Source organism: Salvelinus sp. IW2-2015, linkage group LG15 (assembly GCF_002910315.2).
Source record: "Salvelinus sp. IW2-2015 linkage group LG15, ASM291031v2, whole genome shotgun sequence".
Lineage (NCBI taxonomy): Eukaryota > Metazoa > Chordata > Actinopteri > Salmoniformes > Salmonidae > Salvelinus > Salvelinus sp. IW2-2015.
In genome coordinates, this window is record NC_036855.1 from 38,286,240 (window position 1) to 38,526,019 (window position 239,780).

The 239,780-nt window shown below is 42.0% G+C and overlaps 1 protein-coding gene across 1 annotated transcript; it reads right to left on the reverse strand.

Annotated features, from left to right (window-relative positions):
- Positions 1 to 11,024: 11,024 nt before the first annotated feature.
- LOC111973798 (reticulon-4 receptor-like) lies at positions 11,025 to 127,385 on the reverse strand. The gene is made up of 2 exons (XM_024001212.1): positions 126,839 to 127,385; positions 11,025 to 13,148 (listed from the first exon to the last, which is right to left on the reverse strand). The coding sequence occupies exons 1-2, from the start codon at positions 126,858 to 126,860 to the stop codon at positions 11,734 to 11,736; spliced, it is 1,437 nt and encodes a 478-aa protein (XP_023856980.1). The 5' UTR covers positions 126,861 to 127,385; the 3' UTR covers positions 11,025 to 11,733.
- Positions 127,386 to 239,780: the final 112,395 nt, after the last annotated feature.

A 239,780-nucleotide genomic window follows, 5' to 3' on the forward strand; every position in this document is an offset into this window, starting at 1 on the left:
AAAGCAGTGGTTCGCGCTTTCAGTTTCACGCGAATGCCGCCATCAATCCACGGTTCTGTTTGGGAATGTTTTAATCGTTGCTGTGGGTACGACATCGTCAATGCACTTTCTAATGAACTCGCTCACCGAATCAGCGTATTCGTCAATGTTGTTGTTGGACGCAATGCGGGACATATCCCAATCCACGTTATCGAAGCAGACTGTAGAATCGCCACCTCCGCCTTTGGGCAAGGAGGAGCACTGCCAAAGCCCTGCAAAAAGACTCCACAGGCCACAAATGTGCATGTGTCTGCTCAAACGGTCAGAAACAGACTCCATGAGGTGGTATGAGGCCCGACGTCCACAGGTGGACGTCCTACGGCCTCCTCCACGTCTCCTGATGTACTGGCCTGTCTCCTGGTAGCGCCTCCATGCTCTGGACACTACGCTGACAGACACAGCAAACCTTCTTGCCACAGCTCGCATTGATGTGCCATCCTGGATGAGCTGCACTACCTGAGCCACTTGTGGGGTTGTAGACTCCGTCTCATGCACCCATAGAGTGAAAGCAACACCAGCATTCAAAAATGACCAAAACATCAGCCAGAAGCATAAACTGAGAAGTGGTCTGTGGTCACCACCTGCAGAACCACTCCTTTATTGGGGGTGTCTTGCTAATTGCCTATAATTTCCACCTGTTGTCTATTCCATTTGCACAACAGCATGTGAAATTTATTGTCAATCAGTGTTGCTTCCTAAGTGGACAGTTTGATTTCACAGAAGTGTGATTGACTTGGAGTTACATTGTGTTGTTTAAGTGTTCCCTTTATTTTTTTGAGCAGTGTATATTCCATTTACATTGCAGACGCTTATATCCAATATGACAGCATATTTTTGTATGTGACCTCAATGGACATCGAACCCACAACTCTGGTGTTGCTACTGCCATGCTTTTATTAAATTAGCCATGTACAGGACTACTACAATAGATAAGTACAATATAATACAATACATGATTACAATACAGGTGGAATATGTATGATTGCCATCCCCATGAGCGTACCACCCTCCTTCAGGCCATGAAAAAGGCATGTAATGACCTCCATCCAGACCTACACTGAGTATACCAAACATTAGGAAAGCATTCCACAGGGATGCTGGCCCATGTTGACTCCAATGCTTCCCACATTTGTGTCAAGTTGTCTGGATGTCATTTGGGTGGTGAAACATTCTTGATACACACAGGAAACTGTTGAATGTGAAAAACCCAGCAACATTGCAGTTCTTGACACAAACCGGTGCACCTGGAACCTATTACCATACCCCGCTCATCTTTTTGTCTTGCCCATTCACTCTCTGAATGGCACATGCACAAGTCTACATTTTCTCAAGGCTTAAAAATCCTTATTTAACCTTTCTCCTCCCCTTCATCTACACTGACTGAAGTGGATTTAACAAGTGACATCAACAAGGGTATCAAAGCTTTCACCTGGTCAGTCTATGTCATGGAAAGAGCAGGTGTCCTTAACGTTTTGTATACTCAGTGTATGTCGGCTTGGATTCGCCGTGCCAAAAGGTTTTTCCCCAGGTGCATGAACAATGAGGACATTTACTGCGATGTTGATGCATTTTTTGCTATTGGATTACCTGTTTGTTAAAATAACTAAATTGAGAATATATCATTATGTCTTGTTTTGGTATTTAAATCAATGTTCTCATGTTATTCCACATTGTGGGACAGTGATTAGAGCGTTGGGCCAGTAACCGAAAAGTTGCTAGATCGAATCCCTGAGCTGATAAGGTACAAATCTGTCGTGCTGCCCCTGAACAAGGCAGTTAACCCGTTGTTCCTAGGCTGTCATTGAAAATAAGAATTTGTTCTTAACTGACTCTAGTTAAATAAAGGAAAAATTTAAAACATATACTTTGGATCAATGGTTGTGTGGCAAAAGATGTCTTCAAACAAAATGAATGCACAATAAAAAAAAATGAATATGAGACTTGCTGTGTTACAAGTGTTACCAGTTTGGAGTTTTGTACTAAGAGTTAAGAAAATTCACCACATACTTGTGAAAATAGCACCAAAAAACCTAATACTACATTCCAGACTGAGAACCGCCGAAGGTCAATTGATTTCCCGATTGATTCTAGCAAATGTTCACAAATGTGTCAAATGCTTACAAGGTATTTAAATTAGGCTGCATATTCCACTGTGCCGCGCCGTGTGACCGTCAGAGAGGAGAAGGGTGACATTGATGAACCATCTGCTCGCCGAGCATCACCGTAGGCAGCTGTACTGATGGACAGAGCCCTATGCTTTCTGACACACTGTGCACTAGAAAATGCCAGCTCAGAAAATTTGGCGTAATAATTATGTACCAACTCCTGTGAACCAGAATCATCAGAGTACAGTGTGCCCTCTCCTCTCTCTGGATTACATGAAGAAAAGCAGAAAGAACATTTTCGGGAAGTCTGAGTGAGAAAAATTGCTTGTGAAGGCTGGAGTGTTTTTTTCCCACTGGTTTATGACATCACTGAATCTTTCAGGGCCTTTTCTAAAGGATGAATGTGTGTATGTGCGTGTGTGTGTGTGTGTGTGCTGTACGTGTGCATGTCAGAGAAAGATTGTTCATTTGCAGACCGAAAAGCAAGCAACTGTTTTAGCCTTCTTTATATGTCTGAGGTCCTTCAGTGGTGAGCAGTGAGCAGCATAAACCTTCTCATATAAGCCTATGCTGAGAGAAATGTCTAATTACTCATGATCAAAGGGTGCTGTTCTGTTAAGGTGATGTGGAGAGTCAAACAGAATATGCATGAAGAAATGTAGGCAGGTCACTTTTATAGAATATTGGATCATTTTCTGTCTGGACTGCTGACATTTATTCTTTGTCGTTGTGACTGCTTGTTACTGTGTCTTTGAAGCAAACTGGATTAAATGAAAATATGTTAAATATCACCAAATTAGGAAATATAAACAACAAATAACTGCTAAAATTATTTTTACTAAAAATGCAATGCCAAATGTGACTGAATTCAGGAAGGTGAGCTTTGGTTTATATATTTTTTATTTTTTACAGGTATATCACACTGCAGTTGGAGGAAACATGGGAAAGTTATGCTTCTTTGAAATGTGATAAACTTGTTATGCCACTTCGCAGACAAGGAGGAGGAAAATGCCCTTGATTGATTTTCACGCTTTCTAGAGAGCTCTTCTTTATCTAGGCCCATTCAACATTGTTCACGCCCTCTTAAGCCTTACACCATCTCTTTAAGAATTCACATGTACTAAACAATAATATAAACGCAACATGTAAAGTGTTGATCCCATGTGTCATGAGCTGATATAAAAGATCCCAGAAATGTTCCATCCTCACAAAAAGCATTTTTCTCTCAAATGTTGTGCACAAATTTGTTTACATCCCTGTTAGTGAGCATTTCTCCTTTGCCAAGATAATCCATCCACCTAACAGGTGTGGCATATCAAGAAGTTGATTAAGCAGCATGATCATTACACAGGTGCACCTTGTTCTGGAGACCAAAAAATGGCACTCTGTAAAGTTTGTCACACAACACAATGCAACAGATATCTTATGTTTTGAGAGAGCATGCAATTGGCATGCTGACTGCAGGAATGTCCCCCAGAGCTGTTGCCAGACTACTGCATCTTAATTTCTCTTCCATAAACCGCCTCCAACGTCGTTTTAGAGAATTTGGCAGTACGTCCAAGTCGCTAGTTGCTAGTATCACCTTCTGAAAAATGTTCCACTACATTTGTAACTAGTCAGATTTTCTAATCCTCTCTTTCGCTTCCGGGTGAGGTAGATCCAGGATTGGCAACAAGTTCTTCATATAATTTGGCGCAGATTATATGCCCTCGGGGCTGTTTTGCTAGAGGCTAGAGGCTGTTTTCCTTGTCAAAGTACTCTGTGATGAGTCCATGGATGACATTCAAATTCCACATCACTGTACATACACTTTATGTGCATTTTGGATGATTATAACCACTGTCAAGATTAAAATAGCCATGTGGGTGTCATTACTTTGAATATTCGGCCAATTTATCATATACACTGAAATCATTAGCAATATAGACTTCATGGATTGCAGTATTCAGACCCCTTGACTTTTTCCACATTTTGTTATGTTACAGCCTTATTCTAAAATGGATTAAAAAAATAAATAATCTCAAAACAATCTACACACAATACCCCATTATGACAAAGCAAAAATCGTTTTTTTTAAATGTTTGCTAATATATAAAAAATAGAAAACTGAAATATGACATTTACATAAGTATTCAGACCCTTTACTCAGTACTTTGTTGAAGCATATTTGGCAGCGATGACAGCCTCGAGTCTTCTTGGATATAACGCTACAAGTTTGTGTCACGACTTCTGCCGAAGTCGTTGCCTCTCCTTGTTCGGGCGGTGTTCGGCGGTCGACGTCACCGGTCTTCTAGCCATCATCGATCCATTTTTCATTTTCCATTGGTTTTGTCTTGTCTTCCCACACACCTGTTTTCAATCCCATCCATTACCTCTTGTGTATTTAACCCTCTGTTTCCCCTCATGTCTTTGTCAGAGATTGTTTTATGTCAAGTGTTGTTTCTTGGTGTATAGGTGCGCGACGGGTCCTCGTACCCATGTTTATTTTATGTATGTACATTTTCGTGTTTGGAGCATGTTAAGTGGACATTTATTAAAAGTCTCCATTTAAACTCTGTTTAACTCTCCTGCGCCTGACTTCCCTGCCACCTGTACACACGACTCTGACAGTTTGGCAAACCTGTGTTTGGGGAGTTTTTCCCATTCTTCTCTGCAGATCCACAAGCTCTGTCAGGTTGGATGGGGAGTGTCACTGCACAGCTGTTTAAGTCTCTCCAGAGATGTTTATTTTATATATTTTTTCACCTTTATTTAACCAGGAAGGCCAGTTGAGAACAAGTTCTCATTTACAACTGCGACCGTGTCAAGATAAAGCAAAGCAGTGCAACAAAAACAACAACACAGAGTTACACAGGGGATAAACAAACATACAGTCAATAACACAATAGAAACATCTATATACAGTGTGTGCAAAATTAAGTAAGGAGGTAAGGCCAATAGTGGCGAAGGAATTACAATTTAGCAATTTAAACTGGAGTGATATATGTGCAGATGAGGATGTGCAAGTAGAAAATACTGGTGTCCAAAAGAGCAGAAAAACAAAAACAAATATGGGGATGAGGTAGGTAGTTGGTTGGTTGATTGGATAGGCTATTTACAGATGAGCTGTGTACAGCTGCAGCGAACAGTAAGCTGCTCTGACGGCTGACGCTTAAAGCTTGTGAAGGAGATATAAGTCTCCGGCTTCAGTAATTTTTGCAATTCGTTCCAGTCATTGGCAGCAGAGAACTGGAAGGAAAGGCGGCCAAAGCAGGTGTTGGCTTTGGGGATTACCAGTGAAATATACCTGCTGGAGCGCGTGCTACAGGTGGGTGTTGCTATGGTGACCAGTGAGCTGAGATAAGGCGGAGCTTTACCTGGCAAAGACTTATAGATGACCTGGAGCCAGTGGGTTTGACGACAAATATGTAGAGAGGACCAGCCAACGAGAGCATACAGGTCGCAGTGGTGGGTAGTATATGGGGCTTTGGTGACAAAAGGGATGGCACTGTGATAGACTGCATCAATTTGCTGAGTAGAGTGTTGGAGTCTATTTTGTAAATGACATCGCCGAAGTCAAGTATCGGTAGGATAGTCAGTTTTACGAGGGTATGTTTGGCAGCATGAGTGAATGAGGCTTTGTTGCAAAATAGGAAGTGGATTCTAGATTTAACTTTGGATTGGGGATGCTTAATGTGAGTCTGGAAGGAGAGTTTGCAGTCTAGCCAGACACCTAGGTATTTGTAGTTGTCCACATATTCTAAGTCCGAACCGTCCAGAGTAGTGATGCTAGCCGGGCGAGCGGGTGCAGGCAGCGATCGGTTGAAGAGCATGCATTTAATTTTACTAGCATTTAAGAGCAGTTGGAGGCCACGGAAGGAGTGTTGTATGGCGTTGAAGCTCGTTTGGAGGTTTGTTAACACAGTGTCCAGAGAAGGGCCAGTTGTATACAGAATGATGTTGTCTGCATAGAGATCAAAGAATCACCTGCAGCAAGAGCGACATCATTGATATATACAGAGAAAACAGTCGGCCGGGGGGAATTGAACCATGTGTCACCCCCATAGAGACTGCCAGAGGTCCGGACAACAGGCACTCCGATTTGACACACTGAACTCTATCTGAGAAGTAGCTAGTGAACCAAGCGAGGCAGTCATTAGAGAAACCAAGGCTTTTGAGTCTGCCGATAAGAATACAGTGATTGACAGAGTCGAAAGCCTTGGCCAGGTCGATGAAGATGGCTGCACAGTACTGTCTTTTATCGATGGCGGTTATGATATCGTTTAGGACCTTGAGCGTGGCTGAGGTGCAACCATGACCAGCTCGGAAACCAGATTGCACAGCGGAGAAGGTACGGTGGAATTTGAAATGGTCGGTGATCTGTTTGTTCACTTGGCTTTTAAATACTTGAGAAAGGGAGGGCAGGATGGATATAGGTCTGTAACAGTTTGGGTCTAGAGTGTCTCCCCCTTTGAAGAGGAGATGACCGCGGCCGCTTTCCAATCTTTAGGAATCTCAGACGATACGAAAGAGAGGTTGAATAGACTAGTGACAGGGGTTGCAACAATGGCCCTGGATAATTTTAGGAAGAGAGGGTCCAGACATGTCTAGCCCAGGTGATTTGTAGGGATCCAGATTTTGTCGCTCTATCCGAACATCAGCTGTCTGGATTTGGGTGAAGGAGAAGCAGGGGGTGGGGCTTTGTTGTCCAGGGTTGGGGTAGCCAAGTGGAATGCATGGCCAGCCAAAGAGAAATGCTTATTGAAATTCTCGATTATTGTGGATTTATCAGTGGTGACAGTGTTTCCTAGTCTCAGCGCAGTGGGCAGCTGGGAGAAGGTGCTCTTATTCTCCATGGACTTTACGGTGTCCCAAATCTTTTTGGAATTAATGCTGCATGATGCAAATTTCTGTTTGAAAAAGCTAGCCTTTTGATTGGGTTCAAGCTCTGGCTGAGCCACTCAAGGACATTCAGAGACTTGTCCCGAAGGCACTCCTGAATTGTCTTGGCTGTGTGCTTAGGGTCGTTGTCCTGTTGAAAGGTGAACTTTCACTTCAGTCTGAGGTCCTGAGTGCTCTGGAACAGGTTTTCATAAAGGATCTCTCTGTTCTTTGCTCCTTTCATCTTTCCCTCGATCCTGACTAGTCTCCCAGTCCCTGCCGCTGAAAAATATCCCCACAGCATGATGCTGCCACCACCATTCTTCACAGTGGGGATGGTGCCAGGTTTCCTCTAGATGTGACGCTTGGCATTCAGGCCACGAGTTCAATCTTTGTTTCCTCAGACCAGAGAATCTTGTTTCTCATTGCCTGGAGTCCTTTAGGTGCCTTTTGGCTAATTCCAAGCGGGCTGTCATGTGCTTTTTACTGAGGAGTGGCTTCCATCTGGCCACTCTACCATAAAGGCCTGATTGGTGGTGCTGCAGAGATGGTTGTTCTTCTGGAAGGTTTTCCTATTTCCACAGAGGAACTCTGGAGCTCTGTCAGAGTGACCATTCAGTTCTTGGTCACCTCCCTGACCAAGGCCCCTCTCCCCCGATTGCTCAGTTTGGCAAGGCGGCCAGCTCTAGGAAGAGTCTTGGCGGTTCCAAATTTCTTCCATTTAGGAATGATAAAGGCCACTGTGTTCTTGGGGACCTCCAATGACCTCAAGGCTTGGTTTTTGCTCTGACACACACTGTCAACTGTGGGTCCTTATATAGACAGGTGTGTACCTTTCCAAATCATGTTCAATCAATTCAATTCAATTGATGGATGATCAATGTAAACAGGATGCACTTGAGCTCAATTTCGAGTCTCATAGCAAAAGGTCTGAATACTTATGTAAATAAGGTATTTTTCATTATTTTTGCAAACATTTCTAAAAACCTGTTTTCACCTTGTCATTATGGGGTATTTTATATAGATTAATGAGCGTAAAATATTATTTTATCCATTTTAGAATAAGACTAACGTAACAGAATGTGGAAAAAGGGAAGGGTTTTAATACTTTCCGAATGCACTGTACATAAATCTTATTTGATCTTCCTGTCAGTTGCCCCAAGGCATTTCATGCAAGTGGCATACTGTGTCTGCAGTTAATGCTCAAGCAAGATCTTGACACATGCAGGGCATTTGAACAAAGAAACAGTGGTATAGCTATTCCAAATGGGCTTTTACGACCTATTATTATGTGTAGAGCTTTTTCAAATAGCTTTTAGAGGTCACACTAAAAGCATATTTTGAGAAAGGTGCTAAGGGTAGGCCTACTCTTTACAGACATATCAACTGTGATGACATTAGACCAGATACACTTAGACCCCCACAAAGTTAAAAAGTTGAGAATAAAATAGCTTTTACAGGTCATAATAAAAGCATGTAGGGCAGGCCTGTTGACGAAAGGTGTATGGGCACTCTCTTTAGACATAGCAGTGTTGGTGACATTAGACCAGGTGCCTTTAGCCTCCCACAGAGTAGGAGAAAGAAAAAAGAAAAAATGTGGTAAAAGACAGAAAAGCATGACATGTGGTCTCCAGGTTATGACCCCCCAACCCCACACTCACACACACACACAAACACAGTGGAGCCAGCATGTCACTCATCCGGTGGCGTACGCCAGTATCCCGTAGAGGACTGAGAGGAGAAAGAACTAAATGTGTAGTACTACAATACTGGGGCTTGAGATCAGGCCACCTTTGACAAAGCACTCTGTAATCAGCCACAAACAATGAGCCTGCCTTGCCACTGTAGGCCTGGTCCAGAAACAGACTGGCAATAGAGCAGGTCCATCTTTATGCAGTGGGCCTGTCTAAGTTGGGGCTCTTGCACAGAACGATCATTATTTGGCTAATAATGGGGGCCTCAAGGAAGAAAATGAGTGTGGGCCTGCCATCTGTTTAGAAGGAACTGAGGGAGAGATTACAGATGAACTGAGGGAGAGATTACGGTCTACTTACTCTACACATAGGTGAAGTGTAATGTGAGGTTTCACTAGCTGTTGTTCACTATAGATCTGAGGGCAGTTTTTGCTGAAAACATCTGAGGGATCTTTTTATAGTTTTATGAGGTGTATAATTTTCACATACCTCATTCAAACAGTATAACAGAATGCTGTTGTACATTTTTATGAATGTTGAAGATGTAATATCTGAGTTGGCAGTGTAAGAGGAAACCTGCCTCTGCTATTATTTAGGTAATGAATTATGTCATGATGTCCATTAGATCATACACAATGTATAATAGGGTCTCATAATTATTACTGTATGTGCGAATTAATTCAGACACTGCCATAGGCCTACTGTATGTTTGGACATGTACAGTATTACATTACATCGTAAGCATTAGTCTGCGGAAGCAATATAAACTCAGCAAAAAAAGAAACGTCCCTTTTCAGGACCCTGTCTTTCAAAGATAATTTGTAAAAATCAAAATAACTTCAGAGATCTTCATTGTAAAGGGTTTAAACACTGTTTCCCATGCTTGTTCAATGAACCATAAACAATTAATGAACATGCACCTGTGGAACGGTCGTTAAGACACTAACAGCTTACAGACAGTAGGCAATTAAGGTCACAGTTATAAAAACTTAGGACACTAGAGGCCTTTCTACTAACTCTGAAAAACACCAAAAGAAAGATGCCCAGGATCCCTGCTCATCTGCGTGAACTTGCCTAAGGGCAATAAATTGCAATGTCCGTACTGTGAGACGCCTAAGACAGCGCTACAGGGAGACAGGACGGACAGCTGATCGTCCTCGCACTGGCAGACCACGTGTAACAACACCTGCATAGGATCGGTACATCCGAACATCACACCTGCTGGACAGGTACAGGATGAGTTACAACTGCCAGAGTTACACCAGGAACGCACAATCCCTCTTTCAGTGCTCAGACAGTCCCAAATAGGCTGAGAGAGACTGGACTGAGGGCTTATAGGCCTGTTGTAAGGCAGGCCCTCACCAGACATCACCTGCAACAATGTGGCCCATGGGCACAAACCCACAGTTGCTGGACCAGACAGGACTGGCAAAAAGTGCTCTTCACTGACGAGTCGCGGTTTTGTCTCAATAGGGGTGATGGTTGGATTCGCGTTTATCGTCGAAGGAATGAGCACTACACCGAGGCCTGTACTCTGGAATGGGATTGATTTGGAGGTGGAGGGTCCGTCATGGTCTGGGGCAGTGTGTCACAGCATCATCGGACTGAGCTTGTTGTCATTGCAGGCAATCTCAATGCTGTGCGTTACTGTGAAGACATCCCCCTCCCTCATGTGGTACCCTTCCTGCAGGCTCATCCTGACATGACCCTCCAACATGATAATGCCACCAGCCGTACTGTTTGTTCTGTGCGTGATTTCCTGCAAGACAGGAATGTCAGTGTTCTGCCATGGCCAGCGAAGAGCCCGGATCTCAATCCCATTGAGCACGTCTTGGACCTGTTGAATCGGAGGGTGAGGGCCAGGGCCATTCCCCCCAGAAACTTGCAGGTAGGTGCCTTGGTGGAAGAGTGGTGTAACATCTCACAGAAAGAACTGGCAACTCTGGTGCAGTCCATGAGGAGGAGATGCACTGCAGTACTTAATGCAGCTGGTGGCCACACCAGATACTGACTGTTACTATTGATTTTGACCCCCCCTTTGTTCAGGGACACATTATTCCATTTTTGTTTGTCACATGTCTGTGGAACTTGTTCAGTTTATGTCTCAGTTGTTGAATCTTATGTTCATACAAATATTTACAATGTTAAGTTTGCTGAAAATAAACACAGGTGACAGTGAGAGGACGTTTCTTTTTGTGCTGAGTTTATGATTGAGTAGTCATGAGTGTTTATTTTTAATGCTGTTGAATTCTGTGTGATTGTTAGTTATACTTGAGAGCTATCCTCCAGTGCCTAAAAATAACACATCAATAACCAACCAGCTATATGAAAGGATAACTTTTATTCATAATATATTCATACTTGTACACAAGTAAAATAAAATGCATATCTATGATTCCATTGCAATCTCTGTGAAACATTTAGACAGCATTATTTTAGCCAATGCTACCCGTACCCATACTGTGATAAAAACATAACTCAAACTGGGGAGAGAATAAACATTTGTCTTTACTTATAAACATAAAAAACATAACCGTACCCGACAAATGCAACACTTTTTGAATAAATAATGGGGGAGTGAAAATCTATTTTTCAACAAACAAACCCTAAACTTTCTTTGTGTGCGTTCAGACCCTCTGAATTAATGTTATTTTTTATTAATTTTTTGTGGTCTGTCTAAGCAGTCACTGTCTCAGCAGTAAAAGCTTTTGAGACAGAAAAGGGAATAAGGAGTCTCCAAAGTGGTGTAGCTTAGACACGGTACAGTACATACAGAACAAACAATTTGTTATATACATTAGATCTGACATGTTCTGCAAAGGCATCCTTTTTTGTTAACCTCTCTATTATCATAAGTCCTTGTTACCCTGGCGATGGGTCCAAACCTGACTTCCTGGGTTATCAGTCTCTGGGCTGTTAGTGGAGGTCAGAGATCACTGCAGATAGATTCTGTATCATTGTCATGAGCATTAATAACAATCTGTGAGTCCCAACAAAGTTTATTTAGCATGAATCCCATCCCAGGCCCTAAGGTCCTAAGACATGACCAACGAGAACCAGAACCAGATTATGGACATGAAGAGAAAACTCAGCTCCAGCTGCATTGTAGATCCATGGCCTTTGAGACATTGTGCATCGGATTTGGGTTTTTTAGTGCACTTCTTTTTCTTCCTGGTTGGGGCTGTAGAAGGTTCCAGATCTTGCAGTTGGACTAAGGACTGGTCAAGGTTGTTGGACAGAGTCCCCAGAGGCCCGTCGTTGAGACTCTGCTTATTCCGGATGGTCTCATTTTTTGTTCGCTCCTGCTCTCTGAATTTGGTCTTGGATATGTTCTCCTTCTCCTTGAGGGGGTTGTTGGTGATCTGGCGGCTGTTGTAGGATGAGGGGTCAGGGATGGTTTTCCCAGAGATGATAGAGGACTTATCATTATCTGGAAGACAACACCTGGGAATTCCATTTCCCAGAGGATTTTCCGTGGAGTCAAATTTTCCAGACCACAGGTTGGAGCTGAAGAGCTGGGTTTGGATCTGAGGAGTTTCCACACACCCTTCCAGATCATCACTCTTCAGCCGTTTCAGGTCCTTCCCAAACAACTCCAGTGGGACGTTACACTCAAGCTCTGAGCTGGAGCCCTTGAAGCGTTTGAACCAGTCCCACAGGGTCCTGGCCCGACAGTCACAGACCCACTGGTTCCCGTTGAGACGCAGGTACTGGAGGGACCCCAGCGGGTCCATGGTTTCCCCAGTCAGCACGGTCAGGTTGTTGTAGAACAGGAACAGTGTGGTCAGTTTTCTCAGGTCACTGAATGCTCTTGGTTGGACGTAGATCACCCGGTTTTGATGGAGCAACAGGCGGTCGAGGTTAATGAGGCCACGCAGCATGTGGTCCGATACGGTCTTGATCTTGTTGTTGTGCAGGAAGAGATAGGTGAGGTTGGTCAGGTCCAGGAAAGTGTCGTCGTGCAGGGCCAGTAGGTTATTGTCCTGTAGGTAAAGGTACTGCAGGGAGAACAGTCCCTGGAACGCTCCGACAGGTAACTCCGACAGGCCGCACCTGTGCAGGTGGAGGGTGTGAAGCTTGGACAGGCCCCTGAAGGCCGTGGGGCTGATGATTCTCAGGTTACTGTTGTCCCCAATGTCCAGCTCCTCCAGCCGCTCCAGACCATAGAAGGCCCCAGCTTCGATGTGGCTGATGTTGTTGGAGTACATCCAGAGCACGGTGAGGTTGTGTACAGAGCTGAAGCTGGTGGAGCGGACCACGGTCAGCTTGTTGCTCTGCAGGAATATCCGCTGGCTCTGCACAGGGATCTCGTTGGGGATGGAGTACAGTCCTTGTTGCTGGCAAGCCACGGTGGGCCGTGGCTCACTGTAACACACACATTTGACCGGGCAGCCCTCTGCTCCCCGAGGCACCAGGTTTAACCACAACACAAGGAACAGGAGTCGGCCCCCTGGAGAGAGAAGAAGAGATGAGTGGGTCAGTTCTACAAGTACATAAAAATACTTAATCTTCATCTTAATTTCAATGTAAATGTGATTTGTAAATGTGGTTTTTAAATGTGAACATCTCTGCCTATCTCTTGATTGGTTTTCGATTTTGCTTTCCTCTAAAGCAAAACAAAAACTTTACAATATTGTTCCCTGATCTCCCTGGTAATTTTTTTGTAATTAGACACTGGCCTATTATTGAACTTCAATTCATATACCTTCTATCCAATCACCATTACAGCACTTTCCTTTGCATTTACAGTAAGTAATCCCTGAATATTCTGCAGCATAAAAAGGCAGTGGAACACCCTCTAGGCCAGGGCTCTCCAACCCTGTTCCCTGTTCCCCTAATCTAGAACACCTAATTTTATTAATTAGCTGGTTTATAAACTGAACCAGATTAGTTACAACTGGGGTAGGAGCGAAAACCTACAGGACGGTAGCTCTCCAGGAACAGGGTTGGAGAGCTCTAGGCTCTCACCTAGTCCTCTCCTAACTAGTAATGCAGTGTGTCTTTAAAGAGAAAACCGTCAGTGATTATTTGCCCCTGGGGACCCATTTCCTCCTTGCTGCTAACGCAAGCATGAAGACCTGGACGATTGAGGAGAGGGGTCCCGAGAAGCTGATTCATTAAATATGGGTGTGTAGCTTTTAAGCAGAATTAACCAAAGCAAATAGGGCGGATGGAACTAAGGTTTGACATTTAGCCTGTCGCGTAAAGATAAGTGTAGTGGGAGCCTGGACCCTTTCGTGCCTGGCTGAGAGGCTGAGATCTTGATGCTAGTTTCCAGGGTGGAGAGCAGAACTGGGTTCAAATAGAATTTGAGATCACTTAAAAAAAGTTATCTGTTATCACTGTTGTGTTTCTAATTGTTTCCAGAAGTAATTCATTTTCGCTTGAGTTATAGGAATGCAATGTGTTATCGCCTATCTAACACCTGGAACATGCAGACACAGCACAGATACAAGTATAGCGATTTCACTAATTCATCAAATGCAGATCAAGATTTCAAAATGTGACAGCAGGAGATGCCAAATCCAATATGTCATGTCAGGTGTCAGGTGTTATTGGCAGATATTGTCCAAATCTCAGTGAATCCAGCCCTAGCTCCTGTCCTAAGTGAGGATTTCCATCCACAGCTGCCACAGCCATCACTGGAATCCCAGGCTCTGCCGTGACAGGTAGTGAGGTACTGGAAAATGCATGAGCTTTACCCTCCTTCACTCACTCACTCCTTCTCTCCACCACTCCTGTTTTTCCTCCCCTGCCTCCCTCCCTATCTCACCCCATCTCTCTTTCATCCTCCTCCCCTCCCTCCCTCTCCGTCCCTCTCTTCCTCCCTCCTCCCTCTCCATTGCTTTTAATCCAACCCTCCCTCTCTTCATCCCCCTCCCTCATCCCTCCATCCCTTCCTGTTCTTCATGCAGCAGTTGTAGCATCTCATCCCTGGCCATTGTGAAGCGGGGGCTGTGGTGTGGCTTGACAACAGCCCCCCGCTGCACTTTCCCTCCAATCTCCCTCTTCAGCCTTCAGCCAGACACACTATGCCACCAGAAAGCTGTTAAGTTTCCTTCCACTACTCTTTATTTCTGCATCACAACACTTTTCCCTCCCAATTCCTAGCCACTTGCTTCTCTAACAATAGCGATATATATTTTTTGTAACTGCAGCAGGCTTTGTATCTCCTCAACGCATCTCCGCTCACTGTCTTATTTCCACCCATGCGTTGTATGTTGGAGACCTGGTTTTCTCAGCTCCCGGTATAATGTTCTATAATGGTCTTCATTCTAATATTTTGAATGATAGTATAGTCTAAGCCAATCAGGTGTTATCAGTTGTCATTATTTTTTTAATACTAATTATTGCCTGCTGCCTGCCTGCTGACTGCTTTCTTTATATACAGATGTAGGATATTAATTATAGACAGTTTGCTACAGCAGGAAAATAATCATTCAGAAATAGGAAATGTGGATTATAATTAATGGACATTTTTCAAGTCTGAAATGTAAAGGTGGAAATTGCAAAACTCAGAAACCTTTTAAAAACCTCAAATACACTACACGTTTTACATTTCCTGCATTGCAGTAAAGTTGTTGTGCAACAGGGTGATCAAATTAAGATCCTACATCTATAGGACTGTGTCAATTACCTTGCCATTAGTGTTGTCAAACAGAATTAAGAAATCCAAAGACGTTTTTGCCCTCATCACGTTGACCCCACCTTGTTTTTACTGTGCTTACAGTTCCGTGATTAATAACTGTGTAAACAACATAGTAGTTACATATGTTTTACTATGTAATTACATGGTAATAGGGTTGTTGAGGAATCAGTTACACAATTTAAACAAGGAATGAGTAATTACACATTCACTTGATGAAGGTTATCCCACATGTGTAACTACTGATTTTATTACACATGTTCTTGTTCCACTATGCAACTGTTTTGTAATTACACATTTTAACGTCACCTGTGAAGTACCATGTTAATAACTGAAACCAAAACCGGACCTTGTTACATGTAACAACAATTGTAACAAGACACTCCCTGTATTAACTATCGGCTATTTTTCAATTAGTTTATTTCTGTTTTGGTAAAAGCAACAATATAAAGTGAAGTGACATCTGAATTGCTTTGTAGTTACAATGTAACAACCTTTGCAGACAATAGGCTAACCAAGGGAAATGAGGAAAATGATTTTACAGTTTGACTTTTCTTTAATGGATTTGAGAAAGACTCATATTCAAACAACTCAACCATTTCAGACTCAAAGCTATAACTATTTTAGCTAGTAAAAATACAGGGTGGTAAAGCTAGCTAGCTAGCWWRWRRASWMKATMKWSTYYWYWWGCTAGCTAGCTAGCTTTACCACCCTGTATTTTTACTAGCTAAAATAGTTATAGCTTTGAGTCTGAAATGGTTGAGTTGTTTGAATATGAGTCTTTCTCAAGATGGCTAGCTAGGCACTGGTAGCCTAATGTCAACACGTTTTCCAACTCAGTTAATAAACTTTACTAAATCATCATAAAACATTTCGTTTACAATGTTAGTTCACTATTTTGGAGACTTACTTTGCACATTAAAAACATGACAAATTAAGAGACAGAAATAACATGTAACTTCCACTTGGCTGCATAGGAGAGTTGTGAGAGGTCAGTGTGATGTCAGTGTTCTTCTGGCTTCTTTATTTATTGTTCTTTTGAATGTACATACATGTAAATAAATAGTGAACAAAAAGGTTAAAAGATAAGACCCTTTTTAAAAATGTATACCTAAAATGACATACCCAAATCTAACTGCCTGTAGCTCAGGACCTTAAGCAAGGATATGCATATTCTTGATACCATTTAACAGCTTCTACCCCCACGCCATAAGACTCCTGAACAGCTAATCAAAGGGCTACCCAGACCCCTCTTTTACGCTGCTGCTACTGTCTATTTATTATTTATGCATGGTCATTTTAACGCTACCTACATGTACATACTACATCAATTACCTCAACTAAAATATTGCATTTATTTTTTTAAACAATTTTGTTTGAGTTCACCAGGAAATTATGTCACACTGACCTATCACCTCTCAAACTGTCCTCTGCAGACAAAATGGAAGTCACTATTACTATTTCTGTCTCTTAATTTGTCGTTGGCATTTAATTGAATGTCCTCCTGTCTCCAAATTTCTCCTGGATAGCCTATGGTCTGCAAAGGTTGTTTCATTGTAAATACAAAGGTTGTTACATTGTAACTAAGTAATTATAAAGCTTATACACTACTGGGTTTCACTTTACGTTAAGTTGCTTGCTCCTGGTTAGGTACATGATAATGACAAGTATATCCTATGTAACTACATGGTTCTTACAATACACTTGATTCAAAATAGCCTTTGAGCCAGGTCATGGCACACATGCGGAATAACCTTCAGCAAGTGAATGTGTAATTACACATTCCTTTTTCCAATTGTTTAATAACTGATTCCGCAACAACCCTATTACCATGTAGTTATATAGTAAAACCTATGAAACTACTATGTTGTTAACAGTTATGAATGTGCTAGTTACATAGTAATAGGGGCAACTTAATGTAAAGTGTTACCTGAATACATACTGTATATAACATCGTTATTGTTTTGGTGGCAACCTTCATATCAAACAATCACAAAATGTAGCATAAATCCCCCAAAAATATATCTTATTTTGCTTTGCCAGCTTTGGTTTCAACATTGAATCTCCCCTATCTGGTGTGTCGAAACACAGCCCAACACAGCACAATGTCACACATCCCCATCTCCAGAAACTGGTGTTTCAGAAACTGGCATCCCACGAGAAAAGTCCATTATTGTCCAACAGCAATCTTAACTCTGTCTAAGATGAGCCAAGAAACTCTTTGTCTTATGGCGACGATACAAAGTCAAACATCCTCCCAAGCTCTTAGTAAACTGAAGCTCATTGACTCAGGCTCGCTTCCGTGTTTGAGAAGCAATTGTCTTCACAAAAGGATGCAGAGTCTGAGTCCCAAGTTGCACCCTATTCCCTATATAGTGCACTACTTTTGACCAAAGCACTATGCCACTTGTGACACAGACAGGGAGACAGAGGTGGAGATATGCCCAGACAGTTAACAACCTGGTGATGAACGGCAGACATCAAGCATAATCCTCACTTGTCTAATTGTATTATTTGCCAAAACAAAACGACTATGAACAATGTGGGAGAACAGAGAACACTCCAGATAATAGCGAGGGGTGAGGAGGGGTAAGGAGGACATAAGTGGGAGCAGCCAGAGAGCGCTGTTTACTTAGCGCAGCAGTGCATGACAAGCCTGACACCCTCCAGCTCATTTGCATACCTCCCTGGCTGTGTGTGTATGTGTGAACTACTTCACTACTCTAGCCCCATCCGTGGCTTTCTCTCAGCATGATAGAGGCATCCTATCCCAACCCTGGCAGCACCTTGAGAGCACACAGGGCATGCACAAAGGGGATCCAGGGGATCTGCAATCCATCATACTGGCTTCACTCTGAAGAGGCTTGGATTGGGCCCGGATGGGTAACATGACAGTATTATCCTTCAGCTGAGAGGAGAGGAAGGGAAGAGAAGTGATGTCTCTCTCTGAGATAGATGACACAGAGCATCTCAAGGGATGCAATGGCCTCTTTCTTTCTTTCTTTACTCACACAACATTAGTGATTGTTGTTTCAATGTGGATTTCAACATGTTAATATATTCAAGATGTTTGTACGTTAGGCTGTTTGTTGTAAATGCATTCATGCATACAAATGCAGCCTTATATCATGTAGAAATTAATAACTTAACTGTTATTTTCCCAAAGCGCTGTCACAAAGTGGTTGTAAACCCAAGTGATTGTGTATGGTGATAGAGTGCATTAAAACCTCTTCCCTACTGTCATCTAAGGACCTACATTTTGACTGAATTGTGACCGGATTTGAAAAGTTGGTACCACTCCTAAATGCTTCCCCCCAGGAACATACAGGCATGGAACTACTTTTCCTAAATGTTCCTAAATGTTTTCCCCAAAGAACATTATGCAGGGATGGAACAGATGCTCTCTTGTAACAGTAAATAAAGATGTGTGCATCCTGATCAAACCTGGGTGTTTAGGACAAGATGCCACATAACTAGCATTGGAGTCACTACCTGGTCCCTGCCTGCTCTGTGTGTGCATATGTGAAAGTGTGTGTGTGCGCATTTGCATTTGTGTGTGTGTGTGTGTGTGTGTGTGTGTGTGTTTCTGGGGGACACCGTGGTCTAGCATGCAGACGAGAACACAATTAGCGGAGGGGCAGAGGGACAGATCATGTTCTGTCTGCCACACATCTGAAAGAAAGAAAGGAGAAACAGTGTGTGTGGCTGGGTGTGTGTGTGAGGGGAGGGGGGTTTGGGGGTGCAGAGAGATAACTGTATGAGGAGAGGAGGATGGGCGTTATGTGTGGGAGAAGTGAGAAGTGAAAATATGTAAACAATACCAGATTGTGAACTACTTCTGGCCCCAAAGCACTGTATTTTCAGATGCACGACTCTTCACTTGTAAAATGGGAAACATTACGAGAAAAAAAGAATACAACACCGACACAATATATTCTAGCAAGTCACTGGGTGAAGGCCTCAAAGCACAGCATGTTTAGAATGCTTGTCATCATTTCTAAAATGGTCAACACAATGCCGAGACCAACTTAAAAAAAAACTGTGACAATTTATTCCAGCAAATCACTTAAAGTCTGGGACGAAGTTATGAAAACCTGAGACCACTTGTCCTGTTTTGTAGTTGGAATCCAACCAACATGCCCTCAATACAACCTCATGTCATCATGGTAAAATGGGAAGATTGTAATAGATGACATTGAAGTCCCAATGGGAGGTTTTTAGAGGTATCTTCCATACAGTTATCTCTCTGCACCCCCAAACCCAAAGCCCTTGCCACTTTAGCACATTCAATTGTGTAGAATGTATAATGCAAGTCTCAGTTGAGAAAGTGTGTGGTGGGAGCCATATCAGAAGAGTTGGCCTACTTTGTGTTATGCCATGCGGTTCGTCCATATCCTTTATGGCCCATAGCATAGCACATCTATGTACTGTAACAGCAAGCGTAATTCTGCATGGGCATATTTTCTTCAGCTAAAGTAACTTAATTATGCCATGTAGAAGCACATAAGTATAACGTAGATATGCCAATCGGAATAAGCAGCACAAATGCTACTGTATTTAGTGCGGTTGCCATCTTTCAGATGTGACATGTGACACCAGGTAGCTCATTACGGTGATACTAAGCACAGGTGTTTGTCCATCTAAGAGCATCATTCTGCATGGGTGTAGTTATTTTCTGCATACAATTACACCATATGTACAAAAGTATGTGGACACACCTGAAATTGGTGGAATCGCAATTTCAGCCACACCTAACAGGTGTATAACATCGAGCACACAGCCTTGTAATCTCAATAGACAAACATTGGCAGTAGAATGGCCTTACTGAAGAGCTCAGTGGTTTTCAACGTGGCACGGTCATAGGATTCCACATTTTTCCAACAAGTCTGTTTGTCAAATTTCTGCCCTGCTAGAGCTGCCCCGGTCAACTGTGAAGTGGAAACGTCTAGGAGCAACCATGGCACACACTATCGAGCTCCAGACTGCCTCTGGAAGCAATGTCAGCACAAGAACTGTTCATCTGGAGCTTCATGAAATGGGTTTCCATGGCAGAGCAGCTGCACACCAGTCTAAAATCACCATGTGCAATGCAAAGCACTGGCTGGAGTGGTGTAAAGCTTTCCACCATTGGACTCTGGAGCAGTGGAGTGATGAATCACGCTTCAACATCTGGCAGTCTGATGGACGAATCTGGCTTTGGCGAATGCCTCAATGCATAGTGTCAACTGTAAAGTTTGGTGGAGTTTGGCTGTTTTTCATGGTTCGGGCTAGGCCCCTTAGTTCCAGTGAACGCTACAGCATACGATGAATTACAATCTGGGCGATTCTGTGCTTCCAACTTTATGGGAACATTTTAGGGAAGGCCCTTTACTGTTTCAGCTTGACAATGCCCCTGTGCATACAGAAATACAGAAATGGTCGGTCGAGATTGGTGTGGAAGAACTTGACTGGCCTGCACAGAGCCCTGACCTCAACCCCATCGAACACCTTTGGGATGAGTTGGAACACCGACTGCAAGACAGGCCTAATCGCCCAACATCAGTGACCGACCTCACGAATGCTCTTGTGGCTGAATGGAAGCAATTCCCTGCAGCAATGTTCCAACATCTAGTGGGAAGCCTTACCTGAAGAGTGGATGCTTTTTAAACAGCAAAGGGGGGACCAACTACATTATCTACTCTCCTGGCAATCTCTGCAACCCCATAACAGTTTCATTATGGTACAATTGTAGTGTTTGACACCATTTTAGACTGGCACTTGTTCTTTGATTTTTTGTCTTGGCCATGGTTACGCAGTTAGTCTGGCTATTTAGAAACGGTTTAAGCCCCAGCAGCGCAATAAAACAGTTGTTTGTACTTAAAAGGCACTACAGTCGGACTACAGTCGGACCTAACATTATGTACTCCATCCACATCACTTGGACAGGATCATTACGGAAAAATTATAGTGTTAGGCGTTTGGCACCTAGACGTTTAAGAATGGCAATTGTTTTCTGCTCGTCAACAACAGAGGCAAGTTGAGATGAACTCTTTGCAAAGGGGGTTACAATTGGAGAAAAACAAATCAAACAAGGTTCTCTCTTACTCTCGACCTCTAGACTAAATCCCATCCACTTCTTAAATGATCCATTTAAGAAGTGAGTGATAGACGGTGGTGGAAATTGCCTGGTAGCAAGCTGCTGCAAAGGGGGAACTTATAGGGGATTTCGATTTTCTTCTAACACCTCTAGGTTTTGAACTATATATGTCGAGCTCAACGTGACCTTCCAAGTACTTTAAGAGCATGCACCATTTGCCATTGTCAAAGTTTCTTGCATAGTCTTCTGTATCATGCTTTTCAATGTGACTACTGTAGGGTTGCAAAGCCACCGGTAATTTTAGTAATTAAGAAGTAATCTATGGCAATGTATGGTCACTCTGGTAATTTATACTTGAATAACTTAAAAAATACAGTATATTAATGTACAGATTTTGTATTTTTTATGGTTAGAGCATTGGTCCAGAAACCGAAAGGTTGCTAGATCGAAACCCCGAGCTGACAAAGTCATAATATCCATACAACCTAGCGGTCAAACAGGGAAATGGTTCCAATCGTTTTTCCACCATACAATTTTTCCATAGGGGGTTTTAGAAACTGTCTGAGACAGATTTACATGGTTATCAAAATGTCATTCCAGAGTAAGCCTACACGAAACACAGCCCTTATTTAAAGTGTTTTCCCCCATGGGAGAAATGTATTGTGGAAAAATAATTGGAACCATTTCCCTGTTAGATCGCTAGGTTTTATGGATATTTTGACACCCCCACTATGGGGTTCTATTGTCCATGAGTTTCTAGTGGATAGACCATATGGTTAAAGAGGAAATAGCCTAATTAGAGAGATTCTCCTACACTTTTGTATACTTTTTAGCCAGTAATTTTGAAGTAGCGCTCACGCAACAAAACGGGTCCCTGGAAATTCTGTACAATGTCATCACGTCATTGTTCTTGAGCCTCTGTAGCGTGCACAGAGAATAAAAATAATAATTGTGGTGTGCATGTGGGGTGAGCATGTTGATCTCACCCCGCAACATCATTGAACAATACTGTGCTGACCTGATCCCAACTCACACTTTAATTTGATTGATCCACGTGTCAATCGAATTAACATAACACGCCCCCATCAAAATCTGTGTAGCCCTTTCTTGCAGTAAAATAACCAAATCACGCTCTAGTGGCCTCGTTCGGTGGAATGTTAATAATATTTTTCATAATTCTTTTTTTTTAAACCTTGAAAATCCTATGTTTCTATGTCAAACATTTTTGTTATATTTCAAACTTCTGTGATGTATATAAAGTGTAATATTGGGATGCAAACTCAAAATGTAATACATTTGAACTCTATATCTGACATGGTACAGGTGTCTTTTTAAGGCCATAAGGTGTGTGAGGTGTATACTTTTGTTTCAAAGTAGATTTGTTTAAGACTACCAAGAAACACTCTGTGTGGCCCTGATTTAACCCACTACAAGGAATGTGCAAAGCTGTCATCAAGGCAAAGGGTGGCTACTTTGAAGAATCTAAATATAAAATATATTTTGATTTGTTTAACAGTTTTTTTTACTTACTGCATGATTCTAAATGTGTTATTTCATAGTTTTGATGTCTTCACTATTATTCTACAATGTAGAAAATAGTAAAAATAAATAAAAGAAACTTGAATGAGTAGATGTGTCCAAACTTTTGACTGGTACTGTATATTATTTAGTATATGTAAAGACAATATTAAATCAAGAATAGTCTGATGGGTGACAATATTAACCTATCACTTGTGAATGAGGCCCAGTGTAAGAAACAATGCCTTTTTTGGCAAATTTTTCTAATCATAGTTGCACACCTCATGTAGCCTAGCCCATAGTCCTTTATGTTTTAATAAGGTTTGTATCACAACTAAAGTGGACAAATATCTTCTTAAAATTAAGCACATTAATCCAGTTTACAAAGGGTGTAGAGCCTAACTGGCATATATAAGTAGCGTGTGAGTTTCAAATTTGGGGAAGTAAATTTTCACCATAACAATGCATCTTCATAATAAAATAATTAGATGTGTAATTGCATTTGTGGTCACTTTTGATAATGGTGTTTTACTCTAATTGAATATTGGCGCATATAGCCTACTACCATGTGTGCATTGCTGCACTTATAATGTGAAGAAATAGCCTAATAGTTTATCAACATTATAAGCTAAATGTTCTGATCTGTTGCATCAGCCACATTGCATAAAACAGTTTCTGTGATGCTAGTGGTTGTATTAATTTGGGATCGATCTCATCCACAACTGTCCCAGACCATGTTTGGAATATTTATTTCTTGCACAAAATAGAATAAGTCAACCTCTGTACTATGGGGGATATTAGATTGACATAGGCTAGTGTTTTTGCTGTTCATTAGGCCTACTCATCTTGTTAGCTAACGAAAAGTAAATGTGGGCATTTCTTCCCATATCTTCAATATGCACCTCGGAATTGGATAAGGGCGCGTGCAGTTGCGTCCCCAATGTGTCTGTCTTCACTTGTAGCCTGTGAGAAAGACTCGATTACGTGACGGAGAGCCATGTGAGTGAGAGGCGCTTCGGATTGCGCGCAAAAGGCATGGACATATTTGGGTGCATTATGGCCACAAAGGGGATGCCGCCGTGAAATTTGAGGCATTATCAAGTGCTTGTCAAATTGTGAATGGTTTCTCAAATGACTGCCTCGCCTGGCTCACCAACTACTTTGCAGATAGAGTTCAGTGAGTCAAATTGGAGGGCCTGTTGTCCGGACCTCTGGCAGTCTCTATGGGGGTGCCACAGGGTTCAATTCTTGGGCCGACTCTTTTCTTTGTATATACCAATGATGTCGCTCTTGCTGCTGGTAATTCTCTGATCCACCTCTACGCAGACGACACCATTCTGTATACAACTGGCCCTTCTCTGGACACTCTGTTAACAAACCTCCAAACAAGCTTCAATTCCATACAACACTCCTTCCGTGGACTCCAACTGCTTTTAAATGCTAGTAAAACTAAATGCATGCTCTTCAACCGATTGTTGCCCGCAGCTGCCGGCCCGACTAGCATCACTACTCTGGGCGGTTCTAACTTAGAACATGTGGACAACTACAAATACCTAGGTGTCTGGCTAGACTGCAAACTCTCCTTCCAGACTCACTTTAAGTATCTCCAATCCACAATTAAATCTAGAATTGGCTTCCTATTTCGCAACAAAGCCTCATTCACTCATGCTGCCAAACATACCCTCGTAAAACTGACTATTCTACCGATCCTTGACTTCAGCAATGTCATTTACAAAATAACCTCCAACACTCTACTCAGAAAATTGGATGCAGTCTATCACAGTGCCATCCGTTTTGTCACCAAAGGCCCATATACTACCCACCCCTGCGACCTGTATGCGCTCGTTGGCTGGCCCTCACTACATATTCGTCGCCAAACCCACTGGCTCCAGGTCATCTATAAGTCTTTGCTAGGTAAAGCCCCGCCTTATCTCAGCTCACTGGTCACCATAGCAACACCCACCTGTAGCACGCGCTCCAGCAGGTATATTTCACTGGTCATCCCCAAAAGCTAACATTTCCTTTGGCCGCCTTTCCTTCCAGTTCTCTGCTGCAAATGACTGGAACGAATTGCAAAAATCACTGAAGCTGGAGTCTTATATCTCCCTCTCTAACTTTAAGCATCAGCTGTCAAAGCAGCTTACCGATCACTGTACCTGTACACAGCCAATCTGTTAATAGCACACCCAACTACCTCATCCCCATATTGTTATTTATCCTCGTGCTCTTTTGCACCCCAGTATCTCTACTTGCACATCATCATCTGCACATCTCCAGTGTTAACTTCTTCTTAATGGGGGCGCTGTTTTCACTTTGGGAAAAAATCGTGCCCAAATTAAACGGCCTCGTACTCTGTTCTAGATCATACAATATGCATATTATTACTATTGGATAGAAAACACTCTGAAGTTTCTAAAACTGTTAGGAATTATATCTGTGAGTAAAACAGAACTCATTTGGCAGCAAACTTCCAGACAGGAAGTGAAAATTCTGAAAATGGGGCTCTGTGTCAGGGCCTGCCTATTTAACTGGCTTATATTTATGGATCTGTATGCACTTCATACGCCTTCCACTAGATGTCAACAGGCAGTAGAAGGTTGAATGGGGTGCCTAGCTTGATGTGAGGCCGAATGAGAGCTTTTGGAGTGACAGGTCCGCTCTTTTGTCAGTTTTCAACGGCGCACAGGGGAACTCCACATTGTCTTCTGAAATGCGTTACGTGTACACGACGAAATGCTCTGATTTTATTGGATACATATGAGAAAAACATCATAAAGTAGGATTTTCAACCGAGTTTGACCAGTTTATTCAACGTTTATTGGAATTTTGGAATTTTTCGTTCCAGGCGCAACGATTTCTTGGAAACGTGAGCTCCACATGGCTAGCCAAAGTTGCTAATTCAACAGAAGAAATGGACATTCTAAAACCAAACAACAATTTATTCAGGAACTAGGACTCCTTGCACAACATTCTGATGGAAGATCATCAAAAGTAAGAGAATATTTATGTTATTTCGTATTTTTGTGTTTTATGTTGGCTCCAACAAGGCGGAGAATTGTAGGGCGCTGTCTCACAATATTGCATGCTGTATGTTGTACTAAAGTTATTTTAAAATCTAACACAGCGGTTGCATTAAGAACCAGTGTATCTTTCATTTGCTGTACAACAGTATTTTTTAGGAAAATTGAAGATGAGTTCTTTGGTTAGATTAGGTGACTGTCCAAAATATCTCCGGACATTTTGGTACATTGTGGCTACGTATTCACAATGTAAAACCACGATTTGCAGCTCTAAATATGCACATTTTCGAACAAAACATAAATGTATTGTATAACATGATGTTATAAGACTGTCATCTGATGAAGTTGTCCAAAGGTTAGTGATTAATTTTATCTCTATTTCTGGGTTTTGTGAAAGCTATGTTGGCGGTGAATAAATGGCGTTGTGTGTTTGGCTATTGTGGTGAGCTAATAGAAATATATATTGTGTTTTCGCAGTAAAACACTTAAAATATCGGAAATATTGGCTGGATTCACAAGATGTTTTATCTTTCATTTGCTGTACACCATGTATTTTTCATAAATGTTTTATGATGAGTATTTATGTATTTCCCGTTGCTCTCTGTAATTATCTGGCTGTTTTGGTGCTATTTGTGATGGTGGCTGCAATGTAAAACTACGATTTATACCTCAAATATGCACATTTTCGAACAAACATAAATGTATTGTATAACACGATGTTATAAGACTGTCATCTGATAAGTTGTTCAAGGTTAGTGATTAATTTTATCTCTATTTGTGGGTTTTGTGAAAGCTACCTATGGCGGTGGAAACATGGTGAAAACATGGCGTTGTGTGTTTGGCTATTGTGGTGTGCTAATATAAATACATAGTGTTTTCGCTGTAAAACATTTTAAAAATCGGAAATGATGGCTGGATTCACAAGATGTTTATCTTTCATTTGCTGTATTGGACTTGTGATTTCATGAAATTATATTATATGATATCCCTGTCCTGTTAGGCTAGGCTATGCTAGTCAGCTTTTTTGATGAGGTGGATCCCGGATCCGGGAGGGTGACTCGTTAGAGGTTAATGCTAAATTGTAATTATTTAGCCTCTATGGCCTATTTATTGCCTTACCTCCCTACTCTTCTACATTTGCACACACTGTACATAGTTTTTTATTTTGTGTTATTGTCTGTATGTTTGTTTATGTGTAACTCTGTGTTGTTGTTTTTGTCGCAATGCTTTGCTTTATCTTGGCCAGGTCGCAGTTGTAAATGAGAACTTGTTCTCAACTGGCCTACCTGGTTAAATAAATAAAAAACAACATTTGCAACAATTTCTAAAAACCTATTTTTGTTTTGTCATTATGGGATATTGTGTGTAGATTGATGAGGAAAAACATGTATTTAATCCATTTTAGAGTAAGGCTGTAACTTAACAAAATGTGAAAAAGTCAAGGGGTATGAATACTTTCCGAATGCACTGTACATTTCTCGAGTGCATCAACGTTGTGTGTTGTGTCGCGATTGAACAGGATAAATGGATGAGCACATGCCTTGTAAAAACCTAATAGCGTATGGCACAATATATTCAACAATTCTAACATACACCAGCGACTCCATTTAGGAGATACAGGTTGTGAGCATAGTGTTTCTGATCGGGTTGACGATCATCTTTGAATGTATTGGTGTGGCTACAATAATCTTTAGCACGCAACATTTTCTGGTTTGCAGAGAAATACAATGAAAAATATCAATTTACTACTACAGAGATCTAATGGATCTAACTTCTACTTTCAAATGTTTTTTCTAAGTTATGATGCATGGGTTTGATCAATTTATTTTTCTGTTATCAAAATAACTACTGGAAAGCCACTCATCCCACTTGCTTCAGCAACTCTTCCAACTGTTGACGTTTTAGACAACTGCCACTAGTTCGGTGCCAAAACATTTACAACAAAGACATATTGACAAAGCAAAATAAAAAAGCTAAGGAGTAGAGCAAAGGAGTAGGGCATTCAAAGAGTTGGTCTGATGGTCAGATGTGATGTCATCAGCCTCCCTCCCTCTACTAGTTTACAAGTTTGTAGGCCAATGCTTGGACGCTACAGACGTTTTTCATGAGAAGACGATTTTCTGTAGCTTGGCCACCTTCCACCGCAGATGCTGTTGGATATAAGAGCAACGTCAACTTACCAACATTATGACCAGGAATACGACTTTCCCGAAGCGGATCCCCTGTTCGGACCAGCACCCAGGACAATGGTGCTAATTCCACGGATCCAAAACAACGATGTCGCAGAAGGGGCAGATGAAGCGGCCACCTGGCCAGGCTCCGTAGTCGTGCACATCGAACACCGCTCCCAAGTATACTACTAGCCAATGTCCAGTCTCTTGACAACAAGGTATTCGAGCAAGGGTTGCCCTCCAGAGAGACATCAGCGATTGTATCATTCTCTGTTTCACGGAAACATGGCTCTCTTGGGATATGTTGTCGGAATCGGTTCAACTACAGGGCTTCTCCATGCATCGCGCCGACAGAGATGAACACCTCTCTGGGAGAAGAAAGAGCGGGGGTGTATACTATATGATTAACGACTCATGGTGTAATCATAACAACATACATGAATTCAAGTCCTTCTGCTCACCCAATCTAGAATTCCTTACAATCAAGTGCCGGCCATTTCACCTACCAATAGAATTGCAGACACCAAGACGGCCATCAAGGAACTTCACTGGACTATATGCAAACTGGAAACCATATATCCTGAGGCTGCATATATTGTAGCTGGGGATTTTAACCAAGCAAATATGAGAACAAGTTTACCTAAATTATTCCAGCATATTGATTGCGCTATGCGCATGCGCAATACCCTCGACCGCTGCTACTCTAACTTCCGCGATGCATACAAAGCCCTCCCCCGCCCTCCCTTTGGCAAATCCGACCACAACTCCATCTTGCTCCATCCGTATTATAGGCAAAAACTGAAACAGGGTGTACCAATGACAAGAACCATTCAACGCTGGTTATACCAAATCGGAAGCCAAGCTACAAGATTATTTTGATTATGCGGACTGAAATATGTTCCAGTCGGCCTCAGAGAACAACATCGACCTATACGCTGATTCTGTGAGTACGTTTATAAAGAAGTGCATTGGAGATGTTGTACCCACTGTGACTATTAAAAATCTACCCTAACCAGAAACCGTGGATGGATGGTGGCATTCGCGCAAAACTGAAAGCACGATCCACCGCATTTAACCATGGAAAGAGGTCTGGGAATATGTCTGAATATTAACAGTGTAGCTATTCCCTCCGCAAGGCAATCAAACAAGCGCAATACCAGTACAGGGACAAAGTGGAGTCACAATTCAGCGGCTCAGACACAAGACATATGTGGCGGGGTCTACAGGAAATCACAGACTACAAAAAGAAATCCAGCCACATCACGGACACTGACGTCACGCTTCCAGACAAACTAAACATCTTCTTTACCCGCTTTGATGATAATACAGTGCCACCGTCGCAGCCCGCTAACAAGGCCTGCGGGCCCTCCCTCTCCTTCTCTGTGGCTGACGTGAGAAAAACACTTAATCGTGTTAACCCTCACAAGACTGCTGGCCCAGATGGCATCCCTAGCCACGACCTCAAAGCATGCGCAGACCAGCTGGCTGGTGTGTTTACGGACATATTCAATCGCTCCCTATCCAAGTCTGTTGTCCCCACATGCTTCAAGATGGCTACCATTCTTCCTGTACCCAAGAAGGCAAAGATAACTGAACTAAATTACCACCTCCCCGTAGCACTCACTTCTGTCATCATGAAGTGCTTCGAGAGACTAGTCAAGGATCATATCACCTCCACCTTACCAGCCACCCTAGATCCACTTCAGTTTGCATACCGCCCCAACAGGTCCATGGACGACGCAATCGCCATCACACTGCCCTATCCCATCTGGACAAAAGGAATGCCTATGTAAGAATGCTGTTCATTGACTACAGCTCTGCATTCAAAACCATAGTACCCTCCAAACTCATCTTCAAGCTGGAGGTCCTGGGTCTCAACCCCACCCTGTGCAATTGGGTCCTGGACTTTGACGGGCCGCCCCCAGGTGGTGAAGGTAGGAAACAACATCTCCATTTCGCTGACCCTCAACACTGGGGCCCCTCAAGGGTACGTGCTTAGCCCCCTCCTGTACTCCCTGTTCACACACGAATGCGTGGCCATGCACACCTCCAACTCAATCATCAAGTTTGCAGACGACACAACAGTAGTGGGCTTGATTACCAACAACGACGAATCAGTCTACAGGGAGGAGGTGAGAGCACTCGGAGTAGGGTGTCAGGAAAACAACCTCTCACTCAATGTCAACAAAACAAAGGAGATGATCGTGGACTTCAGGAAACAGCAGAGGGAGCACCCCCCTAAACATATTGAAGGGACAGCAGGAGAGTTTTAAATTCCTCAGCGTACACATCACAGACAAACTGAAATGGTCCTCTCAAAGAGACGTGGTGAAGAATGCGCAACAGCAACTCCTCAACCTCAGGAGGCTGAATAAATGTGGTTTGTCACCCAAAACCCTGACAAACTTTTGCAGATGTACAATCGAGAGCATCCTGTTGGGCTGTATCACAGCCTGGTACGGCAACTGCACTGCCCTCAACCGCAGAGAGGCTGTTGCCTACATTGAGACCCAATCACTGGCTACTTAAATAAATGGATCACCAGTCACTTTATAGAATGCACTCTAAATAATGCCACTTTAATAATCTTTACATTACACATATCACATGTATACTGTATTCTATTCCATCTACTGCACCTTGCCTATGCCGCTCGGCCATCGCTAATCCATATACTTACATGTACATATTCTCATTTACACCTTTATATTTGTGTGTATTAGGTAGTGGTTGGGGAATTGTTAGATTACTTGTTCCCCTCTCTCCACTGGGATTCTCTGCCTCTAACCCTATTACAGGGGCCGAGTCACTGGCTTACTGGTGCTCTTCCATGCCGTCCCTAGGAGGGGTGCGTCACTGAAGTGGGTTGAGTCACTGACGTGGTCTTCCTGTCTGGGTTGGTGCCCCCCCTTGGATTGTGCCGTGGCGGAGATCTTTGCGGGCTATACTCGGCCTTGTCTCAGGATGGTAAGTTGGTGGTTGAAGTTATCCCTCTAGTGATGTGGGGGCTGTGCTTTGGCAAAGTGGGTGGGGTTGTATCCTGCCTGTTTGGCCCTGTCCGGGGGTATCATCGGATGGGGCCACAGTGTCTCCTGACCCCTCCTGTCACGGCCTCCAGTATTTATGCTGCAGTAGTTTATGTGTCGGGGGGCTAGGGTCAGTCTGTTATATCTGGAGTATTTCTCCAGTGTCCTGTGTGAATTTAAGTATGCTCTCTCTTTCATTCTTTCTTTCTTTCTCTTTCCCGCGCACCTGAGCCCTAGGACCATGCCTCAGGACTACCTGGCATGATGATTCCTTGCTGTCCCCAGTCCACCTGGCCGTGCTGCTGCTCCAGTTTCAACTGTTTTGCCTGCGGCTATGGAACCCTGACCTGTTCACCGGACGTGCTACCTGTCCCAGACCTGCTGTTTTCAACTCTCTAGAGACAGCAGGAGCGGTAGAGATACTCTCAATGATCGGCTATGAAAAGCCAACTGACATTTACTCCTGAGGTGCTGACCTGTTGCACCCTCACTGTGATTATTATTATTTGACCATGCTGGTAATTTATGAACATTTGAACATCTTGGCCATGTTCTCTTATAATCTCCACCAGGCACAGCCAAAAGAGGACTGGCCACCCCTCATAGCCTGGTTCCTCTCTAGGTTTCTTCCTAGGTTTTGGACTTTCTAGGGAGTTTTTCCTAGCCACCGTGCTTCTACACCTGCATTGCTTGCTGTTTGGGGTTTTAGGCTGGGTTTCTGTACAGCTCTTTGAGATATCAGCTGATGTAAGAAAGGCTATATAAATACATTTGATTTGATATTATTGCACTGTCGGAACTAGAAGCACAAGCATTTCGCTACACTCGCATTTACATCTGCTAACCATGTGTATGAAAATAACATTTGATTTGACATAGGCGGATGTGGCGGATTGAGACGCAGTCCAGATATCTCAGCTTAAATTGACGGATTTTGATGGGGATTTTTGTATCATGTTACTTAGATTGAGGCGCTGGTGCGTCAATAGACTCTTAAAGGTTAAAATCTTCTTATTGGATGATTTGATATATTCTACATGAGATAAAACCACACAGAGGGCCACAGATACTTACAGACCCCTGTGATAATCAGAAGTACACAAAAAAAGGGCAGTAGATTTAATCTGATAGAATTCCCTCCCAAACTGAAAGTTAACAAAATTCTGGTAGTTTACTGGTAACCTTAAAAAATGTCCAGTAATATACTCTCCCTTTGAAACCCTAAATGTGACAGACTGATAGAGCTTTTGCAGGCGGGTAGAAATCTGAACTGTGAACGGTTTGAGAGACAAACCACTATGGACCCCTCTCTTATCTCTTTAATATGTCATGTAACCTCACGCTATCTGCTCTGGTTCTGCAGTCTCTGCACTTTGGTGGAGGGCTGTGCTCTGTCGCTGACTACGCAGGCAGTCGACAAATGTGTCATCCACAATCATCTCGGGCTTAGCTTGATTGGGAGAGGGCCAAAGGGTGTTCTTCGATTGATAAACCAAAGTACGTCAGCAAGTCTAACAAACAGAATGGGCTAATCCTTCAGTGATGCGTTATAGTGTTGTGCTGGAGTTCAACTTAGAAGCCACATGAATGACTTGAAAGCACAAATAGAATCAACATGCACATTCACACACACACAGAGAGAGAGAGAGAGTGTTCCATATGGGTTAGCATTCTGTAGCTTCCACAAGCATCTGCCATTCCAACCTTCACATGCAAGGCAGCAAATTAATGATCAAATCAAATCCCATTTTATTTGTCACATGCACCGGATACAAGTGAAAAGTGAATGCTTACTTACGAGCCCCTAACCAACAATGCAGTAAACAAATATGGATAAGAATAAGAAATAAATGTAACAAGTAATTAAAGAGTAGTAGTAAAATAACAATAGCGAGACTATATACAGCGGGGTACCGGAACCAACAATGCAGTTAAAAAAAATATGGATAAGAATAAGAAATAAAAGTAACAAGTAATTAATGAGCAGCAGTAAAATAACAATAGCGAGACTATATACAGTGGGGTACCGGTACAGAGTCAATGTGCGGGGGCACCGGTTAGTTGAGGTAATATGCACATGTAGGTAGAGTTATTAAAGTGACTATGCATAGATGATAACAACAGAGAATAGCCGCGGTGTAAAAGGGGGGGCAATGCAAATAGTCTGGGTAGCTATTTGATTAGATGTTCAGGAGTCAGGAGTCTGTTTCGAAGCCTCTTGGACCTAAACTTGGCACTCCGGTACCGCTTGCCATGCGGTAGCAGAGAGAACAGTCTATGACTAGGGTGGCTGGAGTCTTTGACAAGTTTTAGGGCATTCCTTGGACACCGCCTGGTATAGAGGTCCTGGATTGCACTAAGCTTGGTCTCACTGATGTACTGGGCCGGTCGCACTACTCTCTGTAGTGCCTTGCGGTCGGAGGCTGAGCATTTGCCATACCAGGCAGTGATGCAACCAGTCAGGATGCTCTCGATGGTGCAGCTTTAGAACCTTTTGAGGATCCGAGGACCCATGCCAAATCTTTTCAGTCTCCTGAGGGTGAATAGGTTTTGTCGTGCCCTCTTCACGACTGTCTTGGTGTGCTTGGACCATGTTAGTTTGTTGGTGAAGTGGACACCAATGAATTGAAGCTCTCAACCTGCTCCACTGCAGCCCCGTCGATGAGAATGGAGGCGTGCTCGGTCCTCTTTTTCCTGTAGTCCACAATCATCTCCTTTTTCTTGATCACGTTGAGGGATAGGTTGTTGGCCTGACACCACACGGCCAGGTCTCTGACCTCCTCCCTATAGGCTGTTTCGTCATTGTCGGTGATCAGGCAAACCATCGGCTAACTTGATGGTGTTGGAGTCGTGCCTGGCCATGCAGTCATGAGTGAACAAGGAGTACAGGAGGGGACTGAGCACGCACCCCTGAGGGGCCCCCGTGTTGAGGATCAGGGTGGCGGATGTGTTGTTACCTACCCTTACCACCTGGGGGGTGGCCCATCAGGAAGTCCAGGATCCAGTTGCAGAGGAAAGTGTTTAGTCCCAGGGTCCTTAGCTTATTGATGAGCTTTTAGGGCACTATGGTGTTGAACGCTGAACTGTAGTCGATGAATAGCATTCTCACATAGGTGTTCCTTTTGTCCAGGTGGAAAAGGGCAGTGTGGAGTGCAATAGAGATTGCATCATCTGTGGATTTGTTGGGGCAGTATGCAAATTGGAGTGGGTCTAGGGTTTCTGGGATAATGGTGTTGATTTGAGCAATGACCAACCTTTCAAAGCACTTCAAGGCTACAGACGTGAGTGCTACGGGTCGGTCGTCAGTTAGGCAGGTTACCTTTGTGTTCTTGGGCACAGGGACTATGGTGGTCTGCTTAAAACATGTTGGTATTACAGACTCGGACAGGGAGAGTTTGAAAATGTCAGTGAAGACACTTGTCAGTTGGTCAGCGCATGTTCGCAGTACACGTCCTGGTAATCCATCTGGCCCTGCGGCCTTGTGAATGTTGACCTGTTGACCTCACATCGGCTGCGGAGAACGTGATCACACACTCTCCCGGAACAGCTGGGTCTCTCATGCATGTTTGTGTAATTTGCCTCGAAGTGAGCATAGAAGTAGTTTAGCTCGTCTGGTAGGATCGTGTCACTGGGCAGCTCTTCCCGTTGTAGTGTGTAATGGTTTGCAAGCCCTGCCACATCCGAGCCGGTTAAGTACGATTCGATCTTAGTCCTGTATTGGCGCTTTGCCTGTTTGATGGTTTGTCAGAGGGCATAGCGGGATTTCTTATAAGCTTCCGGGTTAGAGTCACGCTCCTTGAAAGCGACAGCTCTAGCCTTTAGCTAGAGCTGTTGCCTGTAATCCGTGGGGTATGGGGTATGTACGTACGGTCACTGTGGTGACGAGGTCATCAAAGCTCTTATTGATGAGGCCAATGACTGATGTGGTGTACTCCTCAATGCCACCGGAGGAATCCAGGAACATATTCCAGTCTGTGCTAGCAAAACAGTCCTGTAGCTTAGCATCTGCTTCATCTGACCACTTGTTCATAGATCTAGTCACTGCTGCTTCCTGCTTTAATTTTTGCTTGTAAGCAGGAATCAGGAGGCTAGAATTATGGTCAAATTTGCCAAATGGAGGGCGAGGGAGAGCTTTGTATGCGTCTCTTGTGTGTGGAGTAAAGGTGGTCCAGAGTTTTTTCCCTCTGGTTGCACATATAACATGCTGATAGAAATTTGGTAAAACAAATTTAAGTTTCCCTGCATAAAAGTCCCCGGTTACTAGGAGCGCCGCCTCTGGGTGAGTTTTGTTTGCTTATGGCGGAATACAGCTCATTCACTGCTGTCTTAGTGCCAGCCTCAGTCTGTGGTGGTATGTAAACAGCTACGTAAAATACAGATGAAAACTTTCTAGGTAGATAGTGTGTTCTGCAGTTTATCATGTTTCATCTTTAATCTTCCGCGTAGGTCATTGATTTTTTTTCTCCAAAGACTGCATGTTTGCTAGCAGAATGGAAGGAAGTGGGGGTTTATTCGATCGCCTACGAATTCTCAGAAGGAAGGCCTTCTGGCCCCTTTTTCTCCGCCTCCTCTTCACGCAAATCACAGGGATCTGGTCCTGTTCCCGAGAAAGTATATAATTCGCTTTTGTTCGTTTAATTTCCAAACAAATGACGAAAATATTTTTATTCTTAAAGGAGTTCTGCTATTCCTCTACCAGCCAGTGATAGGTAGTTTGTAACTAGATACATTGGACTTAAAAGCCTGCAATCCAGTAAAAAGGCTTAAATGAACCTGAACTTATTCGATCGATAAATTGAATGCGCTGATTGAAGCTTGATTGACATGAGAGGTGCGTGTGTGCGTGCATACATGTGACGTTTCACCCTGAAAGTAGCACCTGGTGGTCCTTGGTGTTGGCATACACAGTACTGACTGTACATTATGACACAATGCTGACATGCCGATCGCTGAAAGGCATACTTTAGATACACTGTACGCAGTTGACAGATGGGCTGCTTTGTATCTGGAAAAGTAACTGAACAGAGCTGACATCTTAGTTCTGTGGCCTGTCTCTGAGCTCAAGTTTTGCATCAGTGAATTCAAGACTGTGAGATTTGTGATACTCTGCTTTTTTTATGAGAGTAATGGATGGACACACTACTGGATGAAGATAAAAGGATGAGATGGATTGCATAGTGCAGGGACTCATTTACAAGCTCTTGAGGTGTATGCGTTTAGGGATGAGGTGTGTGTGTACATATATGTGTGAGTATGAAGAAAGACTATACTGTTGACATATATTTTTTTGCCACTGTATATGTGAACCCTTTGGAAATACCTGGATTTCTGGATAAATTGGTCATACAATTTGATCTGATCTTCATCTAGGTCACATCAATAGACAAACACAGTCTGCTTAAACTAATAACACAAACAATATGTTTTTATGTCTTCATTGAACATACCATGTAAACATTCAGTGCAGGGTGGGCAAAGTATGTGAACCCTTGGATTTAATAACTGGTTGACCCTCCTTTGGCAGCAATAACCTCAACCAAACATTTTCTGTAGTTGCGGATCAGACCTGCATTTTGGACTCTTTACAACACTGTTTCAGTTCAGCAATATTCTTGGGATGTCTGGTGTGAACCGCTCTCAAGGTCATGCCACAGCATCTCAAATCGGGTTGAGGTCAGGACTCTGACTGGGCCACTCCAGAAGGCGTATTTTCTTTTGTTGAAGCCATTCTGTTGTTGATTTACTTCTGTGTTTTGGGTTGCTGTCCTGTTACGTCACCCAACTTCTGTTGAGCTTCAACTGGCGGGCAGATAGCCTTTCATCTCCTACAAAATGTCTTGATGAACTTGGGAATTCATTTTTCCGTCGATGATAGCAAGCTGTTCAGGCCTTGAGGCAGTAAAGCAGCCCCAAACCTTGATGCTCCAACCACCATACTTTACAGTTGGGATGAGGTTTTGATGTTGGTGTGCTGTGCCTTTTTCCCCCCTCCACACATAATGTTGTGTATTCCTTCCTTCCAAACAACTCAACTGTAGCTTAATCTGTCCATAGAATATTTTTCCAGTAGCGCTGTGGAACATCCAGGTGCACTTTTGTAAACTTCAGACGTACAGCAATGTTTTTTTTGGACAGCAGTGGCTTCTTCCGTGGTGTCCTCCCATGAACACCATTCTTGTTTAGTGTTTTACGTATCGTAGACTCGTCAACAGAGATGTTAGCATGTTACTGTCACGCCCTGGCCTTAGTATTCTTTGTTTTCTTTATTATTTTAGTTAGGTCAGGGTGTGACATGGGTATTTATGTGGGTTTTGTAGTGTCCAGGGTGATTGTAAGGTTTAGGGGGTTTATTTAGAGTAGTTGGCTTTATGTTTAGTATAGTTGTCTAGCTGTGTCTATGTTGTGTGTAGTTGTCTAGGAAAGTCTATGGTTGCCTGAATGGGTTCCCAATTAGAGACAGCTGGTTTCTGTTGTCTCTGATTGGGAGCCATATTTAAGGTAGCCATAGGCTTTAGTTTGGTGTGGGGAATTGTCTATGTACAACGTTTGTAGCCTGTGTGTGTGTGTGTGTGTGTGTGTGTGTGTGTGTGTGTGTGTGTTTGTGGTGTGTGTGTGTGTGTGTGTGTGTGTGTGTGTGTGTGTGTGTGTGTGTGTGTGTGTGTGTGTGTGTGTGTGTGCACTACGTTATTTAGCTTCACGATCGTTTGTTGTTTTGGTAGTTTGTAAGCGTTTTTGTTTCGTTTTGCCTTCTTCATAATAAAAAGAAGATGGCTTATTTTCCTCATGCTGCGTTTTGGTCCGTCTCTCCTCCACACGATCGTGACAGAATTCCCCACCAAATTACCAGAACCAAGCAGCGGGGAAAGGGCAGCGACAGCAACCGCAGAGATCCCAGGATTCATGGACATGGGAGGAGATCTTGAACGGAGAAGGACCCTGGGCACAGGCTGGGGAGTATCGCCGCCCCAAAGCTGAGCTGGAGAAAGCGAAAGCTGAACGGCGGCGATATGAGGAGGCAGCACGGCAGCGGGACAGGTACGAGAGGCAACCCCAGAATTTTTTGGGGGGGAGGCTAGAGAGGAGTGTGGCTAAGCCAGGTAGCAGACCTGAGCGCACTCTCTGTGCTTATTATAAGCAACGCGTCACTGGTCAGGCACCGTGTTATGCGGTTAAGCGCACGGTGTCGCCAGTGCGTGCCCATAGCCCGGTGCGCTTAGAGCAGCCCCCGAAAGTGTCATGTGAGTGTGGGCATCCAGCCGGGGCGTATTGTGCCTGCTCAGCGCGTCTGGTCTCCGGTACGCAGTTTCGGTCCAGGGTATCCTGCGCGGCTCTGCGTGCTGTGTCTCCGGAGCGCTGGGAGGGTGCAGTGCGTCCTATGCCTACGCTCCGCTCGTACCGGGCAAATGTGGTAGTGGAGCCTAAGAGAGAAGTGCGCGTATTAGGCACTAGATCTCCAGTGCTCATCCACAGCCCGGTTCAACCTGTGCCTGCCTCTCTGGAGGGTACGGGCTGGTGTAGTATTCCAGTCTGGGGAGTGGTGCCAAGGCTGCGCACCAGAGCTCCAGTACTCCCCCACAGCCCGGTCCTTCAGGTGCCTCTTAAATCAAAGCCTCCTGTAGGTCTCTCCAGCCTGGTGGGTCCTGTGGCAGCCCCACGCACCAGGCTGTCTCTCCGTCTCCTCCCTACAGGTGTGCCCGTCTGCCCAGCGGCGCCTGAACTGCCCGTCTGCCCAGCGGCGCCTGAACTGCCCGTCTGCCCAGCGGCGCCTGAACTGCCCGTCTGCCCAGCGGCGCCTGAACTGCCCGTCTGCCAGCGGCGCTTGAACTGCCGTCTGCCCAGCGGCGCTTGAACTGCCCGTCTGCCCAGCGCCGCCTGAGCTGCCCGTCTGCCCAGCGGCGCCTGAGCTGCCCGTCTGCCAACGGCCCTGAACTGCCCGTCTGCCATGAGCCTGCAAAGCCGCCCGTCTGCCATGAGCCTGCAAAGCCGCCCGTCTGCCATGAGCCTGCAAAGCCGCCCGTCTGCCATGAGCCTACAGAGCCGTCCGCCAGACAGGAGCCGCTAGAGCCGTCCGCCAGACAGGAGCCGCTAGAGCCGTCCGCCAGACAGGAGCCGCTAGAGCCGTCCGCCAGACAGGAGCCGCTAGAGCCGTCCGCCAGACAGGAGCCGCTAGAGCCGTCCGCCAGACAGGAGCCGCTAGAGCCGTCCGCCAGACAGGAGCCGCTAGAGCCGTCCGCCAGACAGGAGCCGCTAGAGCCGTCCGCCAGACAGGAGCCGCTAGAGCCGTCGCGGACAGGAGCCGCTAGAGCCGTCCGCCAGACAGGAGCCGCTAGAGCCGTCCCAGACAGGAGCCGCTAGAGCCGTCCGCCAGACCGGATCGGCCAGAGCCTTCCGCCAGACCGGATCGGCCAGAGCTTCCGCAGACCGGATCGGCCAGAGCCTTCCGCCAGACCGGATCGGCCAGAGCCTTCCGCCAGACCGGATCGGCCAGAGCCTTCCGCCAGACCGGATCGGCCAGAGCCTTCCGCCAGACCGGATCGTCCAGAGCCGTCAGCGAGCCATGACCGTCCAAGCAGTCAGCGGCCATGCACGTCAGAGCCGTCAGCGAGCCATGACCGTCCAGAGCCGTCAGCGAGCCATGACCGTCCAGAGCCGTCAGCGAGCCATGACCGTCCAGAGCCGTCAGCGAGCCATGACCGTCCAGAGCCGTCAGCGAGCCATGACCGTCCAGAGCCGTCAGCGAGCCATGACCGTCAGAGCGTCAGCCAGCCATGACGTCCAGAGCCGTCAGCCAGCCATGACCGTCCAGAGCCGTCAGCCAGCCATGACCGTCCAGAGCCGTCAGCCAGCCATGACCGTCAGCAGCGTCAGCCAGCATGACCGTCAGCAGCCGTCAGCCAGCCATGACCGTCCAGAGCCGTCAACCAGCCAGAGCGTCCAGAGCCAGCCAGCCAGGATCCGCCAGTCATTCTGGTGTTGCCCCTCATTCTGGTGTTGCCCCTCATTCTGGTGTTGCCCCATTCTGGTGTTGCCCCTCATTCCGGTGTTGCCCTCATTCCGGTGCTGCTCCTTATCCTGGAGATGCCCCTTAATTTAGGTGGGTTATTTGGAGGGTGGTCATTGTGAGGGGGATAAAGAAGCGGGGTTGATTATGGTGGGGTGGGGACCTCGCCCTCAGCCTGAGCCACCACCGTGGTCAGATGCCCACCCAGACCCTCCCCTAAACTTTGTGCTGGTGCGCCCGGAGTTCTCACCTTGGGGGGGGTATGTCACGTTCCTGACCTATTTCTGTTAGTTTGTTTTATGTGTTAGTTGGTCAGGACGTGAGTTTGGGTGGCATTCTATGTTTTCTGTTTCTATGTTGGTTTAGGGTTGCCTGGTATGGCTCTCAATTAGAGGCAGGTGTTTGGCGTTTCCTCTAATTGAGAGTCAATATTTAGGTAGGTTGTTTCACAGTGTTCGTTGTGGGTGGTTGTTTCCTGTGTCTGTGTCGATGTTACACCATACGGGAATGTTTCGGTTTGTTCGTGCGTTTATGTAGTCTGTTCCTGTGTCAGCGTGCTTCGTGTATTTGTAAGTTCGTTTGTTCAGGTCTGTCTACATCGTTTTGTTATTTTGTTAGTTATATCAAGTATAGTTCGTTTTTGTCTTTGTCTGTTTTGTTTATTTAATAAATCAATATGTCATCACAACCCGCTGCATTTTGGTTCAATCCCTGCTCCTCCTCTTCGGATGAAGAGGAGGAGGAAAACCGTTACAGTTACAGAGATTTCTGTTAGTCTTTAGCTGATTATTCTCAACATCATTGAGCAATCTGCGCTGTGCTCTTGCAGTCATCTTTGAAGGACGGCCACTTCTAGGGAGATTAGCAACAGTGCTGAACTTTCTCAATTTACAGACAATTTGTCTTACCGTGTACTGATGAACATCAAGGCTTTTAGAGATACTTTTGTAACCCTTTCCAGCTTTATGCAAGTCAACAATTCTTAATCTTATGTCTTCTGGGATCTCTTTTGTTCGAGGCATGGTTCACATCAGGCAATGCTTCTTGTGAATAGCAAACTCAAATTGTGAGTGTTTTATAGGGCAAGGCAGCTCTAACTAACATCTCCAATCTTGTCTCATTGATTGGACTCCAGGTTAGCTGGAGAAGTCATTAGTCTATGGGTTCACATACTTTTTCCAACCTACACTGTGAATGTTTAAATTATTTATTCAGTATAGACAAGAAAAATACAATAAAATTGTGCGTTATTAGTTTAAACACATCATGTGTGTCTATTGTTGTGACTTAGATGAAGATCAGATCATTTGATGACCAATTTATGCAGAAATCCAGGTAATTCCAAAGGGTTCACATACTTTTCTTGCCACTGTAGACTACAATTGTAGTCGAAGTCCTGCCTACAGTAAAGGTCGTTATCCATCAACTGACTTATACACCATTATAATCAACAAGGCTCGGATCACACAACACATTTGTTTACTCAAGTGGCATCTCAAGTGACATCCATTAGCTAGCCATTAACTCACATAATGAGTTCTAATCTGAATGCAAAGCACACCTGGACTCATAGCATAACTCATCACTAAAGGGGAATTGGGTAGAGAAAACTATACAACTCTGTGATTTGTAGGCTACATCCATTTCTGGTATTTAAAAAAAAATATATATCTATTGATTCTTCAAATGTACCATCTCATAAATGCCTCATGAGCTAAGGCCAACACCAGTCGACTGCAAACACGCCTGGATAATCACAATAGAGACATGAAGATGGAGGAGTGATTCACACAAGGCTTAGCCCATACGGATACAGTAAGCTCCCATCACAGAGCAGCCTCTACTAATTCTGACCAAGCTTTTTGCAGATCCATCTATTTTCGATGCTTAGGCACCCTTGAGGAACGTTGACCTGGAAAAGACAAACCCTCTCTCTACTTTCATCTCCGAAATTTAACGCATTAGGGCCAACTGCACAGTGGGCCTTATTTCTCTCCTTTGATTCTGCCCAGTAATACGAGGAGAGCTCTTTTCTACTCTTCTGTGCTGTTTGGTAAAAGATATTTCCACCCAAGAGAATTTGTGAAATTTTAACCCACATTTCTACAAATAGAATGCCAGGCCATATAGGCCACACATCTAGTCTAGACACATTTTTATTCTGAAACTAAGTTCACCTTTTCATCTTGTTCTATTCTGTGATTGACCAGTATGAGAAGGGCACTACTCTCTGTTACTGTGGTGTTTTCAGTCAGTTTCTCTTTTCAAAAAAGCTATGTCAAAGAGATACATTTACTGCTTAGTGACTGTAAATCCCATTTGCTTGGCCTCCATACTGAGCTGTGTGTGTGTGGGTGGAGAGCTGAAATCACGGGAGCATGCAGTCCCATATCTTACTTTTATGCTTCCACATTTCGCAAAGTATAGGTAACTCATTCTACTCTAAACCCTTCACATATCCTGGACTCCATTGCACAATGTGAAATACACTACTCAATTCTTTTGAGAGTCTTTATCCTACAACTCTGGGTTCATTGTTACCATGCTAAAACTATTTTGAGGAAGTCATAAAAAGGACCACCTAGTGAAATCTTTATTCATTTATGATGTAAACACTTCAGAGTGATGATAAAGAGGGATTTTGCTGGCGAGAAAGAGAAGGGGAGCAAAAGACAGAAGAGTCATGGCATTGGGCAGAAATCCCCCTCTTCGTGCAGAGAGAGATACTGTATGACATGCAGGCAGGCAGAGGGTTTGAGTCCCAAACTTTGAATTCAATCAGGCCTGCTCTGCTCTGAATCCCTTCCAGAGAAAGTTGCCTGCATGCCTTCATGGACGTACGTCACATTCCCTATCTGTTCCTCTGCTTGATGTTTGCTGCTGTCAACACTGTAAGCCAGCAAATAACCAAGTTAGCCTACAGTGGTTCTTCCTTTAAAAGTTGCGTCGTACTCCAGCACAGCTTGCGGGCTGCCGCAGAATTCTATGGCATGTTATTTGTCAGCCATTGTTGCCATTAATGCTACTTAGTGCTAGTTTGACCACCAGAGAGTGAACCACTGTTTGATCTACCACTAACGGTCATGGCATAAGCTCATAACTTTTAATGGAAGAACCACTGTAGCTGGCCTATGATCTGGGAACAAGACCCTATTTGCAACGGGATGGACACACAGATTCTGATGGGGGAAAAAAGTGAGGGGTGTACACACTAAAAGGGTTATTTGGCTCGTAACGATAGCGGATCCCTCTATGGTGCTATATAGAACCCTTTTTCAAAGGTTCTATAAAGAACCATGCTCATACGGTTATAAATGAAACCTTTATTGTGCTATAAAGCAGGGTTTCCCAAACTTGGACCTAGTTAGCCATATTATATTGTTAAAATTCCATAGGTTTTGCTATTATGTTAATTGACAAGTTGAATCAGGTGTGCTAGCCGTGGAATGGCTAGGGGGTCCTTGAGGAGAGGTTTGAGAATCACATATTTAGACATACGTTTTCTCAATTGTCACAATAACATACTTGAGTCTTTCACAAGACACTTTCACTGACCATAGTCATAATTAACATGTAATGGCATAACACCACAGATTAGATCAACTGGAATGACACTCTTCACCCATTTTTCTCCCCAACTTCATGGTATCCAATTGGTAGTTACAGCCTTGTCTTATCGCTGCAACTCACGTACAGACTCGGGAGAGGCGAAGGTCGAGAGTCGTGCGTCCTCCGAAACACAACCCAGCCAAGCCACACTGCTTCTTGACACAATGTCCGCTTAACCCGGATGCCAGCCGCACCAATGTGTCAGAGAAAACATGCCCCATGGGTCTCCCGGTCGCGGCTGGCTGCGACAGATCCTGGACTCGAACCAGGATCTCTAGTGGCCCAGCTAGCACTGCGATGCAGTGCCTTAGATCACTGCGCCACACGGGAGGCCTGAAATGACAGGCTTACTCACAGTTGCACAAAATAAGCTGAGCGCAAACCATTCCCAAAAATGTTCTAATGAGCCGCTGCCCCTACATTGTATTATCACTAAAAGAGCAAAGAACCCTTTTATGAACTGCAAAGAATGATTGAACGTCTCAAAGGGTTATTTTAATCATTATTGTTCCACATAGAACCATAACGCTTCCAAAGAAGCCTTGAAAATCATTTTTTCTTAGTGTGTGTTTAATGGCTTCCTTTGGCACACATGCTGTGTGCAACTAGGAATATTTTGCTACCCTACAAAACAAAAAGAGGAGGAGAGCGAGAGCGAGAGAGAAAGAGATGGAGAGGGAAAAAAGAGGGGTTGGGTACACAATGCAAATAGTCCGGGTAGTCATTTGATTACCTGTTCAGGAGTCTTATGGCTTGGGGGTAAAAACTGTTGAGAGGCCTATTTGTCCTAGACTTGGCACTCCGGTACCGCTTGCCATGCGGTAGTAGAGAGAACAGTCTATGACTGGGGTGGCTGGGGTCTTTGACAATTTTTAGGGCCTTCCTCTTACACCGCCTGGTGTAGAGGTCCTGGATGGCAGGCAGCTTAGCCCCAGTGATGTACTGGGCCGTACGCACTACGCTCTGTAGTGCCTTGCGGTCAGAACATTTTGAGGATCTCAGGATCCATGCCAAATCTTTTAAGTTTCCTGAGGGGAAATAGGCTTTGTCGTGCCCTCTTCACGACTGACTTGGTGTGTTTGGACCATTCTAGTTTGTTGTTGATGTGGACACCAAGGAACTTGAAGCTCTCAACGTGCTGCACTAAAGCCCCGACGATGAGAATGGGGGCGTGCTCGGTCCTCCTTTTCCTGTAGTCCACAATCATCTCCTTAGTCTTGGTTGCGTTGAGGGATAGGTTGTTATTCTCGCATCACCCACCCAGCCAGGTCTCTGACCTCCTCCCTATAGGCTGTCTCGTTGTTGTCGGTGTTCAGGCTGATCAGCTCACTGTTGTGCTGTCTGCAAACTTAATGATGGTGTTGGAGTTGTGTCTGGCCATGCAGTCGTGGGTGAACAGGGTGTACAGGAGGGGACTGAGCACGCACCCCTGGGGAGCTCAAGTGTTCAGGATCAGTGTGGCAGATGTGTTGCTACCTACCCTCACCACCTGGGGGTGGCCTGTCAGGAAGTCCAGGATCCAGTTGCAGAGGGAGGTGTTTAGTCCCAGGATCCTTAGCTTAGTGATGAGCTTTGAGGGCACTATGGTGTTGAACGCTGAGCTGTAGTCAATGAATAGCATTCTCACATAAGTGTTCCATTTGTCCAGGTGGGAAAGGGCAGTGTGGAGTGCAATAGAGATGGCATCATCTGTGGATCTGTTTGGGCGGTATGCAAATTGGAGTGGGTCTAGGGTTTCTGGGATAATGGTGTTGATGTGAGCCATTACCAACCTTTTAAAGCACTTCATGGCTACGGACGTGAGTGCTACGGGTCTGTAGTCATTTAGGCAGGTTGCCTTCGTGTTCTTAGGCACAGAGACTATGGTGGTCTGCTTGAAACATGTTGGTATTACAGACTCAATCAGGGACATGTTGAAAATGTCAGTGAAGACACCTGCCAGTTGGTCAGCACATGCCCGGAGCACACGTCCTGGTAATGCATCTGGCCCCGCAGCCTTGTGTATGTTGACCTGTTTAAAGGTCTTACTCACGTTGGCTACGGCGAGTGTGATCTCACAGTCGTCCGGAACAGCTGATGCTCTCATGCATGCCTCAGTGTTGCTTGCCTTGAAGCGAGCATAGAAGTGATTTAGCTTGTCTAGTAGGCTCGTGTCACTGGGCAGTTCGCGGCTGTGCTTCCCTTTGTAGTATGTAATAGTTTGCAAGCCCTGCCGCATAAGACGAGCATTATTCATCACGATCAGACGGGATTCTTAATCGGAAAAAAACCTCAACAAAAAAAGAAACGTCCCTTTTTCAAGACCCTATCTTTCAAAGATAATTTATACAAATCCAAATAACTTCACAGATCTTCATTGTAAAGGGTTTAAACACTGTTTCCCATGCTTGTTAAATGAACCACAAACAATTAATGAACATACACCTGTGGAATGGTCGTTAAGACACTAACAGCTTACAGACGGTAGGCAATTAAGTTCACAGTTATGAAAACTTAGGACACTAAAGAGGCATTTCTATTGACTCTAAAAAAACACCCAAAGAAATATGCCCAGGGTCCCTGCTCATCTGCGTGAACATGCCTTAGGCATGCTGCAAGGAGGCATGAGGACTGTAGATGTGGCCAGGGCAATAAATTGTAATGTCCGTACTGTGAGAAGCCTAAGACAGCGCTACAGGGAGACAGGACGGACAGCTGATTGTCCTCGCAGTGGCAGACCACGTGTAACAGCACGTGCACAGGATCGGTACATCCAAACATCACACCTGCGGGACAGGTACAGGATGGCAACAACAACTACCCGAGTTACACCAGGAACGCACAATCCCTCCATCAGTGCTCAGACTGTCCGCAATAGAATGAGAGAGGCTGGACTGAGGGCTTGTAGGCCTGTTGTAAGGCAGGTCCTCACCAGACATCACCGGCAACAACGTCGCCTATGGGCACAAACCCACCGTCGTTGGACCAGACAGGACTGGCAAAAAGTGCTCTTTACTGACGAGTCGCGGTTTTGTCTCACCAGATGGGATGATCGGATTCGCGTTTATCGTCGAAGGAATGAGCGTTACACCGAGGCCTGTACTCTGGAGCGGGATCGATTTGGAGGTGGAGGGTCCGTCATGGTCTGGGGTGATGTGTCACAGCATCATCGGACTGAGCTTGTGTTCATTGCAGGCAATCTCAATGCTGTGCGTTACAAGGAAGACATCTTCCTCCAGCATGTGGTACCCTTCCTGCAGGCTAATCCTGACTTGATCCTCCAGCATGACAATGCCACTAGCCATACTGCTCATTCTGTGTGTGATTTCCTGCAGGGTTAGGGTTAGGGTTCTGTGTGTGATTTCCTGCAAGACAGGAATGTCAGTGTTCTGCAATGGCCAGCAAAGAGCTCGGATCTCAATCCCATTGAGCCCATCTGGGACCTGTTGGATCGGAGGGTGAGGGCTAGGGCCATTCCCCTCAGATATGTCCGGGAACTTGCAGGTGCCTTGGTGGAAGAATACGGTAACATCTCACCGCAAGAACTGGCAAATCTGGTGCAGTCCATGAGGAGGAGATGCACTGCAGTACTTAATGCAGCTGGTGGCCACACCAGATACTGACTGTTACTTTTGACCCTACCTTTGTTAGTCACATGTCTGTGGAACTTGTTCAGTTTATGTCTCAGTTGTTGAATCTTATGTTCATACAAATATTTACACTTGCTACGTTTGCTGAAAATAAATGCAGTTGACAGTGAGAGGACGTTTCTTTTTTTGCTGAGTTTATATTGAAGACAGCACCATACAGGTCTTGTACAACAATCCTTTATGTAAAATAAAACATAATGGTTACTTCTATGAGACCTTTGAATTGTCAAGAGGCGAAAAACAAAATTGCCCTCTATACCTTTTTAAAATGGACATTGAACTGATAGCTTTAAAAATCAGACCTAATGACAACATTAAGGGGCAAAACATTTATGAGGACCTGGATAATTTCTCCAGTTTCTCTGGACTAAAACCCAACTATGATAAGTGTACTAAATTACAGGTTGGGTCTTAAAAAATAAACACATTTGAAATTGCCATGTGGTCTCCTGATTAAATGGGTGGATGGTGAAGTCGATGTGCTTGGTGTACATATCTTCTAAAAGTTTAGCGATCTTGCAGCTATTAACTTCGATAGAAAATCTTGAAGCCTTCCAGAAGGAAACACCTATCCATTTACGGGACCCTGATTACCGTGATTAATTCTCTAGTGATATCGCAGTTTACATATTTATTCATGGCTCAACCGACTCCAGGAGAATCCTTAAAAAAAAGTTAAACGAGCATGCGTTTGGAGGGTTACTATTAAATATGAATGTATTAAACCGCTCTTTCTAAGCCTTCATTGTACTGAAATTGAATCTATGTCCACAATGGTTTTCTAGCTACTAAGAGTGGACCATCCTATGTTTAAGAGTGGGCTCTTTGGCTTTTTGCAGATTAAAACCTTACATTTTCGGTGGATTGAGAATGGATCCCTGTTTAAATTATCCTCCTTTTTAAATGAAGTCATACACAGTTGGCTACATTTTAAATTTCATCCTCCAGAAAATGCAGATCTATTATTACAGCAAACAATATGGCTAAACTCCAATGTACCGATAGAGAAAAAAAAATATTATTAATGGGAAAAATTCATAAGAAGGGTATAATATTAATGAAGGACTTTGTAAACAAGGATGGTAAAATTTAACACAAGCAACTAACAATAGTGTATGGAGGTGTATGCTTGATACAACCACGGCTCTGCCAAAAAAATTGGAACAGACAATTACTTGAAGAGGAAATTAAAGAATGAGTGTCTACCCATTATAATAATTGGCTTAAAATGGTTAGTATAAATCAAAAAATTGTATCAGTTTCACTTAAGGTCAAAAGGGTTGACAGCAATTGCCTATCAAATTCAAGTCAGTTGGGAACAGGTCTTCGATATCCCAATACCTTGGCATCGGGTCTATGAACTGAAATATAAAACAATAATTGACACATCAATCCGTTCATTTCAATTTAAGATATTATATAAAATACTTTCTACAAAAATAACTCAATACAGTATATGAGGAATTGAACAGTCAGCCTTGTGCAGATGCCATGAGGAAACAGAATCAATTGAGCATCTTTTCTGGTACCGGTGGCTCGCTTTTGGAGTCAGTTCCAGCAATGGTTGTTATGTTATAATATCAGGATTCAAATGGACCTGCAAATTGTGTTGTTAGGGGATCTGAAAACCATAATCAGACAATGCGAAATTTCATTATACTCTTGAGTAAAGTATTCATTTTTAGGGGAATATCATTTTTACAAACGGGGAGATTAAAAAACCTCTTAAGACATCACAGTAAAAATGGAGGGACATTTCAAGTGGGAACTACATGTACCGTACATGTGAGCGAAAATAGCTGTAAGTAGCAGTAGAGGTACTGATGTTTGTTAGTTTAAATCAATCAGGGGATGAACGGTAGGGTTGGGAGGAAAAATGATAAAGACAAATAATAAGAAGGGGGGAAACAAATGATGCAAACAATTCAATTGATAGAACCCAAAATCTATCTGCAATATTAAAAAATTATTCTGGTCCATTTTCTCAGTTGGACGAATCGACTGATGTCAGTGTGGAAGCCCAGTTGATTGCATTTGTGCGATACACAGACATTTGGGAAATAAATAAGCACATTGTGTTCTGCGAGAAGCTAACGGGGAGAACTACTGTTGACAGAATGTTTCACATTATTGACAGCTTTTTCTCAGAGCACAATCTGGATTGGAAAGCCTAGGAGAGTGAAAGGATTAATTGCCCACATAAAGAAGGTCAATCCCACTGTATCATTCAAAGAGAGGCATTGGCCAGCAAGAGAATGAGTCCTAAGTTACATGTTTTGAATGATGCAGTGAAAGTGATTAACTTTATCCATCCAGTCCAGGCCTCTGAATCACTGACGGTTTGAAAGGCTCTGTGATGACAGTTGGACTGAGCACCAGCAGCTACTGCTTCACACCAACATCTGTTGGCTATCCAGAGTGAAAACACTCACACCCCCTTCTGGCTGTGTTCGAGGACACAGACTGGGGAGCCCGCCTTGCCTATCTTGCTGATGTGTTCAGCAAACTGAACATCCTGAATCTAACTCTGCAAGGTAAAGACACACACAATCTAAACATGTATGACAACGTGTGTGGATTCATGAAGAAGATCAAACACTGGGAGAGGAAATGTGATGATGGGGATATAAGTCGTTTCCAGCAGCTTGACACCTACCTTTCTACAGGTGATGTTCACAGAGCTCCTATGGTGCTCTATAACCTGCTAATTCATATGCCTTGTGACTGTGATATATAGGCCTAAAGGCCGAGACAATAAGAAGATACAGTGGCAGAATAAATTCAACCACACCTTTGTTTTATCACCAAGCCGGATAGCAACCTCTGTCTAGTGAAGTCCACATTGCATATTGCATGTACAGTAACAGACAGTAACAGTTACATGGCCTACAGCATGGTCAAGCAAGTTAATGTTTCCAAAATTTTCGGCCCACTAAACAACTACTGATTTACAACCACAGAGAGTTACCGCAAGTTGTAAAAAAAAAACAGGAGCTGCCTGCACTATTCCAGCATAATTTCAATTTCAACATTTCAACATCACCAAATCCCCACTACTTAATCTAATACAGTGACAACTAAAATACTTTAGTCCAATCAACGTAAGCTAAATATGATGTGGCTGTCCATGGTTCTGATTTAAGTGTGTGTGTGTGTGTGTGTGCATGCACATTCCTACAAGTAGAAAACATGTTGACTCACCCTACTTGTAGAGAAACGCCAATACCATCCTCAACTCTTTCATGTTGACGAAATGGTCTATCATTCGGTCATAGATTACACGCTTTCATTTTTGTTGTCCTAGGCTACCTGGATGAAATGCTTACTCAGTAACCTAACTTCCATTCATGGGCAACGTTAGCTAGTTAACATTAGCCTTCCACATCTATCTACAACATATTGAACTTCCATCCTATCAGGCTAGGGGCACAACAATGTATGAATTAATGGTTGGATCAGTTATATATAACCAATTAATGGTTATAATCATTGGTCAGTACGGGGAATTAAGTAAAACCACAAGTCCAAATCCCAATATCAATCCATGGCTAATTTAGGTAAGGGACAATTTTAGCTAGATGGTTAGCTAGCCACCGGAGGACAACACAAGATGCAACAATTCAAGTTGTTCTGTCAATGACGCATTGGGAGGCAATGGGATTTGATAAGAGTGACACAAAATCCAAGCTGGCTTCCCGTGACACTTTTTGTGGTGCACCAGGACCATTCACAGTTGAGCTCGCTCGGCAACAATGTCATACTTGTTCGGACCAGACAGCATCACATATGGCCTACACGTCGAGACAGAGGGGCACTGTTTTGGTCGCTCGGATGCTTTCTCCTGTGAAATAAATTCAGTCAATTGCGAATTGAAGGAAAATTAAGAAACACAGAGAGACGAAAGATACATCATTTCATGTTTTTATTTGATTGATCAATCCATGAATACACACCACTGCTTCCCTGACACTGAAAATAAGTCTGCCAAACTTGACTGGGTGCGTAAACAACATTTTTGTCAAATGTACACCTAATCTAGGAATCACGCTGGTCGCACGCACACGAGGGGGTACTTCAGGCAGGTCAGGGGTACAGTACCCAAAAAAGTTTGGGAACCACTGCTGTAGCAAGCCGAGCTGAGCAGTTGTTCTCCTTTAGAGGAATGGCCTGTGCATTATTTACCAGATGTATCACTGTACCCTGTGCAGACAAAAAGCCCTGCAGCAGGAAAATTGATTTTCTGCAGAGGAGACGCCGTGATAAGGAGGAAAAGAAGGAGAGACAGGGAGACATAGAGTTTTACTTCCACCTACACCAATATACTATTCTGCGCTCGGCTATCTCCTCTGCCTCCTCCCTGTCTCCTGATAAGGCCGATAAATGTGTTCTTTACATTAGAGCCCTCCATGGATCAGTCACCTTTTTCATTCCAAAGTTTGAGCCCTGGCCCACCGCATGTCCACACTGGGAAGCTATCATCCCTCTTCTCTTTATCTCCAGCGTAAAGGATGAGCCAAGACCCAGGGTAACGCCACATCACCCCCTCTATCCTATGGAGCGATTTCAGTGCCAACAGAAACTGTATTTGAATACAATATTTTTGTAATGCACACATTGAATCATTGAATTCATAAATGTAACTTGTATTTCATGATTTGAAACTGAATTGAATGACTGTTGCATTCAACTTTACAATTCAATTAAAATGTACAGTTGAAGATGGAAGTTTACATACACCTTAGCCAAATACATTTCAACTCAGTTTTTCACAATTCCTGACATTTAATCAAAATAAAAATGCCCCGTCTTAGGTCAGTTAGGATCACAACTTTATTTTAAGAATGTGAAATGTCACAACAATAGAAGAGAGAATGATTTATTTCAGCTTTAATTTATTTCATCACATTTCCAGTGGGTCAGAAGTTTATATACACTCAATTAGTATTTGGTAGCATTGCGTTTAACCTGGGTCAAACGTTTCGGGTAGCCTTGCTCAAGCTTCCCAATATAAGTTGGGTGAAATGTGGCCCATTCCTCCTGACAGAGCTGGTGTAACTGAGTCAGGTTTGTAGGCCTCCTTGCTCGCACACACTTTTTCAGTTCTGCCCACACATTTTCTATGGGATTGAGGTCAAGGCTTTGTGATGGCCACTCCAATACCTTGACTTTGTTGTCCTTAAGCCATTTTGCCACAACTTTGGAAGTATGCTTGGGGTCATTGTCCATTCGGAAGACCCATATGCGATATGTCCACATAATTTTCCTCCTTCATGATGTCATCTATTTTGTGAAGAGCACCAGTCCCTCCTGCAGCAAAGCACCCACACAACATGATGCTGCCACCTCCGTGTTTCACGGTTGGGATGGTGTTCTTCGGCTTGCAAGCCTCCCCCTTTTTCCTCCAAACATAAGGATGGTCATTATGGCCAAACAGTTCTATTTTTATTTCATCAAACCAGAGGACATTTCTCCAAAAACTACGATCTTTGGACCCATGTGCAGTTATAAACCGTAGTTGGGCTTTTTTATGGCGGTTTTGGAGCAGTGGCTTCTTCCTTGCCCAGCGGCCTTTCAGGTTATGTCGATATTGGACTCGTTTTACTGCAGATATAGATACTTTTGTACCTGTTTCCTCCAGCATCTTCACAAGGTCCTTTGCTGTTGTTCTGGGATTGATTTGCACTTTTCGCACCCAAGTACGCTCATCTCTAAGAGACAGAATGTGTCTCCTTCCTGAGCGGTATGACGGCTACGTGGTCCCATGGTGTTTATACTTGCATACTATTGTTTGTACAGATGAACGTGGTACCTTCAGATATTTGGAAATTGCTCCCAAGGATGAACCAGACTTTTTTTTCTAAGGTCTTGGCTGATTTCTTTTGATTTCCCCATGATGTCAAGCAAAGAGACACTGTGTTTGAAGGTAGGCCTTGAAATACATCCACAGGTACACCTCCAATTGACTCAAATTATATCAATTAGCCTATCAAAAGCTTCTAAAGCCATGACATCATTTTCTGGAATTGTTAAAGCTGTTTAAAGGCACAGTCAACTTAGTGTATGACCCACTAGAATTGTGATACAGTGAATTATAAGTGAAATAATCTGTCTGTAAACAATTGTTGGAACAATTACTTGTGTCATGCACGAAGTAGATGTCCGAACCGACTTGCCAAAACTATAGTTTGTTAACAAGCACTTTGTGGAGTGGTTAAAACAAGTTTTAATGACTCCAACCTAAGTGTATGTAAACTTCCGACTTCAACTGTAATTAAATATTCAAATTCAATATTTAAATATTAGGTTTCAATATGGTAGATATTGCATTCATTCTCTGTGTATCAAGTTAACAAACTATAATTTCAAATTTACTAAATGTAATATATTCAACTTTTCAGACTCAGCTCTCAAGTTCAGTTCTCTAAAGTGAGATTCAAAACCAGAGACAACATCCATGTCACGTCCTGACCATAGTTCTTGTGTGTTTTGCTTGTTTAGTGTTGGTCAGGACGTGAGCTGGGTGGGAATTCTATGTTGTGTGTCTATGTGATGTTGCATGTTTGCACTCAGTGTTATAGCAGTCACGTTCGTTTTGTTATTTTGTATTGTTTGTTAAGTGTTCTTCATTATTAAAAGGAAGAATGTATTCTAATCACGCTGCGCCTTGGTCCTCTCTTTCACCTATAGACGATCGTGACAATCCAAGTACTTTGCCAGCCTGGAATTTTCAAAAATAACAGACAGAATCAACCACTATCTGTGTTAAGCAGTGGTTTCTGAAGCCAATGTGGCATGTTGAATGTATTTTCTTCCTATGTATTTGGCTCTAGTGTTTGAACCGTTTGGGACATGTCATTGAGTGGCCCAGCCAGAGCCCGGACTTGAACCCGATCGAACATCTCTGGAGAGACCTGAAAATAGCTGAGTAGCCACGCTCTCCATCCAACCTGACAGAGCTTGAGAGGATCTGCAAAGATGAATGGGAGAAACTCCCCAAATACAGGTGTGCCAAGCTTGTAGGGTCAAACCAAAGACTCAATGCGGTAATTGCTGCCAAAGGTGCTTTAACAAAGTATACAGTGCCTTCTGAAAGTATTCACACCTCTTAACTTTTTCACATTTTTTGTTGTGTTACAGCCTGAATTTCCTGGCCTACACACTATATCCCATAATGTCAAAGTGGAATTATGTTTTTCATATTTTTTTTATATATTTTTTTACAAATGTACTAAAACTGAAAAGCTGAAATGTCTTGAGTCAATAAATATTCAACCCCTTTGTTATGACAAGCCTAAATAAGTTCAGGAGTAAAATGTACTTATAAGTAAAATAATAAGTTGAAAGGACTCACTCTGTGCAACAATAGTGTTGAACATGATTTGTTAATGACTACCTCATCTCTGTACCCCACAAATACAGATAATTGTAAGGTCCTTCGGTCGAGCAGGGGATTTCAAACACAGATTCAACCACAAAGACCAGGGAGGTTTTCCAATGCCTCGTAAAGAAGGACACCTATTGGTYGAMGGGGGGGGGGGGGGGGGAAACTGACATTGCATTTCTCTTTGAGCATGGTGAAGTTTTTAATTACACTTTAGATAGTGTATCAATATACCCTTGAGCCCAACTGTGACATTAAAACAGTTACAGAGTTTAATGGCTGTGATAGAAGACAACTGAGGATGAACAACAAGATCGTAGTTACTCCACAATAGAACGAAGCCTGTAAAAAAAAATACATATATCCAAAACATGCATCCTGATTGAAATAAGGCACTTAAGTAAAATGTACTTTATATCCTGAGTACAAAGCATTATATTTGGGACAAATGGAACACAACACGTCACTGAGTACCACTCTTCCTTTTTTCGAGCATGGTGTTGGCTGCATCATGTCATGGGTATGCTTGTCATCGGCAAGGACTAGGGAGTTTTTTTATATAAAAATAAACGTAATAGAGCTAGGCACAGGCAAAATCCTAGAGGAAAACCTGGTTCAGTCTACTTTCCAACAGACACTGGGAGACAAATTCACCTTTCAGCAGGACAATAACCTAAAACACAAGGTCAAATATATGTGACTCAACACCTGGATTCGGTCTTATGTTGCAAAAATGTGAAATGGTGTTTAAAAAAAATTATTGGACAAACATAGAGACTCAGAGCTACAACATGGTATATCATACACTGCATTTTAGGAACAATGGGACAGTAATTCTGCTTTGAAAGTTGATCAACTTGGACATTCACTTTTGAGAAAATCGCCTTTGAATGTTTTGCTATCTAGTGAAGAGTTCTTCTTTGTCTAGACCCATTCAGCATCGTTCACACACTCTTAAGCTTTAGCCCCACCCAATGTTAGCTAGTTAAACAACAATAGAGTACAAACCATAACACTGTTTTCCACTGGCCGCATTAACAAAGCCTAATCAACCACTTTTGAGATATGGAAAATGGCTGCCTCCAAAATTTCAGAACTCTTGGTGTGAGGAAAAAAATGCTATCTTGGTCTTGATAGGCAAACAATGTTATGGTTTGCACTTATTGTAATGTATTTATTGATTGTATTGTATTTGATTTGATCTAATAAAAATATATTCGTTACAAAAAATGAAAAGTTGCATTGTATGGATCACAGGAGACCTGGGTTAGAAGCCCATTAATCAAACTAAGGCATGTCTTCAGGTCTTAGGCAAGGTTTCTCATCACACTGATCAGCAAACCACCTCCGTTGAAATCTCTTAAATGGGGTGCACAGATCCTTTTGTTTTTGTTTGCCACACCTTCTGAAAAAAAAACAGCACAGACCATCATATGCTGGTAACTAATGATGTTTTTGCTTGTGACCAGTCCTTTGATGCTGGTATTCTGGTGACCAACTTATGCTGGTGATGCTGATATGATGGTGCAATACAATACATATATACAGTATTAAGGGCTTACTTTGACGGCCACATTATGCTGGCTTGCAAAGTTATGTTCCATTTCTATTGGAATCCAACCAGAGTGGGGATATCCAATAATTTGAATTTGGTCAACAAGCATAACCAGCTAGACCATTCTGGTCAGACCAGCTTAACCAGCTAGACCATGCTGGTCAGATCAGCTTGACAACCATCAGAGCAGCACTGACCAGCATAGACCAGCATGGATCAGAATGAAAGTTATACTGGCTGTGCTGTTTTTTTTTTCAACATGTGCATAACGTGTTGTTGTTGTGCAGTTGGCCTGAGTTCGAACAGTCAGCCCACCAAGGCCAGCCCCTTCCCAGGTTGACTTCAAAGTGCCAATGGAAACAAAGCTTAGGGCACTTTTCAAGCTCATATTAATCATCTCCAGAACCAAACTAGTGTCTAGATGTCTATATACATCTGATCTGTGGTTAAAAAGATAAGAAGAAAGTTCCTTAAAAAATGACATCACAGGGTGGGATTAAAAGTAAAAACGGCAACCTGTTTGCTCTCTATGTCACCGCAAATCTCATAGCGTTTGAAAATCATTGTTTTTAATGTCTTAACTTTTGATGATGTAATCGGTTATAACTTTTTAACTTAATAATGCATAATTTTCACATATGTTAACCCTGGTATTTTGCTGGAGATAATGAACACGAAGTTGCCCTTTAAGTGCCTAGGACATAACGTCAGCACATTTAGAGTGCTGATAATGGAGGTCAGGTGGGTCACCCCGGGTATGGAGTAAGTTGAACCCAGTTGGGGTAAGTGGGTGCTGGTGTCCTGTGACAGTGGGTGATGGTGCTGGTAGGTCAACGTTTAATGATGATGTCTGCTCTGTAACAATAAAAATGCACTTGAGTTCATACGCATGACACATTGTAAAAGTACTATGCATATGATTCATTAAACTGACATAATGTAATCATAATTTGTATGTGGTAGTGGCCATTGGCTCAACTTACCCCAACATTTTAACTATATTAGCACACACAGCTACAAGGATACACTTTCATGCTAGGTTTATGACTACATATTGTAGCTTATAGAGACCTCAACGGATGTATAAAACAGTCATACATCTATCTACTTTGGTTTAGATACAAGCATCATGAAACCTATAACACACAAAAATGTATTTGACTCTTTGAATTTTTTTTACATAACTTGTGGTTTCTTCCTTCACCCCTTGTTTCTGGGAAACCATATACAAAATTTATCAGGTGACTAAATATTTAGGAAGCGGTCATACTTTCATAGAGTCTGTGAAGGAAGAAACCACAGACTAGGAAATTATGACCACTTCCTAAATATTTACCCCACTCTCCCCTACAGTAAAGATGGATGAGATACAGTACTGTCCCTAAGCAGTACTTTAATGTGCAGAGGGGCATGTGAATCCAATTCCAAAGTCATTAGAACTGTCATCTGACTTCTGAATTCAATACTTTGAAGTTAATTGCACCCCCTGCTTGGCAACCATCAGCACTTGACATTGTTTGACTGTGTGTGCATCCATGAGATATATATATTTAACTAGGCAAGTCAGTTAAGAACAAATTCTTATTTACAATGACAGCCTACAGGGAACAGTGGGTTAACTGCCTTGTTCAGGGGTAGAACGACAGATGTTTACCTTGTCAGCTCAGGGATTCGATCCAGCAACCTTTCGGTTACTGGCCCAACACTCCAACCACCAGGCTACCCGCCGCCCCTATGAAGGCAGCAGCAGAGACACACAGAGCGACTAAGCCCACTTGATCTCCCCTCTGCTGAGAATTCTGCTTACAAAGACGGTCTGCCTGACCGCCTCATCACCTGAGCAGACATCACCTATAGGGCTAAACCCATTTAGTCAACTGGTCGATAGGCTGTTGGTCAACCGATATTTCATTAGATGAGTAGAGGCAAAAAATAAATATATATATACACTGCTCAAAAAAATAAAGGGAACACTAAAATAACACATCCTAGATCTGAATGAATGAAACATTCTTATTAAATACTTTTTTCTTTACATAGTTGAATGTGCTGACAACAAAATCACACAAAAATTATCAATGGAAATCAAATTTATCCAACTCATGGAGGTCTGGATTTGGAGTCACACTCAAAATTAAAGTGGAAAACCACACTACAGGCTGATCCAACTTTGATGTAATGTCCTTAGAACAAGTCAAAATGAGGCTCAGTAGTGTGTGTGGCCTCCACGTGCCTGTATGACCTCCCTACAACGCCTGGGCATGCTCCTGATGAGGTGGCGGATGGTCTCCTGAGGGATCTCCTCCCAGACCTGGACTAAAGCATCCGCCAACTCCTGGACAGTCTGTGGTGCAACGTGGCGTTGGTGGATGGAGCGAGACATGATGTCCCAGATGTGCTCAATTGGATTCAGGTCTGGGGAACGGGCGGCGCCAGTCCATAGCATCAATGCCTTCCTCTTGCAGGAACTGCTGACACATGAGGTCTAGCATTGTCTTGCATTAGAAAGAACCCAGGGACAACGCACCAGCATATGGTCTCACAAGGGGTCTGAGGATCTCATCTCGGTACCTAATGGCAGTCAGGCTACCTCTGGCGAGCACATGGAGGGCTGTGCGGCCCCCCAAAGAAATGCCACCCCACACCATGACTGACCCACCGCCAACCGGTCATGCTGGAGGATGTTGCAGGCAGCAGAACGTTCTCCACGGCGTCTCCAGACTGTCACGTCTGTCACATGTGCGTGTGAACCTGCTTTCATCTGTGAAGAGCACAGGGCGCCAGTGGCGAATTTGCCAATCTTGGTGTTCTCTGGCAAATGCCAAACGTCCTGCACGGTGTTGGCGGTAAGCACATCCCCACCTGTGGACGTCGGGCCCTCATACCACCCTCATGGAGTCTGTTTCTGACCGTTTGAGCAGACACATGCACATTTGTGGCCTGCTGGAGGTCATTTTGCAGGGCTCTGGCAGTGTCCTCCTAATCCTCCTTGCACAAAGGCGGAGGTAGCGGTCCTGCGCTGGGTTGTTGCCCTCCTACGGCCTCCTCCACGTCTCCTGATGTACTGGCCTGTTCTCCTGGTAGCGCCTCCATGCTCTGGACACTACGCTGACAGACACAGCAAACCTTCTTGCCACAGCTCGCATTGATGTGCCATCCTGGATGAGCTGCACTACCTGAGCCACTTGTGTGGGTTGTAGACTCCGTCTCATGCTACCACTAGAGTGAAAGCACCGCCAGCATTCAAAAGTGACCAAAACATCAGCCAGGAAGCATAGGAACTGAGAAGTTGTCTGTGGTCACCACCTGCAGAACCACTCCTTTATTGGGGTGTCTTGCTAATTGCCTATAATTTCCACCTTTTGTCTATTCCATTTGCACAACAGCATGTGAAATGTATTTCAATCAGTGTTGCTTCCTAAGTGGACAGTTTGATTTCACAGAAGTGTGATTGACTTGGAGTTACATTGTGTTGTTTAAGTGTTCCCTTTATTTTTTTGAGCAGTGTATATCATGGTGTACAAGACACCTGTCTGATTCGAGTGGACTGATCCATTGTGGAGGCCGTGGGAATGGCACAGTCCATCAGTCTAAGACGTGTGCTACTGAAATTGTATATGATTATATTAGATAAGAACAATGGTGCAACACTAATAAAAATAATATTATCTTATAACAAATGCGCTTTCTCCTTCGTTGGATAGCGGCCCCTGTCCACGGTTCTGAGCCAAATCAGTGCGCTGTTTAATTGGCCTTTTCCTAGACCATGTTGCTGTATGCATAATAGCAAAGTTAACCAGCATATTGGTGTTGAGAACAATGCCGCGGAGGCAGCAGCAGAATAAGGAGATGAGAAATCAGCCATTGCCTTGTCTAAGAAAAGGAAACCCCAATTTAATTAGGTCTATAATCAAAAGCCTAACTGTTAAATGCACCTGGCTTTATAAATCATCAATATATATACAGAAATAAGACAGATCCTGCTTCTGTTGCCAGTTTGAGTGTTGGTTTAATAGCCTACTGATTCTGTGAGCACCAAACCTCACGCAACGACATGTCAAGTGAACAATTTCACAAATTAGGCTTTGCTGTAATAAAGGCTTGACACTTTTTTTCTGGCATGGGCGCAACTTTGGTTTTAGAAGTGGGTGGGACATTATTATATTTTAACCAGTCGGATAAAAACTCCAAACAGCCTACCCGAGCGCTCGGAGGCGTTTCCATGGTCCTAAAGCACACCATTGCATCATTTTGTATCACATTAAAATTATAAAACTGTGGGGGGACATGTCCCCACCGTCCCCAGTGAAAGTTGCGCCCCTGCTCCTTGGTATTATTTAAAATGTATTTCAGGTTGTATACACTGTTCCAAATTGTCTGAAATTATATTTATAATAATAATAATTATTGTTATTATTATTATTATGATCATAAGTAATGTCATTATCATTAGTAGACTTAGTATAGCAGCCTTGTATGACCACCATTGAGCTGTAGGCCTAAGAGCACATCCTGTTTAGTCTTAATACCGTAACTTTCTTAGGCCTATATTTCAATACTTCTATAGCCTACTGTATCAATGAATCATTCATTTGTTCATGTCATCACATAGCATAGGAGTCATTCATTATTTGAAATGCAATCAAGCGTTTGTTTTCAAATAATTAGCTTATATAATAAATAAACCGTTTCATTTTAGAGAGAATGGTGCTGGAGGAAATGGCTGCCGTTTTTCGAGTTCCTAACCAATTGTACTATTTTGTGTGCTTTTTCACGTTGTTTTTAACTTATTTTGTACATAATGTTTCTGCCACCATCTCTTATCACCGGAAAGAGCTTCTGGATATTAGAACAGCGATTACTCGAACAAGATGAAGATGTTTTCTTTAACGAGTCGGGCGTGAAGGATTTACTCCAGATAGTTGACTGGGCCCAAATCCCAGTCATTCGCATGAAGAGAAGATGCCGATAAAGAGGACGTAGGTCTGGGTACCTTGTGAGAATTAGTCGGCGAGTGGGTAACCCGCATCTACCATCCGTCCTATTGGCCAACGTGCAATCATTGGAGAATAAACTGGATGAGCTCTGTTCAAGACTATCCTACCAACGGGACATTAAAAACTGTAGTATCTTATGTTTCACCGAGTCGTGGCTGAACGACGACATGGATAATATACAGTTGGCTGGTTTTTCAGTGCATCGGGAAGACAGAACAGCTGCCTCCGGCAAGACAATGGGTGTCTATTTTTCAATAACAGCTGGTGCGCGGAATCAAATATTAAAGAAGTCTCGAGGTTTTGCTCACCTGGTGTAGAGTATCTCATGATAAGCTCTGGACCACACTATTTACCAAGAGAGTTCTAATCTTTATTTTTCGTAGCTGTCTATTTACCACCATAAACCGATGCTGGCACTAAGACCGCACTCAATGAGCTGTATTCAGCCATAAGCAAACAAGAAAATGCTCATCCAGAGGCGACGCTCCTAGTGCCGGGGACTTTAATGCAGGGAAACTTAAATCTGTTTTACCAGCATGTCACATGTGCAACAAGAGGAAAACAAACTCTAGACCATCTTTACTCCACACAAAGAGATGCATACAAAGCTCTCCCTCACCTTCCATTTGGCTAAAGTCTGACCATCCTCCTGATTCCTGCTTACAAGTAAAAATTAAAGCAGGAAGAATCAGTGACTCATTCAATACAGAAGTGGTCAGATGACACAGATGCTAAGCTAGAGGACTGTTTTGCTAGCACAGACTGGAAAATGTTCCGGGACTCATCTGATGGCATTGAGGAACATACCACATCAGTCACCGACATCATCAATAAGTGCATCGATGACGTTGTCCCCACAGTGACCGTACGTACATACCCCAACCAGAAGCCATGGATTACAGGCAACATCCGCACTGAGCTAAAGGGCAGACCTGCCACTTTCAAGGAGCGGGACTAACCTGGAAGCTTATAAGAAATCCTGCTATCCCCTCAGACGAACGCTCAAACAGGCAAAGCTTGAATACAGGACTAAGACTGAATCCTACTATACCGGCTCCGATTCTCAAAGTTTACATACACTTAGGTTGGAGTCATTAAAACTCGTTTTTCAACCACTCCACAAATTTCTTGTTAACAGACTATAGTTTTGAAGTCGGTTAGGACATCTACTTCGTGCATGACACAAGTATTGTTCCAACAATTGTTTACAGATTATTTCACTTATAATTCACTGTATCACAATTCCAGTGGGTCAGAAGTTTACATACACTAAGTTGACTGTGCCTTTAAACAGCTTGGAAAATTCCAGAAAATGATGTCATGGCTTTAGAAGCTTCTGATAGGCTAATTGACATAATTTGAGTCAATTGGAGGTGTACCTGTGGATGTATTTCAAGGCCTACCTTCAAACTCAGTGCCTCTTTTGCTTGACATCATGCGAAAATCAAAAGAAATCAGCCTAATAATTTTAGACCTCCACAAGTCTGGTTCGTCCTTGGGAGCAATTTCCAAATGCCTGAAGGTACCACGTTAATCTGTACAAACAATAGAACGCAAGTATAAACACAGGACCACGCAGCCGTCATACCGCTCAGGAAGGAGACGCATTCTGTCTCCTAGAGATGGATGTACTTTGGTGCGAAAAGTGCAAATCAACCCCAGAACAACAGCAAAGGTCCTTGTGAAGATGCTGGAGGAAACAGGTACAAAAGTATCTATATCCGCAGTAAAACGACTCTTATATTGACATAACCTGAAAGGCCGCTCAGCAAGGAAGAAGCCACTGCTCCAAAACCACCGTAAAAAAGCCAGACTACGGTTTGCAACTGCACATGGGGACAAAGATTGTACTTTTTGGAGAAATGTCCACTGGTCTGATGAAACAAAAATAGAACTGTTTGGCCATAATGACCATCGTTATGTTTGGAGGAAAAAGGGGGAGGCTTGCAAGCCGAAGAACATCATCCTAACCGTCAAGCACGGGGGTGGCAGCATCATGTTGTAGTGGTGCTTTGCTGCAGGAGGGACTGGTGCACTTCACAAAATAGATGGCATCATAAGGGAGGAAAAATATTTGGATATAATGAAGCAACATCTCAAGACATCAGTCAGGAAGTTAAAGCTTGGTCGCAAATGGGTCTTCCAAATGACCCCAAGCATACGTCCAAAGTTGTGGCAAAATGGCTTAAGCACAACAAAGTCAAGGTATTGGAGTGGCCATCACAAAGCCCTGACCTCAATCCCATAGAAAATTTGTGGGCAATACTGAAAAAGTGTATGCGAGCAAGGAGGCATACAAACATGACTCAGTTACACCAGCTCTGTCAGGAGGAATGAGCCAAAGTTCAACCAACTTATTGTGGGAAGCTTGTGAAAGGCTACCTGAAACGTTTGACCCAAGTTAAACAATTTAAAGACAATGCTACCAAATACTAATTGAGTGTATGTAAACTTCTGACCCACTGGGAATGTGATGAAATAATAAATCATTTTCTCTACTATTATTCTGACATTTCACATTCTTAAAATAAAGTGGTGATCCTAACTGACCTAAAACAGGGAATTTTTACTAGGATTGAATGTCAGGAATTGTGAAAAACTGAGTTCAATTGTATTTGGCTAAGCTGTACGTAAACTTCCGACTTCAACTGTATTTACACATTTTTATTTTACCTTTATTTAACTAGGCAAGTCAGTTAAGAACAAATTCTTATTTTCAATGATAGCCTAGGAACAGTGGATTAACTGCCTTGTTCAGGGGTAGAACGACAAATTTGTAACTTGTCAGCTCGGGGATTCGATCTTGCAACCTTTCGGTTATTAGTCCAATGCTCTAACCACTAGGCTACCTGCCACCAAAGAAAGAAAGTATTACAGGGTCAGTTTAGAAAAAACTAATCCTATCCGAATCGTCCTCTGGAATAACGGACATTCTGTAATAATAATTACATAACCAACATTCTCTAGTAATACTAGTCCCATGCAAATTGGTCTTTGGTCACGTGCATGTGTCTACTTAAGTTGTAGACTTTTCCCAGTACCCCCATTACAAACATGCAATTAAGAAAAAATGGCGTTGACAGAAGGGGCTGCCGTGCTTCTAGCTCTTACAAGCATTTCGCTACGCCCTCAATAACATCTGCTAAACACGTGTATGTACAGTATGTAGAAGTATTTTTAATGACCAAGGTGGTTATGTTATTTATGCATGTTTTTATTTGCAGGAAATAGCTTCTTGACCAAATCAGGGACAATATGAGGGAGAATCATACAGTTAGGACCTGCTTTATAACACTTGCATACCATTAAACTGTATGCTTGTGTATGAAAAGAGCAACCTTGCAGTATCTGGTGTTAATAATATAATGCCATAGTTGGCTATCTGGGGGAATAAGGATGTATATTATTCACCCGATAAGCTTGAATAAGATAAGAATCACTAGAGTTTTGCATTCAACAGTATATCTATAAGAGCAGCCTCGCTGTACGGTATCTTGGGATAACAATAGAACATAATGTTTCCCTTTTCCTTACTACATTCATTATCTTTGCTAGAGGTTTCTCACCACAAACTGTCTGCAGTCAGATATACGACAAACAAGTGAAGGTGGTACAAGAGATAGTACATGACGGCGTGCACAAATATCATAAATGATTGTGCATCAGCGTACAGACAAACAACAAAAACAAAGACTTAAAATGTATATCTACATAGGCACAAAAAAAGCTGATAGCCAACGATACAAACAACATATATATTGTGATCAGTTAAATAGTTACTCATCCAACTTCTGTTAGCTTACTAGCCTACTGCTAGCATAGCATTAATATCTCACAGTTGCCTGAAACTAACAACTGATGAACTCCCATGACAACAAAATGTCTGTTGTTGATTATATTTGTTACAGCCTATACATTCAAAATGTGCTATACTGCTTTGTTAATTAAGAAAATCCATAGTCATACTTTATAATCACAGTGATGACCTGGGTAACCTCTATACATAAAGGAGCCTGACAAGCAAGTTATGATTAATGAGACCTTACCCTCTGGGCCTGGATGAGAGTAATATTAGCTGCCGTGGCTAGCAGGGCTAAGACCTTGACTTTAGCTCCAATGGCTAATCCCATATCTTTTGTTAGAGAACTGAGCGATTTCCCCTTAGATAGGCCAGCTGCAAAGTCAAATTGATTATATTGTAAAAATGTATGAAAACAAAAGTTAGTATTTTGGTCTTAATTTAACGTTAGTGTTAAGGTTAGGTTTACCATTTGATGACTTTGTGGCTGTGCCAGCTACAGTGACCACTCTGAAGAGCTGCCTCCAGAACAAGATTCATGACAAAAAACGTTAACCTCCCTTAGCTAACAGCAGGGGGTTAGAACATCATCGTTGCTGTTGTCCAGCAATCAGTTAAATACACAGCCTAACCTACTTCTTATATTAACAATTATTCAACAAAATATCTGATTTCGTAGCACAATCCTTGTAGAAGTAGTTTCCATTTATATAATGGTGGACTGACTGTGTGAAGACAATTTTGACCAAACTTTCCCATCTGGCATTGCTTTACTTTGCCCTTGAGGGCTGCCCGCCTGTGACAACACTCATTAAGAGGATTTAAATTAAACTATTTTTAAACTCGATGGTGTTAATATTTGATGGGGCTGGGCCTCCGTGGCCTCCTGCGAGGAATCTGCCATGCTTAAAGGTAGACTCAGCAATATGACATACAGTCGTGGCCAAAAGTTGAGAATGACACAATTATTAATTTTCACAAATTCTGCTGCCTCAGTGTCTTTAGATATTTTTGTCAGATGTTACTATGGAATACTGAAGTATAATTACAAGCATTTCATAAGTGTCAAAGGCTTTTATTGACAATTACATGAAGTTGATGCAAAGAGTCAATATTTGCAGTGTTGACCCATCTTTTTAGAGAGCTCTGCAATCCGCCCTGGCATGCTGTCAATTAACTTCTGGGCCACATCCTGACTGATGGCAGCCCATTCTTGCATTATCAATGCTTGGAGTTTGTCAGAATTTGTGGGTTATTGTTTGTCCACTCGCCTCTTGAGGATTGACCACAAGTTCTCAATGGGATTAAGGTCTGGGGAGTTCCTTGGCCATGGACCCAAAATATCGATGTTTTGTTCCCCGAGCCACTTAGGTGTGACTTTTGCCTTATGGCAAGGTGCTCCATCATGCTGGAAAAGGCATTGTTCGTCACCAAACTGGATGGTTGGGAGAAGTTGCTCTCGGAGGATGTGTTGGTAGCATTCTTTATTCATGGCTGTGTTCTTTGGCAAAATTGTGGTTGAGCCCACTCCCTTGGCTGAGAAGCAACCCCACACATGAATGGTCTCAGGATGCTTCACTGTTGGCATGACACAGGACTGATGATAGCACTCACCTTGTCTTCTCCGGACAAGCTTTTTTCCAGATGCCCCAAACAATCGGAAAGGGGGTTTCATCAGAGAAAATGACTTTACACCAGGTCTCAGCAGTCCAATCCCTGTACCTTTAGCAGAATATCAGTCTGTCCCTAATGTTTTTCCTGGAGAGAAGTGGCTTCTTTGCTGCCCTTCTTGACACCAGGCCATCCTCCAAAAGTCTTCGCCTCACTGTGCATGCATATGCACTCACACATGCCTGCTGCCATTCCTGAGCAAGCTCTCTACTGGTGGTGCCCCGATCCCGCAGCTGAATCAACTTTAGGAGACAGTCCTGGTGCTTTGCTGGACTTTCTTGGGCGCCCTGAAGCCTTCTTCACAACAATTGAACCGCTCTCCTTGAAGTTCTTGATGATCTGATAAATGGTTGATTTAGGTGCAATCTTACTGGCAGCAATATCCTTGCCTGTGAAGCCCTTTTTGTGCAAAGCAATGATGACGGCACGTGTTTCCTTGCAGGTAACCATGGTTGACAGAGGAAGAACAATGATTCCAAGCACCACCCTCCTTTTGAAGCTTCCAGTCTGTTATTCAAACTCAATCAGCATGACAGAGTGATCTCCAGTCTTGTCCTCGTCAACACTCACATCTGTGTTAACGAGAGAATCACTGACATGATGTCAGCTGGTCCTTTTGTGGCTGGGCTGAAATGCAGTGGAAATGTTTTTGGGGGATTCAGTTCATTTGCATGGCAAAGAGGGACTTTGCAATTAATCTGATCACTCTTCATAACATTCTGGAGTATATGCAAATTGCCATCATACAAAATGAGGCAGCAGACTTTGTGAAAATTCATATGTGTGTCATTCTCAAAACTTTTGGCCACGACTGTAGATGCAGAAAGTAAACAGCATAGTGGGTCAATTTCTGCAACTACTAAGAGCGTTGAAGCACAAGGCTCAACTTCTCCGCAGTTTTGTTGCCCTGGCTACCACGTTATGAACAGCGTGAATCTAACCCATACCCATGCACAGATACTGTTTGTCACTGTGTAAGACCGAGGTCTTGCATCTCGCTCGTCTCAATATCTGTGGTGCTGCTCGTGGCCAATGTCATTTCGCTGACAGTCTAGTACAGTCTACCTTTAACCCACACTCCTCCTCCCTGTGGTCTGGCCGCGCTGATTTAAATAATTTTATACTTCTTATCAGGCCGGTGGCTGAACACTTTATATACAGTTGCTACAGTCATCTAAAGCATGCATACAAGAACATCTACATCACAACACTGGGGGCCAGTATACAGTACAGGGACCACTGGTTGAAGACTTCATATACAGTCAGTCATGCATATATTTAGATGTGGCTCTGACTACAATGCTCAAAGGCAATGATACAAGGACATTTAGTACATCGCATCAGAAAACTTGCTAACAGTACAGTACAGTAGCTACAGTACAGTGTGTGCTGTTCTCTCTAGTGAGAACCATGCCCTCGATGGGCAAACTTGGGTCTCCATCTGTTCTACCTGCCTCAGTGGAAACAAAAGAGGGATAGAAGAGTGACAGACAGACACAGACAGACAGTGAGATTTAGGGAGACAGAAAGACAGACAGACGCAGAGACAGAGAGAGACAGAGACAGAGACAGAGACAGAGACAGAGAGAGAGACAGAGAGACAGAGAGACAGAGAGACAGAGAGACAGAGAGACAGAGAGACAGAGAGAGAGAGAGAGAGGTAGCGATACAGACAAACACAGAAAGAGAGAGAGAGAGAGTGAGAGAGAGCACCACTCACATCCCAGACCAGTCAGAGCTGCTGGGAACAGATTGCAGTGGCACAGGTACACGGCAGATAGCTAAACGCAGGATGAAAAGAGCTGTCAGTGGGAAAGGAGAAGAGTTGATCGGGGGGCTGACACTTCAAACCCACGACTGATGCAAATTAAAGCAGGCACTGCAAAGGAGCCGCCATGCGATGTGGGAAAGAGCTGAGGCATCGGATACAATACATTTTTAATTTGAGAGGAGAGACACCAGAATAAAGTCCACACAACTTGCCTCAATCAGAATACTAAGTACCCTGCTGACATTATTTATAGATTTAAATGAATGTGGGCGGACTGACTGTGCATGCATGCACACACACATGCGCACATGTAAGCATACACACACACCCACACCCACACCATAGATAGCAGGACAGTATTAGAAACAGTGAAAGAGATCCAAGCTTCTCAATATGTCATGTAGTATAGTTGCGTGAGAAAAGCTTAAGCCTGCCCCCTAGTGTTCATCCCAGTCCCACATGACACCAGATCAACTCTAAAATGCTGTTACTAGTTTATACTTAAATACCCTAAGTATGTCTGTGCTCACATCTCTGATTAAACCCCTATTAAGCATTCTGTCTTCTGCAGAACCAAATTCCCACTCTCCAAACCCCTATATCGGTTAAGATCTTGTATGATTTCATATGAGACACCATTCCATGTCTGTAGTATACAGTAGTTAATAAGTCCTCCTTGGCCAAGAATATCTGTGCAGTAGTACAAGATGTGTGAGAGCCACTGTGACTGTGTAATCACACTGTCTCTGTAGCTCGTCTAAAAACAGGTTGCTCTGTCGGGAGGAGTGTGGGTGTTTGTGTGTGTGTGTGTGGAGGAGGGAGGGAGGGATCCACCAGAAATGTCCAAAGCTCATTAAATGGTCTGCGATGAATCCTTTAGAGACGGTATTCATTGAACTCATGATTTGCATGACATATCTCTATGAATACATTTCTGCAATAAATGGGGCTATCAACAGCACTAAAAAACAAACACACACAAATGTTCTGGCATCAAACAGTATTAAAATAGAGGACAGAATGTGCTAGGCTACAATATTTAACAACAGTAGAAAGATACAATAAACTGTCAAGAGTGTGCCGTTGGTAATAGTGTATGCTAATTTATTGTCCTTTGTGGATCTACATCAAAGTCTAGCAGATTGCATTAAGAGGAAGATGAATCATATGACAAATAGAATTCATAAGATACAAAATAAAGTCATCTACTGTATTAATAAGGAACACCAGTCTTGTTTTCAAAATCCTCCATATTTCAACAACACATTGTATGTTGGCTACTGAAATGCTGTTATATAGTCATTTGCAGCAGACCACTAAAATTAATAAATAAGGAATCTCACCCCAACATCTCTTCCCCCTGATACATAAAGATTCTGGCCCTCACGTACGTTTCTTCCCACCGGACGGTAATCCGACGGTATAAGTTAAACACTGCTCGTCTCAACCATCAGCAGTACGTATGATCATGGTCTCTTTGTTTAAGAATCCAAGCTAGCAAATATCTGACAGCTCAAATCCCAGCAGCCAATGGACTGAATAACAAACAGCATCGAACCACACCGTCCAACCGTCGTTATGCAGAAGGAATGTCTTCGCTAGCTGCTATGTAAATGATGTCCCTGTCAATGAAAGCTTCCGGTTGTCAATAGAGGATGTCAACAGCTATAATCAAGCTGTGATATCTATAATCAACATGTCAACAGGTTTTAAAAAGAAATCTTTCTGGATAGGTGATGCTGTTTGTTGACAAGGGCATTAGCTGAAACCCAGACTTGTTTAATTTAGACTTAAACCGAGCCTCAATGAATGGGCTATAGCTGTCATGGTAGGAACTCTCCTGTCAACAGTTGTGTAAACTGTAATTACCTGCTGTCAAAATATAAACCAGTAATCAAAGATACAAGAGGGAAAAGAGAAAACATACAATCAAATGGTGATATTTGGAAGAGTTGGGGACTTAAAGTCGGTACATAGCCTAAAGTGAAGTCTAATATTTGGTAACTGAACCTGAAGTTGGACTATTACTGTGCAAGTGTGCCATGTTTCACCTCAGTCCCCAAGCAGTATTGTGCATAAGCCTTATAGATGGAAATCCCCACCAATTTGGAGACCTGGCTGTCTACAACATTGGCTTCAAGTCAAAGTCTGCCTCAGAGGCCAAGTCTTGGCAGGGGTGGAGAATAGCTATAGTATGTTCAACAGGAGTCTTAGCTTGTTGTTTTATTCAATTGACTTTAAGGGTTGACGAGAGGCGTACATATTTTTGGTATTTGGTATTTTATTAGGATCCCCATTCGCTAAATACTTCTTGTAACGTCTCTCGTCGGAAGGCATGGACCAAAGCGCAGCGTCGTAAGTGTTCATGACATTATATTTCTCAAAAACACTAGAACAAAATGAAACACCGAAACAGTTCTGTCAGGTGCAGACACTAAACAGAAAATAACTACCCACAAAACACAGGTGGGGAAAAAGGCTGCCTAAGTATGATTCCCAATCAGAGACAACAATAGACAGCTGCCTCTGATTGGGAACCACACTCGGCCAAAAACAAATTAATAGAAAACATAGAAGTAAAGAAACTAGAATGCCCACCCTAGTCACACCCTGGCCTAACCAAAATAGAGAATAAAAGCCTCTCTATGGCCAGGGCGTGACACTTCTCTTTCTTGTTTCCATGAGTCTAATTGGGTATAAAAAGTCTAGGGCCAAAAGTATTTCCTGACCACAGGAAATTGACCCCAGTTATCAGTCCAACAAGGGCCCAGAGTTCTCCCCTGGTCAGGTCATGTAGTCCAAACCCCCCCCCAAAAAAACACAATTCTTACAAGGTTATTATTTAAAGTCCAATGATTTCTTATCTTCTCATGTGGAAAACGAGCAATGATTAATGGATATGAATCATAACCAAATGGTCTGATTGCAACCTCCCTCAGAATCCTTCTCCTAAACGTTAAGAGTTCTCCTCCTGCTTCGCCTCCTTCTCATTATGATTTAATAAGGCATGGCAAACAATGCTGACTGACAAACTCCCTGATACTTCAACCAATTCTCTTAACATTTGTTATTCCCTTGGCAGAACAAATATATTTTTTTTTAGACTACCACACTCACAGAATGCAGTATAAAAGGGGATAAAAAGGAGGAGGGAAAAAACATATGTTTTGTGGAAGGAAGCTGCAGTTTCATCCATTTGACCAATTTGTTTTCGTGGATTTTTTCCCCTCAGACAATAGCACTGTGCATACATCCACCCATCGCAACAAGGACATGTTTATCAGACAGGCACCACTCTAGAAATGACCAATTTACAGAGTAGCCTACCAAACATGAAGGTGATGAACATATGTCTACACGGAACTCAACACCTGCTTAATTCTGTCAGACAGGGATCAAATCGTATGGAAACAAATAGGATCAGTACCTGCCGTTTACAGTTGAAGATCCCATTATACAAGGTTACTACCCAGATAGCACAGAACATTCTGAGAACTATATGTTTCTTAGAGCTTGGTGAGTGCGTGGTTGTCCTATGGTTATTTTGCATACAACCTTCCCACAACTTTCTAGGAATGGTGCAGGATAGTTGCCTAGATTTGGAACGTTCTCAGCACAATTTAAGGAACTTGACAAAAAAACTTTATTTTCTTGGTATTTCATTACTTTAACAGAACGTTTTCTAAAAGTTCAAACATGATTACATTTCATTTCAATTTTGGTAATATTCTAGGAACATTCTCCAACTGGCTTGACATTGGGAATGTTCTCAAATAGTTCAGAGAACATTAAGAAACATCATTCTTCTGTGGGAATTTCAATACCTCAGCATAGAGTTTCCTACAGGTTTCCTCATGGTTCTATTTAAAGTCATGTTCTCAAATTGTTCTGAGAACGTTAATAAAACTTTCCAAAAACACCATAAGAAAACACACCTGATCTTAATGAGTACTTGTCTCTTTTGAAATGGGGTCTGTTTGAATAGACAAAAATGAACAGCTTTGTTTGCATAAAAAAAAACATCTCATAGCTCCATCCTGGTTGCGCAGTGGACTATTTCCATGGAATAGAGGATTATAGGTACAAATCTCACAGATACCATGTCAATTACATTTTTTTATATGTTTGCATGATTAATACCTAAGATAATGAATTTCAATATGTCTTATATGTGCTTGGAGAAAAAAGTTAACCCAAAATAAGCTAGCAGTGTTAATAAAAGTAGTATTGAAAGTTTAAAGGAAGTTATTAAAAAACCTAAAACGAACATATAATTTCCGTTCTCAGAGCGTTAAAGGGATACTTTGCGATTTTGGCAAAGAAGCCCTTTATCTACTTTCCCAGATTCTGATTAACTTGTGGATACTATTTTTATGTCTCTGTGTCCAGTATGAAGGAAGTTAGAGATAGTTTTGCGAGCCAATGCTAACTAGCGTTAGTGCAATGACTGGAAGTCTTTGGGTATGCTAGCAGTGGATAAAGGGCCTCATTACCAAAATCCTGAAGGGAACCATTTCCAGAACTTCCCTGCAACATAAAAATAAATTCTCAGAACAGGTAAAACTTTCACTTCTGTTCTCAGATCATTTCTAAAACCGTATGGCTTTATTCCCACAACCAATGTGAATCCAAAAACATACAGTACCAGTCAAAAGTTTGGACACACCTACTCATTCAAGGGTTTTTATTTATTTTTACTACTTTCTACATTGTAGAATAATAGAAGACATCAAAACTATGAAATAACACATATGGAATCATGAAGTATTTATACCCAAATTTGGGTGAAGTATCCTCCTTCCATCTAAACATTACATCTTTATTGCTAGGCAGGAAGTTAAGTGATGAAGGGCAATAAACTGTTCCTTCTACCTTAACATGACCTGACTTGACCCCGACCTCCATTCCTCACTAAACTACCTCTCCACACTTATCGGTGACTGCAACCATGTGATTGCCTTTCCTCTACTCAGTACATTCCAAGCTTAATTGCCTCCACCATATCAACTCAGCAAAAAAAGAAACGTCCTCTCACTGTAAACTGGGGGGGCAAAATCAAAAGTAACATTCAGTATCTGGTGTGGCCATCAGCTGCATTAAGTACTGCAGTGCATCTCCTCCTCATGGACGGCACAAAATTTGCCAGATCTTGCTGCGAGATGTTACCCCACTCTTCCATCAAGGCACCTGCAAGTTCCCGGACATTTCTGGGGGGGGAATGGCCTTAGCACTCATCTTCCGATCCAACAGGTCCCAGACGTGCTCAATGGGATTGAGATCCGGGCTCGTCGCTGGCCATGGCAGAACACTGGATTTCCTGTCTTGTAGGAAATCACGCACAGAACAAGCAGAATGGCTGTGGCACTGTCATGATGGAGGGTCATGTCAGGATGAGCCTGCAGGAAGGGTACCACATGAGGGAGGAGGATGTATTCCCTGTAACGCACAGCGTTGAGGATGCTGTGCACACCGCCCCAGACCATGACGGACCCTCCACCTCCAAATCGATCCCGCTCCAGAGTACAGGCCTCGGTGTAACGCTCATTACTTTGACGATAAACGCGAATCCGACCATCACCCCTGGTGAGACAAAACCGCGACTCGTCAGTGAAGAGCACTTTTTGCCAGTCCTGTCTTGTCCAGCGACGGTGGGTTTGTTCCCATAGGCGACGTTGAAGCCGGTGATGTCTGGTGAGGGCCTGCCTTACAACAGGCCTGCACAAGGTCGATACCCAGCTCTCAGTCTAGCCTCTCTCAGCCTATTGCAGACAGTCTGAGCACTGATGGAGGGATTGTGCGTTCCTGGTGTAACTCGGGTAGTTGTTGTTGCCATCCTGTACCTGTCCCGCAGGTGTGATGTTCGGATGTACCGATTTTGTGCAGGTGTTGTTACACGTGGTCTGCCACTGCGAGGACGATCAGCTGTCAATACCAAGAGTGTGCAAAGCTGTCATCATGACAAAAGGCGGCTACTTTGAAGAATCTGAAATATAAAATAGATTTAGATTTGTTCAACATTTTTTGGTTACTAAATGATTCCATATGTGTTATTTCATAGTTTTGATGTATTCACTATTATTTCCAAATAACCAAATGTGCTAGCTGGTTATCGACCTTGTGCAGCAGCTGCTGCTCTACCATTGAGCAAACAGGGCTTAGTGGGGGGAAAGCAAAGTTAGCTATTGCATTATTGGGAGGAAAGAAGGGACTTTAAGGATTAAAGTTTATATTTTTTGAATTGAATATCAGAACGTCGAAGCAAGCCGGGATAAATAAACAAAGGCAATACAATCCGATGAAATCCTCTTGTACCTTTGAATATATTATATTATCGTGTCTGCTTGTGTGTAAAACAGGTTTCTTTGTTTTGTTTAGTGTCGTTGTGTGTGTATGTGAGTGTGCCTGACAAAGGATTTAGTTCTTGGAAGGCTTATAAAATGGATGTTTCCGGTATAAGCTGACCAGGTAGATCATATTGGGCGAGAGAAAGCAGGAGAGAGAGAGAGAGAGAGAAAGACAGAGAGAAATCATGAGAGAAAGAGAGGTATTCAGCATAACATACAGGGGTAAAGGGAGACAGGTAATAGAGCAATAAACAGTTAGAGAAAGCGATAAATTGTAAGTAGGACTGCATTACTGTGAATATAAATTAAAGGTCTGTATAGGTCCTCTATACATAATTAGGCTATTCAAACATGAGTATTTGCCTTTAAGCCTGGGAAAATGTCCATTGGGATAAAACACCACCATGCAGAACTATGAGACGACATCATGAATCTCAGACAGTCTCTCTCCTCTTTAAGCCACAGATCCTATCAGGACGACAGAGGACTTAAAGTAAACTTATCCTTAAAGATGTTAAACTTAAATCAACACTTTGAATATGAAAGCTTGGGCGACTTGTGTGTGTCCGTTGCACGATGCCAATGTGAGTCAGCCAGACCTGCTACTTCAGTCAGTCCCCTAGAGGTGCAAGAAGGGCTCAGGCCCACAAACCTGAGCATGTAAGATATCACCCTCCTCTTCAGAAGGAAGGGACAGCTTGAAGAGATAAAGTGACATCACTCAGCCAGACCTCAATGGTGGCTGTGGTCAGCGGCTCAGATAAGAGGCCGAATGGAGCTGTGCAGCTGGAGTGGTGACTGGCAGCTCCTTGAGTAGGCAGATAAGGAGGTCTGGAGACATTAGCTGTCTCTCACATTTGGGGAGAGATTGAAAAGTTCCCCTTATACACTCCAAGCAATCCAAGCAGTGATAAGCTGTCTGGGAGAGTGATATAACACTGAATTAATTTAAAGATGTTTCTCAGACTATGCTTTAGCATTTCCATTTACAGCTGTATTGCTTTCTTAGTGATTGCTCCAAGCAATATGTACAAACTCACACATGCACCATTTCAAATAGCATTTTCAAACAAGATTAATAATTTTCTGAATTCAATGAGAAACTAATGCTCCTTTCTCTGCACCCTCTGTATTGTCATTACCACAGCAACATACAGTACATCTGAGGAATTACAAAATGGAGGGCACCAAAAGTACAGCAGTATGGATCCAAACTAGAGGTCAACCGATTATGATTTTTCAACGCCGATACCGATTATTGGAGGACCAAAAAAAGCTGATACCGATTAATCGGACAATTTTTATTTATTTTTTATTTGTAATAATGACAATTACAACAATACTGAATGAACACTTATTTTAACTTAATATAATACATCAATAATATCAATTTAGCCTCAAATAGATAATGAAACATGTTCAATTTGGTTTAAATAATGCAATAACAAAGTGTTGGAGAAGAAAGTAAAAGTGCAATATGTGCCATGTAAAAAAGCTAACGTTTAAGTTCCTTGCTCAGAACATATGAAAGCTGCTGGTTCCTTTTAACATGAGTCTTCAATATTCCCAGGTAAGAAGTTTTAGGTTGTAGTTATTATAGGAATTATAGGACTATTTCTCTCTATACAATTTGTATTTCATATACCTTGGACTATTGGATGTTCTTATAGGCACTTTAGTATTGCCAGTGTAACAGTATAGCTTCCGTCCCTCTCCTCGCCCCTACCTGGGCTCGAACCAGGAACACATCGACAACAGCCACCCTCGAAGCAGCGTTACCCATGCAGAGCAAGGGGAACAACCACTCCAAGTCTCAGAGCGAGTGACGTTTGAAACGCTATTAGCGTGCACCCCGCTAACTAGCTAGCCATTTCACATCGGTTACACCAGCCTATTCTCGGGAGTTGATAGGCTTGAAGTCATAAACAGCGCAATGCTTAAAGAATTGCGAAGAGCTGCTGGCAAACGCACGAAAGTGCTATTTGAATGAATGCTTACGAGCCTGCTGCTGCCTACCATCGCTCAGTCAGACTGCTCTATCAAATATCAAATCATAGACTTAATTATAACATAATAACACACAGAAATACGAGCCTTTGGTCATTAATATGGTCGAATCCGAAAACTATCATTTCGATAACAAAACGTTTATTCTTTCAGTGAAATACGGAACCGTTCCGTATTTTATCTAACGGGTGGCAACCCTAAGTCTAAATATTGCTGTTACATTGCACAACCTTCAATGTTATGTCATAATTATGTACAATCTTGGCAAATTATTTACGGCCTTTGATAGGAATAAATGGACTTCACACAGTTCGCAGTGAGCCAGGTGGCCCAAACTGCTGCATATACCTTGACTGCTTGCACAGAACGCAAAAGAGGTGACACAATTTCCCTAGTTATAAGAAATTCATGTTAGCAGGCAATATTAACTAAATATGCAGGTTTAAAAATATATACTTGTGTATTGGTTTTAAAGAAAGGCATTGATGTTTATGGTTAGGTACATTGGTGCTACGACAGTGCTTTTTTTGCGAATGCGCTTGTTAAATCATCACCCGTTTGGCGAAGTAGGCTGTGATTCGATGAAAACACCGTCTGGGCACCGCATCGATTATATGCAACGCAGGACACGCTAGATAAACTAGTAATATCATCAACCATGTGTAGTTAACTAGTGATTATGTTAAGATTGATTGTTTTTTATAAGATAAGTTTAATGCTAGCTAGCAACTTACCTTGGCTTCTTGCTGCCCTCGCGTAACAGGTAGTCAGCCTGCCACGCAGGCTCCTCGTGGAGTGCAATGTAAGGCAGGTGGTTAGAGCGTTGGACTAGTAACCGGAAGGTTGCAAAAACGAATCCCCGAGCTGACAAGGTAAAAATCTGTCGTTCTGCCCCTGAACAATGCAGTTAACCCACCGTTCCTAGGCCGTCATTGAAAATAAGAATGTGTTCTTAACTGACTTGCCTAGTTAAATAAAGGTGTAAAAAAAAAAAAAAAATCGGTGTCCAAAAATACAGATTACCGATTGTTATGAAAACTTGAAATCTGCCCTAATTAGTCGGCCATTCCGATGAATTGGTCGACCTCTAATCCAAACCAACGAACGCTCCAGCGACTCTAGGGCAACACCCAAGCGGTGGCGAGTCACAGCAGTAGCTGTTGCGTTTTGGCAAACACTGAACCCAACATGTGTCTGAGAGTTATTTCAGAACAGTATGGTGCTCCTGCATGTCTCTGAACTTGCCTCCGTGTTCATTGGTGTTTTGACTTATTCCTTCTACCTCCTGGAGTAAATGCACCAATGCATCTCCAGAATTGAAGTTCTAAGGAGTCAAAACTTTTCTGTTCTGCAGGTAGAAAGATTATGATTGGTTCTTGAACCACTGAGAGACTCCTCTAGGTTCACAGGGCACATACAAGCCACCTCAGCTTTGTTTTGATCTCATCTCATAAAAGCAAAAGCAATTGGTTAAGCTACTCAAGCATTCACTGAAGTACAGTAGTAACTAATGACATGATGCTACGTCTGACAGCTTTTCATTCATCATGCCATTCCAATTACCTGTAAGTCAATTAGCTGAGCCAATAAGTTGTGTTAGTTATCACTAGGGTTGCAAAAGCTTGGTGCGTTTTTCTAACAATAATGTCTGTGTCAATTTAGCAAAATTAACTTGCTAACAACTTGTTATTGTATTCGCATGGCTGTTGTCATCAACCAGAAACCCGGAAACATGGTATGCTGTCATTTGACTTTTCAAATGACAGCGCCGAAGCAGAGACGACTTTTCACTGTGAAATAGGCTTTATTTATGTTGGTTMATAATACGGATTTGCACACTTTGAAAAGTGATGATATCGAGGTGAGTGAAATAAGTAAACAGCAGATATATGTTTGGTGTTGTTGATGTTTGATGTTGTGAAACTTGGGGAATAGCTCACAGATTATTAAATCCTGTCATGTCATGGTCATGATAACTTGGTTGGTACAGGTTAGCACATCAGCGGTGGAGCTCGATTGATTGCTCTCTGTCTCATGGAAATAGTTGCAGTGTTTAGCTGTTTATAGTCAGCTAACTAGTTGGTTGTTTTGTCTTGTTTCTACCGATGTAATTCATATGGAAATGGAACAAGCTGCTGGCTAGCTAACTAGTTAGTCTGTCAGGCAAAAAAAGTTGTGTGATGTAGCAATTTTGGGCTGCGCTCACGAACCTCTGCTGTCACTTTCACTAGCTTACCATACAGACAACCAGCTAACTAGCCAATGAAATGAAGGCTAGAATAATTTGTGTTAGCTGTTGGGCTTATGTTATGGTTTGTTATGTTTGCTAGGTGCAGATATTCATAGAGCGCATGTCCCTATTATTTGACAGCTTAGCTGTCATGTTAAAGTAGTAGATGCCCGCACAGTGGAGCTCATATGATGAGTTGAATATTTGTTTACATAGACAGCTAACAAGTTGATTGTTTAGTCCTGTTTCTACCAATGCAATTCATTTGGAAGCTGTCCCAGTTTTGTAATTAATCAGCCAACATTGGCGAACTCTGTAGTTAGTCTGTCAGGCAAGGTAGCGAGCGAGCGAGCGAGCGAGCGAGGGTTAGAGAGAGAGAGAGATCTGTACTAAATCTTATCGAGAGAGGTTACCTACATTTAGAAATAGTCTATGAATAGTTGTTAGCATTATTGTTCGCATTTTTACATTGTTTCTGGAAGAAAAAAAATCGCTGGCAATCAAATAGCRTACTTTGTGTGGGTTTTGAAATACATTCTGAATATTGTCTTTTGGACACACTTTGGATCATTTATTTATTCACATGTAAATACAAATATAACTATAATATATTCCTGTTGACATGAATGTGGTGTCATATTAAAGAAGAAGTTGTGCTCTTTAAAGCTAAGCGGAAGTCCATTTCRCCTGAAAACAGGAAAATCCAGTTGTTGGGGACTCAGCCAAGGAAGTGAAAGATATTATGACATTGAAAAAAAAAGTGAGAAGGCCCCAGTGCTGTCTTATAACTTGTAATTGTTGTTTGTTCTTTGTTTTTGAGCTATGTCTGTTTGAACTGTGTGGGAAAATTAGCTTTATCTTGAAAATTCTCAGTAATCTACAGCCGCATTCTCAAATCAAATTGTATTGGTAACATACACATATTTAGCAGATGTTATTGCAGGTGTAGCGAAATGCTTGTGAAATTGCATTTCAGAATTGTATTCTAGAATTCTATTGGGGTCTAAAGGGTTAACAGAAAATATATGGCAATTTAGGTAATTTATACTTAAATAATAATAATGTAGTCATATATATTATACATTTTGTGTCCATATTGTCCATTCGTTTCTAGTAGATAAACCATATAGTTCAAGAGAAAATAGCCTAATTAATTTAAAAAGCATCTAATCAACAATGCCATTATTGCCTTTTTTCTTAGTTTTTTGTGTTAAAGGTATTTCTTAAGGAATGGGGCCCACTTCTTCACTTCTTTTTTTTTAACTTTATTGAATAGATAGTAAAGTGTTTGAAAGACAGGGGAGGTAAAGTCAAATGGCAGTGAGTGGACCGATTCAAAACGATGGGATCTTTAGTGACCACAGAGTGTCAGGACACCAATTTAATCTCCCATCCAAAAGAAAATGTCCCCCAATCACTGCCCTGGGGCATTGGGATATTGGAATATTTTTTATCATAAATGTTTTTATTTTAAAATCATCTTATTGAATTYTTTCATATATATTACATGTAATAATGCCCCACAGAGGGTCATGGATAATTACAGACACCTGTGATAATCTGAAGTACCCGCAAAGGCCGCTAGATGTCATTTTACAAAATTTGGAATATACCTTGAATGTTTCGGATCGAAACGTTGTCAATAAAGCGGTGAATTGGGAGCTTTAACAGTGAGTGGGCCTTCTTGTTCTGTACTAGTATTCTTTATTAGCCCAGCACCTATGTTTTTAAGGATGTGTGGATGACCACAAACTTTTCTTTAAACCTTGAAGGTTACCAAAATGTAATATGATTTTGGACTGTTTAATGAAGAAAAATACAAATCCCTTTTGTATTTGAACTAAATCCAAGGACCGCCCCTGAGCCCAGTTAGGGTCAGACATCCAAGGACAGCCCCTTCCTGCTATCCGAATAAAAGCCAACACTGAGAAATTATCATTAGACCATGTTTTTCTCCATATGGGGAGAACGAAGGTTAAGTACCATTGCTGAATCTTTAACKATACCACGTGGTTAAACTCTTAGACGAATAAGAACAAGTCCTTGATATTGACTACTAGTCTGCAGCTAGGAATTCGGTATCATTGAACACACAGAAAGACAACCGCCGAAACATCCATTCTATAACGAATGTCACTCTGAACTATCCACAATAACCAAGACGGACCAAACTCTCCAACAAAAACTAACTTCTCTCCAACGATCAAGACGACACACCGAGCGTYAATATATATATATTGATTGCAATTGTTCCCGAATGAGTGAGCGTTCATGTGTAAAGGATTAGCATGTCAATTGTTATAGTTATGAACTCTGTAGTGACTACTGAGTCGACCCCCAATTTTCCCTTTGTCTAACAAGCCGCCATGCCGGTTCAGCCCACTTGGGCATATTTCTCCCATTTCATGTAACCATTTTTTAAGTTTGTTTGTTTGTTTATGCATTTCTGTGAATTAATTAGTTAGTAATAAATAAATGATTTAAGACAATTGATGTATGGATGACACATAGTGAAGACTGGGTTCGTGCAGATAACCAACAATTTACGACGTTTGGAATGAGACTAACGTGAGGTAAAATAAATGAATCATTAATCAGAAGACTATTGATCAGATATAAAAATATCTGAAAGGTTATATTGGGAAATTATAACTTTGTAATCTGACTACTTTCCCTGGTGCCCTCGAATTCATAGTTAATTAGTTACGTTATTATTCAGTTGATCGCGAAATCCCTAATTACAGGAATCTTTGATAAAAACTATAAGTCTTCAATTTAATGATAGCAAAGACACAACACCCCCCTAATCTTACTACATTTGCASACACTGTACATTGAACTTTTCTATTGTGTTATTGACTGTACGTTTGTTTATGTGTAACTCTGTGTTGTTGTTTTTGTCGGCAGCTTTGCTTTAACTTGGCCAGGTCGCAGTTGTAAATGAGATGTTCTCAACTGGCCTACCTGGTTAAATACAGTGGCTTGTGAAAGTATTCACCCCCCTTGGCATTTGTCCTATTTTGTTGCCTTACAACCTGGAATTCAAATATATTTTTMGGGTGTTTGTATCATTTGATTTAAACAACATGCCTACCACTTTGAAAATGCAAAATATTTTTTATTGTGAAACAAACAAGAAATAAGACAAAAAGACAGAAAACTTGAGCGTGCATAACTATTCACCCCCCGAAAGTCAATACTTTGTAGAGCCACCTTTTGCAGCAATTACAGTTGCAAGTCTCTTGGGGTATGTCTCTATAAGCTTGGCACATTTTTCTGCAAGAATATCGTCAAATCTGTATACTTGAACTTTGATTTAGCTTTTCCAGTATTAGTAGCCATATTATAAGTTCAACATTTGTAAAACAACCAGTTTTCATAACTTCATAACTCTGAATATTCGTATAATTTTTGTCCAAAAGGAAAAGGCATGCTGTTGCACAAGGTTAGCAGCTACATTTTGCGGCAGATACAGGATACTCCCGTAAAGCCCAGCTCATTGGCTATCTAGCTCGCTTTGTTTGACCCCGATTGGTGCATATTTGACAAAGTTAGAGTCGATCAAGTGAAGACCGCCGTGCCATGAAAGCSTCGCTCTCTGARCAAATTCGGTGTCCTATAGGATATACTACACCCCTAATGATATAGTGAAGTCTGGTTACGTTCTAGGATCTCTGAGGAATACATACGAATGTGATTTGACTTGTTGAAACAACATTCAGGGTAAGATTTGTTAGGAGCTCTCCTCAAACAATAGCATGGCATTTTTTTACGCAGTAATAGCTACTGTAAATTGGACAGTGCAGTTATATTAACAAGAATTTAAGCTTTCAGACGATATAAGACACTTATGTACCGACTATACAAATTGCTATACAAATTTATGGAAAGTGGTGTTGGGGAAAAAACATACGACATTATAAAATAAATCCTCACAAACAAGTATGCGGTTAAAATTGGCAAAAAGCAAACATTTCTTTCCACATGGCAGTGGGGTGAGACAGGGATGCAGCTTAAGCCCCACCCTCTTCAACATATATACTGTATCAACAAATTGGTGAAGGCACTAGAACAGTCCGCAGCACCCGGCCTCACCCTACTAGAATCTGAAGTCAAATGTCTACCCATTGCCCTTTGTGGTTGTGAGGTCTGGAGTCCGGTCACCAACCAAGAATTCACAAAATGAGACAAACACCACATTGAGACTCTGCGTGCAGAATTCTGCAAAAATATCCTCTGTGTACAATGTAAAACACCAAATAATGCATGCAGAGCAGAATTAGGCCAATACCCGCTAATTATCAAAATCCAGAAAAGAGACGTTAAATTCTACAACCACCTAAAAGGAAGCGATTTCCAAACCTTCCATAACAAAGCCATCACCTACAGAGCGATGAGCCTGGAGAAGASTCCCCTAAGCAAGCTGGCCCTGGGGCTCTGTTCACAAACACAAACAGACCCCACAGAGCCCCAGGACAGCAACACAATTAGACCCAACCAAATCATGAGAAAACAAAAAGATAATTACTTGACACATTGGAAAGAATTCACAAAAAAACAGAGCAAAGTAGAATGTGATTTGGCCCTAAACAGAGTGTACACAGTGGCAGAATACCTGACCATTGTGGCTGACCCAAACTTAAGGAAAGCTTTGGCTATGTACAGACTCAGTGAGCATAGCCGAGCTATTGAGAAAGGCCGCCATAGCCTGTCTTCTCTTGAGAGCCACAATGTGCAGAGCCACAATGTGCACACTGCCCACAAAATGAGGAGTAAACAGAGCTGCACTTCCTAGCCTCCTGCCAAATGTATGACCATATTAGAGACACTTATTTCCCTCAGATTGCACAGATCCACAAAGAATTCTAAAACAAACCCAATTTTGATAAACTCCCAAATCTACTGGGTGAAATACCACAGTGTTCAATCACATCAGCAAGATTTATGACCTGTTGCCACAAGAAAAGGGCCACCACTGAAGAACAAACACCATTGTAAATACAACCCATATTTATGTTTATTTATTTTCCCTTCTGTACTTTAACCATTTGCACATTGTTACAACACTGTATATATACATAATAGGACATTTGAAATGTCTTTATTCTTTTGGAACTTCTGTGAGTGTAATGTTTAATGTTCATTTTTATTGTTTATTTAACTTTTGTTTATCTACTTCACTTGCTTTGGCAATGTTAACATATGTTTCCCATGCCAATAAAGCCCATTGAATTGAATTGAATTGAGAGTGTGAGTGAGTGAGTGAGTGAGTGTGTTAGTGAGACGTGAGTCCTGTTCCACATAAGCCACGGGGTACTTTGTTGCCTCGCTGAGTCTGCAGTATCTCCTCTCCTCAACATGTTCAACACAGGAGGAGAGGAAAAAGGGCTAGGCATTCTACTGGCAATTTGACTGCCTCTTCAAAGAGATATTAACATAGTGCCGGATCTCTTTTATCTTCCGTTAATTTTAAGGATGCCAGCCCAAATTTAAATTCCGTGAGAATAAAAGGGCCTAAAAATATCAGATGGAAAAATAATTTAAAAAAGAGGGATGTGAAAAAAGAGGAGAGTAAAACAGGTTGAGGACAGACAGCTGGGAGGAATGAAAATGCCTTCTCATTAATTAACTGCACCGTCGGAAAGACAGACAGACGCTCTCACAAGCTCTCACCACCGTCGCTATGTCAGCTGTAGTATACAGGTGCCATACAGTCTTAAGGACACAGGTGTAACGATATTGAAATAACTGGAATGTAGTGTTTGGCAGAAAAGACAGCTTCCTGGTTTGTGATTTGAATTAAATTCCCAYGTGGAATTGTTAGTGCGTCATTGTACTACTATCATCTCAATGAGTAGCACTCTACGCTATGATAATAATACAGTAATGATAATCATATTCTCTGTAAGCAGCAACAGTTAGGCTGAGAACGGTGACCTCCCAGCTTCTGCCTGCCTGCCTTCCTCAGCTCAGTTCAGTGGGTTGAGCTGCCGTGGGAGGGCTGTTAGGATCGGAACTAAAAGTGGCATGAGAATAGGGGGAGAGGAGTATGAATAGCAAAACTCTAAATGCGTATAACACAAACAGCAATACAGTGTGCCGTGCCTCCCTCCCACAGCATCAGGGAGATGGGAATATCATCTATTTCAGTTCATCTAAATTTTGCCCCAATACAGAAAAACACACATCCCATCTCCGCCTGCCACAGACAAAAACCCCTCTCCCTCTCTCCCCGCCCAGTAGCAGAAGCCCTATGTATTTGTCATCACTATAGCCTTTCTTTGAGAGTTTTTCCAGCCAACTGTTGTTGTTTTTCTTTCTTTAAATTTGAGTACATTTCAACCACGTCCCTAGCTAAAACAGGCGAGGCACAAGACTCCTATATGGGTCCCACACAGTCAGTCAGAGTAAAAAGTTTCCCAGGTTTTCAAAGTGAACCTCAACCATTCAACCCTCTCCCTTCCTCCTGCTCCCACCAACTTTGCTGTCACTTTGTATACCATGTTTAAGATGCACCAAACAGTGAAGTGAAAAAATAAGAATCCAGAAGCAGGAGGATGATGTGAAGTGGTGACATGCAGTAAGGCAAGAGAGAAAAGAGGGAGAGAGAGATCAGGTAGAGAAAAAGAGGGAGAGAWGGAGTAGATGAGTGCTGGGAAGAGAGAGAGAAAGAGTGGTATATACTGTAAATACTGATGCCCTCATCAGCTTTCTCCCCATTTCTTTATCCATCTTCACACAGTCTTCTTCTTCAACAAAAAAAGGTTGTCTGCCAAGAGTCTTATACATCCTACCACTTCATATTACTTTACACACACTATATACACTCATACACACTACTTTGTACATACCCTTTAGCTTTAACTATATGATGCTCCAATCTATTCCCAGTCATTTTTTCGTTGCCTACCTTCTTATTTATTTATTTATTTTATTTATTTCACCTTTACAGTGCCTTGCAAAAGTATTCATCCCCCTTGGCGTTTTTCCTATTTTGTTGCATTACAACCTGGAATTTAAATTTATATTTTATTTGGATTTCATGTAATGGACATACAAAAAATAGTGCAAATTGGTGAAGTGAAATGAAAAAATATATTTTCAAAACGGAAAACTGGTGCGTGCATATGTATTCACCCCCTTTGCTATGAAGCCCCTAAATAAGATCTGGTGCAACCAATTACCTTCAGAAGTCACATAAGTTGTTAAATAAAGTCCACCTGTGTGCAATCTAAGTGTCACATGATCTGTCACGATCTCAGTATATACAGTTGAAGTCAGAAGTTCACATACACCTTAGCCAAATGCATTTAAACTCAGTTTTTCACAATTCCTGACATTCAATCCTAGTAAAAATTTCCTGTCTCAGGTTAGTTAGGATTACCACTATATTTTAAGAATGTGAAATGTCAGAATACTATTAGAGAGAATTATTTATTTCAACTTTTATTTATTTCATCACATTCCCAGTGGGTCAGAAGTAGAGGTTGACCAATTAATCGGAATGGCCGATTTAATTAGGGCCGATTTCAAGTTTTCATAACAACCGGAAATCGGTATTTTTGGACACCGATTTGGCCGATTTTTTTAATCTGAACTTACATTTTTTTTTACACCTTTATTTAATCTTTATTTAACTAGGCAAGTCAGTTAAGAACGCATTCTTATTTTCAATGACGGCCTAGGAACGGTGGGTTAACTGCCTCGTTCAGGGGCAGAACGACAGATTTTTACCTTGTCAGCTCAGGGGATTCAATCTTGCAACCTTACAGTTAACTAGTCCAACGCTCTAACCACCTGATTACATTGCACTCCACGAGGAGCCTGACTGTTACGCGAATGCAGTAAGCCAAGGTAAGTTGCTAGCTAGCATTTAAAAAAATCTCATAAAAAACAATCAATCAATCATAATCACTAGTTAACTACACATGGTTGATGATATTACTAGTTTATCTAGCGTGTCCTGCGTTGCATATAATCGATGCGGTGCGTATCGTTGCTCCAATGTGTACCTAACCATAAACATCAATGCCTTTCTTAAAATAATACACAGAAGTACATATTTTTAAACCTGCATATTTTGCTAAAAGAAATCCAGGTTAGCAGGCAATATTAACCAGGTGAAATTGTATCACTTCTCTTGCGTTAATTGCACGCAGAGTCAGTGTATATGCAACAGTTTGGGGCGTCTAATTTGACAGAATTTTACGTAACTATGACATAACATTGAAGGTTGTGCAATGTAACAGGAATATTTAGACTGATGGATGCCACCCGTTAGATAAAATARGGAACGGTTCCATGTTTCACTGAAAGAATAAACGTCTTGTTTTCGAGATGATCGTTTCCGGATTCGACCCTATTAATGACCCAAGGCTCGTATTTCGCTYTGTTATTATGTTATAATTAATTRTATGATTTGATAGAGCAGTCTGACTGAGCGGTGGTAGGCACCAGCAGGCTCGTAAGCATTCATTCAAACAGCGCTTTCGTACGTTTTCCAGTAGCTCTGCTGTTTATGACTTCAAGCCTATGAACTCCTGAGATGAGGCTGGTGTAACCGATGTGAAATGGCTAGCTAGTTAGCGGGGTGCGCGCTAATAGCGTTTCAAACGTCACTCGCTCTGAGACTTGGAGTGGTTGTTCCCCTTGCTCTGCATGGGTAACGCTGCCTCGAGGGTGGCTGTTGTCGTTGTGTTCCTGGTTCGAGCCCAGGTAGGAGCGAGGAGAGGGGCGGAAGCTATACTGTTACACTGGCAATACTAAAGTGCCTATAAGAACATCCAATAGTCAAAGGTTAATGAAAAACAAATGGTATTGAGAAAAATAGTCCTATAATTCCTATAATAACTACAACCTAAAACTTCTTACCTGGGAATATTGAAGACTCATGTTKAAAGGAACCACCAGCTTTCATATGTTCTCATGTTCTGAGCAAGGAACTTAAACGTTAGCTTTCTTACATGGCACATATTGCACTTTTCCAACACTTTGTTTTTGCATTATTTAAACCAAATTGAACATGTTTATTTATTTGAGGCTAAATTGCTTTTATTGATGTATTATATTAAGTTAAAATAAGTATTGTTGTAATTGTCATTATTACAAATACATTTTAAAAATTGGCCGATTAATCGGTATCGGCTTTTTTTGGTCCTCCAATAATCGGAATCGGTATCGGTATCGGCGGTGAAAAATCATAATCGGTCGACCTCTAGTCAGAAGTTTACATACACTCAATTAGTATTTGGTAGGATTGCCTTTAAATTGTTTAACTTGGGTCAAATGTTTCAGGTATCCTTCCACAAGCTTCCCACAATAAGTTGGGTGAATTTGGCTCATTCCTCTTGACAGAGCTGGTGTAACTGAGTCAGGTTTGTAGGCCTCCTTGCTCACACATGCTTTTTCAGTTCTGCCCTCACATTTTCCATAGGATTGAGGTCAGGGCTTTGTGATGGCCACTCCAATACCTTGACTTCGTTGTCCTTAATGCCACAACTTTGGAAGTGTGCTTGGGGTCATTGTCCATTTGGAAGAACCATTTGCGACCAAGCTTTAACTTCCTGACTAATGTCTTAAGATGTTGCTTCAATATATCCACATAATTTTTCTGCCTCATGATGCCATCTATTTTGTGAAGTGCACCAGTCCCTTCTGCAGCAAAGCACACCCACAACATGATGCTGCCACCTCTGTGCTTCACGGTTGGGATGGTGTTCTTCAGATTGCAAGCGTCCCTGTAACGTTCGTCTTCCTCCTCGTCTGAGGAGGAGCAAGGATCGGACCAAAGCGCAGCGTGGTTTGAATACATACTATCGTTTATTAAACGAAGACGAAAAAAACACTTGAACAAACTACAAAACAATAAACGACGTGAACAGACCTGAACTTGAGAACATATAAAACATGAACGCACGAACAGAAACTAACGAAACAGTACCGTGTGGCGAACAGACACAGCAACAATCACCRACAAACAACCAGTGAAAACAGCCTACCTTAATATGGCTCCCAATCAGAGACAATGACAAACACCTGTCTCTGATTGAGAACCATATTAGGCCAAACGAACAAACCTAAACATAGAAACAAATAACACAGACTGCCTACCCCAACTCACGCCCTGACCATACTAAATAAATACAAAACAAGGGAAATAAGGTCAGGAACGTGACAGTCCCCCTTTTTCCTCCAAACATAACAATGGTCATTATGGCCAAATAGTTATATTTTTGTTTCATCWGACCAGAGGACATTTCTCCAAAAAGTACGATCTTTGTCCCCATGTGCAGTTGCAAACAGTAGTTTGGCTTTTTTATGGCGATTTTGGAGCAGTAGCTTCTTCCTTGCTGAGTGGACTTTCAGGTTATGTCGATATAGGAGTCGTTTTACTGTGGATATAGATACTTTTGTACCTGTTTCCTCCAGCATCTTCACAAGGTCATTTGCTGTTGTTCTGGGATTGATTTGCACTTTTCGCATAATCTGTCCGTAAACAATTGTTGGAAAAATTACTTGTGTCATGCGCAAAGTAGATGTCCTAACCGACTTCCAGAAACTATAGTTTGTTAACAAGAACTTTGTGGAGTGGTTGAAAAACGAGTTTTAATCTCTCCAACCTAAATGTATGTAAACTTCCGAATTCAACTGCATACACCTGTTCTGAATGGCCTCAGAGTCTGCAACACCACTAAGCAAGGGGCACCACCAACCAAGCGACACCATGAAGACCAAGGAGCTCTCCAAACAGGTCAGGGACAAAGTTGTGGAGAAGTACAGATCAGGGTTGGGTTATAAAAATATATCCGAAACTTTGAACATCCCACGGAGCACCATGAAATCCATTATAAAAAATTGAAASWATATGGCACCACAACACACCTGCCAAGAGAGGGCCGCCCACCAAAACTCACGTACCAGGCAAGGAGGGCATCGATCAGAGAGGTAACAAATAGACCAAAGATAACCCTGAAGGAGCTGCAAAGCTCCACAGCGGAGATTGGAGTATCTGTCCATAGGACCACTTTAAGCCGTACTCTCCACGGAGCTGGGCTTTACGGAAGAGTGGTCAGAAAAAAACATAGCTTAAACAAGGCGTGCGGGAGACTATACAAACATATGGAAGAAGGTACTCTGGTCAGATGAGACTGACATTGAGCTTTTTGGGCATCAAGGAAAATGCCAAGTCTGGCGCAAACCCAACACCTCTCATCACCCACGAGAACAACATCCCGACAATGAAGCGTGGTGGTGGCAGCATCATGCTGTGGGATCTTTTTCATCGGCAGGGACTGGGAAATTGGTCAGAATTGAAGAAATGACGGATGGCGCTAAATACAGGGAAATTCTTGAGGGAAACCTGTTTCAAGCAACACTCGAGATTTAGCAGTATGGGATAGATTGTCTCGTCAACGGGACAGTTGTAAATCATGCAGCGCCTTGTGTCACGATCGCAGATTTTTAGAGAAACAACAAGTGTCCGTACATATAAGTGTCTTAATATTGGCTGAAAGCTTAAATTATTGTTAATATAACTGCACTGTCCAATTTACAGTAGCTATTACTGCCAGAAAATACCATGCTATTGTTTGAGGAGAGCTACTAACAAATCTAATCCTAAACGTTGTTTCAACCAGTCAAATCACGTTTGTATATGTATTCCTCAGAGATCCTAGAACGTAACCAGACTTCACTATATCATTAGGGGTGTAGTATATCCTATAGGACACSAAATTTGGTCAGAGAGCGACGCCTTACTGGCATGGCGGTCTTCACTTGATCGACTAACTTTGTCAAAGAAGCACCAGTGGTCAAACAAAGCTAGCTAGATAGCCAATGAGCTGGGCTTRATGGGAGTATCCGYAAACTCTGTATCTGTCGCAAAATATAGCTGCTAACCTTGTGCAACAGRATGCCTTTTCCTTTTGGACAAAAATTATACGAATATTCAGAGTTATGCAGTTATGAAAACTGGATGTTTTGCAAATGTTGAACTTATAATATGGCTACTAATACTGGAAAACTCCAAGTACACAGATTTGACGATATTCTTGCAGAAAAATGTAATATGAATGCAAATGTCTCCATCACAATTTTCCCAAATGTACCTGGGTGACTTCACACTAAATGTCGTATAGTTCGCTCATACTTCAAGTTACACAGCTGCCATCTTGTGGACACCATCGGAATTACAACCAGAGTGATGGCTGGAAGTGGGACCTTTCTGTTGCATTTCAAAGATGGTGGGTAGAAAAACATTTGTTTTCTTTTTTTGTATCTTCTTCTACCAGACCTATTGTGTTATATTCTCCTACATTCAATTCACATTTACACAAACTTCAAAGTGTTTCCTTTCAGATGGTACCAAGAATATGCATATCCTTGCTTCAGGGCCTGAGCTATAGGCAGTTAGATTTGGGTATGTCATCAGAGGCGAAAATTTTAAAAAAGAGGGCTATCCCTAAGAACTCCTTTTAACCTTGCCCACACAAGTCACAAATTGCACATTTATCATACTGACATGTCCATGGCCACACTATCTGGGGCTGAATCTAACAAAAAACCTTTATATATTTTCCTTTGACACCTGTCATGACGTTGGCCTGTGGGTAAGGTTTATAACCCCCCCATAAATACCGTGCTCCCTTACCTCTCTCTTGACTCTACAGAGGAACTCTTGAATAGCCTTTGTTAAACATAGAGAGTCTGGGAACATCAAACAAGGGGAGGGAAAGGAACCATATTTCGGTAATAGAACCAGTTGAAAATATGCGTTGGTACTTAATGAATATGATGTCTCAGATGACAATCGAACTGACATTATGACTGATGACAGGACGACCTAAACTGTATCTGGGAAAGTCTACACATTATAGTTATSAGATTCAAACGTTTAAATATAAAATTATTTGTGAAAAGATTAAATGTAATTTTAGCTTCCAAATGAGAAATTTGGGTTTTCATAAGGTTAGGGCTCTGCTCAATCAGTGCCCCGCCCCTGTGAAGAGACATGGGTTATAAACTATGAAACACACCCTTCTCCCTCRACTATATAAGCCCTTGACGAAAATGTAACCTCCTGTTCCGGGTACATTAGGATGACGGTCCGATGTCAGAAGGATTCAGATAATAACTACAGAACGAAGCCAACCTCAGCGTGAGTTTTGGTTGCGAATGGTATGAACTTTGAACTATTATTCGCTACAGAAGTGATYCCTCCTAGGCGTTGAGTTAGCAGCGGCCGCTGTAAACGTGGGCTAGGAAAGGACGTACAGAMTATCCCGTCTACCACACAACGACATCACTACAACGTTTCCCGTTCACCACCAGAGACACTCTTCAAAGGACAAAGGACTCTGTTGGGCCACACGGCCTTCCATKTACCACCAACCTATTGAAGCGCAGCTCAGAGTAAATATTTATTGCATTTTCCTTTTCCAAATGGGCGGTAATTTAGAATGCATAAGATTCTGTATTTACGATAGAGTAGCTGCCTACGGCCCGATAGAGACAACGCTTCTCCCTTTGTTCTTCAGTCTTCCCGCTCTTTCACTCAAACCCAYCCCCCTTTTCTTTGTGTAACCAGCTGTCATATCTGTTTCGTCCACTAGGGACYTTTTCCTTTATGACATAATTTGTAATCAAGGTATGATTAATTCTGTGTGATTAGTTAGGTATTTAGTAAATAAATAATTAAACCCAATTTTGTATTGCTGATTCAACTTGTTAGCCAGGGTTCGTGAAGATAACCAAGAATTTACAACTTTCAGATGAGACTGAAATAAGGTGACGATTAATYTTGACTGCTATTGATGTAAAATATGACTAGGTCTTTAAGAGTTTATTCGGAAGATAACTGCTCTATAAATATTATTTCGTGGTGCCCCGACTTTCTAGTTAATTACATTTACATGATTAGCTCAATCAGGTAATATTAATTACAGATTAAGGATTTTATAGAATAGCATGTCATATCACATAATCCGGCATAGCCAAAGACACGACACACCCATTTCCCTGTTTCCTCCTCTTCTCTCTCTCRCTCCCACATGTTTTATTTATTCTTGAGTGTCGTGTCATGACACCTCACCGYTTTGTCTGTGTTAAATCTCTAAAAACTCAGATAAGAAGTCTCAGAAAACGGCACAATCTAACATGAGTTTATGGATGGTTCAACAGATGTGCTAAATACACATCCTCTCATGTGGTGTGATGTCCTGCAAGATCCTCGAATAGAGCTAGGAACTACAGTGTAGGAACCACTCCAGAAGCATCTCCTCTGCTTCTCTCAATTGCACCCTATTCCCTAGTGCACTGTATGGGCCCTGGTCAAAAGTAGTGCACTACATAGTGAATAAGGTTCCATTTGAGACGCAACCTCTCTATCAGCGCTCGGCAGCCTGGCCTAGCCCGTCCTTCATCTCCTCCAGTCTGAGAGAGAGAGAGCTGTTGAACCAACCAACGCAGCATTGCACCACCGCAGCATTGCACCACCGCAGCATTGCACCACCGCAGCATCGGACCACGCTGCGACTTTAATACTCAGTTAATTACTCTCATCTTGACATAAATGCAGTTATCTAGCATTGAAAATACATTAGCTCACGCTCTCTTTAATAGTTTTAATTAGCTGTTTAAAGGAAGCCGGTTCGCCGCTAAGTGACCGATGAAGTCGATACTGTAATATGTTTCTAATATGCATAGCTATAGCCCTCGATGCCTGTTTAAAGAGGTGGTGCATTGGGATTTTGGATGGTGATAGCGGTTTTGATATGCCGGATGAATCTATCCAATTATAACAAACTAATAGGCCTATCCTGTCGCAGGCTGCGAGGCAGCAACCCAGACAGGCCATATCAAATGAGCATTAATTCTTAGCAGTGATAATGGAATGGAATTAATCCGCCAAACTATTGACGATGGAATCCTTTTCAGAGAAGCTSTTTCAATGTCAGTTTCATCTTGATGAAAAGTTAACCTCTCATTAAAACGAGATGAAACATAGACATTTCCTATCGATGGGGAGTTTTGTTTTTCTTTCATATCAGATTAAACAGAAAGGACAGGGCCTGTATTCACACAGTTTCTCAGAGTAGGTGATCTAGGATCAGTTTTGCTTTTCAGATCATAATGAATAAGACTCTTTCTGAATACAGGTCCATACCTTTTTGCTCTTGCTTGAGCAAAACCATTTTCAGATAATAATGAATAAGACAGGGGGGACCTTTTGCTCTTGCTTCAACAAAACCCCTTACAGACTATGTGGTGTTGATAGCAGAACCTCTACTGCACTAGCCTTAAACAGTAATAGAGTTCCAAGTCTATAATTTATCAATTTGCTGAACAACCGCCTGCCTCAGCCCAGTCAGTGGTGAGCTGCCCCTCACAGTGGAGTATGGACCTAATGGATACTCATGGTTTTTAATGTAGAGTCATATTCCACTCAATACAGGCCAGAAGCACCACTGTTATTATTACAGGGTTCGGCCTCTGAAAATGATTRAGCGAAAATCAACAAGCATTGAATGATGGGAAATTAACAGCACTTGTGTCCATTTCTGTCTCCACCCACAGCTAAGCATAACATTGGGACTGGAGATGTTAGCTGTCTATTGACGTCAAATGTCTAATTACATTTTTAGGAGAAAATATAACTGCTACTGTATCATTTAAATTCTGCGGTAACCGCCCCCAAAAGCAGCCAAGCTTTGGTTTGGAGTCAGTTAACACAGAAGAAAAAACAAAAACTCCCTCCCCCCAGTATATAAACACAAGTATCAGGGTCTCAACGCGGGCAGAAACAGAGCTTGAGGAAAAGTATGCTCTAAATGAAGATGTCCTCCTACAAAATAAGTAGTCTACCTGTTGCCCGGCTCCAGTAGTTGGATAAACACCCAAAAAACTAAGAGAAGCCTAGAGGTAAAACTGAAGAATGAGTCATAACACCTTTACCACACAGAGGATGGTGCACCTCTTTCATGGGCGTTTCTCCTGAGGAGTCAACACACACACACACACACATACAAGCACCCATGCATACACGCACACACACAAATACGAGGGTGCTCCTATTTCTGGCAGTTTTTCGTGACTCTGAGGAGGCAGTAGGAGACGCCAACATGATGCCCAATAGTGTTTACAATACACCTTCTCACAATATGCTCTTTCTGCCGCCTGTGAGTCAGTGTGCAACGGAGAGTGTGACAGTTGGCGTATGTGTGTGCTTGCTAGTGCATGCCTGTGAGTGTGTGTAAGAAGACAAGAGAAGAAGAGGCATGCATGCTCTCTCTCCYGGCTCATATTTCTCTGCGGTGTAGAATAGTGTGCCGACTGGCAGGCCGCCTATTCAAGCGCCGCATTTTAAAGGCATGGTGGGAATCMRATCACAGTCAGGCATGGAACTTAATATGCTAAAACTTCCCAGGGAGCGATGGAGAGAGAGAAAACATAACCTGTCAATTACCCAAGGCACAAGTGCTGGAAGATTAATTGGAAACCGCCAGAATTTTCCACAAGACAAAGCAGGTCTTGGATCAGAGACTAAAGATCAGCAGTCCTGTAAGGCTGGGGTCGCTAGCTGACTAACTACAATGTTAAAGCTGAGATCCGCATTAGGAGAAAAAGCAACACTGGCCGCCCCAGGCGCATTTCTTATTGTTTTAGTTTTGTTTATTGAATAACGGAGAGGAGTTCTGGCATCAAGGKAAAAATCATAGTACATACTCTGCTGTTCTAATGCGTGTGCAATAGACCAACTCTAACTCCAGCGATGCATACAAGGCCCTCCCTCACCCTCCCTTCAGCAAATCCGACCATGACTCCATCTTGRTCCTACCYTCRTATAGGCAGAAACTCAAACAGGATGTACCCATGACTAGAACCAATCAACGCTGGTCTGACCAATAGGAAGCCACGCTTCAAGATTGTTTTGATCACGCGGACACTGAAATGTTGCGGGCAGCCTCAGAGAATAACATCGATTTAAACGCTGACTCGGTGAGTGAGTTTATAAGGAAGTGCATTGGAGATGTTGTACACACTGTGACTATTAAAATCTACCCTAACCAAAAACCATGGATGGATGGCGGCATTCACACAAAACTGAAAGCGAACCACCGCATTTAACCATGGAAAGAGGACTGGGAATATTGCCGAAAATAAACAGTGTAGTTATTCCCTCCGCAAGGCAATCAAACAAGCAAAATGTCGGTGTAGGGACAAAGTGGAGTCGCAATTCAACGGCTCAGACAGGAGACATATGTGGCAAGGTCTACAGGCAATTACGGACTACAAAAATGAAAACCAGCCACGTCACAGACACTGACATATTGCTTCCATATTGCCCGCTTTGAGGATAATACAGTGCCACCGATGCGGCCCGCTAACAAGGACTGTGGGCCCCAGCCACGTCACGGACACCGACATATTGCCCGCTTTGAGGATAATACAGTGCCACRGACGCGGCCCGCTAACATGGACTGTGGGCCCGTGGCCGACGTGAGTAAGACATTTAAACGTGTTAACCTTCGCAAGGCTACTGGCCCAGACGGCATCCCTAGCTGCGTCCTCAGAGCATGCACAGACCAGCTGGCTGGTGTGTTTACGGACATATTCGTTCCCAATCCCAGTCTGCTGTCCCRGCATGCTTCAAGATTGCCACCATTGTTCCTGTAAACAAGAAGGCAAAGATAACGGAAATAAATGACTATCTTTTGCCATCATGAAATGCTTTGAGAGACTAGTCAAGGATCACATCACCTCCACCTTACCTGCCACCCTAGACCCACTTCAGTTTGCATACCACAGGTCCACAGACGATGCAATCGCCATCACACTGCACACTGCCCTATCCCATCTGGACAAGATGAATACCTATCTAAGAATGCTGTTCATTGACTACAGTTCAGCATTCAACACCATAGTACCATCGAAGTTCATCATTACGCTGGTGGCCCTGGGTCTCAACCCCGGCCTGTGCAATTGGGTCCTGGACTTTCTGACGGGCCGCCCCCAGGTGGTGAAGGTATGAAACAACATCTCCACTTCGCTGACCCTCAACACTGGGGCCCCACAAGGGTGCGTGCTCAGCCCCCTCCTGTACTCCCTGTTCACCCATGACTGCTTGGCCATGCAGGCCTCCAACTCAATCATCAACTTTGCAGACAACAGTAGTGGACTTGAATACCAACAATGACAAGACAGCCTACAGAGAGGAGGAGAGGGCACATGGAGTGTGGTGTCAGGAAAACAACCTCTCACTCAACCTTAACAAAACAAAGGAGATAATCATGGACTTCAGGAAACAGCAGAGGGAGCACCCCCCTATCCACATCAAAGGGACAGTAGTGGAGAAGGTGGAATGCTTCAAGTTACTCGGCGTACACATCACAGACAAACTGAAATGGTCCACCCACACAGACAGTGTGGTGAAGAAGGCGCAACAGCGCCTCTTCAACCTCAGGAGGCTGAAGAAATTTGGCTTGTCACCTAAAACCATCACAAACTTTTACAGATGCACAATTGAGAGCATCCTGACGGGCTGTATCACCGCCTGGTACGGCATCMGCACCGCCCTCAACCGCAAGGCTCTCCAGACGGTGGTGCAGTCCGCACAACATATCAGCTGGGGCAAACTACCTGGCTTCCAGGACACCTACAGCACCCYATGTCACAGGAAGGCCAAAAAGATCATCAAGGACAACAAACCACCCAAGCCACTGCCTGTTCACCCCGCTACCATCCAGAAGGCGAGGTCGGTACAGTACTTCTATCTCAAGGCCATCAGACTGCTAAACAGCAATCACTAACTCAGAGAGGCTGCTGCCTACATAGAGGCTCACTAGTCACTTTAAACAATGCCACTTTAATAATGTTTACATATCTAACATTACTCATCTCATGCATATACTGTATATTATACCATGTATTGCATCTTGCCTCTGCCGCTCAGCCATTGCTCATCCATATATTTATATGTACAAATTCTTATTCCATCCCTTCAGATTTGTGTGTATTAGGTAGTTGTTGGGTAATTATTAGATTACATGTTAGACATTACTGCACTGCCGGAACTAGAAGGACAAGCATTTCACTACACTTGCATTAACATCTGCTAACCATGTGTATGTGACCAATAACATCGGATTTGATGATGTGCAATGATGTCCGCCGGGAAAAAAAACGTGTCTTTGTTGTTGTAATATCGCAAGCGGACATGGCAGTTTCACCACTACGGATTCTACCTTTAAGTCAATGGCATTGACTTTAGATCTTACATAATAATAGTTTGGGTGAATTATATATAATAGAATTAAGTTGATAACTTGAATTATACATATACATACAGTACCAGTCAAAAGTTTGGACACACCTACTCATTCAAGTGTTTTTCTTTATTTTTACTATTTTCTACATTGTAGAATAATAATGAAGGGCATCTCCTGTGTGGTTCCCACCGTGATGCATGGAGGAGGAGTTGTAATTGTGTGGGGGTGCTTTGCTGTTGACACTGTATGTGATTTATTTAGAATTCAAGGCACACTTAACCAGCATGGCTACCACAGCATTCTGCATCGATACGCCATCCCATCTGGTTCGCGCTTAGTGGYACTATCATTTGTTTTTCAACAGGACAACGACCCAAAACACACCTCCAGGCTGTGTAAGGGCTATTTGACCAAGAAGGAGAGTGATGGAGTGCTGCATCAGATGACCTGGCCTCCACAATCACCTGACTTCAACCCAATTGAGATGGTTTGGGATGAGTTGGACTGCAGAGTGAAGGAAAAGCAGCCAACAAGTGCTCAACATATGTGGACTCCTTCACTCCTTCAAGACTGTTGGAAAACCATTCCAGGTGAAGCTGGTTGAGAGAATGCCAAAAGTGTGTAAAGCTGTCTTCAAGTAAAAGCGTGGCTACTTTGAAAAATATAAAATATATTTTTATTTGTTTAACACTTTTTTGGTTACTACTTTATTCCATATGTGTTATTTCATAGTTGTGATGACTTCACTATTATTCTACAATGTAGAAAATATTAAAAATAAAGAAAACCCGTGGAATGAGTAGGTGTGTCCAAACTTTGGACTGGTCCTGTGTATATATATATATATATATATATATATATATATATATATATATATATATATATATATTAAAAATAAGACATACGAGGTAGGCAATTGTTAAAACACTAGTTTTCTTCTTTGACTAAGTTATATCACACATCATATATGCAATCATTCCATGAGTTTCTGGGAATCCAGAATGTTTAGGGATCCCTACCATCCAACATCAAAATACATTTCTGATGATTGAAATGTTTCCCCTGTATTTGAAGCCTTCATAGTAATTTGTTTACTGGGAGGATATTAAGTGTCGGCAGGGCTTGTCTCGCTCACTGATGTTAATTGCTGAGATGATTGGGTTTACTCGAAACATGAACAGACAAGCAAAAACAAGTTCAGATTCTGATTAGCGATATGAATATCTGAGCAAGGCACCCAGACATCTCTGAATCTCTGCTCTCATTAGATCGATTCTCCCAGCATAATCATCACAGCACAGAACCCAAAATGGATGTCAGAATAATCCCACGCAGCATGTCATCAAGCCCACACATGCACACACATACACACGCACGCACACACAAATGGCTTGAAATGGACACACAAGATCATGTTCATAGTGTTCCAGCAAAGCTGTTGACCTGGACCAGGGTTCATGACCCAGGCTTTGGATCAGGAGGACCTGGGCATTGGTTCCCATGTAGAGGGCCAAACTGTTTGAAATTATGTCATTTCAACCAGATTTTCCTGCTGGGTTGGAAGTGATGTTGGATGAGATCTGACTCTGGCCAGGGCATGGATGGGATCAATGGGTGAGGTGTAGACATGAGGTCAGTGTGAACAAAACACATATGCACGCACATAAACACGCACACACAATCTCATCTGCTGAGGGAAAAGCCATAYCTCTGGTTGGTTGCTGATATCTACACTAGATACTCTGCCTTTACACCTGAGCGGGAGTGGGCTAGAGAGAGAGAGAGATGGAGAGAAAGAAAGAGAGAGATTTAAGAGAGAGAGCAGGAGCAAGAGAGATAGTGAAGGAGAGAAAGAGAGAGATGGAAAGAGAGAAGAAGAGAGACTCACTTTAGTTGGATAGTTCGGATAGTCTACCTGTAGAAGCTCAGATGGTCATACTATCAACAAACCATTTGTTAATAAGCAACTACTTGTTAAGGTTAGGTTTAGAATAAAGGTAAGGGTTAAGGTTAGGATAAGAGTTAGGGTTAGTAGGTAGTTAGTTAAATTGTTACTGATAGTCTGTAGAGCATCTATAGATGGACTATCCAAATAAAGTGTTACCGAAAAGAGACAGTGTGTGTGAGAAGAAGAGAGCATACATACAGCAGGGACAAAGGGAGTCTGGTGACAGAGCTGCACTTGTCAGATTTGCATTTTAATAAGTGTAACCTACTGTACTTTAAGCTGATCAGAAGACGCAATAGAACCTGATTCACTTGGACATCCCTCAACACTGTTGTAACATTTAAAGGTACATTCTGCAAAATTTACACCTGTTTAATAGTTATTTCAATCAACGATATACACCTGTAGATTTTTTAAGAATATAAATTATATAACTCTTATCTTTTTTAAAACTGCATTGTTGGTTAAGGGCTTGTAAGTAAGAATTTCACGGTAAGGTCTACACCTGTTGTATTCGGCGCATGTGACAAATACAATTTGATTTGATGTGTTGGAGCTGCCGTTTGGCTGATATTGAATTATGGAATGTTTCTTTAAAGGGGGGCTGGGGTTTGCTTCCTGTGATATTGCATCTGTTAAGGAGGTATCCAACTACCAACACAGAGATCCTATAAATATGTAATTATATACTGTAGGTGTCACGACTCCCGCCGAAGTTGGTCCCTCTCCTTGTTCGGGCGGCGTTCGGCGGTCGAAGTCGCCGACCTAGCCATCACTGATCCTCTTTCATTTTCCTTTGGTTTTGTCTTGTCTTGTATCACACCTGGTTCCAATCCCATTCATTACATGCTGTGTATTTAAGCCTCTGTTCKCCCTCATTGTCCTTGTCGGTGATTGTTTGTTTGTAAGCATTGTGCAAGATATGTTCTGGTGTGCGACGGGTTTTGTACCCACTTGTATTATTTTGTATATTTTGGTTTTCTGAGTTTTTGAGCACTTATTATTAAACTGCTCCGTTTTATACCAAGTTCGATCTCCTGCGCCTGACTTCCCTGCCACCAGCACGCACCCTTACAGTAGGAAGGGTTGGGGAGTAACGGATTACATGTAACGGATTAAGGGAACACAAAAAACGGTAACTGTTATCAATTACGTTACCAGCAAAAATATTGTAATCAGATTACAGATACTTTTGAAAAACTAGATGATTACTTCGAGGATTACTTTTAAATTCAGAAAGGATGTTTGTGAAACAAAATCTTCAACATTTCTCTGTTTTCTCAATGACATTCAAATCAGCATTGAAAAAAGGTGCAAGTTTACGGTGGTTCCACCTGAGCGAGTCTGACCACAAGTCAGCGACCAGTATGATGACATACCAAATGTGTTTGATGGATCGCGGGAAAAGAGCAGGAATAGGCTTTTGTAGGCTACAGTCCAAGCTATGTCTTCCAATGGTGCGACTGCTGTCGGAATCAAAAGATTATCCAACTTGAATAAATGCTTGGAGGTAAGGATGTCCAGTGGTGTAATCTACGGCAATACGGATATCACTTATTATTGATATCTACATTGCGCATTGATGTGAGTCACACTGCTGCTCTCTCATTTAGCTATTTGCYCCTTACGGATTGTGGTTGTTGTGGATGGTTGTTCACAAATATAAATGTGTATTTGAACCCAATAATGGTTGAATTCAAGGAGTTTAAGCTGCCTATCAATCATTGTTTTTGAAACCAGTGGATAGCCAGTGAAAAATGCGTTCCTGCAACATCTGCATAGTGCGGATCCCAGCCTATGGAATAAAAGTGGGGCTTTTATTGCTCAATCTAATTCATGCTGATGAAAAAAATACATCCATAGGCCTAATGGACACATGCTCAAATTCGCACACTTTTGATAGACTTAATAGGGCAATCTGTAGATGCTATATCCATTTTTGGGTGTTTGGGATAGGGGGCAGCATTTTCACGTTCGGATGAAAAGCGTGCCCAGAGTAAATTTCCTGCTACTCTGGCCCAGAAGCTAATATATGCATATTATTAGTAGTATTGGATAGAAAACACTCTGAAGTTTCACGTTCACGTGAGAGCGAGCTCTGTTCCATCGCACTTCTGAAGACAATGGAATTCTCCGGTTGGAACATTATTGAAGATTTATGTTAAAAACATCGTTTGACATGTTTCTACTGACTGTTACGGAACTTTTTGACATTTCGTCTGCTTTTAGTGAACGRGCTTCGTGACTTTGGATTTGTTTACCAAACGCGCTAACAAAAGTAGCTATTTGGACATAAATGATGGACATTACCGAACAAAACAAACATTTCTTGTTGGAGTCCTGGGAGTGCATTCCGACAAAGTTCAGCAAAGGTAAGTGAAGATTTATAATGCTATTTATGACTTTTGTTGACTGCATAATATGGCGGATATATTTGTGTCTTGATTGGGCTCTGAGCGCCGACTCAGATTATTGCATGGTTTGCTTTTTCCGTAAAGCTTTTTATGAAATCTGACAGTGGTTGCATCAAGGAGAAGTGCATCTAAAATTCCATGCATAACAGTTGTATATTTTAGCAATGTCTATTATGAGTATTCCTGTAAATTGATGTGGTTCTCTGCAAAGTCAAAGGATGTTTTGGAACTTCTGAATGTAAGGRGCCAATGTAAACTCAGATTTTTGGATATAAATATGAACTTTACCAAACAAAACATACATGTATTGTGTAACATGAAGTCCTATGAGTGTCATCTGATGAAGATCATCAAAGGTTTCTGATTAATTTTATCTATATTTCTGCTTTTTGTGAATCCCCTCTTTGGCTGGAAAAATGGTTGTGTTATTCTGTGAATAGGCACTCACCTAACATAATCGTTTGGTTTCGTCGTAAAGCCTTTTTGAAATCGGACACTGTGGTTGGATTTACAATAAGTGTATCTCTAAAATGGTGTAAAATACATGTATGTTTGAGGAATTTTAATTATGGGATTTCTGTTGTTTTGAGTTTGGCGCCCTGCAGTTTCACTGGCTGTTGAAGAGGTGGGACGCTACCGTCTCACGTACCCTAGAYAGGTTAACACGCCTACCATCATTTGCTGATCAACAGTCTGCACATTACACCTTAGACACACTCAAACACAATGCAGCAGCTGTTGCTAAATCACACAGCTGTATAACTATTCCCTGAACTTTACTACACCGATCACACTGTATTTTCTTAATGTATGTTTCTTTGTGAATGGCAATTTCATCATGACCACCTCTCCTGCTGATCACCAGTTATCTTAGCTACAGACACCTACCTGTCTCAGTCAATGAGAGAATGCTTGAAATAGACAAGACGGAGGCATTTTCGAAATTCAATCGGACCCCCTGCAACTGGACATTTTATGACTCCTGTTTCCAAGAATCGAGGACAGTATTGCCAAGGTTGGTTGAAAATGTTCTGTGCTACACCAKAGTACCTGTCCTATAACTCCCAGTAATGGATACCAAAAATATTTGATGAAATCACATTATCTGCTGTAACAATCTTTAGCTACAGGTCTCTCCAATTTACTACACCTGAGACACACGCAGACACACTGAACTGTACCACTGTTCATACTGTATTTTATTAATGTTACTTCTACCATATAACATTCTTGTTGAATACCCAGTTCTCTTTTTGAGTTAGTGTTAAAGAGTGTACATTTCCCTGTATTTTAGATTGACAACCCTGTTTTTTGTAGATTGACAAATAAACATTATTTGGATATATCTGGTCTAACATCTGTTGGAAGATACAGAGCCCTGTACAGTTTATATAAATATATTCTGTAAATCTAGAAAGGCAAACCATTTTGAATATAGAAAATATTCATATTTATCTTATGGTGGTTCTACATGGTCTTATGCTGAGCCACACTGTTCTTTATCCGGCTTCGGTACACTGGCAATGGTTGTTGTCATGGTGGGTTCAGAAAGCTGAGACTCTTTGTGCTTGTGGAGAATGCGGTGTACAGCCAGCTGGATAAGAATCTGACGGAAGTGGTGTATGGCTTGTAGACCTTCTTAACCACCAACTGTTTGGACCTCTTGCAGGAGATTTGCTGGTACTGCACATCTCCTGGAAAGACATGGTTGTGGTGTTTGCATTTCACACTTTTTTTGTGGGAGGGACTTACGGCAACACGCCTTTGTTGGTAAAAGTATCAACCAAAAGGGACCTAAGTGTTTAGAGACAGGCTATTGTGTTGTCTAGGGACAATGACGGATATTGGGAGCTGCTTTTGAGAGGAACAATCTGTCAATAAAGTGAATTTGCTGGGGGGCTGCAGAAGGTGTGAAACGTTTTAGGAGGGCAGTTCTTACACAGCATGTATTGTTTTTTTATTTGTATTTAACTAGGAAAGTCAGTTAAGAACAAATTGTTATTTACAATGATGGCCTACCAAAAGGCAAAAGGCCTCCTGCGGGGACGGGGGCTGGGATTAAATAAATAAAAAGTGTGTTTTTCTTCTATATATACACATCACGACAACAGACACAACACAACACTACATAAAGAGAGACCTAAGACAACACAACATGACAACAACATGGTAGCAACACAAAACATYGTACAAACATTATTGGGCACAGACAACAGCACGAAGGGCAAGAAGGTAGAGACAACAATATATCACACAAAGCAGCCACAACTGTCAGTAAGTGTCTATGATTGAGTCTTTGAATGAATAGATGTATGGGAGATTGAGGAAAAATGGCATCTCTCAATTGTTCTCATACACAGCAATACATTTACTGTCTCTAAGCAGAACTCTGCACAACCAAAAACTCCTTCCTTATCTCAAAGACCTGTCTGTAAACCTCCCCAGCCTATTGACTTTGACAGATAATTCTTGTCAATAGTAGCCCTTGACAGGGGATTTTGTAAACTTGTCTTTGTATTGTGTTTTGAGAATCTGCAGAGGGAAGAATGATGTGGTTGTGTCAGTAGTGTGGTAGTCTTGATTTTATACCTTTCAGTGTCCCTTGCTGGTTTCTGTCCCACAATCTTGTTGTGCTCTTGTTGTGTGTTCGCTCCCTCATGCTGCCGCTTTGGGTATTTTTCAGCAGGGCACTGTGGAAGGACTCGAAATAACCTGAGTTTTACAAAGAGAAAAGCTGTAGACTAAATTGATTACATGGTCTGGAAGGTACTCTGTGGTCCTCAGGCTACCTCTTACCACCTATAAACACAAACCCATACAAACACTACCCAATTCATGTTTATGCCATGTTACTGTAAATTGAGCAATCTTAGTCGTCAACGTGTAAATATTTTTGCCAATTTACCTTAATCTTCTGCATAGCTAGGGGTTGGAAGCACATGATGGGGTAATCAGATTCTGTACTGCCTACACCAATATACACAATAGAGGTCGACCGATTTATGATTTGTCAACGCCGATACCGATTATTGGAGGACCAAAAAAGCCGATACCGATTAAATCGGACGATTTTGTTATATTCATTTGTAATAATGACAATTACAACAATACTGAATGAAAACTTATTTTAACTTAATATAAAATATCAATAAAATCAATTTAGCCTAAAACAAATAATGAAACATGTTCAATTTGGTTTAAATAATGCAAAAACAAAATGTTGGAGAAGAAAGTAAAAGTGCAATATGTGCCATGTAAAAAAGCTAACGTTTAAGTTCCTTGCTCGCTGACAAGGTAAAAATCTGTCATTCTACTCCTGAACAAGGCAGTTAACCCACCGTTCCTAGGCCGTCATTGAAAATAGAAATGTGTTCTTAACTGACTTYCCTAGTTAAATAAAGGTGTAAAATAATCGGCCACAATCGGTGTACAAAAATACCGGTTACCGATTGTAATGAAAACTTGAAATCGGTCCTAATTAAATCGGCCATTCCGATTAAATCGGTCGACCTCTAACACACAACAATAATTATTTAACCACCCCACTAATTGTATTGATCTCTATTAGACTGACTAGCTTAGCACACCTAACATGGACATGTCAATGTTGTCAGCTTGCTGTTAGCTAACTAGCTAGCATCACTAAATTGCTAGCCAGCGGAGAACCAACTAACCAACCATATACACATTCATCACTGCTACCAACACACAAACAGAGAGTGAGTTAGATATATCGACATTTCTATTTTTAGTAATAGTGTGTTTTCCAGACGGGTGGAYTAGATGGCTACCCTATTGAGCTAGCTCACATTAGCTAATGTTAGTCAAAGATAGAACAAACAAGCAAACATCTTTAATCTGCTTAAGGTAGCTACCAGTCTACCAGTGACTACCATGGCATAGGTGAAATTGATTGCAGTGTGTAGCCAAAAGATTAGCTAGTTATATGATTTAGCTGATGGCTTTCAGAGATCGATACAGGACTGTAATGTTAGCTAACTTACCTAGTCCCGCTAGGCAAGCAAGCTAGCTGATGTAAATTACCTCTAATCGAGAATCTTCCATTTTGTTGTGAAGAAAAACATTGATGGTATCACATCACTTATCTGCTGTCGTCGAAATGGATTACTGATCAGTTCAGCCTGAAAATCCCTCTGATAATCTTTGGTCACCATAAGCATCATTCTTGATAGCCGCAAGCCACTGGCAGCGTCGGGGTAAATCTCTGGTAGGTAGAACGGTGAAAGAACTTATTTTTGCAATTGTTTGTAATTAGCAAAGCAAGGCACAGAACATCACATGGGCATGATGACACACGTTAGTGAAAAACAAACGTTTTCAAAAAAGACCTTGCCTAGAGAAGTTCTGAGTTTGTGGCACGCCCCATCTACCTACTGGGGAGGTATCTGCATTCTCTATGAATGCCGGACTTTGTTGTTCACTATGAGCAGACGAATACACAGTAAGTCAATACTTCCTGATTCTACCAGTGAAATTAAAATGTGCTCGTTTTAGCTTGTGGTATAGTTTATGACAAAAACGTAATGTTGTTAATATAGTAATGACGATATGCCGTGGCAGAGACACGACATATGTTGGAAAGATTTTCATGGTTGTACATTTTATCTGTAGAATGTGGTTATTTTCTTTAATATTTTTTGTGTGAAAAAAAAACACCCTAAAATATTAATGTTCAAGTAACTTTCATTGTTATAGTTCAGAATAAATAATGCAAGTTAGTGTCAAAAAGTTAATAAAATACAAAACAGTTAAGTGTTTACAACTTAAAAAGATAACCATATGGGTGGTGATGTCACTTTATTACTTTAAGTATTGAACACTGAAATACTTTGAGTTGGGTTATTTGAATGGTTCTAGGCAACAGGTTTTCAACCCAAAAATGTTTTTGAGGAACTAATTACATTTTACAGTGAATGTGATTCTATTCATTCTAGCTGAGTATCAATATTTTGATTAATCTATTTACAGTGTATCTCTGTATCTGTCTGTATGCTCATCTGTCAGAGTTTAGGTCTAGACATGAAAGCTACCTTTTTACATATGTAATAGAAGATGCAATCACTGAAATCAGCATACAAAACTGCTGTTAATATATGGAAGAATTCCCTCTGAATCTTTTCAACTTCAGTTTGAATGAAGATGAATAGAACAGAATGCAGACAAAGAACTAAGAATGAATAGAATAGAACCACTAGAACAGTGAAGAGTTCCACAGACAAAGAGCACATACGATTAAAAGAAGAAAAAAAAAATCACCATCCATATTCAATTCCCTTCAGTCTCTTTATTTTCCAGTAACTACTAGTAACAATTGATACAGAATAGAGGAACAGATCAGAGAAATTCATTGAGACTAACATTTTCCCTCAACTACTAATAAGATAAACATTGCCAGAAAAAAAAAACATCCCTTTTTCAGGACCCTGTCTTTCAAAGATATTTCTCAAAAATCCAAATAACTTCACAGATCTTCATTGTAAAAGGTTTAAACACTGTTTCCCATGCTTGTTCAATGAACCATAAACTATTAATGAACATGCACCTGTGGAACGGTCGTTAAGACAATAACAGCTTACAGACGGTAGGCAATTAAGGTCACCGTTATGACAACTTAGAACAATAAAGAGACCTTTCTACTGACTCTGAAAAACACCAAAAGAAAGATGCCCAGGGTCCCTGCTCATCTGCGTGAACGTGCCTTAGGCATGCTGCAAGGAGGCATGAGGACTGCAGATGTGTCCAGGGCAATATATTGCAATGTCCGTAACTGTGAGACGCCTAAGACGGCACTACAGGGAGACAGGACGGACAGCTGATCATCCTCGCAGTGGCGGACCACGTAACAACACCTGCAAAGGATCTGTACAGTCAAACATCACACATGCGGGATAGGTACAGGATGGCAACAACAACTGCCCGAGTTACACCAGGAACGCACAATCCCTCCATCAGTGCTCAGACTGTCCAGCCTCTCTCAGCCTATTGCGTACAGAGGGCTTGTAGGCCTGGTCTGGTGAGGCAGGTCCCTCACCAGACATCACCGGCAACCACGTCGCCTATGGGCACAAACCCACCGTCGCTGGACAAGACAGGACTGGCAAAAAGTGCTCTTCAGTGACGAGTCGCGGTTTTGTCTCACCAGGGGTGATGGTCGGATTCGCGTTTATCGTCGAAGGAATGAGCGTTACACTGAGGCCTGTACTCTGGAGCGGGATCGATTTGGAGGTGGAGGGTCCGTCATGGTCTGGGACGGTGTGTCACAGCGTCATCGGACTGGGCTTGTTGTCATTGCAGGCAATCTCAACGCTATGCGTTACAGGGAAGACATCCTCTTCCCCCATGTGGTATCCTCAACCTGACATGGGCCTCCAGCATTACAATGCCACCAGCCATACTGCTCGTTCTGTGCGTGATTTCCTGCAAGACAGGAATGTCAGTGTTCTGCCATGGCCAGCGAAGAGCCCGGATCTCAATCCCATTGAGCACATCTGGGACCTGTTGGATCGGAGGGTGAGAGCTAGGGCCATTCCCCCCAGAAATGTCCGGGAACTTGCAGGTGCCTTAGTGGAAGAGTGGGGTAACATCTTGCAGCAATAACTAGCAAATCTGGTGCAGTCCATGAGGAGGAGACGCACTGCAGTACTTAACACAGCTGGTGGGCACACCAGATACTGAATGTTACTTTTGATTTTGACTCCCTTTGTTCAGGGACACATTATTCCATTTCTGTTAGTCACATGTCTGTGGAACTTGTTCAGTTTATGTCTCAGTTGTTGAATCTTTTTATGTTCATACAAATATTTACACATGTTAAGTTTGCTGAAAATAAACCCAGTTGACAGTGAGGACGTTTCTCTGAAATGTTGTTGTTGATCCCTTAATCCCTTTCCTATCAGATCTAGGCTGATCATCAATTCACAGCCATCTTGTTGCTGGAAATAACACAGCTACTAAAATACAACCACCATTCAAACACCCAGGACTGCCTGGGATGCAAAACCTGTCAAAGCATGTCAACTTTGATATTAGAAATGGAAATTCTCTACAGCTGACCACTAACACTCATCCAATAACATATCTTTCCATCATAACAAACAGAGATTAACAATTCTAAACCATGATTGGTATCGGAAAGATAGATCAATAAACATGATCAATTGGATATGAAGGGCACGATATACACTGTATGAATGCTCTACAGTCTATACAGTACCAAACACCACGGTAGAGCAGGAATATCCATTCCTGGATCCATAGCCTTTCTGGTTTTAATTTCTCCCTGGTGCTTAATTGATTGATTACTGTAAAGTTATTAGTTGGCCATGCAGAGGGTCCATTCCCTAGCACCTGATCAGAGGAAAAGGTGTTTTAGACCTCCTTGCTGTAGAGTATGGGTTGAAGTTACACTCTGGTTACTACTCTTAACAACTAACTTGTCCTAATTGAAAGTACCAACCCAGGCCCTGGAGTAGTGACAGTAAGGACATTATCACATGAAGTTTGGAACCCTGGTTCGATTTCCTGGAGCGTTTGTGAGAATTCTACAGAAAACGTTTTGCATTCACAAGACCCGAAAATAACTATTTCAGGGTGCGCTTAGCAAGACACATTTTACATGACGTTAGATACAGTAGCTAGCTTGTTTAGAAAGGGTAAAAAAGGTCCAGGCCTCTCACGCTGCGGTGCCACAATACCTGGTGTTTTGGTCCTGTATCTTGGACCCACTACTCACGCTGGTCCAGGATTAATTTCAGCCAGGGTTCGTTTGCGTTTCACACATGCTTTATAGCGTGGATGAGGGTACCGAACGCTCTAGGACCTGGATCATAAGTGGATATGTGAAAGCGCCCTAAGAGCAGAGCAGTATACCCAGGCTGACAAGAGAAAGCCTGACAAAGGCTCTGTTCTACAGTCTAATTTAAGAGCTGCTTCTGCTCTGTCTTATTAACAATTTACTAGACATCAGTCAGCCCCTCCATTGTGGCATAATCTGCGTCACAAACTGAACCGAACGCACCGGTGCCCTGAAATGCAACCTTTCATGTCTGGGCACTTATACATTAAACCATGCAACTTTCATATGAGGGCAATCAGGACATGCACTGTTCAGTCTAGATAGGGTTGACTTGACTTGTCATGTCATACTTGACATTGTATGTGCTCGTGCCAGTACAAAGAACATAGCATTAACGAACAGGTCCCGATAGGTCTGGTTGAGTTGACTTACCCTGGTATTGACTTGGTTGACATGGCCTTGTGCCAGCATAGTACCAAGAACAAAGCATTAACCCTCTGTGTCGGATAGACACAGACAGATTGACCTCAGATTAAACCATGCAACTTTAAATGGAAAGAAAGGATTTAGTATTCTAGGTTGCATTAGTATTTTTGTACAAGCAAGCCGTAAATTAACTAGAGACAAATATTTGGCGCCATGTAAATTTTGATGGCTGTTGCAGGAGATCAAAATGTGCCTTTGTATAAATTCTCTCATCTGTGATTTGTCATGAACATCCAGGAGGATGGACTTTGCCAGAAAATGCTGTGGCTTAGTCCTGCTGATTGGGCTCTCGACGAATCACCTACAGGGGGCTCGGCTCGTTGACAAGCTCCATTACTGCAGTACTTAAATAAGAAAGTTGACTTGTTTTTTAAGAAATTTAAAGGTCTCTCCTTTTGATTACAATAATTCCAGGACACTTCACTTGACATCGTACGTGCCTTGTGGCAGATAAGGTTCATTTAGTTGACATGGTACTGTATTGGTCATGCCATTAGAGAGACTTGTACAGAGTAAAGATGACCTCATTAACTCTTTGTGTCAGCTCTGCCAGATAGGCCTCTGTATGCTGAAGCCTCCCTGAGAGTCGCTGTGCGTGTGAGAGAGAACAAGAGGGGCAGTCCCATCAATTAGTTAGTTCAAAGAGCCATCAACCAATGCACACATGCATACTAGGGCTAAAGTGGAAAGTGGAAAGCCTTCCCAGAAGTGTGGAGGCTGTTGTAGCAGCAAAGGGGTGACCAACTCCATATTAATGCTCATGAGTTAGGAATAAGATGTTCAATGAGCAGGTGTCCACATTCTTTTGGTAACTTAGTGTATTTAAAAAATATATATATATGTATATATACACTGCTCAAAAAAATAAAGGGAACACTAAAATAACACATCCTAGATCTGAATAAATGAAATATTCTTATTAAATACTTTTGTCTTTACATAGTTGAATGTGCTGACAACAAAATCACACAAAAATTATCAATGGAAATCAAATTTATCAACCCATGGAGGTCTGGATTTGGAGTCCACACTACAGGCTGATCCAGGGGGTTGGATCCAGGGGGTTGGACCACACTACAGGCTGATCCAACTTTGATGTAATGTCCTTAAAAAAAGTCAAAATTAGGCTAAGTAGTGTGTGTGGCCTCCACGTGCCTGTATGACCTCCCTACAACGCCTGGGCATGCTCCTGATGAGGTGGCGGATGGTCTCCTGAGGGATCTCCTCCCAGACCCATGCGACTGAAAGCACGCCAACTCCTGGACAGTCTGTGGTGCAACGTGGCGTTGGTGGATGGAGCGAGACATGATGTCCCAGATGTGCTCAATTGGATTCAGGTCTGGGGAACGGGGGCCAGTCCATAGCATCACTGCCTTCCTCTTGCAGGAACTGCTGACACACACTCCAGCTACATGAGGTCTAGCATTGTCTTGGCATTAGGAGGAACCCAGGGCCCAACCGCACCAGCAATATGGTTTCACAAGGGGTCTGAGGATCTCATCTCGGTGCCTAATGCAGTCAGGATCCTCTGGCGAGCACATGGAGGGTTGTGCGGCCCCAAAGAAATGCCACCCCACACCATGACTGACCCACCGCCAAACCGTCATGCTGGAGGATGTTGCAGGCAGCAGAACGTTCTCCACGGCGTCTCCAGACTCTGTCACGTCTGTCACTTGTGCTCAGTGTGAACCTGCTTTCATCTGTGAAGAGCACAGGCGCCAGTGGAGAATTTGCCAATCTTGGTGTTCTCTGGCAAATGCCAAACGTCCTGCACGGTGTTGGGCTGTAAGCACAACCCCCACCTGTGGACGTCGGGCTCATACCACCCTCATGGAGTCTGTTTCTGACCGTTTGAGCAGACACATGCACATTTGTGGCCTGCTGGAGGTCATTTTGCAGGCTCTGGCAGTGCTCCTCCTTGCCAAAGGCGGATGGTAGCGGTCCTGCTGCTGGGTTGTTGCCCTCCTACGGCTCTCCACGTCTCCTGATACTGGCTCTGTCACCTGGTAGCGCCTCCATGCTCTGGACACTACGCTGATAGACACAGCAAACCTTTTCCCTTGCTATAGTCGCATTGATGTGCATCCTGTATGAGCTGCACTACCTGAGCCACTTTGTGTGGGTTGTAGACTCCGTCTCATGCTACCACTAGAGTGAAAGCACCGCCAGCATTCAAAAGTTACCAAAACATTCGCCTAGAAGCATAGGAATGAGAAGTGGTCTGTGGTCACCACCTCAGAAACACTCCTTTATTGGGGGTGTCTTGCTAATTGCCTATAATTTCCACCTGTTGTCTATTCCATTTGCACAACAGCATGTGAAATTTATTGTCAATCAGTGTTGCTTCCTAAGTGGACAGTTGATTTCACAGAAGTGTGATGACTTGGAGTTACATTGTGTTGTTTAAGTGTTCCCTTTATTTTTTTGAGCAGTGTGTATATATATATATATATTTTATATATAATATAGGATACCTCCAATTGTGTGGTATCCAATTGCTGGTAGTTACTGTTCTTGTCCTATCGCTACAACTCCCCGCGGACTCGGGAAACCCAACCCAACCAAGCCGCACTGCTTCTGAAACTCTTGGCGCACGGATCCCTTTAACGGGATCATTTTAAACAACGCTGAATTGCGAGAGCGCCAAATAAATAAATAAAAATATATATTTTATGATATCACAAGTGAAATATACCAAAACACAGCTTAGCCTGTCTGGCTCCGGGTTCCGCTAGCGGAACTCTCCACATTCCACTGAAACAGGCCAGAGCGCGAACTTAAAAAAATATTTTTTTGAAATTTTTACTTTCACACATTAACAAGTCCAATACACAATGAACAGATACCTTTGTGAATCAGCCAACATGTCCGATTTTTTAAATGTTTTAGAGCGAAAACACAACAATACTTTATGTTAAGCCCCCCACAAATACAAAAGGACAACATTTTTTCACAGCAACAGGTCGCATGCAACAAACCAACCATAACCAGATCCAACAATTTACTAAGCAAGAAAACCACTTCATCAGATGACAGTCCTATAAACATGTTACACAATAAAATCTATGGTTTTGTTTCGAAAAAAAAGGTTTGGGGCCCATATTTTTTGCAGGTATAAAAATCAGTTTTTTACCATTGCAGCTCTTCGACAGCCTACCTCAAAAATAGCACCGAAGGCTAGCCAGAATAATTTTTAAGAGACCATGTGAATATCTAACAATACATCCGGTCATACAACAGTTATCTGAGAAAAATCGTATGAGTGTACAGCAAAATTAAAGACAACATCTTGTGAATCCAGCCAATATTTCCGGCTTGGTTTTAAGTGTTTTACAGCGATAACACAATATAAGCAATTATATTAGCCTTACTACAATAGCCTACCACACTACCGCATTCATTCATCAAGGCACGTTAGCGATAGCAATAGGCACGTTAGCGAGAGCGAATAAACCAGCAAAAGATATTAATTTTCACTAACCTTCATAAACCTTCATCAGATGACAGTCCTATAACATCAGGTTATACATACACTTATGTTTTGTTCGAAAATGTGCATATTTAGAGCTGAAATCAGTGGTTATACATTGTACTAACGTAGCATCTTTTTCCCAGAATGTGCGGATATTTTTCTAAAACTCACCTATTCTGACCAAATAACTATTCATAAACATGACTAAAAAATACATGTTGTATAGGAAATGATAGATACACTAGTTCTTAATGCCATCGCCGTGATAGAATTCTAAAAAATAACTTCATTTCGACATCCAGCTTAGTTATAGCGAGAGAGTGCCCAAAATCTGGGCGCAAACTACTAGTACAACATGTTCGACAGATATATGAAATAGCATCATAAAATGGGTCCTACTTTTGACGATCAACACGCCTAACGTCCCGAAAAAATTTCAATAATCTAATAAAACTATATTGAAAAAACATACTTTACGATGATATTGTCACATTTATCAAATAAAATCAAAGCCGGAGATATTAGTGGTCTATAACGACAGCTTTCCAGAAGGCAATCCCAGGCTCCTTCTCGCGCTTTCCAGAAAACAGGAAATGGGTGATACGTCATGCCAAGAGCTTTTATTCCACCTCAGACCAAGATAAACACTCCATTTCTTCTCTCACTGCCTAATGACATCTAGTGGAAGGTGTATGACGTGCATGTATACTTATACGTATCAAGCCCATTTATAGGCAGGCCCTAGAACAGAGCATCGTTTTCAYATTTTCCACTTCCTGATCAGGAAGTTTGCTGCAAAATGAGTTCTGTTTTACTCACAGATATAATTCAAACGGTTTTATAAACTAGAGAGTGTTTTCTATCCAATAGTAATAATAATATGCGAATTGAGTACGAGGCCGTTTAAATTGGGCACGATTTTCCCCCAAAGTGAAAACAGCGCCCTCTGTCCTCAACAGGTTAACTTATTGTGTCAGTTTTTGAAAATATGCTTTACAGCGAACGCAATCCAAGCGTTTGAGTTTATCGATCACTAGACAAAACATTACGAAGAGCTAGCATCAATGTAGATTGGTCACGAAAGTCCGAAAAGCAATAAAATTAATCGCTTACCTTTGATGATCTTCGGATGTTTGCACTCACGAGACTCCCAGTTACACAATAAATGTTTATTTTGTTCGATAAATATTATTTTTATATCCAAAAACCTCCATTTGGTTGGTGCGTTATGTTCAGAAATCAACAGGATCCAGCAGTCATGAAGGGAAGACGAAAATTCCAAATAGTATCCGTAAAGTTCGTAGAAACATGTCAAACGTTTTTTATAATCAATCCTCAGGTTGTTTATAACATAACTAATCAATCATATTTCAGCCGGACGGTAAACTATCAATACTAGAGAGAAAGAAAATGTCAAGCAACAACTTTCGCCCGCATGAACTAATCAAAGGACACCTGGTCATCCACTGACGCATTTTGATAAATCTCGCTCATTTTTCAGAATAAAAGCTTGAAACTATGTCTAAAGCCTGTTCACAACCTGTGGAAGCCATTGGAAAAGTAATCTGGTTGATATCCCTTTAAATGGAGGATAGGCAGGCAATGGAACAGGGATTTTTCAAAATAAGAGCCATTTCAGGTTGGATTTCCTCAGGTTTTCGCCTGCAAAATCAGTTATGTTATACTCACACACAATATTTTGACAGTTTTGGAAACTTTAGAGTTTTCTATCCTAATCTGTCAATTATATGCATATTCTAGCATCTGGGCCTGAGAAATAGGCCGTTTACATTGGGAACGTTATTTTTCCAAACATAAAAATTCTGCCTCCTAGCGTCAAGAAGTTAACACAGTGCGCATCCAACGGAAGCCAGCCGCACCAATGTGCCGGAGGAAACACCGTACACCTAGCGACCTGGCCAGCGTGCACTGTGCCTGGCCCGCCACAGGAGTCATCAGTGCGCGATGAGACAAGGACATCCCTGCCGGCCAAACCCTCCCTAACCCAGACAACGCTAGGCCAATTGTGCGCCGCCCCATGGGCTTCCCGGTCACGGCCAGCTGTGACAGAGCCTGGGCTCGAACCCAGAGTCTCTGGTGGCACAGCTGCACAGTGCCACCACTGCGCCACCCGGGAGGCCCCCCATGTAGTGTATTTCTGATACAGTATTACCATGATAGGAGCATCAGATCCAACAGATGTGATGGATAGTGGAGATAATGAGATAGTGGATACCCCCGGGGGCTTTGTGTGGTTGGTCAGATGGTTGGCTGTATGATGTATCATATCTGGCGTGTGATGTAAATTGAGCATCTGATCTGCATATTGATAAACATACTTCCCTTGCATGTGAGCTGTCATAATATTGCATGATGTTGCTGTGAGCACATTGGTGAGGTTTTGATCTTGCCTGCCATGCGTAGGCTTCTTTAAAGGATTATGATACCGTTTATGTTAGAGTGGATTTTTTAAGCACATAAATAAATCTGTTGCGTAACTCAAATTTCATTCCGGCTCTTGGAGGGGTTATAGGCCCTACCCTGAAGAAAGAGACAAATAAAAAAAATTATCCTATGTCGGTCGATTGAGGGAGGAACTACATTTTTCATAGGCTGTCGCTGTAGCATCCCAGAACCTTGTCCCTTCCAAATATAAAATTCCAACAGTCAGGCAATAACCCAAAGAGGGGATTAGAAACATATAATCTAAATTACATTCTCTCAGCAGGCTTTGTTTTTTCTCTACTTATTTTCTGTATAAACTGATATCATTTTCTTAATTTATCCACTTAGTCTCTCGGTCTACTGATTAGTAATGACGGGTTTGAAAGACATGGGCTAACCTGCAGAGATGGTTCTGGGGCCTTTCTTGCTTTCTCTCTCTCTCCCTCTCTGTAAACATCAACACAGCACTTCATGAGGGCTAGCCTGCCGAGCCAATTACAAAGTGTTCCCCTGAAGAACTGAGGTTAATCAGGATTCACTAAACATGAGTTGTCCCAAATGGTACCCTATTCCCTATTTAGTGCACTACTTTTGACCAGGGGATAGGGTGCCATTTGTGACAAACCTATTACCCTGAAGATTCACAATCAGTGGATAGTTCCTTCCAATGCAATCCAATACTATCCACGAACTAACACCTCTAGCACCCCGTTGCAGTATTCTCTATGGAATCTGTGGTTGATTCCTGTGAGAGGGTATCTCCTTGCTAGTCAATTAGGCACTTCGTGTGAAGGATGTCCCTTGTGTCCAATGTGTTGCTGTTCCTTAGAATTTAGGTCAGGTTTAAAGATACTTGAACTTAATTTTTAGACACCGCTAAGATGAACGAGCTATCACCTTCTGGTGGCGACAAACAGTTGCGAATCAACATGTAGAATCATCTGAAAATGAACAGAAAAAGGTCCCCCGGTGCTGTAAACTGTTTGTCGTCAGTGTGTTTTGTCTATTATAGAATTTTTATTTATTTTTTTATTTAACCTTTATTTAACCAGGTAGGCAAATTGAGAACACGTTCTCATTTACAATTGCGACCTGGCCAAGATAAAGCAAAGCAGTTCGACACATACAACAACACATAGTTACACATGGAGTAAAACAAACATATAGTCATAAATCAGAGACGTTGATGGAATTAATCAGACTGTGTCAATTTAGGAAGTGTGAAACCTGGTGTATACTGTACTTGAAAAAATAAAAGAATGCTAGACGTGCACAAACAGAAGAGCAAACTGAAGAAAGGAAAATACTCAGCCACTCTTGGATAACAATGGAAGTTCACTTCAAAAGAGCTTCTTTATTGTTGAAACGTTTTGGCATTTAGCCTTCATCAGGGTTGACTTCACTTATACTGCAATTGTACATGGTGGTTGTGTTCTCCTCTAACTGGTGTAGATTATATACTTCCCACTATYAAAAGGCATCATATCAACCTCCAATGTTGGCAAATATGACTTAAATTTGAAATTAACCAAACCTTGAAAAATGCTGTTGTCGAATTTTGCTGGAAACCAAGGATAAAAACAGTTTGATGCATTTTATCAAATTAAATCAAAAGGCACATTGATGCAATGCAATTCGTTAGAAAAATTCTGGAGAAATAATGTGAAGTGGTAACAATGTTGACTCAACCAATCTTTCCCTGGCAGAGTTGTTTATGATTTTTTAACTGCGTACAGTTGGATTCCCTCTACCGGGCTACTTTCCTTCCTCTATCTGTAATTGGGTCTTGGGTTGCGTATCAGCTTAATACCAAAACATATGTTGTGCTGACTGTAATTGACCCCTGGGTGGTTTATCTTAAACCTCATGGGAAGAGTCCTGGGTAGGAGCACACACACGCAACACCTTTTATCAGCACTACTCTATCCACATGGGCAGAGCCTTATCTAAGTGGCCGACTAAGCCATAAGTGGCCGACTAAGTCTGTCACATTCTTCCCAGTCAAAATAGTTTGCGCATATATTATATGACAAAAAAAACGATTACGTTTTTGTTTGTTTTAGTGTTCGGAACCGAAGTCTACGCCCCTTCGTCAGTGATTGGTCAACAGTACTACTACTAGTAGGAGTGGAAATTATGGACAGGATTCTTCAATGAAGTGTTTGTTGTCATTCAACAAGAGACGACTAGTTTTCCACTAGTTTTCCACTGCACCAAACATCTTATTTGGATGTAAAATTGCCCGACTAAGACCACTGCAACATTTTTTCTCTCTCTAGATTTCTTGATTTATCTTGGATTAATACTGGCTATGTTGTTGCTACAGTGTCTTATATTGCTGCTTTTTTTTAAGCGAAGGTCTTTTGAGAGAGTATGTGAGGCAGAGACGTTCTCTTCGCATAGCTGAGTTCTGCTAGGAGCAAACCGATCCTAGTATGCGGGGGGGGGTCAGTCGGAATCTCAACTTACTGTTAGTTAAGATAGTAGAATACAAAATGTACAATTTCTAAATGTAGTAATGCATCAGCAGTCACTGTCAATTGTTTCAATTTTTTATTTAACCTTTTATTTAACTAGGCAAGTCAGTTAAGAACAAATTCTTATTTATAATGACGTTCTATGCCAGCCATACCCTAACCCGGATGACGCTGGGCCAATTGTGCGCCGCCCCATGGGACTCCAAATCACGGCTGGTTGTGATACAGCATGGACTCGACCAGGGTCTGTAATGACACCTCTAGCACTGAGATGCACTGCCTTATAGTGCTGCGCCACTCAGGAGCCCATGTCAGCCAACATTTTCTAGATTAATAACTATCTAAACCTTGTAGTAACGAGGGGCCCTGACCTCCAGGGGGCCCCCATTGATTTCTCACTCAGATATCATATGAACATGGTAAAATTGCAGGAAATTAGCTTTTAAACTGCAATTTTTTCACAAAAAATGTGTAGAACTGCAGGAAATTTACTTTTAAACTGCAAATTACTCTCAACCTTATGGCAAAATGTGCAGGAAATTACATAGGAACTTAATTTGAGAATTTAATGCAGAAAATAAATTCATATTTCACTGAACTTGCACTAACAAAATGTTATATTAACACTATTGCATTTTTCATGTAGGCAAATTTTGGCCAGTTATTAGCTAAAATAACTAGCTAATAACTACCGATCAAGCAACATTATGGACTAAATGTTAAAATCCTGTTGTTGCACGATTATTTTGCTGTGACAATACTGGTCAAATTAAGATCCATGTTTGTAGCTTTAAAACTGTAATATTTTCACTCCTTTCCATGGCAGAATGTGTAGAATTGCAGAGAATGTACTTTAAAACGGCAACATTTTCTCTGCACCCCATGGCAAGATGTGTAGGAAAATGTACTTTAAAACTGCATATTTGTCTCTCTGCCGCCATGAGGGGGGGCTACTAAATGTTTTTGCCCCCCAACCAAATCTCGCTTACACGGAACCCAAACCGGTTGCGTGCGTGCGCTATCGTGCATAAATGTATTTTGCCTCCCCACACCAAACGCGATCACGACATGCAGGTTAAAATATCAAAACAAACTCTGAACCAATGACATTAATTTGGGGACAGGTCGAAAAGCATTAAACATGTATGGCAATTTAGCTAGTTAGCGTGCACTTGCTAGCTAACGTTAATTTGTCCTATTTAGCTAGCTTGCTGTTGCTAGCTAATTTGTCCTGGGATATAAACATTGAGTTGTTATTTTACCTGAAATGCACAAGGACCTCTACTCCGACAATTAATCCACACATAAAACAGCCAACCGAATTGTTTCTAGTCATCTCTCCTCCTTCCAGGCTTTTCATTGTTTAACTTATATGGTGATCGCATCTAAACGTTCATTGTATTACCACGACTACCGGCAAAGCAGTTCGTCTTTCAATCACCCACGTGGGTATAACCAATGAGGAGATGGCACGTGGGTACCTGCTTCTATAAACCAATGAGGAGATGGGAGAGGCAGGACTTGCAGCGCGATCTGTGTCAGAAATAGGAATGAGTTCTATTTTAGCCCTTGGCGTCGCAGACGCTCGCGAGAAGTTTGTGTAATAAATGAATAACATGGATTTCTAAATGTATTTTGCGACGCTCGCGCACACGACGTGTCCGGTCTGGTCAGCATGTTAGAAACGTCCCTGCACATGGGACTGCATTGCATGGAGGGGAAATGTGGAAGCTACTCGTTTGTTTTCTCTCTCTCTCTCTCGTTGTCTCTCTTGGTGTTACATACTCCTGCACTCTCACTCAGCCCTCTCTCTTTTTCTCTCACTCTATTCTTCATCTTGTCCCTCTCTCTCTTCCTCCCACTCTCGCTCCTTCCCCCTTACTACCTTCTCCTCTCAACCTCATCTTTCATAATATGCACCCTCCAAAGCTTTTAGATGCATGACTAATACATTGGCAGTATATATTTTCTTCTAATAGGAAACAATTGAGGAGAATTCACTCAAAAAGAAGTTGAGCTTTGGAAATAATAATTCTCTCTCACACACTAACTGCCTGCCCCCCTTTCCTGTCTCTCTGCCTTTCCCTCCAGGCTCTCTATTTCTATAACCCCCCTCTCTCTCTCTCGTCTCTTGCCTCATTCTCCCATCTCTCTCTCAGTACCTCTCAAACACGCCCATTCAGAAATCTATTTTAAATTCCCTTTTAGAATACAGAGGCTGCCATGTTTTAGTGCGAATTTATACCAATATGATGTTTGATCACACCTATTGCAGTGTATATGCTAATCAAGCTTTGTTTTTCATGTTTCTCTTCCATTCATTCTTTCAGCTCGAATATTCCAAACATTCTGCTACCTCATATCTTGTCACTTCAAGCAGCCTATTTACAAAAATGGAGCAAATGGCAGATTGTCGCCAAAATATTAGCAGAGTCCTCATTGTTTGGGTTTAAAAGCTCATGGAATTAAAGCATTCAGCTCCGTGTAATGATTTGATCCATTAGTTTGTCCTACATTGGCTTTGATTGGCAATTGACAGGAAATAAAAGAAAGAAGCCCCAGAGCAACAGCTACTCCAAGGGAGGTGGTTGGTATTTGATCATATGCTGGCTGAATGAGAAATAGCATACATTAAACCTGCTTTGGCTGTGACAGTTTAAACACATGACACGACAGTCTATTTGATGAATCCATTCACAGTAAAGGCTTTTGAAGTGTGCAATTTACAACTGTACAACTCACTGAGATATCAGCACATTTGGTTGTGTGTCATTAAGCATAATACTAAATCACAACAGAAAGTGAATGATGAACATTTGCTTATAGAGCACTGGGGAGCCATTCCATGTTGCATGCCAATGAAATGGGATTCAAATGATTTTACATCAGCTGTGGACATATCAAATGGAATACACAAATAGATGTTGGCCGTAGGATTTGGAGTTGTGAAACACAAACACACTATAGGCTACTGTAATCTGAGGCTTTCTTACTATAATCCTGTGTTTTTAGGAGTGTACACAACATATTGCGTGAGCAGAGTGGCCTTGTTAGCCAGCCTGCCAGCTTAGTGGAGTCTGCCACTAGCACAGTCAGTGTAGTCAGCTCAGCTATCCCCATTGAGACCGTGTCTGTGCCTCAACCTGGGTTGGGCAAAACTAAACATGGCGGTGTTCGCCTTAGCAATCTCACTAGGATAAAGACCTCCTCCATTCCTGCCATTATTGAAAGAGATCGTGATACCTCACATCTCAAAATAGGGCTACTTAATGTTAGATCCCTAACTTCAAGGGCAATTATAGTCACTGATCATTATCTTGATGTGATTGGCCTGACTGAAACATCGCTTAAGCCTGATGAATTTACTGTGTTAAATGAGGCCTCACCTCCTGGTTACACTAGTGACCATATCCCCCGTGCATCCCGCAAAGGCAGAGGTGTTGCTAACATTTACGATAGCAAATTTAACATTTTACATTTACATTTTCGTCTTTTGAGCTTCTAGTCATGAAATCTATGCAGCCTACTCAATCACTTTTTATAGCTACTGTTTACAGGCCTCCTGGGCCATATACAGCGTTCCTCACTGAGTTCCCTGAATTCCTATCGGACCTTGTAGTCATAGCAGATAATATTCTAATTTTGTTGATTTTAATATTCACATGGAAAAGTCCACAGAACCACTCCAAAAGGCTTTCGGAGCCGTCATCGACTCAGTGGGTTTTGTCCAACATGTCTCTGGACCTACTCACTSTCACAGTCATACTCTGGACCTAGTTGTGGATCTTAATGTTTTTCCTCATAATCCTGGACTATCGGACCACCATTTTATTACGTTTGCAATCGCAACAAATAATCTGCTCAGACCCCAACCAAGGAGCATCAAAAGTCGTGCTATAAATTCTCAGTCAACACAAAGATTCCTTGATGCCCTTCCAGACTCCCTCTGCCTACCCAAGGATGTCAGAGGACAAAAATCAGTTAACCACCTAACTGAGGAACTCAATTTAACCTTGCGCAATACCCTAGATGCAGTTGCACCCCTAAAAACTAAAAACATTTGTCATAAGAAACTAGCTCCCTGGTATACAGAAAATACCCGAGCTCTGAAGCAAGCTTCCAGAAAATTGGAACGGAAATGGCGCTCCACCAAACTGGAAGTCTTCCGACTAGTTTGGAAAGACAGTACCATGCAGTATCGAAGAGCCCTCACTGCTGCTCGATCATCCTAGCCAGACGTGTCCCCCTGCTTAAGCCAGTACATGTCCAGGCCCGTCTGAAGTTTGCTAGAGAACATTTGGATGATCCAGAAGAAGATTGGAAGAATGTCATATGGTCAGATGAAACCAAAATAGAACTTTTTGGTAACTCAACTCGTCGTGTTTGGAGGACAAAGAATGCTGAGTTGCATCCAAAGAACACCATACCTACTGTGAAGCATGGGGGTGGAAACATCATGCTTTGGGGCTGTTTTTCTGCAATGGGACCAGGACGACTGATCCGTGTAAAGGAAAGAATGAATGGGGCCATGTATCGTGAGATTTTGAGTGAAAACCTCCTTCCATCAGCAAGGGCATTGAAGATAAAACGTGGCTGGGTCTTTTCAGCATGACAATGATCCCAAACACACCGCCCGGGCAACGAAGGAGTGGCTTCGTGAGAAGCATTTCAAGGTCCTGGAGTGGCCTAGCCAGTCTCCAGATCTCAACCCCATAGAAAATCTTTGGAGGGAGTTGAAAAAGTCCGTGTTGCCCAGCAACAGCCCCAAAACATCACTGCTCTAGAGGAGATCTGCATGGAGGAATGGGCCAAAATACCAGCAACAGTGTGTGAAAACCTTGTGAAGACTTACAGAAAACGTTTGACCTCTGTCATTGCCAACAAAGGGTATATAAAAAGTATTGAGATAAACTTTTGTTATTGACCAAATACTTATTTTCCACCATAATTTGCAAATAAATTCATAAAAAATCCTACAATGTGATTTTCTGGATTTGTTTTCTCATTTTGTCTGTCATAGTTGAAGTGTACCTATGATGAAAATTACAGGGCTCATCTTTTTAAGTGGGAGAACTTGCACAATTGGTGGCTGACTAAATACTTTTTTGCCCCACTGTATATACAGTATATAAAAATAAAAATAAATGTTTTAAATAAAATCGGCCGATTAATCGGTATCGGCTTTTTTTGTCCTCCAATAATCGGTATCGGCATTGAAAAATCATAATCGGTCGACCTCTAATTACATGTATGTGTGTGTTCTTGTATGCGTTTATTTGAATGAGTGTGTGTATATGCATGTGCTCCAGTTCTTGTATACACTATAACAAGTACAATTAATATTTGTAATATGCTGAAAATTGGCTAAACTAAGTCAACATTTTTCAGGCAAATGGGAGCAGCCATCTTTGACTTTGTTCATTTGCATCTAATATTGAATGGCATTCTAGGATTAGGGAGTTTTCACCAAATCAAACCTAAAGAAACATGGCTGCCATCATAAAAATGTTGCTGTTGTTAGCTTAGCTGACACGCATCTCTTCTCTAAACAATATTACATTTCTCTCTTGTGCTCACCGGAGATGTGGTACATTGTAAACAAGTCTAGCTGTTAGGTTGCTAACTTGTCTTTTGGTTTTTGTCAGTGCAACCTGTTATTTAGACTGGTTTATGGAATGAGTTTAGCTATGAATGTGTTCCATGTGATGTTTGGATGATGAAGTTTGCATTTATGTTTTACAATAAAAGGTGAAATTGAGGAATACATTTGCGAAGACCTTTATTTCCCATCAGTACAAAACATTGTTCCGATGTTTTTCCGACAACAACGCTGTTTGGACGCGTTTGTCATACGTTCTGTTGCTACTGTTCCAATCACATATTTGTGATCATACGCTGCAGGGACCACTCAACAATGATCACAAATATGTGATTGTATGCATCAAAGGGTTAATGTATTACATTTTGTTAAGACCACCTTTTCACGTGAGGAGAAAAGCATGTTTTTACCTCACGTGAATTGTGAAACATTCATCAGTTTCACATGTAAAAAAAAAACTCCACATGACAATCTCACTTTCACATGTGGAGTTGCATGTTCACATGTGAAAGCGAAAATCAAACTTGCAGTTCCACATGTAAGAAAATTCCACATTTACTCCAATGTTTTTAAACAAAGTAAATGTAAATAAACTGTGTATAGCCGCCTTTCTTTTTAAAACTACATTTTTTACATTATGGATGGTCAGTCCTTGAATCCATAGTATAGTCTATGGATTTGAGAGTGGCTGCAATTTTCCCTATCTCTGGTAATGTTACGCTGGCTTTCGCTTTTACTGCTCTTTTTCCAGTTGAAAGTTTTAGCAGATTCATTCCAGCAACATAGCACCCTGCATCTCACTGCTGGTTTGCCTCTGCAGCTAAACCTAGTCGGTCCCTGGATGGGTGACCAGATGTAGCGGGAAGTGGTGTAAATAATAATGTGAAAAATAAACGTGTAAAAAAAAATGTTCATGTGAAACTTCAACATGTGGCCAAAAACCAAATGTCTGACTTTCGTGAACGTTTTACATGATTTATTATTATATATCTTATACATCTGAAATTGTTCATGATGTTTTTGTTATAAGGGTGGGCCACCAATACACAATCAATCATTGGTAAAGAAGCAGTTACAGAGCGATATAATCCGATCGGTCTGAGCATCCAAGCAGACCGTCTGCAGACTTCATCAAAGAGCAGCTCCTAATGGCCATGGCAGCAACGGGCCAAAATAGGTGTGGACGAAGTTACGAAATCCCATGGCACATTGTTATTGCAAGCTTTGTCTAAATATACTGATGCAACTGTCCTTTGGTCAAATAGGCTAGTGGTAGAATGTCAGATATATCATCATTATTGAAACCATCAAAGTCACTCGGTGTGAGGTTGTTTGTTACTGCAATGAATGAATGACTATCCATAACAGGAGATATACAAATCAATTGTCCCACTCAAATTTCAACATTATTGATTCTATAGTGTCAGAGCTAGACGAACAGAGACTACTATTCTATTTTGTAAATCATTTTTATGTAGGTAAGAGGTAGCCTAAATATAATGATAACTTTGCTTTCACAAAGCACTGAGTCAAATTGCATTATGTTTAGTATGCTAGTTTGAAATTCAATAAGAAATATTTCATATTTGTCCAAATGGTCCCCTCCACGTTACCTTCTCAATGTAGCAGCAGCATGCGGAGCGCAATGACCTTGCTCTATTTCGATTGTATTAGTCCATAGCCTAATTTACAATCATGCACCTGCACCATCCTAGTCAATGTAGCCTATAAACAACTTTCTGGGCGGTTGGTTATCTGTGTACTTACCCTCAACAAGACTGGTCTTCATGATTTATGAATAAATAACAGTAGTTGAATAAATCCAGCAGAGGGAACTCTGTTTGCAGAGACTGTATATCCGCTCTCGGTTGCAATCGATAGATAATTGCAAATCCAGTTCACTGTGCAGTCACGGACCCCCTAAACCACGGTTATATTCAAACTTTAGACGGCTTTCCTGCTGAAGCCGACAGAAGGCTGGAACAGCGCTCAGTCATTTGGGCCAGTGTGAGCGAAGACAAACTAGAGTGTAATATCCAAACTGGGACCTTTCAACCAACACACAACGTACGGGAGCGCAGAGCGCCCTTCCAAAAGGATGCACAAACAAGCAACAAAAAAACACACAAAGAGCTCAAAGTTCCAGAATTTGGAAAATCAAAAATAGACAGAAAAATAAAAAAATAAATCCATGGATACTGTGGTACATATCCTGTCTGATTTCTACCCGGCTGTAATCCGAACGAGGTAGGCCTAAATGAGAAGAAGCCGCTGTGTATGGTTGTATATTGGCTGCACTGCCATGCACGATACAGTATGCGTTTGCATGGAGTCGTGAAAAAAGAGAGGGCGGGGCGGGAAGAGAGGGGCACTCAATCGAGAGAGTCCAAAGATGAATGTTTTATGGGTCTGGATCAGGGACTGCACACGAATGAATGTTTTATAAGATTCGGGCGGTTTGACGTGCTGGGAATCTATTTGGATCAGACATGTTCAAGCACACACATGCATACGAAAACAAAATTAAAAAAATTACACTCTAGGTGAATGGCTTTATGGGATCAGGCAAAAATAAACTATGGTAGAGAAGTGGCAACGCAGTTCTGACTCAAACATTCTAGACGGAATGGATCTTGACTCGCCAATAAGAACTGCATTTAGAATGAGCTTTTGACTGAACATAATTATATAGCCTACATGTAAAAATATAAGCTTTTGTTATTTCAGTAAAAAAGTAGGACACAATTCTATTGTTAGAAATCTCCCAAATCTTCATCACCGTTTAGCATTCACCAAGTGAACCATCGAGGTCTTATTTTTTAATTGAGATAGTATAGCCTACTCTCAGATAAATTGTCGCACCGTCATTAGGTGTACACTACAGTAGGCTACACAAGTGCACAAAAAAAGCTTCTGAGCACGTTTGAGTGGATGCAGCCAACAGCTATTTGATGTAATACAAACTGCAGTTAAAAAGTGATTGAATATTGAGCACAATCGACGCATGCTGCTGAGACTGATTGGACCGCGAGGGAACCAAATCCCTGTGCTGTGTGCAGGTCTACTGAAACCCAAGGGAGTTTGATCAGTAAAGACTCACTGTTATTTTTAAGTACCATGCGCCCTCTAGCGGTAGACTGAGTTATAACGTGGTCCTTCACCACTATGGACAACACCAGAGATGCTGTGGTATATGTTCTCTCTCACCTTATAGTCTTGGGGCAACAAACTGGATATAGTGCAATTGAAGCTACCAGATGTCGTAACATACAACAAATATTTAAAAACAACCAATGACTTTTTGGTACATCTTATAAAGGAGACCAAATTCAATAGAAGATACAAGAGAGAATAGCATCTGATTTGAGTCAATCAGACTGAACAAGGCACTTCTGATGCCTGTGTTCTAGCATCAGCCATAATGCCAACATATGTGGGTTTTAGTTTACATCTGGCCACAGTACAGGTCATGGTGTATTTTAAGCTACAGACACTAAAACCAAGAGATTAAAGAATATCATATCTGACAGGTGAGGTGATGCAATGATGGATTGCTGAATACAATTTGTGGGTAGATTGTAAACCGGGGGGATAAGCCCAATCACCTTTGGTATTGAATCACACTAATAGAATACCCTGCAGAGCCTTCTATGAAACGCTTTGCAGCACAGGCCAGATAGGTTGGTAGTTGGCATGGGTAACATGACTTTTGTAACCTGGAAGAGCAAAGGTCACCCATTGTACGGAAGCAATGAGAGACTTAAACCTCAGTTAACACCTGGCTGGTGCTCAAGTCATACCCATATTACAGTTTTAACATTGTAGCTCTTTTTCCCATGGTCAAATAAAATCACAGAATGGCAGCGGGTAGCTAGTGTAGCCACCAGGTAGCCTCCCTGCACATATACAGAACCTTCAGAAAGTATTCATACCCCTTGACTTTTTCCACATGTTGTTGTGTTAGAGCCTGCATTTAAAATGTATTAAATTGAGATGTTGTGTCACTGATCTACACACAATACCCCATAATCAAAGAGGTATTATGTTTAAATGGTGATTTTAAAACAGTTACAGAGTTTAATGGCTGTGATAGGAGATAACTGAGGATGGATCAACAACATTGTATTTACTTCACAATACTAACATAAACAACAAAGTGAAAAGAACGACGCCTGTACAGAATAAAACATATTTAAAAAAAGGAATCCTGTTTGCAATAAGGCATTAAAGTAATGCAGCAAAAAATGTGGGAAAGAAATTAACTTTTTGTCCTGAATACAAAGAGTTTCATTTGGAACTAATCCAATACAACACATCACTGAGTACCACTCTATACATGTTCAAGAAATAGTGGTAACTACATCATGTTATGGGTATGCTTGTCATCGGCAAGGACAAGTGAGTTTTTGTAATAAAAAGAAACGGAATAACTCTAAGCACAGGCAAAATCCTAGAGGAAAACCTGGTTCAGTCTACTTTCCAACAGACACTGGGAGACAAATGTACCTTTCAGCAGGACAATTACCAAAAACATAATGTAAAATATACACTGGAGTTGCTTACCAAGACGAAATTGAATGTTCCTGAGTGACCTAGTTACAGTTTTGACTTAAATCGGCTTGAAAATCTATGGCTGGACTTGAAAATGTCTGTCTAGCAATGATCAACAACCAACTTGACAGAGCTTGAGGAATTGTTTTAAGAATAAATGGGCAAATATTGTACAATCCAGGTCTGCAAAGCTCTTAGAGACTTACCAGAAAGACTCACAGCTGTCATCGCTGCCAAAGGTAATGTATTGACTCATGGGGTTGAATCCTTATCTAATCAAGATATATTCGTGTTTTATTTTCCATTCATGTTTTTAAGATTTTATACATTTTCTCCCACTTTAACATTAGAGTATTTTATTGACAGAATATTACATTTACATCCATTTTTATCCCACTTTGTTAGACAAAATGTGGAAAAAGTCAAGGGGTGAGAATACTTTCTGAAGCCACTGTAGTTTTCGTAATGTCACTGTGGAGATCTTGAATTAATTCCAGCCTCCTTTTATGTCCATATGTCAGTGTGTGGGTGGGGGATATATCATTACTGATTCTACTGCTTCCTCTCACCTCATTATAGAGTACTGTCTCTAATCTCCAAGACACCCACATTACCACTGCAGTGCATTATTCACGAATATGCATCCCAAATGACACCTTATTCCCTTTATAATGCACTACTTTTGACCACAGCCCTATGGGCCCTGGTCAAAAGTAGTGCACTATATAGGTAATAGGGTGCCATTTGGGAAACGGACACTGATATACAGGACTGAAAAGGATAGGTATATTGTGTGGGAGGTTGGAGGCTGTAGTCTCCTCCGTACAATAAGAGACTGTAAATTACTGCAGGTGATCACCATCACCATATGAATTGAACTTTAAGAAGATCATCTAAAAATCTTTAATTCATGACTGTAATGAAATGAGTGAGTCAAGCTGTTGGAGTTTCAAAGCCGAAAGCTCTGGTTTCTATACTATCCTTTCATCAAGAACCAGAAGGATCAAACATGGGAGCTGGATCAGATCAATTACATCCTTTGGTAGGAGAGGAAATTTGCAGGTGTTGCCATTGGAGGGATATCATTAATTAAATGACATGTGCAGGACTAGCTTACATTCATAACCAGAACGATTAGTGTCCCGTGTAGTAGTAATAGCTATGCAACAGTGGTAAGTTGAATTTGGACATTGTCATTCCCTACCGCCATCAAAAGCATCACAGGTGCATCTTAAATTAACGATGGCTGTTCATTCCATCAATATCAATATTTTACAAGATACCCTGAATGTATTACATGCCAGGCTTCATAAAGAAACACTCTACATTGCATTGAGGAAAACCAATCAAGATTCCCTTCATCCAATCCCTCTTTCCACAGCTGCTGTCATTATTAGCAACAGAATGTGAGACAGATATCACCATTTTTTTTCAACTTGTAGGGCATAGTGTTCACTCACAATGCTGCTGGGTCTTCATTGAGGTGACACTAGGAGTGCCTCCCAACTTGCACCCTATTTCCCATATAGTGCACTTCTTTTAAACAGACCCCTAGCTGGACAAAAGAAGTGGACTAAATAGAGAATAGGGTACCATTTGAGATGCACTCCTAGTCAGATATCACTTCTGCCCTTGCAGACCTCATGACAGGTAATTTTCCCTCAGTGGCCTGGAGAAGACAATAGCAGTGATGGAATTGTTTTCACACTCTGTTCAGAACCTTATTAACTCATTGGAATAAATACAATGTTGACTTGTTCACATTAAATTGTAATTACGCTGATCCCTTCTTTCCTTGCCTACACTTTCTCATCTCACTTTTTCCATTTGTCGTTTCAATTAGATTCCCCTTCTAAGTCATCGGGACCGTGTGGATTGGAATGGCTTTTCTGACTCATAAATTAAGACGCAGTCGTCCGATGTATGTACTTTAGTGTGGCTGGGGGCCGGTGGGGAAAGGTGTGTGTCCCAATTGGCACCCTATTCCCTATATGGTGCACTACCTTTGATCAAAGGCCCATAAGCTCTGGTCAAAAGTAGTCCATTATTTAGGGAATAGGGTGCCAGATCACGCCTGACGGCCACTACATCTAGAAGGAGGGATATGCAAACATGTCATGTTTAAAGGACAATTAGATGGGAATGCATTKTCTCTCGCTCTCTCACTCTGCATCTTAATGTGCTCTGTCTGTCTGTTGACTCTGGGTTTCTTATACTGAGTAGAGGATGTTTGGGTGAGCAGTACAGACCCAGATCATTAGTCTCATAGTATAGCTTTGGTTTGATGCTGTCTTCTGGGTGATATGGGGACACAATGACAGATGTCAGTGGGTGTATTTCTCCCACAGTAGCAAAATCAATTGAACTTTTCATAAGCTGTCTGTAAGTTGAGAGTTATACAGTGTACTTAAGGACTTATGGTCCACTGTATAGGCCTACTGTGTGTATGCACGTCACATTATCAGCATTTATTGGATATCAGCATGAATTGGTTCTATAAATTGTTTGAGACTTTTTGTGATTATAGGTCAGATAGAATATAAAACCTATTTGATGTTAGTTTCACTGTAACAGATGGAACACAACAAGAGTAAAAAAGATTACACTGTACAATCAACTCCACTACAGCACAGAACAGTATAAGAACCTTACATAATCAAGCATTTGTTTGTAGCTGGTATCCCTTCTGCACTGACGGATGCTGAATATTCAAAACCTTTCAATCTGAATTAGTTATTTTTAAAGATGTTTAACTGGATTGGTTTACCCCGGCCTCTGATCATTTGAAGAATATTTGTCTTGACATTAACCTGACACAACTAAGATTCAAACCTACACCGGATTAATGTAAGAAACTCAGCAAACTCTTCGCTGATTTACCTAATTTTGACAAATTGCCCCCACAAGTACTTATTGAGTGGTGTCTTTGCTAAGTGATCACACAAGTGATCACTGTCCTACTACATGTATTAGAGATACCAAACAGAAAAACATTGATTCTCATATAATTAAAGAAAAATGTAAAAAATAAAAACTCCCCAGACGTTTTTCATTATACGCATTGCTCTGAGCTTTCCTCTATCAGCTGCATGCCTGACCCTGAAAAGGCTCTTGAACATTTCTCATCTCTTTTTATATCTCTAGCAGATGCTCCCTTTAAACATCTTAGAGTTAAAAATAGAACAAAACCAACAAATTAATTCTCTATAGAACTTTCAGATCTCGTTATGATGAGAAATCAGGCCTGGGACAAGGCTAGAAAAACTGACTCTGTAGCTGATTGGCCATACTTCAGGCAATTGAGAAATAGATGTACTTCCTCAAATAAGAAAACAAAATCAAGCTACTTTCTATGTTCTATCTCAGACTCTGCTGGTGATCCGTCTACATTTTGGAAAGCAGTTCATGCACTGAAGCGTGGAAATTCCTCTCCTTCCCTCCCTAAGCAGACTCTGGCATCATTAATGAGAAAAAAATATGCTTTTAAACAGCATTTTATCTCAAAGAAATAGTGGTTTAATTGACCCTGGTCAGTCAGTCGACTGCTCTTCCCTCTCCCAACCTCCAGTTGGCTCAATGGCAGATCAGTCAACTACTAGTGAAGCTTTGTTTTCATTTAAACATATTTCTTCTTGTGATATGCTATATGCCTTGCTTAAGATGTATGTTTTTTTTAAATCCACTGGGGCTGATTTGCTTGATCCTTTCTTGTTGCAGCTTTCTGCTCTCCTGATTGCTGAGTCATTGACGCATATTTTTTATCTGACGGTGATCTCTAGTGCTATCCCCAGAGTTTGGAAGGTGGCCCATGTGCTCCCCCTCCACAAAGATGCTCACGCCTAGCAAAAATGTTCGAATCATTAATCCACTGTCAGCTTAGATCCTTCCTAGCTACGAGATTTATTCTAAATGTTCACCAGTCTGGTTTCAGGAAACACTGGATACTTGCTTTATTCACATATCAAAACTTTTTATACTGTTAACCACTCTTTATTAATTCAACATTTGTCTGCAATCAGTATGGATCAGGTGTCATGTAATTGGTTAAAAAATTACTTGACAGACAGGACACAATGTGTTTTTTCTGATGGTGTTTCATTGATATTACGAAAGGTGTCCCACATGGATTGATTTTAGGTCCTGTACTTATTACTGTCTATATAAATAATGCTGCTCAATCAAAAAACATTTTTTTTACATGACACTGTTGTGTATGCTATTGCCCCCAAGGTTGACCAGGCTTCAGTCTGCCTTCATTGCTTTGCAGAAAGCCTTTGTTGAACTGAAATTGGTACTTAATGCCGGTAAAACCAAGTATATGTTATTCATCAAATCACATAATTGATTTATGCATATGTACATTGGATGGTGCCCTCATTGATCGTGTTATAAATATCTGGGTATCTGAATTGACGAAAGCTATATTTCAAAAAGCATGTTGATGAGTTAGTTAAGAAATTATTCTTTAAAATAGGCTTATTTTATAGGAATAGGTTATGTCTTTCATTAAATAGCAGAAAACAAATAATTTAGTCGACATTCATACCGGATATAGACAATGCCGAAATTATCTATATGAATGCAGCAGCCACTGTATTGAAGCCAATAGACACAGTTTATCATAGCGCACTACGCTTTTTATGGGCAATAAGTTCAGTACATATTTTTGCATTCTGTATCAGAAAGTAAGCTGACCCTCTTTGAAGTCTCGTAGATCAATGCATTGCACTCTTTTTGTTTATAAAGCCCTCCGTCATAAACTACCGCCATAACTTACCTCATTGTTAACTTACAGACGTACGATATACTGTACCCAACCCGGCCTCAGGGATACTAACTCTGGAGATCCCTTTGAGCTCCACTGAGTTAGGTAAATCTGCTTTTAGTTTTTTTGCACCTTACTTGTGGAATAATCACCAAGGCTGGATGAATTGGTTGATGACCTTTTAACTAAAGAATGTGTTCTATGATTGTGTTTAGCTTTTCTTGTGTTGATGTAATTATTGTGTATATTGATGTGCATAGTGTATATGGATGTGTATACGGGCTCATCTGTAAAAGAGACATTGGGTTTTGCTTGGGTGTTGTGGACCAAACCAAAATATAGACATACACAGCTCTCTACGGTCAGGGCGTGACAGTTACACCAGCTCTGTCAGGAGGAATGGGCCAAAATTCACCCAATGTATTGTTGGAAGCTTGTGGAAGGCTACCTGAAACGTTTGACCCAAGTTAAACAATTTAAAGTCAATGCTACCAAATACTAATTGAGTGTATGTCAACTTCTGACCCACTGGGAATGTGATAAAATAAATAATTATCTCTACTATTTTTCTGACATTTCACATTCTTAAAATAAAGTGGTGATCCTAACTGACCTAAGACAGGAAATTTTTACTCTGATTAAATGTCAGGAATTGTGAAAAACTGAATTGAAATGTATTTGGTGAAGGTGTATGTTAACTTCCGACTTCAACTGTATTCCTTGCCATCCATTCTGAAACTAACTGCAGCTCTTTGTTAAGTGTTGCATTCATTTCAGTCGCTGTAGTAGCTGACGTGTACAGTGTTGAATCATCCGTGTACTGTACATAGACACACTGGCTTTACTCAAAACCAGTGGCATGTCATTTGTAAAGATTGAAAAATATAAGGGGCCTAAACAGCTGCCCTGGGGAATTCCTGATTCTACCTGTATTATGTTGGAGAGGCTTCCATTAACGAACACCCTTTGGGTTATGTTAGACAGGTAACTCTTTATCCACAATATAGTCATAACACATACGTTTTTCCAGTAGCAGATCATGATCGCTAATGTCAAAAGCCGCATCTCTTCCACCCTCACCTCAGTCACCATGACAGTAGCAGACTTGATGTTTCACCTCACCATTAACACTAGCAAATGGTTCAAAACAAGTCAGGATTATTAAAAATACGGAATTGTAAGTTGCAGTGTTAGTTCATAATTATTGGCACCCTTGATAAAGATGAGCAGAAAAGACTGTATAAAAATAAATAATACAAATACTGAGCTGTATTGCATGCTCCAAAAAATGGGGAAATTATATTATTTTATACTAATACCAGGGATGGACAACTTTGATGGGGGTGGGGACCACAAAACATCTGAACTCATGAGGGGCCGCAATGGCTTGCGGGTCTGCATACCAACATCCATACCCACACATGCAGTGTCCTCGGCGTATTTAAAAAAAAATATATACAGTGGGGAGAACAAGTATTTGATACACTGCTGATTTTGCAGGTTTTCCTACTTACAAAGCATGTAGAGGTCTGTAATTTTTATCATAGGTACACTTCAACTATGAGAGACGGAATCTAAAACAAAAATCCAGAAATTCACATTGTATGATTTTTAAGTAATTAATTTGCATTTTATTGCATGACATAAGTATTTGATACATCAGAAAAGCAGAACTTAATATTTGGTACAGAAACCTTTCTTCATTTTACAGAGATCATACGTTTCCTTGAGTTCTTGACTAGGTTTGCACACACTGCAGCAGGATTTTGGCCCACTCCTCCCTACAGATCTTCTCCAGATCCTTCAGGTTTCGGGGCTGTCGCTGGGCAATACGGAGTTTCAGCTCCCTCCAAAGATTTCCTATTGGGTTCAGGTCTGGAGACTGGCTAGGCCACTCCAGGACCTTGAGATGCTTCTTACGGAGCCACTCTTAGTTGCCATGGCTGTGTGCTTCGTGTCGTTGTCATGCTGGAAGACCCAGCCACGACCCATCTTCAATGCTCTTACTGAGGGAAGGAGGTTGTTGGCCAAGATCTCGCGATACATGGCCCCATCCATCCTCCCCTCAATACGGTGCAGTCGTCCTGTCCCTTTGCAGAAAAGCATCCCCAAAGAATGATGTTTCCACCTCCATGCTTCACGGTTGGGATGGTGTTCTTGGGGTTGTACTCATCCTTCTTCTTCCTCCAAACACGGCGAGTGGAGTTAGACCAAAAAGCTATATTTTTGTCTCATCAGACCACATGACCTTCTCCCATTCCCCTCTGGATCATCCAGATGGTCATTGGCAAACTTCAGACAGGCCTGGAATGCACTGGCTTAAGCAGGGGGACCTTGCGTGCGCTGCAGGATTTTAATCCATGACGGCGTAGTGTGTTACTAATGGTTTTCTTTGAGACTGTGGTCCCAGCTCTCTTCAGGTCATTGACCAGGTCCTGCCGTGTAGTTCTGGGCTGATCCCTCACCTTCCTCATGATCATTGATGCCCCACGAGGTGAAATCTTGCATGGAGCCCCAGACCGAGGGTGATTGACCGTCATCTTGAACTTCTTCCATTTACTAATAATTGCGCCAACAGTTGTTTCCTTCTCACCAAGCTGCTTGCCTATTGTCCTGTAGCCCATCCCAGCCTTGTGCAGGTCTACAATTTTATCCCTGATGTCCTTACACAGCTCTCTGGTCTTGGCCATTGTGGAGAGGTTTGAATCTGTTTGATTGAGTGTGTGGACAGGTGTCTTTTATACAGGTAACGAGTTCAAAACAGTGCAGTTAATACAGGTAATGAGTGGAGAACAGGAGGGCTTCTTAAAGAAAAACTAACAGGTCTGTGAGAGCCGAATTCTTACTGGTTGGTAGGTGATCAAATACTTATGTCATGCAATAAAATGCAAATTAATTATTTAAAAATCATACAATGTGATTTTCTGGATTTTTGTTTTAGATTCCGTCTCTCACAGTTGAAGTGTACCTATGATAAAAATTACAGACCTCTACATGCTTTGTAAGTAGGAAAACCTGCAAAATCGGCAGTGTATCAAATACTTGTTCTCCCCACTGTATATATAACCTTTTTTTAACTAGGCAAGTAATTTAAGAACAAATTCTTAATTACAACTACGGCCTAGGAACAGTGGGTTAACTGCCTGTTCAGGGGCAGAACGACAGATTTTTACCTTGTCAGCTCGGGGACTCGATCTAGCAACCTTTCGGTTACTTGGCCCAACGCTCTAACCACTAGGCTACCTGCCGCACCGTTTTGGGGGCCCTAAGCAACATTTTGTCATGAAAATAGAGCTCTTATTTGGTCACACACACCAGTGCAGTGGTGGGTTTGATGTTGAAAAACAGAAGCATATGCAGAAAAGTACCCCATGCCTACGGTAAAATATTGTGGTGGATCTTTGATTTTATGGGGCTATTTTGCATCCACTGGCCCTGAGGCCCTTGTTAAGGTCATAAACTTTACCAAGTGCCAGGACATTTTAACCAAAAACCTGGTTGCCTATTCAAGGAGGATGACACTTGGCAGCAAGTGGATTTTCCAGCAAGACAATAACCCAAAGCATTCCGAGATAATATACAGTATGCTGGTTTTAATCTCATTATAGTTTATATTCAGATAGGATTTTGAGGATTATTCTACTTTTATAATTTTCTATTTGGTTGTTTTATTGGTTTCTGTCACATTTTGTCTTAACTCTAAAAATAATTCAGGACAGGGCCAGGATCTGTTTTATTCCAGGAACAATACATTCTTCCAACAATACATTCCTCCCCCATCCATAAATAACTCCTTCCCTCTCCATCCTTCTCCCCTTCCCTCTCCTCTCCTTCCCTCTCATTCCTTCTCCATCTTTCTATTTCCTCTCCTTCCCTCTCCTCCAGTCCAGTCTGACAAGGCAGAGGAAGGCATGGCTAGGGATCAGTCAAGGACCTCATCTGATCTCTTTCTTTTCTAAGTCTCTCTCGCTCTCTCTTTATCGTGTTGCTTTGCCAGCTTTGCATAAGAAGTTGGTGTAAGGTCAGAAGAGAATGAGTGAAGCCTGAGGATTTGAGCTTGTTAGACAGCTGAGACAAGGACGCAGGGAATTGGAGCTCCTGACACTATCTACTGTATATTCTGCATAGGGGATACTGTGGGTATCTGCTTTTTAATCTACAGCAATCAATTTTGTTATGAGTTATATTGTGTTGAGAGAAGTTTTGGTTTCTGTGTTATTCACTTGAATGAAACAGCTTTATGGGCTCTAATCAGTGATTAGTTTAATTCCATTGCAATTGTATTCATTATTTCCCCCCCCCTAAAAATTTAGCCCTATACATGTAGCCCTATGCAGTGACACATGGTATTATATCATACAAACGTGAGCTTTGGATGTGAAGCTTATGAGCTTAGCGCTTAACAGGAACAAATTAACAATTTGACATAGACATAGATTAAATTACTTTAGTTCATAAAGAAAGCACTGTTTAACCATTTATTATAATAGATTACAATGCATAATCTTGTCGTGGCATTAGGCTCTGCTCCTTCAGGGTAGCTGCTGAAAAAAACTGCATAGACCAGCATGGTCTGGAGACCAGCCTTCGTTGTGTTTTCGCCGGAGACCAGCATTCGTTGTGTTTTTGGTGATGACCAGACTTGGTTGTGTTTTGGACACATAAACTGGTCTCCAGCATACCAGAATATACCTGCAAAACCAGCTTCAAGTCACATTATGCTGGCTTGCAAAGTGATGTCGCTGAAGCTGAAGACTTATATTTCTCTCACTAACTTTAAACATCAGCTATCTGAGCAGCTAACCGATCGCTGCAGCTGCAGCTTTCTTTCTTTCTATTGTGTTATTGACTGTACGATTGTTTATTCCATGTGTAACTCTGTGTTGTTGTTTGTGTCGCACTGCTTTGTTTTATCTTGGCCAGGTCGCAGTTGTACATTTTAACTTGTTCTCAACTGGCCTACCTGGTTAAATAAAGGTGAAATTAAAAAAAGTCTAATTACTATTGGAATCCAGCCTGGCTATGGATAATATAAAAATGATATTCACCCACAATCTTGTATTCAGAATGACTGCCAGGGTTAGAAAAAATTATAAAGTAGAGTACCTAAACCATCTAAACTGGAACAACCATTTCAGTAACGGATGCAATTGTCAGGAATGGTGTATTGGAGGCGAAGTCAAGTGCAGGAGAGCAGATTATAATGAACAGGCACACTTTATTATAGTTCCAAAAAACGAGAGCACTACACGAAACAAACGCGCTCAAAAAAACGGAACATAAAAGTAGAGCGCGTGAACTAACACCACCTAACATGAAAACAATTACACACAATACATGATGGGAAACAGAGTGTTAAATAGAAGTAACTTAATTGGGGAAATGAAAACCAGGTGCGTATGGAAACAAGACAATTGGATATACGAAAAATGGAGCGGCGATGGCTAGAAAGCCGGTGACGTCAATCGACTCCGCCCGAACTAGGAGAGGGGCTGACTTCGGCAGAAGTCGTGACAGCCATGAGTCCAACTAAGATTAGTTTAGAAAAATGTATGCTATTTATCTTTGTGTAGCATGAAAGGTGACATTAATTCATATGTAAATGTCGAGTAGTTATGTCTAGATGTTTTTTTAAGCCCTGGRTAGCATACAGATACTATAAACAGGGTCCCTTGTGGACCACAATTGCTTTGCAGAATGTTCAGGGTTTCTATCAAAAACGAGTCAGTATGCCGAATAAACTAGATATCCTAAATAGTGTTGTGTTTGCATTGGCTCAAATAGGCTATATGGCACTAACTCAGCCAGCCAGGAGTACCTGTCGGTGGGGATGGGGGAGAGTGACTGATCAATCGTTTCATCAAGGAGAGAGGTTTCATCTGAGCAGGGGTTCAGAATCATCAGTACTATAGAAAAAAGGAATTATTCAAAAAGCTAAAAAAAAAWAAWAATTTAGAGGGAAAGGATGTGGAAAGGGAAAGGAAGCGCAGGATAATGTAATGTTAGCCAACCCTAAGCCAGATAACATTATTATAACAAGAACATGTTATGGGGCAGAGAGAAACATTAGCAGTTTTATACTGTTTGCAATTCTCATGCTATTTTACATATTTTGCCATGAGATTGAGAGAAAATTAGTGTTTTAGAACAAATTTCTGGTCACAACGAATCTGCTTTTGATGGGCGCCGAGAAGCCTCACTTCCTCAAGCCATGTATGCTGATACCAACCTCGTTGGCACAGCCAGATCTTGGCTGACCATTTCTGGGCCCGATAAATTGGGATTACCTACCAAGCCTACAGCACAGAGGAAAATTGCAGAGAGAAAAGGCTGGCCTGGACACTGGCCAAGTAGTAATGATACTGGACCCTCAACAGCTTCGAGCCTCCTGGCCAGTGGGCCATATCACCAAGACCATGCCTGGGACCGACGGTTGTGTTAGATCAGTGGAGATCCAGGTAAAGAACCGGACATATATCCTGCCAGTTGCCCGACTAATTCCTCTCCCTGAGATGACAGAGGACATGGAGCGATGAGCCTTTGGAGGAGTGTGGAATTTAACACATTTCCGGGGTGCCTGTAGAAAAGGCCCATGGAGTTGGTGGAATCACCCTTTAATTCATGGCCACTTGCACAGCTTGGCTAGTGCTCTTTAATTAGGTCAGGTCTCAACTCATTAAAAGGACTATTTGAGATGTTGTACCCACTGTGACTATTAAAACCTACCCAAACCAGAAACCGTGGATAGATGGCAGCAATCGCGTAAAACGGAACGCGCAAACCACCTCATTTAGCCATGACAAGGTGACTGGGAATATGGCCGAATACAAACAGTGTGATTATTCCCTCCGTAAGGCAATAAACAGACAAAACGTCAYCACAGAGACAAAGTGGAGTCGCAATTCAACGGCTCAGACACAAGATGTACAGTACCAGTTAAAGGTTTGGACACACCTACTCYTTAAAGGGTTTTTCTTTATTTTTACTATTTTCTACATTGTAGAATAATAGTGAAGACATCAAAACTACGAAATAACACATATAGACTCATGTAGTAACCAAAAAAGTGTTAAACAAATCAAATATATTTTATATTTGAGAATCTTCAAAGTAGCCACCCTTTACCTTGAAGACAGCTTTGCAAACTCTTGGCATTCTCTCAACCAGCTTCACCTGGAATGCTTTTCCAACAGTCTAGAAGGAGTTCCCACATATGTTGAGCACTTGTTGGCTGCTTTTCCTTCACTCTGCAGTCCAACTCATCCCAAACCATCTCAATTGGGTTGAAGTCAGGTGATTGTGGAGGCCAGGTCATCTGATGCAGCACTCCATCACTCTCCTTCTTGGTCAAATAGCCCTTACACAGCCTGGAGGTGTGTTTTGGGTCTTGTCCTTTAAAAAAAAAAAAATGACAGTCCCACTAAGCACAAACCAGATGGTATCACTGTTGAATGCTGTGGTAGCCATGCTGGTTAAGTGTACCTTGAATTTTAAATAAATCACTGTCAGTGTCACCATCAAAGCACCCCCACACCATCACACTTCCTCTTCCATGCTTCACGGTGGAAACCACACATCCAGAGATCCTCCGTTCACCTACTCTGCGTTTCACAAAGACATGGCGGTTAGAGCCAAAAATCTCAAATTTGGAATCAATGTCCATTGCTCGTGTTTCTTGGCCCAAGCAAGTCTCTTCTTATTATTGGTGTCCTTTAGTAGTGGTTTCTTTGCAGCAATTCGACCATGAAGTCCTGGTTCAGTTATTTCGCAGTCTCCTCTGAACAGTTTATGTTGAGATGTGTCTGTTACTTGAGCTCTGTGAAGCATTTATTTGGGCTGCAATTTCTAAGGCTGATAACTCTAATGAACTTGATCGATGCCAAATACATTTAATTGAAAACTAAAATATATCTTAACTGTGGATAAGTCGTTCAAGTTCAGTATTGCTAGCTAGCTAGCAAAGTTATTCACATTTCTTGCTAGCTAACCAAATGACACCTACAGCATCTCTAGCTGTAGCCAACAAAAAATGATATGAGGGGAAAAAGTCAGTCACTCACCCATTACTCCAATGACATGACATCCTCCAATAGCTAACTTTAGGCTCCGTGATTTTAGCTTGCTAAATAAATAGCTAGTTACATAAATAGATACGCTAGCCCGCCGATGTAAGATTCTGCTTTTCTTTTCTTAGTCAACCTTGTGTTCCTTTTCTTGTGTTCTTGAACGTAGCCCTGTTTCTTTGTGTTCTGGAACGTAGCCCTGTCTTTCATTTTTGTTCATTGATTTCACCTGTGTTCGTTTCTCACCTGGTCTCATCAGCTCCCTATTTCATTCAGTTCTTTCTGTTTGTATGGTTGTGAGGTGTTTGTTTTTGACTGCCTACCTGTGTTTGACCATTGGCTGCGACCACGATTCCTGCTTTGTGTGAAGGCTTAATAAACATCTGCCGCACACTGCGCGTGAATCTACACCTTTTTCTCCCTGAGTATTTATTACAGCCGATGTCAAACTCAATCAGCGCACGGGCCATATTGTAAAAACACAACAAATTCACGGGCCAGACAAAAACTGCGATCCAAACTGCCCATTGTTTTTATTTAAAAAAATATATCCCTTTATAAAGTGTACATAGGATGCTGTATATAGCAATTTAACATATTATAACAAAAGAGATGAATAACACTTGTCCAACCTTTGCTACTATGCTTTCAGATGTGCATAATATTCTACGACCTGAATCAAAAAGTATTTAATAACTCCAAATAAAAAAAAACGTAGCTATAAGTTGTTGTAACATTTAAACTTAAAACATGTTTTAACTTTTTTTTTGCACTGCTGGATCACCGTGTAGTTGAATGCAGCATTGCTGTTTGGTGCACTCAAAATGCGTTTTAGATGAGTAGCCAACCTAGGCTACTGCTCAAATGTTGCTGTAATAGGCCTACATGTTTCTCTTTTGCATGGTGTTTTGTTGCAGCTTTAAAACAAAAGCCAGAGTGCAACATTTTAGTAGCCTAGGTAGGACTGCAGCATGTGTCTGTCCACTTTCCCTTCGCTGCGCGCTGTAAATGGGACACACACAACAGCAGCGCCATTGAAGTTGAATTTACCAATGGGAGTGCATCAGGCTGTAATTTCATAAAGTAGGTGACTCAACTGCAGTGTTGCCAACTTAGCGACTTTGTCACTATATTTAGCGAGTATTCAGACCCCTCTTTTTCTGGTGTTATTGGAAACTTTGAGACTGACGTGAAAGGAAGTATCGTTCTTACTCTTCTCAACGAGCAGCGCGTGCTGCCGTGGGCCCCACCCCTGTCCCAAAGCACTCACAGGCGGCCCAGTCCCTCCCAGCTGCAGTCAGAGCAGGAGATGTTCAACCCTCCACGTCCAGACTGCAAATGAATCGCGCATGCAGGAAGCCGCCGCTGGCTGATCCCGCCCTGGCTTACATTCAGGGCGGGATGTAAATGTGAAATGTTCTTTGTCTAAAATAAATCACTGCACAAAAATAAATCACTGTATTTGACTCACACAGCCTCAGTCACTTACTCACCTTGTCCACTGTGTGTGTGCCTCTCTGTGACATAAGCTAAACATCTAGCTGGCTAGCTCATCATGTCTCAGTCTAAACTGTCCACTCAACAATACAGAAAGGAGTGGGAATNTGTGTGCCTCTCTGTGACATAAGCTAAACATCTAGCTGGCTAGCTCATCATGTCTCAGTCTAAACTGTKCACTCAAKAATACAGAAAGGAGTGGGAATCAAACTCTGAATTKAAAGGCTGGTTGAAGCCGTTTATTGGAGATGATACACTGGCATACTACCTGTATTGTAAGGCTGATTTCTACGCCTAACTTAGTGATGTAAAAAAAACACATGACGACTCAACAACATACTCAAAAGGCAAAGCTTTATAACAGTTCCACCCAAAACAAGCTGCCATTTATGGTTAAAAAAATGTACTCTGCAAAAGGCCACCATGGCATTAGCTATTGTTGAACACTGTTCCATGCTGGCATGTGATAACATTGGAGAAGCATGTAGAGCTGCTTTCTCAGACTCCACTGCTGCTACCCACCTCAAAAAGCACAGGACAAAGTGCACAGAAATGATTAATGGTGTTCTAGCAGCATACTTCCTGAAAAAGTTGGTCGCAGATGTGGGTTACCAGCGTTTCAGCCTCCTCCTTGATGAGTCCACAGATGTAAGTGTTTCTAAGTACCTGGGGGTTGTGATAAGGTACTTTAGTGACACCAAGCAGACAATTGTATCAACATTTATGGGGCTTGTTGAGTTGGAGGGACTGCCTGCTACTCAGGCCCAGATGCTAGGATATGCATATTATTATTATATTTTGATAGAAAATACTCTGAAGTTTCTAAAACTGTTTGAATGATGTCTGTGAGTAAACGGAGATTTTTGGATATAAATATGAAATTTATCGAACAAAACATACATGTATTGTGTAACATGAAGTCCTATGAGTGTCATCTGATGAACATCAAAGGTTAGTGATTAATTTTATCACGATCTGCTTTTTGTGACTCCCCTCTTTGGCTGGAAAAATAACTGTGTTTTTGTGACTAGGTACTGACCTAACATAATCGCATGGTATGCTTTTGTCGTAAAGCCATTTTGAAATCGCACACTGTGGTGAGATTAACAACAAGTTTTTCTTTAAAATGGTGTATAATACATGTATGTTTGAGGAATTTAAATGAYATTTCTGTTGTTTGAATTTGGCGCCCTGCACTTTCACTGGATGTTGGTCAGGTGGGACGTTAGCGTCCCACGTACCCTAGAGAGGTTAAAAAAGAGAAACTCCTGGGGATAGGGACTGACAATGCCTCTGTTATGACGGGGATTAACAATGGGGTCCATAAAGTGCTGAAGGAGGAGTATGGCCTAAAATATCTGGTTCTTATTCGCTGTGTGTGCCACTCTCTGCAGCTTGCTCATTTGTAGTTCTAAACATATTTAGGGTGTTTTTTACTCACTTTTTGTCTCTCCCACGACGTTATTCCTCTCTCCTACAGCGTCCATCACAATTACATGGACAATTATGCAAATTAGGTGATGACGTCTGTCACGTTCTGACCTTAGTTCCTTTGTTTTGTCTTTTGTTTTAGTATGGTCAGAGCGTGAGTTGGGTGGGTTGTCTATGTTAGTTTTTCTATGATTTTCTATTTCTGTGTTTGGCCTGATATGGTTCTCAATCAGAGGCAGCTGTCAATCGGGAACCATATTTAGGTAGTCTGTTTTCTGTTGGGTTTTGTGGGTGGTTGTTTTCAGTCTTTGTGTGTCTGCACCAGACAGAACTGTTTTCGGTTTTCCTTTTTGTTTCACTTTGTTAGTTTGTATTTGTTGTATTCATTCCTATTAAAAGTCATTATGATACGGACCAAGCTGCGCATTGGTCTTCCGATCCTTCCTACTTTTCCTCATCAGATGAGGAAGAAGAAAGCCGTTACAACGTCATTTAGTGACTTCTAGCAACTTTTAGGACAGCCAATAGCTACTTTCCTTCCTGAGGATTTGGCAACACTGTTCAACTGTTGACTCATTTATACTCGCTTCGGTGTCCTATTCGGCACGCAGGCCTGGTGCTTGACACATGGGCGCTAGCCTGTTAGCCACATTATGACTGACTTGTGATCATTGCCCTTGCTAGTTTGATTGTATTGACATTCCCAGCCTTAGTTAGTCGTCCATTTTTGTTAATATTAAGTTATTGAAACTGAAACGGTGCATCCCATATGGATGGCGGCAGCAAACAATGTAGGAGGTCAGCTGTGAATTGCAACCTGATAGCAATACATTTTGGTCTACCAAAAAATGTATTGGTGAATTATACTAATCATGCATTGAACTGCATCCATCTATTCTGCCAACAATGCCTTACTGTATGTCATGGAATTTTGAGTAAAAAATTACCTATTTTTAGAACCTAATCTAGGAATTTTGTATTTGTGACTGATATTATGATTGTCTGTTTGTTTCATATCTGCAAAGTAGTTAAAACGCTATCAATTCCACTATAATTATGTTTGTGTCACGATCGTCGTAATAACATTCAGACCAAAGCGCAGCGTGAAATCGGTTCGACAATTTATTAGAAGTGAACCGCACAAAAAAAACAATAAAGAGCAAACGACATGTCAAGCTATGGAGTGCTCACAGGCAACTACACATAAACAAGATCCCACAAAACACAGTGGGGAAATGGCTGCCTAAATATAATCCCCAATCAGAGACAACGATAAACAGCTGCCTCTGATTGGGAACCATACCAGGCCAACATAGAAATAAAACAACCTAGATTACCCACCCTAGTCACACCCCGACCTAACCAAAATAGAGAATAAAAAGGCTCTCTATGGTCAGGGCGTGACAGTTTGTTCTAAACCTATTGATGCAACCCAGTCGTTCGTTCTAAATGTTCCGTTTTCATAATAGCTGGCAACGTTCTTATCCCTTGCTTGCCTGCTTGCTAGTCAACTTTGGCTAGCACAGTCACGTCAAACAGTGCAGCCAGAATAACAGCAGAGTAGCTGCATTTGCGTTTGTTTAAGCTGTTTTCTAGTGATTTTGGGGAGGCATACAACCATAACAATTTGCTAATGATGCACGATTTCGCCTGGCATAGAACATTTGCTCTCTCGCCAGGACACTTCAGAGGAGCTAGGCAAGTCTGTTGGAGGAGCTAGTTTGCTGGAAAACTAGCTGCATTTTGTGTTTTTCTATTGGTGTTTATTTGTATGTATCCATAAAAAGTATGCTGACTCATGATTTCGACTGGCTGAGAAAAGTTGCCAGACTCTCTGTCTCGTCCCGAAACACTTATTACTATGGAATAGCTGGAGATCGAATTTCAATATTGAAACAATGTTGCAAATGTCCTAGAAACAGACAGCAAGGTTAATACAAATCTCCACTGTTGAAAACCAAATGCTAGTCTAAAATAAATGGTAATGTCTAGATGTTTTTTTAAGGTCTCTTTTACAGATGAATTACATACAGTAAATTAGAGAAAATACACACGTCAAAATATAAATATAAAAGTAGAAAGAAAAACATGGTCATATGTTCATGATAAGTTCCTCAATCAGCTTTCTGAATTGCCCTAGAGGCACCAGAACATAGATTTTGTTAACATGAATAAATATGGTGCAAGGAAACTAAAAGCTGGTTTACCTAACTCAGTAGAGATCAAAGGAATTTCCAAAGTTAGCCATCCCTGAGACCAGATGTGATAACTTGTATGTCTGAAGTTTATTAAGGATGTTAAGTACAGTGGGACTTTTTGTAAAAGGGGCTTTGTAAATGAAAACATAGCAATGTATCAACCTACCTGACATAAGAAGGCCAACCAACTTTCTGGTGGAGAATGTAGTGATGTGTACTAAAAGTATCTCCCGTAATAAAGCGCAGTGTGCTATGATAAAATGCTTCTAACGGCTTTAAAGAATTGGGAGCTGCGTTCATATAGATGATGTCGCCGATAGGAACGTTGACTGAATAATCTGCTTTCTACTATTTAATGAGAGGCAGGACCTATTTCTATTGAAGAAGCCCATTTTTATTCTCAGCTTCTTAACTAACTCTTTAATATGCTTTTTAAAAAAGACAGTTGAGATCAAGTTCATAAATTGCTTGGCTGGGCTGATGAGACAGTGGATTGCGCAGTCAGATGGAATAGTGAATAGGCATTTCAATGTCATAGCCTTAGCTGGTGGAACACGGTTTAACCAATCAGCATCTAGGATTAGACCGACCCATTGTATGAACTCAAATAGGCTACACGGTTGTTGGCTTTTCACTGTTGATCAACAATGCAATTTCGGGAAAACATTGGACATTATAAAATAATGTAATGTCTTTCTCCTACAGTACCCAACAAACAATTTTAATCAATGACTCATTTTATGCATTTATATTATTTGGGCACGGAGAGTAGGCCTAACTCCGTGATAAGAACCGCCTGAGATCAAGTCAATCAATGAAATATGTTGCTTGTTTTGTCTTAGCCCAGTTTAAACCGAGTGGAACTAGTCTTATAACACATAGGCCTACCCACCCGGCAAGTTATTTGCCGACCCGTGCCTCTGCCTGTTTTGCAACACTTTTCCCATGTCCGAATGTATATCAGTAATCGGTACACGGTTCTGATTATGGGGTTGTCATTTGCATCGTCGAGCAGTGCCCAAGAAATAATTGAATCCAATTACGAGATGCTACCAACCCCCTCCAGAACCAAACCAAACATGGATTCCATGTTGTCTTCTCATCTTGCGTGCACACCTGTCTGTGTTTTACACCTGTTTGTCCAAGCTACTCAGACCGCCACAGTGGAAGCGCCATAATACCCATAAAAACAAGGAAATGGTTCCAATGGTTTTTCCGCCATTCATTTTTCACATTGTGAATTTTACCCCAAAAATCGAATGAATTGTGTTTGGTGTAGGCTTGGCGTGACATTTTGATAGCCGTGTAACTCTCTCGGACAAGGTGAGTTTTATCAATATATTTGCCTCAATTTACAACAACAAAAAATTGCAATGCTAATTATTGATAAAAGTTACCTTGTACAAGAGAGATTTGCACGGTTTTCAAAACGTCACACCAAGGTAAGCTTATATGAAACACAGACCTTCTATGAAGTTGTTCTAAAAACCAGATGAAAAATGGATGGGGGAAAAAATTATTGGAACCATTGAGGTTTTATGACTCATACTGTGGTATTCAATATGGGCATTATGCTGCCGCAGCCAGGTAGCAAACAAGAAGTAGAATGGACATGTGCGCACAAACATTGACATCCATGTTTGGTTTTGATTTGGAGGGTGGTGATGCTGTAGCATCTAACTATTGTATAAAATTATTTATTGGGCACTGCTCAGCGATGCAAACCAGGACATTTTAATCAGAACCGTCTACCGATTGTGCACATATATTTCAACGTCAAACACATGCTGCTGAAAAGGTAGTCATTTGCCGCATCCTTAACTCAAACACTTATCCAATGTTATGCACTAAGARGGATGTTACTTTTAAAATGGCTGTACTTAATGTTATTAATTGTATATGTGAGGGCAAGCTCTATTTTGTCTATGTGTTTTATAGCCTACTCGCAGGTATTTGGTTAGACCTTGTTGGTAAGTGTTACCACACAGGTTAAGATTAACAGACAGACTCAATTACCTTTTTGTTGTACCTTCTACAAAGAACATTTGTACCTAGTTACTGTGAAAGCCAGTCTTACTTCAGGGAGTCAGGTCAGGTGAAGCCTACATGGCCTTACTACTAAACACAATGTGAGGACAGGTGAGGTGAAGCTAGCCCCTCTGGTAGGCCTCTTCTTACAGATGGACGGGGGRTGTTATTTGATGAGCTCCCCAACCAGCTGAGCAGCACATTAACATGAAAGAGTGCCTCACCCATGACCCGGGGGCTGAATCATGGTTCTGAGAGGGAGGAGAGGTTAGATTAAAAGAAGGAGAGGGACAGSAGAGGAAGGGTCTCTGTCTGTGTKCCAAATGGCACCCCATCCCCTTTAAAAGTAGGCCACTGTAAAGGGAATAGAGCACCATCTGGGATGCATCCAGTAACTTTGACCTCTCCCGCTAGCTGTATCGACCGTAGATGTGAGGGAGATGAGCAGTCAATACGCCCACGTCCAATTAAAGCCTTCTCCAGCAGCACCGTCAATGGTTGTAATTGCAATGCCTTTCAGGAGTCATTTGATATAGTTAACGTAACACACATGTAGCAGCGGGTCCATGGTATAGCTCTGTCCGCTGCAGATGGTAAAGCACGTCAGGCCAGTCCAGTCAGTGATGATATACTGTATACACTTAACCTTACACACTTGTACAGCAAGCAGTGGGTACATGCTATTACTTGGTCTCTGTCCAATCTAGACATGCACTATTACACTCCACGGCAGGCCAAGCAAGGCAAGGGAATATACACTYAGTGTACAAAACATTAGGAACACCATCCTAATATTACATTGCACCCCCCTTTGCCCTCAGAACAGCCTCAATTTGTTGGGGCATGGACTTTATAAGGTGTCAAAAGCATTCCACAGGGATGCTGTCCCATGTTGACTCCAATGCTTTCCACAGAACCATTCCTGGACAATCCTAGCCTTGTGGGATGGGGCAATATCCAGCTGAAAAAAAWCTATTCGCTGATGGATATATGCTGCCATGAAGGGATGCACCTTATTGGCAATGATGTTCAGTTATCCCGTGGCATTCAAACGTTGCTCCACTTTTATCAAGTGGCCCAATGTGTGACATGAAAACACACACCACACCATCACACCACCAGCCTGCAATGTTGACACACGTCATGATGGATGCTTGTTACTCKTGTGATTTTCTCCATACCCTAGTCCTCCCATCAGCGTGAAAAAGCAGGAACTGGGATTCATCAGACCAGGCAATGTTTTTCCAATTATCCATTGTCCAGTGTTTTCATTCCTTAGGCCACTGCAACCGCAGTTTCTTGTTTTTTGTTGAAAGAATTGGAACTCTGTAAGGTCATCGGCTGCCATACCACATTTGTATCAAAGTATGACGAGTTGTGCATTATTTTATTTGTCTTGGGGCACCAATGTTGTACTGGACTGTCAGTTGACTAACTGTAGCCCATATCCCATCAGTTGCTCTGCACAATTTATGTCAGTCTCCTTTGTCCTCTTTCATCAATGACTCGTTTTCAAACGCTGGCCTGCCATTGGCTAGATGTCCTTTGGGTGGTGGATCATTCTTGATACACACGGGAAACTGTTGAGCATGAAAAACCCAGCGGCGTTGCAGTTCTTGACACACTCAAAATGGTGTGCCTAAATTAATACCCTTTTCAAAGGCACTTAAATCCTTTGTCTTGCCCATTCACCCTCTGAATGGCACACATACACAATCCATGTCTCAACGCTTAAAAATCTTTCTTTAACCTGTCTCCTCCCCTTCATCCACACTGATTGAAGGAGATTTAGTTGACTAAAATTGCCCACTGTTTTCCTCAATTTGAACACAACTAGACTAAATCATTATGTAAATGTCACAAATGTGACTAAGACTAAACTAAATCTAAAAAAAGAGTGCCAAAAACACTGCTGCAGCTGCTAAATACATTTTTTTACTTAAAAATGAATGATATGTACCCATTCTTTCTTAAAGAATATAACTTAGAAATTCCTCATGAGCTTAGTTAAACTGTTGTACCCCACCAGAACCCAAAATATATGCTTGTTTTACTCCAATGTTTGTAAACAAACAATACACTCTTAGAAAAAAGGTGTTTAGAACCTTTTATTCTCTATTTTGGTTAGGCCAGGGTGTGACTAGGGTGGGCATTCTAGGTTCTTTGTTTTTGGCAGAGTGTGGTTCCCAATCAGAGGCAGCTGTCTATCGTTGTCTCTGATTGGGAATCATACTTAGGCAGCCCTTTTCCCACCTGTGTTTTGTGGGTAGTTTCTGTTTAGTGTCAGCACCTGACAGAACTGTTTCGGTTTTTCACTTTGTTATTTTGTTCGAGTAATAAAATATCATGAACACTTACCACGCTGCGCTTTGGTCTGATCCTCATTGCGATGAGAGCCGTGCCACTAAAAGGGTTCTTCGGCTGTCCCCATAGGAAAACCCTTTGAAGAACCCTTTCAGTTCCAAGTTTTGGGTTCCATGTAGAACCCTTACCACACATAGAACCCAAAGAGTTCTTCCTGGAACCAAAAAGGGTACTCATAGCCGTCTATTTACCACCACAAACTGATGCTGGCACTAAGACCACACTCAACAAGCTGTATAAGGCCATAAGCGAACAACAAAACAGGTTACTCCACACACAGAAACACGTGCAAATCTAACCATAATTCTATCCTCCTAAATCCTGCTTACAAGCTAAAACTAAAGCAGGAAATATGAGTGACTTGCTCAATCCGGAAGTGGTCAGATGCTACGCTACAGAACTGTTTTGCTAGCACAGACTGGAATATGTTCCGGGATTCATCCAATGGCATTGAGGAGTATACCATCTCAGTCACCGGCTTCATCAATGACGACGTCGTCCCCACAGTTATCGCACGTACACTAATCTGGAAGCTTATAAGAAATCCCGCTATGTCCTCAGATGAACCATCAAACAGGCAATGCGTCAATACAGGACTGCAATTGAATCCTACTACACACATCCTACTGCTCTGACGCTCGTCGGATGTGGCAGGGCTTAAAAACTATTATGGATTACAAAGGGAAACCCAGCTGCTAGCTGCCCAGTGACGCAAGCCTACCAGATGAGCTAAATGTCTTTTATGCTTGCGTCGAGGCAAGCAATACCGAAGAATACATGAGAGCACCAGCTGTTCCGAGCAACTGTGTGATCATGCTCTCCATAGCCATTGTGAGCACGACTTTTAAACAGGTCAACATTCACGAAGCCATGAGGCCAGACAGTTTACCAGGATGTGTACTCAAAGTATGTGCGGACCAACTGGCAAGTGTCTTCACTGACATTTTCAACATCTCCCTGACTGAGTCTGTAAAACCTACATGTTTCAAATAGACCACGATAGTGCCTGTGCCCAGGAAAGCCAAGGTAACCTGCCTAAATGATTACCACCCCGTAGCACTCTAGTCGGTATCTATGAAGTGCTTTGAACGGCTGGTCATGGCTCACATCAACACCATCATGCTGGAAACACTAGATCCACTCCAATTCGCATATCGCCCCAACAGATCCACAGATGACGCAATCTCCATCGCACTCCACACTGCCCTTTCCCACCTGGACAAAAGAAACAGGTATGTGAGAATGTTCATTGACTACAGCTCAGCGTTCAACACCATAGTACCCACAAAGCTCATCACTAAGCTAAGGACCCTGGGACTAAACTCCCCCCTCTGCAACTGGATCCTGGACTTCCTGATGGGCCACCCCCTAGGTGGTAAGTTTCAGTAACAACACATCTGCCACGCTGATACTAAAAAATGTGTCCCCTCAGAGGTGCGTGCTTAGTCCCCCTCCTGTACTCTCTGTTCACCCACGACTGCGTGGCCAAGCACGACTCCAACACCTATACGTTTGCTGACGACACAACAGTGGTAGGCCTGATCACCGACAACGATGAGCCAGCCTATAGGGAGGAGGTCAGAGACCTGGCAGTGTGGTGCCAGGACAACAACATCTCCCTCAATGTGTGCAAGACAAAGGAGCTATAGGAAAAGGAGAGCCGAACAGGCCCCCATTAACATCAACAGGGCTGAAGTGGAGCTGGTCGAGAGTTAAGTTCCTTGGTGTTCACATCACCAACGAACTATCATGGTCCAAACACACCAAGACAGTTGTGAAGAGGGCACGACAACACCTTTTCCCCCTCAAGAGAATGAAAAGATTTGGCATGGGTCCCCAGATTCTCAAAAAGTTCTACAGTTGCACCATCGAGAGTATCTTGACCGGTTGCATCACCGCCTGGTATTGCAACTGCTCGGCATCTGACCATAAGGCACTACAGAGGGTAGTGCGTACAGCCCATTACATCACTGGGGCCAAGCTTTCTGACATCCAGGACCTATATACTAGGCGGTGTCAGAGGAAGGCCCAAAAAATTGTCAAAGACTCCAGTCACCCAAGTCATAGACTTATCTATGCTACCGCACGGCAAGCGGTATCGAGCACCAAGTCTGCCACTCGCTGTTTATTATCTATGCATAGTCACTTAGCAAATTACCTTGACTATCCTGTACCCCCGCACATTGACTCGGTACTGGTACACCCTGCATATAGCCTCGTTATTGTTATGTACATTTTCTTGTGTTACTTATTATTATTWTTTTTTTACTTTCGTTTATTTAGTAAATATTTTCTTAGCTCTATTTCTTGAACTGCATTGTTGGTTAAGGGCTTGTAAATACGATTTTCACTGTATTTCACTGTAAGGTCTACACCTGTTGTTTTCGGCGCATGTGACATAAAATTCGATTTGATTTGATTTTGTTGCTGGTGATGGAAAACACTGTCTCAGGCACCACTCCAGAATCTCCCATAAGTGTTCAATTGTGTTGTGATCTGGTGACTGATAGACTCCCTATGCTACTTTGAGACCCCTCTTTCAAAGACACTGATCTCTTCTGGCCATAGTAGCCAAAATAATGGAGATCTGGGATTTGTTTTTATATTACCCAAAGCAGGATGGGATGGTCATTTTTTTATTAACTCGGTAACCACACCTGTGTGGAAGCATCGGCTTTCAATATACTTTGTATCCCTCATTTACTCAAGTGTTTATTTTCTTTTGTCAGTTATCTACCTGTATCTTCCTTTTGCTGTCAGACTGCTTTTTGGGTAGTTGATGCTCAAATGTTGTTCACTGCTTACAGAATTGATCAAAACAGTCACTCAAGTTTGGGAAGTTTGTGCTGAGGGCATGGATTTGCCCCATTATGGTAATTTGCGCATAAAATGTTTTAACAGGAAATGTGAAGGTGATAGTTGATTCATGTATTACAAGAAAAATCTATTATTACCTAAAATGAGGAAGAAAAAAATGTATTCCACTATGGTGAAAGACAAAAAGATAACCTGCGTACCATGACGGGATTTAACATTTTCTGTCTTGTTGAAAGTCAAATGTATGCCCACTGTGCCTTGCATTTTAATGTATTCGTTCGAGCAGAAGTCTCTCCCTCTCTCTCCCCCCCACTTCCTTCATCATAGTGCCGTAGTGATTCATTACTTGCAGGCTAAATATGGCCTTGACTTTCCAGTTGTTACATTAGACCTCAGCACCAGTCTCACCGGCCTCTATAAATCAACCAGTACTGCTAATGGAGGTTTTACACCATTTGTAATTCCTTCTTAGCTACTGCATAGTGGGGCATTGTCTCTCCTCAGATGACAGCCGTGAAAAAAACCGTTGGTCACTAAATCCGGCYAGAACTAGGAGGTGTTACGAGGAGCGGAGCAGGTGAACCCAAGAGCAGACTCAGATGAGGAGATTGGGATAAGGTATGCAAGGTTATTTTTTGAAAAGCAGGGGAAAGATGGGGTGCAGGTCAGGGGAAGCTTGGGCGGATTGCAGGAAGCCAGGTTCTGAGGCTGAGGCTGGAGCGAGGGGAGTAGGGGCTGGGTAAGGAAGTCCTCCAGAGCGGAATCCAAGGAAGCAGTGGAGTGGGTGTTCTGGGCAGGGTGGCAGGACTGACGAGATGTGGGGCTGTAGTCAGGGACCAGAGTCAGAGCGGATGGTACTGTAGCGGAGAGAAAACAGCGTCAGGCAAGGGAAAACAGGCACAACATGAAAACAGGATCTATGCATGAGCCAATGGATAAACCGCTGACTGACTGAGAAGAGGCTACGATCTGGCAGTGTGGAAATGGCAGGGCTGAGTATTTGTAGAGGTCTTGATTATGGAACAGGTTGCAGCTGGTGGGGATCTGCTCTGAGGGCACCTATTGGTAGATGGGTAAAAACATAAAAAAGCAGACATGGAATATTCTTTTGAGCATGGTGAAGTTATTAATTACACTTTGGATGGTGTATCAATACACCCAGTTACAGTGCCTTGKAAAAGTATTCATCCCCCTTGGCGGTTTTCCTAGTTTGTTGCATTACAACCATTTGGATTTCATGTAATGGACATACATAAAATAGCTCAAATTGGTGAAGTGAAATTACTAGTTTAAAAAAATTATATAAAAACCCCCCCGGAAAAGTGGTGTGTGCATATGTATTCACCCCCTTTGCTATGAAGCCCCTAAATAAGATCTGGTGCAACCAATTACCTTCAGAAGTCACATAATTAGTTAGATTGCACACAGGTGGACTTTATTTAAGTGTTACATGATCTCAGTTTATATACATATTTTCTGAAAGGCCCCAGAGTCTGCAACACCACTAAGCAAGGGGCACCATGAAGACCAAATAGCTCTCCAAACAAAGTTGTGGAGAACTACAGATCAGGGTTGGGTAATAAAAATACATCCGAAAATCTGAACATCCCACGGTGCACCATTTAATCCATTATTAAAAAATGGAAAGAAAATGGCACCACAACAAACCTGCCAAGAGAGGGCCACCCACCAAAATTCATGGACCAGGCAAGGAGGGCATTAATCAGAGAGGCAACAAAGACACCAAAGATAACCCTGAAGGAGCTGCAAAGCTCCACAGCGGAGATTGGAGTATCTGTCCACTTTAAGCCGTACAATCCACAGAGCTGGGCTTTATGGAAGAGTGGGCAGAAAAAAGAAAAAAATAAGCAAACATGTTTGGTGTTCGCCAAAAGACATGTGGGAGACTCCCCAAACATATGGAATGTACTCTGGTCAGATGAGACTGAAATTGAGCTTTTTAGCCATCAAGGAAAACGCTATGTCTGGTGCAAACACAACACCTCTCATCACCCCGAGAGCACCATCCCCACAGTGAAGCGTGGCGGTGGCAGCATCATGCCTTGGGGATGTTTTTCATCGGCAGGGACTGGGAAACTGGTCAGAATTGAAGGAATGATGGATGGTGCTAAATTCAGGGATATTCTTGAGGGAAACCTGTTTCAGTCTTCCAGAGATTTGAGACTGGGACGGAGGTTCACCTTCCAGKAGGACAATGACCCTAGGCATACTGCTAAAGCAACACTCGAGTGGTTTAAGGGGAAACATTTAAATGTCTTGGAATCGCCTAGTCAAAGCCCAGAACTCAATCCATTTGAGAATCTGTGGTATGACTTAAAGATTGCTGTACACCAGCGGATCCCATCCAACTTAAAGGAGCTGGAGCAGTTTTGCCTTGAAGAATGGCCAAACATCCCAGTGGCTAGATGTGCCAAGCTTGTAGAGACATACCCCAATAGACTTGCAGCTGTAATTGCTGCAAAAGGTGGCTCTACAAAGTATTGACTTTGGGGGGGTGAAAGTTATGCTCGCTCAAGTTTTCCTTTTTTTGTCTTATTTCTTGTTTGTTTCACAATAACAAATATTTTGCATTTTCAAAGTGGTGGGCATGTTGTGTAAATCAATTTTAATTCCAGGTTGTAAGGCAACAAAATAGGAAAAATGCCAAGGGGGGTGAATACTTTCGCAAGCCACTGTACTACAAAGATACAGGGGTCATTCTWAACTCAGTTGCCGGAGAGGAAAGAAACCACTCAGGGATTTCACCATGAGGCAAATGGTGACCTTAAAACAGTTAGAGTGTAATGGCTGTGACAATAATAACCTAAATGACATAGTGAAAAGAAGGAAGCATGTACAAAATAAAACTATTCTAAAACATGCATCTTGTTTGCAATAAGGCGCTAAAGTAAAACTGCAAATAATGTTTCAAAGAATTTAACTTTGTATTCAGGACATAAAGGGTTATGTTTGGGGCAAATCCAACCCACCACTGAGTACCATTCTWCATATTTTGAAGCATGGTGGTGGCTGCATGATGTTATGGGTTATGCTTGTCATCGGCAAGGACTACAGAGTTTTTTTTGTTAATAAAAATAAATGAAATAGTGCTACACAGGAAAAATCCTAGAGGACAACCTTGTTTAGTCTGCTTTCCAACAGACACTGGGAGACAAATTCACCTTTCAGCAGGACAATAACCTAAAACACAAGGCCAAATATACACTGGAGTTGATTACAAAGATGACATTGAATGTTCCTGAGTGGCCTAGTTAGTTTTGACTTAAATCGTCTTGAAAATCTATGACAAGATGTGACAACTGTTGTCTAGCAATGATCAACAACTAACTTGTCAGACCTTGAGGAATTTAAAGAATAATGTGCAAATATTGTACAATCCAGTTGTGCAAAGCTCTTAGAGACTTACCCAGAAAGACTCACAGCTGTATTCACTTCCAAAGGTGATTCTTACATGTTTTGACTTAGGCGAGTGAATACTTATATAAATTAGATATTTATGTATTTCATTTTTCAATATCTCTTTGTCATTATGGGGTATTGTGTGTAAATGGGTGAGAGGAAAAACATATTTAATCAATTTTAAATTCCGGTTTTAACACAACAAAATGTGGATAAAGTCAAGTTGTATGAATACTTTCTGAAGGCATTGTAAACATCATCAATCATCACACCAAATATCCCCCAGAGAATATCCCCAAACTTACAATCCAAAGGACGCACAACACTTTGGTTAGGAAACAGCATGTGAATGTCCGTCAGCATCAAAACACTCTATTCTCCACAGACGGCAAAGCACGCTCTAAATTGAGGGACGTGAGGGGCAAAGCCCTGGAATGAGCCAGAGCACCCTGATTGGTTAGAATGAGTAGCGGCTTGAAGGGTGATTGACAGGGCTGCAAGCCAATCAAGTTGAAAAGGGACAGCCTTTTTTACATGCCATCTGCACTGATCTGTCTGATAACTCGCAAGCATTTTTGGGATAGCTGAAAATATGTTTAGCTACAATATGCTTTCCTAACATTCGAAAATGTTACCAAGGTGACATCATCCTTTCATCCTCAAAAGAGTGAGTTAATCTTACCAAAAACGATAAAGCTGTAGCCAATAATAAAATAAAATAATAATGAGCAAGTCTTCACCAACTACAGTAATTATAGTAGCAAAGTTCTAGCTAACGCATACATTCATTTTCATTATCTGTTTAGGCTGAGATTATAGTGCCTAGTTCTACAGCACACTTCTTTGTTACATAGTAGTGAGGCACAGTGCAAGCTGTCAGAGTCAGATACATGCTGATTTCTGAGAACAGTCCCATAACTTTGGTGCTGTACAACTTCATCAACAAGTTGGCAAACTAGCAACTGTATGGCCATTCAAACAAGCTTGTCCTAGGCAGCTAGCTATAGCAAGTTTGCTCAGCTGATCGAGCGTGGTTTGCCGTAGTAGCCAGTGTGTCAAAGCTACCGAAAGCGGAGTGATTTTCAGAATTAGAAATTAGTGTTACGTGGATGTACAAAATCTAGATTTTTTTTTAGAGATGAGTTCCACGTCCTACAAGACAGATCGATTGAAAGACAAGCGTTGCGTAGCAGTGATGCCATCAGACATGAGACAATTGTCACGACTGTCCTGTAAGGATCCAAATAGGTCAGATCAGGCTTACAATGAATAACTTCAACCATACTCCCTTTTCACCCGCAGAGGTCGGGGAGGAGGGAACTGGTGGGGGTWAACAACTCACACCCTGTTGTAAATCAAGAACAGAACATTTATCTCTCCCTCTCCAATATTCACAGAGGAATGTCTTTTGTTTCAACAGACTTTTCCCGACGGAACTCTAACACGTTCTAATTTCTAACATAGAATGTGGGGAACAGTCAGTGGTGACTAATGTTATTTTGTGATGTTGTTAAAAATGTTAAAGGAAATACTGTAACTTGGAAAGTATACCCACTACATGTGTGACGTGTCCATCTTATGTGTTGTGCATAAAATATGAAAAATGATTAAATTGTTTTTGTTAAGAGAGGGGTGTGATTTGAGAAACTATAAGAGATAATACTTTGACATAACTGAACAAATGACAAGTCACGCACCCAAGTGCGGTCAGAGAGCGTGTCATTCTGACMGAATCGCCCCTCTCGAACAAACTGCATAAATGATTGGTAATGAAATTAACATATCAGACCAGAGAGACGTAGAGCTGCAGCTTTATGTTTAAAGTGGTTTGAACTCTGAATCTCAAAACGAGGTAGAGACGATAAACTCACCTCCCGGGCAATCACTGGTACGGCTGATTAGCTGTCTTAAGTAAAGTATCTTGATGTGGGACCATTCTACTACTCTGTTCAAACCATCGTTTTACGCTACTCTTATCACCCCACTGGGAACCATCAACACGGCTGGCTAGCCTATCTTCAAATAAGCATCTTCCAGAACGAATGGAATAGAATAAACTCTGTATCAGGTTAGAAGGTAAGACCCAGATACAGACTGTGTCCAAGTAACAATGTTTATTATAGCAACAGGGGCAAGCAAACAACAGGTCAAGGCAGGCAGGGGTAGATATTTCAGAGTAGTGGGGCAAAGGTACAGGACGGCAGGCAGGCTCAGGTCAGGCAGAGATCGGTAATCCAGAGGTGGTGCAAAGGTACAGGATGGCAGGCAGGGTCAGGGGCAGGCAGAGTGGTCAGGCAGGACAGGCAAGGGTCAAAACCAGGAGGGCGAGAAAAAGAGAGACTGGGTAAAAGCAGGAACTGAGACAAAACGCTGGTTGACTTGACAGACAAGACGAACTGGCAACAGACAGAGGGGATAATGAGGAAGATGGGCGACACCTGGATGGGGGTGGAGACAATCACAAAGACAGGTGAAACAGATCAGGGTGTGACATTGTAGTTCTGTTCAGGACTACACTGTTCAGGACTACACGATAAGGTTTACTGCAGAGGAAACAAAAGTAGAAGACTTGTTGGAACCCCTTTAAGACAATCAGAGCCTTACAAATGTGCCGCAAAAAGGCCCAACCCCCTTTCCAWGGTGGCCCGGTTCCGAGAGAGACACAGCGAACCAAGGCATTTCACGTAAATACGTTCATGATTTCTTACTCCAAGTGGGCGGTGGTTCGTGTGCAAGTTGTCGGAGTACTATGTGAGAGTAGTTTCTAAACATACCAACGTTAAGTGTCAGTGTCCCTCTCTCTCTCTCGATGTCTTTTGCATCAAGCATATTGTTGTCAGTCCTCTAGGGACATGTTTTTAACGTATTAAAGGCGTATGTTCATCCTGTGTTACCATTTAATGTAGGCCTAGTGTCTAGGGTAATGTAGTGCTGCACAAAACACAACCACCTTGTCTTGTAAGTACTAGTAACAATGCCATTAAGTGCTTTTTCACCAGTCCTTTGGCAGTAGAATCGCTCATTCTTTGTAACCCAACACTCCCAGAGCAAAGCCTAATTGATCAATCTGAATCTCAATTAAGTTACAGTATAATTGCTTTTTTAGGTCTAAAAACATGTCTTTGCTCATACGAACAGCCAGGCAGCATCTGTTTATCGTCCTACCACACTATGCATTGTGTCGTTACTTGACTTTAACAATTTGAAGACTGTTATTCATCTAATTTCCTAAATATGTTTAATTGTTACCCAATTAAATGAATCATGTAACAATTAACTTATTAGGATCTGGGGCACCACGAGAGCGGTTCTTTAAAGAATTACCAAATTAAACTCTAAAAGTCTTTACKTATCACATCTATAAACAGTCATCTTGATAATCAGAACCTCGTAGCATATCATTCTGAACAGTCGTAACCTCCTTGCATCTGCAGAAACCTGAGCCTTACTTATGATTCAGTACTACACAAATTGGTTTCATTATTTATTTACTAGCTAATTAATTGAACTTGCTGAACCCATGCCGACCCAAGTTTCCCAGTTCAAGTTTCAGTATTGTGTGATAAAGCATTTGTTATGTGGGTAAAACACCATGCTTTTATTTGATGTCACATTTCTCACAGTAAAATTTATTGGAACCGTAATAGGAGAGGGACCCAGCAGGCTTCCACCAACTGACTGTTGATGGGATCAATATTTTTGATGTGTGTAAGTCTGAAGTGAAAGTAGCATCAGCTGTCTCCCAAATGGCATCCTGTTCCATATATAGCTCTAGGGCCCTGGTCAAAAGTATATATACTTTTATAGGGAGCCATTTCAGACACAATTAATGCTAGTCTCACTTCAGACTTACAGGCATGTGTCGGTATGCGTGGATGTGATATGTGCGTGTGTGTATTCGGAAAGTATTCAGACCCTTGACTTTTTCCACATTTTGTTACGTTACAGCCTTATTCTAAAATGGATGAACATTTTAGTTTATTCCACAAGACATTTCAGCACTTTATTAAAAACAGAAATACCTTATTTACATAGATACTCAGACCCTTTGCTATGAGACACGAAATTGAGCCTGGTGCATCCTGTTTCTATTGATCATCCTTGAGATGTTTTTACAACTTGTTTGGAGTCCACCTGTGGTAAAGGTACACAGCTGTCTATATAAGGTCCCACAGCCGACAGTGCATGTCAGAGCAAAAACCAAGCCATGAGGTCGAAGGAATTGTCTGTAGAGCTCCGAGACAGGATTGTGTAGAGGCACAGATCTGGGGAAGTGTACCAAAAAATATCTGCAGCGTTGGAGGTCCCCAAGAACACTGTGGCCTCCATCATTCTTAAATGGAAGAAGTTTGCCTAGAGCTGGCTGCTCTACCAAACTGAGCAATCGGGGGAGAAGGGCCTTGGTCAGGGAGGTGACCAAGAACCCGATGCTCATACTGACAGAGCTCCAGAGTTCCTCTGTGGAGATGGGAGAACCTTCCAGAAGGATAACCATCRCTGCAGCACTCCACCAATCAGGCTTTTATGGTAGAGTGGCCAGATGGAAGCCACTCCTCACCAAAAGGCACCTGGTCTGATTAAACCAAGATTGAACTCTTTGGCCTGAATGCCAAATATCACGTCTGGAGGAAACCTGGCACCATCCCTATAGTGAAGCATGGTGCTTGCAGCATCATGCTGTGGGCATGTTTTTCAGCGGCAAGGACTGGGAGACTAGTCAGGACTGAGGGAAAGATGAACGCAGCAAAGTACAGAGAGAGATCCTTGATAAAAACCAGCTCCAGAGTCCTCAGGACCTCCGACTGGGGTGAAGGTTCACCTTCCAACAGGATAACGACCTTAAGCACACAACCAAGACAATATAGGAGTGGCTTCGGGACAAGTCTCTGAATGTCCTTCAGTGGCCCAGAGAGAGCCCGGACTTGAACCCGATCGAACATCTCGGGAGAGACCTGAAAATAGCTGTGCAGCGATGCTCAGCATCCAACATGACAGAACTTGAGAGGATCTGCAGAGAAGAATCCCCAAATACAGGTGTGCTAAGCTTGTAGCTTCATACCCAAGAAGACTCAAGGCTGTAATCGCTGCCAAAAGCACTTTAACAAAGTACCGAGTGAAGGGTCTGAATAGTTATGTAAATGTGATATAAGTTGTTTATTTAAAAAGATTTCTAAAACCAGTTTTTGCTTTGTCATTATGGGGTATTGTGTGTAGATTGATGAGGGGGGGAAAACGATGTAATACATTTTAGAATAAGACTAACGTAAAATAAAATGTGGAAAAATGTCAAAGGGTCTGAATATGCACTGGATAGTCTTGTGAGTGTGCATAGCGTCATTGTAACATCAATGCAGATAGTTAAGGTAACCTTTGAAATAACAATTTTGCAGTCTGGGGGCCTGTTACCGTTTGCCGGACAGTAAGAGTGTGAACAGTCTATGGCTTGGGTGTCTGATGTCTTTGGCAATTTTAGGTCCTTCCTCTGCCTGAGAAGTTCTGGATGACAGTTAGCTCGGCCCCAGTGATGTACTGGGCTTTCCGCACCACACTCTGTAGTGCTTTGCGGTCAAGGGCGGAGCATTTGCCATACCAAGCGGTGATGCAGCCGTATAACTTTTTGACCCGCTCTACTGCAGCCCCGTCGATGTGAGTGGGGGCGTGCTCTCTTGTCTTTCCCCTGTAGTCCACAATCAGCTCTTACTGAACTTGAGAGGCTGTTGTCCTGATCAGACCTACCACAGTCGTGTCATCAGCAGCAAACTTGGAGTTMTGCTTCAACAGGGAGTACAGGGGGGGACGAAGCACACACCCCTGAGGAGCCCCCGTGTTGAGAGTCAGTGTGGGGGAGGATTTGTTGCCTACCCTGACCACCTCGGGCCGTCCCGTCAGGAAGTCCAGGATCCAGTTGCAGAGGGAGGTGTTCAGTCCCCGGGTTCCGAGCTTGGTGATGAGTTTGGAGGGGACTATGGTGTTGAAAGCTGAGCTGTAGTCTATGAAGAGCATTCTCACATAGTTATAGAGGGAAGTGTGTACAATTGAGATTGCGTTATCTGTGGATCTGTTGGGACGGTATGCGAGTTGGGTGTCTAGGATAATGGTGTTGATGTGTGTTATCATCAGCCTTTCAAAACACTTCATAATTACAGATTTGAGTGCTACATGGCGATAGTCATTTAGGCAGGTTATCTTGGAGTTCTTGGGAACTGGCACAATGTTGGTCATCTTAAAACATGTTGGAATTACATATTGGGACAAGGATAGATTGAAAATGTCTGTCAAGACACTTGCCAGCTGGTCTGCGCATGCTCTAAGGACGCACCCTGGTATTCCATCTGTCCTTGTGGCCTTACGAGTGTCAACCTGTTTAAAAGTTTTACTCACATCAGCCATGGAGAGCAAGATCACACAGTAATCCGGAACAACAGGGGCTTTCATGCAAGACTTGGCTGTGTTTTTCTCTAAGCGAAAATAAAAGGCATTTGCCTCATTTTGGGAGTTCTGGTCACTGGGCATCTAGCGGCTGGGTTTCCTTTAGTCATCCGTTATCGTCTGCATGCCCTGCCACATCCGACGAGCAATCGGAGCCGGTGTAATAGGATTCCACCTTCCTCCTATATTGTCCTTTGTCATGTTTGATGCCTTGTCGGAGGTCATAACGGGCTTCTTGTATTTGTGCATGTCCCGTCTAAATGTAATTGCTTCCTACTTCCTGTCCACTGACTTCACACACTAACAGACTTCTGTTTAGTTATAATATACAATGCCTTCAGAAACTATTCATACCCCTTGACATATTCCACATTTAGTTGTGTTACAACGTGAATTCAGAATGGATTAAATATATTTTTTGTTCTCACCCATCTACACACAATACCCCATAATGAAAATATGTTTTTAGAAATGTTTGCACATTTATTGAAAATGAAATACAGCAATATCTAATTTGCTAAAGTATTCACATCCAGAGTCCATACTTTGTAGAAGCATCTCTTGTGGCAATGACAGCTTTCCATTCTTCCTTGCAGATTTTCTAAAGCTCTGTTAAGTTAGATGAGTAATGGCGGTGAACAGCAATCTTCAAGTCTTTCCACCGATTTTCAATGGTATTCAAGTCTGGGCTTTGGCTGGGCATCTCTAGGACTTTCACATTCTTGTTCTAAATGCTATTCCAGTGTTACTTCGCCACAGTCTAATGTCATTTTCACTCTGAAGCAGGTTCTCATCAAGGGTTTGCCTGTATTTGGCTCCATTGATTGTTCCCGCTATTCTTACCAGTTTCCCAGTCCCTGCCGCTGAAAAGTATCCCCATAGCATGATGCTGCCACCACCATGCTTCATGGTAGGGATGGTGTTAGACGGGTGATGAGCTGTGCCTGGTTTTCTCCAGACATAGCACTTTGCATTCAGGCCAAAGAGTTCAACTTTTGTCTCATCAGACCATAGAATCGTTTGCCTCATGATTTCAGTCTTTCACATGGCTTTTTGCAAACTTCAGGTGTGCTGTCCTGTGCCTTTTTCTCAGGAGTGGCTTCCGTGTGGCCACTGTCCTCCCAAAAAGCCCAGATTGGTGAAGTGCTGTAAGCAAAGTTGTCCTTCTTGCAGGTTCTCCCATCTCAGCCAAGGAACTCTGTAGTTCTGTCAGAGTGGTCGTTGGGTTCTTGGTCACCTCCCTGATCAAGGTCCTTCTTAGCGGTTGCTCAGTTTGGACGGACGGCCAGCTCTAGGCAGAGAGTCTGTGTAGTTCAAAAAAAGTCATTTCCCAATGATAGAGACCACTGTGCTCTTGGAAAATTTCACTCTAAATATTTTTTTATATCCTTCCCCATTTACACTACATGACCAAAGGTATGTGGACACCTGCTCGTCAAACATTTCATTACAAAATCATGGCCATTAATATGGAGTTGGTCCCCCTTTGTTGCTATTACAGCCTCCACTCTTCTGGGAAGACTTTCAACTAGATGTTTGGACATTGCTGCGGGGAATTGCTTCTATTCAGTCACGAGCATTAGTAAGGCTTTCCACTGATGTTGGGCGATTATTCCTGGCTCGCAGTCAGCGGCCCATTTCATCCAAAAGGTGTTCGATGGGGTTGAGGTCAGGGATCTGTGCAGGCCAGTCAAGTTTTTCCACACTGATCTCCACAAACCATTTCTGTATGGTTGCTTTGTGTACGGGGGGCATTGTCATGCTGAAACGGGAAAGGGCCTTCCCCAAACTGTTGCCACATAGTTGGAAGCACAGAATAGTCTAGAATGTCATTGTATGCTCTAGCATTAAGATTTCCCTTCACTGGAACTAAGCCCCAGACCATTATTCCTCCTCCACCAAACTTTACAGTTGGTACTATGCATTTGGGCAGGTAGAGTTCTCCTGGCATCTGCCAAACACAGATTCATCGAACTGTCAGATGGTGAAGCGTGACTCCAGAGAACGCGTTTCAACTGCTCCAGAGTCCAATAGCAGCGAGCTTTACACCACTTCGGCAGATGCTTGGCATTGCGCATGGTGATCTTAGGCTTGTGTGCGGCTGCTCAACCCATTTCATGAAGCTCCCGATGAACAGTTGTGCTGACGTTGCTTCTAGTGGCAGTTTGGATTTTACGCGCAACGCGCTTCAGCACTCGGCAGTCATGTTCTGTGAGCTTGTGTGAACAATCACTTCGCGGCTGAGCCGTTGTTTCTCCTAGACGTTTCCACTTCACAATAACATCTCTTACAGTTGACAATGGCAGCTCTAGCAGAGCAGAAATATTACAAATTGACTTGTGGAAAAGTGGCATCCGATGATGTTGCCACGTTGAAAGTCACTGAGTTCTTCAGTAAGGCCATTCTACTGCCAATGTTTGTCTATAGAGATTGCATGACTGTGTGCTCGATTTTATAAACCTGTCAGCAACGGGTGTGGATGAAATTGCCGAATCCACTCATTTGTAGAGGTGTCCTTATACTTTTGTAAACACTACCGGTCAAAAGTTTTAGAACACCTCAATGGTTAGAGGGTTTTTCTTTATTTTTACTATTTTTTACATTGTAAAATAATAGTGAAGACATCAACACTATTAAATAATACATTTGGAATCATGTAGTAACCAAAAAATGGTTAAACAAATCAAAATATATTTTAGTTTTTGAGATTCTTCAAATAGCCACCCTTTGCCATGATGACAGCTTTGCACACTCTTGGCATTGTCTCAACCAGCTTCACCTGGAATGTTTTCCAACAGTCTTGAAGGAGTTCTCACATATGCTGAGACTTGTTGGCTGCCTTTCCTTCACTCTGTGGTCCGACTCATCCCAAACCATCTCAATTAGTTTGAGGTCGGGGGATGTAGGAGGCCAGGTCATCTGATGCAGCACTCCATCACTCTCCTTCTTGGTAGAAAAGCCCTTACACAGCCTGGAGGTGTGTTGGGTCATTGTCCWATTGAAAAACAAATGATAGTCCCACTAAGCCCAAACTAGACGGGATGGCGTTTTGCTGCAGAATGCTGTGGTAATCATGCTGGTTTAGTGTGCCTTGAACTCTAAATAAATCAGACATTGTCACCAGCAAAGCACCCACACACCATACCACCTCCTCCTCCATGCTTTATGATCGGAAATACACATGCGGAGATCCTCTGTTCACCTACTCTGCGTCTCACAAAGACACGGCGGTTGGAGCCAAAAATCTCCAATTTGGACTCCAGACCAAATGCTGCTGAGATGTGTCTGTTACTTTAACTCTGTGAAGCATTTATTTGGGCTGCAATTTCTGAGGCTGGTAACTCGAATTAACTTATCCTTTGCAGTAGGGGTAAGTCTGGGTCTTCCATTCCTGTGGCGATCCTCAGAGCCAGTTTCATCATAGTGCTTGATGGTTTTTGCGACTGCACTTGAAGAAACTTTCAAAGTTCTTGACATTTTTCGGATTGACTGACCTTCATGTCTTAAAGTAATGATGGTCTGTCGTTTCTCTTTGCTTATTTGAGCTGTTCTTGCCATAATATGGACTTAGCCCATCTTTGTAAATTGTAAACCACCCCTACCTTGTCACAACACAACTGATTGGCTCAAACACATTAAAAAGGAAAGAAATTCCACAAATTAACTTTTAACAAGCCACACCTCATAATTGAAATGCATTCCAGGTGACAACCTCATGAAGCTGTTTGAGAGAATGCCAAGAGTTTGCAAAGCTGTCATCATTGCAAAGGGTGGCTAATTGAAGAATCTCAAATATATTTTGATTTATTTAACACTTTTTTGGTTGCTACATGATTCCATATGTGTTATTTCATAGTTTTGATGTCTTCACTATTACTCCACAATGTAGAAAAAAGTAAAAAATAATGAAAAACCCTTGAATGAGTAGATGTTCTAAAGCTTTTGACCTATAGTGTATATACTGCACAATTATATCTCTGAGATCTACGGACTTCATGGTATAATTTCTGCTCTGACATGCACTGTCAACTGTGGGACCTTATATAGTGTGTTTCTAAATCATGTACATATAATTGAATTAATTGCCCACAGGTGGACTCCAATAATGGTGTAGTTACATCTCAAGGGTGTTCAAAGGAAATTGGATGCCCCTAAGCTCAATTTGATGTGTCATAGCAAAGGGGTGTGAATACTTATGTAGATGAGATATTTCTGTATTTCATTTTCAATAKATTTGCAAAAATGTCTAAAAACATGTTTTCACTTTGTCATTATGGGATATTGCTTGTAGATTGGGTGACAAAAATAATCAATGTAATCCATTTTGAATTGAGGCTGTAATACAACGGAATGTGTAATAAGTCAATGGGTATCAATACTTTCTGAAGGCACTGTACTGAAGGCACGTGCCCTGTTCTATGCCTTACACATTTACTGCTTTAACAGTTACTCATCGTGCTGACTTCATATGTGGTGACTGAATATTGCAGTAGTACAGTACGTAAGGTAGGCCAACATACAGTACAGTACATTGAGGTATTGTTCCTTGGTCACTGAGCATACAAAATCAATACCAATAGGACCTGTGATGAGTTGTGCTACTTTTCTGGTTGTTATTGACTGTGTTATTGAAGTGGAATCCAAACTAAGGTAACTATAAGTACTGCTCTTTACTCTGAGCACACTGACATTCTATAGTAAGTATGCTATCAGTGTAGTATGCAAGGCTAGTGCAGTTGTTAAAATGATTCACTATGTGTTGCTAGACATATGGGGTACCCTCGTTCCCTCCCATGTGACTGCTACCCCTGCCTTCATTACTTCACCTCACAGAMTGAGAATGGATGTGTGAACAGGGGAACTCCATTTTTTCTCTATTCTTCAGGTTTTAAGGGCCTGCATGGTCTGTCTATTGGGGTGAAATTAGTAATCGCTCCACCATCCATCATACACTGACCTGCTATTGATCGCCACTGCACCCCTTCTCTTTTAAACAAAATTGAATTCCAGGAAAATAATACCAAATGTAGGGTGGCCCAGCCCCTGAAGTGACTCTTATCAACTGTATGCAAGGATTCCTTTGTTGTCTTAGGAATGCTGCATTATCACTCCAACACCCATTCTCCAACCCCCACACCTCTGAGAAGCAGAGGTTATGTTGTCTTTACATCCTGAAAGTTTGGTATCTGATTGGAAGTTAACTGAACAGTAATGCTATTGATCAACAACTCAGAGTTTGAATCCCAAACAACTCACATGCTTATAAAAGGGTCTTAGATTCATTGTCTCGCTCTCTGTTCTTTGTTTCTGACCTGCGCTGTTGAGATACACTCTCTAGTCCCTGGGGCTGAGAAACAAGGACATTCTGTCTCTCTCCCTCTCACCTAGAGTAATTCCTTGTTAATGCTTGTTAAACTAGGGTAGAGGGCACTATTTTCACTTCCGGATGAAAAGCGTGCCCAAAGTAAACTGCCTGCTACTCAGGCCCAGAAGCTAGGATATGCATATAATTGGTAGATTTGGATAGAAAACACTCAAAATAATGTCCGAGTATAACAGAACTGATTTGGCAGGTGAAAACCTGAGAGAAATCCATCCAGGAAGTGTTTAAAAAAAAAATGTTTGTAGTTTTCTATTGAATGCCATTACAGTATTCATTGACTTAGCACTCAAATTGCACTTCCTATGGCTTCCACTAGATGTCAAGTCTTTAGAAATTGTTTCATGCTTGTATTCTGAAAAATGAGGGAGTAAGACCACTCTGAATGAGTGGACCATTCAGTGTCCCAGAGCTTTTTCATGCGCTCGACCYAGAGTGCGTCTTTCTTGTTTACCTTTTATATTGACAACGTTATTGTCCGGTTGAAATATTGATTATTATGACTAAAAACAACCTGAGGATTGATTATAAACATCAGTTGACATGTTTTTACAAACTTTACAGATACTATTTGGATTTTTCGTCTGCCTGCGTCTGAGCCTGTGGATTACAGAACAAAACGCGTGAATAAAACTGAGGTTTTTGGATATAAACATGGACTTTATCAAACAAAACAAACATTTATTGAGTAAATGGGAGTCTTGTGAGTGCAACTATATGAAGATCATCAAAGGTAAGTGATTAATTTTATCACTATTTCTGACTTGTGTAACTCCTCTACTTGGCTGGTTACTGTTTGTAATGATTTGTCTGCTGGGCGCTGTTCTCAGATAATAGCATGGTATGCTTTCGCCGTAAAGCCTTTTTGAAATCTGACACCGTGGTTGGATTAACAAGAAGTTAATCTTTAAACCGAATTTTTATAATGAGTATTTCTGTTTTTGAATTTGGCGCTCATCAATTTCACTGTATGTTGGCCAAGTGGGACGCTAGCATCCCACGTACCCTAGTGAGGTTTTAATGCTTGTAAAGCTTATGCCTTTTATAATGTTATCATTCATTTTACAAAGTAATACAATACACATGCATTTAGAATTCCATTCTCAGACCTTTTGTTGATGTTCCAATTCCTGTAACTCAACTATAGTTTATTGCATATTGCTAAATCATCTTTATGGAATCAGATAACCATTTTAATAGGCTTTGTTAACATACACATTGCATAGTCTTATCACAGGTTGCATGTGAGGTGTATATATAATATATGCTTAGGCTACTGTATATGATAAATATTACACTACATAAAATTATATATCATTAGGAACTTTAGATGTCCGGCGCAGGTGAGTAATGTAGAGGATTGACATATTCTACTGTGTTCTATACCCGCCGGTCTGCACAATAATTTCACAGACAATCATTTCACAGACAACGAGAGTTGACTGAAGGCTTACTTTCTCAAAACATTTCCAAGTGCCAGGTTCCTTTCACTATAGATGAAAAGCGTGTCATGCCCTCAGTCATGGATGCTTGCCAAGAGGTTTTAGGCCCAACTGCTGCCACAAAGATCAGTGAAATCCCACTTTACAATGACACTGTCACAAGTAGAATCCAGGATATGGCCAATGATACTGAATGACTTGTAGGTGTAGACAGAGCCTGCACATGAAATTGGTTTGCAATCCAATTAGATTAGACGACTGACATTTCAAATGCCCCGCCTTGCCCTGCTTCTTGGAATATATATTTGCTACATATATAAATAATGTATTTGTTGCAAAGAGTTGCCTCAGAATACAACTGCAGGAAAAGGATTGTGTTCTGAACGTGTACAGACTGTAATGGACATGGATTATGATGGGACTGTTGTATCGGGATTTGTAGGTCTACAGACTAGACTGCTGCCTAACTTATCCATGCGGGGATGCGCAAGTGACATTTTCCAAGCAAATTATAAAATTGCAGAAAAAGCTGGTCATCTGGAGAGAAAGTGGATAGAGGCATTTRCGATATGCTCCGCCAATTCTCAACTCTGTCTGACGTGGGTGATGTAGACATAGATAAAATGAGGGGTCACATCTGAGCAAAATTTGACTAGTACTTCCTCTCACAATCTGATCCACGCCCGGAAAAGCAGTGGATGTGTAATCTGTTTACCAGAACCGAAGAGACTCACAGCTTGTCACCGGTTTCTGATGATAAAATATTGGAGCTGACCAGTGACTAAGGCCTACATGCTCGTTTTAATGAGTTGTGCCTGTCCACCAGGGGCGCAACTTTGGTTTTAGAAGTGGGTTGGACTTAACCTGGTAAGGATTCCTACCCCAGAATTTTTGGGGTCATGTGAAGATCATTTCCTGCATTTCTACCCAATCCAATATGACCCATGGCCCTTCAAGATGTCTCTATTTAGAACAACAAAAAGTAAGCAAAAATGCCCACAGTCATCAAGCTAGGTAAGAGATCATTATTAAATATATTTGTGATTGATAAGACTGAACTAGATCAAAGGTATTTCAATAATCAATATAGTGTTGCACCTTCAACCAATAGCCTAACAAATGAACAACTCTTTAAAAAATGAAGTACAAAGAGACATACTCTATATCAAATTTCAGCCAGACCGCCCCGAGCTGCCTACACGCCCGACACCCACCAGTCTAGTCAATGGAGTMGCGGGTAGCTTAGTGGTTAGCGCGTTGGGCCAGTAACTGAAAGGTTGCTAGATTGAATCCCTGAGCTGACAAGGTAAAYATCTGTTGTTCTGCCCCTGAACAAGGCAGTTAACCCACTGTTCCTAGACTGTCATTGTAAATAAGAATTTGTTCTTAACTGACTAGTTAAATAAAGGTACTTTTTTTTTTTTTAAGAACTCAACTCTCCCCCAAAACAATTTCCTTCACAACTTTTTAAAATTTTATTTCCAAGGGAAAAGTTTAAAAAATAAATAACACGTACACATACAGAAACAGCACATCCTCCATATACAGTGCATTCAGAAAGTATTCGGACCCCTTGACTTTTTAAAATGTTTTTTTCACCCTCATCAATCTACACACAATACCCCATAATGACAAGAAAAAACAGGTTTTTAGATAAAAAAATAAAWAATAAAAAATATTACGACCCTTTCCTCAGTACTTTGTTGAAGCACCTTTTGCTGAGATTACAGCCTCAAGTCTTCTTGAGTATGATGCTACAACCTTGGCACACCTGTATTTGGAGTCTGTTGCAATATTTTAATTTTGTTGCACTAAGAGAGGAGAAGCTGCTCACATAAGTAGGTAGAATAAAATGGGATTAACGTCTTCACTGCCCCCCAGTTTTATCAAAAGTTTGAGAAACAGACGTCTCACATGTCCCCAAATGGCAGCTTCATTAAATAGTACCCGCAAAACACCAGTCTCAACGTCAACAGTGAAGAGGCAACTCCGGGATGCTGGCCTTCTAAGCAAAGTTCCTCTGTACAGTGTCTGTGTTCTTTTGCCCATCTTAATCTTTTCTTTTTATTGGCCAGTCTGAGATATGGCTTTTTCTTTGCAACTCTGCCTAGACCAGCATCCCAGAGTGATCCCTTACAATCCCAACCCTGGCTGTGGAGATTTTTCAGCGGCAGGGACTGGGAGACTAGTCAGGATCGAGGGAAAGATGAACGGAGCAAAGTTCAGAGAGATCCTTGATGAAAACCTGCTCCGGAGTGCCCAGGACCTCAGACTGGGTCAAAGGTTCACCTTCCAACAGTACAACAACCCTAAGCACACAGCCAAGACAACACAGGAGTGGCTTTGGGTCAAGTCTCTGAATATCCTTCAGTGGACCAGCCAGAGCCCGGACTTGAATCCGATCTAAAATCTCTTGAGAGATCTGAAAATAGCTGTGACCTTTGACGCTCCCCATCCAACCTGACGGAGTTTGAGAGGATTTGCAGAGAAGAATGGGAGAAACTCCCAAATAAACACCTTGACAATCTCTGGGGTGTCCCTGGTACAATTAGGCTAAAGGCCTAGGCTATACGAAAAGCATGCTTGAGATAAATACGTTTTTTTGCTTATGGAACATTTCTGGTATCTTTTATTTCAGCTCATGAAACATGTTGCATTTATATTTTTGTTCAGTATTAAATAAAATCTCATTATCACTGTTCCATCATTTTATAAGGATTTCCTAAGGAACGTAAAGGTATTACATTTAACGAATGTGTTTCAGAGAGGAGGAAATTGCTTTTGAAATCTGACCTCTCTTCGTTCCAAGTCCCTCCAGAGATTTGTCATCTCTGCTCAGACTGAAAATAGTCTGTGGTTTAGGTTAAACCCTATTGTAGAGAACTCAATGAGGGCCGAATAATACAATTTGCAGACAAATTCAGGACCGTCACAGCATGCACACACAAATTAACGTGCACGCACCCGCACACACACTTTACGGAGAATGAAGMTATTTAACAGTCAGATTAACACTGGAGTGTAATCTGTTGTCTGGGGTGACACGYCAAAGGTGAGGGTCATCATTCACACTGTAGATAAATAAATACAACACTTCCCAACAACCTTTTGACAAGGTTAATTAGGCTTTGTAGTTTTGCGAAGACAGACAATCTCCAGGTCTGACCAGGCTGTGTTAGTGGAATGGATGTCTGAGAGAGAATTGTGCTCGTGCTTCTTAGGAGAGTGGGTGGGTGGAGGAGGCTGGAAATAGAAAGGTCTGTGTAGCATCCTAATTACAGCAGCTCCATACTGCTGACTACTGTTGTTTCTCTGTCTGTGGCAGCCTACGAAAGGGAACGCCGAACACCTTACCGCTTTTTGGATTGAGGCGAAAATACATAATTAAAGAAACAGTCTGAGATTTGGGAAGCTGTTCCAAAACCAAAACAAGTGGTTTGAATCAGCAGCTATCAGTGTTAAACAGAACTGCAATGGACCGTCATTACCACAGATGGAGTTATGTTATCAGAGTTAGCATGGTATTATTCTGGACACATACTGTAGTAGTTTCATAGTGCATTCAGTGCATCATATATTTTCTAACTTAATGGGTATTTTAACACATATACTCAGAGAATGGYATGGAATGGGAGGTCAAATCAAAGGGGATGCCCTGAGCTGTCCAAACACCACACAGCTGGATCAATCATTCCGATTAAAGTCTTACTCCATGGCATAGCTCTCCTTTAACACGTTTTATAAGGTGAAGGATTTCCTGTAGGTTGGTGAAACTGTACTGTACATGCTGATGTTCTCTGGGAAAGTTAATCTCGTTAAATTCCTCCCTTCACACATGAGATGAGAGATAATGAATGGGAGTCAGTCACATGGGCAGGTTTTGATATTTTGACAAACTGGAGATGTAAGAGGGAGCGGACATCCCAATTACTGTAATGAAGTTCTTCATGAAGACTCACTAAAGTTCACTTTAATGCTCAAAGCGAAACCGTGTTACAGAGGAATAGCAAGGGGGGACATGAATGGGGTGACATTTTGTTCCACTTGTGTAATAAATTACTGTGTCAAATCCTATAGATCCTCTCYTCTGTCATCTCGCGGCTGGAATCCACAGCATTTACTCTACAATATAACAACTTGGCCATGACTTACCACACATCCAATGCTCAGATTGAAATTAACTTATTTGGGGTATCCCCCCTTCTTTCCGCCTAAAGACATAGCCTAATCTAACTGCCTGTAGCTCAGGCCCAGAAGCAAGGATATGCATATTCTTGGTATCATTTCAAAGGAAACACTCTGATCTTTGTGGAAATGTGAATATAACACAATAGATCTGGTAGAAGAAAATACAAGGAAATAAACATATGTTTTCTGTTTTTTATTGTTGCTGCATCATCTTTCAAATGACCAAGACCAGCCAAACATACAGATAGGATGCTGTGGATGATTTAAATGAAGAACATAAGATGGCAACAATAGCTGAGCAAAGTTTTAGACAGATAACTTAAAAAATGAGCGAGCTACATGACATTGAGCATGAAGTGTCCCACACAAATGTACCCAAGTGGCCGAATTGGTACAGTGATATATTTTGAAGGAAAGAACTATATACAAAATACATAAATGCTATTCTAACACACCCCCAAAAATATATACACTGCTCAAAAAAATTAAGGGAACACTTAAACAACACAATGTAACTCRAAGTCAATCACACTTCTGTGAAATCAAACTGTCCACTTAGGAAGCAACACTGATTGACAATAAATTTCACATGCTGTTGTGCAAATGGAATAGACAACAGGTGGAAATTATAGGCAATTAACAAGACACCCCCAATAAAGGAGTAGTTCTGCAGGTGGTAACCACTTCTCAGTTCCTATGCTTCCTGGCTGATGTTTTGGTCACTTTTGAATGCTGTCGTGCCCTTCACTCTAGTGGTAGCATGAGACGGAGTCTACAACCCACACAAGTGCTCAGTAGTGCAGCTCATCCAGGATGGCACATCAATGCGAGCTGTGGCAAGAAGGTTGCGGTGTCTGTCAGCGTAGTGTCCAGAGCATGGAGGCGCTACCAGGAGACAGGCCAGTACATCAGGAGACATGGAGGAGGCCGTAGGAGGCAACAACCCAGCAGCAGGACCGCTACCTCCGCCTTTGTGCAAGGAGAAGCAGAGGAGCACTGCCAGAGCCCTGCAAAATGACCTCCAGCAGGCCACAAATGTGCATGTGTCTGCTCAAACGGTCAGAAACAGACTCCATGAGTGTGATATGGAGGCCCAACGTCCACAGGTGGGGGTTGTGCTTACAGCCCAACCCGTGCAGGACGTTTGGCATTTGCCAGAGAACACCAAGATTGGCAAATTCGCCACTGCGCCCTGTGCTCTTCACAGATGAAAGCAGGTTCACACTGAGCACGTGACAGACGTGACAGAGTCTGGAGACGCCGTGGAGAACGCTCTGCTGCCTGCAACATCCTCCAGCATGACCGGTTGGCGGTGGGTCAGTCATGGTGTGGGGTGGCATTTCTTTGGGGGCCGCACAGCCCTCCATGTGCTCGCCAGAGGTAGCCTGACTGCCATTAGGTACCGAGATGAGATCCTCAGACCCCTGTTGAGACCATATGCTGGTGTGTTGGCCCTGGGTTCCTCCTAATGCAAGACAATGCTAGACCTCATGTGGCTGGAGTGTGTCAGCAGTTCCTGCAAGAGGAAGGCATTGATGCTATGGACTGGCCCGCCCATCCCAGACCTGAATCCAATTGAGCACATCTGGGACATCATGTCTCGCTCCATCCACCAACGCCACGTTGCACCACAGACTGTCCAGGAGTTGGCGGATGCTTTAGTCCAGGTCTGGGAGGAGATCCCTCAGGAGCATGCCCAGGTTTGTAGGGAGGTCATACAGGCACGTGGAGGCCACACACACTACTGAGCCTCATTTTGACTTGTTTTAAGGACATTACATCAAAGTTGATCAGCCTGTAGTTGTGGTTTTCCACTTTAATTTTGAGTGTGACTCCAAATCCAGACCTCCATGGGTTGACAATTTGATTTCCATTGATCATTTTTGTGTGATTTTGTTGTCAGCACATCAACTATGTAAAGAAAAAAGTATTTAATAAGAATATTTCATTCATTCAGATCTAGGATGTGTTATTTTAGTTTCCCTTTATTTTTTTGAGCAGTGTGTGTATATTATATATAATATATATATGGAAAAAAATCTAATAAACAAACAAATAACAAGGGTAACTATTTACACATTTTCTATTTACAAATTGTATATTTTACAAATAAATAAATAGATATTGTTAAGACCCTCAGTCCTCTACACAATATTGTGCTGCTGGTGCCATGGCCCATAGCAGTCTCTTTCTGCTGTAAAGCAGAGGCTTACTGAACAGGTGGTGCAGGTGTGGGGCATTTCCTGTGACAAAGGCACAACGTCGCCTCCCCACTGTGCCCTTTTTGCCCTGAGGCACATTCATGCCTGCAGAGATGAATCTGGGCAGGTGAACACCACTGGTTGACGGAGCAGAAGGTGCTGCAGTGGACTTGCTGTAGCTAGCAAGCTCCTGGATGAGCAGCTCCCTAAAGGCTAGCTGTGAGATGGGGGGCTGTCTCTATCAATTTCCTCTATAATTTGGGTTAAATCTGTATACCTAGACTTTGTTTTAGCTTTTCCTGATTTATTCGCCATAATTTAAATATATAAACTTGTTGAAAATGCTATTGAATATGTACTGCTATGCGTAACACTCGTGGCTCCGTCAAGTATGATTTGCAATGGCGAATGAACCTCTTTTACGCCAGAGTTTACGACAAAGGCTGGTCTTCAAACGTATAACCATTACATATTGCCGTTTACCTCAGCTCATTGGCTATCTTCCAAGCTAGATTTCAAAATGATCAGTGGTCATTGGGCCAAAATACAGTCAATCAACYATAGACCGGTCCTACCATTGGTGCGCAATMAGGTCATTGATTGGTGTCTTCAAATCGGTTTGTTTCGGTCAATACGTCCCGGGAAAAGAGCCATCATGTATGGTTGTGTTAGTAACAACCAGAGGATTGCAATGAAACCAACCATGACTYGATAAACTTGGTATTGCCACCAGAGGAAGATCTTCAATGGTAAGCAATTTATTTTATTGTTATTTCTGACTTTCGTGACGCTAATGCTTGGTTGGAAAATGCTAGTAATACTTGTGTGGGGCGCTGTCCTCAGAAAATCGCATGTTTGCTTTTGCAGTAAATCTTTTTGAAATCTGATACAGCGGATGGATTAATAAGACGTTCATCTTTTAAATGATGTAAGATACATGTATTTACAAGAATGTTTAATACAACAAATGGTGTATTTAAAATGCTAGCTCTCTGCAGTTTCACCGGATGTTGGCCTGGTGGGACGTTAGCGTCTCACCTACCCTAGAGAAGTTAATAAAGGGTGAGATTCCAACACTGTTGACATTTGCGACCCATTTTTAAAAAACTAGGCGTTTGACGCGGGTCACTCCTTCACAGGAGAGCCGTTTGAACGTGACCTTTTTATTAAAATCAAAATGGCTTCTCGAACTGGTGAACTTTCATGTGCCTTAATAACAAATTTGTAAGCCAACTGAAAATACAAATACAATTCTTTAATTATGAGCCTAGTTGGTTTAGCCACAGAAAAAGGCAGCAACCATCCCGCTAGCCATGATTAGCTAACATAATGAGATGGCTGGACATGCGTTAGGATTGGTCTGCCATATAGCACGCTTCTGTCTGTTTGAGCTGGTCAGTATGTCTAGGTAATCCTGTCTTAGGCGGCTTTTTTTTTTATTGAGTAGTAAAACTTCATAAACCTAATGTCAAGTTAAAGTGTATTGCTAGCTAGCTAATTTTAGCTGGATGGCAACCAACCAGGTTCAGGTAGCTAACGTTACGTGTATGCTCCCCACTTTCTGGGGGACAGAGTTTTGAAATCATTGGAATTTGAGGAAAAAAGTAGACGGGTAAGATAATCTAGCTAGCTGCATTTTCAGATATTACACATTTATAGTTGACAGAAAGTGGTTTCATTTCAAGTAAAAGTGTACCGCCGGCTGGCTTGCTAGCCAACATGTGTATGATCTTATTTTTTCTCAGACACATTTGCTTGACTAGTTATAGCCTAATGTTAGCTAGCTAACATTGAACCTGGTTGGTTAGCTACCTGCAGATTCATGCAGGGTAGTAACGTCATGAGTTGGGATTATGGTTCATTGTTTAGCTAGCTCCATGTCTTAACAAAAGACTCCACTATGCAAGTATCCATTTCAATAGAATGTCACTGCAACAACTGTTGATAGAAGTACTAGCTGGTAAATTCACTATGGCTATCTACTCCGATTTGAAACCACGGGTAAAATAGTCTAGCTAGCTACATTTTCAGATATTGCACGTTTTTAATTTTGACAGTCTTTTCAGTTCAAGTTAAATTGTACTGTTAGTTAGCTAAAGTTAACTGGTGATGATCTTATAATTCGAATCTCAGAGCCACTAGTTATAGCCTAATGTTAGCTGGCTAACATTGAACCTGGTTAGCTACCTGCAGATTCATGCAAGGTAGTAATGTCATGAGTTGGGATTATGGTTCATTGTTTTGCTATCTAGCTACATGTCTTAACAAAAGATTGTCGTCTTAGTGTGCAAGAGCGCGGAATAACTGCTGAATTTACGAACGCTCAAAACCTGTTGAATATCGCCGGTGTAAGTATACGTTGTCAAAAAAAACGTAATTCAATTGTTGCCAGCAGCGCAGTTAGTCACCAACGCTCTGGATAACATGAAAACATCCTAAACAGCACTGCTAGGGCGAGTACTGTTCAGTGAGCTGTTCTCTCTCACTTAGATGTCTGGAAGTAGCTAGCAAGTTAGCCAATATACTAAGCTTGACTACTGTTGTTAGTACATAACGCTCAGATCAACCCTAAAAAGGGTTGGGTGTGCTAAAGCTTAAGAGGGTTTGAACGATCCTGAATGGGTGTAGACAAAGAAGGACTCTCCAATAGTAGTACTAAACAATTCAGAGGCCATTTTCTCAAAAGTGAGTTTACAAATTTATCAACTTTCAAAAGCAAAATGTATTTCCCATTGTTCCTCAAATGTAGTGTATGATATGCATTTTGTAGCTCTGAGTCTCTACTTTAATCCATGTTAAAAAAAAATGCTACATCAGACCGATTTGAGCCGGTCGGTCACATTTCATTATTTTCTTGTAACACTAAATTGGAACATTCTTTATGGATACACATTAGAATTGTTCATGAAAATACAGTGGCAGGTAATACTGAACGACCCATAGGCCATTGTCTTTCAAATGTAAAATGTTTTATGTCACCCTTTGACACCACCAGTGTCAGATCAGCAACTTGATCTTGTCCCTTTAGCACTAATGCAATAATAATGTGTCCGGATGTGGACACATTATAATAATAAATAAAGAGTCTGGATGTGCTACTGGTAGCTAGGGATGGTGGACATTTTTTTTTTCAGACGCGACTTAGGGATGCTGGCCTTCTAGGCAGAGTTGCAAAGAAAAAGCCATATCTGTCCAGTGTCTGTGTTCTTTTGCCAATCTTAATCTTTTACTTTTATTAGCCAGTCTGAGATATGGCTTTTTCTTTGCAACTCTGCCTAGAAGGCCAGCATCCCGGAGTCACCTCTTCACTGTTGACGTTGAGACGGGTGTTTTGCAGGTACTATTTAATGAAACTGCCAGTTGAGGACTTGTGAGGCGTCTGTTTCTCAAACTAGACACTCTAATGTACTTGTCCTCAGTTGTGCACCAAGGCCTCCCACTCCTCTTTCTATTCTGGTTAGAGCCAGTTTGCACTGGTCTGATGAGTTTCATGAGAAAGGTCTTTGTTTCTGGCCATTTTGAGCCTGTAATCGAACCCACAAATGCGGATGCTCCAGATATTCAACTAGTCTAATGAAGGCCAGTTTAATTGCTTCTTTAATCAGGACAGCAGTTTTCATCTGTGTTAACATAATTGCAAAATGATATTCTAATGATCAATTAGCCTTTTAAAATGATCAACTTGGATGAGCTAACACAACGTGTAATTGGAACACAGGAGTGATGGTTGCTGATAATGGGCCTCTGTATGCCAATGTAGATATTCCATAAAGAAATCAGCCGTTTCCAGCTACAATAGTCATTTACAACATTAACACACTGTATTTATAATCAATTTGATGTTATTTTAATGGAAGAAATGTGCTTTTCTTTCAAAAACAAGGACATTTCACGGTAGTGTGTATATATACACTGAGTGTACAAAACTTTAGGAACACCTTCTCTTTCCATGACATAGACTGACAAGGTAAGTCCAGGTGAAAGCTAAGATCCCTTATTGATATCACTTGTTAAATCCACTTCAATCACTGTAGATGAATGGGCAGAGTCGGGATATTTCAGGATTTTCAAGCCTTGAGACAACTGAGACATGGATTGTGTATGTGTGCCTTTCAAAGGGTGAATGAGGAAGACAAAATATTCAAGTGCCTTTGAACAGGGTATGGTAGTAGGTGCCAAGCGCACCCTTTTGAGTGTGTCAAGAACTGCAACGCTGCTGGGTTTTTCACGCTCAAGAGTTTCCAGTGCGTTTTAAGAATGGTCTGACACCCAAAGGACATCCAGCCAACATGACACAACTGTGGGATGCATTAGAGTCAACATGGGCCAGCATTTCTGTGGAACACTTTTGACACCTTGTAGAGCAACCTGACGAATTGAGCTTGTTCTAAGGGCAAATGGGGGTGCAACTCAATGTTTGGAAGATGTTCCTAATGCTTTGTACACTCGGTGTATATCTCATTTTTTTGCTAGGTAGTTAACATTAGCTAGCACTAGTTGGCTGTACCTGCACCAAAACTCCAGTATTTCTCATCCTATAGCTTGTTCTCCATCTTCCTTTTGAATGTTTTAAATGGTGTGCCAACGTGTTTTGAGAACTTTTATCTCCAAAACGAATTTTCTCATGTCTCTTTTGTTCCTCTGCAGTAGACATATGCAGTATCAAATCACAATACATATAGAATCTTGATACATATAATCGGGATAATATTGTATCATGAGGTCTCAGCCCTATTGTCAGGAACTACAGTCCCAAACACAAGTGCTTTGATACAAGGAGGAGGATGCGATTACAACTGAACCAGTTTGTGCTCACAGATATTAATAATAGTTCATAAGACAAGGTGCTCTTTGGACTCCCAGGTTTGTGAAATTGATGAAAAATTGGAGGCTGAACTTGTAGTAACTTCTATACCCTCTCAAAAAAACACTCCACTCCAAACAGATACAGTTGCAGTTAAAAGGCCTTCATTAAGTTGGTGTATCCATGTACAGTGGGAAAGTTAAAACAAGGCAAACAATTTGTCTACTACCAAAGTGTGGCAGGGTTTTTCACAGCAGGGCTGGGTGACTGGACCTCTCTGGTAGTGTAAATCTACTTTTCACTAGATACCACATCAACAGCTTCCATTGACCTAGATTCAGAGACACACAGGGTACAATAACATGAGAGGATATTGTGGAATTAAGGGCAAGCTGGGCAATTTTAGCTGAGCAGAACCCTCCAGGTGGTGGGGGCTGGCGGTGCTTACATTTCCTCCCCAAATCTCTCAGAACAATCACTTGCATTTTGGGAATTCATTTTTTTTGCCTGACGCTTCCTGCATGTGTCACAAAGAGATACCACAACTGTTATGGCAGCATTCAATYTCAGCAGAACAAACCCTGATAAGTAGGTACGAGCTCTGCGAATCCATTAGGGACACAAAGAACAATACAGATTTAAACTTTAATTGATGTTTGTCAACTCAGACTCATGTCGCATGTGACAAGGATTAGACCATCACAGACTACAAAGGTAAATCCAACTGTGTGGTGCACACTGTAGCCTCCCTCCCAGATGAGCCTTAAACTTGGTATGCTTGCTTCAAGGCAGACAATACCGTGCCAGGAAGACTCTCGCTGCTCCAGACGACAACGTGCTTTTGCACTCCCAGGCTGACGTTAGGAAAACTCTCAAAATAGTGAATAATCACAAAGTCACCATGTCCTAAGAGTGTGTGCTGACCTGCTGGTGTCTTRTCAGACATCTTCAACCTGTCCCTATTCCAGTCTGTAGTCCCCACCTGTTTTATTAAGGAGACCACAATCGTCCCAGTCTCCAAAAAACAACGTGACATGCCCAAATGATTATTGCCCTGTCTCACTCACCTCGGTCATCATGAAGTGCATCGAGAGGCTGGTCATGGCCCACATTAAGGTCAGCATGCCAGGCCCACTAGACCCACTCCAATTTGCCTACCGCTCCAACAGATCCACGGCAGATGCCATTTCCATCGCTATTCATACGGCTGTACCACATCTGGCAAAGAGGTGAGAATGCCGTTCATTGACTACAGTTCAGCATTCAATGCTATTGTTCCCCCCAAGCTCGACACCAAGCTCAGAACCCTGGGTCTGGACACCACCCTCTACAACTGGATCCTGGACTTCCTGACGGGGAAGACCTCAGGCTGATAGGATTGGCAACAACACTTCCTACACATTGATTCGTAACACACAGGCCCCCCAGGGATGTGTCCTCAGTCCTCTGCTGTACTCAATGTTTACCCACAACTGCGTGGCTTTGCACAACACTAATTCCATCATAAAGTTTGCTGATGACACCACGGTTGTAGGCCTGATAACCAACAACGCCGAGTCAGTCTATAGGGAGGAGGTAAGTGAACTGGCTTTGTGGTGTCATGACAACAARCTCTCCCTCAACGTCAGCAAAACAAAGGAGTTGACTGTTGACTTCAGCAAGCAGAGGAGTGAACATGCCCCGATCCACATCAACAGGACAGCAGTAGAGAGAGTCACAAGTTTTAAGTTCCTCTGCTTCCACACCACTGAGAAGGTGAGGACCATCCTCCTCAGGGAAATTTCATAAAAATAACAATAATAAAACATTAGAAACAACATTAGAAACAAAACATTAGAAACAAAAGTTAATTATGTCTGAGGAAGCATCATCAAGGACCCCACACACCCCAGCCACGAGCTGTTCTCTCCCTTACCATCGGGCAGACGGTATCGGAGCGTGAGGTCTGATACCAACAGGCTCAGAGACAGTTTCTATCTACAAGCCATCAGACTGTTGAACACTTGAACTGGACTGACCACCTGCTCTGATTCTCGGCACCTTAGCACATATGCACTCACTCATGCACACAGACATACACACATGACACCTGCTGCTACCATACTCTTATTATCCTGCTCAGTGTATACACTGCCCGCCCCATTTAAAAGCATATAATACCAGAGCAAAAACATCGGACGTAATTATAGCATTGAATGGAATAGAATCTAACGGTTTCTTGTTATTTAATCAACTCAAAGTTTTGTGAAACTCACCACACTATTTTGGCCACGCGTGAGATTAAATTTCATTCCGGTTAATCTGTTCTGTTATCACATGTTAAGTTTGAACACAGACACTTTTGAAGTTTTAATGAGGCTTACACAAGTGTATGAGGTCCTCAAGACCCTATGCATATCCCAGTGTTGGGATAGTTACCACAACCTCCTCTGTAAAAGACAAAGGTGGCATTTACCTGACAGCAGCCAGAGACGGCAGAGAGAGAATAGAGCCTTCGTCTCTCCATGAATTTCCGTCTCTCCTTTCCCTATCCTCCTTTTATTAGTCATTTTGCCTTTCCAGCTTTCTCTCCTTACCTCTCCCCAATTTCGTGGTATCCAATCGGTAGTTACAGTCTCATCGCAGTCTTGTCTCAACTCCCGTACGGACTCGGGAGAGGCAAAGGTCGAGAGCCACACTGCTTCTTGACACAATACCRATCTTAAAACTTCTTGTCAATAGGGGGGCGCTGTTTTCACTTTGGAAAAAATCGTGCCCAAATGAAACGGCCTCGTACTCTTTTCTAGATCATACAATATGCATATTATTATTACTATTGGATAGAAAACACTCAAGTTTCTAAAACTGTTTGAATTATATCTGTGAGTAAAACAGAACTCATTTTGCAGCAAACTTCCATATAGGAAGTGAAAAATCTGAAAACGAAGCTCTGTTTCAGGGCCTGCCTATTCAACTGGCTTTTATTTATCGATATGCATGCACTTCATACGCCTTCCACTAGATGTCAACAGGCAGTGGAAGGTGGAATGGGGTGTCTAGCTTGATCTGAGGCCGAACAAGAGCTTTTGGAGTGACAGGTCCGGAATTTTCTTTGTCTTCTCAGAAGCTCGGCGGAGCTCGACATTGTGTTCTGAAAAGCGTTCGGTTTACACGGCGAATATCTCCGGCTCTGATTTTATTTGATACATATGATAATAACATCATYAAGTAGGTTTTTTCAACCGAGTTTTATCAGTTTATTCAACGTTTATTGGGAGTTTTCCGTTCTTTGCGTCAAGAGAGGATGGGAATGTTAGCAACCTTGGCTAGCATTGTGGCGCGAATTCGACAGAAGAAATGGACAATCTAAAACCAAACAACGATTTATTCTGGACCAAGGACTCCTTGTACAACATTTTGATGGAAGAACATCAAAAGTAAGAAAACATTTATGATGTTATTTCGTATTTGTGTAAAATGTTGAGTCCTATTCTCCGCCGTTTTGGTGAGCGCTGTCTCGCAATAACGCAAGCTGTATGTTATAGTAAAGTTATTTTAAAAAATCTAACACACACTGGTTCTTAATGCAACCGCTATCTTTCATTTGCCATACAACAAGTATTTTTATGTAAAGTTTATGATGAGTTCTTTGGTCAGATTAGGTGAGTGTCCAAAATATCTCCGGAGATTCTGGTGAATCGATGCTACGTATTCACAATGTATAATCAGGATTTGTAGCTCAAAATATGCACATTTTCAAACAAAACATAATTGTATTGTATAACATGATGTTATAAGACTGTCATCTGATGAATTTGTTAAAGATTAGTGATTKATTTTATCTCTATTTTGTCGGTTTTGTGCAAGCTATTTTTTGCGGGGAGTAAATTGCGTTGTGTGTTTGGATACTGTAGTGAGCTAATAGAAATATATATTGTGTTTTTGCTGTAAAACACTTTAAAAAAAATCAGAAATATTGGCTGGATTCACAAGATGTTTATCTTTCATTTGCTGTACACCATGTATTTTTCATAAATGTTTTATGATGAGTATTTATGTGTATTTCACGTTGCTCTCTGTAATTATTCTGGCTGCTTTGGTGCTATTTGTGATTGTGGCTGCAATGTAAAACTGATCTATACCTCATATGCACATTTTCGAACAAAACATAAATGTATTGTATAACATGTTATAAGACTGTCATCTGATGAAGTTGTTTCTTGGTTAGTGACTAATTTTATCTCTATTTTGTCGGTTTTGTGAAAGCTACCTATGCGGTGGAAACATGGTGAAAATATGCGGTTGTGTGTTTGGCTATTGTGGTTAGCTAATAGAAATACATAGTGTTTTCGCTGTAAAACATTTTAAAAATCGGAAATGATGGCTGGATTCACAAGATGTTRATCTTTCATTTGCTGTATTGGACTTGTGATTTCATGAAATCCCTGTCCCGTTAGGCTAGGCTATGCTAGTCAGCTTTTTTGATGAGGAGGATCCCGGATGAGTATTAAGTAAAGGTTAACCCGGAAGCACAGCTGCACCGGTGTGCATTGCGCCCGGGCCTGCCATAGGAGTCGCAAGTGCGCGATGGGACAAGAACATCCTTGCCGGCAAAGCCCTCCCCTAACCCAGACGATGCTGGGCCAATTGTTCGCCTCCCCATGGGTCTCTCCGTCGTGGCCGGCTGCGACAGAGTCTGGACTCGAACCAGGATCTCTAGTGGCACAGCTAGCACTGCGATGCAATGCCTTAGACCGCTGCACCACTCGGGAGGCCTTATCGGCCTGTTTGTATCTTCCTTCTTTTTCTCTCTCAGGTTTATTAATCTTATTAATGCATTAACCGTTTTTCCTTTAACTTTTCAATGTAATCCTTATCCCTGGTTCGTTCTCTCCCTGGTCGACAAGGTAGGGGTGTGTATATGTTTAGTGTTTTGCTCCACTGAGATGGTTCAAGGCAGGGTGGGTGTTCAAGCAAGGCTTGTATTTCTGTTAAGGTACCGTCCTTGTTGTTTACTCCACTCCAAGCATGTAGCATGCTTCTGTCATGCTTCTGTCTACAACATGAGCTATGCAGTATGTGTAGATAATCCTTGCTACTGCGGCTTTAAAAAAATACATAACGTTAGCCATGGAGAACTGCAAAAATGTTACTACTGCTCTTAACTACATTGCTGCCTTGAATTTAGCAGGCGCTATCGACAAAGATCAGTGGGAAAAAGCTGTTGACTACTTCAAGCTTCAAGCTTAAATGTCACATGCACAAGTACAGTGAAATGACCTTTTTTCAAACTCAAAACCCAACAGTGCAATAATCAAGAACAATGTAATTCTAGAAAAGAAAAAAAAAGAAAATAAGAAGAAATATGAAGAACACGAGAAGTAAGCATACTATATACAGGGTCAGTTCCAGTACCATATTTACAATGTGCAGGGATACTGGAGTTATGGAGGTAGATACAGTATATACAGGGGTAAGGTGACTGGGCAACAATATATACTATAAGAATAGCAGCAGCTTGTATCAAATCAAATTGTATTAGTCACATTCGCCGAATACAACAGGTAGACCTTACAGTGAAATGCTTACTTACGAGCCCCTAACCAACAATGCAGTTTAAAAAAAATACAGATAAGAGATAAAAGTAACAAGTAATTAAAGAGCGTGTGTGTAGAGTGAGTATAAATGTATCTGCATATTATGTGTGAGTGAGCAGATGATGAAGTTAGTGTGCATAGAGTGCAAAAATAAAAGATAAAAGGTTAACTCGGATAGTCCATGTAGCTATTTTGTTAGCTATTTATCAGTCTTATTGCTTGGGGATAGAATCTGTGCCAGACTTGATGCACCGGTACCACTTGCCATGTGGAAGCAGAGAGAATAGTCTATTGCTTGGGGGGTTGGAGTCTTTAACGATTTTCCGGGTCTTCCTACCAGACCACACGATGAAGATGTCCTGGATGGCAGGGAGCTCGGCCCCAATGATGTACAAAAACGTCCTACAGGAATCCAGTAGGAATTCAACCTTTTGTGAAGGAATCCTGTAGGATTGACAAATTCCTGAATGCTCCTGCAGGACTCCTTTCAAACGTACTTCAACATCACCTCTAACCTGAATAGGAAACAGCATCATCACGCAGCTGGCGTTAACAAAGCAAGCTTTAATGCTAGCTAGCTACGTCTGTTTACATTGTAGCCAATGTAGCAGTGTGTCACGACTTCCACCGAAGGTGGCTGCTCTCCCTGTTCGGGCGGTGCTCGGCGGTCGTCGTTGCCGGCCTACTAGCTGCCACCGATCCATTTTTCCTTTTCCTTTGTGTCTGTCTGTATTGTTTGTGTCTTATTAGTTGATTTCGGTGGGTATATTTACCTCCGCTGCCTGTTAGTCTTTGTGCGGTATTGTTTTTCTGTGGTTACGTTAGTAGGGGTGCGTGTCTGCACCACGGGGTTTCTTTTCTCTCGGCAGTGGTGCCGTTTGGTAAAAGTGAGTTTAGGAGTAGAGGTTTCTACTCCGTGTGTAGCGCTTTATTCCCTGTGTGTGTGGCGACCTCGTTTGGGCGTGTTTCAGTCCCATGTTTGTAGTTGAGTTGGGACTGCTCAATGAACATTATTTGCCACTGGGATTTCCTTGCTCTCCTGCTCCTGATTCCTGCACCTCCCTCCGTTAGGAGGCACGTAACACAGTGTGAGCAACTAGTGCTAGCAATTCAGTGAACAACTTTCCCAGAATGGAATAATAATAATTTACTCAGTACAGTACCCGATGTCACAGTAATACCAAAAAGATCATCAAGGACAGCAACCACCCGAAGAACTGCCTGTTCACCCTGCTATCATCTAGAAGGCGAGGTCAGTACAGGTGCATCAACGCTGGGGCCGAGAGACTGAAAAACAGCTTCTAACTCAAGGTCATCCGACTATTAAAATAGACATCACTTCCATTCCTTTACTTAGATTTGTGTGTATTAGGTATTTGTTGTGAAATTGTTAGATATTGATGCACTGTCGGAACTAGAAGCACAAGCATTTCGCTACACCCGCAATAACATKTGCTAAACACATGTATGTGAACAATAAAATGTGATTTAATTTGAMGTTAGTGTATTAAGGTGACACCGACCAGAAATGTTTTACGTGGGATCCTCTACTTGTAAATCGCTTGGTCTGCTTCTACATCATTGTGGATATATGACATGTGTCACGTTCCTAACCTGTTTTCCTTGTTTTTGTATGTGTTTAGTTGGTCAGGGRGTGAGTTGGGGTGGGCATTCTATGTTATGTGTTTCTATGTTGGGTTAAATGTGTTGCCTGATATGGTTCTCAATTAGAGGCAGGTGTTTGACGTTTCCTCTGATTGAGAACCATATTAAGGTAGGCTGTTCTCACTGTTTGTTTGTGGGTGATTGTTCCTGTGTCTGTGTCTACCACACAGGACTGTTTCGTGTTTTCGTTCATTTGTGTAGACTGTACCTGTTCGTGCGTTCTTCGTGTATATGTAAGTTCTCAAGTTCAGGTCTGTCTACGTCGTTTGTTGTTTTGTAGTTTAAGAGTTTTACCGTCTTCGTCTGTCTGTAAATAAATTCATTGTCTTCATTCAACGCTGCGTTTTGGTCCGACCCTTACTCCTCCTCCTCATCCGAGGAGGAGGAATTAGACAGCCGTTACAACATGTAAGCTTTCATGCGTTGTACAGAGGCTGAATTAAAAAAAAAAGTGAAATTGCGAAATAAGCTTACAGTTTAAGTTGTGTTTCAGTGTGAAGCTAATATTACATTGCATTGGGACTGCTGGTGTTTTATTTCCAAGGAGCAGGTTTGCATCGTGATAAATTCATACAACTATAACACCTATGCATATTATTATATTATGCTTAAGATATGTTGGTTTTATATTCACCTTATGCATTGATAACTAAACGATAGGCGATATGATGCAATACAACTAGATTAGAAGGCCACTTCATCCTAGTTTAAGCTAAATGCATTGGATACAAAACAAACACTGGCATATTAAAGGACAATGTCCACTTTAATTATATGCATGCATATCAAACCGGAATACACTGTATTCAGACAGACCCCTTGACTTTTTCTACATTTTGTAACGTTACAGCCTTATTCTAATTTTTATTTTTTTTAAAGCAATACACCATAATGACAAAGTGAAAACAGTTTGTTTTTTTTGCAAATGTATTAAAAAGAAAAACAGAAATAACTTATTTCCATAACTATTCAGACCCTTTGCTCTGGGACTCGAAATTGAGCTCAGGTGCATCCTGTTTCCATGGATCATCCTTGAGATGTTTCTTCAACTTGATTGGAGTCCATCTGTGGTAAATTCAATAGATTGGACATGATTTGGAAAGGCACACACCGGTCTGGAGAGACAACATCTCTGGAGAGACCTGAAAATAGCTGTGAGGCGATGCTCCCCATCCAACCTGAGAGCTTGAGAGGATCTACAGAGAAGAAAGGGAGAAACTCCCCAAATACAGGTGTGCCAAGCTTGTAGCGTCATATCCAAGAAGACTCTAGGCTGTAATCGCTGACAAAGGTGCTTCAATGAAGTTATGAGTAAAGGGTCTGAATACTTATGTAAATGTGATATTTCAGTAGTTTTTTTTTTTTAATAAATGTGCAAAACTGTCAAAAAAACTGTTTTTGCTTTGTCATTATGTGGTATTGTGTGTAAAAATTCCATTTTAGAATAAGGCTGTAACATAAGGAAATGTAGAAAAAGTAAAGTGGTCTGAATACTTTCCGATGGCACTGTACATCTCTCTCTATATATATATATATATATATATATATATATATATCTGTCAGTCTCTCTCTCATCTATCAAATGATTAGAAGCAAAAATCACCCATTATATAAACACCTCTTATTCTGGTGTGGATTCATTTTTTCCCCCGATCTGAAATACCATGGACTGCCCTACATAGTGATCAAACTACGTGTGGGATGATTTGTTGTGGCTATAGATGCTTTGATATTTTTCCAACAATTTGGATGTTGCTTTCCACCAGCTCCTTTAGCTCTGCTGATATATGATGGATTATCCAAATTGGGCTCATGAACTACTGAGCCGTGTACGTTGCTTCAACTTTAGAATATTCCCATTTAAATTATTTGACTGACATGAGAGATGCCTAATATGGGCCTCTGCAGTGCATTTAATATTTACCCTGGCATTTAAGTACCTGAATAAATGCCAGCTAGGAGGCTACATGTCAGTGTTGCTTGTTGCAGACATTAGATAGACACTCATGCAGGCACTTTGTGTTGCTTCCCAAATGACACCCTATTCCCTATATAGTACACTACTTTTGAACAGGGCTCAAAGGGCTCTATAGCGTATAGGGTGCCATCTGTGACGCAACCGCTGTTTTCTTATCTATCGTCCCTACAATGACACATTTTAAGTGGAAAGCATTCAAACTAGCACTTTAGTGTGTTCCACCTCCACACAGTCATAACAAGTCCTGAATTGAGTGAATCTCCCTGACGATGAATGGTTGGTGTGTGGAGCCTGCGGTGTCTTCTAAATGTGTCTGTCCGTCTTTAGACTGAATGCTAATGCACCAGTAGTGCGAGAATCATGGTCCTACGTGCTATGTGTCAAGTAAGCCCAGCAACACTCTGGAAACACACACACATATACACGCACGCACAGACGCACACACACACACACACACAAGCCCAAAAAAAGGCCAGCAACACTCTCTCTCTGGATGGTTTCTGTCTTGTCTTCACACCCACAAGTTGGCAGTTGCTGGATCATATATGTGATGATTTCTGATCTGTTCTGGCTCTCTGATATTTTGGTATTGATGAACTATACTGAATTATTCTGACCGCATTGAAGAGCAGGCACCACATTTATTTACAATAACGTAAAAACGCGCACACAGATTCACGCACGGATACATACACACACACAAACTCATCAAACTATAGGGACAAATCCTTTTTTCCAAGCATTTTGATCCTCTTACCCATAACCGAAGGTGACAAAATGTAAAAGGTGAAGGTTTTAGGCAAGGCTGCACTGTGTCACGGAACAAGTACAGCTCATGAGAGTTCAGTCTTACTTCCTTAAATTAGGTTACTCTGATTCCCTCCCTTACTTACTTGATTTAAGTTTACTGTAACTGTCCCCAGTCATGTTGCTGACTCCAGTGCCATGTAACGCTCTGCAGAACCTCCCTTTTATCCAGGAGACCATATGCACTGTAGATTAAAACAGCAAACCCCAGATTAAAAGACTCTGCCATCCCAGATCCTAGCCTGCTGAGTCCTAATGAAGAAAAGGGCTTAGAGCGTTTTAACGGAGAGACAGAATTATTTCCCGTACCAAGCCCCACAAGTCTTGCACTTACCGTCAGATATGCACAACACAAATATAAATGGTTTTGGGAAGATTTCTTTGTGTAATAAAGGGAGACAGTGTGTGTGAGGAAGCGTGTGTGTGTTTGGCACAAGCTTGTTTGTGTGTGTATAGTTGTGTGTTTGTGTTGGTGGAATTTAACCAGTGATTTATTGATTTAAATACATTTTAGACCCCCCTAAGGGCAGCTCAGAATGAATGAGAGAAATTGCCACCTTGAGAGCGTGGACGTGGGGGACGTTGATATGTTTAATTTGTTTTGTGCTTGAGCTACAGCTAAGCCTATATAGGCTGCATACCAAATGGCACTCTATTTCCTATTTTTGATCAGGGCCCATAGGGAAAAGAGTGCCTGTCACTCTCAACTTCCTATTGGGTTTGTTGTTTGTCGAGTCGTTACAAAATGCATCCTGTCGAGCTAAAATGTGATAAAACACATTCCACCCAGCTCGCTACTCAATGAGATTAAGCCGATCCTTGAAGCTGTGGCTCCAGTGTGTGTGTTTTTGTGTACGTGCGTGCGTGCGTGCGTGCGTGCATGCGAGAGAGAGAGAGAGAGAGAGAGGATGAGAATTGGTTCAATGCCACCTGGTTAAAATTACGGCAGAATGTGTTGAAGAATGCCAGATTAGTGCCAAGAACACTCCAATGAAATCTGTCACGATAATGAGGTGATGAGAATGTTTTCTGACCAGTAATTAAATGGTTGGCAACAATAAATGTGCCAAAATAGAGAGAAAATTCCTTGTAGGACTATGGCCATCGCTTCAGTGGTTTATTCACTGGAACATGGTGTCCATACCACTAATGACATAATCCAATTACATCACTCTAATATAGGCCTACTATACCTACACATTCATACACTAATCTGAACATAGCAGCAGGTAACCTAGCAGTAGAGCGTTGGGCCAGTAACCGAAAGGTTGTTTTTTGAATCCTGAGCTGACAAGGTGAAATTTCTGTTGAAGTGCCCTTGAGCAACGGCATTTAACTCTAATTGCTCCAGAGTCACCGCCGTTGATAAAGGAAGATAACATATGGAATTGTTTTAAGATGGTCATACCATGGATCATTAAGCTATTTGATTTAGAATTTTAGGACCACTATGTTTCCGCAAAAAAATATAAAATAAATCAAATGTTGAATTTAGCCTTTACTACTATAGCCCATTGAAAGTCATTGAATAACACATTAATTTATGGCAAAAAAAGACAGTACAAAAAAATAAGGAATAAGGTTTTATAGTGTCTGTCCTATATTTAGGAGATATAAGAAAGCTAAGAAAATATATATACCTTTTTTACAAATATTTAACCCCTTTTTTTGTTGACACAAAACTACCTCCATACTCCATACCAGTCATTTGTATGGTTTACCTTCAGACGAGTCACGTGACACTTGTGCGGGTTGTAGAGCAAAATGGAGAACACCATCGTTCTGACGCTAGAAACGTTTTCGTGAGTAGACACATTTTCGGGAATTTCTCCTGGTCTGACAAACAATGCTGTAGCTCTGCCACTTTGGATTGAGACACAGCCCATACAAAAAACAGATTACTCTAGTTTAAACTGATGGATTTTGATGTGGATTTTTGTAAATGATCATTAGATTGACGCATGGGTGCATCAATATACTCTTAATATACTATATTCAGTGGATTTTGCAAGATGATGACATTCAGCTGAGCTCTCAATGTATTACTGTAAGAGAGTAATTCCGTGTGTGTGTGTGTGCATGCGTGTTTGTGTGAGTGCTTGCGTCTGTGCTTGCGTATGTGAATGGATGCGCATGAGTGTGCGTGTGCATATGAAGGGATGGTTGAGGGGGTGAGAGGAAGGGGGTGTTCAATTGGCTCAGATCAGCCATCCTGACAGAACCCTAGTTGTGTAACGCCGATGCCATCCCAACGTACGGAGGGAGGATTAGAAAGCACCCTCCAGGGATGTGGGTTAATTAAAACTTTTTTGTAGTAGGAGCACCGCCCCATCTGTTTGGGACATGATAAAGCCAGTCCCAGTTGTCAGCACAGGGAGCAGATTGGGGGTAGACAGGGCTAGTTCACACAGGGGCATGCTCCCTCTCTCTCGGTACCTCGCTGTACAGAGGAATAGGTAGGCATGTGTTCACCACGTAGAGACACAGAACAGGAGTGGGATGTGTGTTTGGTAATTATGTTATAAGACAGGAAGTCAAAACCACAGAACCCAATTATTGCCCAAACCAATTGGGCTAATTAGTTAGGACATTTATTGTACACTATGTAGATGGAGTCAAAACTAGATAACACAGCAATGGCACAAAAATATTGGCTCATCCAATTGTTCATCATCAGTATGATGAGTCATGTCAGTTAAATTTGTCATCTGACGCCTCCCAAAAATCTGAGGAGGTGAAGCTTTCTCTATCTGCTCCTCTCTCTCTCTCTTTGCACCTCTCCCTCAACGTCAGCAAGACAAAAGGAGTTGATTGTGGACTACTGGAAACAGAGAGCCGAGCACAACCCTATTCACATCGACGGCGCTGTAGTGTCAACATCACTAAGGACATGGTCCAAACACCATGGTCCAAACACACCAACACAGTCATGAAGAGGGCACAAACACACCAACACAGTCATGAAGAGGGCACAAACACACCAACACAGTCATGAAGAGGGCACAACAACGCTTCTTCCCACTCAGGAGGCTAAAAAGATTTGTCATGAGCCCTTAGATCCAGCACCATTGAGAGTATCTTGACTGGCTGCATCATTTACATTTTAGTCTTTTTGTAGAAGCTCTTATCCAGAGCAACTGGATAATTTGCATTTTCTTTACAGTTATTACTAGTCCCCCATAAGAATCAAACCCACAACCTTGGTGTTGCAAGAGCCATGCTCTACCAACTGAGCCACACAGGACCACTCCGCTTGATATTGCAACTGCTTTGCATCCGTAAGGGGCTACCGAGGGTATTACGTACAGCCCAGTACATCACTGGTGCCGAACTCACTGCCATCTAGGACCTCCTATACCAGGCAGTGTCAGAGGAAGTACCTAAAAATTGTCAAAGACTAAAGCCACCCAAGTCATAGACTGTTCTCTCTGCTACCGCACGGCAAGCGGTACAAGAGCGCCAAGTCTGGGACCAAAAGGCTCCTGAACGGCTTCTACCCCCAACCCAGAAGACTGCTGAACAGTTAATCAAATGGCTACCTGAACTATTTGCATTGACCCCCTTCTAATTTGCACTATGCACACTCACTGGACTCTACCCACACACTCACACATACAACACTGACACTCCAACACACACACACTACATACGCTCACACACACACACATGCATATTGACGCCACTCACACACTCTTCACATACGCTATTTATTATCTATCCTGATTGCCTTGTCACTTTTACCCCCATCTACATGCACCAATCAAAAGTTCAGACACAGCTACTCTTTCTTGGTTTGTACAATAAAAGTGTAGACATCAAAACTATGAAATAACAAATATGGAATCATGTAGTAACCAAAAAAGTGTTAAACAAATCAAATATATTTTAGATTCTTCAAAGTAGCAACCCTTTGCCTTGATGTCAGCTTTGCACACTCTTGGCATTCTTTCAATCAGCTTCACCTGGAATGCTTTTCCAAGAGTCTTGAAGGAGTTCCCACATATGCTAAACACTTGTTGGCTGCTTTTACTTCACTCTGCGGTCCAACTCATCCCAAACCATCTCAATTGGGTTGAGGTCGGGTGATTGTGGAGGCCAGGTCATCTGATGCAGCACTCTATCACTCTCCTTCTTGGTCAAATAGCTCTTACACAGCCCGGAGGTGTGTTGTCCTGTTGACAAACGATAGTCCCACTAAGCGCAAACCAGATGGGATGGTGTATCGCTGCAAAATGCTGTGGTAGCCAATCTGGTTAAGTGTGCCTTGAATTCTAAATAAATCACTGACAGTGTCACCAGCACAGCACCCACACACCATCACACCTCCTCCTCCATGCTTCACAGAGGGAACCACACATGCAGAGATCATCCGTTCACTTACTCTGCGTCTCACAAAGACACGGCGGTTGGAACCAAAAATTGCAAATGTCTGATGTCCATTGCTTGTGTTTCTTGGCCCAATCAAATCTCTTCTTCTTATTGGTGTCCATTAGTAGTGGTTTCTTTGCAGCAATTCGACTATGAAGGCCTGATTCACAAAGTCTCCTCTGAACAGTTGATGTTGAGATGTCTGTTACTTGAACTTTGGGAAGCATTTACTTGGGTTGCAATCTTAACCACTGCAGCAAAGGTAACTCTCGGTCTTCCTTTCCTGTGGTGGTCCTCACTAGAGCCAGTTTCATCATCGTGCTTTATGGTTTTTGCGACTGCACTTGAAGAAACTTTTACATTTCTTGATATTGTCCGCATTGACTGACCATTATGTCTTAAAGTAATGATGGACTCTTTGCTTATTTGAGATGTTCTTGCCATAATATGGACTTGTTTTTTTACCAAATAGGGATATCTTCTGAATACCCCCCCCTACCTTGTCACAACACAACTGTTTGGCTCAAATGCATTAAGAAGGAAAACTTTTATCAAAGGCACACCTGTTCATTGAAATGTATTCCAGGTGACTACCTCATGAAGTTGATTGAGAGAATGCCAATAGTGTGCACTCTCATCAAGGCAAAGGGCGGCTACTTTGAAAAATATGAAATATATTTTGATTTGTTAAACACTTTTTTGGTTACTACATGACTCCACATGTGTTATTTCATAGTGTTGATATCTTCTCTATTATTCTACAATGTAGAAAATAGTAAAAAATAAAGAAAAACCCTTGAATGAGTAGGTGTGTCCAAACTTTTGACAACTGTACATATTATCTCAAATATCTCATACCCCTGCACATTGACTCAGTACCGGTATTCCTTGTATATTGTCTTATTTTATTGATACCATTTCCTTTTGTATTTTTTGCATATTTCTCTTAATTTTTAACTCTGCCTTTATCATGACACTAGGCCAAACCCAAATGCAGACACAGGAGGCAGATGGTTGGAGTTTAAGATGTTTAATAAATCCAAAGGGAATAGGCAAGGCAATGGTCGTGGACAGGCAAAAGGTCATAACCAGAACAGAGTCCAGGAGGTACAGAGTGGCAGGCAGGCTCGAGGTCAGGCAGGCGAGTACAGGACAGGCAAGGAGGAGGACTAGAAAAAGCAAAACAGGAAACTGGGCAATACTGCTGGTAGGCTTGGACATACAATACAAACTGGTACTGAGGCAGGAAACACAGGGATAAATACACTGGGAAAACAAGCGACACCTGGAGGGGGTGGAGACAATAACGAGGACAGGTGAAACAGATCAGGGTGTGACAGCCTTGTTGGGAAAGCGCTCGTAAGTAATAATTTCAGGGTAAAGTCTACACCTGTTGTAGTCGGCGCATGTGAAAAATAACATTGGATTTTAGACAGATATATGTTTTGCTTGTTCTCTTCACTCTTCCACAGCATAGAACTTTCACACTATATAGGGTGCCATTTGGGGTGCACACCTTGTCTGTCTGAGATGTGAACATAGAACGGCCAAGACGTCCTAAAGAAACAGCAGAAGCAGCAGCACACCATAAGAAAAGCTAATAAACTGTTACTAACCTGAGGCACGCCGATCCAACCACTGACTCTGTATGATGTTCCTGTGCATCCAGAGTATGCAGTAACACCAGCACACCTGAAAAAAATAGTACATGATGATTTAAGCAACATGTGTGATGGCATTCTCAGCATCCCCAGTAGCTTTCACACGAGTGATTTTATATTTTGGTCTCATGATAAAAACAAGGCTGTGATTCAATATCTTTTCGGTCACGCTGTTGTGTACACTGTATCTTCCTCTCCATTTTTGGAATCCAATTGCATTTCAAGTGCCTTTAGTTATGGTGTGGTATGAAAATTGGTTTCTCCTCCTGGCTAAATCATGCACATTTATGCATAACAGGGCATGAAGTAAATATGATTTATATAAACAGCATGTGCAGAGAAAAATGTCCAAGTGCTTACGCCAAACAAGCTAAATAGAAAGGAAAAAAAGATCAAATGTACAATCATCTGCTTAATTTGCCTTGACAAGTTTAGTTTATTTGCTTGAAAATTGCTCCATTTCCCAGCTGAACTTTGACTGTTCTTATGAACGTCTTAGGGCTAGGGTTCTTTTTTCAGATTTTCCGCCTGACTGACGTGCCCAAAGTAAACTGCCTTTTACTCAGGCCCAGAAGCCAGGATATGCACATAATTGTTACCATTGGATAGAAAACACTTTGAAGTTTGTAGAAATGTGTTAAAAAAATTATGAGACTATAACACAATTGATATGGTAGGAGAGAAAAAAAGAAAAACCAACCGGAAATGTATTTTTTTTTAGATCCCATGCTCTTTCAATGGAAAGCTATGGGTCCTATACAATTCCAGCGCCCAGATTGCAATTCCTATGAATTCCACTAGCTGTCAACAGTCTTTGTTCAAAGTTTCAGGCTTGTTTCTTCCAAAACGAGGAAGAATTWTGAGTTTTGGTACAAGGAGTCACAGTCTGTGGGTGCGCGACGAAGAGGACGCGCACTTGCTAATTTTACTGTTCTATTGAACATACTGCTTTCTGTATGAAATATWATAMTTCAATTACTTTGCAAGTTGAACAAGTGGATTACTGAAATCGATGGCACTAACTAAACAGACTTTTTGGGATATGAAGATGGATTTATTTAACAAAACGACCATGCATGTTGTAGCTGGGACCCTTGGGATTGCAAACAGAGGAAGATTTTCAAAAAGTAAGTGATTATTTAATCGCTATTTGTGATTTTATGAAGCCTGTGCTGGTTGAAAAATATATTGATACGGGGCGCCGTCCTCAAACAATCGCATGGTATGCTTTCGATGTAAAGCCTATTGTAAATCGGACAATGCAGTTAGATTAACAAGAATTTAAGCTTTTAACCGATATAAGATACTTGTATGTTCGTAAATGTTTAATATTCCGATTATTTACTTGAATTGCGCGCCCTCCAATTTCATTGTATGTTGTCGACAGGTGTCCCGCTGACGGGACGCCTAATTATGAAGCAGAGCAGCGCTTGGTTTTCCCGATGTATGGAGAAAAACATAATAAAGGGAGTGTCGTATTGTTTTGATTTTATTTATGGCGCTGCAGTGTATAGCAGCCGATTTACCGGCTCCTGTCCAGATGTGCTATTTTCAGGGGGTTTTTCACAGCTTTTTTTGTACAWAATGTTTCCACCATCGTTTCCTATGAACAAAAAATTGTTTCTGGCCATCAGAACAGCGGTCACTAACCTCGATTTTGATGAAGATTTCTACTTCAATGAGTCGGAGGTGCTGGACATATTGCTCAACCGCTTCAGGCTATTATCCCCAAAACTCAGAAAAGAAATAGGCGGTGTAAGAGAGGCCGACGTGCAGGCACTGGAGAACAAACTGGACGAGCTTTGTTCGAGGCTATCCTATCAACAGGACCTGAAGAACTATAATATCCTATTTCTCGGCGTTGTGGCTGAACAAGGACATGGATAACATACACTGAATGTACAAAAAATTGGGAATACCTTCCCTTTCCATGAAGTAGACAGAACCAGGTAAATCCAGGTGAAAGCTATGATCCCTTACGGATATCACTTGTTAAATCCACTTCAATCTGTGTTTGAAGGGGACAAGAGATGATTTTTAAGCCTTAAGACAATTGAGACATGGATTGTGTATGTGTGCCATTCAGATGGTGAATGGGCAAGACAGAATGGTAATAGGTGCCAGGCGCACCGGTTTGAGTGTGTCAAGAACTGCAAAGCTGCTGTTTTTTTTTACGCTTAACCATTTCCGGTGTGTATCAAAAGGACATCCAGCCAACTTGACACAACTGTGGGAAGAATTGGAGTCAACATGAGCCAGCAACCATATGGAACGTTTTTGACACCTTGTAGAGTACAGGTCCTGACGAATTGAAGGTGTTCCTAATGTTTTGTACACGCAGTGTACATCTAGCTGTTTTTCTATGCATCGGCAGGACAGAATGGGAGTGTCGGGTAAACTCAAGGGGTGAAGTGTGTGTCTCTTTAATGACAGATGCTGTGCGACCTCTAAAACTTTGGAAGTCTCAAGGTTCTCTCGCCTGAGTTAGGATATCTCATAATAAACTGTAGACTATACTATTAACCAAGAGTGTTTTCATCCAAATTTTTCGTAGCTATCTATTTACCACCCTAAACCAATGCTGACATGAAGACCACATTGAACGAGCTGTATAGGGCCATAAACAAACAATAAAATGCTCATCTGCTCCTAGTGTCCGGTGATTTTAATTCAGGGAAACTGAAATCCGTTTTACCTCATTTCTAACAGCATATCAACAGTGTAACTAGAGTCAAAACAACTCCAGATCACCTTTACTCCACACACTTTCAAGGAGTGGGACACCAATCCGGAGGCTTATAAGAAACCATCACAGGAAAAGTGTCAATACAGGACTAAAATTGAATCCTACTATACATGGTATGATGCTCGTCAGATGTGGCAGGGCTTGCAAACTAGTACAGGTTACAGAGATAAATCCAGCCGCGAGATGCCCAGTGATGTGAGGCTACCAGACAAGCTAAATGCCTTCTATGTTGGCTTCAAGGCAAGCAACACTGAACCATGCATGAGAGCGCAAGCTGTTCCAGTCAGCTGTGTGATCACYCTCTCCTCAGCCGATGTATACAGGTTAACATTCACAAGGCTGCAGGGCCAGACCGATTACCAGGACACGTACTCAGAGCATGCGTTGACCAGCTGGCAAGTGTCTTCACTGACATTTTCAACCTCTACCTGACACAGTCAGGAATACCCATTGCATCATTTGAGKCGGATCCTGCCGGAACAGGATACAGCACCTCTCAGTTTTGGACTGTTTCATTCCGGAACCCATTTACCAGGATACGGTACCTTTCCTGGCATGAAAAATAATTGTTACTGTTTGCGATGTAAAAATTCTAATAAAAGCAATTAGAGTTAATTTACATTGGCTCCTCTGTAATTGTCCTGCCCCCTAAAAAAACGTAATGTGAAAACGTGCCTGATATTGTAAGAATAGATTAGTGTTGGGTGAGCCCGGGTTTATGGTTTGTGCAACCTATATAGACCAACTTGTGCCCATTGCTGTGGTAAGAGAGAGAAGCATGCCTGTATCTTTCACAGTGCTAGTCCATCTCTCCAACGTTGCACTTCGCCATTTATTTCCTTATAGAATCATAGCCGCAGGAAGTGCGCTGGAGGTGCCACAGCACCCCTGATAAATTGAAATACATTTGCCAAAGTTATAGAATTACTGCTGTCTGTTCAGAAAGAAATGAAATAATTCTGAATAGTACATCAGGAGTAAGCCTATAATTTAGCTGAAGAGGATCAATAGCTTATTTTTAAAAATTGCCTAGCTGTGGCATGCCTACAGACGAGAACGCGCAGCAAATCTGTCAGTTAACAGCATGCAGCCAAAACAGGCCCTTCACAATATTTCAAAACACAGGTTGGAAAGCAAATGGATCCTGCTGAAAAGAGAAGACTAATATGAAGTCCATGTGCCCAAGAACGCCATGGTAACCTGTCTAAATGACTAGCACTCACATCTATAGCCATGAAATGCTTTGAAATCCTGGTCATGGCTCACATCAACACCATCATCCCAGACACCCTGGACCCACCCACTCCAATGCACATAGCGCCCCAACAGATCCAAAGATGCACTCCACACTGTCCTTTCCCACCTGCACAAGAGGAACATCTATGTGAGAATGCTGTTCATTGACTACAACTCAGCATTCAACACCATAGTGCCCTCCAAGCTCATCACTAAGCTAAGGACCCAGGGACTGAAAACATACCTCTGCAACTGGATCCTGGACTACCCGGAGGTGGTGAGGGTAGGCAACAACATATCTGCCACTCTGACCCTCATCAAGGGGTGAGTGCTTATTCCCCTCCTGTACTCCCTGTTCACCCACGACTGCATGGCTGATCACGATTCCAGTGCCATCATTAACTTTGCTGATGGTGGTTGGCCTGATCATCGATAACGATGAGACACCCTATTAGGGAGGAGGTCAGAGACCTGGCAGTGTGGTGCCAGGACAACAACCTCTCTCTCGACGTCAGCAACACAAAGGAGCTGATCGGGGCAGTAGTGGTGCGGGTTAAGAGCTTCAAGTCCCTGTGTCCACATCACTAAGGATGTATCATGGTCCACACTCACCAACTAAGTCATGAAGTGGGTACGACAACACCTCCTGCCCCTCAGGAGGCTGAAAAGATTTTGAAAGTTATACAGCTGCACCACTGAGAGCATCTTGACTGGCMGCATCACCGCTTGGTATGGCAACCTCTTGCCATCCGACTGCAAGGCGCTACAGAGGGTAGTGCATACGGCCCATGACATCACTGGGGCCGAGCGCGCTGCCATCCAGGACCTCTATATCAGGCACAAGACCCTGAGCTTCTACCCCCAAGCCAAGACTGCTAAATAGTTAGTCCGGGTAACTATTTGGTTATTTAACCTTTTCACGCTTGATTTCCAAATATCTCTAATGGTCACCCCAACGTGAGTTTCTTATGTGTGCGGTGTCAGAATACACTCACTGTTCCAAAATGGGATTGTTACGCAACAGGACAGTTAACCCATGCTGCCCTCAAACAAAGGAATGCTGCCTGCTAATTAACTATGTTTCAACTTGTCAATTTCGAATTATTTTCAAACAAATTGTATTTTCTAAAAACAGCTTTGAATTGAGGTGTGTTCCACCTCCTCATTGATTCACATATAAGTTGCTCATTTCACTGTTGACTACAATTTACGTTTGAGGCGTTACTGAGCCAGACAAACTTCTCTCTTCAACGATAGCCCAAGCACTTCCCCAGTGTTTCCCCAGATCAAGTACTCAGACATTTGCACATCTCCAGTCACAACAGAACTTCAGAGCTTGCACAARCTTTTTCCAGCTGGCACAGTTTCCGGCTGGCGCCGGCATTGCCTTCATTGTGCTTTTCCTTACTAATAATAACTTTGGACATGTGTGCATTCTTGTCAAAGTAAGTGCCTTATTTTCTGTATATTGTGTTGTCGTTTCTGCTGTAAAATACCGTATGTATGGAGCATAATGTATTTACTGTTTTGTTCACATTTTCAAGTTCTGGTGACAAATCATGCATTCCGCTTCTTGCAGATATTATAATGGACACATATGATGTYTGTAAAATACTCATTTGAAGGTTATACTGGTTATGATGAGATAATGCTAAGCTAATTGCCAGCTATGTGTGGCACCATGTTTGTTAACATCATACAATGCATTCTGGTTGTCACGTAAACTTCTGTCAGACCAAAGATGTTATAACAAGGTGAGGTAAACATCCAGAAGTGAATGATGGCGGTTAATGATGGTAGACGACACACCCCTTTCAACATGCATACTGCAAACAGACCCAATTCATCTTGTAACCTCTTATCTTTGGTTGACCTATTGTTTACGAAGCATGTGGCCAATACAATTTGATTTGAGGAATATTACAGGGTCGATGGGTGGGGAAGGAGGCTTTCCTCCCTTGTTCAGTCACCTTGACAATCAAAACCTTTACCGCCTCTACCCTCAGAACTGTGTGTGTGTGGGGGGGGGGGGGGGGTTGTACACATGCTGCCTGCATGTGTGTACATGCTTGTGCACCTCTACCCTGAGAACACACTGGCATGTCAAATGCTGCTCTCACTCTCACGCTAAGAGGCATGTATTCATGGCATGCTTAACCAAAGGCAAAGCATTAAGCCACAGGGGTGGGTTGCTGCCAGGTCCCCTCTGGGAGAATGTATGAACTGTTTGAGGCTAGCAGAGGGGAGAATTTGCTGGACAAAGGAGTAAAGAAAACCAACAGCTACTTCCCGCCATGCAATGATGTACATGAGGAGTACCTCTGTTAATTTTTTGTATTGTTTTATTGTCACATACTCCTGATAGGTGCATTGAAATGTGTTTAGGGCACTTCTGGAGCAAATGAGGGTTAAGTGCCTGATTCAAGGAAAAATAATCAGATTTTTCACGTTGACGGTTCAGGTAGTCGAACCAGCAATCTTTCGGTTACTGACCCAACGCTCTAACATACCCCACATGACAGACATCTCCAGCATGAGGCCTAATTAGAATTTTGAATATACCTCAGAATGTTGTGGTAGTGTGCTAACCGTGGCTTAGGGGAATTGGTCTGAGACATGGATTGTATTAACATAGCATGGCATGGTTGGCACCAAAAATGTGTTTTAGTTAGTTGGCTGAACTGAAATCCCTGGCTGAACCGACTGAGCTGGCTGAGCTGCTACACTGGCTGAACTTTCTTCTCCTGACCGTCTTGGAACTTGACAAACACTAATTAGGAAGCTTATTGGTATGAAACAGCAATCTATATCCATATACTTGAGTAGGGGGAGAGTGAGACGGGGTGTTTGGCACCATCTAATCATTATTGATGGTTATTCAGTCTCACTTAGCAACTGGATGGTGGCTGACTGATGATGCTCAGAGAAGGGCGTAGATGGATTGCTATTGGCTGGGTCTCACAGTCCATACAGACAATTAAGGTGAGTTACACTAAGATGGACATTTTTGGGCGATCCCCAGACTTCAAAGCATGTTGGGACAGCTTCTCATAGAAAGATATAGCCAACCTGTACTGTAACATTGCAGTGGAACAGAATAAAATAGTTGATCTTATTCACTCACATTTCATCCCAAAAACATATATAGCAGCAATAATAGTTAGGTGGACTAAACTGTAAGCAAATATAGCGGGAGGAGTGAATCAGCATAATATTTTTACAGCAGGACCCATACTGAAAGTGTTTTGACAAAATAGGCTCTCAGTGCATCGCAGGGAAAGAGCATTGTTAAGTTAAATTGATTATTATTCCTCTTTGTCTGTGCATGCTGCGAGGCAATCCCAGATTCTCACTGAAACTCTGTATATACAGTAAATCATATAGCTAGATGCATTTTTGTAGGAGTAATATTATGTTTTATCTCTGTTGTATACTGTGCACATTCATACATTTTCATGATTCTAGTCAATATTTGATCTGTATTAACACTGAGGTTCATAGAGCACAAAAGCCACTTTTCTGCTTTCCCATACATTCTTTTTCGATATTTACATGAAACAATAGGACCAGGTTCTGAGTGTTTTTCATCTACGTCGGTATTTGTTTTGGCATGTCAGCAGTATACCAAATGTGCATCCATATGTCAGTGTGTATATGCATTATGAAGTGTGCATGTGTGTTTGCAAGTGCTATGATGTATGTATGGAGGCTTTCATGTCTGCAGGATGGTCTTTGTTCATCTGTGCGCGACACAGGAAGTACCCGTGCTAAGGACTATTCAATGATGGTCTGACCAATTAGAATCCATGCTTAAAGATTGTTTTAATCACATGGACTGTGATAAGTTTRGGGTTGCTTCTGAGAATAACATTGACGTATACGCTGACACGATGTCTGAGTTCCTCAGGAAGTGTATAGGGGATGTTGTTCCCACTGTGACAATTAAAACCTAGCCAAACAAAAAAACATGGATAGATGGCAGCATTTGAGCAAACTGAAAGCGCGAACCACCACATTTAACCACGGCAAGGTGACTGGGAATATGGTTGAATACAAACAGTCCAGTTATGCCCTCTGTAAGGCAATCAAACAGGCAAAACGTTCGTCCAGAGACAAAGTGCAGTCGCAATTCAACGGCTCAGATGTCTATGTGACAGACTCCAGACAATCACGGATAACAAAGTGAAAACCAGTCACATCGCGCACACCGACGTCTTGCTCCCAGACAAGCTAAACACCTTCTTCACCTGCTTTGACGATAACACAGTGCCACCGATGCGGGCCGCTCCCGAGGACTGTGAGCTCTTGTTCTCCGTGGCTGACGTGAGTAAGACATTTAAGAGTGTTAACCCTCGCAAAGCTGCCAGCCGAGGCATCATCCCTAGCCACATCCTCAGAGCATTAGCAGACCAGCTGGCTGGAGTGTTTACAGACATATTCAACGTTTCCCTATCCCAGTCTGCTGTACCCATTTTCTTCAAGTTGTCCACCATTGTGTCTGTACCCAAAAAAGAAAACTAAATTACTATCGACCCGTAGCACTCACTTCTGTCATCATTAAGTGCTTTAAAAGACTAGCTAAGGATCATATCACATCCACCTTAACCGACACCCTAGACCCACTGCAATTGCAATACCGCCCAAATCATCCACAGATGATGCAATCGCCATCACACTGCACACTGCCCTATCCCATCTGGACAAGAAGAATACCTATGTAAGAATGCTGTTCATTGTCTACAACTCAGCCTTCAACACCATAGTACCCTCCAAGCTCATCATTAAACTGGGGGCCCTGGGTCTAGGGCAACAACACTTGGGTAGGCAACAACACTTCCACTACGCTGATCCTCAACACAGCGGCCCCACAAGGGTGCGTGTTCAACTCCCTCCTGTACTCCCTGTTCACCCATGACTGCGTGCCACGCACACCTCCACTGACTGCGTGCCACGCACACCCCACACCTCCACCTCTCAATCATCAAGTTTGCAGATGACAACACTGGTAGGCCTGATAACCAACAGTGACGAGACAGCCTACAGGGAGGAGGTGAGGGCCCTCAARGTCAACAAAACAAAAGAGCTGATCATGGACGTAAGGAGACAGCAGAGGGKGCATACCTCCATCCCCATCGACGGGGCTGCAGTGGAGAAGGTAAAAAGCTTCAAGTTCCTCGGCGTACACATCACTGACAATCTGAAATGGTCCACCCACACATACAGTGTGGTGAAGGCACAAAAGTACCTTTTCAACCTCAGGAGGCTGAAGAAATTTGGCTTGGCCCCTAAGACCCTCACAAACATTTACAGATGCACCGGGCTGTATCATAGCCTGGTACGGCAACTGTACCGTTCGCAACCGCAGGGCTCACCAAGTGTTGTGCGGTCTTCCCAACTCATCACTGGGGGCACACTGCCTGCCCTCCAGGACATCTACAGCACCCGGTGTCACAAGAGGGCCATAAAGATCATCAAGGACAACAACCACCCAAGCCACTGCCTGTTCACCCCGCTATCATCCAGAAGGCGAGGTCAGAGATTAAAAAACAACTTATATCTCAAGGTCATAAGACTGTTAAAACTTCTTGACGCTAGGAGGCAGAATTTTTATGTTTGGAAAAATAACGTTCCCAATGTAAACGGCCTATTTCTCAGGCCCAGATGCTAGAATATGCATATAATTGACAGAGTAGGATAGAAAACACTCTAAAGTTTCCAAAACTGTCAAAATATTGTCTCTGAGTAAAACAGAACTGATTTTGCAGGCTAAAACCTGAGGAAATCCAACCCGGAAGTGCTCTTATTTTGAAAAATCCCTGTTCCATTGCCTCCTATCATCCATTTAAAGGGATATCAACCAGATTCATTTTCCAATGGCTTCCACAGGTTGTGAACAGTCTTTAGACATAGTTTCAAGCTTTTATTCTGAAAAATTAGCGAGATTTATCAAATCGCGTCAGTGTCCTTGATTAGATCTTGCGCGCGAAAGTGGTTGCTCGACATTTTATTTCTGTCTTGTATTGAATTACTTTACCCTCCGGTTTAAATATTATCGATTATTTATGTTAAAAACAACCTGAAGATTGATTATAAAAACGTTTGACATGTTTCTACGAACTTTACGGATACTATTTAGAATTTTCGTCTGCCCTTCAAGACCGGCACGATTCTGTGGATTACTGAACATAACGCGCAAACCAAATGGAGGTTTTTGGATATAAAAATCATCTTTATCGAACAAAAGGAACATTTATTGTGTAACTGGGCATCTCGTGAGTGCAAACATCCGAAGATCATCAAAGGTAAGCGATTAATTTGATTGCTTTTCTGACTTTCGTGACCAATCTACATTGCTGCTAGGTGTTCGTAATGTTTTGTCTAGTGATCAATAAAATCACACAAACACTTGGATTGCTTTCTCTGTAAAGCATATTTTCAAAACCTGACACGACAGGTGGATTAACAACAAGCTAAGCTGTGTTTTGCTATATTGCACTTTTGATTTCATGAATATAAATATTTTTAGCAATTGTTTTTGAATTTGGCGCCCTGCAATTCAGCGGTTGTTGATGACAATTATCCTGTTAAAGGGATCCGTGCGCCAAGAGGTTAAATAGCCATGACTAGCCGGCCATCACCCAGTACACTGCCCTGACCTTAGTCACTGTCACTAGCCGGCCACCACCCGGTTACTCAACCATGCACCTTGGAGGCTGCTCCCCTATGTATATATACATGGAACACTGGTTACTTTAATAATGTTTACATACTATTTTACCTATTTCATAAGTATATACTMTATTCTAGCCAAGGCCATCCTATTCAACTATTGCTGTACATACACTATATATACAAAGGTATGTGACAGGTGTATAAATCGAGCACACCGCCATGCAATCCCCATAGACAAACATTGGCAGTAGAATGGCCTTACTGAAGAGCTCAGTCACTTTCAACATGGCACCGTCATAGGATGCCACTTTTCCAACAAGTCAGTTCGTCAGATTTCTGCCCTGCTAGAGCTGCCCCAGTCAACTGTAAGTACTGTTYTTAAGAAGTGAAAACTTCTCGGAGCAACAACGGCTCAGCCGCGAAGTGGTAGGCCACACAAGCTCACAGAACGAGACCGCCAAGTGATGAAACGGTATGGTGTGTAAAAATTGTCTGTCCTCGGTTGCAACACTCACTACCGAGTTCCAAACTGCCTCTGGAAGCAACGTCAGCTCAATAACTGTTTGTCAGGAGCTTCATGAAATTAGTTTCCATGGCAGAGCAGCCGTACACAAGCCTAAGATCACCATGCACAATGCCAATCGTCGGCTGGTGTGGTGTAAAGCTTACCACCATTGGACTCTGGAGCAGTGGAAACACGTTCTCTGGAGTATTATATATTATCACGTCACCAAATAATTGATTGAAACACAATTTTGCAAAGAAGGTCTACAGTAGCCTCAACAGCACTCTGTAGGGTAGCACCATGGTGTGGCCGGAGGACAGCTAGCTTCTGTCCTCCTCTGAGTTCATTGACTTCAATACAAAACCTAGGAGAATCATGGTTCTTACCCCCTTCCATAGACTTACACAGCAATTATGACAACTTCCGGAGGACATCCTCCAACCTATCAGAGCTCTTGCAGCATGAATTGACATGTTGTCGACCCACGCAAAGGATCAGAGAATTAATCTAGTACTGACAGCATAAACTACAGCTAGCTAGGACTGCAGTGCATAAAATGTGGTGAGTAGTTGACTCAAAGAGAGAGAAAGAAAGTAGTTTAACCTTTTCTCTGCTGTTTCCACTTTGGAAAATATRGTCTCCAAATTAAACTGCCTCATACTCAATTCTTGCTCGTACAATATGCATATTATTATTACTATTGGATAGAAAACAATCTCTAGTTTCTAAAACCGTTTGAATTATGTCTGTGGGTGAACCAGAACTCTTTCTACAGCGAAAATCATGACAGGACATGCGAAGGTCTGAAAACTAGGCTCTGATCTCGGATCAGTTTAAAGCTCTGTGTGTGCCCTATGGATCAAAATGAACTGCACCCGCCTTCCCCTGGATGTCAGTAACCAATGAGAAGGGGAATGTGTGTTCTACGTATTTCCAGAGGCTTATAAAAGGGCAAGGAACGAGGTGCGCTCTCTTTCGACTTCCGCCATTACGCAACGCAAGACCTCAGGATACCATTTTGAAACGCTCAGTTATCGGCCTTAGATATGTCCGTCTGTAATTTAATTCAGTATAGGTGTTAGAAACATCATAACGAAGTTATTTGAAAACCGATTTATATCAGTTTTATGCGAGTATATTGCTATTTTCGTTAGTATTTGCGTTTGAGGATTTGGACATGTGTGTGCCACGTAGCTACTGTTAACTGCTAGTTCCGAAGTTGAAGTGGACGTTTTACAACAAAGCAACGATTCTTTTGGACAAAAGGACACCTTGCCCAAGATTCTGATGGAAGCTCGTCCAAAAGTAAGAGCTATTATGATTTTATTCCGTATTTATGTGGAAAAATGGAAACGCATTTTCGGCCATTATTGCGGCACTAGTCTGGCTGCAACGCACACTGTATGTCTGGTAACGTTAATTTTAAAAATCTAAATCAGCGGTTGCATTAATAAACCAATGCATCTTTCATTAGCTGGCCAACCTGTATTTTTTTAGTCAATCTAATCGATAAAATAATCGTAAACTTAGGTGCCCTTCCAAGATGGCGCCGGCCAGAATGCATGCCATATTTTGACGATTACATAGCATAACCACGATGTTGATGCTAAATATGCACATTTTCGAACAAACTCTATAGCATTGTGTAATATGATGTTGACAGGACTGTCATCTGAAGAATTCTGAGAAGGTTAGTGAAAAAATTAATATATTTTGGTGGTGATAACGTTATCGCGCTTTTTGCCTTGAATCAATGCTGGGGTGATGTTAGCTCATGTGGTATGCTAATATAAAAGATAATGTGTTTTCGCTGTAAAACACTTAGAAAATCTGAAATATTGTCTGGATTCACAAGATGTTGGCTTTCATTTGCGTACGCTGTGTATTTTTCAGAAATGTTTTAAGATGAGTAATTAGGTAATACACGTGCTCTCTGTAGTTATTCTAGTCGCTTTGGGTGAGTTTGTTGATAGTGGCTGCAATGGTAAACTGGGATTTATACCTGAAAAATGCAAATTTTTTTAAAAAAACATATGCTATACCATAAATATGTTATCAGACTGTCATCTTATGAAGTTGTTTCTTGGTTAGTGGCTATATATATCTTTATTTAGTCGAATTAGTGATAGCTACTGATGGAGTAAAAAAACTGGTGGAGTAAAAAAAGTGTGTCTTTTTGCTATCGTGGTTAGCTAATAGATTTACATATTGTGTCTTCCCTGTAAAACATTTTAAAAATCAGAAATGATGGCTGGATTCACAAGATCTGTATCTTTCATCTGGTGTCTTGGACTTGTGATTTAATGATATTTAGATGCTAGTATTTACTTGTGACGCTATGCTAGGCTATGCTAGTCAGCTTTTTTACTGTGGGGGGTGCTCCCGGATCCGGGATGAGTACCAAGTAAAAGTTAACAGTTTAACAAAATAATGTGTTCCTAAATGAAGACGAAGCAATCACTTACAATTTCACTTACTGCAAATGCAGCTAGCTAGTTTAGCCTACAGAAACACCCTGCTCAATACAACGTGGCTGCTATGAAAACTGTGAACTGTGTTTACGCGTGATCAGGGGTATATTCATTCCGCCAATTCTGTTCAAAAACGACTCAAACAGAAGCAAACTGAACAAAACAGGGATAAACATACCTGAATGTGTCCAATAGAAACTCTAATTTGCAACTAATGATTACACCGACTATCAGCTAGATGCAGGCAAGAGTGTGCAAGGCGGTATTGAATGTCACTGTCTGTCTATGTGACACTGTCTGTCACATCAAATTTGTCTCTCGACATGTGTGCATCTACGTTATAAACGATCATTCATAGGCTAGGTTATAGCAACCTCATGATGGTATTGTCACGGCCGTGAAAAGAAGAGGACCAAGGTGCAGCGTGGTGAGCGTACAGACTAAAGCTAAAGACTATGTGCCCTAAACAAAGTCAACTTCCCACAAAGACAGGTGGAAAAAAGGGCTACCTATGAATGGTTCTCAATCAGAGACAACGATAGACAGCTGCCTCTGATTGAGAACCACACCCGGCCAAACATAAAGAAATAGAAAACATAGAAATAAAGAAACTAGAATGCCCACCCTAGTCACACCGTGGCCAAAACAAAATAGAGAATAAAAGCCTCTCTATGGCCAGGGCGTGACAGGTATACGGAAAATTTGAGTATCATGTAGTAGCCTAAAGCTATCGCTATTAGATTTAACTGGGTGAATGGAATATGAATGACAGTCAATATGCTGTAAGAGAAATAAGGCCATGCTCATGAACAAAAATGTGTCCTTCTCATCTGAAACGGCACTGACCGCCACTGGTGTGTGTGTGTGTTTGTGCATTGTGCTGACATGAGGATCTATTCTTTACACCACAAATCATATTTTACCTTTACAGTTATTCCAGGCCGCAATATTCAGTGTCTTCTATATTAAGAACAAGAAAATTGCAGTGAAATTGCAGTGAAAGCTTGTTTATAATGAGATCATAAACACAGCAGACGCTGAGAATCGCAGCCATAATTGGATGAATAGGGTATGAAGCACCCCATCCCGCAACACCCTCCCACCCTCCTTCTTTCCTTCATACACATACACATACAGTAAACACAGGTAGGCCTATTATATATTCATGGTATGTCTTAATGGCACCTTTAACATCAGTTTATGCACGCACACAGACTCGCACATGCACACACAGCCATGAGGGTAACATTTAACTGGAGTAAATACAGTTGAAGTCGGAAATTTACATACACCTTAGCCAAATACATTTAAACTCAGTTTTTCACAATTCCTGACATTTAATCCAAGTAAAAATTCCCTGTCTTAGGTCAGTTAGGATCACCACTTTGTTTTAAGAATGTGAAATTACAGAATAAAAGTAAAGATAATTATTTATTTCACCTTTTATTTCTTTCATCACATTTCCAGTGGGTCAGAAGTTTGCATACACTCAATTAGTATTTGGTAGCATTGCCTTTAAATTGCTTAACTGGGGTCAAATGTTTCGGGTAGCCTTCCACAAGCTTCCCACAATAAGTTGGATGAATTTTGGCCCATTCCTCATGATAGCTGGTGTAACTGAGTCAGGTTTGTAGGTCTCCTTGCTTGCACACACTTTTTCAGTTCTGCCCACAAATTTCCCATAGGATTGAGGTCAGGATTGAGGTCTTTCCCATAGGATTGAGGTCTTTGTGATGGCCACTCCAATACCTTTGTTGTCCTTTAAGCCACTTTGTCACAACTTTGGAACTATGCTTGGGGTCATTGTCCATTTGGAAGACCCATTTTGTCACACAAAAGTTGGGGTGGGGTGGGTATTTCTTTGTTCTATTATTTGTATTTCTATGTTTTGGCCGGGTAGTGTTCTCAATCAGGGACAGCTGTCTATCGTTGTCTGTGATTGAGAACCATACTTAGGTAGCCCTTTTTCCCACCTGTTTTTGTGGGAAGTTGACTTTGTTTGTGGCACTTAGCCTTAAGCTTCACAGTTTGTTTTGTATTGTTTATTGTTTTTTGTCGGCATTTCCAATAAAAAAGGAATATGTACGCTTACCACGCTGCGCTTTGGTCCACTTCATTCAACAGCCGTGACACATTTTCGACCAAGCGTTATCTTCCTGACTGATGTCTTGAGATGTTGATTCAATATATCCACATAATTTTCCTTTCTCATGATACCATATATTTTGTGAAGTGCACCAGTCCCTCCTGCAGCAAAGCACCCCCACACCATGATGCTACCACCTCCGTGCTTCACGGTTGGGATGGTGTTCTTCGGCTTGCAAGCGTCCCCCTTTTTCCTCCAAACATAATGATGGTCATTATGGCCAAATATTTCAATTTTTGTTTCATCAGACCAGAGGACATTTCTCCAAAAAGTACGATCTTTGTCCCCATGTGCAGTTGCAAACCAAAGTCTGGCTTTTTTATGGCGGTTTTGGAGCAGTGGCTTCTTCCTTGCCGAGTGGCCTTTCAGATTATGTCGATATAGGACTTGTTTTACTGTGGATATAGATACTTCTGTAACTGTTTCCTAAAGCATCTTCACAAGGTCCTTTGCTGTTGTTCTGGGATTGATTTGCACTTTTCGCACCAAAGTACGTTCATCTCTAGGAGATAGAACCCGTCTCCTTCCTGAGCGGTATGATGACTGCGTGGTTCCATGGTGTTTATACTTGCGTACTATTGTTTGTACAGATGAACAGTGGTATTGTTTGTATAGTGGTACCTTCAGGCGTTTGGAAATTGCTCCCAAGGATGAACCAGACTTGTGGAGGTCTACAATTAGTTTTTTGAGGTTTGGCTGATTTCTTTTGATTTTCCTATGATGTCATGTAAAAAGGCACTGAGTTTGAAGGTAGGTCTTGAAATACATCCACAGGTACACCTCCAATGGACTTAGGCTAATTGACATAATTTATCAGAAGCTTCTAAAGCCATGACATCATTGTCTGGAATTTATCTAGCTGTTTAAAGGCACAATCAACTTAGTGTATGTTAACTTCTGACCCACTGGAATTGTGATACAGTGAATTATAAGTGAAATAATCTGTCTGTAAACAATTGTTGGAAAAATGGCTTGTGTCATGCACAAAGTAGATTTGCCAAAACTATAGTTTGTGGTTGAAAAACAAGTTTTAATGACTCCAACCTAAGTGCACGTAAACCTCCGACTTCAAGAATCTAAATAATTGCTAAGGCATGTATCCTAGCTTGGGCTTGCAAAATAATAATTAATCGTTCCAAGAAATTGATAAAGTATGATTTATGAAACTCTCAGTCCGTATCCTGTCTCGCCTTGCCCTGGAACTGTCTTGGCGTATCAAGTAAGGAGGGTTTCAATTGTGCTAACCCCTGTCTCTTTAGGAAGTGCAAGGAGTGCTTTGGCAGCCCTGAAAAATCTAAACATCATTAATCATTGCTAGAGTGCCAATCTCTCTCCAGTACCCCACCTTGTACTGCTACAGTAGCTRCACTCCCTTTCCCTCTCCCTCTCTCCACCACCCCACCCTGAGCCTGCTGGATCTGGAAAACTGGGAACGTTCCCACCCCTTATCTTTCTCCCTCTCCCTGCCCAAGCAGGCTCAYCTGGAACCAAGAGCCAAGAGCCAGGGGCCTTAGTCTTGAAAACCTGACCCTAGGCAACAGTGACAAGAGTCTGGTTTCAATCACAGACTCTTTTAGCAACTTCGATAAGGGAAACATCTATTTCCCTGTTGGGTCCACATACCGAAGCATGACATATATTTCAAATACGTATATGTAATATACATTAAGTGCACAAAACATTAAGTACACTTTCCTAATAATGAGTTGTTGAACCCCAATCTTTTGCTCTCAGAACAGCTCAATTCGCGAGGGCATGGACTCTACAAGCTGTCGAAAGCGTTCCACAGGAATGATGGCCCATGTGGATTCCAATGCTCACTACATTCATGTCAAGTTGGTTGGATGTCCTTTGGGTGGTGGACTATTCTTGATATACACGGGAAACTGTTGAGTATGAAAAACCCAGCAGCGTTGCAATTCTTGACACAAACCGGTGCACCTGGAACCTACTACCATACCCCGTTCAAGGGCACTTAAATATTTTGTCTTGCCCATTCACCATCTGAAATGCACACAAACACAATCCATGTCTTAATTGTCTCAAGGCTTAAAAATCCTTCTTTAACCAGTCTCCTCCCCTTCATTTACAATGATTGAAATGGATTTAACAGGTGACATCAATAAGGGATCATAGTTTTCACATGTATTCACCTGGTCAGTCTATGTCATGGAAAGAGCATGTGTTCCTAATGTTTTGTACACTTAGTGTATGTACTAATATTTGAAATAAATCTAAATATACTGAATATCTAAATATACTGAGCAAAAATATAAATGCAACATGTAAAGTGTTGGTCCCATGTTTCATGAGATGAAATAAAAGATCCCAGAAATGTTCCATACGCACAAAAAGCTAATTTCTCTCAAATGTTGTGCACAAATTTGTTACATCACTGTTAGTAAGCATTCCTCCTGTGCCAAGATAATCCATCCACCTGACAGGTGTGGCATATCAAGAAGCTGATTAAACAGCATGATCATTACACAGGTGCACCTTGTACTGGGGACAATAAAAGGACACTCTAAAATGTGCAGTTTTGTCACACAACACAATGCCACAGACTGACTGTAGAAATGTCCACCAGAGCTGTTGCAAAATGTAATATTCATTTCTCTATCACATATCAGGTTTCAGGTAAGACCCAAGTGCAGACTGTGTAGAACTAACAACTTTTATTGCAACAACAGGGGCAGGCAAACGGCAGGTCAAGGCAGGCGGGGCTCGGTACTCCAGCATAGTGGAGCCAAGGTACAGGACGGCAGGCAGGCCCAGGGTCAGGTCAGGCAGAGGTTGGTAATCCAGAGTAGGGGCAAAGGCACAGGACGGCAGCCAGGCTCGGAGTCAGGACAGGCAAGGGTCAAAACCAGGAGGGCAAGAAAAAGAGACTGGGGAAAAGCAGGAGCTGAGACAAAACATTGGTTGACTTGAACAAACAAGACAAACCGGCACAAACAGTCAGAAAACAAAGGTATAAATACCCAGGGGATAAGTGGGGAAGATGGATGACACCTGGAGGGGGGTGGAGACAAGCACAAGGACAGATTATACAAATCAACGTCGTTTTAGAGAATTTGGCAGTACGTCCAACTGGCCTCACAACCGCAGACCACGTGTAACCACGCCAGCTCAGGACCTCCACATCCGGCTTCTTCACCTGCTGGATCATCTGAGACCAGCCACCCGGACACCTTATGAAACAGGAGTATTTCTGCCTTTAAAGAAGCTGTTTTGTGAGGAAAATCTCATTCTGATTGGCTGGGCATGACTACCAAGTGGTTGGGCCTATGCCCTCCCAAGCCCACCCATGGCTGCACGCCTGCCCAGTCATGTGAAATCCATAGACTAATGAATTTATTTCAATTGACTGATTTCCTTATGTGAACTGTAATTCAGGATAATCGTTGAAATTGCTGCAAATTGCGTTTATATTTTTGTTCAGTATACATTAATTACTCATATGTCCATATATGTATGTCACATATATTTCATAAATATATTTACAAATGAGATTTTAGCCGTTTTTAAATATGTTTTAATATTTTTTACATGTTGGCAGCGTCGCTGCACAGCTATTTTCAGGTCCTTCCAGAGATGTTTGATCGGGTTCAAGTCCGGGCTCTGGCCTGCCCACTCAAGGACATTGCGAGTCTTGTCCAGAAGCCACTCCTGTGTTGTCTTGGCTGTGTGCTTAGGGTCGTTGTTCTGTTGGAAGGTGAACCTTAGCCCCAGTCTGAGGTCCTGAATGCTCTGGAGCAGGTTTTAATCAAGGATGTCTCTGTACTTTGCTCCGTAAATTTTTCCCCTGATCCTGACTAGTCACCCAGTTCCTGCCTCTGAAAAACATCCTGAAAGCATGAGGCTTCCACCACCATGCTTCCCTGTAGGGATGGTATTGGCCAGGTGATGTGCGGTGCCTGGTTTCTTCCAAACGTGACTCTTAGCATTCAGGCCAAAGAGTTCAATCTTGGTTTTATCAGACTAGAGAATCTTGTTTCTCATGGTCTGAGAGTCCTTTAAAATCGAAGATTTATATTAACCAACCATGCAATTTATTTTGTATTTTTGCGTTGTTCGTAACTTATTTTGTACATAATGTTGCTGCTAGATTTGGCATGGGTCCTCAGATCCTCAAAAGGTTTTACAGCTGCACCATCGAGAGCATCCTGACGGGTTGCATCACTGCCTGGTACGGCAACTGCTCAGCTTCCGACCGCAAGGCACTATAGAGGGTAGTGCGTACGGCCCAGTAAATCACCGGGGCCAAGCTTCCTGCCACCCAGGACCTCTATACCAGSCGGTGTCAGAGGAAGGCTCTAAAGCTTCCCCCCCCCCGACACACACACACACTGCTTCTACTCTCTGTTATTATCTATGCATAGCCACTTTAATAACTCTACCTACATGTACATAATTACCTCAAATACCTCGACTTCGGTTCCCCCGCACATTGGCACATTGACTCTGTACCGGTACCCCCTATACATAGTCCCGCTATTGTTATTTACTGCTGCTCTTTAATTTTTTGTTATTCTTATCTCTTACTTTTTTAGGGATTTTCTTCAAACTACATTGTTGGTTAAGGGCTTGTAAGTAAGCATTTCACTGTAAGGTCTACACCTGGTGTATTCGGCGCATGTGACATATACAATTTGATTTTGATTCTGATCTACCACCTCTAACCTTTTTCATTGGAAAATGGCCTGCTTGAGGCTGGAGAACATGTTCTGCCAAGGTACCTGGAAGTTGCTGACCCACATTGTGCTCATGCTAATCGTTGTTGTTGTAGGCAAAGAAGAGGCCGGACTTGGAAGGGACAGCTGTTCACTCATACCACTGACTGGCTCACAAGGCAGAGGGGATGATGAGCGAGCACCAGAATATTTAAAGAAGAAAGATAAAACAATTTAGGCAAAAATTACAATGTGTAGGACATTTCTTTAACTTAGGCGCACACGCGCTCCTTGTAAAAAAGGTCAGCGTAGAGCCCTGCATGGCTGCATTATTTACCCCATATATTGTTTCACTTCCGAGAGGAGTAAAACTTTTCTTCTCCTGACACTGATGCCACAACACTGTACAATCAAAATGAGCTAATAATCGTTCATCTTTTTCTCCGGCTATGCATGTTTGTCGAGGGACAGATCATTAGAAAATGACAAACTATTTACAGATCCACATTTACATCGACTTCGGCGATGTCATTTACAAAATTGCCTCCAACACTCTACTCAACAAATTGGCTGCAGTCTATCATAGTGCCATCCGTTTTGTCACCAAAGCCCCATATACTACCGACCACTGCGACGTGTATGCTCTCGTTGGCTGGCCCTCGCTTCATACTCGTCGCCAAACCCACTGGCTCCAGGTCATCTACAAGTCTCTGCTAGGTAAAGCCCCACCTTATCTCAGCTCACTGTTCACCATAGCAGCATCCACCCGTAGCACGCACTCCAGCAGGTATATCTCACTGGTCACCCCAAAAGCCAATTCTTCCTTTTGCTGCCTCTCCTTCCAGTTCTCTGCTGCAAATGACTGGAACAAACTGCAAAAATCTCTGAAGCTGGAGACTCTTACCTCCCTCACTAGCTTTAAGCACCAGCTGTCCGAGCAGCTCACAGATCACTGCACCTGTACATAGCTCATCTGTAAATAGCCCATCCAATCTACCTCATCCCCATACTGTTTTCATTTATTTATTTATCTTGCTCCTTTGCACCACAGTATCTCAACTTGCACATTCATCCTCTGCACATCCTAACATTCCAGTGTTTAATTGCTATATTCTAACTACTTTGCCACCATGGCCTATTTTTTGCCTTACCTCTCTTATCCAACCTCATTTGCACATGCTGTATATAGATGTTCCTACTGTATTATTGCTTGTATGTTTGTTTCTTCCATGTGTAACTCTGTTGTTGTATGTGTCGAACTGCTTTGCTTTATCTTGGCCAGGTCGCAGTTGCAAATGAGAACTTGTTCTCAACTAGCCTACCTGGTTAAATAAAGGTGAAAAAAAATCTATTCTTCATTTGTCTTAAAACAAATACAAAGCCATAAAACTATCTGTTAGGCTATGCACTGCATCCTTCCCAGCAGAAGAGGACAAACAAATTATTTACATTTGTATATATTATTTTCTTTCTTTTACGTATTTTTTGTCATTTATGTCCCTTTTATTGCATGTGCCTTGCTCCCTCATAGCATAAACCATTTATTTTGAGGGCAAACAAATTAATTATTAACCTTGTGTATGTGGGAGAGAGAGTCAGTGTAGTGTCCATAACAATTACATAAACATGTCACATTTATCAATCAAGTCTCACCTCTTTGCTTGAAGGACTGAAGCAATTTCTAGCACTGTATTCGAGTCAAAAGGTCTTTTWTGTCATCCGGCTGAACATATTCAAGGTCTCTAATATTCTCCACTCAAACATTTCCCCTCAGATGCTCCAACAAAGATATCAGCGTCTTGGGCTCCAACTCGGGCAATTGGTGTTTAATTGCATCTTGAAGACCCTATATGCCTACACTGGTTTAAGGAGAACACACTGAGTGATGCAGGGAAACAACAGAGAAACCTAACACTTTATAAACTGGTACTGGGTAATAATCACTCGAACTATCTGCATTAACACACATAATTAATCACAGAATCTGGTATAAAATGAACCACGGGATCGACCAGTGACAGACTGATACACCCCAACGATTACATGGACCTGTGACCAGAATCAGTGAGATCTTTACAAATGTGTATCCATCATCATTTTCTAAAGGCCTTTAGTGTATTTTGTTCCTTTGTATACAACTGTAGACACCTCTGCAGTAATTTGCTTTGTGAACCCTTTTGACTGTCGTTATATCATTTCTCTTCAAATTCATTCATGACACAAACTTCCATGCTATGTGGAAACATAAGTATGCATAAGTATGATGGGAGTAACTCAAACTTGATCCCTTAAATTATGTCTTGGTCTGTGGTGGACAGCTCCTCAACACATTGTTGATCGTTTCTGATTGTTCTCTTTGGACCAAGCTTGTGAGGTGCTCTTTGAAATGTTTCTCTTTCAACTAAGCAGTATCAGCAGAAAAACTTAGTACAGCTAAAGTTTTCTGTAAACCCACCAATACAGCGGGGTTGTCCCCAGCAAAGGTCGATCAATGACCCTTTAAAACTTCTTAAGGCTAGGGGGCACTATTTTCACGTCCAGATGAAAAGTGTGCCCAAAGTAAACTGCCTGCTACTCAAGCCCAGCCCGGTAACGAGTTCAAACAGGTGCAGTTAATACAGGTAATGAGTGGAGAACAGGAGGGCTTCTGAAAGAAAAACTAACAGGTTTGTGAGAGCCGGAATTCTTACTGGTTGGTAGATGATCAAATACTTATGTCATGCAATAAAATGCAAATTAATTACTTAAAAATCATACAATGTGATTTTCTGGATTTTTGTTTTAGATTCTGTCTCTCACAGTTGAAGTGTACCTATGATTAAAAAAATGACAGACCTCTACATGCTTTGTAGAAAAACCTTCAAAATCGGCCGTGTATCAAATACTTATTCTCCCCACTGTATATATATATATAGATTTGTACACATACTGTTTTACTTACAATATCACATTTCAGGGAGCTGTCTTCTAAAGACAACCTGCAATGCTGCTTAGTACTGTAAAATAATTGTATATTACTGTAAGTATTTCCTTGTAAATTTACAACATTATACTGGCACCAGAGTTGCAGTGGCGGGTATTCATGGATTCCAAGGGAAGCCAGGCTGATCTTTCGTCTCTCTGTGTTTCATAATTTTCCTTCAATTCGGAAGAGTATGAATATCACACAGGAGAAAGCATCCAAGCGAGCGAAAGAGCACCCCTCTGTCTCTCTACGTGTAGGCCATCTGTCTGGTCCAAACGAGTTTGACTTTGTTGCCGCTCATAGAATTGAAGGCAAGAGAAGCCAGCAAGCATTTGGCCTCCCTTGACAATAGAAGCATAAACAATTTGCAGATTAGCGTTGATCTAAACTGAGTGAGCTCAACTGTGAATGGTCCTGGCGCACCAAAACCAGCTTGGATTTTGGCGTCACTCCTATCAAATCCCACTAAGAGCATAAGTCACTGACAGAAAAACCTGATTTGTTGCATCTCGTTGTGTTGCTGTCCTCCAGTGGCTAAATAGCAAAAATTGTCCCTTTCCTAAATTAGCCATGGATGGAGATAGGAACTTTGCCAATGATTTTAACGGCGGTTCTGATCCAACCATTAATTCATACAATGTTGTGCCTCTGGTTTGAGAGGATGGAAGTTCAATATGTAGCTAGATGTAATAAAAAGCTAATGTTAATTAGCTAATGTTGCATATGAATGAAGTTAGGCTTGCGAGCAAGCATTTTAGCCAGGTAGCCTGGGACAACAAAAAATAAAAGCGTGTACTGTATGATAGAGTGATAGACCGTTTCGTCAACATGAAAAAAAGAGGGATGATATTGGAGTTTCTTTACAAGTAGGGTTTTTTCCACTTGAACGAACGAACGCGCACGCACACACACATCCACACAGAAATCAGAACCATGGAGAGCCACATTATATTTACAGTTGAAGTCGGAAGTTTACATACACTTAGGTTGGAGTCATTAAAACTCGTTTTTAAACCACTCCACAAATTTCTTGTTAACAAACTATCGTTTTGGCAAGTCGGTTAGGACATCTACTTTGTGCATGACACAAGTATTTTTTCCAATAATTGTTTACAGACAGATTCTTTCACTTATAATTCACTGTATCACAATTCCAGTGGGTCAGAAGTTTACATACACTAAGTAGACTGTGCCTTTAAACAGCTTGGAAAATTCCAGAAAATTATGTCATGGTTTTAGAAGCTTCTGACAGGCTAATTAACATAATTTGAGTCATTTGGAGGTGTCACGTTCCTGACCTGTTTTCTGTTGTTTTGTATGTCTTTATTGGTCAGGGCGTGAGTGTTGGGTGGGCAGTCTATGTTTTCTATTTCTATGTTGGGTTTTGTGTTCGGCCTGGTATGATTCTCAATTAGAGACAGGTGTGTATCGTTTGTCTCTGATTYAGAGTCATACTAAGGCAGCCAGGGTTTCACTGGTGTTTTGTGGGTGTTTGTTTCCTGTGTTAGCGTTTGGGCCACACAGGACTGTTGCAGGTTAGTCACGTTTGTTGTTTTGTTTATTTGTAGTGTTTGTTGGTTTGCCATTAAAATCATGAATACCTCCTACTCCGCATCTTGGTCCGATCCATGCTCCTCCTCGTCTGAGGAGGAGAACGACATTGACAGCCGTTACAGGAGGTGTACCTGTGGATGTATTTCAAGGCCTACCTTCAAACTCAGTGCCTCTTTGCTTGACATCATGGGGAAATCAAAAGAAATCAGCCAAGACCTCAGAAGATTTATTGTAGACCTCCACAACTCTGGTTCATCCTTGGGAGCAATTTCCAAATGCCTGAAGGTACCAAGTTCATCTGTACAAACAATAGTATGAAAGTATAAACACCAGGGGATCACGCAGCCGTCATACCGCTCAGGAAGGAGACGTGTTCTGTCRGCTAGAGATGAATGTACTTTGGTGCGAAAAGTGAAAATCAATCCCAGAACAACAGCAAAGGACCTTATGAAGATGCTGGAGGAAGCAGGTACAATAGTATCTATATCTACAGTAAAACGAGTCCTATTTCGACAAACAAAAATAGAACTGTTTGGCCATAATGACCATCATTATGTTTGGAGGAAAAAGGGGGAGGCTTGCAAGCCGAAGAACACCATCCCAACCGTGAAGCATGAGGGTGGCAGCATCATGTTGTGGGGGTGCTTTGCTGCATAAGGGACTGGTGCACTTCACAAAATAGATGGCATCGTGAGGGAGGGAAATTATGAGGATATATTGAAGCAACATCTCAAGACAACAGTCAGGAAGTTAAATCTTGGTCGCAAATGGGTCTTCCAAATGGACAATGACCCCAAGCAAACTTCCAAAGTTGTGGTATAATGGCTTAAGGACAACAAAGTCAAGGTATTGGATTGGCCATCACAAAGCCCTGACCTCAATCCTATAGACAATTTGTGGGCAGAACTGAAAAAGCATGTGCGAGCAAGGTGGCCTACAAACCTGACTCAGTTACACCAGCTCTGTCAGGAGGAATGGGCCAAAATTCACCCAACTTATTGTGGGAAGCTTGTGGAAGGCTACCCAAAACAGTTGACCCGAGTTAAACAATTTAAAGGCAATGCTATCAAATACTAATTGAGTGTATGTAAACTTCTGACCTGCTGGGAATGTGATGAAAGAAATAAAAGCTGAAATAAATCATTCTCTCTACTATTATTCTGACATTTCACAGTCTTAAAATAAAGTGGTGATCCTAACTGACCTAAAACAGGGAATATTTACTAGGATTAAATGTCAGGAATTGTGAAAACTGAGTTTAAATGTATTTGGCTAAGGTGTATGTAAACTTCCGACTTCAACTGTAGCTTAAATTGGACTAAATAGTTTTTGGTATATTTTAGTTGTCACTGTATTTGACTAAGCAGAGGTGATTTGCTGTAGCTTACATTGGACTAAATAGTTTTTGGTATATTTTAGTTGTCACTGTATTTGACTAAGCAGAGGTGATTTGCTAATAAAATGGTGCTGGAATAGTGGAGACAGGTTTTTTTCTTTGCAACTTGCGGTAACTCTGTGGTTCTAAATCAAATAGTTGTTTAGTGGTCTGAAAATGTTTCTAACATTAATTTGTTTGAACATGCTGTAGGTCATGTTACTGCCCATGCAATATGCTTTGGGGTGGCTTGGCTTCCCCGGTGATTTTACCCACACACCGATACTGCACTGTTGCCGGCTTAATACAGTAATTTTGATCTAAAGCAAAATTACAGTATTAAGCAGGCAATCGTGGGGTCTGTATAATGCTGTAAATTTACAGGGGAAAGTTTTACAGTGTGTGTAAAAAGAAAAGCATAATTACACATCCTTTTCACAGTGCCTTGTTGAAATGAAATAACCATACATTCCAATACACATGCTAGCTTGCCACTCAGCATGAATGCCTACATTACACAGCTTTTAATCTAAGTGGTATGGACGTTTGGATATTGAAACAGAGCCATTAAATGTATATAATTCAAATTGATCATTCAAATTGAATAAATTATTAAAAAGTAATGTAACTTATAATTGTGTCATGAAATCCGTACACAAGGTAAGTAACAAGTCTGTACTTTCATGTTCCATACAGTGATAGGTTTTTACTATACTGTAGCCTACTCTATATCTATTTAGATATAGGTATTTGATTTATATTTCAGTAGCTGTTCAAGTGATGGAGCATTGGTATTGCATTGAGATCTGATATATAGCTTTGCACTGTATCGTTTAGCAAACCAACCGATGACTCTCTCTCAGTCAGAAAGTATGGACTGATGCTGTGATGCTGTGATGGGGTGGAAACCTACCGGGGTGACAGTCATTAAGTTTCAGTGTGGCTTTCCATTTATCAGTCAGATATTCCCATTATCAATCGCTGGTATGTGAAAGGCAGAGGCTGCCTGTGGGCGGTTTTGACAATCAGACACATGACTCACTCAGCACTACTTGGTGTGGCCCTGGATGACAGCTGGATGAGCTCCCTGTATGGCCCATATTAATAGAATAACTAGAATGATATGGCCGCTGGTTCACCCAGCACATAACATTGACTTGAATGGGAATGGCTGTTCTCGTAATTATATTTATATGGCCCCAGCTCTTTTTAGTTAGGAACAGTGCTTAATTTGAGCCGGACCCTGTTACCTCTCAGTTTTGGACTGTTCCGGAATCTATGTGCCAGGATCCAGTACCTCTGCTGGCATGAAAAATAATTGTCACTGTTTGCGATGTAAATATTCTAATAAAAGCAATCAGAGTTAATTAAAGTTGACTCCTCTGTAATTCTCCTGCCCCTAAAAAATGCAATGTGAAAATGTGGCTGATATATTCTAAGAATTGATTCGTTTTGGGCCAATCCGGGTTTATGGTTTGCGCAACATTGTAGCCTATATAGAGCAACACGTGGCAATTGCTGTGGTGAGAGAGAGAAGCATGCCTGTATCTCTCATGGTAATAAAATGAGATTCCCTTTCTATGATCTCTCTCCATCTCTCTGCTCTGATAGATATGAGCCTGCAACTCTCATCTCTCCAGCGTTGCACTTCATCATTTATTTCCTTATAGAATCATAGCCACGGGAAGTGTGCCTGAGGTGCTGCAGCACCTCTGATGAACTGAAATACATTTTCCAAGTTATAGAATTACTGCTGCCTGTTCAGAAAGAAATGAAATTATTTTGAATAGTACACCAGGAGTAAGCCTATAATTTATACAGAGGATCAATAGCTTATTGTGTGTAGCCCAATCACAAGGAATGCCTACAGTTGGGAACGCGCTGCAAATCTGTCAGTTAACAACATGCAGCCAAAACAGGCCTTGCAATATTTCAAATACAATCATGGGAAAACACAGATTGGAAAGTATCCTGCTGAAAAGATATGACTAATCTGTCTAGGCTACCAAGTTATCAACTCTAAATATTAGTTAGCTGGCTAACATTTATGAGTCCAGCAAACATGTTCTTCACTCGCTAGGAACAGATTATAATTAAAACCTTATAACAAAACCGTTTTCTGGAGATTTGTGAGAGGAGTGCTGATGATGTCGCCCCCACTGCATGCACTTTTGGTAGCCTGATTGCATCCAGACTGAGGAGAAATCCGCAGTCTGTTTTGGCTGACCTCCTGAAGTGGTCAGCCAAATCTGAATTCAGTCAGACCACAACACGACTTGTGTGCATCTAGACCCGTCTTTTCAATGTGATCTTCGTATTCTGATAACAGAAGTACCATATAATTGTCAAGTGTAGACAATGACCTCAGTTTGTCAAGTAGCCTGTCATTTAGATCATTTGTGAGGTATAAAAAAATATTCAGCTAAAAAGTCTTAAGTAATCCAAAATAATGTAGAATTGCATGAAATGTGTTTATTAAAGGACACATTTTTCCTGGACACTAGGCTACAAAATTGTTTTCCCATGTGTGCATCTTCTGCAAGTGCCTCTACTCTACTGCTCTATGGCACAAAAAAAATCCGGCACCTCGCAATTTACATATAAGCATGGTTAGGCACCTCCCAATTTACATATAAGCATGGTTAGGACGAGAAGAGCCTCAGTAGTAATGTTAAATGTTGACAGATGGATGGATGGATGGATGGATGGATGGATGGATGGATGGATGGGCGGGTGGGTGGGTGGGCGGACAGACAGATCAATTGAAATGAACAGTAGCCGACGGATACAGTTAATATCTTTGAGCAGAAATTTGCATAGATTAGATACAATGAGAGAAGATTCATTTAATTGTCCCTGAATGGAAATTTGCCTTGGACCATCATATTGGAATTCTCATCAGGGATGTTTCACAGACTTCTTACACACGCATTGTTTGAATCAACCTGACCATGTTGGGAATCAAATCTGCACCGTCTGCTCTAACTCAATACTAATGAGTTTAAGCCTCCTGCATCCTACCGGTCCCCAAGCACACACTCATGTGCTTACACACAGCCACACTCACGAACACACTCATGTGCAGACACACACACACACACACACACACAGTATGATCACATGTTAACACCACCTTTTGTCATGTGAGGAGAATAACATGTTTTCACCTCACATATGAAGTGCAGTTTCACATGTGAAAAACAGAAGAAGACGGCTATATCGGTCCACTAATGCAGGACTAGTAAAGGCCCAGTGCACTACTTTTTAAATAATATTTTCTGTTCACTCAAATTTTAAGGAGGTGCTGCAGCACCCTCACAACTACTACTTCCCATGGCTATAGCTGAAGATACCATTGTAGCTAGCGACCTCCACCTAATAATTATAATAAAAAAACAAACGTCATTACCATGACAATAAACTTAAACGGAAGGCAACAATCATATAATTGGCTTAGCTGCCAATGTGTATTATTTAACATTACTATTAAAATAGTACTCAATAATAAGAATGGGTAAATGTTTATAAGTTGCTAGCTATCCCATAAAGCCATCACCGAAAACCACATTGTCATCTTCTTCTGTAGTTTGGCTGGACTGAAGACGATCAAAGTTTGGAAACATTCTAAGTATGAGGTGTCCGTCTCGCAACGGAGCCTTCAACCGAAATGGGGCATTGTGTTCCCAGTCTTCTGTGGACGTCCCCATTGAAATGCATGACATCCGGTGCAACGTAACGGAGTGCTTATGGGTAATGTGAACGAGACTTTACTAACACACGATATCTCATACAGCACTGGCCCGATTGCGACAACTTGGGTGAATGATGTGTCTTGCTATAGAGATCCGGCATTAACAACATTACACTGATTGGCCCAAGGCGGGAGCTATAGTAATTACTGAAATTTGTGAATCACACCAGAGAGGAAGACAAGAAGTAAGAGGGATAACTGGGCCCAAAATCCGTTTTCTCCAGCTGGTGGTGTTTTTTCTTTGGCATATGACATTGAGTACAGGGAGTGGATTGGTTAAAGAGACTGCAGGGCTCGACATTTACGGCTGCCTGTTGGGCCGGCAAAATCTACCAAGCTAACCGGGCCATTTAAACAAGCTTTCATAAGTCCCGCTTGGGCCAGTAACCTACATTTTCAAACTCCAAAACAGAAACATATATTTGTATTTAATCCTTCACAATCTTCCCGACATCTGATGCTTCACACTTGTTATCAACCAGGGCTCCAGTCCAAACTCAAAGTAGACAGCCCTAAACGGCCCTAAACCCTCAGCCCTTGAATGAGGTTGTACATTGTCATATCGGAGTGTACCTTAAATGTGACTTGTTTCAGGAAACTAGGCCTATGTTGCACGTCACTARTTCACAGGAGAGGCATTTGAACGCAAACATTTGGTTTTTTATCAAAATTAAGTTTTGGGGCAGAAATGCCTTCTGGAACATGTGAACTTTCATGTGCCTTAATAACAAACGTGTATGCCATCTGTTAATACAAATACAGTGGTTAAATTACAAGCCTAGTTTGTTTAGCCATGGAAAAAGCCAGGAACCTTCCCACTAGTCATGGTTGGCTGAGATAATGGATGGGCTGGACATGCTGAGAGATGATTGGTCTGCCATGTWGCACMCTTCTGTCTATAACAAAGGGCTGCTGAGTATGTGTATGTAATCCTTTCTAAGGAATCCTTTGTAATCCTTTCTAAGCTATTTTGAAAGATATCACAAATAACTCCAAAAGTGTTGGTCTCCACTTTCTGGAGGACAGAGTTTTGAAATCAGTGGAATGCACGGTGGAACCATGGCATCCATGAGAGGGAGAAACGTTCATCCATGTGTACAGGTAAGAGAGTCTAGCTAGCTACATTTTCAGATAGTATACACTACCGGTCAACAGTTTTAGAACACCTACTCATTCAAGGGTTTTTCTTTATTTTTGCTATTTTCTAAATTGTAGAATAATAGTGAAGACATCAAAACTATGAAACAACACATTTGGAATCATGTAGTAACTAATAAAGTGTTAAACAAATCAAAATATATTCTTCAAATAGCCACCCTTTGCCTTGATGACAGCTTTGCACACTCTTGGCATTCTCTCAACCAGCTTCACCTGGAATGCTTTTCCAACAGTCTTGAAGGAGTTCCCACATATGCTTAGCACTTGTTGGCTGCTTTTCCTTCACTCTGCGGTATGATTCATCCCAAAGGAGGTCTTGGTCAAATAGCCCTTACACAGGCTAGAAYTGTGTTGGGTCATTGACCAAATGAGGATATAACGTTAGGCCAACCAGACAGTGTCCAAGTTCTAAAATTCTCCGGTAGAATGCCCTGCTTTTATTTCATCACACTCACAGCCAAACGCTATTTTCTGTAATTAGCTTGCCATTAAGTTTTAAATAATGATCTTGTTGTGAGTTTATTTTCCTGTAATAATGAATACAACTTAGCTCAAGTTAAGATGTTGTCAACTATATGAGGTGGTCATGATTTGATTTGGCTAGCCAGCTAATTTAATGTTAGCTAGCTAGCTAACAAGCTAGAAACTAACCAAAACATTGTTTASAAAGTTGAGCTGAAAAACAACCAACCTAAATCTATCAATGTAATTATTTATTTTMMMGGGGGGGGGTTACAGATAGTAATGCATGCAAAGATAATATATTTGTCTGGCCTCAATTGTTCCTTGACTTCATCAATCATCCTCTCTGTCAATAATTCTAATGTTATACCTTCTAATAGTAACTGTATTCACTGGTTAAATGGGAGAGAAGGGAGGTGGTTGTCGTCTTAGAGCTAACATTTTTTTTGCAGATGTGCTACCTGCCAGCGGTAATCTTCTCTGATTGACTGAAAGTTTCAAGGGGCAATCATCGTTAAGTAACATAATATACTGAACATAATAAATGCAACATGTAAAGTGTTGGTCCCATGTTTCATGAGCTGAAATAAAAGATCCTCACAACCGCAGACACACTGTAAACACACCAGCCCAGGACCTCCACATCCGGCTTCTTCACCTGCGGGATCATCTGAGACCAGTCACCCGTACAGCTGATGAAACTGTGGGTTTGCACAACCAAAGAATTTCTGCACAAACTGTCAGAAATCGTCTCAGGGAAGCTCACTTGCGTGCTAGTCATCCTCACAAGGGTCTTGACCTGACTGCAGTTTGGCGTCGTAGCTGACTTCAATGGGTAAATGCTCACATTCGATTGCCACTGGCACCCTGGAGAAGTGTGCTCTTCATGAATGAATCCCAGTTTCAAATGTACCGGGCAGACAATGAACACAATTGCATTTTATTGATGTCAATTTGAATGCACAGAGATACCATGATGAATTCCTGATGCTCATTGTCGTGTTATTCATCTGCCACATCACCTCTTGTTGCAGCATAATAATGCACTGCCCCATGTCGCAAGGATTACTGGAAGCTGAAAATGTCCCAGTTCTTCCATGCATATTCACCAGACATGTCACCAATTGAGCATGTCTAGATCAAAATGTACGACATCGTGATCCAGTTCCCGCCAATATCTATTAACTTCGCACAGCCAATGAATAGGAGGGGGACAACATTCCACAGGACACAATCCAGAGCCTGATCAACTCTATGCGAAGGAGATGACATTGTACAAAATACTGACTGGTTTTCTAGTCCACGCCCCTGCCTTTTTTAAGATGGTATCTCTGACCAACAGATGCATATCTGTATTCCCAGTCATGTGAAATCCCTAGATTATGGCCTGTTACATTTATTTTGATTGACTGATTTCCTTATATGAACTGTAACTCAGTCAAATCATGGAAATTGTTGCATGTTGCGTTCATATTTATATTTTATACTCCCAGTCACTGCCGCTGAAAAACATCCCCACAGCATGATGCTGCCACCACCATGCTTCACCGTAGGGATGGTGCCAGGTTTCTTCCAGACGTGACGCTTGGCATTCAGGTCAAAGAGTTCAATCTTGGCTTCTTCAGACCAGAGAACCTTGTTTCTCCTGGTCTGAGAGTCCTTTAGGTGCCTTTTGGCAAACTCCAAGCTGGCTGTAATGTGCATTTTACCGAGGAGTGGCTTCCGTCTGGCCACTCCACCATAAAGGCCTGATTGGTGGAGGGTTCTCCCATTTCTGGAAGGTTCTCCCATCTCCACATAGGAAATCTGGAGCTCTGTCAGTGACCATCGGGTTCTTGGTCACCTCCCTGATCAAGGCCCTTCTCCCCCGATTGCTCAGTTTGGCCGGGCGGCCAGCTCTTGGAAGAGTCTTGGTGGTTCCAAACTTCTTCCATTTAAGAATTATGGAGACCACTGTGTTATTGGGTAACTTCAATGTAGCAGAAATGTTATGTTACCCTTCCCCAGATCTGTGCCTCGACACAATCCTGTCTCTGAGCTCTACGGACAATTCCTTCAACCTCATTGCTTGGTCTTTGCTCTGACATGCACTGTCAACAGTCCATCCTTATGTAGACAGGAGTGTGCCTTTCCAAATCATGTCCAATCAATTTAATTTACCACAGGTGGACTCCAATGAAGTTGTAGAAACATCTCAAGAATGATCAATGGAAACAGGATGCGCCTGAGCTCAATTTTGAGTCTCACAGCAAAGGGTCTGAATACTTATGTAAATAAGGTATTTCTGTTTTAGATTTTATACATTTGCAAACATTTCATTATGGGGTATTGTGTGTAGATTGTTGAGGATTTGTATTTATTTAATCCATTTTAGAATAATACTGTAAATGTGGAAAAAGTCAAAGGGTCTGTATACTGTCCGAATGCACTGTATATACACCACCGTTAAAAAGTATGGGGTCACTTAGAAATGTCCTTATTTTTTAAAGAAAAGCAAATTTTTTATCCATTAAAATAACATCAAATTGATCAGAAATACAGTGTAGACATTGTTAATGTTGTAAATGACTATTTAGACACTATGTAGACATTTTATGGAATGTCTACATAGGCATAGAGAAGCCCATTATCAGCAGCCATCACGCCTGTGTTCCAATGGCACGTTGTGTTAGCTAATCCAAGTGTATCATTTTAAAAGGCTAATTGATKATTAGAAAACCCTTTTACAATTATGTTAGCACAGCTGAAAACTGTGGTGCTGATTAAAGAAGCAATAAAACTGTCCTTCTTTAGAGGAGTTGAGTATCTGGAGCATCAGCATTTGTGGGTTCGATTACAGGCTTAAAATCGCTCGAAACAACCACAGTGTCTTTGTGAGACGTGGTGTTGGTGAACGGATGACCTCCTCATGTGTATTTCCCACRGTTAAGCATGGAGGAGGAGGTGTTATGGTGTGGGGGTGCTTGCTGGTGACACTGTCTGTGATTMACTTAGAATTCAAGGTACAGTTAACCAGCATGGCTACCACAGCATTCTGCAGCGATACGCCATCTTATCTGGTTTTGGCTTAGTGGGACTATCAACAGAACAATGACCCAACACACCTCCAGGCTGTGTAAGGGCTATTTTACCAAGAAGGAGTGCTGCATCAGATGACCTGGCCTCCACAATCCCCCAACCTCAACTAAATTGAGATGATTTGGGATTAGTTGGACCACAGAGTGAAGGAAAAGTGCTCAGCATATGTGTGAACTCCTTCAAGACGGTTGAAAAAGCATTCCTGGTGAAGCTGGTTGAGAGAATGCCAATAGTGTGCAAAGCTGTCTTCAAGGCAAAGGGTGGCTATTTGAAGAGTCTCAAATATAACATATATTTTGATTTGTTTAACACTTTTTTGGTTACTACACTATTCCATATGTGTTCTTTCATAGTGTTGATGTCTTCACTGTTATTCTACAATGTAGAAAATAGTAAAAATAAAGAAAAACCCTTGAATAAGTACGTGTTCTAAAACTTTTGACCGGTAGTGTATAATGGTAATTTAGATGTTGTACACAGCCATACCTTGTTATAACCAGGTATAACCATAGGTGACTATATAATGTACTTCATCTCTGCAGGTGATCTGTCTCTCTGGTCAAAATCACTAATACAGGTCCCCCTCCATCCTCTGATAAAATGTATAACTTATATTTTATATTATATATTATGTCTCCAGAGGAACCAGGATTCAAATAAATACTTTTTTAGATTTGCACTAGAAAACCTACTTTTCATGGAATACACACCAATGCACCTCTAGACGGGGACCTGATACAGGTCCCCCTCTACCCTCTGCTGGTATGGATAACTTCTTGATACTGTATGTCCGCAGAGAAACCTAGATTTAAATAAAGGTCCTTTCTATCAAATTACTGTGTTCTTTTGGCTGTCTTTTTTTTTTAAAGTCCGTATTGATATAGAAGCACCTAATAGTGATTTATATTTTTTAAGGATAAGGTGATTGACAAAGTCATAAAAACATGGAAAATGTAATAAACCACCTTTGGGCTAGGATCGAAAAGACCCCAGTTGGTAGAATGTGGGTTAAGGTATTGTGTGAATGTGTTTGTTATTTGAATTAATGTAAATACATACTTCTCTGAAAATATATTACTTTGAATTAGGTCTGTCAGAGATAATCAGTTAACTCAAGTAAATGTTATGTAATTTTAGTGAACACATTTGTTTTTGTCGTCATTAATCGCACGGTCTGAAAGCTTTCAAAATACACTGAGAACATCCCAAATACGTAATATATATACAGCTAAAAACCACAATGGGTTGTCAAAACAAATTAACATTGAGGTTAAAGAAAGTGTGCCTTATCAATTTACTTGATTTTGCTAACCGTTACTTTGGACAAACTCAAGACTTGAGAAAAATGTGTAAGAAATATTAATTGAAAGAYAAGCCTAGTGTCGGCTCTTGTGCTTTAATGGTCAAGACATTGGGTTCCCCCGTGGAACACCCAGGTTCAAATCCCACTGGTTACGAAAGCACATGTTGAACTTAGAGTAACATATGTGAAATGTTGGAAAACGTTGTGTTTAAGTCATGTGAAAACCATGTGTCTTTTTTTGTTGTTCATGTGACATTTTTCATATGTGATTTGTTCACATGTAAGAAAAGTAAGCGTGAAGTATTAGCCAGGAAGGTAGGTAGCCTATTGGTTAGAGCGTTGGGCCAGTAACCAAAAGGTAAAAATCTGTCGTTCTGCTCCTGAGCAAGGAAGTTAACCCACTGTTCCCGGGTAGGCTGTCATTGTAAATAAGAATTTGTTCTTATCTAACTTGCCTAGTAAAATAAAAACATGTGTTTGACTCATGTGGAAAAAAATAAAAACATGTTTTTTTTGTAAGGAATCCCTGCTTCTCTCTATCTCCATCTCTATCTCTCTCTCCTTTAAATTACAGCATTACCCGCCCGCTGTTCATCACCCCGACCAGACCGTAGCCAGATCATTAATCAGGGTGAACTTTTAACATGTCATTTGGTAGAGCTTAAAGAGCCATTTTGTGCCCTCTCCGCCATGTCATTGGTCCAATATATGTCACTCTGTAACGGCTGGTCAGAACTCATTTTTGTTGTTGGTGTTAGTATTGATGAGATTAGTGGAGCGAGAGAGAGACCGCCTCTAGTGTGCTCAGACAGCATTCTGTCTGGTTGTGTCCTAAATGGCACTCTATTCCCTACATTGTGTACGACTTTGACCTGGGCCTATAGGGAATAGGGTGCCATTTGGGACACCAACAGACAGTCTCTCGCTAATACCATCAAGGTTGACCGGGATAGCAACAGCTGGAGTGGGGGTCCCTGTCTACTGTAATACAGTGTGGCATTATCTATTCTGTCTTTCTATTAGTGATGGCTGGGCCAGCCAGCCTGCCAGGGTTGGATTCTGAAATTTAATCACAGAATTGGAGAGTAATTCTACTTCCTTTCAGTCCAATTTGTGTGTTTGCATGTCTGTGTGTGTCTATTTGTATCTGTTTGTGTCTGTGTGTATTGTGTGTACTGTGTTTAAGAGTTGCTGTTTATGTCAGTATTTTTGTACTGGTTTACCCTAACCACACAGTGTGTTTTGATCTGTATCAGATCTCTATCAATATCTGCAGCAGCCCATATCCCATACAGTGTAGCTCTGAGTATTTGTATATAAGCGTTGGGTAACTGTCACGCCCTGACCTTGGAGAGCTTAGAGGTGTGATTTGGGTGGGCATTCTATGTTAATTTTTCTATGTTTTGTATTTCTTTGTTTTGGCCGGGTATGGTTCTTAATCAGGGACAGCTGTCTATCGTTGTCTCTGATTGGGAACCATACTTAGGCAGCCTTTTCCCACCTGTGTTTTGTGGGTAGTAATATTCTGTTTTGTGTTTCTGCACCTGACAGAACTGTTCGTTGTCGTTTCTCGCTTTTGTTATTTTTGTTCTAGTGTTCAGTTTTAAATAAAATCATGAACACTTACCACGCTGCGCTTTGGTCCGATCCTTCTGCCCTGGCTGGATGCCCACGATGACCGTTACAGAACTACCCACCACCAACGGACCAAGCAGCATGTAATGGACTCCTGGACATGGGAGGAGATACTGGACAGAAAGGGACCCTGGAGACAGGCTGGGGAATATCGTCTTCCGAAAGAGGAACTGGAGGCAGCTAAAGCTGAGAGGCGGCGATATGAGGCAAGTCAGCGAAGCAGGCACGAGAGGGTGGGGTCACACGGGGAAATTGACGGAGTCAGGCTATAGACCTGAGCCAACTCCCCGTGCTTACCGGAAGGAGCGTGGTACTGGTCAGGCACCGTGTTATGCGGTAAAGCGCACAGTGTCTCCAGTGCGCACTCATAGCCCAGTGCGCTATATGTCAGCCCTCCGCAAGTGCCATGCTAGAGTGGGCATCCAGCCAGGGCAGATTGTGGCAGTTCAGCGCACTTGGTCTCCGGTGCGCCGTTTCGGCCCAGGGTATCCTGCGCCGGCTATGCGCACTGTGTCTCCGGTGCGCTGTGACTGCTCAGTGTGTCCTATGCCTGCGCTCCGCCCGTGCCGGGCTAAAGTGGGCATTCAGCCAAGTGGAAAGGTGCAATTGTCAAGCACTAGATCTCCAGTGCTCCCCCACAGCCCGGTTCGACCTGTGCCTGCACTCTGGAGGTGCCGGGCTAAAGTGGGCATCCAGCCTGGAGGAGTGGTGCCAAGGCTGCGCACCAGATCTCCAGTGCTCCCCCACAGCCCGGTTCATCCTGTGCCTCCTCTAAGGACCAGGCCTCCTGTAGGTTTCTCCAGCCTGGTGGGCCCTGTGGCAGCTCCACGCACCAGGCTGTCCCTGCGTCTCCTCCCTCCAGCGACGGTCTCCAGTCCGGAGCCTCCAGAGTCGTCCTCCAGTCCGGAYCCTCCAGCGACGCCCTCCAGTCCGGAGCCTCCAACAAGGGTGCCCAGTCCGGGGCCCGCAACGAGGGTGCCCAGTCCGGGGCCCGCAACGAGGGTGCCCAGTCCGGGGCCCGCAACGAGGGTGCCCAGTCCGGGGCCCGCAGCGAGGGTCCCCAGTCCGGGGTCGGCGGCGAGGGTCCCCACACTAGATGCGCCACCAAAGTAGGCCAAGCCAGAGGTGGAGCGGGGTCTACTTCCCGCACCAGAGCCGCCACCACGGATAGATGCCCACCCAGACCTTCCCCTATAGGTTCAGGATTTGCGGCTGGAGTCCGCAKCMMGGGGGGGGGGGGGGGGGGGTACTGTCACGCCCTGACCTTAGAGAGCATTTTATGTCTATATTTTGGTTTGGTCAGGGTGTGATTTGGGTGGGCATTCTATGTTCATTTTTCTATGTTTTGTATTTCTTTGTTTTGGCCGGGTATGGTTCTCAATCAGTGACAGCTGTCTATCGTTGTCTCTGATTTGGAACCATACTTAGACAGCCTTTTCCCACCTGTGTGGCAAAAGAGAGCAGCAAGGGCAGACCAGGAATAATCTCTCCTCTGGGTGATAATGAGGAACTATATAGTACAGTAATCCTAGCCTGGAAGGAGCCTCAACCTGCCTGCAACACAAACTAACTCACACTCACTCACACACACACACAAAGACCTCCCAGTCCCAACTGAATTATCTCCACAGCAGGAAATCACATCCACACAGTCGTACCTCAAGCCTTGCCCTGCCGAGGTGTTATGATATTTTTTATCTGAAAGGCAACCAGATTGATAGTAAAGCACCAAAAATTGTTTCTGGAGAGAAGAGCGTAGGATGAGTGGCTTTCTGTTGACTAATGGAAGCCTGGGGTTAAGCCCTCTTTTAGAAAAGTGTGTGAAAGATAGAAGGGAAGGTGAAATATCAGCCATTTTCTGTGTGTGTGTGCGTGTGTGGGTGTGTGTGTGTGTGTACACTCTGTGCTGTGTGTATCTGTATGAGGGACTGTTGTACATCAGCTCAAAGAGAGAGAAAGAGGGGTTGGGAGAGATACGAGGACAATAATCCTGCACTCCTCTCTTCGCTACCTCTCTCTCTCCTCTCTAGCTGATTATCGCTCTATCTCTCTTTCTCTATCTCTCCTCTCTTTCTCTGTGTGTGTGTGTTCGTGTGTGTGTGTGCAATCTATATCTGTGTAAAGATAATAATCCTTGAAATATCAAGGTAGGGATTATGCGGTTATGGTGGCTGATATCACAGGGAATAGAGTGCTGTTATCCAGCGACACTATCGTATTGTGACTGCAAGAGGTTATTAATGGAAGGAAATGTGTGCTGGACATAGAGAGAGGGAGTTGAATGTTGAGTGTGCTTCTTTACGTGTGCGTTGTGACATTTGTAGTGGAATATTTCTGATTTAAAGGAGAGAGACTTTTTAGATTTCTTCAAAACAATCAAACTTTATTATTCATTATTGCAATAATGGAGCTGGTCAACAACCCCCCATGGGTGATCGCTCAGAGCCCAACGAGCAGTTTTGGGTTACATCTCTTTATAACAAAGTACATCCTCCTGAATGTTCATGACAAACAACAGATGTCTAGAATTATGCAAAGGTACAATGTGATATCAAGCAACATCAAGATTTACATCGCACCAGGTTTCTGTCTCTAGGTCATTTACTGCTTGTTTATACAGAAATACTGATGCAACACAGGACACTAGGTCCTTCCCTCAAAGGATGAAGTCCAATGTTCATCTGCGATGTGGAAGAAATAAACTGGAGGGAGGGTTTGCCTGGCACTGGGAAACAGGCCAGCATTTCACACAGACACTAATCATGGAATGGAATGTCTTTAGGTTTTATCACCAACGGCATCTTAAATCAACTGTCAGCGTTAAGCCTCAGAGGCTCCTCTCAGAAGAACAGACAGAGTGTGAAAGTAACAATATAAGAATACATTCTAATATAAAGTAATGTGAATAACATAATGTTGTAATTTCCGCCACACATTCTTTAGGAAACATAAATGATGGACTGTAAGATAAGAGAAAAACATACATCTGTGCCTGTAGTTTATGCTCTTCTGCTAAATGTGGATTCTGCCCTTATTATACTATATGGCCGTAAGTTTTGAACAATGATGTGCAATAGCCCTGAGAAGCAGGTCCAGCCTTAAGATTTTTTTTTACGTATGATATTTCCCTAACTAAAATAGGTCAGCATGAAATTTCATACACTAAAAACGGCTTTAGCTGGAGGACTAGTAAAGGGCTGGAAGCTGGATGGGATGTGTGAAGTTCCAACACATCTGGAGTCTTATCATGGGAAAGGGAAGATCCCTACTGCCCCCTGCTTATGAGTTCTGGTACTATATTCCTCTACCAGAATGTATTCTATCCAGAGCACTGCTCACCTATATT

What these genes read in the sequence shown, in the direction of transcription:
- LOC111973798 (XM_024001212.1), bottom strand. Translation starts at nt 126,860, where the DNA reads ATGAAGACCAGTCTTGTTGAGG. An exon ending in GAAGACCAGTCTTGTTGAGG is followed by an intron (nt 13,149 to 126,838) that starts GTAAGTACACAG and finishes TTCTCTCTCCAG; the next exon opens with GGGGCCGACTCCTGTTCCTT.